The 243793-nt window shown below is 41.1% G+C and overlaps 2 protein-coding genes and 1 long non-coding RNA gene across 6 annotated transcripts; 1 reads left to right on the forward strand and 2 right to left on the reverse strand.

Moving 5' to 3' along the window:
- Positions 1-19670: 19670 nt before the first annotated feature.
- On the reverse strand, positions 19671-179310 carry MARCHF3 (membrane associated ring-CH-type finger 3). 2 transcript variants are annotated; one of them, XM_054487995.2, is made up of 5 exons: positions 177766-179310; positions 55636-55879; positions 52568-52772; positions 27979-28188; positions 19671-20597 (listed from the first exon to the last, which is right to left on the reverse strand). In XM_054487995.2, exons 2-5 carry the CDS (start codon positions 55821-55823, stop codon positions 20439-20441), a joined length of 762 nt encoding a protein of 253 aa, XP_054343970.1. In that variant the 5' UTR covers positions 55824-55879; positions 177766-179310; the 3' UTR covers positions 19671-20438. The 2 variants fall into 2 exon arrangements, with proteins under 2 accessions (XP_054343970.1, XP_054343969.1); XM_054487994.2 differs by having other exon boundaries at positions 177338-179310.
- Positions 178127-197213, forward strand: LOC129036240 (uncharacterized). Its single transcript, XR_010126437.1, has 5 exons — positions 178127-178504; positions 180749-180830; positions 182739-182863; positions 184318-196546; positions 196635-197213. It is a non-coding gene; the product is annotated as an uncharacterized LOC129036240 (long non-coding RNA).
- A 986-nt stretch (positions 197214-198199) lies between these two features.
- On the reverse strand, positions 198200-220401 carry C4H5orf63 (chromosome 4 C5orf63 homolog). Of its 3 annotated transcripts, XM_054487999.2 has the most exons (6): positions 220310-220401; positions 218468-218569; positions 205791-205911; positions 199506-199562; positions 198785-198840; positions 198221-198380 (listed from the first exon to the last, which is right to left on the reverse strand). In XM_054487999.2, the coding sequence occupies exons 3-6, from the start codon at positions 205902-205904 to the stop codon at positions 198293-198295; spliced, it is 315 nt and encodes a 104-aa protein (XP_054343974.1). In that variant the 5' UTR covers positions 205905-205911; positions 218468-218569; positions 220310-220401; the 3' UTR covers positions 198221-198292. The 3 variants fall into 3 exon arrangements, with proteins under 3 accessions (XP_054343973.1, XP_054343972.1, XP_054343974.1); XM_054487998.2 differs by having other exon boundaries at positions 198200-198828; positions 220310-220366; XM_054487997.2 differs by having other exon boundaries at positions 198200-198840; positions 220310-220366.
- Positions 220402-243793: the final 23392 nt, after the last annotated feature.

Genomic DNA, 243793 nt, shown 5'->3' on the forward strand with positions numbered 1-243793 from the left:
ACTCATTTTATTAATAAATATTAATACTAATTAAACAAACTTTTTTTTTTTTTTTTTTTTTTTGAGACGGAATCTCACTGTTGCCCAGGCTAGAGTGCAATACAGCCTCTGCCTTCCAGGTTCAAGCAATTCTCCTGCCTCAGCCTCCCAAGTAGCTGGGATTACAGGTGTGCACCACCATTCCCAGCTAATTTTTGTATTTTTAGTAGAGATAGGTTTTCACCATATTGGCCAGGCTGGTCTCTAACTCCTGACCTCAAGTGATCTGCCCACCTTGGCCTCCCAAAGTGCTGGGACTACAAGCATGAGCCACTGTGCCTGGCCCACAACAAACATTTTATTAATCACTTACTAAGTGGAATGCTGTGCACTGGCAATAAAATGGTGAGTGAAAAGAAATCTCTGCCTGACCCTGGTTGGGGTGGGGGTGGGGGCATCAATCAAATATTCACACAGATGTGTAGAACAACAACTGTGGTCAAGTGCTGTTATAAAAGGAAGGCACCACACGGCAGGCTTCAGGAGCACTGGTCTCTTATGGGAAATGGTCATTAGGAAAGAATTGTCTGGTAGGAGGCTGAGTTTCAAAGGTGAAGTTCTCGCCTCTGCAGTCATGACAACAGCTCCAAGGTTGGGGACGTTAAGGGGGAGGTTCAAATTCTTCTTCCCGTTAAGATGATTTGAGCTTATTAAAAACTGGCCATCATCTCTCAGAGCATTAGCTAAGGGATACAGCTGGTGGTCCTGATAGGGCATTTTGCTCTAACCTTGGAAGAATCCGTCTAGACTCCAGCCAGAACCTGATTGCAGACAGAACAGTGGAGGAAGAGGGGCCACAGTCCTGCAGCCTCAGTCTGTTTCCCCGGTGTCCCTGAGTGGTCCTGGGTACTCACAGGCACCCGAACTCAAGGGTCCAGGTCAGTACAGAGTGCTTTCATGGAAACGGCAGACTGATGTGTGCCGAGAACGTCGCTCAGCCAATTGCGTGGAATTCAGAGTTCCCCCGAGGTTCCCTGAGACTTAGCTCTCCCTGCTCTGATGGGATTTGGGATAGAACGTGGGAGTGCCTGGTTAATTTGGAGTTTGAGGGCCTAGTGCTTTCAAAGAGAGATCCCCACCCGAGGGAATCATAACTCACATTCTCTTCCACCCTATACCTACATGGTTTGGACAAGTAAAAGCAACACTTAAGTTAAATAAATGGCAAAATCTGCTTTTTTCCTTTTGAAAATTGAATATTATATGAGGGACAATGACTATTCCCAGCTTGATGCTTTGGAAAGTGCATTTGGATTTTTCCATTTTAGACAAATGTCAGCTTTCCCCTGAAGTGGCCTCCATCATGCTTGTTTGTTCCAAATCATTTTTCAATGCTGTGATTTCCCTTCTCTTTGCTTTAAACACTCAGTCGCGTGGCTTGTCTCCACCGTGTGGAGGTGCCGGGTGCCTGGTTGGGTCTCTCTGCATTTCTGGCAGGAAGGAGGCATTTGTGAATACTGTCAGTACTTGTGACAGGTCGGTCACATTGGAACCTTTGCCCCTGTTGTTTAAAACTGAAGATGACTGTGACCGTGGAGGTGCCCCGTGTGCTCAGCGCTCAAATGGGAAATGGAGAAGATTCCCGGAACGTGTTTGGCAGTCACTTCTGATTTTTCCATTGAGACCCGAACATGAAGAAAATCTTCTGGCTCCTGCCAGTTGGCCAACCTCTGTCTGCCTTCCCCAGCTCACAGGGCTGCACGCTGCATTGGGGCTGTCCTCCGCTGCTAGAAAATCACGCCGGTGCTCTGCACAAACACAACACTGGCCCTCTGCTTGATCCATGGAACCAAGATGACAGGATCTCCTGCCTGTTCTTGATAATAGCTGTAGTTTTATTTCAGATTTTCATTTAAACAAATAGTTTAAGGCCTCAGCTGGGAAAGAGGATTGAAGTATCCCCAATGGACAAAGCCTCTGGCACGCCAGAAAGACATGTGACTGGGCCCGAGTGACTTTCCTCCATTCCCCACCCAGGTTGCTGGGAGAAATAACTATGGGTTTTTGACAACTCTTTCCCAAAATGAACAGTGGAAGGCTGGGAAACACTGAATTATGAAATAAAGCAAGGCAGTTCCTTTTGTCATCCTTGGCACCTGAATTCTAAACTACGGTAATGAGATCAGCCCCTTAACGGAGTACTCCAGGGCACCTTGCTCTTAGGCAATTTGTTTTTCTGTGTGTGCTCTTCAACAGACTCTGCAGGAAGTGGTTGACCTGATGCAAATAACTTTTTTGTTTTGTTTTGTTTGAGACAGACTCTCACTCTTGCCCAGGCTGTAGTGCTGTGGCAGGATCTCAGCTCACTGCAATCTTCACCTCCTAGGCTCAAGAGATTCTCCTGCCTCAGCCTCCTGTAATCCCGGGATTACAGGTGCATGCCACCACATCTGGCTAGTTTTTGTATTTTCAGTAGAGACGGGGTTTCACCATGTTGGCCAGGCTGGCCTTGAACTTCTGACCTGAAGTGATCCACCTGCGTCGGCCTCCCAAAGTGCTGGGATGACAGGCATGAGCCACCGCGCCCGGCCTGATTTTGGAGGGTTATAGTTGGGAAACTAGTTAGTGCGCAGATATTGTCTCTGGGGGAAACGAGGAAACTGACAGGATTCCAAAAGGCTACTGTTTGAAGGGGCTCATTCAGTTCCAAAAAGAGATGGGAGAGGCAGGAAACTTGAACATATGTGCTGCCGGCCCTCCACTGATTTGTTTCATAACAAATTCACCCTGTCTGGGCTTGTGACCCCCTCTCATGTTCGGAAGAGCTACTGGGGGGTTGTAGAGACAAATGAGTCATTTTCTCAGCTCTAATCCTGACCCCAGAGGGGCATGTGGCCACCTCTCCCTGACTTTTCCCGGGGGTGACTTGCTTCTGACACCTGCCGCCTTACTGTTTTTCCTCCTGAAGAAAGCTTGTTGCAGGCACTTCTTCCTTATTTGGTGCTGAACTTAGCCACAAGGAGCTGTCATCACGAGAGTGGGAGAGGGAAGAGAGGGGATCACAGGGGTTTCAGAGGGCTCACTTTGAGACTTGCTGACACTGACAACAGAGTTGACCTGGCTCAGGATTCTTCTAATGCTGCGTGTGACTGTGCCATAGTTTTTCAGTGTGTATGCATGCATGATGTATGTGTGTGGGGTGCTGGGGGTGGGGGGAGAGCAAGAGGGTTATTTTCTGGGTCAGAATCACCTTTTAAAATGGTAAGTTTTCCGCTAGGAGAGGAAACCCATTTTGCTCATCTGTCTAGATGTTTTTCTTCACCTGGGCCATGGAGGGCTTTGTTTCACAAGCTTTTCTCCCTTTTCGTCGTTCAGGTGGCAGAGATCTTTGCTCCGCCCTGTGACACAGGGCCCACCCTCCATGTCCCACGTTGGGATGGATTACAGAGGATGTGCCCTCCTAGTGGCCCCCGCCAGCCACCAGAGTTAAGTTGATGCTTGGGTGCTATCGTGTCCGAAATTGTTGGGTTCTTGGTCTCACTGCCTTCAAGAATGAAGCCGCGGACCCTCGCGGTGAGTGTTACAGCTCTTAAAGATGGTGTGTCTGGAGTTTGTTCCTTCTGATGTTTGGACGTGTTTGGAGTTTCTTCTTTCCGGTGGGTTCGTGGTCTCGCTGGCTTCCGGAGTGAAGCTGCAGACTTTTGCGGCAAGTGGTTACAGCTCTTAAGGCTGGCGCGTTTGCAGTTGTTCATTCCTCCCGGTGGGTTCCCAGTCTGGCTGGCCTCAGAAGTGAACCTGCATATCTTCGCGTTGAGTGTTACAGCTTATAAAGGGAGTACAGACCCAAAGAGCGAGCAGCAGCAAGATTTATTACAAAGAGCGAAAGAAAAAAAACCTCCATGGCAGAAAAGGGGACCTCAGCTGATTGCCACTACTGGCTCCGGCAGCCTGCTTTTTTCCCTTATATGGCCCCACCCACATCCTGCTGATTGGTCCATTTTACAGAGAGCTGATTGGTCCGTTTTGACAGGGTGCTGATTGGTGCTCAATCCCTGAGCCAGACGCAAAAGTTCTCCAAGTCCCCACTAGATTAGCTAGACACAGAGCACTGATTGGTGCATTTACAAACCTTTAGCGAGACACAGAGTGCTGATTGGTGCATTTACAATCCTCTAGCTAGACATAAAAGTTCTCCAAGTCCCCACCTGACTCAGGAGCCCAGCCGGCTTCCCCTAGTGGTTTCCGTGCCAGGGCCGCTGGCGGAGCTGCCCGCCAGTACCACACTGTGCGCCTGCATTTCTCAGGCCTTGGGCATTCGATGGGACCCGGCACCTCCGACCAGGGGATGGCACCGGTCGGGGAGGCTCAGGCCAAGCAGGAGCCTACGGCAGGGGGTGGGGGGGCTAGGGCATGGCTGGCTGCAGGTCCCCAGCCCTGCCCGGCAGGGCGGCAGCAGAGGCCCATCGAGAATTGCAGCGTGGCGCGGGCAGGCCGGCTGTGCTGCGGGACCTGGCGCCCCCTCTGCAGCTGCTGGCCCAGGTACTAAGCCCCTCACTGCCCCCGGACTGGGGGCGCAGGCCAGCTGCTCCGAGTGCAGGGGCCTGTCGAGCCCGCGCCCACCGGGAACTCACGCTGGTCCGCAAGTGGGCGGGCAGCCCTGGTTCCCACAGGCGCCTCTACCTCCACACGTCCCCGCAAGCAGAGGGAGCTGGCTCCAGCCTCGGCCAGCCCAGAGAGGAGCTCCCACAGTGCAGCGGCAGGCTGAAGGGCTCCTCAAGCTCTGCGAGAGTGGGTGCCGAGGTCGAGGAGGCGCCAAGAGCGAGCGAGGGCTGCCAGCACGCTGTCACCGCTCACTATGAACAATTGATAGGACAGTCATGATCTGGACCTGAGGAAGGTTTGCTCAGGGCTGACCTACCCACGAGCAGCTGCTCCTGGCAGTCTGAGCTCCTTTCATATTTCCTGTATTAACCTTGTGGTGCACAAAGACAGCATCGAGAACAAGCTAATGAGAATCATCCCTCTCATCAGGGAATCCGCATCCCTTGCCTCAAACCAAGCCATGTGCACACACACACTTGATAACAGCAGAATCGAGGCATCAGAGGATCTTGTTGACATTTGTCTTCTTTTTGTTTCTAGAGTGTGGTGGGATGGCTCCATCACTGTAGCACTGTCAGATGGGCGACAGCCTTATCAGCAGCCTCCAATCTCAGCAGGATGTGGGTTTTCTTTTTTAACGGGATGCTCTGAAGCCCTTTTGTCCGTGACCAAAAGCATCATTCTTGGCACTGAGCCTGAGTCCTCTTCTCTGACCTCTGCTTCCCTTCCCCTATCTACAATTACTGCACAGTCAGCCCATTGCCTTACTGTACTACTCTGATCATATTTGACTTCATATATTTAACATCTCTATGTAAAATGACCAACCTTGAGCCTACAGCCTATGAGCTACAGGCTCAGTTCTCCTCAGCTCCCTGTCCCTGCAGAGCAGTGAGTTCTTTTAGAGAGAGTGTGTATCAGGCAGCAGTGCCCAACTCTCTCTTTTTTTTTAATACAAGTAACTTCATAAATGGAAAACTTAAACCTATATAAAACTGGAGAGTAGTATAATGAACACCATATACTCATCACCTGAATTCAACAATTACCTAAATATGGCCAATCTTATTTCATCCTTCCTTATTCCATCCATACTTCCATCCATTATTCCATCCATTATTCCATCCATTCATCCTTATTCCATCCATACTTCCACCTTCTACTCTGTCATCCACTGGATTATTTTAAAGTGAATCCCAGATATAGCATTATAGCATGACTTTTTTTTTTTAGTTTGTAATACAATATTACTCTTCAGAATATACTAAAGATAATATTTACATATGCGCTGTATGTCACATAATATTCTATTTTCTCCTGTTCACTTTATTGAGGTATAACTGACAAAAATTTTATGTATTTATGATGTAAAATGTGATGTTTTGACATATGTATACATTGTGAAATGATTACATCAAGCTTTCTTGTGGTGAAAACATTTAAGATCTTTTTTTTAAGCAACTTTCAAGTACACAGTACATACTTTATTTTATTTTTTATTTTTTTATTTTTTATTTTTGAGACGGAGTCTCACTCTTTCACCCAGGCCGGACTGCAGTGGCGCTATCTCGGCTCACTGCAAGCTCCGCCTCCCGGGTTCACACAATTCTCCTGCCTCAGCCTCCCGAGTAGCTGGGACTACAGGTGCCTGCCACCACGCCCGGCTAATTTTTTGTATTTTTAGTAGAGACTGGGTTTCACCGTGTTAGCCGAGATGGTCTCGATCTCCTGACCTTGTGATCCGCCCGCCTCGGCCTCCCAAAGTGCTGGGATTACAGGCGTGAGCCACCGTGCCTGGCCTATTTTATTTTATTTTATATTTTATTTTACGTTTGAGACAGAGTCTTGGTCTATTGCTGGTGTGCAGTGGTGAGATCTCCACTTTGAGACCAACCTGGGCAACATGGCAAAACCCAGTCTCTACACACATACACACACAAAATTAGTCAGGCTTGGTGTTGCACACCTGTAGTCCTAGCTACTTGGGAGGCTGAGGTAGGCAGATCACCTGAGCCCAGGAGGTTGAAGCTGCAGTGAGCTGTAATCTCACCACTGCACTGCAGCCTGGGCAACAGAGCAAGACCCTGTCTTAAAACAAAACAAAACAAAACAAAACAAAAAAAACAAAAACCACCCCAAAACAAGAAAACTGAAGTCCCTTGACTTTTGCAGACCATGGCCGAGACTGATTCTTAGTCCTTCTCATCTGGGACGAAGCAGATTTACTAATGAATGTTAGATTTTTTCCTCTTCCTCCTAAGAGATCCCATAATGCAAAGATTCTGTGGAGCTGCAAAGGTTGACCCGGCCAGAGCTGCCCCACGACCCTGGCGTACTGTCTAGAATGGTGCATGCTTTTGGGGAATCTCTCCTCACATAGCAGACCTCCTAACTCAGGACTGCTAATTTTGCTGTGAGATGTTGCCCACGAGGACTGAGTCCTGGGCCCTCACAGACTCTAGAATAGAGCCACCAATACTCAGATGATAGAGTCTTAGATGGCTTCCCTAGACTCTCCTTATCTCACCTCCATGTCTGGGCCAGCTCAGCCTGGTCTCTCTGGGCTCCTAGTGGCTGAGAGGCCCTTATAGAGGCAAGCCTTGAGTGAGCAGGGCACCTACCATGTGGTGTCTTATGGACATGGCTGAGCCGTGGGCACCCTCAGCTGCCAAACCAGAGGCATCTAACAAAGTTTCAGCCCTGCAGTTACGAGGCAGGGGGAGTGACAAGGAAGGTCAATGATGGAGAAAACCCAGTGACATTTTATACGTTAGCAAAGTTAATTGCCAAGTGCCCAAAAGCCTGTCTGAGTGTACTGTTTAAAGGCCAGGAAAACATGGTTCCAGTTCTTACATTGTAAAAGTAATGCAGCTGACCCTTTGCTGGTGATATCCCCACCGCAGGCCTTCTTGCCGCCTGCCTGGCCTCCCTGGCATTGGCTGCACTGGGACTGGTGTTCTGCAGATCTGCCCTCACGGTGGCTTCCAGACATTCTCTCTCACAAATCTCAAGACTGACTTAAAAAATTCCTAACATCAGCAGTCTTTAAGCCCTATCTGAGAGCAAAACACAGTTCATATGTCTACTGAGCATTACTTATTTGCAGCTGGGTGAAAGTTATGGCTGCCTCCTTTCCGGCACTGGGGAAGGGATGAGAGCCAGGAATGCTGTGTGGATGTCATTTTTATGTAAGACAGACCCGTGCGGTGCAGGCTTTTTCCTACCAAGCGCTTCACTGCTTTTGGTAAACACAGAGTCCCCATGAACCAGGGAACCAGATGAGGCTACCTAGAATTTTAGAATAAAAAAGGACTTAACAAATTTCAACATTATCATTTTTAAGAGCGCAATCCTTTTCTTTCCAGTGAAATCTAGCCCAGATCCCCACTCTATAAAGCAGAGAGAAACTGGCTGAATGGGGCCAAGGCACCAGAGCCGAGGTTATTGGTCTCTTTCCCATGGCCTGTCCCCATGGCAACTGCAGGATCCCAAGAAGGACTTTTGGAGAAGTGCTGATGGCAGATAGTATGGCAAACTTGCCCTGACTTTTGGCCCCCTTCCCCAGTCACCCCTGCAAGCGCCGAATAAGTGAGATAATGGTTGGTGAGTCTGAGAAAAAACCAAACAAAACAAAACAGGGAACACAGGGGCTACAGAAGGTGAGGGTGGAGAACAGGACACTACACCTAGCGGACAGGTATGGGTGGAGGGTAGCGTCCTTGTCTCCCTCCTGTGAAATGCTTCTCCATGGAAGCATCACACCCCAGAAAACAACGAATAGCAATAGGTGGCTCCCGGGCAGCAAGGTAAGATTAGGGCTGCATTCTACGCACACTGGGGCAGGTGCATACAAAATATGTGCAGGCAGGTCTGCCAACCGCACAGAATTTCCTCTTCCCCAGCCTTCTACTCTTCAAAGGCAAGCTGACTACAATTCAGGGAGATGGAACTTCTGCCACGATGGAGGTATGTGGCGGTTCCCTGAGGGCAGGGTGACATGCTAACCTGTGGCAAATGGGGAGTGGCCAAGTCCAAATGGCAACACCAGAGGATCTCCCACTCTTGGTGTGTGCCCCGCCCTCTCTGCTGACCCACCAGGGATTCAGCTCTTCTCACCCTGAATACTCACCACTAGCCAAGGTAGTCAAGATCCCCAGGAGAATATGAGATCACAGGGAAAAATATAATGAGACATGAAAAAAGGTGGTAGTGGGCTGGGCGCGGTGGCTCATGCTTGTAATCCCAGCACTTTGGTAGGCCAAGGCAGGAGGATCACTTGAAGTCAGGAGTTCGAGACCAGCCTGACTACCATGGTGAAACCCTATCTCTACTAAAAATACAAAAATTAGCAGTGTGTGGTGGCAGCTGCCTGTAATCCCAGCTACTCGGGAGGCTGAGGCAGGAGAATCGCTGGAACCTGGGAGGTGGAGGTTGCAGTAAGCTGATTGTAACATTGTACTCCAGCCTGGGAAACAGAGTGAGACTCCATCTCATAAAAAAGAAAGAAAAAAAGAAAGAACAAAGGTGGCAGAATTAACACCAGCATGATAGTAAAATAAAAGTAAGTGGATTAAACTCATCAATCCCAAGACAAATATTTGCCAATTAAATTTTTAAAATAATATTTAGCAGTATGTTGTCTATAGATGTAAGAGATTATAGAAATGTTCATTAATTTTTTTCCATGGCCAGGCATGGTGGCTTATGCCTGTAATCCCAGCACTTCGGGAGGCCGAGGCAGGTGGATCATGAGGTCAGGAGATTGAGATCATCCTGGCTAACACGGTGAAACCCCATCTCTACTAAAAATACAAAAAATTAGTGGGGCGTGGTGGTGGGCGCCTGTAGTCCCAGCTACTCGGAGGCTGAGGCAGGAGAATGGCGTGAACCTGGGAGGCGGAGCTTGCAGTGAGCCGAGATCGCACCACTGTACTCCAGCCTGGGTGACAGAACGAGACTCCGTCTCAAAAAAAAAAAAATTTTTTTTCCTAGTATTCTTTTATCTTTTTTTATTTTTTATTTTTCCATAGGATCTTAGGGTACAGGTGGTATTTAGTTACATGAGTAAGTTCTTTAGTGGTGATTTGTGCGATTTTGGTGCACCCATCACCCGAGCAGTGTCCACTGCCCCATATTTGTAGTCTTTTATTCCTCGCCCCCCACCCTTCCCCCCAAATCCCCAAAGTCCGTTGTATCATTCTTACACCTTTGAGTCTTCATAGCTTAGCTCTCACATATCAGTGAGAACATACGATGTTTGGTCTTCTATTCCTGAGTTAGAATGGTTATAGAAATATTTAGTGTTAATATCAGACAAAAGAGAATTTTAAAACATAAAAGTGGACAAGCAGAATATTGGGATATTATATTTTGGTAAGAAGAAAAATCTGTCAGGAAGATATAATAATAAACATATCAATATAGCTTCAAATACATAAAGTAGCTACTAGCAGGACTGAAGGGAGAAGTAAATAAATCAGCAGTTGTAATCAGAAAATGCTATATGCTTCTCTCAGAGTTTGATAAAGCGTGAAAAAAGTGAAGATGTAAACTACCCAATAAACTGTAGTTTATTTATAGACACATATATGTAGCATATATAGTATATATGCATATATATGTAGCATATATACATATATATTTGCAACAATCAATCCTGTATTAAGCCACAAAAATGCCATACTTTCAAAGAATCTACATCATAGAGATCATAGTTCTTTGATCATAATGTAATAATTAAAATAATTAAAGCACAAAAGAATAACATCCTCCCTTCTGTTCATTTGCTGGAAGCTAAAAAAACTCACTACTAAAGCATTCTTGGGTTAAAGAAGGAAGCAAGAGAAACTTAAAAAACATACATAGAACTAAAATTTAAACAATGAAAACTTTAAAAAATTGTGTGAGATAAAGTAGTACTTAGAAGAAAATTTATAGCTTTAAATCACTCATCCAAAGGTTAAAAAAAAAAGACTGAAACAAGAGTGAATTAAAAGAAGAAAGGAGGAAAAAATAAAGATAAAGCTAAAAATCAATGAGATAGAGGACAAAAGAGGGTGAGAGAGAAGATTAAGAAAGTTCTAAATTTACTCTTCAAAAAGATTAGTGAATACACCATTAATCCACTCCTCCTAGACAAAAAGTAAAAGAGAGGATGGAAATGAAACATCAAATGAAGAAGAGGATAACTGCAGGCTGAATGAAGGTGAGGAACACCCATTGGGTGCACCAGAGTTGTACTGGGATAAGGAGGGTGTCCTCATAGTGGGTTGGGGGTAGCCCGGTCTGGGTGTCAGAGCTCGAGAGCGGTGAGGAGGCCTTCTGTGCTGGGGAGGGGATGGCTATGAAGCCGGGAGATGGCTTCCATGCAGAGGAATTGATTAAATAGGCAAGTAAATCAAAGACAATGAAAGTCAAGTTTTCTCACTGTTAGCAAAGGGGGATAGAAATATGGAAATGGAAATAAAATTCACCTCTGTGGTATTGAATTGCAGTTGGTGGTGTCACTGTGAACTCTTGGTTTTCCATATATGAATATAGATAGATGTAGAAAATTTTATTAAGTAAGATTTATCCAGGAATGAAAGGATGGTGCAACATTAATGTATCATACTACATTGGCAAATGAAAAGTAGAGAGTCACACAATTTTCTCAATGTTTTGTGAATTATACATAATTAATTATAATTATACAGTTTTATTAGCAGCTATCGATTATACATAATTATTATTGAATGTTCTTGAAAAGAATTTTTAAAACACAGAGTATTAGAATAGAAATGAAATAGAATATAGGAAAAATGTAAAAAAAAAAATCACACTGGCAGAGAAACAGAACACACCCTTGAAGACTGGAAAACCAGCAAATACAACTGCTAACTAACTAGACAGCAGTTGGAGAGTTGTGGAGCGCCTGGCCACTACGTTAACACAGGAGAGAGCAGACCTAGCCGGGTGTAAACAAACTGTCATGATCAACAAACTATGAGACTCCTACAGAGTTCGACAAAGATACAGCATAACTAGTGTACATCTACACTGGCACTAACCAACTAGAAAATGTAATGGAAGATAGATATTATTTATTTATTTATTTAGAGACAGAGTCTCGCTCTGTTGCCAGGCTGGAGTGCAGTGGTGCGATCTCGGCTCACTGCAACTCCACCTCCCGGTTCAAGTAATTCTTCTGTCTCAGCCTCCCGAGTAGCTGGGACTACAGGTACGTGCCAAAACACCCGGCTAATTTTTGTATTTTTAGAGATGAGTTTTCATCATATTGGCCATGCTGGTCTGGAACTCCTAACCTCGTGGTCCGCCCGCCTCAGCCTCACAAAATGCTGGGATTACAGGTGTGAGCCACGGTGCCCGGACAATATCATTTATAATAGCAGTACCAACTATAAAATTTGGGAATCAAGTTAACAAAGAACACACAAGAATTTTATTGGAAAAGATTAAAACGCTATTACAGGACACAGAAAGCAGCTGAATATGTGGTGATATGCTATGATCATTATATGGGATTACCAAAAATTGTAAAGATGTCAATTTTAGTGAAATGAATTATAAATTCACTACAATGCCAGTAAAAATTCCATTAAGACCTTTTCAACTACTTAACAATTCTAAAATTTATACACAAGAATAAAAAGCTTGATCACTAATAACTAAGTCAATTCTGAAAAGAAGAAGAGTGAAGTTGTTAAGGGGTTGGGGAGGAGTTGGTCATTCTGCTAGGTACTGAGGCATGCTGTAAAGCCACTGTAAAGGCCAGGTACGGTGGCTCATGCCTGTAATCCCAGCACTTTGGGAGGCCAAGGCAGGTGGATCACCTGAGGTTGGGAGTTCGAGACCAGTCTGGCCAACATAGGGAAACCCCTCCTCTACTAAAAATACAAAAATTAGCTGGGTGTGGTGGCGAATGCTTGTAGTCCCAGCTACTTGGGAGGCTGAGGCAGGAGAATTGCTTGAATGCAGGAGGCGGAGGCTGCAGTGAGCCAAGATCACACCACTGCACTCCAGCCTGGGCAAGACAGAGCGAGACTCTGTCTTAGGAAAAAAAAAAAAGCCACAGTAAGATAAATGGTGAGATAATATGGGAACAGACAAAAAGACTGAAACCATAAATTCAGTGCTCAAAAACAGACCCATGTTTATATGGAACTAGATATATGATACAGGTGACACTATAAATGAATGAGCAAAGGGTAGATTGTTTAGTGGATGATGATGAAAAAACTGCCTGCTTTAGGAGATAACAATGGATCCCTATCTTATACCATATACAAAGGTGAACTCCAGACAAATTAGAGGCCTAAGGGTGAAAGATAAGACTAAAGCTAATTAGAGAATAACTTTGTGCTTCAGGAATGAGAAAGAACTTCTTAAATTTAAATAAGACTACCCATAGTACAAACTACATAGCAAAACTCACAATTGACTATGTCAAAATTAAGGATTTCTGTTCAATGAAGAATACCATAAACAAAATTAAGAGAGGGGTGAACAAATAAGAGACGACTTTGTCTGACATCAAACTGACTAAGGAGACTAAAAAGGAAAAGATAGGGAACCCAACAGGAAAAAAACCAGAAATGTAAATTTGAACAAATAAGCAATATAACAACAAAACACAGATTTATACTATCAGATTGGCGACAATGAACAAATAAATAATAGCTTGTGTTGGAAAGAATATGGAGAAATGGGAAAACTCAACTATTACTACAGGGAGGGGTGTCTAAAGTGAAATACTCCTGGAGAACAGGACCAAAATAGTGAAGTTAAATATGTCTGCGTCCAATAACCCAGCACTCCCACTGATGGACACTGATGCACTGAAACTCTCTGACCAGGCTCATAGGTGGATGAGTACGAGGATGTCCATCACAGCACTGTTGGCTGGGTCGGGGAGCTGGAGGTAACATTAAGGGAATGGAAAAGTAAAATAGAATCCCAAGCAGCCATTAGCAATGAGGTAGCACACGCAGCAACATGGAGGCATCTTAGAAACAGTGTTCAGTGAAAAAGGACAGTTGTAATATCGTTGATGTAAATTAAGATATACTTACAAAACAATATGTTTTGCAAAGAAGCATACATATTCAATTTATAATATCAAACATATTATAGAGAGTGGGTGCCTAATGGAGGAAGGAAGGAGATAGGAGTGGAGATTAGAAGTGAAAGGGAAAATATTTAAAACTAGTGGCTGAGTCCATGCTCTGATTGCATGGTTCTGAATCCCAGCTGTGCCTCTTACTAGCTCTGTTACCCTGGGCAATTAACAACTTGTTTAGTTAAGTGTTCCCATCCCTAAAATGGGCTGGTAACTGATAGGCGAAGACGGGCTCCAAAAAATTCTGTCCCGCCCTGTCTGCGTGTAGCTCCTCCCACAAGAGGCGGGCCTGTGACTGCTTTGACCAATAGGATACAGAGTAAGTGCTGCCCTGGGACTGCCTAGCCCCGTGTTTAAGCAGGAGCCTTGGGCCCCCGCCACTGCCATTTCAAGGGGTCCTACAAACAGCTGCCACGTGGAGAGGCGGGCCACGTGGACCAGCACTGTGCCATCGGACGGTGTAAGACACCTGGCAGAGGCACTGCCCAGCTGTGGCCAGATCAACCCGTGGATTAATGAGATACAATAAAGTAGTTGTTTTGGACCACTAAGTTCTGTTACGTGGCACTAGATAAGGTTATGAGGATTAAATAATTTTATTTTTTTCTCTTTTGACACAGGGTCTCGCTCTGTCGACCAGACAGGAAGTGCAGTGGCGCCATCTCGGCTTACTGCAGCCTCGACCTCCGGGGCTGAAGTGATCCTCCCACATCAGCCTGTTGAGTAGCTGGGTCCACAGGTGCATACCGACACACCTGGCTAATATTTTGTATTTTGTGGAGAGCCGGGGGGGTCTCACCGTATTGCCCAGGCTGGTCTCGAACTCCTGGGCTCAAGCCATCTGCCTGCCTCAGGCTTCCAAAGTGCTTTCAGGCGTGAGCCACCGCGCCTGGCCAGGAGGTAAGTTTTAAAGTGTTGGATAGGGCCGGGCTCGTTGGCTCACGCCTGTAATCCCAGCACTTTGGGAGGTCAGGGCGGGTGGATCACGAGGTCAGAAGTTCGAGACCAGCCTGACCAACATGGTGAAACCCCGCCTCTACTAAAAAAAAAAAAAAAAAATTAGCTGTATATGGTGGTTGAGCGCCTGTAATCACAGCTACTCGGGAGGCTAAGGAAGGAGACTTGGGCCCCCACAGCTGTTTCAAGGGGCCCTAGAAACAGATGCCACGGACTGAACCCCGGAGGTGGAGGTTGCAGCGAGCCGAGATACCCCCACTGCACTCCAGCTCTGGACGACAGAGTAGGATTTTGTCTTAAAAAAAAAAAAAATCAAAGTGCTGGATAGTGCATGGCTCATGGGAAGGGCCTGGCACTATATACGTATTTGTGGAATAAAAAAAAGGACCTAATGGTCACAGAAATAGAGTCATGACCAAAAATGTAAGATTAACTTAATTCTTTGCACGTGATGTTCAGAGATAAGCTAAAACCTCTGATAAAGACTCATATATTCATTTCCTTGATGGGAAAACTATGGCCCTGATTGATAGATGAAAAGTGTATTCCAAAAAAGAGAGTGTCTCATAACGAAGCAGGGCTCCCTGAGCCAACTCTCCTTCTGTTGTCTTTGTGCACAGAATTTAGAGCCTCAAGAAAGCACTGGATGTATGAGCTCAGTGACTCACAAATGTCTCATTTCTGGGAACACAGACAACTGATGGGCTATATTCGTTTTCCTCTGTAGCACTAGACCCAGAACTAGCAAATTTTTATCTGTAATGAATTCTCAATTAACCCTAGGTCTCGGTATCAGGAAATACAGGGAAAACAAAAATCTACCCATAATTCAAAGATCTCAATCAAATCAGTAATTTCAACCTCTAGAAAGTTATCTTAATAGTTCTTTTTATTCCCAAGCACAGTGCACAATAAGTATCTGTTGATTATTTAAAATTAATCCCTCTTCCTTTTGAATAAGAGTTAAAACAATTTGTTTATGGTCTTTCAAATTGATTATTAAAATTGTTCTTTGAAACCCTGGCTAGGGCAAAATCACCTAGATGGTAGCAACAGTGAGTGAAAGGATAGAAAGGGAATGGCACCGCTGTTCATCTGTGAAGTGGGAGCTAAGCCTTGTGAATCTTACAAGGACTATATGAGGTAGATACTATCTCCATTTTACGGAAGCAAAAACTGAGGCTTAGATAGATGGGGTCACTTGTCCGCAATCTGCAGCTGGGACATTATGGAGCCAGGATTCAAACTCACGTAGTCTTGGCTGTGCATGGTGGCTCATGCCTGTAATCCCAGCACTTTGGGAAGCTGAGGCAGATGGATTGCTTGAGGTCAGGAGTTTGAGACCAGCTTGGCCAACATGGTGATACCCTGTCTCTCCTAAAAATACAAAAATTAGCCAGGTGTGTTGGTGGGCACTTGTAATCCCAGCTACTTGGGAGGTGGAGGTGGGAGATTCTCTTGAACCTGGGAGGCGGAGGTTGCAGTGAGCCGAGATTGTGCCACTGCACTTCACCCTGGGTGACAGAGCGAGACCCTGTCTCAAAAAAAGCCGCACAAAAAGCTTTCACGTAGCCTTACTCCCTAGCTGGTTCTCTTTTACTCTATCATGTTGGGAAGAGGAGACAGGATCACCCCAGAATGACTTAAATAGCAAGGGGAAGGCAAAATGTCCTGGAGCCAATTCCTAGACACTGAGACTTTTGTGAAGCCAAAAAAAAGGAGCATATCATCTGAAGGCATCAATAAGAAAAGAGGCCGGGTGTGGTGGCTCACGCCTGTAATCCCAGCACTTTGGGAGGCCAAGGCAGGTGGATCACGAGGTCAAGAATTCGAGATCAGCCTGACCAACATGGTGAAACCCCCATCTCTACTAAAAAATACAAAAATTAGCTGGGCATGGTGGTGCGCATCTGTAATCCCAGGTACTTGGGAGGCTGGGGCAGGAGAATCACTTGAACCCAGGAGCCGGAGGTTGCAGTGAGCTGAGATAGTGCCATTGCACTCCAGCCTGGGCGACAGAGCGAGACTTCATCTCAAAAAAAAAAAAAAAAAAAAGAAAATTGGTGGATCATAGCCCATGTATTTCTGCAGAACTGACACATTTTGAGAGAGTTAGCAGTTGCCCAGATATCACAAGCCATAGTGCCAACTTCTCATGACTCCAGCCTCAGCAGCACCAGGCTTCATGTGGTCCGTCTGCCAGAAAGCAGGTCCTCATATGCTTGGCTGGGAAGAATGATGTCAAGCCAGGTCCATCATGGTCCCTAACTTCTTGTCCTAAAATAAGCCTGAACCTTGTCCCCATGCACTGGCTCAACTCCCATTCTACTTCAGGCATCAGAATCACAACTCTACATTTCTCATCTAGCACTAGGGACTACAAGTTGTGTGGCAGATCTTCAGGCAGCTTCTAGGAACACTCTGGATTGAAGTGGAAAGGAAGCATTTCCTGATTTCATTTCCTAGCTGTCTTTCCTACTCAGGTTCTTTGGGCCATGGGTCATTTCCTAGTGTGGACAGCTCCATAAGCTGTGTGGAGTGTCAGGCAAGGCTGAGCGGATTCCAATATGGGAGAAAGATGCACGGTGCAGGCGCAGACCCAGAGCCCAGCCAGGGTCAGTGTCCTGATGGGAACAATAAGGACCTAGGAGGAAGTGGAACCGGAAGCTGGCTGCTTGCCCAAGTGTGGGGTCATTTGGGCTGCGATTTCACCTCCATTTTCTCCTTTGGCTCCTCCATGCCCCAGATGAATTATTTTCACTGAAAATGAAATGCCTATGGCTACAGCCCCACTGAAAGTGACAATCCACGGCAGGGCCCAGGCACTATGGGCAGGGGAGACTAGGACAATGAAAGACAAATCAAAGTAACTTCCAAATCATGCCATTTATTTTTCCTTAATGGATTTTACAGCTCATCTGAGTCTCTGCTGTGTTCTCTGAGGAGCTGTAGAATTTGTGTCGATGCCCTGTGTCCTCCGTCCTTCCCCAAATGAGCACACATGCAGGGCAGGCAAGAGCATGCTGGATTTGTCTTGTTAATTCACCTTCTGGCTTCACTGTGACACACATTTATCTCTACATGATATTCTCAAGAAAAATGATTAGGACAGAATCACAGCAAGGAGTGTGGAAGAGAGGGAGTTTTTTAAAAAAAGTCCGTGAAAGAGAAGCAATGAACCACCAGGGTCCTTTAGGTAAAGGACCCCCACTCCTCATCTCTTCCTCTTCATTCTTGAGCTTTCAAAAAGCAGCACAGGAAGAGGACTAGGCTAGCAAGGGTGCTGGTAGGCTGCATGGTGCCTCTGTACCCATTAATACCCGTTAACAAAATGCACCCCTTCCTGCAGGAGGTGTAGCCCTTTCCATGGAGCAACGCTTGGAGGGGATGAAATATCCTCCAAGAGTTCAGAATCCTCTATGGGCCCTGATGCCAATGGAGATCAGAGCCTCTCACAAGGAGGTCCCAAGCTGGTGACCTGGGAAGGGAGGCACTGATGCTCTGCCTGGCTGCCAGGGGTGTCCTGCCACCACCCCACACGCCATCTACTCCTTGCATCTTGGACTTTGTTTTACTTCACAGGGCAGGGATGCAAACACGAAGGAAAGAGGTGTGGTACAGGCACAGTATTAATGTGCAAACCCTTCCTAATGCAGGATCCCCATTGAACGGCCTGGGACCTGGCTGCCTTTGATGATGTCATATCTCATCTCATGAATCAAGATGGCAGGAATTCTCTGCGGCCAACCTTGACAAGAAATCATCCTGGAAATCCGCTGCTTCCTTAATTCATGGAAGAAACAGGGAGAAGGGGTATGGTCCTCTCATGAATGTTGTGCCATTCAGTTGAGAGGTGTCAAGGGTTCACCTGACAGCTCAGGGACTAAGGCTGGGTGGACGTCATTTATTAAGTATATTACAGGGCTGCAATTCACCAGCTACCAAGTTGGACTCTTTGCTCTGGAAATTTAATGTGTGGCAGCTGCGTGCAGCCGGTGGTGTCCAGCATTTTAAAAAGGTCAATTAAGAAACGGTTGATGGTGGTGCAGCTAATGACAGCCCAGGGGGGTGAGCAGGGTGGAGTAAACGGAAGGGCTGAGACATATATTACTGGAATTGAAGTGTCCAAGTGAAGCGTGGTGGGGAGGAAATCTATTGTCACATGCCATAAAGCACATCTGAGTTTTGCAGCGGAGAGCAGTACAGCTGTTTCCCTCCCCAGGCAGCGCTGGGGGCAGCCAGTGAATGGAGGGCTCGCCTACAAAGGGGACACCTGCATCAGCTCCATCAATTTGCAGACAAAAATCGCTACCCTCCTCGCTGCCTGTTCCTTTGCACTTCTCGTTTTCCCACTTGGGAAGCACAAGGCAGATGCTGGAGTGATACTCAGAATGTGGGTCATGTTCTAGAATTCCATATTTTAAGCATTCTCGAAGCAGGGCTCCACCCCTCCTCGCTGCGTGTGGGCGGGCGGACAGCCGGGATCCTGAGAGTCAATCCCAGCCAGCGCTCTCCTCAGAAGACATCCGCTCCTGCCTCAGTGCGCGCACAATGCAGGCTGCGGATCAGACCCTTTACACTGCGACGGATAAAAGAGGGACACGAAACCCTTAGAAAAAGTCTATTTCGGACTGTGACAGAATTGGCTCATGGTTGGGGGAAGGCACTGTGTGGGGCTCCTTTTTAAAGAATCAGACAAAGGGGTCTTAGAATAAGTGCAGGGCTGCTAGGACAGGCTTTTTTTTTTTTTTTTTTTTTTTTTGCCACATCTACCTGTCAAGCTAGAAATTCAATAGAGCAATGGGAATGCTAATTGATATGCAAAACAGGTCTAGGGTTCCTAGAAATGTCTAATGATCCTCCAATTCATTACGAATGCTGAATTAAGACATGCACTAAATGAGATGGAAGTGAGAACACCAACCTTTTTGCTTTTCCTTTTTTTCCTTTTAAAACCTGCTTTGGGAAACTTCACAGGTTTTATGATTAAAAAAAGAGTATTGCAATCAGTGGGTTTTGTCTTTCACACACTGTATGTTTATTATTAGAAAATAGCTTCTATCAGCTGTCAGTACCAAACAAGTTGAAAGGAGCGAGCTTCTCACCATATTTTTTTTCTCCTTAATGATATTTAAATAAACAGCTCACTGTGTGGAGAGTTGCCACGCCCTTTTTCCCTTTAAAAACTGAATAATTAAATGAAGTTTAGTACAAAACATTCTTCAAATATGACTTTTTCTGCATCTGTTATGCTGTCTCCTTGAGTAATGGATGTGAAAGAGATGAAAAAGACCACTCAGGCTACCAAAGTACCCCAAAGAATCCATACGAGAAACTGAGAAACAAACTAACTCAAATAAGACCCAACCAAACCAAGAAACCAGTTTTTACGTTGGCTTTTTGATTTTGATTACCATCTAAGTTTAATATATATATGTGTGTTTGAAATAGTAATAAAAAAGGAAGAATTGAATTGCATCCGTAGCAGGACAACCTTCCTCATACGTTAAAGAGGTGTTCAGAAAATTCCATACAGTATCTGCTAAATAAACATGTTTGGCAGCTTAGCAAATATCATATGATTGCAGCATCCACGATTTGAAGTAAAACAGCATTTGCTTTCTTCTGGCGGAGGTTGTTGCTTGGGGTGATGTGCTAACGCGCTCTGGATGTTCTTAGACCCACAGGCTTAAGGAAGGGCTTGGGGGTGGCTCAGTGCATGACCCCAGTGCAGACACTTCCAAACCCCAAACAGTGAATCAACCAACCAACCATACAAACATCAAACAACTGTCTCCTTTGAGTTCCTCTTGACCGAATGGAGGCCCAGCAAGGACTGCTGGTTAGAAGGTACATTGACAGACTTTGGAATGAGGAGAATCACCCTCTGATTGGTCCGACGCCACTCGTTGTACAATCGACAGTGGTACCTAAATGACACCTGGGGGTGGGAGAGGAAAAGTAAGAGAAAAGAATTCAGGTCAGCAGAAGTGGATAATCAATACAAGAAACAAATATGTCATTTGAAAGAGCTTCAAAGAGCTGGAAGCACTGTGGCAGGGCAAGAACCCTGGGAAAATGGCTCTGGCACACAGTGAGTGTTGAGAGATTGGGCACCAGCCAAAGAGCACCCTATGTGTGGACACATGGGCAGGGCTTGCATGGTGGCTTCCTTTGTTCCTCCTCATACCGGGTAAATTCAGGATATAAATGGGAAAATGAAGTTCTTTCTGAGTTTGGATTTATTTTCGGACTAGTGGTGGATACAATGCCAGCCCTCGACCAGCTGTGTGACCTCGGCAATGCGCCTATCAGGTGCCTAGGTTCTTCTCTGTTAGATGAGTGGGATGCTAGAGCTTCATGAGCCTTCCTGCAAGTTAGACCCTGCACAACTCAAAGGATCCCATTCATACTATGATACGAAGGACATCCTTTGTACTGTCCTGTGGACAACCTGAACAACAGCTTGGTGGCCCCAGTGGGTGATTCCTAATTGCATCCAGCTCCAGCATTCTATAGCTTCCAGTAAGGAAATCACAGAGTGGGCACTAACTCCCCTGCTAAATCTTCTCTAGCCTCAGGCTAGGTGGGGCATGACTCCCTTGGGTGCCCACTGTGCCTCAAGCTTACCCACATGGCACTGAGTGTCCTGAACAGCACTGTGCATGTTTTTCTCTCCTCCTGCACTAGAAGCATCTTGAGAGCAGGGGTTGTGTTGTGTTCATCTTTGCATGCCCAGCACCTGTTATAACGCCTTGCACTTAGGAAGTTGCTCAAGAGAGTTTGCTGAGTAAATGAATGAGTGAATAAGCATCCTATATTTTCTGATTGCAACACTGCTTCAAACTTAAGCCTCTCTCTTTTTTTTTTTGGATGGAGGCTTGCTCTGTCACCCAGGCTCAAGTGCGGTGACATGATCTCAGCTCACTGTGACCTCTGCCACATGGGTTCAAGCGATTCTTGTGCCTCGGCCTCCTGAGAAGCTGGGATTACAGGCATGCGCCACCATGCCTGGCAAATTTTTGTGTTTTTAGTGGAGACAGGGTTTCACCATGTTGGCCAGGCTGGTCTCGAACTCCTGATCTCAAGTGTTCTGCCTGCCTCAGCCTCCCAAAGGGCTGGGATTACAGGCGTGAGCCACTGTGCCCCACCAAACCTCTCATATAATACATGATGGTAGAGGCAGTGTCATAATTGTGCCTGAGAGATGCTTGCCTTTTTTTTTTTTTTTTTTTGAGATAGAGTTTTGCTCTTGTTGCCCAGGCTGAAGTGCAATGGCGCGATCTTGGCTCACCGCAACCTCCGCCTCCCGGGTTCAAGCGATTCACCTGCCTCAGCCTCCCGAGTAGCCACCATGCCCAGCTGATTTTGTATTTTTAGTAGAGACAGGGTTTCTCCATGTTGGTCAGGCTGGTCTTGAACTCCCGACCTCAGGTGATCCACCCACCTCGGCCTCCCAAAGTGCTGGGATTACAGGCGTGAACTACGGTGCCCGGCCGAGGTGCTTGCTTTTTATGTACATATATTGGAATGAGATGCTTAAACCTATCGTCTGTTTTGGAGAAGGCTGGCATAAAACACTGATGGACTGTCCAAGAAACTCAGAGCCTGATGTGTAGGTAAGTGCTGGAAAGGAAGGAGCCCATGAGCTTGGAGTGACAAATCAGGTCTGGGCTGTTTAATTATCTGGGAGTAGGTGGGTTGTGTTGATCCCACTAAAGGTCTATGGTGGTCAGAAAGTAGGCTGGCCTGATGACTTGGGCTCGAGTTTCTGGAAGTAGATGGAAGTGCAGGCCCTTGATCAGAATGGGCTTTTTAGTCTTCCTGGCAGGATCATGAAATTCAAGGCCACTTATTCAAATTTCTGAGGCTAGAAAGCAGATGCCACGGGCTGAATGCCAGAGAGAGTTGAGTATGAAAATATACGCTTTTAAACTCACACAGATGTGCTTTTCTCCAAAAGTCCCTGAACATGCCAAAGTGGATCAGTTTGGTTTTTTTTCACGTGTGATTCTCTTGTATCTATTCTGTCCTGCTGCTGCTTGGTGCCACTCACGAATGTAGGAGAGGCAGGCTGGGAAGCCAGCTGTTCAGGGCCAACAGCAGGAAAGAGGTGGAATGCAGACAAGTATTACACTAATAAGGAACTTTGGCAATATAAGAAGTCTGGAATCTGGGAACATTATGGGAAAGCTGGATTTCAAATCAAGAGTCCCCTTTTCCATGATGCTGAGAGCTATGCACACTGGCATTAGTAATTGGAGAAGTAGTTATGAGTGCAGGCCGCAGGCTCCGGAGCCAGGCACACGGGCCTGCAACCTGCATCCTCTACTTAGTGGTTGCGTGATTTGGGGAGGTTATTTGCTGTCAACAAGCTTCAGTTTCCTTGTTTGTAAGATGTGAATAATGATATTTGATGTAATGCATATAAAACACCTAGCACAGGGCACAGAGCATACATTTTAGTGTTCTTGGGCTGGTATTTTGTGTGTCTTAAATATAAGAAAGAATTTTGTGACACCCTTTAGATACAGGGTAACAGAAAAAAAAAAAAGAGAAAGACAGAGAGAGATTGGGCTATTTCCTTTAAGGCTCTGCTCTCAGCATGGTCCTGGACCAGCAGCAGGCTGCATCACCTGGGAGCTTGTTAGAATATCAGAATTTTGGGCCCCACCCAGACCTAAGGAATTAGAGAGTGCATTTTAACAAGATCCCCAGGTGATCCGCATGTGCATTCAAGCCTGAGATGCACTGCTTCAAGGAACACAGAGAGTCAACGACTTAGCAGGTCTCCTGGTTCCTTGGCCAGGAAATTAAAAAATTCAGCCCACTTGTGTAGACAAACAGATGAGATCTTATTATACATTAATCTATTTTAATTGTGGTTAATCACCACAGTCTGCAGGCAAATTCAATCAATAAGAAGAATGCAACATAAGAAGATGCTTCTTTGTTAGGGAAAATAAAGGCAGTCGAGCACAACGCCAAGGAGACCACAGGTTTGCATTGCCCTGGGTTAATGCTACTTCTCTAGATGCTCCAAGACACTGCATCCCTGCAATGCAATATAATTGGGAAGAAAGGAGGTCTAATTTAGAAGAAGAATAAGGCAGCGAGGAAAAAGAAAACATAAAATAAAAAGATGCTATAACAATAATGTTAAGAATTTCACTTAGATATTTCTTAAATTTTTGAGTTTAGGAGAGAGGAGGAAGAGAGTATAGGGCCACTATTATAAAAATACTATTCCTTATGGGATGGGCTTCCTGAAGTTTCTAGTTTATTCATCTAACTAACCTCCTATCATGGGCAAGTCTGCTGTACAAAGAGTTGTGATCGCATGAATATTATGAGAAGGGTTAGAAAATGTTAGCACCCACTCTTCCCATTAGGGAGGTGACTGCAGCTGGGGCAAAGGTGTGCTATAAAGTCACAGCAGGCGGCCTGGTGCAGCGGCTCATGCCTGTAATCCCAGCACTTCGGAAGGCTGAGGCGGGCAGATCACCTGAGGTTGGGAGTTCGAGACTGCCTGACCAACATGGAGAAACCCCGTCTCTACTAAAAATACAAAATTAGCTGGGCGTAGTGGCCTATGCCTGTAATCCCAGCTACTCGGGAGGCTGAGGCAGGAGAATCGCTTGAACCCGGGAGGCGGAGGTTGCGGTGATCTCGGCTCATGCCACTGCACTGCAGCCTGGGCAACAAGAGGGAAACTCTCTCTCAAAAAAAAAAAAAAAAAAAAAAGTCACAGAAGGCTTTGGGATATCTGATTACATATTTTGATTTTGCCCTTTCTCTCTGGAAGTGGTGTGACTTAGAGATATCTATGGGACCAGGCCTTGGCAAACGGCCTCCCCAGCAATATGCCCAGCTCACCTATCTATCTCTGACTGCACTGGGGAAAAGGAGTATAGGAGAGAATTGGTCATGGGGAAATACCGCTGAATACCCTCAGGATGCTTGTAGGCCGTGTAGGGGATATGTCTAAAGCAGCCCCACAGTGAGCCTTGTTGGGACAGCATTCCTTTGGCGGTTCCCCCTTTATAAGAAGAATTTAAACAATCAAACCATGGGACTGGGAGTCAGCCTTTGAGGAACCGGGTCGCTCATTCATTCCCTTCTGTGCTAGACACTGGTTGCATCAGTGATGCAGTGAGTGGAAAGACTTCCTGTACACGGTGCCTCAGTTCTCCTCCAAACTCAAAACTGGGGCTGATACCAAGTCCATTACCGACAATTTCTTCATGTTTAATGTGGACTCAGTTCTCAGCCAGCTCTCTTTGTGTCTGTCTACAGGCTTCAAATCACTTGTGACATAGACAGTGATGTTTCTAGGACACCTCTCCCTGAGCTCTTAGGGTGGAGCTGACCAAGGCCCTGGCCTCCTCGGGCCCAGGTGTGCTTCTGGAACACAGCAGGTTCCAGAAGGTAGGACTCCCTGAGGGTGTGTCAAGGCTGGACCCGCATGGCCACGTGTGCCTGCGAGAAACTCCAAGGCACTCTGAGGCGTGCAGCGTGAACGCTTGTCCTTCTTCACAGTACCAGGAAGGCCCTTCCAGGAACGGCTCCTCTGAGGAGCCAGGCTTGGACTGACACCGTGTTTGTTTATCTAAGACATTTTCACAGCATATTCTCCTTAAGCTTGACAGCTTGTTTACAATGGGTTTCTGCCGCAGGGCAGTTTCCAAGTGCTGTCAGCTTCTGAATTACGGCTCTTGCCAGGGCCGCTCAGTACAGCATTTATCTGGGACGGAGTTATTCTATATTCAGTAACCTATTGCTGAGCTGACTCCACAGCACGTTTTTCACACCAGTCAAAGGGGAGAGATGCCTTCTTTCCCTCCTGCTACTTTGCATTCTATAAAGGGCAGGGGGAGGGTGGAAGCTGGGGGAGCAGGGAAGCCGCAGGAAGGAGCCTGGGGCCAACACTCTGCTAGGTGCTTGCATGTATGTTCTCAGACGTTATCTCACTTACTCTTTGCAATAACCCATTGACCCAGCGGTTATCAATTATTTCCTGTATTTTTTTGTATAAGAGGAAGGATGAACAGAGAGGTTAAGTATCCTATTTGAATTTACACTGTTATTAGGATGATAAATCTTGGGTTTAAACACAAGGCCCTTGGATTCTAAACACATGCATAGCACTGCCCGTGAGAAACATTTCTGGAATGAAGTATGTTACCATTTTCCTGAGAGAGCCTAGTCTAGGTACTTTTTCTACCCAAACCTGCCTTTCACCTGAGATGGGAGATGAAACAAGGTCACATCCATTTTTTCTTGAGATAATCTTTCTTTTCTTCGTTTCTTCCTTCTTTTCCAGCCACCTATCACCCTGTTTCTTTCTTGTTAGATAAGTGTATGCTTTACAAAGCAGGATTTCAGAAAGGCCTTACATTGGTTTTGAAAGCCCAGCATTTAAGCTCACTTCATCCATCCTTCATCATAGGCACTCTTCTGAAAAAAATTATAGACTAGAAAACCTCTAAACACGGCAAGAACTTATATTATTCTCCAAGGTACTTTCCCATATACACTTTGACTTAAATCTCATAACACCAGGGGAATTTGGCAGGATGGGCATTACCACTATTTCTACTTGACAGATGAGGACACTGAGCCTCACAGAAGCCAAATGACTTTCCCACGGTGGTGCTGTTGACCAGGAGTTAGACGGTGCTGCTTAGACTCCTTCATTTCTTATTTCTAACCCTCCTCCCATCACAATGGAAGCTACTGGAACAGCTTCGTTGCCTGATTCAAAATGAACCAGGACGCGCTTTGGAAGCGTAGACTTTTTTTTTTTTTTGAGATGGAGTCTCATTCTGTCGCCAAGGCTGGAGTACAGTGGCACGATCTCGGCTCAGTGCAACCTCTGCCTTCTAGGTTCAAGCAATTCTCCTGCCTGGGCCTCCCAAATAGCTGGGATTACAGACATGCACCATGATGCCCGTCTAATTTTTGTATTTTTAGTAGAGACGGGGTTTCGCCATGTTGGCCAGGCTGGTCTCGAACTTCCGACCTCAAGTGATCCGCCCGCCTCAGCCTCCCAAAGTGCTGGGATTACCGGCATGAGCCACTGCGCCCAGCTGGAAGTGTAGACTTCTAAAGGAAGCAATAATAGTTTTGCTTGGGGCTTCATTAGCCTGGGAACAGAATGTCTAAATTAACTATAAGACTCAGATAAGTTCTTAGCATTAGAACACTCCCTCTTTACTGAAACTGAAATATATCTCCTTACTGTTTGAACACTCTCACTGGAGGGTACGCACAGAGCTGGAAGAGCCATATGATGAAGAAGAGGGAAATGAACAGGGTCGTGGGAGTTGCAGCTGGAGGAACAGGGTCTGGGAGACAGAGAAAGGGAGGAAGTGTGTGCTAGAAGCAGCTTCCACATGCTGACACTGTGCTATGGGATATGGGAATGGTACACTTTAGACAGGAAATACATATTGAATAACAATGGAACGTGCTCAGATTAGAAACGAGCAGGCACAGGAGAGTAATGCCAGGAAGCAGGGGGCCCAGCTTCTGAAAATATTCTAGAAGACAGTGATGTCCTTCCCTGCAGCTCCCAGAGGAAAGCATAAGGAGAGAGATCAAATGTTGCATTTTGTGGGTGCTGTCAACCGGTACTCGAGCAATCAACTTACTGCATGAAGTTAAAAGTTAAAAGAATGAGAAAAGGGATATGTAAAAATTCTTCCTCACACACAGCGAGAACACTTATTGGGAAATGGCCTTTCTTTGGTGGCAGCTTCTCAGCTAGATAAATTAGTGCTTTTATGGGCAGCAGTGTCAATATCCCAATACACAGAATAATCATCAGGCAAAGTGCGGCTCCACGTCCAACAAAGACTTTAGGCTGTGTCAGGACGTAAGAAGGAAATAACCAGCAGGGAGGATTCATGATCTGTGCAGGCAGTGACAGCAACAGCAGCCAAATGCATCATTCATAATATACTACAATCCCGGCAAAAGTGAGAAACATAAACAAGGGAAAGAAAATGCCAAGCCTCATAACAGATGGAGTCCTAGACTACTAGAGGAGAGAAACGTCCAAGGTGTGTCTGTGTCTTTGACTGATGGACACCCAGAAGCTGAGCTTTTTCTTTATGTGATCTGCCTTAGCAGCACAGACACACACACAGACAAACGCACACACACACGTAGTCATAAACCAAATCTCATGCTCCCGCCAGCAATCGAAGGTCTGTTTTCTACCGGGCAGGTGAGATGTGTTACAGACAAGAGGAAAGGCTTGTGCCAGCTGAGGCGGCCAGCTCCAAATGGCCTGAACCCTAGCCACGGCCCATACTTACTAGTGTCCAAAAGAGGTAAATAGTGAAGAGTGCGACAGTGAGTGCAATCAGTCCAACGGCTTCCAGCCGACTACTAAAGTGCAGGTGGTCCACGGCGCCCCGCAGGCACAGCCAGCCCGAGATGGTGGCCAGGGGAGTTATAAACAAGAAGCACACCATGTCACCAAACAGAGTCCGCTTCTCATGCTGGGGGCCAGGGTTTCTCAGCCACTGCCAGGTAAAGGGAGACAGAGAAGAGCAAGGGAGAAGGTTAAATGCCAGTGTGGAGTGGAGACACGCTGTTCTGAAGTTATCTTTGCCTTCAGAACTTTGGGAAAAGGCATTTCTGACTTGTTATGAGATAACAAGGAAGTGTTCAGGGCTCATTCCCGTGCTCCACCCCCTGAATAATAATGATATGATACAAATAACAATAATAATTTATAGTGTCCTTGCTGTAGATGACCTACTTTTTGTGAAAATAGTCGTTACTATTCTGAATCACAATGATCCCATATGGAAGGAAGAGAGAATGTTATGCTTGGAAGGTGACAGCTGAGGTAGGAGAAGTTCAGTCATGTGTCCAAAGCCTTCCAGTGTCTTGACCCTGGGAATGTGTGCTGGAAAGGGTTGGGTTGCTCAAGCCCTGCACATTCTCAAGACAGGCCTGTTTTTAGGACTGGCTCTTGACCAGCTTCTGAGAGATGAGTTCTGAGTCCTAGTAATATTTTGCCTGATAAGAGTATTTTGCATGTGAGGCCTTAGGCCACAATACTAGTATGATCAGACACTTTATGCCAACAATGTGATTTATGGTGAACACCTATTTTCGCCCTGGGAGCCTGGAGTTTGAGTAGCTGAGGTCAGTCACTCAGATATTGCATGTCTGTGTGGCTGATTCCAGTCAAAATCCTGAATACTAAAGCTCAGGTGAGCTTCCCAGATTGGCAAATACTTCGCCCATGTTGTCACAAATCATTGCTGGAAGAATTAAGCATATTTGTTTGACTCCACTAGGAAAGGACACATGGAAGCCTGTGTCTTGTTTCTCCTGGACTTTGCCCCATGCACCTTCACCCTTTTCTGCTTTTAATCTGTATCCCTTTGCTCTAATAAACCATAACCATGAGTATAACAGTTTTTTCTGAGTCCTTTTAGTGAATAATTGAGCCTGAGGATGGTCTTGGGGATACCCAACACAGAATAATACTCACCTGACCCCATGAACTCATTAATGCCCACTCTTGGCTTTTGGATCCTGAACCTCCTCACTTAGGACCACCTCTGACATCTTGATTATGCTACCATCTTGACTGAACCAGTCCCCAAAAGGATGGGGAAAACCTCATGCTTATTGAAAGACTAAAGAGAATTTCTACAGTTAGGAAAATAGGATGGCTGTCCTCCCATTTGGGTACCTGCTTAATGCCTGCTATAATGCTTTCCAAAATCCATTCGACAATAGATTTAATTCAGTGCTTACATACTGGTGTCAACTCACATGGGTAATGAGGCCTGATAGCTTTTCTTCAGGTTAGCATTGAAACACTCTACAGATAATTTGACATTCCCATCTCACTGTTCCATGTAGTAAACCGAGGCCAAGGAGTTCAGAGAAGGAGTGGGGTCAAACACAGATGATGGGGTTGGGGTGAGGAGAGACACTGGTACTCTCTGCCTTCCATCTTGTCCCTACCAACAGGGACCTAGCATTGACTGTCTGCTGATGTGTGCCCAGCAGTGCCACACAGCTGGCTTGCCAAACAGGAGCATTGGCCACCGAGGAGACAGCCCAAGTGGCCAGGGCAGCAAATCCTACAAAACCACTGGGAGGAAGAGAAGGGCCATGATGGGTGAGACAAGAGTGGGTGGGGCTGACAGGAGAGGGAGGGGAAGGCCATGCTCAAGCATGGAATGACAAAATAGAAAAGCGGCAAAGAGGGAAAGAAGTTGAGGAAAGAGCAGTGTAAGGCCTGGCAAAACCCCAATGAGTGAGTAAAAGAAGCAGGAGGTAAAAGGCACCAAAGAAACTTTTCTGGGAGGTGCCCTTCCTCAAATGTTTGCATGAATCCACAATACTCCACCTTTCAGGGACAATCCACCTTAAACACGGGCTGAGATGCTGAATACAGTCAGTTTCACCTCAAAAGTGGACACAAATAAATATTAAAACATAGATAATGGGGAGCTGACTTGTCTGTGAATTTAAATACTGCATTATATTTAATATAAATACCAAAATAAGTGCAAATGATATTAATCCTGCCATGTGTTGTCATGCCACCTCAGACATCTCAGCAGCTTCAAAGAAATTCAAAGAGCTCTTATTAATTAACATGATCTTGCCTAAGTACTGGGAATATCACTATCAAGTGGAGAGTAGAAATAGGGCATTATTGTATCTTAATTTTATAGAGGCTCAGTAAAGTTAAATGATGGTGCCAGGTGATTCAGAAGCTGAACTAAGAAGAGGATCGAGATCTCTACTCTTATTTAGATGTTAGTGAATATTCAAAAATTAAAATCGCAAGACATTTAGACATCCAGATTATTAAACAATGGTGACCAAATTATAGCAAACCAACCCAATTCTCCTCATGGTTCGGGTTTTCCCTGGAAGCAGATAGACATCTGGTGTACTCTTCTCTGTACTTCCATTTTGGAACAGTAGGCCCTGAATACATATGCTACCGATGTCCACAGAAACGCTGACCTCATTAGCTAAGACTTCCCTTCCTTTCTTTTGCTTGGGAATTCTGGATGCATTTTATTAAAACTAACTTAGTACTTTACTTATTTATGTGGCCCTTGACATTACCCAATGAAATGACTTAGATATGGAAGGAGAGGAGGAGGTAATTATGAATCAATGTTTATCTCTGCCTGATGCAAAATAAATGTGCAAAGACAAACTAGAGATTATGATTGCTTGTTTCCAGTTTCCTGTTTTCTAATTGTTCTTTGATCTTCCATATTTATGTGCCCATGATCACCCAATAAGATGAATTCTGCACCTTGTTAACTCTAGTTTTGGGGGGTTTGGCTTACTCTTTGTGTTGTTTGCTGCTGGTTGTACTTAGGTATGGAGTACTTTACATGGTACTATTATGTTAAGTTGTGTATCTTCTGCAGAGCTCCAAATGTTACTTATCTATTATACAAATGCAGGTTTGTGAGCAAGATCAGTAGCAATCATCCATTCTCACTGAGGAAAAGAAAAAACTACCCTCGGCCATGGTAAGAGCTACTAAGTATCCAGATATATCCATATATCGACACAAAATATTAATACAAGCAAAGTTTATAACAGAGAAAATTTGATTACGCTTATATTTCTAGCAATATGGAATTGTCTAAATAAATTATGGAATTTACTTAACATAGAATGCCATATATTAATAGCAATTTCAAATGCTAATGTACATTTTATATTTACTGACACGACATATTGCTGAGCAGAAAAAAATTCTAGTGGACAGAATGTATAGTATGATCCTATATATGTAAGACATATTTACACAGAGACAGGGGGACACCTAGCAAAATAATAGCTATTCTTGGTGGTGGCATTGTGAGTGGTTTAAAACTATTTTGTACATTATTTTCTTGTTTTTATAAAATGAACATGGATTCCTTGTATAAATATATGTATATATATCACTTGTGTACAAAACAGATAGAAAGGGAGACAGACAGACACACAGAGTGAGAGAGAGGGACAGACAAGGCTGTCAGGGGAGGCAGATGTCTAGCTAGCGCACAGCAAACTAAAACAGCAAAACAGCTATTACTGAGAGATGGCTGGGGCAGGCTCAGTGCTACAGCTTGGAGTTTATTATGCAATATCTCACTGAGTCCTCACAACAGTCCTATGTAGTAGGTGATAACAGTATCCCTATTCCATAGATATAAACACCAGGGAGCAGAAAGTTTAATAACTCACCCAAGGAGAGACAGCAAGTGGGTATCAGAGGTGAGATTTAAACCAGCCTCACATGTCTCTTCCTTGTTTTCCTGCTAACATTTTCTTTTTGTACCAAATGGCATTTGTGTGTGTAAGCTTGTGTGTGCAAGGTTTTTTAACTTTTCAGCTAGGTGGGACACATTTAAGTCCTGCCGTTTTATTGGGTACATCTGGTAACTGAATGTTTAGTTGGCTGGTCAGGATGTGATCACGGTAGTTTCAGAAAATTTTCTTAGGCTCTTATTCTGGTTTGTGTCAATTCTTTTGCCAAACCACGATGAGATCTAATTTCTGGGTGTTTAATCTCAGCTACATTATCATGCATTGTGACCTAATTCATAACAGACAAGCGGTTGACCTCCTCGATTATTGTTCTATTACATTTTTGGCTCTTATGTCTTCTACCTTTCTTATCAGTTATGGGGTATATTCATTGACTATTATACCTGTTCTGTAGTAGTATCCTCGTCTCCTAAGCATTAATAAAGAACAGGAAGAGGCAGAAGGCAGGCTTGTTCGTGTGTCTGTCTTCCCATTCAAACTTACCTTTACATCACTGGTGTCTAGCACAGGGCCTGCCTCATATCAGGCACCTCATGCTAAACGAATGAGAAGAGCTTATGTCTCTTCAGCCCCTACTATATGCCAAGCACTATTTTATATGCTACATCTAATAATTCATTTACTCCTCAATAATCTTAGAATCATTATTATCACTGCCATTTCATAGATAGGGAAAATGAGACACAGAGAATTTAAATAACTTATACAAGATTGGTCGTGGCTTTGGTTCATGAAGTCTAGCTCCAAAGACTGTGCCCCTAACCATTCTACTATATCATAATTCTTAGTAAAGCATGGGGTCAGGAAGTAGCTGGATGGAAGGGGAGGAAAATGGTTACACCTTAATTGTACTTTTCAGTACAAGAAGGAATATTTACTTATTGAAGTTCCTCTGGTGTGAGATACCAATTAATTTATCCCGCCCACTTGTGGACAGCTTTTGCAGCTCAAATGCCATTCTTGAAGGGTCTTAAGTTTGACCTTAGTCCTCAGCTTATACTTGGTGGTTAGCTATATTTTAAAAGCCAAGGTCAATGATTGAGACTAGTAATTTTTGTGGCATTTTTCTCCCGGTGGATCCACTCATATGGCTGCCAGGGGTTCTGTGGGCAACCAAAAGCACACTTCTGGCATCTTGTTCTCTGGTTCCATCAAAACATACAGTAGAGAGATCATGCTGCTGAAAGCCCCAGCAGTGAGCTGCCTATTTTTCTGTAGAAATCTCATTCTAATCACTTAACTTATTTCTGAGCCATGAGGTTGATCAATTCTTGGAAATAAGTACAACAAATAAACAAACTAGAAACCCCACCGTAATTGGCACTGAAGGGCCTGAGACAGAAGAGGGGATTAAAGCAGCACTCTACTACCTTGCCACAGCATCATTCACTGGCTGTGAATGTACATCTAAGGTAAGCCAGGTACCAGTGGCTACTTTCAAGGTGGGTTAAGTGTGGATTTGGATTTAATTACAGTGTCAGTATGTTAAATCCCCTACTGGTTGGTGGGGAAGAGGGGGTGCCAGAGGTGCTGTGTTACAGAACTTTAGACTCTGCCTCCCAGGCTCTGAGTTAATCAGCTTAAATCCCCAAGGTAGACAGGACACTGTGCAGGTCAGTTTGTACTAGAACCAGATTACACTCTGGTGGCTAATAGCTCTGATCGATAACAACCGTCCCCATGAATCTCCTTAATGAGAAACCATCACAAGAATGAAAGAAACTGATAGAAAGAAAACCATAATAAATTTATGGTGCTAGAAGGAAAAAAAGAGAAGGCATAGTCTCACAGTGTTTACTCACTTGGGCTTATCTGCCCGAGTCTCCTGTTAGGCTGACACTTGGCAGAGTTATTAACCTTGCCTTTCTTGAGATGGGTCTTATTCTGCAAGCCCAACACATTCTACACTAAATTCTCGCTTATCTGGGGAGCTGGAATGTGAGGGGGGCAGTGTAATGATCAGAAGGTAAGTGATAGGTTTCTTGCATGATTTAAAATTGAAGATGAAAGTTGAAAATAATGCTTTTCAGTTAACTTGAAACAAAGCAGAGAACAAAAACAAACTCCTACTAATGTTTTAAATCCCTGAACTCCACAGTCTGTCAATGAGTTTCCAGGACAGCTGAAGATGCACAGAAGGAAATTCTGACTCCAGGAGACCTTAGGAGATGCATGCTTCAGATATCCATCAAACCAGGCTTGTAACAAAGCATCTCAAAGGAGAACTTTACAGAGTATTTGCTCATGCCTTGGCCTCTCTCCAAACCTCTAGACGTGCACATTCAATGACCCAGTCAACATCTCTGCTTAGATGACTAATAGACAACTCAATCTGTCCACAACAGAACTCCTGATTAGCACGTACCTCGTAACTCCTTTCCACTAAGTCTCCTCCATATCAGTAAATGACCATCCACTCCCGTCACTTAGTCATCCTGTTCCATTCTGTGTCTTTTCTCCTGGGCTAAGGGACTTGCCTAGGATATGGTAAGTCCTATTGGCACTGCCTACAACATACACCTGGAATCTGGCTGCTTCTCTCTGCCCTACTACTGACATCCCAGGCTAGGTCGCCATCATCTCCTACTTGGGAGGCAATAGCCTCCCTGCTTCCACTCTGGCCACCCTGCTGTCCAGTCCCAAAACAATAGTCAGGGTGAGCTTCTAGAAATATAAATCAAATTGGGTTGCTTCTTTGATCAAAACTCTCCAGTGGTCACAATAAAGTCCAAACTGTCTACCTGGTACTATAAGCCCTGACTTCATCCCTTCCTACCAGTTCCCATGTCTCCTGCTACCTCTCCCTTCATTTTCAGCCTTTGCGCATATTCTTTTTCAGCTTCTCATTATTTAGGTCTCAGGTCAAATGGCACCTTCTCATGGAAAACACTCCCAGCACCTGTGAATGTTACTCAGCTGTATTTTCAAGAGCACACAACACTCTCTGAAACGATGCTATTTCTTTAGTTGTCTGTTTAGTTGCCCATGTATTGCTACCTACTTCAACTTTGTTTATTTTTGTTTATTTCATATGCCTTGATCTAAGAACAGCACTGGAACATAGCAGATGTTTAACAAAAATGAATGAATAGGCTGGGTGTGGTGGTTTACGCCTGTAATCTCAGCACTTTGGGAGGCCAAGGCAGGTGGATCGCCTGAGGTCAGGAGTTTGAGACCAGCCTAACCAACATGGTAAAACTCCATCTCTACTAAAAATACAAAATGATCCAGGCGTGGTGATGCATGCCTGTAATCCCAGCTACTTGGGAGGGTGAGGCAGGAGAATCGCTTGAACCCAGGAGGCGGGGGTTGCAGTGAGCTGAGATTGCGCCACTGCACTCCAGCCTGGGCAACAAGACTGCTGATTTTAAAAAAATTTTGATTTAAAAAATATATCTTGATTAAAAAAAAAAAAGGAAAATGAATGAATAAACATCTGAGATGCCACTAGGTCTGACCAGAAATGATCTTACAGTATTAGTTAGACTAGTTAAACTGATTGGAAAGGAGAAACTTTGTTGGCATATAAACATCAAATTGTCAAGTTAATTGCTTTTAGCCTTCTAGACTAGAGATAGCATTTCTTACATATTGCTCTTCTTAGGTTTCCAAGATAAATATCTACACATTGTTTTGCTGTTACAAGATGAAAAACCTGTAGTTTTGATTCAAGCTTTTTTTCCTAAGATGTAAGTAACCATGGAACATCTGTTTTTCCATAGGTCATGAAGTCGTATGAGAAACCTAGTAAATTATTCAAGATCCCTTGTGCTGTTTTAGTTACAATTACTATATATATATATATCTATTTTTTTTCTAGAAGAAACGTACCTTGAAATAATTGAGAAGGGTACATACCACACGTCCTCTTAAAAGTTATACAACTCCAATTCAACCAAAAATATGTACTGAGTGCCTACGATGTACCAGATATTTGTACTGTTTGGAAGACCAGGTGTTGTTATTATTCCCATTTTGGATTAGGATATGAAGACTCAGTGAGGTTAAGTTCCTTGTTCAAGGTTACATGGTGAGGAGCCAGTATTTGAAACCTCCAGCCTAATGCTCTTTCAATTCTTTCTTTTCACTTACTTTCACACTACATAAAATCTTGATCCCAATTTTTGTTCCCTCCTGCAACGGATAAAGTTGGAGAAGCAGCACCTTGCTGGGGGTAAGATACGGGCTCGGAGGCAGGGGACAGGACACCACTTCCAGTTGCCCCGCATTCTGGTTCCCCCAAATGCTGTGTGACTTTATGAAGTTCTTTAGCTCTGTTGTGGAGTCAAAAAGGGGAGTCTACCTCAACAGAATAAGGATGCCGTGGCTTTGATGGAGTGGTGAAGCAGCCTCTCTTGTTATCAGAGCAATGCTATAGAACTCATAAGTTCTCATTTTAGTTCAAAACATCAGGCTTGACTAAAGGATTTCAGGACAACCCTTTTCTGGGCTTCAGGCTTGTGTGCCCAGCTGCTTACTTGATGTGTCTCCATTTGTGCAGCAAACATGACAAGCTTTACAAGATCCACCGCAGAACACGAGATTCACCATCCACCATTCCAACTCCCCCACAGATAGATTCCTTTCTCAGGGTGGCCCATACCAGCGTGTGGGAACACCAACACCTGGCGGCTCTCATAAACAACCTCAGTCCCATCCTTATTTCTCCCTTTCTTCATGCCCCTTCCCCTATATCCAGTCTATCAGCAAATGCTGTCAATTCTTCCAGAATACATCTTGAGTATATTTGCACTGCTCTCCCTGGTCACCACTATTCCCATCCAAACCCTCTTCATTTTTTACCTAAAAGATGGTACCATGTAATAGTCTCCTTACTTTCTCACCCTTCCACTCCTGTTATCCTAGAATCCAGTTTCTACAAAGCAGCAAATCATGACACTTGTCTAGTTTAAAATTTCCCAGTGGCTCCCCATCACCCTTAGCCTAACACCGTCCCATGGCCTACAGAGCCCTGCATGGTTTAGCCCAGGCGTTTGTACCCTGGAGTCCACAGATGGGATTCACAGGATCTATGATTTTGAATGGGAAAAAAAAGCACATCTTTATTTTCACAAACTCTAATTGAAATAGAACATTCCACTGAGAAATGCAGAAAATCTAGGTGGCATCAGCAGTACCTGCGACTTTGTCACCAGTAGAAACAGGAATACGGATATTTCGTATCCCATTACAATTGTTGCAAATATCTTGAAATATCATTACTTTAATGTTAGTTATTAGATCTGCTACAAAACGTGCTAAAGAATCATTTACATTTTATATTACAACTGTGTCTTTTAAATATTTTGATACCTGTATTTTAGTGTAAATGGCTTCCTTTGCATTCCTATGTATTTTATGCAATTAAGAACATGATTCTGAGAAGGGATCCATGCGCTTCAACACATTGCCAAAGGGTCCAGAAAAGTTTAAGCACCTGGTACCCAGCTCCTTTGAGCTCTCATGCAATGCTCTCCTTCAGTGTTTCTTCCTGCCTCAGAAATACCAGACTAGCTCCTGCCTCAGAGCCTTACAGTGGCCATTCCTCTGCCTGGAACTCCTCTACCCATGGCAGGTTCCTTCTCATCAGCTGTACCTTTGCTTGAATGACACCTCTTCATATGGGCCTTCACAAACCAGCACACACAAACCCTCACCCCAGTTCTTCTTTGCCACAAAGCCTTGATTATTCCTTCATAGCTTTTACCACCACTACCAGAGACAATCTTGTTTATTTATTTACTTGTTCATTCTGTTCCTTCCTCCCCAGCAGGGAAGCTCTGTTAGTACATGAGATTCTTCTGGCCTGTCCACAGTTACATTCCTGTTTCTTAAATACCTAATTTGTGCTTGATAAATATTAGCTGAAGAAATAAACAAATCCTTCTAAGCCAGAGAGGATCACTTTGGGTAGACATCAAATGAATGTAACTGAAATGCATATATAAGACCATTTACTTGGACTCTTCCCATTAAATACAGTAATTTTTGCCACACACATGTGCATAGCAGTTACTTTGGCACTCACAGCTGTGATCTGGCTGAAGCATAAAGTCATATTCAAGGACACCCTGGAGATTTGTGATGCTCCCTGGAGGACTTAGGCCAATAAGCCAATTAATGGGCTATAATGCTCCACAAATACTATGCTTATGCCTGGGACGTTGTAATTTGGCTCTGACATTATTTAAACAAATGCTACACACACTGACACCAATGGTTTATTTTTCCAAAGATTAGATCAATGGCGCAACAGGATTAGATGGCAAATCATTTTATATATTCACTTGTAACTTCAGACATACACAAAATAAAAATAATCTCTAATTATTTTAGATCATTACAGCATAGGAGTGATCACAGCCAAATGGAGATTGCTTATCTGAAATATGAGAAGATACTTCAGAATTATGTGGCATATCTGATCAATGTAAAGCAAGAAACATGAGATAACCAAGATAGAATGGAGAGCAAGGAAACAGAAGTTTTTAGAAGAAATTGATAAAATGCATAGCGCCAAAAGTAGATATTATTTATTTTGGGAACAATAAATTCATACTGTGTGGTTTTTCTTTTTTTGAGATGGAGTCTCGCTCTGTCACCCAGGCTGGAGTGCAGTGGCACAATCTTGGCTCACTGCAACCTCCACCTCCCAGGTTCAAGCTATTCTCATGCCTCAGCCTCCTGAGTATCTGAGATTACACACATGCACCACCACACCCGGGTAATTTTTGTACTTTTAGTAGAGATGGGGTTTTGCCATGTTGGCCAGGCTGTTCTTGAACTCCTGACTTCAAGTGATCCACCCGCCTTGGCCTCCCAAAGTGCTGGGATTACAGGTGTGAGCCACTGTGGCTGGCCCTGTATGGTCTTTTTTAAACGTAAATAGCAGCTCTCATTCCCCTGATCTTGCTTCATTTTAATTCTTACTGGCCCCCAGACTGGAAGGTTACTGGTGTCTAATGACCACTCCGTTGGACTGCTGTTGGAGTCTGGGTTTCTGAATATTTGAAGAATTACTTCCAGCAGAAGTACATGATCATGGGACACACTGTACCAGGACAGTGTACCAAATAAGAGCCCCCGCTGGAGCACTAGACAAAAGATGAGAATATGATAAATAACATGAATATGAACAATAAATGTCTATTTTGATAATAGGGATGTTTGAAGGAATAGAGAGGAAAAAATAACATTCAAAACCAGGTTTTCAAAATGGTACTACACTTACATATCTGTGTCCCTCAGGTGTAGTGAGAATGTGAGTAAGAAAACTATCCAAGCAGAGTATGGTGGAGGGATTTCAAGGAAATACAGTGCACATGGAAAACAGACGACAGTGCAGACAATGTCACCACATGTTCCCAAAGTAAGCAAGAATGGGAACACTTTGAAAAAGGGGAAATTTCTTCTAAATAGAAGGACCATGAAAACAGAGGAAGTCTTGGATTTGCAGTCCCTATAGTCCAACGTTTTGCTGCCTAAAAGGGCCCCACATATTTAGGAGGGCCTGGCTGACTTGGCTGACATTAGATACATCCTAGCAACTAATGGATTAGGAATCACTCAAGGCTCCACTTGAGGCAGAGGCTTAAGTTCATGCACCACGATGGAGGTGGTATCTCCTTATTTTTGTTCTAAACTCTGTCTTTGAATTTCAAAGGGAGCCCACCACCATTTAAGTAATTTGGAATGTGTGAGGCACTCCCTGTTCACATTGTCTAAGCTGTTCATGATTTTCAAGATTTCAGACATGTCCCTCAGTGGCATCCTCACATCTAGATTGGTAGCATCCTCTTATCTCTCACTTTCTGTGCAGCCATCTGTGTTAACCACTCCCCTGGACTTTTTGGATATCTTTCACTGGGTATGGGGCCCAGAATATCAGATTACCAGGTGAAGACACCTCGCCGTGTTATCTGAGCAGAGGGCAATGTTCTCTATTTTGCTGGCCTTACTTCCTTTGGTTATGTTTAATGTTTGTAGATCACTTTGCTATAAAACTCACAGACTTGTCTTCAGAAAAGACATTCTTAAGGGGTAAGGGGTAACAGCGCAAATGACATGATTCATGACATCAGGGACTGGCATTTACAGAAGGGCAGGCAGGAAACCAGCTGGATGAATAGAGTTAGGGTCTGTGGGAAAGCTCTGCTCCAACTGAGAAACACATATACATTTTTAGCTTGAGTGATCCTGAGACATGCAACCCCTAGGTGTCCCTGTGGCAGAACCAAGCCAATCATTAAGGAAACTAAGTTAATAACTAGCCCAGTCTCTGTATATATGTATAACTGAATCACCAGCTCTCCCTTTAAGACTAACAAATCATATCTACTGTCGTGGTACCCACAGAAGTATACTATGGCCTTCTCATGGAAGAGGGAATATGCAGTGAAGTGTTGAGACCGTCTCTCATTTTTCATACTTAAGGCATATTAAGGGTGCAAGAGACAGTTTTAGAAAAATCTCTGTTTTATAGTTTACATAATTACCTTTCTAGGTTAGGGGTATTTGACTTAGGTTATAGGGCTTCAGAAAATCTGTGACCCCTTTGAACCTGTATTTGGACAATGGATGTGTGTATATTTTGGGGGAGACAGTTCAAGTTTTTATCAGATTCTCACACATATCTGAGATACAGGAAAGGGTAAGAGGCACTGTTCTGGAGCATTTCCCTAAACTGCCTTGAGACAATCCTTGGTTCAATCCAACTTTCTGAAGTTTGAGAATTTTTTTTTTTTTTTGAGATGGAGTTTCGCTTTTGTTGCCTGGGCTGGAGTACAATGGCGCAATCTCGGCTCACTGCAACCTCTGCCTCCCGGGTTCAAGCGATTCTCCTGTCTCAGCCTCCCGAGTAGCTGGGATTACAGGCATGTGCCACCATGCCCGGCTAATTTTATATTTTTAGTAGAGACGGAGTTTCTCCTCGTTGGTCAGGCTGGTCTTGAACTCCCGACCTCAGGTGATCTGCCTGCCTCAGCCTCCCAAAGTGCTGGGATTACAGGCGTGAGCCACCGCCCCCGGCCAAGAAATTTAAGAATGCGGATTTGGTTGCCTTCTGAGAATCGTCATTTATCCTTAGACCCTGACCTTCTCCTTACTCCTCAAATAAAAATTAAAAAATCAACCTAGGTTGCAAAATATGAGATTAAAAAAATTAACTGTATAGTTTTAGATAATATAGGACAGCAGAATCAAGAAAGCATCCAAATTAAATTAATGGGCTTAAAGGAAGGAGAGGGCTCTTACTGAGCAAGGATGGCAAAAATTCAGATAATATAAAAAGTTCAATATGCAAATGATATCCATAAAAGAAGAAAGTAAAAGATGAACAGTGACAGAGAGAAAGCCAAAGTTTAAGAGGGGAAGAAACCATTGACACCTCTGGGCCAGTTTCCTCATTTATATCCACAAATAGGAGACCATTAGAGCACCCAGAACAGTGCACAGGGTAAGGCCTCAGGAAATAATTACTAGCAGTAGTAGGAGGAGGAGGAGTATATTAAGGTAACCAGGATGATGAGGAAAAAAAATCAGAAATAAAAAATATAGCAAGGAAGGTTAAGATACATTTTCTATAAAATCTGAGACTAGAGCTTGCAAACATTATGCTAAGTGAAGGAAGCCAATCACAAAGGTCCACATACTGTAGGATTCCATTCATAGGAAATGTCCAGAACAGGCAAATCCATAGAGACTGAAGATAGATTAGTGGCTGCCTAGGCTGGGGGTGGGGGACAGAGAAGGGATGGCTGGAGAGTGAAGGCTGCAGTGTATGAGTTTTCTTTTTGGGTGATGAAAATGTTCTAAAATCAACTGTGGTGATGACTATACAACCGTGAAAATACAAAATACCAAGAAATTGTACACTTTAAATGGTGAATTGTACGGTATGGTATGTGAATTTTTATATCTTGATAAAGCTGTTAAAAAAATCTGAGACTGGAAGACCCTTTAGTTAAGAAAAATCTGAAGTATCCTATAGATTTCTCTAAGGAAACCCTCCATCTTGCATAAATTCCCTTATGTAGGTATTTCCTTTGTTTTGCCACATCTTCATCTAACAGAGTGATTTTTCAGATACATATAAGGCATGTCTTAAAAACAGCTGACGTAGGTATATTTTGATAAATGAATTCAACATTAAAGTCATAGATTTTTAGCAAATAAACCAGTGTTTAGAAAAATATTGGAGCCATTTATTACCTCCATCTGTCATGCCTATTCTCCCATCACCTACCAGCTACATAATGCAAAGAGCAAGCCTTTGGAAGTGGTGAATTGTGAGGAAGGGCCGCCTTATTTTCTAGGATGGTGCATATTTTCCCCTCATCTCCCAATTTCTGCTTTACTGACTCTTCCCAGATATAAGTCCTTAAATGCCTGTAAATTCTATTTTACAACTTTCCTGCTGCTCCTACGTGCCAGCATTTCATATAAGCTATATTAGCCATTTTCCCTCGGAGCCCTAAAAGACTTTGAACCTCACTACTTATTCCAACTTTCTATTTATAATAGCATCGCTAGAGGTGAAGCAATGATGAAATAATGAGTAGAAAACATTTCATTTTCTTCTTGTAATCTGACCTCAATCTTCACAAACAGATCTTTATACATTTTCGTAAGTGGCACATCTAAGAATTAAACTTTTTTCTTCTCACATATCCATCACAGTGTAAATCTATCCCTCTAACTCTGTAATGATGGATTGCAAAGAAATCGCTTTATCCCAAACAATCTCCCAGAGTTCCTATCTCTTCAAGAAAGGAGGCGGGCAGTGGTGAGGCATGCCACAGAAACATACATTCCATGAAGAATGAGGAGGAAGGCAAAGCCTGAAGACCTGACAGGGGTGTTTTCTTATCTTCCCCCAAATCTGCCGCACCTGTCAAAAAAAGTGAGGCAAAGAACTGAGGGAAAGCCACAAATAATTGAAGAGAAAAATCAGTGTTTTCCTTTATGGGTTGCAAAATAAGGTTTACCAATCTGAATTATCTTGATGGTAGTTTTAAAGAAATTTGTCTCACAAGTGTGTACAGCCACATGAGGACTGATTAACCTTCACAACCATTCGTGAAAAGAGGGAAAGGTTTCTGACAATTTTGGGTTAAAAGATTCCTCCTAAGGAATTGGTAACATAATGACTCAGTAAAATGAAGACTCAAATGCAGAGGAAGAGTAACTAAATGAGAAGAAAAAAAGAAAGGCTATGTAAAGTCACTTGGAAATGAAGAATGATTTTTCTGGCTTCTGATAGGGTGCTGTAGCCAAAAGCTTTGCTTTCCAACTAGAATACAAAGAGACACAGGAAAGAAGTGCCACTCTACTCTTCCAGCACTTGATCTGGCACAGCTCAGGGTGTTTTTTAAAACAGACTTTACTTTTTAGAGCAGTTTTTGGTTCACAGCAAAATTGAATGGAAAGCACAGAGGGTTCTCATATATCCCTGTCTCCCCATGTCCCCTACAGTCCCCTCTACTGTCAACAGCCCACACCACAGTGGTACATGTGTCACTAGTGATGAACCTACCTTGACACATCGTCACCAAAGCTCATACCTTACATTAGAGTTAACTCTTGTGTTGAACGTTCTATGGGTTTTGATATAATCACATGAATCCACCATTATAGTGCAGACTAGTTTCACTGCCCTAAAAATCCTCTGTGCTCCACCTTTTCATCCTTCCCTCCTTGCTAACTCTCTGATTTAATAGACAAATCTGGTGTCAAGAGGAAACAAGGGCTTTACTCATAATTTTTTTTCCATCTTCCCCCTTCTGAAGCACATCTAGTTTGGAAAGGCTGGGTATTGACAAAGAAACTCTCAGCTCCATGTGTGCATAGGTTCATACCAATGAGCAAATGAAAGAAAGTACTTTAGAGCCAGGAAGGAAGCCAGGTGCAATGGTCTGAATGTTTGTGTCCCCCAAAATTCATATGTTGAAATCCTAACCCTCAAGGTGATGGTATTAGGAAGTGGGGTCTTTGGGAGGTGATTAGGTCAGGAGGATGGAGCACCCATGACTGAGATTTGTGCCCTTACAAAAGAGACTCCAGAGAACTAGCTCTTCCCGTCTACCATGTGAGGACATAGTCAGAAGTTGGCAGTCTGCAACCAGGAAGAGGACTCTCACTAGAACCCAACTATGTCTGCACCCTGACCTTAGACTTCCCAGCCTCCAGGACTGTGAGAAATACATTTCTGTTGTTTATAAGCCACTCAGTTTACAGTATTTCATTATAGTAGCCAGAATGGACTGGGACACCAGGTGTGGTGGAAAGAACGTGGGCTTTGGAGATAGACCTGGATTCTTCTTTAATTTTTTTTTTTTTTTTTTTTTGAGATGGAGTCTCACTCTGTTGCCCAGGCTGGACTGCAGTGGCGTGATCTCGGCTCACTGCAACCTCCGCCTCCCGTGTTCAAGTGATTCTCCTGCCTTAGCCTCTCAAATAGCTGGGATTACAGGAGCCTGCCACCACGCCCAGCTAATTTTTGTGTTTTCAGTAAAGACAGGGTTTCACCATGTTGGTCAGGCTGGTCTCGAACTTCTGATCTTAGGTGATCCACCCGCCTCAGCCTTCCAAAGTGCTGGGATAACAGGCGTGAGCTACCGTGCCTAGACCACCTGCATTATTCTTTTGCCTTCTCCACTTACTAGCCCTGAGGCTGAAAGTATTTAAGATCAATGAAGAGTGACTTAGGTCTGAGTTGCAGCTTCCTTATCTACAGAATACGATAATATCTGCTATGAGGATACCTGAGACATTGAAATAAGATGATTATATAAAGTGTATACAAGCACAACATAACTTTCTTCACACATATCCATCACAGCGCAAATCTAACCCCTTAACTCTGTAAAACTAGATTGCAAAGAATATTGCATGTAATATTTTTCCTTTGCCTCAGAAATGGGTAAACAAAATTTAAGAAGAAAAAAACTCTGGGGTGTGAACATCTTGATAAACATAGATGGACTCACATTAATTAATGCCACTGGACTGGAATCAAGATCTGTGCCTATTCTGGAATGTAAAATTCTTTGCACAAACAGGCATAGCAGGTCTCATTCAGTGAATAAACAACCACTGATCTCCCTGTGCCTAACTGAAGATACTTCTCTCTGCTCACTCGTTTACAACTGATTGTTAGGCAGTGTGAGGGATTAGCTATAATCACGTATTGTTCACAATATTTCACACATTAGTCATTTAAAACTATGTATTCTTTCTTTGGAGTTAAAAGTCAGTTGTTGACACTTAAAACTGAAGATGCTTGTGGAGGACTGGCAGGAGCCCCCAGCAGGGAGCATTATGCATATTTTATAACTCTGCTTCTGAAATCTGCACCAGGGCTTCTGCAATTTATGTCTCCCTTCAGCTCAACCAGGTGCCTTGTACCCAACACAGGGCAATTCCTGAGAGTTAATTGTGCCTTGTTATTTCAGCAGGACTTAGGATAAAGGTGATTACCAGCTGTAGCTATTCAGTGACATTTCACTTCTCCTCTCTCAGAATCCCCTTTACAAAGCTTTTCTGCCAGCAGCCCATGACACCCTCACTTCCACCACCCCAACACCCATGGAATAACTTCTAATTGTCTGCCTTTAAAAGAAGTGAACTCCATAGCTGTCAACATTTGCTGTACTAATTGTTTGTACATTTGGAGTTAGCTGAAAGGGTCCGGAATCTTTCAAGATGATCTGTCTCTTCTGTTAACTTCCTCTTATTCTTGGTCCAGATGTGCTTAAGGAAAACCTGGCTGGATTTCCTCCCTATTTGAGAACACCTACGGATGAATCAGTGAAGACCACAGTTTTCTCCCTTGCCCCAACAGGCTATTCCTTTGAAGGCGTTTGTTAATTCTGCGTAGTGAATACACACCTGTTTGTTATATTATTCTTTGTCCTCTTCTGTATTTTTAAAAACATAGATTAAAATGAACATGTTATATGAAGCAATTCTTGGTGTTTTGCCTCTTTGTGTTTCTGCTCATAGAAGGCCTTGGAAAGATGATGAGGGCTGCTATCAAGGTGGACAGAGGTCCTCTTGAGAATGTGGGTTCTCATTTGTATCCAACCCAAGTTCACAGCAAGGATCAGAACAATTGAAAATAACAGAATCTGGTCATGTAATTCTTTTTATACACAGAACTGGATTTTCCCTCCAAATTAATCCTTTACCAGCAGTGGATGGGCTAAAAACACAGACACTGAGCAGTTAGCTCACTTCCATCTGGCATGGCCATGTGAACACTTCGGTTGGTTTGCTTTTTTAATGAAGTGATTTTTAATGAAGCAAGCTGTGAATTTAATGGATACCTTCAAACAGCTTCTTTGTATTTAAGCTTTAAGTAACAAAGCAACTGCCAAATTAGCCACCAAAACAAGAGACAAATTCAAGACTGGACGACTGCAGGATCAAGGATTGTTGGGGTGTGGTCATCAAACAATGTCATCTCCACTGCTGGCACAAAGTATGGTTCCATGAGTCCACGTGGAGGCAGGTGGCCCAAGGGATGGTCTGCTCAGTGACCTTGTCAGAGGTCAAGAAAGTGCTTGGCTGACACTACAGCATACTCAGGCGCAAGATGTTATAATTGTATTCTCACCACTGTCCATGCTGGTACACTGTCTTTTAGAGGTTCATTTCCCTTGTGATTTTGAATCAATCATTTCAGCTCACTTATAATGTGGGCACAATAGGAAGGAGATCATTAGGTTCGGTCTATAATACCCTGAAAGGAAGATGAGGTGTTGGTAGAAAGAAATGCACAGGGTATTAGAGAACTCTTTTAAAGTTGAGAGAAGTCACTCAGTCCTGGAACCTCAACTGTAAATGCAGGAAGGAATGCAAGATGGTGGAGGGCTAGGTGTGTACAAGCAAAAGGCAAGGCCTGGGGAACTGGAGAGAGCATGTCCCACCCAAAGGCATTCAAATTCCTCAATAAAAGTATTGATCCAATACAATGCACTTATGACATGCTATGATACTGGTCCAAATATCTTACTCACTAGGCTGCGTTCATGGGTTAGAATGAACAAAGAGGCTTGTCTGCCTTCATATAAAGAATGGAGTGGTGGTCCTCATGCCTATAAATCTTCTTGAATCACTTTATATTGCTGATCAAAGTGAATGCTCTGAAACCAAAACTCGGTAGTTTTACTTCAATGAATATTAAAAATCAAAACCAAACCAAATCCATTATAATAACAGTCCAGCAATGTCTCCACCTAAGTCTCATGTGTGTATACATATGTATGTGTATATATATATAATCTCTATATAATCTATCTGTATATATTAGCAGCTAAGTGAATTCTTGAATCTATTAAATAGCAAGTGCCAAGGTACAAAGTTGTTTCTTCATAGCAGTTCAACTCTGCTCCCTATGGTATACCTGGAGATTACACTGAATCCTGGGCATACTTTAAAACAATTGTCCTCCAGCGACTTCATAAAAAAGATTAATAAATAAAAAAGTTTGAAAAAAAATCCTTAATCCTCATCTCCCTAGCTTTATATCCTATTATTCTGGGTAACTGCTATGTGTGAAAACATGCTCAGTTTCAATTTAGCTAAACCTCTGACTCACAGGGAACAGCTTTTAAATTGTTCATACAATTCTTATCAATCAGCTGGTTGTGTGTAGAGGAAATAGGAATACGGAAACTTAATCACTTCCACTGTGAAAAATCACTGTGTCTCCCTGATCAGAGGAAAATCAGATCCTAGAAGGCCTTTCCTCCAGATTCCCACTATTTCCTGGCTGTTTCATTTAAATCACAACATTGTTGAGCTGATCTATAACTTCATGAGTTTTCCGGGCAAGGGTGGAAGTTACGAATACATGTCTTAGGAGAGTCTCAAAGCCTAGTGGCAAATATTCCATCACTAGAAACTGACGTTATAAGCATGCTATTTGCTTGTCGTAAGATGGGCTTCCTTGGAAAACTGGTCAAAGAGAAATGCATTAATGGCAAAAGGCTGGAGTCAAGGCACAAATTTTAGGGGAACAAGTAATGGTATTTTTATGTGTGTTACATCTGCTCCTCCTTTTTGGTATCTTTTTGCTATCTACTATTGTGAGAAGTCAGGGACCCTGAACGGAGGGACCGGCTGAAGCCATGGCAGAAGAACGTGGATTGTGAAGATTTCATGGACATTTATTTGTTCCCCAAATTAATACTTTTATAATTTCTTACACCTGTCTTTACGGCAATCTCTGAACATAAATTGTGAAGACTTCATGGAGACTTATCACTTCCCCAATCAATACCCTTGTGATTTCCTATGCCTGTCTTTAATCTCTTAATCCCATCATCTTCATAAGCTGAGGAGGATGTATGTCGCCTCAGGACTCTGTGATGATTGCATTAACTGCACACATTGTTTGTAGAGCATGTGTGTTTGAACAATATGATATCTGGGCACCTTGAAAAAAGAACAGGATAACAGCAATGTTCAGGGAACAAGAAAGATAACCTTAAACTCTGACTGCCGGTGAGCTGGGCAGAACAGAGCCATATTTCTCTTCTTTCAAAAGCAAATGGGAGAAATATCGCTGAATTCTTTTTCTCAGCAAGGAACATCCCTGAGAAATAGAATGTGTCCCTGAGGGTAGGCCTCTAAAATGGCTGCTTCGGGGGCGGCCGTCTTTTATGGTCGAAGCTGTAGGGATGAAATAAGCCCCAGTCTTCCATAGTGCTCCCAGGCTTATTAGGACGAGGAAATTCCCGCCTAATAAATTTTGGTCAGACCAGTTGTCTAATCTCAAACTCTGTCTCCTGATAAGATGTTATCAATGACAATGCATGCCCGAAACTTCATTAGCAATTTTAATTTTGCCCCCGTCCTGTGGTCCTGTGATCTCGCCCTGCCTCCATTTGCCTTGTGATATTCTATTACCTTGTGAAGCATGAGATCTCTGTGACCCACACCCTTTTTGTAGACTCCCTCCCCTTTTGAAAATCACTAATAAAAACTTGCTGGTTTTACGGCTCAGGGGGCATCACAGAACCTGCCGACATGTGATGTCTCCCTCGGACACCCAGCTTTAAAATTTCTCTCTTTTGTACTCTGTCCCTTTATTTCTCAGACCGGCCGACACTTAGGGAAAATAGAAAAGAACCTATGTGACTATCGGGGGCAGGTTCCCCTGATAATCTACATTTTGAATGCTTTTCTTTCAGGCTTTGTGTGATTGGACACAGACCTTATGAGATTTGCATTAGTCAGACTTTATCAGAAATTCATCCACATCTGACTAACATAGATGATTGCAATGTAGTGCTCTTGGGTTGAAACTAGCTCTTGTTATACTGGCTCACCTTGCACCAAGAAAATATGAATAATGATCCAGTAGAATGTAGTAAATAGATATCTACTAACCATAAAAGGATTCATCAATATTTAGGGTAAAAGAGACTAAAAGATTTAGACTGGCCATGTAGGTAGGTAGGTAAGGTAGGTAAAGTAGGTAGAGAGGTAAGTAGACACATACAATCAACTTACTGAGGTCTAATTATACGCCATATAGTATATCCATTTTAAGTGTGGAATATACATTTTTTGAACAATAACTTTTAGCTGTATAGAGATCAAAAGATGTCCTGGAGAGCTCTTTGCTCACCCTCTTCCACAGGGAAGCTCAGAGAAGTTGAACCAACCCACACAGATGGCCAGTGGCTAACTGAGGAGGGCATGCCCAGTTTGGAGGTTCTAATGAAAATCAGCCCATTGATTTGCCATTATGAGTAGAAACTCACCCTTATGGGCAGAAAAAAAGACTTCACATAGCAGCCAGTGTATATACAACAGCCCTGGGTTCCTGCCCAGTTAAAAATGAACATCCAACTGTGGGCTGCAGAGATAAGAAAAGGAAGTGAAGAAGTGTTTTAGGAATGGTGGCATGAAGGGGGATGAACAGTTATGCAGAATGAGGGACTGAGAGGGTTTATTGACAACTGGAAGTCTGAGGTATTAAAAGTAATTCCAACCAATGTTAGCGTTTAGATGCTGACAAACAAAATTTATAAATGACTTTTTAAACTGCTTCCTCGAGCAACAAGAGCTGTTATTGTCACATCGATTTTGAAATTAAATGTTATGGAATTTCCTTGCTTTAATGAGAAGGCAGATCCAACTGGTAAACAAAGTAATGATTAAGCAATTAAAAGAGTAAAACTGAGAAATAAAGTAACACTACTCCTAATCCTTAACCCAAATAGGCAGGTTTTGCTGATTTGCTTAAAAAAAAGATGCATGTTTATCTTGAGGTGAAAGTACTAAGAGACGCTCACTAGGAATAAACTGCCCTCTGATAAGAGGGGAGAAGTCAATTAGTAACGTCATTTGTTTAAAACTCTGCCCGCACCTGGTTCTCATTTGTCCTCCAGCTGAGAAACCAAAGACAACTTCTTTTTATTGCTTGTGGTCAAACAGCAAGTTCATTTCGCCATGGGATGATCAAACGGCCAGCCTCCCCCAGCTTGGGAAGGTTTGCCTTTCACTTTCAACTTGTTCAATCATCATTAACTCTGAAAATTGTCACATTCCATTTGTGCAATGAAAATTTCATCACTGGTGACCGTTTGGGTGAAGTTTTTGTAGGCGAGGCCCTAAATCTTGTAGAGCACCTCACACATTCTCAAGGTCATTTGCCTTGTTTCCTTGTTTAATGACAGTTGCCTAAGATCCAGGAATGAGTCTGTGACCTGACATCAGCAACTCTGAAGACCCCTGTGTGTGTGGGTACCTGTTACCCTCTCTGAGACTGAGAGAGATCACTGGGTGATTTGCCACATGGATTTCATCTGAGAAAAATTAGGGTATGTACATGCATGTGTGCACACACAGATGCACACACACCCTCCTTTGTTATATATTACGTGCACATACACTGGGATTTTTACTGGGGAAACGCTAGTTAAAAAGATCGCTGGATGGAGTCTATTTCAAAGCAGGGCTTCCTCACTGTGGGAAGCCAGCTTCCCTGGAGAGGCTGCAATATCAAATTAGGGAGGTTCCACAAAGTTTCTGGAAAGGAGAAATAAGCTTCTTTTCACTTTGCCATTAGGCTTGAGAAATCTTCAACTCCTTTGTTTATTATTTAATTATATTTCCCCCTCTGCAGTTAAGTTCTAAAATGTTAAATCCCAATGAATCTGGCACAAGACCAAATTCCCCACAGGCCCTTTCTGAATATGAATTTCTGAAAGTGGATGTCAAGTGGCAAGATGGCTAAATTAAGAGGTCACTAGATCCCGACTCTTAAGCAAAGCATGGAGTGTATTGGGGCAAGTCAAATAAGTTTTGCGCCATTTGGCAAGTAAGTCATAACAGCTAAAACAGGCCCTGGTTATAGGTCTTGATTTAATTTTCAAGGTCAAACCCAAGAGAATGTATACACAGAGCTACAAAGCTCTCTAGCATCTTAAGCCTGGGTGCTAACACACTTATTAAATAGTCTACAAGAAGTGCTTCTTGATTTCCAGCACTAGTTTTCATTCCAGGGCTTCACTGAGTTAGCTGCTGAAATAAGGAGGTTAGGAGCAGGTCTGAATCATAGATACAATGTCTTGGCTCCCTTCAGCAAGCTCTCGCTCATAATATATTAAACTATTTACTGTTGCCAATATCCAACTTTTTTTTTTTTTTTTTTTTTTGAGACGGAGTCTTGCTCTGTCACCCAGGCTGGAGTGCAGTGGTGCGATCTGGGCTCACTGCAAGCTCCGCCACCCAGGTTCACGCCATTCTCCTGCCTCAGCCTCCTGAGTAGCTGGGACTACAGGCACCCGCCACCATGCCTGGCTAATTTTTTGTATTTTTAGTAGAGACGGGGTTTCACCGTGTTAGCCAGGATGGTCTTGATCTCCTGACCTTGTGATCTGTCCGCTTCGGCCTCCCAAAGTGCTGGGATTACAGACATGAGCCACCGCGCCCAGCCAAGGTTCAATAATATTAGGTTATTGGCTGAAAAAAGTTTGTGTGTAATTTCCCAAGTGAGATATTTTTATTCAAACCGTTGCATACGTGCCCTGTATTCTTTTAAGTGTTTTATAATATTAATTTCTTTAATCCTTATAGTAATTCCAAAAGGTAAAGTAACAAACCCGAGGTCACAGAACCCAGGACATCTGGATCTATATCCATTAAACTATGGAGCAATACTTTTTCATGAAGACTTCTCAGGATATGCAACCCAAATGCCCATTTATCTGCTGCTTCAAGTTGGGCAGATGGTGTGCAAGGAGAAAGATGTTTGATCTGTTGGTTCCATTTCACAGGGATTGAAAAATGGAGATCAAGTCTCTAAACTGGCCCTTTCTCCTTATACTGATTTATTCTGCTTTCCTTCTACTGCTGGATCCCAAGTGAGCTAGCAAGTTCTCCCTTCTCTGTGTCTGTCTGTCTACATCTCTCTTTCTCAGACACACATACACACACACACACACACACACACTCACATAGCTATTACCATGCTTCAGTAAAGCTGTACAGGGCTTGTGATCCAGGCATAAAAACAGACATCATTTGCTCATTAGAGCTAAGTTTTCAGGACGTGCCCCACTTACTGACCTCCACTAACGGCCTGGGTTTGCGCTCGACTGCAAACCTGAAGTGGCAGAGTTCACAGTAGCTGGTGTTTGAGGATGACAGCCAGTGCTCCAGGCAGCTCCGATGAATTGTCCCCAAGGTCCCTGTACATTCACATGGAGAGAGCAAGTCCTCTTGGCTGCTGCCCTCGTGGCAGATCCTGCACATCGGCCGGTCATTGAAGGGGCTGCAAGAGAAGGAGGGGCACCTGCTGGTCACTGGGCTGGAAACCTCCACCAAGGGGATGGCCCTCTAGCTCTTATCCTTTGGGCCCTCCCCAGAGGCAGCTGCTTTAAGACCTCTTAGATCTACACTTGACCTTGGCAATGGGGCAAATGATTCTGGGCACTCTAGAGCACTTGGGTCACCTACTAGTGACAACATAAAGAAATAGGGGATTGCCAATATCAAAGTAGCTGGGTGTGGCCCAGGATCAAAAGTGAGTGAAAACAAGCAGTGGATATTTTTGCCTTGAATATAGATGTAGTTCAGGTCAACTACTAATCCAAAAATCAGAACCATCCTTCATCATTAAGAAGAGAAATTGTTTGAAATGACAAATTGAATCTTTTGGACCAAACCAGGACATGTTTGTATATCCAGAGGTTCTTTTCATTTCTCTTTTCAATAGGGTGGGAGAATGAGAGGAGGGAAGTTAGCCAGCAACCAACCCTGCAGCCACTACACGGAACTGCAGTCTGAGCCACAGCACAAAGCTGAGTGGTGGATTGTCCTTTGAGCTTTCACAGGATGCTCTATGGGATGCCAAAGATACCAAACTGAAAGCGAGTAATGAGTATGTCCCACTGAGGTAGCCTCAGTCTAGAGTTCTGCCTTTAATTTGGAAAAACCACTCCTACACATTTCATAAGCAGCTTAGTGTAGTTAGTGGTTCATGGTGCAGGCTCCAGAATCTGGCTGGCTGGGCTCAAACCTTAACTCTGCTGTCTATTACCTGGATAACTTTGGGCAAGTAACTTCATCTCCTCATACTTTAGTCTCCTTATCTCTAAAATGGGCACAAAAATGGTGCCTTCCTCATATGGTGACAGTGAGCATGTGAAAAGATAGCCCAGATTAGAAGCTTAGAATAGGGACCAGCACACAGCAAATGCCTAGTTAATGCTAGCTACTGTCTCTCAAGGAAAATCTCAGGCCAGAGAAAATCAAATAACTTGGCCCTCATCATGTAAGTCAGTGGCCAATGGAAAGATCAAACGAGGATGGCCTCATTGCTTGGGAGGTACCCTGCCCTGGGAGAGGACCATGCCTCTCTGATGGATGTCTTATGTTGCTTGTGCTGTTCTTCATTGGGCAACAGATTTTAAAATGTGTCCTCATGATATGTGACAATCCTAGGACCGGCCTCTTTACCTGCCCTCCCTTGCCTCTCTGTATGCCTCCCAAAGATGACAGTGACCCAGGCACATGCCCATTCATCCTCCTGAACACTATCTTTGGTCCAAATGGAAATAGCCATGGAAGACTGCTGTTTCCCAAAGGCCTTTCTGAGAATGATCCTGGGAATGAGTGAAGGCCAAAAGGAGATCAAAAAAGGAAAGGATCTCCCTCCCACTAGCCTGAAAGGCCTACTCGTGCCCACGAGTGGGAAAAGAAAGTTAACAGGTTTTTTTTAAACTCATGATTCTGGGCCTGCTTCATTTACGCTGAGCCTGTAAAACTCTGAAACCTGGTTTACAGTACTGCATGGTGGGAGAGCAGGTAAAAATACCTGACAGACAGACAGACACACACACACACACACACACACATACACACACACACACACACACACGGAGGCTCACAGGTCTCAACCACATCAACCATAGCATGCTCTTCCTGGTCAAGTGAGCTGTTTGATGCCTGCAAGGGTGAGTGGGGCACATCAGTCACCCAGTCTCAGTTCGCAGAGGACCAAAGATAGTCACTGCCTCATCCTGTTCTGAGTCCTAACCAATTGTTAAAAGTTTTCCAAGAGTCAGAAATTACATATTAAAGGTTTTTCTATTTTTTCCTTTGCACTAGCAGCACAGATTTTAAATGGAGGGCATATGAGCAATGTTTACAACATGCATGGGAGTGTGATTCAGTGTCTGAGGGCCACCATGCCCAGGGTGGGATGCCACTGCACCATAGGGGTTGACTGATCACTCAGACAGAGGTAAGAGAATAAGGTGTGAATGACTGGTCCCATGTTAGAGGTCAGAAGTGTCAGCACTGACACTAGGGGGCAAATCCAATGTTGATCCACCTTTTAAATGCATAGGTTAGAAGTCCCACTTACCCATTCTGAGAAAAAGCTGGAGAAGCCAAGGAGTTCCTATTAGCCTGGCAGCCCATAGCTCCCTATCCAACAACAGCACAAGAGGAGACAAAGTGCTGGACAGGATAAGTGGTCTCCAAGCTGCTCAGAGCCTGCACTCGGGCTTTAGTTCATCACTTGGGAAGGCTCAGGAGGTTTTCACAATAGCACTTCATAGGGTAGAGTGTGCGTGAAGGGTCAGGGATGGGGGACCATTGAGGCTGAAGGAGGGGACAGCAGAAGAGACCTCCAAGTGATATGAAGAGACCCACCCAGAAAGTAGCCCCGGACAGCACTTCCATCAGGCAATGCCAGTCCACATGCACACCAAGAATGTCACTTCAAAAGTTTTGCCCACAAATCCAATCACTTTGACTCAGTCGCCTGAAATCAGATACCTTCTTAATCCTGTTCCAATAGGACTACCTTTGTTACCTACTGGAGACAACAAGAGAGCATAACAATGTCAAAATAACAACCCCGTATCTTGTGGGTTCCTTCCCCTCCTGGCTCTTTGTAAGTATGACTTTGAGGGGAAATCTTGATAAGGTGAATTTTAGCTTTATATCCTATTGCTATAGAAACGGCAATAACAGAACTCGTGTAGTCTTTTTTTTTTTTTTTTCCAGCACCTCCTCTCACCTGACACAAAGACCTGAGCACTAATTACATTCCCATTAGCATTTTCCATCTGACAAAGAGTTCTCTGGATCAATTACAGATTCATTTATTTTAATTGTGGTACTACCTCTGGGTGGCAAGAGTCCGCACTACTGTTGACAGCAGCTGCCCATCCTTGGCTGAAACTTGCATGACATACTGTGGCTGCCCATTCACTAGGCTGCCACAATCCTCCACCGTCTTCACCACGGGCGCAGCTGAGCTGGTGCAGTCTGGCAGGACTTCGGGCAGGTGACTGCAGCGGCTGGTTGTCATGGTAACAGACAGCAATTACTCTGCTAATGGCTTCCACATTCATACAGGATTTCCATCTAAGAGAGATCAGAAAACAGTTTACTTGGGCAGGGTGGTTAATAGAAAATGGAGAATTATGGGCCACCAACATCATCATCATGTCATTATTTAATACAAATAACAGGGGTAGCCTAGATGTGGCACATTATCTTGTTACTATTTAATACAAGTGCACACACATACACACACACACACAGAGCCCACAAGAAACAGCAGATATGGTATGAACAAGACAGCAAGCATGTCGGTGTATATAAACATTTAACAGCCCTGCTTTCCACGAGGGGACAGAACAATGACTCTGAGGCCCAGATCTGAAGAGAAGATAAGCAGTTCCCTGCTCTATGCCAGAGAAGCAATAAGTCTTTGTTGACACTCTCTAAAAGTTACTAAAATCATTATTAAAAACATTCAGAACTATTTTTTCTGGTAAGCAATTTATTCTCCATGCAGCTTCATTCTGAGATACTAAGATTAAAAAGAGAGAGAAAGAAGGAAGGAAAATAAAAATGAATTTGGCCAAGTATGTTCTAGGACAATATTTGCCAAACATGAATCACCCAATGACTGTACCACCTTTTGACTTTTGCCATATCTGTTGCATAATAAAATTTTCTACTCAATACATCTTGAAATTAACTTCCTTTAAAAATGGAACCTATTTTAGCTTTGTCTTCAAGTTATTCATGAAATGAGTTTAATGAGCTTTTATTTTCTAACGACGTGACAATAAATACGTTAGCATGATGTCTTGTTTGTGTACTACCTAAAATGCAGATGTATATGCATCATCATAGGGAAACACATAGGAGAACGTGAGAAAATAATGAATGAGATCTCTATCACCAATTAAACATAATCCATTACGAATAAGGGCCTTACCTCCTAGGCGCATGGTTTATCATATAAACCATGAGGAATTCTGCTCCCAATCTGTGTGGTGCAGGCTTGGGTCATGACCTCAAGTTCAAAGCACTCAGACCCACTGGAGTGAGGAACTCCACTGGATTCAATAATAGGTCAGCATGTGACACATAAGAAATAGAGGTTTTTACAGAAACTTGAAGGAAGAATTCTGTCCAAAGGTGAGATGACACAGTTTCATGGCTAGGAGTGCTAGCCTGCTTACCTCAATAACCCATTTAGGCGGTCAAGGCTCAGACTTCAATAAATGAAATATCTTGTCATTTGCACAACCCAAAACCCCAAGAGGATTCCTGGAATTCCGCAAGGGGTTGTTTTCTCCCAGATATTTGTCTCTACTTCTTACATTTTCCTTGATCCCCATGGTTCTGGAAAACAGGATCTTCCCAACTTCCAGAACAATGTGCATCAACTGGATGTTCTCAGGGCAAGAATGCAGTGTTTCCTGATGAAACTGACAGTTTCCCTCCCGACAAGCACATGTCAAGCAGGCTTGACTGTGATCGTCATCCCTTCCTTGCTGCTGAGGTGTCTGGCTGGCTTTGTACCAGCAGCCTCCCTTTTCCACCCTCATCGGCTGCCTGGAGTCCTCTCAGGGTCTGTGTCTGCCCTTGCCCAGCAGCCCTTCTGAACCCACAGTGGGGAGACGGCTGTGGACTCCAGTCCTTGTCTGAGACCTGACGTGGGGGCACAGGCAGAGGGTGCCCCGCTCATGCCATTTTCATGACCAGCAATACTGAACATTCAGCATAGTCAGTTAGTTGGTATAGGGTATAGTTTTGCTTTCTAAATAGGATTTTTTGCTTTTTTAAAAAATTACAAAGCAATTAGTGTATGGTATGTTATAAAAACTATGGAAGAGCACAAAGAAGACAATAAAACTCACTCATAATCCCACCATTCGGATAACCCCGGTAAATTTTTTGGGTAGATATCTTTTTATTTTTTTGAAAGGGTTGGCAGGGTGCAGTTGATTTGTGACTGGGGCCAGACAGTTGTTTTGTTTTGTTTTTAAAACTGAGTTATGGTAGCTTTCAGACCGAAAAACAAAGAGATGTTAAAAGACCGTCCTCTTCTAAAACTGTGCATAACCACTCTCCTCTGGCCTGCCCTTACAAAACTCCATTGACATGATTTTAAATTCTCATAATGCTTCACAGTCACAAAGTGTAACTTCCTGGCACAGCTCTTTTGCTTCACAAGGCAGCCATAGATTAAGAGCCAGGGGTGTATTGGCAGGAAAAGCAGACACAGTGACCTTCTTGCCGCATGGAATCATTATGTCTAGATGCACTCTGAGAGTCTGTTTTCGGGTTTTGCATAACTCCAGCTCAGAGGGCCAAACACTCCCTCCCTCTACTTGATGGAACTGAAAGACAGTAAGGAGGGGGTGCGCAGAGTAAATAATGGGACCCAGGACTGCCAGTAGTTAGGCTACCCTCAGTGAATTGCCTGTCACCCAGGCATATAATAGCCCCAAGTTCTCACACTTGTAACCTAGATTAAGTCCTCATCAAAGGAAGTAGTTCTAAATGTGTGACCTAAATCTGCAATAAAATGTCCTTAAAAATATTCTAGAAGCAGAGCTTCCCTTAAATTCATTTTATATATGTAATTTCACTTCTGCATGATTTCATTTCTTCTTTCACAGGTAAAAGGGATATTATTTGCCACCTGACCAGTTTATTCCATTCGTAGTGGGTGCTGGGCACTGAGTTTAGCATAAAAGAACAAAAGAAACCACACCTTGCCTTCTCCTACAAGCAAGCCGTGGCTCTTTCTCTTGTGCCATATCTGCAGAACCCTGCATCCAAGATCCTCTAAGCCCTAGCTCAATTTAGGACCTAACTAAAATGATAGTTCGGTCCAGCATTCCCTGAAAAACATAACAGCATGTCTTACGTATACCACACATCAGAATAACCTTAAGATTCTAAGACTGGCATGCCAGCAATGAGTCCCAACAGCCCTGAAAGACCGTGGACTTGAATTAATGGGCTAAGAGGGATTACACAAAGCATTAGACTCTTGAACATGGTGGGGATGGCTGAGTTGGTTCTAATCTCAGAAGAGTGGATCTAACCACCTACTCAGGTGGCGGAGGAGGAAAGGAAGCACACTCTGCCCTGATCTCAGTGAAAGGGAAGCCCAGAGGCCTAGATGCAGGCATGGGGCAGGGAGGAGCGGACCTCACAAGCTGCATGCACCAATTGGCATGCATATGTTGCACTTGGGGCAGTGACAAATGGCCCACTGCATTTTCTTGTCTAGTTCAAAGCCACCTGGGAAAACAGCAGGCTGTTGCCGAGGATGCTAGAAAGAGCTGAGCTGTTGGTTTGCAGTCGAGCATGGGTCTTCTATTGAGCTTTCTGCAAAATTTCAAGCACTATCTGACTGCTTTCTTATCAATGCCAGTGCACTGCTCTTGTGGTAAAGTACTTCCCAGTCTACCCAAGAATTCTCTCTGGGAGGGAGCGGTGTATGTGTAAACTTAAAACATCAAACGGCACTGGTGGGATGGGTCCTTTGCTGGCCAGGCTTGACACCTTGCATAATTTCTTTCTCAGGCTGAGAATAAAACATGATTCGGCACTGGTCAAACTCAGCTGCACACAGTGGGAGGAGCAGGAGTAGGTGGATGAGAGGGAGACAGTGAAAACAGAGGGGGTGGGCAAATAAATGAAAGCCTGATTAGGGAATTGTTAAAATAAAAAGGCTTGTCTGTTAAACTGTGACCCCTGAAAAGGACAGGGTACAGGTTTCACAAAAGCAGGACACCTAACCAGGCAGCAGCGATTCATTGCTGCGTTTCTGAATAGGTTGCCACTGGTAAGTGATTTCCATGGGAACATAGCTGGCATCACGAGGATGTGGCCACAGGTCGTGGGGGAAGGGAAGGGAAGCAGGCTCTGCTCACCTCTGCAGCCCCTCTGCCTCAGCAGCCCCCAAACCTCCAGGAGAATCATGAGTTAGGGAAAAAGCTCTGTTGTTGGAGGCACAACACCAAAGCCTACACTCTGGCTTTCTACTCACCAAGGTAAATCACTCAGCCTCTCAGACTTTTCCTGAGATTTCCTGAATATTTGAAATTAGGATACTAATACATCTTGAGCCACCTCACCTGGTTGTTTGTGAGGTCTAAAACAAGATAATACATATGAATTCACTTTGTAAGCAGGAATATGCCATGTACAGAGAAGTTTGAACTTTATTATTATGTTAACCTTCATTTCTGCTCTTTTTCTAGCCTGGGCTACATCTCATTTCTGTCTTTTATTTATTTATTTATTTATTTATTTATTCATTATTTATTTTTGAGTCAGAGTCTCGCTCTGTCGTCCAGGCTGGAGTGCAGTGGCGTGATCTCCGCTCACTGCAAGCTCCGCCCCCCCGGGTTCACGCCATTCTCCTGCCTCAGCCTCCCGAATAGCTGGGACTACAGGCACATGCCACCATGCCTGGCTGATTTTTTATATTTTTAGTAGAGACAGGGTTTCGCCATGTTAGCCAGGATGGTCTCGATCTCGTGACCTCGTGATCTGCCCACCTCGGCCTCCCAAAGTGCTGGGATTACAGGCGTGAGCCACTGCGCCCATCCTCATTTCTGTCTTTTAAAACTCTTTCCTCATGTCTGGTCAACCTCTACCATGATGTACCTTTTGCATCACACTTGAACTCTGACATTGACCATGCCATCTCTCTTGGCTAGGAAGAACAGAGGGAGCCTTATCCTTGCATGTCCACTTCTCATTTTCCCTGGCCCCACTGCCTTCAGATCTGGAAGATAGGTTTCATTCTTCCATGAAAATGCTTAATAAAGATATATGACAGGTGATGGGATGATCTGTGCAGCAAACCACCATGGCACACATTTACCTATGTAACAAACATGTACATCCTGCACATGTACCCCCGAACTTAAAAGAAAAGTTGAAAAAAAAAAAAACAAAGATATATGAGGAAAAGCTGCTACGATGTTGGAGATACATGGGTCTATTTGTCAGAGCAGCAGTTATTATCTTAACTAATCCAGCATGTGACAAATACACTAGAAGATAAAACACAGGCCAATCCCAAGGCCCTTTTCAGGCCTACTTGTATCAGAACTACATTTTCAGTGCCAAGTCAACATTAGTCTCTTAGATGGAGGTCAAGAAGTGGGAGAAATTTGTTATACTGGCACCTCTGTTTGGGTAGGAAGATGACTCAAAAGGTTTAAAGGTGAAAATGAGAGCAGGAGAATGTGAGTGCTGGCTGGCACTGACATGGTCATGTGAGCTGCCTGGACAGTGGTCTAAGCAGGCCCTAACTTGGAGGCAGTCTGGAGCAAGTCTGGACCTCCATATTCAACCTTCATACCCAATTCCAGAGATTTCAAGAAGTAATAACAAACTATAGAAATGATACCCCAAAGTAATGAGTTTAGTAACAGGAATAAAGTTTCAGTCCAGCAAGATGAATAATCTCTAGAGATCTGCTATACCTATAGTCAGAAATAACGTATTGGACACTTAAAACTTTGTTAAGAGGGTACATCTCATGTTAAGTGTTCTTACTGCAATAAAATACAATTTTTAAAAAGAAGAAGAAGAGGTAGGCTCCTCAGGTCTCAATATGTCCTAGAAGGATCCTGTGTTACCTCTACAACCAGAGTTGGTTGACAAAGCAAATCAAAGAAGCAAATTCATTTATTCATCCTTCCATCCTCCATTCACTATTTTTTTTTTTTTTGAGTACTTATTAGGTATTCCTAGGAAGTTTCTGGTGGTGCAGGGTCCAGCCATCTCAAATCCTACTTTACATTTCCCAAGGAAATGTGGAGGCCACCAAATAGTCTGGAGAATTCCCCAGACCCTCACTGGGGTGGCAGAGCCATGAGGACCTAGCACTTTTCCACAATCAATCATGCCCTTCCTCATTCAGGGGAAACCACCCGAGGCCCTAAGTTTGGGGACCGACACTGAAGAACTGGGAATGGCTAGATGTCTTTCTGCTCCCACAGAGTTCTGCGTCATTAACGCTGGTCCAGGATCCATAAGTCTGACCTTAGTTTTACATGAGTGAATCTGCTTCAGAAAGGATTTTTAAATGTCCTCTGTGAGAGGCTTAATACATGGGGAGCACAGCCTTCTCTAATGAGACCAATGAATGGACAATACAACGCGGTCAGTGACTGAAATGGGAAAAAAAATGGCAATAATGGTCTGTCCAGGAACTTTCCTCTCTGAGTTAGATTTTTACACTTTGAATTCTAAGAACAGTCTCTGAGAATACGGATGCTGCTCTTTGATAGAACATTCCTCTGGCTTTTCAGGCATGTTATAACCAGACAGTGCACTGCATGGCTGATGAACTGACTTAAGAGTATCCTGAATGTTCAGAGAAAATGAGGGAAGGTAGGAAATCACACAGTGACCTTCCTTTCCAATGAAAATAGAGCAAATGACTAATTTCAAAACCATTAACATGGAAAAGCGGCATATTTCTTCTGAGAACAGGACACAAAGGCTCTCCAAGGAGATTGCTGTGACATGATTACCAGCAACATTTAAGTATTCAAAAACACGCCAAGGAGGCTATTCACTAAGAATGTGTAGCGGCAAAGTAGTTGCTTCATTAAACTTAAATAGCCGTGGCAGGGCTGTGCTTACAGACTGCACTACCAAATTATACATTTCTTTTCTGGATGCTTCACCAACCTCATTATATGGAGCACAGAATTTGTCATTCCAAATAAAGTGACCATCCAAGTCTTTACAAACATGTCCATCAGGCGCTTGATGAGTCTGCAGAGTAAAACACTGGCCAGCCCAGTGAATTTTAAAAAATACTTCTCTTTTTGTTGTCTCATTATTTTCTGCTAGGTGCTCATTGTCACACTTACAGGGCACAGTTAAGCAGTAAGCAGGTGAAATGCCTGTTTCTGAGCATGACGGAGGTTTTGATTTGGGGGTAATGGCATATTCTTGAGAAATGTATATGCCCCAGTGATGAGTTAGAGGGAGAAAAAAAACCTGACCAGCATAAGGCAAGTTGGATCCGGGGAGAGTTACCATAACACGTTCCTAGTGTACTACCTTAAAGTTATATTCAGAGCTACTTATCATTTCTCATCCACATGATTAATTCTGATTCTCAGCCACAAGAAGTATCCAAAATATCAGACAGGTCTTTTTCTTTTTTTATTTAAAATTACTGTATTTTCTCTTCAGCCAGGTAAAATCCTCTAGTTCTGCTGAAGGCAAATCAAGTAACAATTATCATATTTAGACATATTTTTCCCTCAAGAAGTACTTATGAAATTAATTCAGATTTTGGAGGCTATCCATTTTTCATTTAATTTTAATTATATAGATGAAAATGGCAATTAAAAATCCCACAACAATGCTATGTGTTCAAAGACACAGCGACAGCTGAACTGCACTTGTAAATAACAACTGGCTCCCACACACGGATCCTCACTGAGCTGAGGGAGGCGGGTTGCACAGATGAGTTCTGGGTGCTCGGGAACAATGAGGGCACATCAGAAAAGTTTAAACATCAAGTTCAAAAATTGATAGGAGCAGGCAAAACATAATGAGACATGCATGGGACATTACTCAGGGATGAAAAATTAAAATGTACTCTTCAAATGATATTCAGTGTGACCAGCAGCAAATAGCTACCTGTCCAGCATGCATAAGGAAAGGCATGAAGGGTACAGCATGCTGGTCAGGATATCTGATAATACAAGAGAAAAACATCTCAGTCACAATGAAAGCTAAATATGTTCTAAGGACTGAAGGCTCCCAATTTGTTTTTGGGCTCACACACATTTTTTTAAAAATCAGCATCCAAGTGAAAGCCTATCATGAAGGAAGTTGATTTGGGATTCATTTCCAAGTTGTACCTCATTTTCCTCTGCATAAGCAACCCAGTATTAGCTAGACAGGTGTGCTAATTCTTAACCCAAGCCTCCAGAAGCCTAGAATAAAGCCAGTTGTGAGCTTATTTTAAATCAGGGTTCCTTGGAACTTTCCTCTTCCTCGTTTCACCTGGACTACAGGGAGGCTGCAGTCTTGTCCATTGGCAGAGCAGTCTAAACTCTGCATTCCATCAGGCTCAGGTAGGCTGGGCCTCCCTGTGCATTCCCTGGAGCACTTTCAGGCCCACAAGGACCCACAACACATTTGGCTGCATTACTTTGCATTTACACACAAGATAAGCAAGGTCACTCAGCTTGCCAAGGAATATGAAGGCTAAACCTCCTTGGACTTTGCATTTCATCCCCCTCCTAGGCATGATAGATGAACTCTCTATCATATGCTACATAATACCAAACATCCTCAAAACACCAGTTGTTCTTTCATGTATGCTCTACAGAAACAAACCTGTCTTGAGTGTTCTTTCATGGCCTTTTCACACATTTAGCTTTTGAGTAAGGAGCTGTCTGGGAACCTTGGGGTTGAGCAGACTGAGCTCTGGTTTTGGGTCAGGGAGTCCTGGCTTTGAATCACCACCCAGCTGCTTGTCAACAGGAGAGTTACCTGACACTGAACCTCAGTTTCCCCCCGAGACTGAGGACCTGAGGTAGGTGTGGGCCTGGCAGATAGAGGACTCTTGATAATGGGAAGTACTTAAGTCTGTAGAGCAACAGGATGAGCTCAGAACAATGGGGCCAGGGTAGGGGTACAAGAGGCACCTTCCAGATCCCACCTCTAGGCTCCTCACTCAGCCCACCCTCCTCTACAGTTCTCATTACCCCTGCCCCCATCTTCCCAAGCCAATAGCTCATGAAGACACAACTACTGACATTTGCTTTGACAGTCTTGTATACACAGGTAAAAAAAAAATCACAGAAACTCCCCCTGGAATTACTTTCCTTGGCTTTAGACATGGCTTCCCTCCTCTAAACCCCAACACACATACTCACATACACACACGAAAAAATATAGATTCTTTTTGATTGGCTCCCTAAAATGGCTCCAGTCTTTTAAACAGTCAAGATGCCAAACAAGCACAAGAACAAAGTAACACATAGCCAAGGACCGAGTTACCCGAGATCACTTTATCACCTGCTGTCTGCATAGCCTGTATCCTGGATTCTTGTGGACCATGAAATGGATGGAGAATAGGGTCTCTCTCTTGGTGATGATACTTATTTTCTATGTACCTCAATGCAAAGCACTTATGAACCGCTTTAGGGAACCTCTGAGGTGCTATTTTTTTCTAACTGGAACACATGCCCCCTCCCTGCACTTGATCTCTGGCTGGGACCTGCCTGCCTGTATGGGCACAGCATGCATCATGGCCTGGGTGGCTGCATCAGTCCCCTGCATCTTGGTACAGAGTGGCCTCTCTTCCACACCCCCACCTGTTGGAGTGCTGGCTCCATCTGGACTTTTTCAGTGGGAGGACCGGCGTGCTGTCTCCACAATCCTCCTGGGAAGCCAAGTGTGTAAGGCCTGTTAGAAATGCCCACAGTGTGTCAGCTTACACAGAACATCCCCTCAAGTCACTTAGCCACTCAGAAGGAAGGTCCTGAATCAAATATCTGTGTTGTTCTGTTTTTTTTTTTTTTTTTTTTTTTTTTTTTTTTTTTTTTTTTTTTTTTTTTGTAGGCCCAGCCCTGCCAAAAATAATGGGTGAGGTTTCTTACCCGGATTCGGCCTGTTTGATAGAAACAAAAACAACTTTATATTGAGACTGAATTAAATTATTATCTAAGGCAAAATAACTAAATAATATACAGAGGTCTACCCTTACACGTTTTCATCTGATGGTACTTTTCCTTCAGGACAGACAAAAAAAATTACACTATTGATAGCAACAGTGTGTGTATTTTTCTATTTTCATAGCAGTATTCATTTTCCATCTTCTAAGTAGTTAATAAATACAGTAGGCCTTTACTGCCTTCTAGGATGAAAATAACACTTATGCCCCCACGGAGCTCATTCATTTCTTTTATGGGCTAAAAAAAATCTCTAGCATGTCACAAATTAACAAAATGTTCCTGAGGACTGTGTTTTATTCTTGAATCTCCAATTTCACTAATAAATGTGAAAAATACATGTAGCCAGATAAGTCCCAGGAGACCAGCCACTGCAGACGCTGAAGAAAGCAAGTTATTCCAGCTAAGATCAGCATTAACTTCAACACCAGAGACTGTTTCCCAAATTCTCCTCCAATTGCCTGTTATAAGGCAAGGAACTTGGTTTCTAGTGACCAACCAAAAATCCAACAGAAATAGGTTTTTTCAAATTTAAGTAAAGGAGATCATCAAAAAAATTTTTTTAAAAATGTTGAATTATCAGATAATGACCTTTTTCTAGTCAGAGGTCCTATCTTGCTTCTAGGCCATGGACCCCCCCCACTATTATCCCTGAGAGAGATTTGTTATTTTTTTCCTTAATATTTTTATTATGAAAAGTGTCCAACAAATAGAACATGACAGTAAATCCACATATATCTTATCCCAATCTAAAATTTTTTATGCCAATATTTTTATTTTACTTTTTGCATTTCCTTCCCTTTGTTCATAAAAATTATTTACACGATTACAGGAGAATGTATATATGCCAATTTAAAAATTAATCAAGATTTTATCACATTTGTTTCACCTATCCTTTCTTCCTTCCTTTTTATTATGATTTTAAAGTAAATCCCAGAAATCAGTTATTTCACCCCTATATACTTCAGTATGAATTTCTAAAAATATGAACATTTCTCATATAACCATACAGCCATTATTTTACCTAACAAACTTAATATTTCCTTGATATCATCTACTACCCAGACTGTATTTAAATTTCCCCAGTTGTCTCAAAAAATCTTTTGGTTGGTTTGTTTAAATGGCTCAAACAAGTTGTACACATCATATTTGGATGTTATTCATCATATGTCCCTCTCAGTCACACACGGCCTCTCCCTTTCTTCCCAAGCCATTGTCTGTTGAAGAAATTCACGTAGAGGTCCTCTAGAGCCCTGTCCTAATCTCCATTTTTTAAATTTGTCTGTCTTCTTGTGTTACCATTTCACTTATTCCTCTCTTTCTTGTATTTTCTGGAACCCCAGGATTGGCTTGATTCATTTCAGGTTCAACTCTCAGGCAATACTAGCTCATAGATGGTACTGTCTACTCTTGGTGCATCACATCAGATGGCAAGTAATGTATGGCGGTCCCACTTTTAGTGGGCTCAGGGAAGTCCCCAGGTAGACATTTCTAAGGGTCTAATGATTGCATCCACTGATGACAGCTGCCTGAATCAATTATTTCATTTGGGAGCTATCCAATTATGCTTTTCCAATTCTAACTTCCCTTCTATATCTAGTAGCTGGAATTCTTTTGGAACAAAGAATCAGTGCAATCTGGTTAAATATGATTTACACAAAAAAGTCATGAGCACTGCTTAATTCTTTCCTATGATAGCCAGTCTTCAGAGTATGGAATTGGTACCTTAGTTATGTTCTATAATAACTGAGTTGCATTTGTTGTTGTTTATACTATTTGATATGGTTTGGCTGTGTCCTCATCCAAATCTCATCTTGAATTATAGTTCCCATAATTCCCACGTATTGTGGGAGGGACCTGGTGGGAGATAATTGAATCATGGGGACAGGTCTTTCCCATGCTGTTCTTGTGATAGTGAATAAGTCTCACAAGATCTGATGGTTTTATAAAGGAGAGTTCCCCTGCACATGCTCTTTTTTGTTTGCTGCCATGCAAGACGTGACTGTGCTCCTCCTTTGCCTTCTGCCATCATTGTGAGGCCTCCCCAGCCATGTGGAACTACGAGTCCATTAAAGCTCTTTCCTTTAAAAATTACCCAGCCTCAGGTATGTCTTTATTAGCAGCATGAGAACAGACTAATATACTATTCTTAAAGATCCACCTGTCTTTATTGAAATTAAAAAAAAAAGTCAGACCACTACTACATAAGAAACACTTCTTAAGTATACAGAAGATCTGGATTTGTGATTTAAAGGGACACAAAGCAAGTCAAGGGCATCATCCCTGCCATTTTGCAGTGCTCTTGGAAGGAAGGCCAGATGCTGTTTTCCTTGCCTGTGTTGGTATCTAAGACTTTTGTCCTTATGGTAGGTGTAATCTTTCCTTAGGTCCAACACTACTCAACAACTTTCTATATTTACCCATCCCTTAGGAAAAATGAGAACAATTCTAAACCATTATCTTCTTTTGCTTATTGCTGCACAGATCACTTGGTGCCACTTGCCCCTGCAGACCTCCACTGTATCTTATTTATGGAATACATCTGAAGGTGGCCCAAGGCTGTGGAAGGGGGTCAGGAGAACTAATGCCTCTGTAGACTGACTACTCAAGGTCATCATGCCTGTATAGCTCGGGCTTTGTGATCCAACAGGAAGCCATTCCCACCCAGAAAAGCCTGCAGGTGCCATGTGGCAGAACCACAACCTGCTCCAGCACCATGCTGGTGACACATTAACACTCGGGGCAAGCTTCCACTGTGGGAAGGATCTGTGTATGCACGAGAAACATTTCCCCTCCCTTCTTCTCACTAATAAGGGTGAAAACATTTAGGCAGTTCATAGGTATTCCCCACAGAGGCATTTATAAGCCTTCTTTAACAGTGGCTGACAAGTGTCTCTGAGACTGACAGCAATCCAGGGTCTTTCTTTTTTGTTCTCTAAGAGCAGGGGCATTTTCTGCCCATGACTGCCTTGTTTTAGTGACATGCATCTGTCAGTTAGATATTAAAACAGAGTAATAATGGGAAGATAATATGCTGGCTCTGTCCACATACTTTGAGAGGGAAGCATTCATGAAAAATGTGTATTTTGGGAAATCTAGATGCTCATGTGCCCATCTGCATTTCTATTTAGTTTGAAATTGAGTGTAGAATAGCAAAGCAGTGAAAGAACAAATAATGTAGGGGTGGACTCTGAGGAGATTCCGAAATGGTTCTGCAGACACCAGTGTGGGGCTTGTTGCTCTAAGAAGGAGGGGAATGGGTTAGGAAATGCATGCCAAGGAGGCTGGCCAGGATGAAAGTGGTTTTTGTTGTAGTTATTGTTGTTTTTTGTTTTTTGTTTTCCCTAGAATGCATTGAGAGCTGCTGAACCAATGAACTGGCAGGAAACAGCTTCCATGACTCTGTAAGTGGAGGACTTTCACACATTTTGAAAAAGAGCAAATACTTTCTTATAAAGCCAAGGTGAAAGGGAAGTGCACACTATAAATAAACGAATACAAGCAATTTGGTTCCCAAAGATCTTTCTAGTAAATCGTTCTGTGCTAGAAAGTAATATTATTACTCAGATATTTGGCTCTCTAGTCATATGTTTAGGTCCTGACTTCTTGGCTAGTGTAAATAAAAGCATATCCTCCAATACATACATGAATACACACACACACACACACACACACACACACACACTATAGAAGGCCATCTTCATGCTAGCAATTCACTGTAAAATCTTATCATCCTAGACTTGACCACAGAGCCCAGGGACTACTAAAGTATAATCTCTACCGCAAAGTTGTAACATGAGGATAACAGAAGGAAAATTGCTGCCATTATATTGGGTGGGAATAGTCAACTGGACTAGAGAGGAAGCCAGAAATCACCAGCCTCACCAGTAAAAACTGTTAACAATTTTCTTTTTAAAAAGCAAAGCGGGGGGAAGGCTATTTGGTGATAATAATAATAATAATAATAATTCAGCATGTGAGCATTGGAATTAGATACCTTGGGTTTGAATCCCTTAGATTTTCCATCTACCAGTTACGCCTCCTTAAGCCAGGGATAAAATAGTGCCAATCTCAGAACATTTGAGGATTAAATGAAATAACGTATGTAAAGTGCCTAGCACAAAGCTTAGCACACAGCAAACACCACTGGCTGCAAGGATTGTGTTAGGGCCACAGCAGCCTCAAATGTTTCCAGGGTGCCCTGTTGCTTTTGCTATTTCTGTTCAAGCCAACAAACATTTATCACTATACTGACATTAACATGAGAGGCAGAGTGGAGAAGCAGAAACAAAGCTCAGGAATCAGACACATGGCTGTGAGTACTGGCTTTTGCCACCAGTTACTAAAGGTACAACCTTGGATAAATTATTTAACTTTTCCATATGTCAATTTGCCCACCTGTGAAAAAGGAGAAGGTGGCTTCCTTGCAATCATTATAAGACTTTAAATTGTGGCTTTAAAGCCCACAGAGTCTTTAAAGTGTCTTACCCAGTGGGTGCTCGCTGAGTGGTAGCTCTCATCATTATTAGAGTATTATAGAAGGCTCAGGAAAGGGACAGAGGTGGGCCTCATGAATCTTGCCACTGGATGGCATGATCCTGGGCTGGGGAGGATGGGCCAGAGCTTGTCAGAGGAACACTGGGGTAAGTAAGACTGAGGACACATACCAAGGCACAGTGGGAACCTAAGGAAAGTAGGTGTTACTGGAAGGTGAAGTATACAGAGAGTATTATCTTAAAATACAGCATCAGTCAAATATGGAGGACAAAATTGTCTCCCTTTGTTTTTGGCTTCAAGGGGTAAAATACGGGGCTCTGGGGAGCTAGGTGGGCCACTATAGCTCTACGAGCTTTCCATTTATCCTCACCGAGTTTTCCCAAGATCCAGGTACCATTTTGGCTCCAGAATGAGGTAGCTACTCTGAAGCATTTTGTACAGATACAGAGGAATGAATGGTCCTATTTTTTTCTGGGGAGGAGATATCTTTTCTCCCCTTTCCTAACAACAAAGGGAAGAATCAAACTAAATTTGTACTTCCATTTTCATCTGCTGATCCCAACACTTCTAGAAACCAGGGAGTCTCTTCATCTTGTTTACGCAGCGCTCAGCACAGGACCCACTTAGATGTTTACTGGGCACATAGTGGGAGATGCATGGTTTCTAAAAAAATAAAATAAAACAAAACAGGGACATGCTAAAGTGGAAATTTACTACTTTTGGATATCTGGGTCATAAGCATCTGGACATTTGAAAGAGGCCAGAATACACTGTGTCATGATTTTTATTAAGTTCTACTTTCAAGGTGACATAAAATATGCATCCCGTTCAGTAGGGGAGAAAATGCAACCAAAGGTAATCCATGATGATAGTGCATATATACACAAACAAAGCATGCTGATGTCTCTAGCCTGGTCTGTTCATAAACTGGACTCATTTCTTAGATTTACAATGATAATCACTATGGCAAATTCAATAACAGAATTTTCTGCTGTATGCCTGGCATTCTCTTCAGTATCTTTTTTTTTTTTTTTTTTTGAGACAGAGTCTCGCTGTGTTGCCCAGGCTGGAATGCAGTGGCGCGATCTCAGCTCACTGCAAGCTCCGCCTCCCGGGTTCATGCCATTCTCCTGCGTAAGCCTCCCGAGTAGCTGGGACTACAGGCGCCCACCACCACGCTCGGTTAATTTTTTGTATTTTTAGTAGAGATGGGGTTTCACCGTGTTAGCCAGGATGGTCTTGATCTCCTGACCTCGTGATCTGCCTGCCTTGGCCTCTCAAAGTGCTGGGATTACAGGCATGAGTCACCGTGCCCAGCCTCTCTTTGGTATCTTTTTAAAGCCCTTAAATGCTTTTGATTTACATAAAACTAAAAGCTGGGAGAATTAAAAATTACACAGATAATGAAGATGAGTTCCTAGGTGAATTACCCATTACTGTGGAGGTTTTTGGATATTTCATTAAAAAGAGTAAAAAGGCCATCTAAAGATACTTGTGTATCTGCAAATGATTGTAAAGTCAGTCTCTTTATTTCTTTCCAACTCCCATAAGCCTCTTTTATTAGCTTCAAGGAATGAAGCTCCAATCTGCTTCAGTAAACTGCATTATTTTTTAAACTACAAAAACATACGCGATTTCTTTACATGAACAATCTTCTTTAATGGCAATGCAGTCATTGGGAAGACTGCATTCACAGGAATAGTTTATAGAACTTCCCTCCAGCTGATAGAACCTCTCTACTTTCTTCTTATTTATTTATTTTTTTACAATATTATTAGGACCCATTGCTTTTTCACAAGTGCTTGGCATATAATGGGCACTTAAGCATATTTGCTGACTCACTAAATGAATAAATATACTACCTGGATATCAAAATTTATATCCAGGTTAAGTGACACAATCACAGGGCTAACACAGACCTCCTATTTAGAAATACAGTATCTTCTATCTGACTTAACTTCTAAGCAGTCCAGTATTAACTCTGCTATTTGACGGTAGCCTCTATTTTTTTTTTTTTGCATGAATTTTGGATAATCCTTATGTTCATTACCAAACTTGAAATCAGGCACTCCGATCTAGGGGTTATTTAGAAAAATTAAGAGGCAGGCCATGAATCTGAACTCTTAACTTAGTAATGGCTTGCAAGCATCTCTAAAACAAAGCATCCCTAATTCCCTTCCCTACTTGCACATAAGTCTCTTTAAGTTGGTATGGAGAATGTTGTTGAAAAAGAAGATTGAAAGGAAGAAAGAATGAAGGAAGAAAGGAAGGAAGAGGGGAAGAAAGAAAAAGAAAAAATAAATGACGAAACGAGTGGATACAGAGCCAAAATAGTCCCATTTTTCCATCAATTCAGGGCACATTGAAAGTGTAGAAAAGGAGGATCTCAGGCTCAAAAATCTTCTCATCCTGTCTACCAGGCCCAGGTCCTGATTTTCTGTGTGAGGCAGAGTGTGAGCATGGTGGGAGCTGTGTTTCTGCCCCCACCGATTTGAAACTCATGTATACATTTTCCCACTGGGAATAAAATGGTTGGTTATAGTTGGAATGGTATCATTACTTCCATATTCAGAAATATTATTAGGTGATTGAGCTTTTATGAGCTGGTTCAAATAGTCACATGTAGCTGTTTGTTGGGATAGATAGGCAGGCAAAAGTGGCACAGTGGTATAGGTGTGATGGCTAATTTTATGTGTCATCTTGACTGGGCCATAAGATGTCCAGATATTTGGTCAAATATTATTCTGGGAGTTTCTGTGAGGGTGTTTCTGGATGAGTTTAACATTTAACATTCAAATTGATAGGTTGAGCAAACAGTTTGCCCTCCCTTATGTGGGCAGGCCTCCTTCAATCATGTGAAGGTCTGAATAGAACAAAAATGCTGACCCTCCCCCAAATAAGAAGGAATTCCTCCTGCCTGACTGCCTTTCAGCTGGGACATCAGTTTTTCCTACCTTTGAACTCAAACTGAAACATGGGCTCTTCCTGGGTCTTGAGCCTGCCAGCATTTGGACTAGAACCACATCAGTGGCTCTCTTGGGTCTCTAGCTTGCTAGAGAAATAGATATATATGTTCCTATTGGTTCTGTTTCTGTGGAGAACACTAACAGAGCAGAAAACACCAAAGAGCCAATCTAGAAAGTACGAATGTATATATGGCTTTTTTTTTTTTTTTTGAGACGGAGTTTTGCTTTTGTTGCCCAGGCTGGAGTGCAATGGCACGATCTCGGCTCACTGCAATCTCCTTCTCCTGGGTTCAAGCAATTCTCCTGCCTCAGCCTCGCAAGTTGCTGGGATTACAGGCAACTGCCACCATGCCTGGCTAATTTTTGTATTTTTAGTAGAGACAGGGTTTCACCGTGTTGGGCAGGCTGGTCTCGAATTCCTGACCTCAGGTGATCCACCCACCTTGGCCTCCCAGAGTGCTGGGATTACAGGCATGAGCCACCACACCTGGCCTATATGGCTTTAATATATGTATATACAGGTGTGTATATATACTTACACATGCACATATGTCTTTAAGAGTCATAAAGTAAAATTTAAGCAGATTCTCAGTTACCTTCTTGGTGATGCTCAGGCTACACAGAAAATAATCTATAATCCCTGCTACACACCAAAAGAGTGTTTGCTGGGGTGTGCCGGGCAGAGATGACATGGGCTCTTCTGAGCGTGGGTGATGAGCCTTCACACCTCCGGAAGAACAGTTTGGCAGTATGTATCAATAACCTTAAGATGGTTGCACTTTTCCTTTTAGAAACTGATTTTTAGGACACAATGTTTGAGCCTTTTTAAAAAAGGAATTTATCTTAGGGACATAATCAGAAATGCAAACAAGGACTTATGCACGATCTGCAGTACTTTTTAATACTCTTCTACACTCCTTTCTAGTAGCACAACATAAGATAATCATCCAACAGCCTGGGAAAGGTTAAATAAATACATAGTGTATCCACATCCTAGACTACCAGTGAGGGCACTAACATGAGTTTATAACAAATGTTTAATAGCACTGGAAAACACAATATAAGGCTAGGTGAAAAAAATTGGATAAATATTTATGTTTGTAATTTCAAGTATAATTCAAAGAGAGAAAGATGGTATATCAATATGTTAATAGTGGTTCTGGGTAACAAGTGATTCTTAATTTACTTTCATTGTTTCTGCTTTTTGTATTTTTGAAATTTTCTAAATAAATTTTTATTATATTTAGAAAAAACAGTTGAACAAATAGCATTTTATAACCCTCGGGACGGAATGCATATTAAACTGCCTCCTGAAAAAACAAACAATAAACACAAGCCAAACTAGAGCAAGCAACCAAAACTCAAAAAAGCACACGCCCTCGCCATAAATAATCCAAAGGCAACCACAGAATTTCCTTTATTCCGTAGGTGCAGAAAGGACATTACAGATCTCCAGGGAAAGAAATTCAACAATGTTTCTCCCCAGCAGCCTGCTCCCAGAAACAGCTGGTTTAGTGGGAAGACTCCTGGGTCAGGCCCCAGAGGCCCCAGGCTCTTTGCCATGCTGCAGACTGGCATTGAGGCCACTAGTGTGTCATTTGCTTTCCCTCAGCTTTGGGTCTCTCAACGGTAATATATAAGAACTAAATCAGCTTCTGTGAGCTACACCAGGCTTTGTCAGAATAAAATGAAGTGACAAATTCACAAATGTCTGCAGCTACAGAGCACTGCAGCAATGTAACAAACGGTCATCAGTGGTCACCACCACCAAGTTCATGCCTGAACCCTCCAGTGGTTCTTTGCCCCACTTGGGGGCAGTCACAGATGTCAATAGTAGACAGACAATGACCCAGACAGGATATACTCTTTTTTCCTCATACATCTACAATGTGTCTAAATTAACATCTGGTTACTTTTTTTTCCTTTTTAACCAGAAAGATGCCAATTTAAATTAAAAATCCATATACTTTACAGAAGTCATATTCTTGCTAGAGAAGACAAATTATAAACAGGAGCCAGCAGCAATAATCTGCCAAATTTTATAAAGCATCATTTATCATTCCTCTTTGGAATTTATATATCCAAATTGTCCAGACAGCAATTGTATATTTAGACCATGGGGCCTTATGAGAATTGGTGGGTGTAGTCACCTGTTTTATAAATGAGGAAACTAAAGCAAAGGGATTTTATGATCTCCTTAGCACCATAAAGTTAGTGGAAGAACCTGATTAACTCGATTTCTGACCCAAATTTCTATGAATTGCTACCACTATTATTATTTAATACTGACTAAATGGATATACTATGCAAGGTGACTTTGGTTGTTGTTTTCAGGGTGAGAGTGGGGTGAGAAGAAAGAGTAGGGCAATTATTTTTAATTCTTTTACAGAATCAAAAAGCTTTCTTCCCCCAAGATTAGAGTTAACAAAGAAGGTGATTTCTGCAGTTATGACAAGCATATTCCACAAAAAAACTCCTGAGTTTCCTAATAACACTGAGTAGGAGTGAAGGCATAAGGGAAAGTATCTGCTCTTTTGATAAGACTCAAATTTTGAAACAAGGAGAATCCTGGTATTTAATGCTTGGGCAAGACCATGTGTAGTAGCTGCAGAATTTCATGACTAAATTTTACAATACATAGTTGCAGCAGCTATTACTGACATTGATGAGCACCTTGGATTTTTTCAATCCACATTTTATTAACTTAGGGGAGAATAGAACATAATTCTCAGCTCTGTTGATCTGATTCTTTTTTTTTTTTTGAGACAGAGTCTTGCTCTGCCGCCCAGGCTGGGGTACAGAGGCTCGATCTTGGCTCATTGCAATCTCTGCCTCCCAGGTTCAAGCGATTCTGATGCCTCAGCCTCCCGAGTAGCTGGGATTACAGGTGTGTGCCACCACACCTGGCTAATTTTTGTAATTTCAGTAGAGATGGAGTTTCACCATGTTGGCCAAGCTGGTCTCAAATTCCTGGCCTCATGTGATCTGCCCACCTCGGCCACCCAAAGTGCTGGGATTACAAGTGTGAGCCACTGTGCCTGGTCTGTTGATCTGATTCTAGAGAACTTTGTTGTTGTTGTTTTTAAAAGCTAGGAGTTAACATGTAGGGCAAAAAAGCCAAAAAAAAAAAAAATTACAAAAAAACCCTTAGAGCCAAATCCTTAGTATTTCCCAAGTCTCACACTGTGGATACAATTTCTCTTCATATTTGTGAGTCATCATGCATTTTTCTAGGCATCACAACTCATTCACTTCCTAACTTATGCAATGATTTAATTTTTCCCCTATAGCATTTGTAGGCAAGACACTTCTGGGAGCTGTGCTGCTGAATTACAGAAAATTAGAATCTGGTTTGAGGAAAATCACTCACATGTGCATTACAATGAAGAAAATGTAATGTTTCCTCAGTTTCGCAGAAGCCAAAATAAATAATTTTCCTTATTTCTTATATACATAACAAGAAAAACCATATAGTGATTTCCTTTTGCTATTAAAATCAGGTATTTGGGGAGTGGAGGAAGAGGTCTAAGCTTGTCCTGTCACTAAATGAAAATGAATTCTGTGGATACATTGGTCACTAAAGTTGCAAATGGCTCTTTTCCTTAGAAAACCTTAGAAAGATTGCCAGAGGTTTCTCCCTTCTTGGATATTGTGTAATAACAGCACTTGTACAGATTCCTGTTAGCATTGATTCTGCAACAAACATAACCTTATGCTAGGGTTGATTATAACAGGTGAACTCAATTTAAATGCTAGTGTTATTTATTCATTGACAAGCCCACCCCCTTGAGTATACCTTCCCTAGATATGAAAAGGTTAGGCTCAACATCTCACCTACATAATCCCCCTCTTCATGCCCTTTCATTTGAAAGGAAAGGTTCCCTAAAGTGTTATAAGTTGTTTGGTGAGGGTTGACAAAAGGTCCAGGAGCGGCTGGGCTGGGAGAACACTTACTAACACCGTGGCTACTACCCATTCTTCATTTCTTTCTTATCCCTTACACCTTCTTATGTGGGCTGTTCTGGGTGATCAGCCTTCACTATGATTCCTTTTGGAACACAGTATTAGTACATAAAACACAGAACCATAGTATCTGAGAAGGACTGGAAGAAATTATTACCAGAACTTTGTAAATGTTTAGTTATACTTTTAACACCAGAGATTCATCAGGATTAAAGGTACTTAAACCCTGAATCTAAGACTTGAATAGAAAGGAAATGTAAACAGAGTCAGTTCTTGTTATTTACAGTAGTTATGTTCTATACATTGCTGATTACTGAATTAGTGAATACTGAACCATTGCTCTTAGAGAAAATGCAGGATTAGGTTACTGTGGACCACTGGCCACATTTTCATCTACCAATCAATACATAAACTTGTTTATGCGGGTCTCTGTTTGAAGACACCTTATTTAATATATATTGTTGATTCATTAACATTGAACTCATGACCAACAGCACTGTAACTCGTGCATGAACGAAGCTTACCTAACACACGTATTTTCTCTACAAGGTATCACAAGTTTCTTGTGCTTAGGAACTCTAGCCAGCACTTCAGCACTGCCCTTAGGGTCTAAACAGTGAGATCACCAACAAAATGCAAAAAAAAAGTGGAAAATGTGGCACTAAGTGGACTACAGAAAGGGCACTTTTTAATGTGTGAGAGTTAAAACAAGAAAGCAGATCATTGCCTTGTTTGACCTCAGCTGCATGTAGGGTGACTCGAATTTTTCACCACAGGGCTGTGTGTCCGTGAATGACTGTGAAACTGCTTCAAGTATTGATTTTGGGGTTACAAATAAACTTTAGTGAGTAGGTGAACCCACAAATATGGAATCCATGAATAATGAGGATTGACTATAAATTCTACCTCTTATCCAAGAGCAGATCATGCTTATTTATCTCCTTTTCTCCTAATAGCCTCAATTAATCTTTCATGCTAAACAATGAGAAATATTTTTATGCTAGATGGCCATTACAGTTGCAGTGCAACTGTATATATGTTTTTAATTTTTTTTTTCTGTTTGTTTTTTGAGACAGAGTTTTGCTCTGTTGCCCGGGCTGGGGTGTAGTGGTGTGATCCCAGCTCACTGCAACCTCCGTCTCACAGATTCAAGCAATTCTCCTGCCTCAGCGTCCCAAGTTGCTGGGATTACAGGCACCCGTCACCACACCCAGCTAATTTTTGTATTTTAGTAGAGATGGGGTTTCGCCATGTTGGCCAGGTTGGTCTCAAACTCCTGACCTCAAGCGATCCACCCACCTCGGACTCCCGAAGTGCTGGGATTACAGGTGTGAGCCACTGTGCCCGGCCTAACTTTTTTTTTTTAATTTTAAATTTTTGTTAAAATTACTGTACTCCACAAATATATACAGCTATATACAGCTGTATATGTATATACATGTATATACAGCTATGTATATATTTGTGGAGTATATGAGATGTTTTGATACAAGCATGCAATGTGAAATAACCACATCATGGACAATGGGGTATGCATCCCCTCAAGCATTTATCTTTTGTGTTATAAACAACCCACTTATACTTTTGTAACTGTATATTATTTAATGCTTTTTGTTTTTTAAGTAAATGGAAGTCAGAAACTTTAATTTTCAAAAATTAATGAATGTGACATGGATGGTAGAAAATATAAAACCACAAGTTTACAAAATTTTCTCCATTTACCTGTTTTAGAAAGAAATAGGGAAAGTGTTGAGCCTGAGTTATCATTTGAACAGACACAAGTTATTTTTTATAATGCATTACAATTTATTCTGGTTCAAAGAAGGTATGTTTAGAATTTGGTAGAAGAATGACAAACAATTATACATATTCTAGAAAAGGAGAGCTGCTGAACTGAACACATAAAAAACAAGGCCTCTGTCCTCTTAAACACTTTTGTGCTGAGCTGCATTTTAGGGACTTTCTAACCCTGCAGGTAGGATTAGAAGTTCAAGCCTATTTTTTAAAAGTTATTGTATTCTCTAAAACTGTGGAGGAAAATCTTGACACCATCCGTCCAACAATGAGGTGTGATAAATAGAAAAAAAAAAACAGGTGGAAAAATTTACACTTGTTAAAAACAGTTTTCAGAATTATGCTTGGGTTTTCAAAACTGAAGTCAAAGTATGTGTTATACGTTATTAGTAGTGCCTTGTGGAGTAGAATCTGAATAAAGCAGAACTGACTTGCATCTAGGTCTAGGACTGCATTAAAGTAAGATTCTAGCAGAGGAAACAGTTACATTTGGGTCTGACCCCAGGAAAGCATATTCATTCATTTCTTGGTTCGCTGGTGAGAGCACCATGAAAGCATCTGGAGGCCTGCTGGTGGAGCTGTCAGCAGGTACCCTGACCCCATTGCCACTGTTGTTTCCATCCAAACACTTGGCATGTGGAAGAGGCCTTGGAAGGAAACGAGAGTCAGGTCCTGTAAGGTGTAAGCATACAATGAGGGTATCTCATATCTAAGAGGAATGAACGGTTCATCTCAGTTAACCTAAGCAGCGCTGGGCAGTATGCTCATTCCTCGTTTACAGAATCATGGTGCTGAGACTCAAGGTTGCAATCTTCCTGCTCAGTGCATCTTACCTAAAATTAACTTCACAACCCCATCACAGCTATCTTAAGAGACTGAAAAGAAGTCTTCTTGAGCACTTTGAGCTATTTAATCACATTGTAACTTTTTTTAAAAATGGCATTACAACACTGTTTCTCATGTGGCTTAAGAAGCAATAAAAACGTTGAAAGCTCCACTATGGCCATCATAGCATTTACTGGTTAAATCTTAACTTTTTAGAGAATCTATTAGTTATTCTAGGTCAGGAGTCAGCAAACCTTTTCTGTAAAGGGCCAGATAGTAAATATTTTAGGCTTGGCAGACCAGTCTGTCACAACTACTCAACTCTGCATGGTAGCATGAAAATAGCTGCAAACATTAAACAAGTATGGCTATTTTTTAATAAAACTTAAATTTTGGATATTAAAATTCAAATTTCATGTAATTCTTTTAGTTTTGTAAAAAAAAAATTAAGAATGCAAAAACCACTCTTTTAGTTTGAAAAAGCAGATATAATCCCTGCCCTATAGGAGTTGACCATCTAAAACAATAAATATTGATACAGACATATAAATAAAATACAGAGAAGTAACTATACACCAGACACAATAAGATAACAGTTTAGGATAAGCCATTTATATTAGATGTTTGACATCTCTGTAAGTTTTACTGATGACTATCTTAGGTCATTTAAATCCACTAGTTAATCTACATGAAGAAGGGAAATTATCAGAGCTTTCCAGGAGAAAAATCCGAGTGGTTATTGGATTTTATTCTAAATCTCTGACTATCTTGGGACAGTTCTCTGACATGTGTTTTGAAACTTTCTCAGAAATGCCACTTACTAAAACATTCCCCAACTCAAATGCTAGATAGCCCTGTATCACTACTGTATTCAAACAGCACTACACTGTTGGCAAGGTTTTCTTTTTCTATGATTTTCACAAATAAAGGATGCTAAAATTCCTCAGTGTCAAACACTGAAAAAAAGAGAAAGTAATAAAGGATATAAAAATAATATTAAGGCCAGGTACAGTGGCTCATGCCTGTAATCCTGGCACTCTGGGAGGCCAAGGCGGGTGGATCAGTTGAGGTCAGGAGTTCGAGACCATTCTGGCCAACACAGTGAAACCCCGTCTCTACTAAAAATACAAAAATTAGCCTGGCCTGGTGGCAGGCGCCTGTAATCCCAGCTATTCGGAAGGCTGAGTCAGGAGAATCACTTGAACCCAGGAGGTAGAGGTTGCAGTGAGCCGAGATTGTGCCACTGCACTCCAGCCTGGGCAACAGAGCTCAATAATAATATTGAGCTGTGCATGATGGCTCACACTTGTAATCCCAGCACCTTGGAAGGCCAAGGTGGGAGGACTGTTTGAGCCCAGGAGATTGAGACCAGCTTGGGAAACATATGGAGATCCTGTCTATACAAAATAATTAAAACAAATATTAGCCGAGTGTGGTGGCACAGGACTGTGGTCCCAGCTACTTGGGAGGCTGAGGTGGGAGGATCACTTGAGTCCAGGAGGTCGAGGCTGCAGTGTGCTGTGATTGTGCCACTGCACTCCATCCTGGGTGACAGAAAAAGATCTCATCTCAAAAAAAAAAAACCCCTCAAAATATTAAATATTCACTATATGACAAGCACTTCTCTAAGCATTTAGCCAGTATTATCTTATTGAATCCTTATAATGATCCTCTCAAGTAAGGACTATTTTAAAAAATTGTTATTAGTAGAAAACTATGTCACTTGGGCAAGTAGAGCTACTTGTAAAGGAGCAAAGCAAAATGGCAGAACCAGAATTATTTGAACCCTGGCATCAGATTCATCAACCTCTACTCTTTTTTTTTTTGGATACGGAGTCTCGCTCTGTCGCTCAGGCTGGAATGCCAGTGGTGCTATCTTGGCTCAGTGCAACCTCTGCCTCCCGGGTTCAAGCAATTCTCTGCCTCGGCCTCCCAAGTAGCTGGGATTACAGGCGGCCGCCACCACGCCCAGCTAATTTTTTTGTATTTTTAGTAGAGACAGGGTTTCACCATCTTGGCCAGGCTGTCTTGAACTCCTGACCTCGTGATCCACCCACCTTGGCCTCCCAAAGTGCTGGGATTACAAGTGTGAGCCACCGCACCTGGCCATGAACCCCTAATCTTAGCCACTCATAATCCCACCTCTCAACACTAAGGGATCTCACTAATACAACAGCTCTGTCACTCACTAGGCATTCCTTTCCCAAGATACTGTCAGGGGTGCATATAACATCATATCTGTACAGTTTTCACACTTCTCTGAACCACTGCACTCCTTCCTCTAATCTCTGCATGTGTCTCAATGACGGCTTTCATCTGGGCACAGTGGCTCACGCCTGTAATTCCAGTACTTTGGGAGGGTGAAGTGGGTGGATGGCTTGAGCTCAGGAGTTCAAGACCAGCCTGAGCAACATGGCAAAAACCCATCTCTACAAAAAAATACAAAAATTGTCCAGGCATGGTGGTACATGCCCAGGGGGCTGAGGCAGGGGAACTGCTTGAGCTCAGGAAGTTGAGGCTGCAGTAAGCTCTGATATGCCATTGCACTCCAGCCTGGGCAAAAGAGCGAGATCCTGTCTCAAATAATAGTACTACTAATAATAATCATGATCATCATCATCACCCGCTTTCACACCCTGAAGAGGTATGTTGACATGGGAAGCCACCTTGAAGAGTAAAGGAATGTGGGACTGGAACTCAGAAGACCTTGGTTCTAGGTCAGGTATAAATTGTACGACTCTGTAAATCACTTCACCTCTAGGACATCCAGTTTCTTAATCTACAAAATAACACCTCTCCTTGTAATCTTTCTGCTGACATGATCAAATGACACAATGTATGAGGAGGTATTTTATATCTTGTGAGGAATAAGTAATTGTTGGTAATTATTTTTATTACATACGGCCCTTATCCTTGCCTCTCCCATTCCTTCCTTAGTCATCCTTAAGAAGCAATACATTTACAATCTTAGTATTTTGCAGAATACCAGTCACTTTTTTTGCCTGCCCCTTCCTCCCTCATCCATCCCTTCTTTTTATCTGCTGAGGAGATACACAATGGTCAATAAGACAAAGATGATCCCCTCCAACCCCTGTCACCAGAGATGACGAGAGAGGCATACAGCGGTGTGCCACAGCCAGCTCGTAACGTCTCACTGATCTCTTCTCAGCTTCACATTCAATGAAGCCATATTGATGGCTTGAAATTGGCAATAGTGGGAGTATTTACACCATGGGATTGGCAAATGCTACAAATCACCCTCCTCCTTTCCCCTAGAGAGCTGGCTGTTGAACATTTACCAGAACTCCTCTGGATAGAGAAGCAAAATACAATTTGTCACAGGTGCTAGGAATGATAGCACAGAGGAATCTGGGCGCATATAGGGAGGCACTTGACACAGTTATGGAGGGTGGACAGAGGCATTCAGAGGTGTCCTGGAGGAAATGAGGTTAAGCTGAGACTAAATAATGGCAGGAGCCAGCCAGGCAAAGGGGAGAGAGAAGAGAGTTCCAAGTAGAGGGAAAAACATTTGCAAACGCCCCAGTGTTACAGCAACTGAAGGCAACTCCTTAAATCTGTGGGCCAGGTGGGAGGGAGAAGAGGAGAATGAAGAGGTAAGAGATTCAACTTGACCCTGAGCACAATGGGTGCTACCAGGGGGCTTTGTGCAGGCATGGTAAAGGTTGTAAGTATGGGGTCTGAGTTCAGAGTCAGAGAGATGGTGTTTGAATTCTGGCTCTTTCAGCTGGGTGACAGCAGGTGCACTTTTTACCTCAGCTGAACCTCATCTGTAAAATGGGAACAATTATGGTACTCACATCTCCTGGGGTGGTTGTGAAGCTATAACTGAAGTGCTCAGCACAATGTTTGGCTCATCAGAGTTGCTTCAGAGATGTCCAAGCACAGACCAGCTAACCACAGAGCAGATGTACACATTCCGTAGTGGAGGGGTAGTGTTTGCAGCCCTTTCCTGCCTTAAACATTAGTCTTCTGGTAGTCTAGGTCACTCTGGGTAGTGACCCATTCGTGAGTGGTGAAATCAATTTAGTGAGTCTTGAGCGGCACTTAAAAAAATAGAATAGGGGCTGAGCGCGGTGGCTCACACCTGCAATCCCAGCACTTTGAGAGGCTGAAGTGGGTGGATCACCTGAGGCCAGGAGTTTGAGACCAGCCTGGTCAACATGGTGAAACCCCCATCTCTACTGAAAATACAAAAATTAGCCAGATGTGGTGGCAAATGCTTGTCATCCCAGCTACTCGGGAGGCTGAGGCAGGAGAATTGCTTGAACCCGGGAGGCAAAGACTGCAGTGAGCCATGATCATGTCACTGCACTCCAGCCTGGGCCATAGAGCGAGATTCTGTCAAAAAAAAAAAAAAAAAAGGAATAGAATTAAATTAAAAAAAAAATGCCAGAGTCCATCACATGTTGCAAAGTTAAGTTTTGTGTTTGTATGAACACAATGGGGTTTTATGAAGTCACCATGTAAAACTTATTCCCGCATTTAAGAAGGATGAAAGCCCTTGCTTTAACAGGACATTGTGGGGAGTCCTGGGGACTGGGAGAAGGCCTTGGTCCTACCCCACCAGGAATTGGGACTGTCTCAGGCAGTTAGTCCTTTGGGTTTCCAGTAAAAATGGATGCTCCTTGGGCCAGGTAGGACTATAGGCTTATCTGCCCTCCCAAAACCAGGAAGAGAACAACCCACGGAAGTGGCCCCAGAGGTCAGAGAGGGAGAGGGACTCGTGTAAGTAGGGGTGTGTGTGTGTGTGTGTGTGTGTGTGTGTGTCTGTGTGTGTGTGGTGGAGGGGAGGGGGCACTGAGGACCTCCAACACCGCTGTTTTTATTAACTCAGTAATTGGAACCATCTAAGGCAAGTTGCTGCCCAACCACTTGGCACATGAAGGAGCTGAGTATGTGAAACTGACTTTTAGTTTGGTGTATTCCAGAAAAATAATTCTGTATGTGAATAGATTTTAGAATAATTTCTTTTCAACATATGTCAAAACATATCCAATTTGCCCTTTGGAGTTGCAAACACCACTTGGCATTTCTTTTTCCTTTTCAATTTAAAAAATGGAAAGTAATGACAGAGTCCTGGTCAGTGTTTGGCAGAAAAAACAAGCACCCCATGATGATTTGGTTTCCTAGAGTTTCCAAAGGGCTCATTCCCCTGCATATGCAACTGGCACTAGATTAGCTGCCAACATTTATTGACAAAGGAATTAATCTTCACCAATGATGTTTTTTAAAGCCCATTCTTTACAGCAAGCTGTGACAGACATCAGGGCTTCTTCACTTTCCCCCTTTCCTCCTGATAAAAGTGGCTAAAAATAACCTCTTAGACCCTTGATTCCACTGAGGAAGGTGCAAGAGCAAAAGAACAAAAGAACATCTTGAGGGGAGGAGGATGAACAAGAGGAGCACAGAGGGTTTTTAGGGCAGTGAAAATGCTCTGGATCATACTATGTAGTGGATATGTGTCATTATACATTTGTCCAAAACCTTAGATTATAGAACACCAAGAGTGAACCCTTATGTGAGTTTAGAGGTTCATGAATTGCAACAGATGTACCCTCTGGTGGGGGATGGTGATAATGGCGAAGGCTGTACGTGTACACAGGGGCATGGGGAAGAGGGGAAGTCTCTGTATCTTCCTCTCAGTTTTGCTGTGAACCTAAAACTGCTCTAAAAAACAAGTCTTTAACAAAATTAACTCAAACAAATTGAATATATATTCATAGAAAAATATCCCCTCCCCTTCCTACCTCACCCTGGCCAATCTTTTTCTTGGTGCAGAATGTCATATGATCAGTCTAGGCAGTCACTGAAACTGCAACTATTATGAGACTGCCTCCCACATGGGTTTGGGAGGGGTGGGGGGGAGGGCAGCAGTGTGAGAACTGTTGTCCTAACCATGACAACTGTACTTGGTCAAAGAGGACATTCTCGTTAATGATCTGCAGGTACTCAACTCCTGTGCCTTTTTCTACCATGCCTCTAAACTCATCAAAATCATCTTTTGTTGGAAGGAAAAGGTAATATACACTTCCTACATTAATCAAGCAGGAGCCAGGAAATGCCTACTTCCATTTCCCAGACATTACTGGGAGGCTCTCCCATGACAACCCTGGGTGGGCCACTGCCAGCCTCTGTTGGGTATCTTCAATGTGCCTGCCCAGTTTTCTTAATCAGTCTGCTAAGACAGTCATCCATCAGTACCCACGGAGATTGGTTCCAGAAACCCCGAGTGTACCAAAATCTGCATACTCAAGTCCTGCAGTTGGTCCTCCTTGTATAGGTTTTGCATCCCACCAATACTGTATCTTCAATTCGCAGTTGGTTGAAAAAATCTGCAAATACGTAGCCCTCCCAGTTCAAACTCATGTTGTTCAAGGGTCAACTGTAATTTCTACTGAACATCTACTGTGTGCATCACACTAGGATTTGTCCAGAAACACATAAAGGTACAGGGAAAACTTTAGTGCTGATAACTTCCATACTCCATGGAGAAGCAATATGCTGAATAAAAGAATGAAAGGGAGAACCAAAAGCTGAAAGCAGCGTGAAGTCAGAGCACCGGCGTCTGTGACATGGAGTTCTGTATAGTGATCCTTGGGCTATGTCTTAGGGGCCTATTTCTTAAGTGCTTGGGGATTTCATCACATCTGTGTCACCTGTGACACAGATCAGAGGCAGGGAACTTGGTGACAGTTACAGAAAGATTCTGGTGTACAAAGAGGATACAAGAACAACAGGGAACTAATAACTGTGGATGAAACCCCTGTATGATGGTGCTACCGTGATGCTGGAAAGGATGACTTCAATATCCACATCTGGAAGTCGCGAGCTGAGGAAGGTGAAAGCAGCCTCCTTGGATAGGTAGCATTTGTCCCCTGTGTCTTTGTGAGTGTGCCTTTGTCGGCCTGCAGTGGTGGAGGTGGGAGGGTGAACAATTTGGGCATGTGGAGAGGAGGGAGGATATTTACCATCAGAAAAAAAATCTTCCTTAGTAATCAACAAAGCTTATGATATATGCATAGAAATTCTTTTGAGTAGAATTTTAACTTCATTAAAAGGAAATCCCAATGGAGGAAATACCTTAAAAGACATTGTTTAGGAGGCAAACACAGTTATAAATGCATTCAAGTCTAAATGCCAACTCCTACGTGAACATATGCTAAAGAAAACAAGGTACTAGCAGGCTAATAAATGATATGAAATCTCAAATTAATCCTCCTTAATGGATTTAATTATCCTGTTAAACTGATATCCCATTAAAGATCATAACACACAGATTATTTAAACCAAGAAAAATATGAGGACACCAAATGGCTGGTATATCTACAAATAACATTTCTAGCGGTTCTGATGAAACAGAAAATGTGGAATATCTTCTAGGGCAAAGTGACAGATCACATTCCACACAGCAAGAGGCCTCAAAATGTCAAGCTATTAATACATCCTGAAAAACCTAAACCTTTTATCTTTGCATTCCTGGACCAGGGAGCTAGAACCCTCACTGTAAAAGGAAAATACTCCATCTCTTTCCCTTCCAGCAACCCTTCATCTGAGACCCAGCCCTTTACAAAGTGGAATACATCCTAGGAGGCCCTGGAGAGACAGACATGTGGCCAGTGAACTGGTTTCCCCTTACTTCCTTCCTGGTTGTCAAAGGAATTGCAGAATTCCCAGCAAAATTCAAAAGCAGATGTTGCTAGGGAGTTGGGATCAGAGAGGCAAAGGTTCTCACAAAGGTAGGCTGGGATTAGGTGATGTGAGAAGGAAGGAATTGAACCCTGCAGGAATTCCTGGGAACTCAGGGAGAAACATCAATGACCAAAAAATAAGGAGTGGCAGAAGTAAAAGAGATAGCTTCTGTGATCGTATCAGCTTATCTTCCAAAGGGGTCCTAGCTGTTAGACAAAATCTGTATAACCATATAATGGTATACTACATCATGCGTCCCACTCTCTGTCTACTACTTACCTTTCCAGCTCACTCCCTCCAGTACCCCAACTCCAATAATCTTTTGAGTCCCCCAGGACCTCCAATATTGATCCTACCCATTTTTTGCTTTTCCTCAGCCCCTTGATGTCCTCCTGACCCAGTTTAAACAAGTGGCCCATCATTATAATCAACCTCTTGTGTGCACCCACAGCTTCTTGTCTAGTTTCCTGGCAAGACCAGGATCCAACTCCGTCAACTCGATGCCTGCACTCCTGCTGCTGATCATGGCTGAAGAAACACATACGACTGTACTGAATGGTCTTACTTTAAATTCATGACCACAGACTCAGTGAGCCCTCAATGCTGCCCAGCAATCATTCTTCACTTCATTCATTTACATATTTTCACTCTTCTTGACAACAATTTCATGTTGACATTTCTCCCCTCAAATCTCCAACACTTTCTTCCCTATCCTCACACTCTCAGATGATGAGCTTGCTTTCCACTTCATGGAGAAAAGTGGAAGAATCCACAGAGAACTTCCACAGACTCTTGCCATCCCACCTCCTCATCTACTGGTGTCTGCCTCTATTGACTCTGCTTCTCCAGCTGCTATCACAAAGGAACCACTGGGTTCTTCTTTTCCCATTTGTGCACTAGATTCCATCCCTCTACACACTTATTTACTCTAAGGATTAACTCTGGTAACTCTGCCTCTCTTCAACATCATCAATTTCTCCTTATTAGACCATTCTCAACAGCATACAAATATCTGGTTATTTCTTCCATCTCAAAAAAGCCCCTCTTTTACTCCAGATTTTCTATAACTATCACTTCATTTTTCTTCTCCCCTTACAGCAAATCTCCCTGAAATAGAAGGCTTTTCCATTTTTGTCTCCTATTACCTTTTTCAGCTTTATTGAGGTACAACTAAGATATCCTAAATTGCACAAATATAAAGTGTAAAATTTGATCTTTTGACATATGTACACACCATCAGACCATTACCACAATCAAGACAATGAACTTATCCATCCCCCTCCAGTTTCCTTCTATACCTTTCCTTTCTTTCTTACTCCCATTCCAGTGAGGCTTCTGCCACCACCACTTCAACAAAACTGTTTTTGTTAAGTTCGCTAGTTATTCCATGTTGCTAAATCCAACGGTCCTCATCTTACTTGACCTCGCCACGGCATATGACCTCATTGTTTTCTTTTTCAATTGCGATACACTTTCTTCACTTGGCTTCCAGAACATCACACTTGATTAATTTTCCTCCTACCTCACTGATGCTCTTTACTAGTTCCTCCCATTCTCACTATCATCTTATGCTACAGGGCCCCAGGGTTCAGTCCATAGTCTTCTTTTCCTCTCAATCTAGACTCACTCCCCTCATGATCCATAATTAGTGACATGGCTAGTCCCAAATTTATATCTCCATCCCAGACTTCTCTGCTCCATACTTGTATGTCCAACTGTCTAATTAACATCTCCATGTAGCCGAGTGGAGACTTCTCAAATTTAACATGTTAAAAGCTGAACTCCTGAATCCACCACCTCCAACAAAACTGTTCCATCTGCAGTCATCTTCATCTCAGTTGGCGGCATCTCCATCCTTCCAAAAGCTCAGGCTGCCAATGATCTGAAATTATTCTTGATTCTTTTCTTTCTCTTACCACTGCCACCAAATTCAACAGAAATCCAGTTAGCTCTTCTTTCAAAACATACCCAGAATCTAACCACTTTCACTACCTCTATTGCTTCCACCCTGGAGTGTAAGGATAGGGAAGAAGGTGTTGGAAATTTGAGGGGAGAAATGTCAATGTGAAATTGTTTTAGAGAAGAGTGAAAATGTATAAATGAATGAAGTGAGGAATAGTTGCTGGGCAGCACTAAGGGCTCATTGTCCTCTCTTGCTTGGATCACAATGGTCTTCTTTCCCACCTTTCTTCTATAGTCTGTTCTCCACATGGCAGCAATATTGATTCTTTTGCACATGAAGTCAGGTCACGTCATCCCTCTGCTCAAAACCATCCAATGGTTCCCCGTTGGCATAAAAGCCGAGGTCCTTACAATGGCCTAAAGGGCCCTAAATATTCTAGCCCTTCCCCGATTATCTCTCTGAACCCATCTCTGACTCACTTGCTCAACTCCACCCACACTGGCCACCCTGCTTCGTCTTTGATACGCCATTGCTCCGGCTGTTCCTCCTGAGTCAAATGCTTTCTCCCTGGTGTAGCCACTTTGGAAAACAATCTGACATTTCCTTAACAAGCTGATTATGGAGTTACCACATGACTTAGTAATTCTACTCCTAGGTATATACCCAAGATAAGTGGAAAATATATATAAAACTTGCATATGAATGTTCATAGCAACATTGTTCATAATAGCCACAAAGTGGAAACGACCCAAAGACCCGTCAACTGATGAGTGGATAAATAAAATGTAGTGTATCCACACAATGGACTATTATTTGGCCATAAACAAGTGAAGTACTGACACATGCTACAGCATAGATGAGCTTTGAAGGCATTAAGTGAAAGAAGGTAGACAAAAAAGGCCACATGTTGTATGATTCCACTTCCATGAAATGTCTAGAACAGGCAAAGCTATAGAAACAGAAAGTTGATTGATGGTCTCCAGGTACTGGAGGGAAGGTGGGGAATAGGGTGTGATTGGTAATGGGTACAGGGGTTTGTTTTTTGGAGAGGGGGATAATGTTTTGGAATTAGATAGTGATGTAAATATACTAAAAACCACTAAATTGTACACTATAAGAGAATGAATTTTGTGATATGTGAATTATATCTCAACTTTATAAGAGTTTCCTCCTAGATATCGGCTTGGATTACTCCTTTACCTCTCTCAAGGCTTTGCTCAAATGTCATTTTCTCAATAAAAACTGCAATCACCTTACCATCCCCTCTAACTCTCCTGATTCCTCTTATCTTGCTGCATCTTTTAATCCATGTCATATATATCAATTTCCAACATAATATATACTTTGCTTATTATTTTTATTGTTATTTCTCCCTACTGAAATAGAAGCTCTATCAATTCAAGGATTTTTTGTCTACTTGGTCACTTATACAGGTATCTAGAATAGTGCCTTATGCATTAATAAATATTAGTTGAATGAATTAATAACAGATATTAAAATTGATATTGCAGAAGAATATTGAATCACATGAAATAATATTCATTTATTCTTAAATTTTAAAAGTGGATTACCAAACAACATACAGTAACATAGTATAATCCCCAAATTGGTAATAAATAGAAAATGTATCACACATAGGAAATACATTGGGAGTATGAGATATATCAAAATACATCAAAATCTCTGGATGTTCAGATTGCAGTTAGTTATTAATTTATTTTTTAAATATGTGTTCATGTTTTCTAAACTCATGGGCTGGAATTAGGCAAATTTGAGATATAATCTATGCTCCATTTCTTATGGCTATGCAAGTATGAGCAAGTTATTCAACTCCTGGTGACTCAGTTTCTTCATCTTTAAATTGGAATAACATTAATAATGATATTAACTTCATTGGACTCTTTTAGAGATTAAATGAAACAATACACACAAAACACTCAACACAGTATCTGGCATATAGTAGGCACTCGATAAAGTGCTAATTATTATTATTATTATTCCTTTACAATAATTATGGAGTTCAAAATGGTGGAATATATATTGTACTACTTGCAGAATTTTTTTCATGAAATATTTTGAGTCATATGTTGACTATGGTAAGTTCCTGGAGTGAGCAATGAACTTGAGTGTACAGTCTCATCTTTGTTATTATACCTCTGTACCCACCCTCAAATCATTTTGAGCCCATTTATTTCTCTGCTGGCTAAGTTCATGGGAGTCATCTTTTCCCTGTTGCTTTTGGGTGATGTTTCATACATCCAGCCAAGAGTAGATTAGATGTACACAACAGCTCTGTCTGTAAGGCATTGACCTTTAATGTTTCCATTTGAGTTCTTTGGACATTTTTCTCCATTATTCAGTGTTTCCTCTGTAGGTGTTTATTTTTTTTTGAGACGGAGTTTCACTTTTGTTGCCCAGGCTGGAGTGCAATGGCACTATCTCGGCTCACTGCAACCTCTGCCTCCCGGGTTCAAGCGATTATCCTGCCTCAGCCTCCCAAGTAGCTGGGATTACAGGCGCCTGCCACCACACCCAGCTAATTTTTGTATTTTTAGTAGAGACAGGGTTTCACCATGTTGATCAGGCTGGTCTCGAACTCCTGACCTCAGGTGATCTGACCACCTTGGCCTCCCAAAGTGCTGGGACTACAGACGTGAGCCATTGCGCCCAGCCCTCAGTAGGTTTTTGAGTTTTGGTACAACTGTAATCTAGGCCCATTACCCTGTTAGAAGGATACGCAAGTTACAAAACAACCAGCTTCGACAGCAAACTCTTGCATTTTTTCTAGCTAGACTCTTTTTATTAGGGGGAGGGGAGGGAGAATGAGCAAGACAGAGGAAACCTTACATTTTAAAAATCTCTCTTTCAAAATTTATAAAGGTAGTATATTCTTATAATAATGCAAATTCACTCATTAAAGGATGGTATAAATGGAGGCTTAACATTTCCATTTTATACACTATACCTAGTCTCAGTAACCTCTTGTAACAATTCTTGATTTTATTTCTTCTGGTTGTGCTTTTATCTCTCTTGATTTATCAATTTTAAGTAGTATCTATTAACTTCCTGTCCTTTACGAAATTTAAAATTAATAGAAACTTAGCTTTTTACCATTGTTCCCTCCTTTCCCCACGTTTTGTTATTTTTATTTATTTATTTTTTACTTTTAAGGCCTTTGCTATCTTTATAACTTTAAATAATATGCCTAAACATTTATTTCTTAATCCATCAACTTGGGACAGTATCTTAACCACCCCCAATTACTTCAGTTGGGGAAACTGGCCCTATTTCACTTCCCTCCATTGTTCCTCCTTCTTCCATTACCCAAATCCTCTTAGCCATATAATTAATTTTGCATTCTTAAGGTTTATAACGTGAATTGCCTATAATCTTAATTGTCTTTCACAGATTCTCTAGAAATAAATTCCAGAAAATGAAAGCAAAGAACATTTCAATATTATGATTCTATAGATATTATTTGCTTCAGAATCAAGTAGTGTAATTGCACCCTGAGAGGAGATGCTAAGTCTCTTAATGGTGTTGCTTGAGGGAAAATGTTCCAAACCTCAAGGTCAAGTTTGTTTTTATTTTAGTATATTCCACCAGCTGCTCAAAATCAAAACATTTTCATTTGTTTTATAGTTGGACTACAGATTTCTTATGAAGGTTTTTGTTTTTTCCAGGCAGTTCTAATTGCCTTTTTTTCTTGTTGACAAAAACAGCATATTATTTCACTTTAATTTCATTGAACTGTTTAATCAAATCATGACAGAAAATCCATGTTCTTGAAGACATGCTTCCTATTGCTTTCAAACTTCATGTTGTAATTCACACATACTGTTTTCTAAACCTGCCACTATCCTAGGATTTTTAAAAATTGTATTCTGTGAGATTAGGATGAATATTTGCTTGAATAACATTCTTTCTCTCTTTTCAGTTCCCTGTTTTCTTTGTTAGAGAACATTCTCCAAAAAAAAAATCACAATCTTTGATTCCAAAGATTTCCAAAAATCTTTATTCTGCTTTTATATTGATGAATGGCTCAATGGTATGTAAGTTCTAGGTTCAAAAAATTTCCCTCAGAAATTTGCAGTAATTCTTTTAATGTCATATTGCTATACAATATGGAAGTAAAATGCCACTCTGATTCTTACTTCCTTGTAACTTTTTCTCCCTCTGAATACTATTAGCATCACATCTTTATCTTTTGTGTTCAAAATTTCATAAGGAGTTGCCTTTTAATCTGAAGGCTCTTGCCTTTCCTCCACTCTGGGAAATGTTCTATTATCTCTTTAATTGCTTGTTCCTCCCCCTTTGTCTGCTCTTTCTGACGCTCTCATTAATCAGATGTTGGACTTCTAGGATTGGGTGTCTATGCCCATTAAATCTTCTCTTGTATATTCTATCTTTTTATCTTTTTGTTCAATGGTCTAGGAGATTTACTTGACTTTATTTTAAACCTAGTAAATGAATTTTTAATATAATCCATCATATTTTTAATTTGCACTCTTTTATTACTTACTCCCATTTATGTAGTAACCTCTTCTAATTTTTATTTTTATTTTTTTATTTTTTTTTTGAGACGGAGTCTCACTCTGTCGCCCAGGCTGGAGTGCAGTAGCGCAATCTCGGCTCACTGCAAGCTCCGCCTCCCGGGTTCACGCCATTCTCCTGCCTCAGCCTCCCGAGTAGCTGGGACTACAGGCGCCTGCCAACACGCCCGGCTAATTTTTTTTTTTTGTATTTTTAGTAGAGACGAGGTTTCACCCTTTAGCCAGGATGGTCTTGATCTCCTGACCTCGTGATCCGCCCACCTCGGCCTCCCAAAGTGCTGAGATTACAGGCGTGAGCCACCGCGCCCGGCCTAACCTCTTCTAATTTTATGGATACAATTTTTTTTTTTTTGAGACAGGGTCTCGTTCTGTCTTTGAGACTGGAGTGCAGCAGCATGGCCATGGGTCACTGCAGCCTCCAACTACTGCATTCAAGCAATCCCTCTGCCTCAGCTTCCTGGATAGGTAGGACTGCAGGTATGTGCCACCATGCCCAGCTAATTTTTAAATTTTTTTGTAGAGAGGGGTCTCCCTATGTTGCCCAGGCTGGTCTCAAACTTCTGCACTCAAGTGATTCTCCCACTTCAGCCTTCTGAATTGCTGGGATTACAGGCGTGACCCACCATGGCTGGCCTCAGTTTCTTTTTTTTTTTTTTTTAAGTTTAATAAATAGAGCGCACTCATGCATTTACAACTCAGAATTTTAAAAAAAGTTTACATTTTGTCATTTGTACTTCAGATGAATTTTCTTATTAAAAGAAATAAGGCCACAGAGGTAAACTTAAGTCTCCTGTTTCCCAATGCCTACCCTCATTCTTCTCCTTCCCTCTTCCTCTTTCTTAGAGAAATCCTTCCTTCCTTTCCCTTCCCAGAGGCAACTGGCATTATAATTTTTGTATTTTTCAGTACATTTTAATATTTTTACTACACATAGGCATCTATAAACAGCATATAGTATCATTTTATGCATATTAAAATTGTACATAACATCCATACTCTAAAGTCACTTTGTTCGCCCAACGCTGTTTCTGAAATCTATCCATGTTGATACATATGGATCTAATTTATTCATTTTCAACTGCTATGTGGGTTCCACCATATTCATTCATTCAACAAATATTTATGTGCATCAGCAATGTTCCAAGAAATGTTCTAGTGGCTGGGAGCACAGCAATGAAGGAAACAAAATATGAACATACTCTAATTTATTTTCATCTCTCCATTAAGAGACATTAGGTCTCATCATGACAAAATGCTTCAGTGAACATCCTTGTACAGGGCTTTTGTTGCAAGTGCTTCTTTGGGAAATATTTGTTGCGGTAAAACTGCTTGGTTATGGACCACATTTCAAATTTTACCAGGTATTGCCAACTTGCTTTCCAAAGTGGTGTACCACACTACATGCCCAGTTTCGTTCATCCGGCCCAATATTTGGACAGTCATGTTTCTTTATTTTTGCCATTATGAAGGGCGAGAAAGGGTAGTTTTTGTTTCAGCCAGCATTTCTCCTAATTGTTAGTAAGGTCAGCATCTCTTATGTTTATTGGTTCTTTAAATCCGCTCCTCTGTGTATTGCCTGAGGGTATCCTTTGCAACCCATTCCTGTAGTAAGTTGTCCGTCTTTTTCATACTGATTTGTAAGGATTCTCCATCTATATAGTCTGAAACGTTTTTTTCTGCTTTATGTGTTGAAAAAATATTTTTCCAGTTCAGAGTTTTTCTTTTAGCTTTACTCATAGAGGCTTTTGCATAAAAGAGTTTTACTTCTTAGCGTAATCTTTCCTTTATGAATTTTCCTTTTTTGTGTACTGACTGAGAAATAATCTCTTCCTCACAGTCATAAAGATATTTGCCTGCATTTCTTTCTAATAATTTTAAAGTTTTATTTTTCACTCAGGCCCTTAATACATTTAAAATTATCCATTTGTATGGGATGAGACATTAATCTACCTTTCTTTTTCATGAAGAGAACTAAATCACTTATTAAACAATCCTTTCTTTTCCCACTTATTTTTAATGCCTTGTCTACTCTATGCCAAATTCCCACATATATTTTGGAGATTGTTTTCGGAGTTTCTACACTGTTACAATGAATAGGTCTCAGATTTTTGTCAGAACCTGTTTTTAAACAGTTTTCTTCTAGTCCTCAAATTGTCCATCTGTACCCCAACCTAACGATTTCTTTTGTCTTCAATTACCCTGAAGATATTTTTAAATCAAGCCTCTTTGTTTATAAATGAAGAAACAAAGATGCAGAGATCTTATATTTCCCCTTCAGGTTTACACAGCAAGACAATTAGAAAGCTTGAACTAGGTCCAGGCATGGTGGCTGACGCCTGTAATCTCAGTATTTTGGGAGGCCAAGGAATGCAGACAGCTTGAGCCCAGGAGTTCGAGACCAGCCTGAAAATACAGTGAAACTCTGTCTCTACTAAAAATACAAAAAAAAAAAAAAAAATTAGCCAGGTGTGGTGGCGGGCACCTGTAATCCCAGCTACTTGGGAGGCTGAGGCAGGGGAATCGCTTGAACCTGGGAGGTGGAGGTTGCAGTGAGCCAAGATTGCGCCACTGTACTCCAGCCTGGGCAACAGAGTGAGGCTCTGTCTCCAAAAAAAAAAAAACCCCAAATAAAAACAACAACAAAAACAAAAAACAAACAATAACAAAAAAAAAAACACCAGAAAGCTTGAACTCAGATCTTAACCTGCATCCCAATCCACTTTCCACTAATGCCTTCCTCATTAAAAGTTTCCATTTTCTGCAAAAATTTTACTTTCATCAGTAGTTGAACGAAATTGCCCATTTCACCAAATCTTTGTCACGACTAGGTTTTATCATTTAAAACATCTCTTTGAATTGGCAGGTTAAGAACGGTGTTTCTTTCTTTTTAAAATAGGGGGTTTCACTATGTTGCCCAGGTTGGCCTGGAACTGCTGGGTTCAGGTGATCCTCCCACCTCAGCCCCCTGAGTAGCTGGGACTATGGGCACATGCCATAGTGTCACTGTGCCCGGCTAAGAATAGTATTCTTTTATTAGAGTTTTTTTTACATAAACATTTTAGTAAATATACATTAAGTAATAAATATTCCTTTAAAACTTTATCACGTTTCTTCGCCATAGTATTTAGTCTTTTTTATTTGTCTATTCATGTCTTTTCCCTACTTTCCTATTGAGTTATATTTTTTGCCTTTTTATTAGTGGTGCTTAAGAATTCCATGTATATATTAAAGATAGTAACCTTTTGTCACATATGTTTAACTTTAAAAACATTCAGTTATTTGTCTTCTAATTTTGTTTACAGGCTATTTGACACACAAGTTTTAGAAGTTAAACCTATCAATCATTTTTTCTGCAGTCTCTTCCATCATTCCTGTACTTCCAAGTGCAGATAAATACTCATCCTAGATTTTTCTATAGCTTTATAATTTCATAAACCCTTCAATCCATTTGTAATTTATTTTGGTGTATTGCATGATGTTAAAAGGTAACTTTCATTTTCTCCCAATGGTTTCTCAATTGGATCAATCTTATTTTTGATAACTTCTTTATTCATATGTCATCTTTATCTGTAGTAAATTCTTATACATACTTGAATCTGTTCCTAGATTCTGCTTCATTAATCTATTTTTGTAAAACATCACATTTAAAAATTATTAGACTTATAATTCATTTTTAATAACTGGTAGAGGAAGATTACCAACATTACTGTGCTCAGATTTTACTGATCATTTCTGCTGTTTATCCTTCCTGATATTTTTTAAATCATCATCTAAAATTGTTACCTTGTTAAAAATGTATTTAAGCTGAACAATAATATAGAAAGAATTGTATCTTGCAGATATTTAGTTTTCTCATCTAGGAACATAGTATTTATTCAAATTTTCTTTTATTTTGCTCAGTATTTTAGTTTTCCAAATATAGATTTATTACTGAATATTTTATACTCTTGTAAATGGGACATTTCCCATTACATGGTATAACTACTTATTGCCCATACACGGGAAAGCTATTGATTTTAGTTTTATTTTGTATACAGATTTTTATTATCAAATTTTTATTTATTACTTTGTGTTGATTCTTTTAAGTTTCTAGGTAAACAGAAATATAACACACAAATCATGGCTATCTTTCTCCTCCTTTTCTCTGCTTCCTGTTTCTTAGATGGGCAGTAGCTTCCAGAATAATACTGAATGATCATGATGACAGGGAATATCTTTGTCTTGTTTTACATTTTAATAAGGTTACTTGATTTTAATAAGGTGCTTCCAGTTTACCATTAACCGTCCTCTACGTTGTTTCTCAGGCCAAGACAAGTGATTATATTAAGATGTATATTAGTTTAATAAATGGTCTAGCTTGCTTACTTTTTCTTGAATTAAAGCTTTTTCTTTACAGAGTTCAATTTTCTTAAACTTCTAAAAGCCCACTGCTTTTGCATTCTGTATTTTTTCTTTTTCATGATCTAATTCTTCATATTCCATTCTAGGTCCCTAGTTACTTCTGATCTAATCTGCTCATCATTGCCTTTAAATTAATTAATCTTTGAATCCAAAAAGGGTGTCAGGACTGGGAAGTATATAGAAGAAGACAGATCAAGGGTACTGAATATTCTTCTAGTTAATAATCAAATGTGACTTTTTTTTTTTAAAAAAAATGCCACTTGTTTACTTGAATAGAAATTGATTGATTCCTGGCACACAGAGGAGACACGTTGACAACTGCCATTTGACTGATTTTTAAGTGTAATGTACAATTAAAACAAACCTAACTCCACAATGATGGGGCTATTTTAAAGCAACATAGGATCCAAGTGAATGAGCTACCGCTAATGACCAACAGTGGAACAATCTAAGTAACGAAATAAGTGAAGTATTATATTATTGCCAAAGTATAAAATGAATATCCATTAGTCCACACTGCTTTAAATAAATGATTGAATAAATAAAGGGGAAGGGGGAGAAAAGACAAATCTCTTGTGCAGATGAAATCCAAACAATTTATGTGGACACTGACCAACACTGACTTGAGTATAGGCTGGCCATCTCTTCCAAAGGCTATAGTATGGAAAGGGGAAAGGAATAATTTTACTATGAAGAAACCTGACAAACACTACCTCAGCCAGGTGATCAAGGTCAACATCAACAGTGATAGGGCATGTTGGTAGTATGTTTCCTTGATATGATGTGATGAAAAATAGCCCTTTACTTCTATGGGCTTCCTCCCCTAAATCCATAATCCCAGTCTATTTATGTGAAAAACAGCAAACAAATCCCAATTCAGGGACTTTTTACAAAATAGCTGACCAGCATTTCTCAAAACTATCTAGGTGATCAAAAACAAAGAAAGTCTGAGAAACTATCCCAGCCAAGAGGAGTCCAAGGAGGCAATGAAAACTAAATGTATCATAGGCTCTTGGATGGGATCCTGAAACACAAAAAGAATGTTAAGTAAAATCTAAGTAAATATGAATGATGTATGGACTTTAGCTAATATCATAATAATGCATCAATCTTGGTCCTTTGTTCTAACAAATATACCACACTAATGTAAGACATTAATAATAGGGGAAAGAAGGTGCAAGGTATAGGGAAAATTCCTGTACTATCTTAGCAATTTTTTCTTGTCACTACAAAACTGTGCTAAAAAAGAGTTTATTTAGAAAATAATCACACCTTAAATGATCATGGCCAATAATTTTTGAGTGTCCTTAAAGCCATAATTACTATACCTCCATGGAAAACAACTCAGTAACTAATAGACAGTAAGCATTGCTTGGTATTCCAACCAGCAGCACTTCCTCTACTAATTACCAATGTACCTTTGTCTCCTAGGTTATTAGTTAGTTATAGTTCCACCGAAGGCACTCAGTTATGCTCTAAGAGCTCCTCTGAGAAAACTGCAAGAAGAAATGGACATAAATTGCAGCAGGAGGGGTTTGAGTTAGAGTTTTGGAATGCTATGAAGTCAAGCTGTGTGATATTCCCTGCTAATTATCTTTCCAAGGGTCCATACAACGGTTTGATCCAGCCTGGTTTCAACTCATCTTGGAGTAAATCCAGCAAGAATGTGAATTTCTACTGTTTCCAGGAGGTCCTAAGAGTTTTTATATCTTATATAGAAAATTTCCATAAACTAAAAGTTGGCGTAAGTGGTGCCATTCACCTAGAAATTGTTCATCAAATTGTTTACGGTTTCTGCTATTCTCTCAGTTGACACATGGTTTATTAATTTCGTTCCAGAGATTTGAGTTCAGGCTGTATAAATCATGAATAAAGGTTAGTTTAATAGTCATAATGCCCCTTGGGACAATGTTTCAAGTGAAGAAAACTCAAAATTGTCGCAATGTGAAAATAATGACAGTAGTATCAATATTTGCAAATTGAAATGATATTCAATAATACCCTTACAGAAGCAGAGTATAAATCTTATTCCTGTTTAATGCAAACCCTAAAACTTTTCTTTTTAATTTTTTATTAATACTTATTAATATTTTCCCATGTGAACATTTTTTGTGAAATGAATCTAAGATCTTCCTGATCTGCCTGCCTCCAGCTGTAAAGTAACATTAGACAATGACCTCCTGCTACTGTTTTGATGACTTAAATACTTTAGAAAAACAGTATATAGCCAGATACCAGACTCTCAAGACATTCACAGCAATGATATTTTGCCATTTTTATGCATTAAAAAAGAGAGAACTGTCTGGCAGTGTGGCAAATATCATACTTTTAATATTCAAAATTATATATCATCTTGTTTCCACTGGCTTATTTCACCTGACTCCTTAACCCTTATGAAACTCTGATTGTTCATATACACAAATATGTAATTGTGATTTAGAAAAATGATCAGACAATAAATATTTTGATTGAATTAATAGTCAATCAATCAATAAATATTCAGAATGAATTAAAAGTAGCTAGAATCAAGGAGAAATTGCTCATTATTCAGGTAACTCCATGTTTCTATTATTTATATTATACAAATGCAGCTGATGGTGTACTTAGTACAGATAATAAGATGAGGTGTTAGAGGCAATTCCAGCTATGACTTCATGTATTCAATGGCATCTTTTATTGTAAACATTTATTTCATATGTCTGAATCCCAGAAGTACTGAAGAAAAGAGAGAAATATAGCAAGCACAAACACAAGTCCTTCCTACAATTCCCTCCCCTCTTCACAAAAGATATTTTGTTGAAAAGGTTTCAACACATTCTCTTTGTCAAAAATGAGGAACATTGATCTACATGAAGGATTTGCATAGAGGTTATCAAAATAAAATTTTAGAGAATCGTGAGAGGGCAGAATTTGGGGTGTTCAATCCCTAATCAGAGATGTCCAAACTCAGACACCTGTCTTTCAGAAGCAACCACCATAAGGCTGATGAAAAGAGCAGGAATAAATGCCAACAGTTACGCTTATGCTTATAAAAAATATTAATGATAAGCAATACAATTTGTTCCTTTTTTGTCCTATGCTGTCCCCTATTCATTTGTGTAACTACAGTACTGAATTTATTTCATTAGTCAGAATTTGGAAAAGAACAAAATGATTAAAATTCAAATTATAATTCCATCGCAATGTAGTCTGCCTTGGTATTCTTTGGATCTAATAAGAAATTATGCCTCATCAAACATATATTATTTGGCTTGAAGTAGTAATAGTATGAAGTCAAATTTATAGTCATAATAAACTTGTCTACGCTGGATATTTTCATTTCTGAATGCAATATGCATGGGGCAACCGGCCCCCAGGCTGTCACTGAGTCATTTGAGCTCACTCTAGGTGGAGCTTGTTTACATCCTATAATCACACCATTAACAGTCACTACTAAATATAAACACAAAGAAGAATATTACTGGTTGTTTCACAACCCCAGTGATACCACTATACAATTATATGGACAAGCTTGAGAGTGACAATGCTGAAGCAACCATGGTTACCCATTCACAGTGTAAACAAACAGGCACCTGCAAAACTTAACATAAATATGCAGTGTACTTCTTTGTCCTACAGAGTTAGGGAGGAAGCATCATGTGAAGAAACAAGTATATGGGTCTATGACATTAACATGATAGTTTTACAATGTGAGAACTTAGGAAAGAAATTTTTTGGTAAACATTCATGGAACTCAGGAGGCACACACACACCCTATATATCTATATCTATATCTATATCTATATCTATATCTGTATCTCTTTCTCTCTCTTTCTATATATATATATCTGCAGATTGATTTTGAAATTCAATTAACTGGCTGTGTCCCTGTGGGTTAGTCATTTCGCTTCTGTGGCCCTTAATTTCTTCATTTGGAAAATGAGGGGATTAATGTGCTATAGTCATTCCCTTCCAGTCTAATGTTCTATTAACAATAATCATGTATGTGTGTGTGTGTATGTGTGTGTGTTTACATATGTTTATTTATATACGGGTTGAGCATCCCTAATCTGAAAATATAAAATACAAAATGTTCCAAAATAGGAAACTTTTTCAGTGCTGACATGATGCCACAAGTGGAAAATTTCATACCTGACACTCCGCATTCTGATAGTTCAATATACACAACTTTGTTTCATGTGCAAAATTATTTAAAATATTATATGAAGTTAATGTCGGCTATGTGTATAAAGTGTATATGAAACATGAATGAATTTCATGTTTAGACTTAGGTCTCATCCCCAAGATATCTCATTATGTATATGCAAATATCCCAGAAACTGAAAAATATCGGAAATCCAAAACACTTCTGGTCCCAGCATTTTGAATATGGAATACTCAATCTGTGTGTGTGTGTGTATAACTATATGTTTTCAATAGTAGCAACAATAATAAAACAAATATGCACTTGTGATGCTGTAACCTGTTATTGACTCCATTTTATAATGATTTTTTCATGAGAAAGTGTTTTCTTTCTGCCTATGTAACTGTGGGCAACTTGATGTTCTCTAAGCTTTATTTTCCTTATATACAAAATTAAGATGATAACAACACCTATCACTGCTTATAGCATGTTGTAAGCCTTACCAGATAATGTATGTAATGTTTAGCCTAGTATGCAGCACTGAGTAGGCACTCAATAGAGTTTTTCTATTATTTTCTAACCCTCTTTATTTAGCTTATGAAACAAGTGAGCAAAGAATGACCAGTTTTATAGTTTGTCTCCTTGGAAGATAAGCCATTTTTATGAATTGTTACAAAAATATTTTTGATGAATTATAAGAACGGACCCTAAAATAATGCAATTCTTCTTTAAAAGATAAACTAATTATACATCATGTTTGTTATTTTTGTAGGAAAAATTCAGACAATATTAATGGTAATACCCATATAAACCATAATAGAAGATTTGACCAATCTTAAACAGTCAACATTTTCAAGGAGAAAAAAATCATTAAAACGTTAGTGCTATTAAAAAAATGCTATATTTAAGAAGAAAATTTAAAAAACAAAAAACCAAGCACTCACATCTTCTGCATGACATAAGAGATATTTGCTATGGAGATTTATTTATACTTTGAGCTAAGACAAGATTAATTGGATATAAGATACTAAGCATTTTTTAGAAATAGAAGCTGACAAAAATTTAAATTTAGCTTTATAATTGGTAAATTAAAAAATCTGGTGAGTTTTTAAGCAGCTGAAAAAGAGCAAGTAGAGGATTTTGACTCTTCTTTAATTGGTATACACTCTTCTGTCAGGAAAACAAACAAAAAGATTAGGATGTCACAATATCAAGAGTACTGATGTTAAACTCTTAAAGTCTATTCACATAATTCACTGAAATCTCTTGTCATTCTTTCTTAGTCTCCATGTAACAGAGAACCCACCTAAGGGGAAGCATCAGGGGCTGAGAGAGTCATAAGCGCTCCTACCATGGGCCGTATTTGTCTCATATGTTCACTAGTTCTGGCTAAGAGGACTGAGTGAGCTAGCCGCTTGCTTGGATCATGTGGTCAGAGGTGACAGCCCATCTTCAGTTGATACTTTGTAGGGAATTTGACAAAGTCAGAAAGATCTTGAGCTAAGGTTAGCTTTACTTCACCCCAACACTGCCAGACCATAACCTCTGCATTCTTTTTCTCTTCCCCCTCCTGGCTATGCCTCATCTATCCTTGGCCTGAAGGTGGAACTAAATTCACAGATCAAAAAACACAGCACACACAAAGGTGAGGATAACAAAATTTGCCTCAATAGGATGTTCAAATGAGTGGTCTGATGTCACAAGCCTGGTTCATCCTGAGTTTCCCTGGTTGCTCTATTTGCTGGATATACATAAACACATTACATTTCTTAATTAGCTTATTTATTGGTATGATTCTTTCACCTCCTGACAGACTTCAATTTCTCCAGATTCAGTACTTGGGAAGATATAATACTAGCAACTCCATAAAGGCCCTAAGAGCAAGTGCAAATTTACAAAACGGTCTTTAAATGGAAGGCCTAAGCCTTGGCAATTTCCCTTTCTTATGGTACATGCCTTTGGAAAATTAAAAATGATATTCTGAAATTTTAAGATATGAGTCCAGTGAGTTTTTTTCTTGTTGTCCTACTATGGTTGTTTTTCAAGAGAAAAGAGGTCAGGGAAATTTCACAGCCTAGGCTGGGGTCCACATTGCAGATACATCTTAATCCCTCAACCCAGAGGTCTGGTAAGTCTCCTGAGCATATGGGAGGTCAACGCCAAGTTCTGGAAAGAAGTAGGATGTTTCAGTGTGAGACCAGCTGAACCAGCTGAGGCAGACAACAACATGGTGAGCCAGTTTTGGGAATAGGCATCTGGGCAAGTGAGAAAGACTAGACCCTGGTGAGAGAAGAATCACATTCCTGTCTCCTAATAGCCAGCCCTGCAGGTAGGGAGGAGGGAATAACTTTGAGAAAGATAGGGCTTATTAGAAGCTAATGAAATGGGAGCCTTCTTGACTTCTGAAAGGAGAGAAGAAACATGTTCTTAGTAAAAACAAAAAAAAAAAAAAAAAGAGGGAATTTACATCCTAGAACACTTGTGTTCTAGAATGTGTTTCTAATGATGACTCCTCTCTTAAGGTTTCCATTTCTTGAGCAATAAATATGGACCAGGAACATTGCCAATGGCTTTACATAATTGAGATCATCGTCTTCATAACAATCATATGAGACATGGATAATAATGACCCCTACTCCCCAGGTTACAGATGAAGAAACCAATGCTCTATTAAAGAATGGGCCCATGGAAAGAAGCCAAGGTTCTCACACTGGTCTGACCACTTCTTTAAGCTAGAGCTCTTCATCACTGAACTGTATTGTTCCTCTTTCATGAACAGTGGCACTGACTTCCACAGAAAGCTGACATTCAAAGAGTAAACCACAAAAACTGCCAAGATGTTAAATGGTCAAGGACTCAATCACATTCATTGCCTACTCATTAGAAACATAAATAAATGCTGCTTTAGAGACAGTTTTTAGCTATTAGTATTTGGGGAAAAATTTTTTAGGCTTAAAACTTTAGTTGCTCTATTAATAGCATATTAATATTAATGCAGATTGAACCTTAAAATGAGTTTGGAAACATATGGGAAAAGGTTTACATAAGTACAAGGTGAAGTGCCTAAAGCAGCACACAAAATATTGAGTCAGTGAGAGATAGAAACCACTGAGAGAGAGAAAGAGAGGATTTTCTCTCTACCAATTTGTAAGTCAAGGTCATGGATTTTAAATGGTACTGCTGTGCATTGCTAGTGGAAGTATAAAATGGTGCAACTATCTGGGAAAGGAGTTTGGCAGTCTCTTAAAAAGTTAAACATATATTTAACATATGACCCAATACTGGTATTTGCTGAAGGGAAATAAAAACTTACGTGCATAAGAAAGACTTTTGCATTTTTATTCATGCAAACAAAAACAACAGGTGAATGGATAAATAATTTGTGGTATATTGATGTAATGAATTACTACTCAGTAATAAAATGGAATGAACTACTAACAACATGCACCAACATGGATGCATCTCATAGATATCATGCTGACACAAAGAAGCTGGACATAAGAATGTTTACAGCATGAGTCTGCTTATATGAAAGTCTAGAGGCAAAATTAATCAATAGTGACAGAAATCACATCAGTGGTTTCCTGGAGGCAAAGTGGGTGTTGGGTGGGGGACTGACTGCAAGGGGCACAGAATTCCGGGGAGGTGGAAATGTTTTATATATTTACTGGGATGATGGTTGCGCAGGTGTATACATTTGTCAAAAGCATTCAACTTACAGCCTTAAAACTTTTTATTATATGTAAATTATATCTCAATAAAGTTGATTTTTAAAAAAATATAAGATTAGAAGGCAGTATACATTAAGAAACAAAAGCAATCTCATCCATCTCAGTTCCCACCATCCCCCAAGAGTTTTCTGTATCCAATATTGTTTCAGAAAGGATGTTTATATCCTGTTATTTTTCCTTAGTTGCAAGGTAGAATTTTGCTTATAAATGTCAAGTGGAAAAATTAGAAGACTTTAAAATAAAGCTATTAAGGATTTTTAAACCATCTTTTGGGTGAATCAGATTTCCTAGATATTTGAGGTTTTAAGAAAGGAGCATTCTTAAAAATGCTATTTTCTAAAATAAATATTTACTTCCATACACCTTGAATACCATTTACTGAACATATTTAATCCTCTCTGAATGCCTCCAAGTCATCATTAGGAATATCAAAAGTTGTGCTATTCTGTAATACAGTGATGCTTTCAAAGTTTATTACAGCACAGAGGCTGTTTGCTTTTATGCTAACAGTGGCCTTGGAATACTGAGCTCTTTAAATTCTTGTATTTGCTTCTTTTCTGTTTCTCTCTTGTTGGGCTGTGATGTGACAGCCTTTTTTTTTTTTTTTTTTTTTTTGCTACTACCTATTTTTCTTTTTTTAAAGAATTTTTTATTTTCATATGTTTTTGGGGAACAGGTGATTTGGTTACAAGAATAAGTTCTTCAGTGGTGATTTGTGAGATTTTGGCGCACCCATTACCCTAGGAGTATACACTCCTATTTGTTTTTCTATTGGAGTTGTTTTTCTCTCTTTTAATCTGCTAAGATAATCAAGTTAACAGAACTATATATAGAACAGTGATCCCCAACTATTGATTTTCAATCCAGCAATTGATTGGTTTCAAAAGAATCAACTGGAAAACTGTTAAAACTTACAGAGGCCCAGACCCCATCCTTGGTGATTCTATTATCTAATTTGGCATACATGATATGCGATTCTAAATATGTGCATGTCTGAACAAGCGTAAAAGTAGAGAAAATAATGTAATGAACCACTACATATTCATCATCCTGCTTCAAAAATACTCAACATTAGGCCTGGTGCGGTGGCTCACGCCTGTAATCCCAGCAGTTTGGGAGGCCAAGGCAGGCGGATCACCTGAGGTCAAGAGTTCGAGACAAGCCTGGCCAACACGGTGAAACCCCATCTCTACTAAAAATACAAAAACTAGCCAGGTGTGGTGGCCGGCACCTGTAATCCCAGCTACTTGGAAGGCTGAGGCAGGAGAATTGCTTGCACCCAGGAGGTGGAGGTTGCAGCGAGCCGAGATCCTGCCATTGCACTCCAGCCTGGGTGACAAGAGCAAGACTCTGTCTCAAACATTTTGTCAGCCTTTTTCATCTATCTGCCCCCTCCTCTTTTTTTGCACTAGAGCTGGGATTGGCAAACTGTAACCCCATAGGCCACATTCAACCTGCTGCCTGTGTTTTAAAAATTGAGATATAATTAATATAACACATCATAAAACTCACTCTCTTAAACTATACAATTCAGTGGTTTTTAGCATTTTACAACATTGTGCAACCATCACCATTATCTAATTCCAGGGCATTATCATCATCCCAGAAGAAACCCCACACCCATTAGCAGTCACTCATTCTCCCCTTCCACCAGCCCCTGGCAACCACTAATGAACTTTGTCTCTCTGGCTTTACCTACTCTGGATATTTCATGTAAATGGAATCATACAATAATGTGGCTTTTGGTGTCTGGCTTCCTTCACTTAGCTTAGTGTTTTCAAGGTTCATCTATGTTGTAGAATGCACCAGTACTTTGTTCCTTTTCATGGTTGACCATTTCACATTTTGTTTGTCCATTCATCAGTTGGACAGTTGGGTTGTTCCCACATACATTTTCAATTCTATTGGGTATGCACCTAGGAGTGGAATTGCTAGGTCATATGGTGACTATTGTTTAGCTTTTTGAGGAACTGCCAAACTATTTCCTAAAGTGGCCACACCACTTTACATTTCCACCAGCAATGTATAAGGGTTCCGGTTTCTCCAAATTCTTGTCAATATTTGTTATTGTTTATCTTTTTGATTCTATCCATCTTAGTGGATGTGAAATGGCATCTCATTGTGTTTATTTGCATTTCCCTAATGACTAAAGATGTTGAACATCTTTTCATGTGCTTATTGGCCATATGTATATCTTCTTGGAGAAATGCCTATTCAAATCTTTTGTCCAGTTTTTAATTGAGTTATTATTATTTTTGAGGAAGAGTCTCGCTCTGTTGCCCATGCTGGAGTGCAGTGGTGGGTTCTTGGCTCACTGCAACCTCCACCTCCTGGGTTCAAGTGATTCTCGTGTGTAGCCTCCAGAGTAGCTGGGATTACAGGTATACCCCAGCACGCCCAGCTAATTTTTGTATTTTTAGTAGATACAGGGTTTCGCCATGTTGGCCAGGCTGGTCTTGAACTCCACCCAGGGCCTCCCAAAGTGCTGGGATTACCAGTGTGAGCTACCGTGCCTTGCCTATTTTTTTAACTATTAACTTGTAAGAATTCTTTATATGTTCTGGATACTAGACTCTTTTCAGATAAGTGATATGCAAATATTTCCTTCCATCCTGTGGGCTGTGTTTTCACTTTCTATCTTGAAATAGTCCTTTAAAGCACAAAGTTTCAAATTTTAATTATTTTTTCTTTCATTGCTTGTGCTTTAGGTGGCATATCTAAGAAACCATTGCCTAATCCAAGATCATGAAGATTTACATGTATGTTTTCTTATGAGTTTTATAGTTTTAGCTCTTAACAATTAGTTCTTATGCATCTGAATTTTTAAAAAACATATGTACTTCTAAGGTACAACTAATTTTAGAGAGTAAGAGTGAGTAGATTTTGATAGCCTCCAAGAGTTTAGAAAAAGGTATGAGCTTTGATGCACAATTTTACCCAACATATATATGTTGGATTATTGGAACTTTTTTTGGTCTACTTTAGGGTTTTTTGCTCTTTTGCAGCAGACAGCTGGGTTGTCTAGAGAGCTGATTCTGGAAAGGTGTATATTACTATTTAGGTAAATGGTCAGCTTTTAGTATCAGCAAAATAAAATACTCCAAACATGTTTAGGAGGAGCCCCTTACAGTCCCAAGTTTAAAAACACAGACTGTTAACTTAAGACATTTTCTATGTATAGAGCCCCACAGTTCTGACACAGGTATTTGGAAATGTAGAGAAAAGGAAGCAAAAATCAGCAGCTGGGACTTAGTTTCCAACCAAGGGAGGATGGCATGGATGGCTGCACTTCTTTCATTTGCAGACATAACCACAAACCATCAGTTGCTGGTTGACAGTTTGTTCTGGGGATGTGAGGCCAGTGGTTCTTAAACTTGAGCGAGCATTAGAATCACCTGGAGAGTTTATAAAAACCCAGATTCCTGACCCCCATCTGCAGAGATTCTGCTACAGGAGGCTGGGGTGGGGCTATTAATTTGCATTTCTAACAGGCTTCCAGATGCTGCTGGCCCTAAGACCACACTCTGAGTAGTACTACTTTAGATACATGGGCCAACCATCTTGTCCTGGTGCTTACCAAACATTGACCAAGCAAACATTAAGCTAGGTGACTCCCCTTGGGGATGAATATGATAACAATCTACTGAGAAATTCAAGAGGCTGTAAGTATCCCAATTTCATTAAAATTTCTAACCATTGGTGATGTCATTTCAGGTTCCAGGCTTATGCTCTTTTTCTTCTTCTTTTTTTTTTTTTTATTTTTGAGACAGTTTCGCTCTGTCACCTAGGCTGGAGTGCAGTGGGGCAATATCAGCTCACTGCTTCCTCTGCCTTCTGGGTTCCAATGATTATCCTGCCTCAGCCTCCCAGATAGCTGGGATTACAGGCACACGCCACCACACCTGGCTAACTTTTGTATTTTTAGTAGAGACAGAGTTTCACCATGTTAGCCAGGCTGGTCTCGAACTCCTGACCTCAGGTGATACACCCACCTCGGCCTCCCAACGTGCTGGGATTACAGGTGTGAGTCACTGCATCCAGCTGGCTTATGCTCTTTTTCTAAAAATTTGTCCACTTAGGAAAGTGTCTTGATTTCAATAAAATTAGCATGGATTAAATTACTTTTTCTCTGTTTTTTTTTTTTTTTGGTATTTAATCTTGCTCGATGAATGTGGACATCAGCTATGGGTTAGGAATGCTATTCAGGAACATCTAATGTGTTTGTGATAATGTATTTGACTTGTGGCCAAATGGTACTCTTGAGAGATGTGGTTGTGACTTTGACAGATTGAGCCAAAGTTAAATTCTGATGAAGTGCAAAGGAATTTTATCAGTCCCAGGATGGTTGCCAACTGCGTTGGGCAAAAGAGTGATTTTCCAAAAAGGTCCAGAGCACTCCGCATGTATTCTGTCACCTCTACTTCCAGTTCCTTCAAAGGCCAGCCAAAAGCTTCATTTTCCTACTTCCTGTCATTTCCAAAACCACAGCTTAAACCTGAAAAACAAATGGGAAGCTGTGTTTCTGCCTCTTACGATTGCTGCCTCTTACAAACCAGCAAGAACAGAGCACAGCAAGCAGAGGAGAGTTCAGTCTTGCTGCTGTCACATGAGGCAGAATCAGGCCTCTGCCTGTTTGGCTCCTGAGTTTAGAAGATAAGTAGACAATTTATTGTTCGTAGGTTGAGAAAATTCAAGAACAGAGAGAAATCTGACAGTCTGGCCATAAGAAGAAAATTTTGCGTTTATGTTCTTATAGCCATACCTGAAGTCAACTAATTACGTTTGGAGAGAAGTAGAATGCTTGCTTTAAGAAGAAAAAAACAGGCTAGGCGCGGCGGCACATGCCTATAATCCCAGCACTTTGGGAGGCCGAGGCAGGCAGATCACGAGGTCAGGAGATCAAGACCATCCTGGCTAGCACGGTGAAACCCTGTCTCTACTAAAAATACAAAAAATTAGCCAGGCGTGGTGGTGGGCACCTGTGGTCCCAGCTGCTCGGGAGGCTGAGGCAGGAGAATGGCGTGAACCCGGGAGGTGGAGGTCGCAGTGAGCCGAGATCGCGCCACTGCACTCCAGCCTGGGCGACAGAGCGAGACTCCGTCTCAAAAAAAAAAGAAAAAACAAATGTTCTATGCTGACCCTATCCCCAACATCCTTACAGCAGGTCTATTGTACCTTAAGCTGTGCTCTAACTTCATTGGCAGGCTCTAGGCCTCTGTCCCCCAGATCACCCATGGGAGGGATCCAGCTTCCTTCACTCAGCAGCTCTTACACTGCTCCCAGGAGGAATGAAGCATTTTGTTTTAAAGAGACTGCAACACAACCCAAAGGAAAGCCAGTTATCTTAGTGTCCATATGTCCACAAGAGGAAAATGTGGGTGTAGCATTTTAGTCCCAGTAAGTGATAATTAGTCACTAGGCTTCTAAGAAGTTTGACACTGTTATTCCTCTCCCCCTTTTCTAAATTGCAAGGGTAATACTGCATTTGCACAGAAACCATGCTAACTGGCTAGCTACTTCATTAAATTACCATATGATTCTTATTTTATGGGTACAAAATAGTTGATCTCAGTGAACTGGCAACTTAGAAACTTAGGAGGCAAATTAGAGCAATTACTAATAAATTATACATGTGGTAACTAACAATTTGTCTATCACCTAGAAATATGAGAAAAAACTGCCAGACTCCCTGGCTCTGCAATTCTGAACAAGTCTTTTCATTTTTTTCTTTTCCAAGACCAAAAGCTGTCATTATCCACACCAGTTACACCATTACTCTTGGTGCTTTCACAGAGTCCAACATTTATAATACAAAGTTAGGAGTACAACGAGTGGGATTTGCATTCTGTTTGGAACAGAGTGTTTGACTGCTTAAAATTAAAGAACTAAAAAAAAAAAAAAAAAAATTCCCAGAACCTCAAATCACCCCCTAAAAACCAGGAAGTGAGATTCATGTTAGCTTTCCCTATGTAAGTTTATGGAAGAGATAATGGCAAGAGGTAGGGGCAAAGTATCTGTTCATTCATAATCACTACCGTGCTTCGTTTCTGGGCAAGGCAGTCTGATGAAATTAAAGGAAGTTCTGTGTTACAAGTCATGTGCTCTTATGGGGGAGGAGGTGAGATGAGGTCAATTAACAAGATATGATCTTCCTCTTCTCTTCCTGCTTGTCTCACCCAGGCCTTGGGTGTGCCATTTAACATGAAAGGTGTTGATGCCATTCATTAATTGAGGGTCAGATTCCTCTATCAGCATATTCCTCCCATCTGAGACTGCCTTACCTCCATCCACTTCCATCCCCAGCAGGTTTCATTTTCTACAGCTGCTATCAAGAGCTACGTGGAGGAAGAGAGTGGTTTTAACAACTGCATGCTCAAATTTATTCTCACTGGCCTCTTGTTTGAAGGAAGTCCAATGTCTAGACGCTGGATGTTGAAACAGGATGTTAAAAAAACACCAAAAAAACCCTGTATATTTGAGAGAGTTTTGAAATCCATCCCAAATACACTCCAGCAATGGAGAAAAATTTGATTTTGGCATAATTTATATACCACATTTCTCCCTGCACCCAACAAAAATGTATGCTAATGTCTCTGTATCACATGATATATCAGTTTAAAATATTCTTTCTCTTTGCCTTTGTTCATACTCTCATTTTCACTTTTACTTAAAATTTTAATAACTTCTCCCCAGGTTCTTTAGTTATTTTTGCTATATGCCTGAATATAGGACCTAATTCCATGTCACCAGTATTTCCCTTGAGAAGCACTGATGTTAAGTACAATAAAATGTAATCAACACTCATTGTTTTCTACCAGGGCAACAGTAGGGTTTAAAACAAAACCAACCTCGTTATGAATTCCAAACGCCCTTCTAAATAACTCTGGGTGCCATTTCACAACCTGACCTGCATAGTTCCTTTAGGCTGCTGTGGGAGTTGTGACTATCTTGTGTCCACGTTTGTATGCTGGGTTGCACTAACCCAGTAAACACATTCTGTAGCAGCCTGCAGTTTGTGGAGGTCCGAGCACAATGTATGGAATTCCACCTCTCTGGGGTTCCTGCCAGGTGGAGCAATCCAGAAGTATAGCTTCCACCTGTAGGGGAGGCGCCTGCAAACCTGGCAGCTCTGAGGTCACACTGCTCTTGATTCAGGCCTCATCTGAGCTCACCTAGCTAGATGCTAAAGCAGACAATTGCAGAAGTGCAGAGGGTGGCAGAGAGAATTTGGGGGCAATGATCCTCAACTCTCACATTCCTTTTGACTAAAATGCACTGTAATGACTCCACCTAGTTCAGTAGTGCTAGGAAAGACATGGATTACTGCTTCTGTGCAATGATAAAGCAGTAAGTTATCTGTATTAGTAAGAACATATATACGTTTTTGTAGTTCATCACCATCCAAATTGCCTAAGGTGATGGCCATAAAGAACATTATTTTCAGGCATAAATATAAGTTGGAGACTGAAGGATCTGTAAGAGGAATACTTTCTATCCAGATTATTAAGCAAAATCTATTTTTTAAAGTGAGGTGCCCAGAATGAAGAAAAGATAGATGGGGACCCTTCCCTCCCTCAAGCGGGTCAGATTGCTGGGAATGATGGTCCAGGCTCCTGGCCCCCATCCTTTCCTGTCAAGGCTACACCTAAGTGAGGGTGAAAAATCCTGGAGAAAACCACTGCAGGAGGCAGAAGCCTCCCCAGTGTGTCCTACTTCTGAATTCTGTTATTGGACCAAAAGAGCCCTCTGCTCTCCTCCTCCATATTTTTCACTGTTGCTCTCTGGGTAATCAGAGGCAGAGGGAAAAATAAGTAACCTTTCCTGATACTTTTGTCCTTGTATTTTGTTCAAAACTCTCTGTTTTGAACAGAGGAATGATTAGGAACCTCAGTTGGAGGTTCTGAAATCAAAATCATTGCGTTGATCAAAGGTAGGGCCTTTCTAGCACTGTTTGTCAGAAGAACTCATTTAAAAGCGGATTTCAGGGAATCTTGACCAAGATTTCAGATCACGACACACAAGTTATGGAGACTGGTTACTCAGACAATAAGAAAGTACGTCTCTTTCTGTAACCTAAACTCTGCTTCTTACTAAGTTTTTACATGTTCAATCATGCTTTGAGCATTACTTTATTCCAATAAATTAATTTTATCTGTGACTTAAAAGTCTTAATGAAAAGCTATGTAAGTTACATGTGACAGCTGAAGTAATCTGGCTATCGTTCATTCTGAAATCTGTATTTAAAGTGGGATATAACATTCTTTTTTTAAAAATTTATTTATTTATTGAGATGGAGTCTTGCTCTGTTGCCAGGCTGGAGTGCAGTGGCGCAATCTCAGCTCACTGCAACCTCCGCCTCCCAGGTTCAAGTGATTCTCCTGCCTCAGCCTCCTGAGTAGCTGGGACTATAGGCACGTGCCACCACGCCCAGCTAATTTCTGTATTTTTAGTAGAGACAGGGTTTCACCATGTTGGCCAGGATGGTCTCAATCTCTTGACCTTGTGATCCACCTGCCTTGGCCTCCCAAAATGCTGGGATTACAGGTGTGAGCCACTGCGCCTGGTTGAAGTGGGATATAATATTGTAACAATGAAATTTTACTATTACATTTTCATGTGTTCACATATATAGTTCAAAAAAAATTTTTATTAAGTTTTCTTCTCGTTTTAATTGACACAAAATTATACATATTTCTGGTGTACAATGAGATGTTTTGATACATGTATACATTGTACAATGATCAAATCAGGGTAATTAACAAATCCATCACCTCAAACATTAATCATTTCTTTGTAGTAAAAACATTCAAAATCCTCTCTTCTAGCTATTATTTTGTAATTTGCGTAATATTCTGGTAAAACGGCCTAAACTGGGGTCATATTTCCTCATCAGCCACATTCTGCTAATGCCAGATGCCCTGGGAAGCTCTTCACTGCCATCCTGGAAGGATATAGAATGTGGTGATGAGGAAGCCATTCTCCCAGGTACAGCAAAGGCACAGTCTGTTGGCAGCCCACATGAAGGGCAGTAGACTTCTAAATAGCGAGTTGGGGTCCATGTGGGTGAAGCTAAAACCCAGAACACTTTCACTGGCTAAAAATCATGATGATTCAAAACTCAAACCTTCACATAGATGCACCCAAAGTGAATCAACAAAATTTAAAGTCCTTTGAATAGATCAATCTTCTCTAACTAGAAAACATACCTCATTTTCTCCCTTTGCCATATCATATTCCCAGTAGGCCTGTGCCAATGCCTCTTTGGGTTTCTTTCACTCCCTTTGCAGCTGTTCTTTTGTTCCTGTCTCTGTTTTGTGGCTCCCCAGGGTGATGTGCAAAAAAGCTCCTTCAACCAGGTTTCCACTGTCTTTTTTTCCTACTTAGGATAATGTTCTCCTGCTATCACCCAGGGAATGACATAGAGGGATCTTTCTCCTTCTATATTCATGCAGCTGAGGCACATGTTCATTCTTTTTGTTAACCTTTTTTTCCCAGTTAAGATACATTTTTGTTATGTCCTCTACGGGACACACCTGGGTATCCATACTACAGTGTGGAGGACCTTGAGGGTAAAATTATCCACAGCCCAGTGGAGTTTGGACACAAAATCTTACATGACTCGATCAATTTCACTTTGCATTTTGCCAGCCCTGAACCTGGGAATCATTCTGTCTTCTTGTTAGCTTACTCTGGTTTCAAATCTAGGTATAAGTTAAACTCTCTTTCACCTCCTCTGCTACTTGGTCTCCAGGTTCATTGCCTCTGCTTTGGGCCACCCTGGCTTCCTTGCAGAACTATCTGACCCTCTACTGGGGCACTCAGTCCCTTTGTGATTTCCACAAAGCTGAGCCTCTGTATTTCCTTTCTATCTATCTAGATCTCTTCACATCCTTGACCTGCCTTGGGGCCACCTCAGACCTGGGGTGGCTGATTAGTTGTCTCCCCACCCAGCTGAGGTCACCATGGCTTTCTCCTATTTCCTGTCCCTGAGGTCAGGAGCTGAAATGACCCAATCTCCTTCAGGAGCCCACTCTGGCATCTGCAGTTGCACACATGGCACCTGGCTCTCTCTCCCTCTGGGAATCCTCGCCCCGATCCTGGCAGCAGGGAGAGCCCCACTGGGCCCTCCACCTGCTCACCTGGCAGGCAGCCCACACATCCTGCCTGGAAATGCCCCCACAGTGGTGCTTTCCTGATCTGGTTTATATCCACTGATCCTGGGTTTGCTTCTTGGTCCCATCCTCCAAGACAATTCCTAGGAGCTTTGAAGAGAAAGGAAGGTCTATGTATATGAGAGGTGATGCCTGCTCTTAATGCCCTGCTATCTGGCCACATTTGGAGGCACAGGTTTTATCAGTTTTGGCCAGACTGCTGTCCACCCAACATAATCAGCACGTACATGACTGAAGGCAGAGCTCTGCTCTAGGGCAACATGTTTTGGGTCCGAGGCAAATAGCAGATACAGAGGTGCTGAGGGGATCACATGAAGTCATGCTGCTAAAGTTACTGTTGCCCTGTACAAAGTCCTTTTTTCCTTTTTATAAGGACCCCAAGGCACAGCTTTGTTTTAGTAGTGGCTTATATAATTGATTCCCCTCTTTGCCTTGGCTGCTGGAAAGCTTAGCACCAAACCTGAAGGCCACCTAGGGCATAGAATAAACCTCAATGAATTTTTATAACAATCTTAATCACTGGTCCATTTTATATTCTTACCTTTCATTTTTCACTTCTCCCCCCAACCCATCTACCTCTAATGTATATTTCCTTGCCAGCCACCTTAAGCCCTTCCTAAATCAAGGAATCGGCAAACATAAAATAAGGTAAACAAACATAAAAATGGAGTTTTATGGAAAACTGAAACAGGATCTCTTTCACACCGTTGCTTGGAAGATAAATTTCCAGAGAGCAATAACGACTAAATGTTACAATGCATATATTCATGACACAGAAATATCAATTCCAGAAATTTATCCTACAGTCATACTCATATAAATGTGCAATATATGTTTGATTGTAGCTTGTTTATAATAGAAAAAAGAAAAAGAAATAAGGTAAATGTACAGGAATGGCTAAACACAGCATGTTGCATATATACAAGGCAACACTATTCGGCCATTCAGAAATGAGAGATTAATATACATGTCCTAACATCAAGGATGCCTTCAATGTATTAAGTAAAAAACAAAGACATTTGTGATTAGGGCTACAAACAAAAATTGTCATCCTTAGCGTAGAGGCTTTCTCATAATTCAAGGCAGTATTAAGTAACTAACAGATATGAGAAACCAAAATTGGAGAAGCTGAGGGAGCTATATTCTCTGAATTAGCACAAGTACAGAGCAAGAGTGTGGGGAAGGCAGGTAAAGCCGAGGAAAGATGAGGGGCTGGCCCCCAAGAGAAAGGCTTTGGCAGTTGATTATTGTATAATGGAAATCTTGTGATGTTTTGTCTTCACGTGGCGAGTTTTCTTTTCACTCCACCCCCAAAACCCTCAGTAAAACCTACCTTATTTTCCAATACTTTTGCAGCTGGATTTGTTTTGGAGGGAACTGATAAAGTGCCACATGTGACCTAAAGGCCAGAAAGGGCCAAGGACAGAGAGACTGCCCACAGTGACCAGCCCCATTCGGGTCACCAACTGATAATTAGGTCCCATGCAGAATTAGTTCTGGACATATCGGGAATGGAATGTTGAAGAGTAGGAAAAGAGTGGGGGAAAAAGAACAAAAAGCCAAATCAACCCCATGTGAAAGGATGTTCTGGCTTAGTAGATATTAAGGTTTCTTTTCATACCTAGATAACAGAGATTTATCAAAAAGGTGAAAGGATCATAGGAGAGAAGATAAGATGTCAGAGTGGCCACAATTAAACATGTGGCAGATATATGAAGTACTCGTTCTGACTACATTAGTTGTTACAGGGATATCAGCATTATCTAAGAAAAGAAAAAAGATGTTTTCTTCATTCAACATTCCCCTCACTGCCCACTGGACCTCTATGCAACTCAGCTTTTTGTTCTCACACAGAACTGCCCTGACTGTTTCTATGAGCAGCTCTCTCTCTTCTGTAACTGAGCTCCTCTTTCGGAGCCACTGCTTTTATGTATTGTGTGACCAGCCCAGTGAGGAACTACATGGAGTAGGTCTCATGGATGGGCTTCTGGGGATCTCAGATCCCTGGAATGTTATGCAAACTATTGTGTACATACATTTTCTGGAGCAAGGGCTCTGGCTGAACTATCAATGGGAAGACTCCACTCCAGATGTCAAGAACCTCGGATTTAGAAGTCTGATGTGGAACTCCCCTAAGAAAAATCCTATTATTGAAAACTTTTGTTACCTCTGTCATATTTTGATATGTATATACATGTTTATTTTTCAAGGTAGGTGTTGCACACGAACTTTCCTTAATTTAATATGATGTTGTAACAACCTGGGGCTTTATCAGCCCTATTTATGTTTCAACAGTACAGTCATTCTGAGGGGCTTTTCTTTAGGTTACTGACTCTACTTGTTAGCCCAGAATTTACTTCCTCAACCAGACTGCGGCTCTTTAGGACATGGACCACATGTTTCTGTGTTTTTGTATTTCTAAGGCCTAGCACAAAGCTTGGCAAACAGCTGGTACTTAACAAATAATAAGAGCTCACAATAACTGGGTATTCAGAGTATGTCACACACTGAGGTGTTTGTGATTTCATTCCTTATTTGATAGGTGAGGAAAACGAAGTCTTAAATGCAGATCCATTTTGGGAAGACTCTAAACCCTCGATGTCAACCACTCTATAAATCTTGTTAAGGGAATGAATGCTGAATGACAGTTAACACTTTCCATTATGTAGGTAAAGACACTAGGTATCAGCATGGGGGCAGGGCAGCTGCATCAGGAACTCAGGTTACCTGTTCTCCATTTAAGTGTGTTTTTCCTTAGAGTTTTCTAATTTTGAAATAGTCTTTATTCCTTATTAGAAATGAAAGTGAGGCCAGGTGCGGTGGCTCACGCCTGTAATCCCAGCACTCTGAGAGGCCGAGGCGGGCAGATCACCCGAGATCAGGAGTTTGAGACCAGCCTGACCAACATGGAGAAACCCTGTCTCTACTAAAAATACAAAATTAGTCAGGCTAGGTGGTGCATGCCTGTAATCCCAGCTACTCGGGAGGCTGAGGCAGGAGAACCGCTTGAACCCAGGAGGCGGAGGTTGAGGTGAGCCGAGATTGCACCATTGTACTCCAGCCTGGGCAACAAGAGCCAAACTCCATCTCAAAAAAAAAAAAAAGAAATGAAAGTGAAATCCTGTATACTAATTGAGCCTATTTCACCTGTCTCTGATTCCAGAACTCTTGTGTATAATAATCTTGTTCATTAGTGGATCAAATTTCTTACTGACACAGAGATGTCACCACAAACATCTATAAGGAAAGCAAAATCTTTCCTCTTCTGCACACCTTCTCTTGTTAGGGATGCCAAACTCAAATGCCTGCAGAGACTAGTAGATACTGGAAGTGACAAGTGGGCAGGGTGTGAACTGGGGCAGCCATGTGGGAGCCCTAATCCATTATGAAGGGAATAGCCACTCCTTGGCCCAGGGTGACTAGTTCTTTAGAATTTTAAGAGAAGCCAGAAACACAGATTTTATGTAGAATCTCTTGAGTTTTAGATGTTGATGATTCATTCCTTTTTCTTTTTGAGACGGAGTCTCACTCTGTTGCCAGGCTGGAGTGCAGTGGTGCAATCTTGGCTCACTGCAATCTCTGCCTCCCAGGTTCAAGTGATTCCCCTGCCTCAGCCTCCTGAATAGCTGGGACTACAGGTGCGCACCACCACGCTCGGCTAATTTTTTGTATTTTAGTAGGGACAGGGTTTCACCATGTTGGCCAGGATCGTCTCAATCTCCTGACCTCATGATCTGCCCGCCTTGGCCTCCCAAAGTGCTGGGATTACAGGCGTGAGCCACCACGCCTGGCCTCAAATATTTTTTAAAACCCCAGTGCAGGCCAAATAAAACACATCTATGGCTGGGTGGGCCTGTGGGCCACCCGTTTGCAAACTGGTGTTCATCTGGGGAACATCCAGAACCATCTTCTGCCCAGTGTGGCATATTATGGGCATGAAGGAGAGGTAAGATTAGTATTTTAAGTTTTTGTTTGTTAGCATCTCTACAACAAGGTTTAGTGAGGGAAGTGGTGGACAGAGATGTTAAAATTGTTTTTAGACTATCTGTGGATTTCAAATATTCCATCCATGGCCCCAGACTGAAAGTCAAGAGCAGTTGTATGTGGCTACCTCCCTTAAGCCACCATTCAATATTTGTGACGCACAAAGAATCAGCCTGGTGAGCACTGACACACGACTTCAGCTTTCTTCAAACTGATTGTTAGTGTGCAGCACTCTGTTGAATTTGCAGAAAAATGTACAGCCTGCCTTTTCCCTCTTACATTACATATACTTCTGATGGGCAGCAAATTGGCCTCCAGCAATAAACAATGAATGACTGCTTCTCAGGCATCTCTGGATAGTCACTGTCCAGTGAGGAAGAAAAGCTTCTCAGAATAATGGAACCTCTCCTAGTAGGGGGACTCCACCTCCCCTTTTACTCAAGCAAGGCTGTGCAAAACATTGAGTAAACTTGCATCCATTCAGGGATCAACTAATTCAATCCATGAGCATCTTGGGCTCTTGGTCTGCTTCTTGGACCACACAACCTCAGAGGCTTCGATGGAGGAAGCCATGAAAAGCCTAACTTAGCAGGACAAGACTTCTGAGACCTTTAAGAATTTGTTCCTACTCCAGATGTAAGTGTGTTTGGAGATAACTTCCTTGAGCCTTACTTTCTTTAAATACATTAGAGAAATGGTTGTAGGATATTAATGTACTTTGCAAGGCTTTGGGAAATACTAAACACAGTGTTCTCTTCAAAGTGAAGGTGTTACATACATGTTTAGTTTGAAGAGAGATTTATGCTTGTGCAGGCACAAAATTTCCCACTCACTATACCAGCAAATTGAGAATTGTCCAATCTTTTTTCTTAAACAACAAAGGAAAATATTACATCAAATACCTAAGCCAACAGTAACAGAGTACTGAAGTAGGATAATATCAAATATTATGTTCAGGGTGAAATTTAGTTCTTCATATGCTGCTAGGCATGCTCTTTTTAATTTTACCAGAAGAACACATTACTTGACTACTATGGTATTTAGAATCCCTATACTGGAATATTCCCAAGGCTTTTTTGGAAAATATCTAGGGCTGTTTCTAAAACAGCACTTTCTAATTTTGTTAACACCTTCCTTTCCTTTAAGTTAACTTGATAGATTGTGCCTTTTTAAGCTTCAGATTACCTCAGACTTTTCAATACCTAGTTCCAACATGGTATGAGGACAACTCAAAGATCATGAAACCTGGTTCCGCTGTCCAAACATTTGCATTTGTGCTTCATTCAAATTGAATTCATTCACTGCTGTGCTAGAATAACTCTCTATCTCCTGCCTCCCCAACTTCTTTCACCTGCCTGCCTGCTTCCTGTTGCATCCTCAGTGACAACCCCTGGCCTTGTCACACAGCACAGCAGTTCATGTCTTTCCCTGCTCCCATCTTCCCTATACCATGGCTGAGTCCTCGAGCCATAACATGGATGGACAGCAGCAAATGGCTCTAGTCTTGATGGCAGGGATGCGGAAGGAACAGCAAGGGAGCTGGTGATTCTGCTTAGACCCACAGTGGGCCCCGGGATGACTGACAGTGAGGGAGGCTGTCCCAACACTACTGGAGAGGAAGCTGACCTGCTTTGCAGCTCTTCCCAAGGCAGTCTGGGCCCCATCTGCAGAGAGTCTGACTTAATTATTTTCAGAGTCCCCCCAGATGACCTAATGCACAGTCCTAGGATCTACTAGATGGCCACAGTAGCAAGGGGAAGTAGGACAAGCAAGGGCTTTCACATCAGAAGACCTGGGTTTGAACCTTGGTCTACTAATGGCTAGCTGTAACATCTGAGGCACATCAACTCTCTACTCTAGATTTTCACATTTGTAACATGGGATAAATGCACCTTCACAGAAGTACTCTGAGCACTAATTAGATCAAATGTGAAGTACAAAGTAGAGTACAAAGCTCAGAGATGGGAGTTGAATTGGGGTATATATGCCTTGTTCTGAATTGTTTTTGTTATACCACTAATATGGTTGTCTCCCACAAGGTCCACGTTAGGGTGACTCCTTTGATGAAAGGCAAAATGGCTGAGCTGGCTGAGCATACTGGGGACCTTACAGCTAATCCTGACATAGGTGCACAGCTGGGCCCCAGCATTTTATGTTGTTTTCATTTCTTAAAAGATAGGAGGAGCAGTGGCACATGGAGGGAGTGAGGGGCCAGCTGTCCACTCCTCCGTTGTGCTTCTATCTTCCCTCTGCAAGAGAAGAGCTGGCTTAACCATGCAGAGGAATCACATCGCTGGATGCCACCGGACACTGCTCTAGCAGCCCCCACGGGTCCCAGAAGGGAGTTGGCTTTGGCTTCACAAGAATGCTGCCTGTTTTTCAGTTAATGAAGGGACAGATGATCCTTCTTAAAAATTGGCTCCAGGAGGGCAGGGAAGGGGTGGGCAGGCGATCTGGTGGGCCTTGGTGCCTCCGTCCCTATCAGGGGACAGGAACTAGCCCTCTGCCCATGACCAGGCTTTCCTGAGTCTGTGAGGCCACAGGCTGGTCACTTCCTCAGCACAAGATCATGTATCAGAAACAGGGACAGAGCAGCTCAGAACTTTGACTTAGGGCAGGGATCTAAATATGGCAGGGCTCGAATTCTCTCTTTTGGATATCAGCAAAGGCTCTCGGAACTGTCGGCAGGCTCAGAATGCAGACCTCATGAAGAGCTAACTTTGGACTAGAACAGCAATTTACTTGGGGCCTCAAGTCCAACCTTGCTACCAATTTATGATTTATGACGCTGAAGTCAGTCCACTGGGGCTCAGACGGCTGAGAAGCCAGGTCCCTCACTTTCCAACTTGTCCCTTCCCGTATCCCTGACACTTAACGGGAGGCAAATCAGAAGGAGCGCAGGATGCAAAGGGTTCTCTCAGAAGAGGCCTATACCAAAGCAAAGGTGCAACCAAAGGAGAGCATGGGAAGTCTGTGTTCCTATATCTTTTTAATGTCTCCAGCTTCCTTCATCTTTTTCATGTTTAGTGTTGGCTATTTTTTTCCAACTCCAACATTGAGAAAATAACTGGAAAATACAGAAGCCACTATTATACAACTAAGAGAGAGAAGTTATTAAGCCAGGTTGTAGCAAAAGATTAAAACCTGCTTGTGATCTACAGCTAACTGGATAGGACTGGGGTGGGGGGATATTATGCAATGCTAATGTGGGATCTTGCAATTTTAGGGGGTTGTGGGAAAAGACAATACCTGGATTTCCAAGGGAATGGGGGTGCTACTGTATTTTGAGCCATGCCATTCCCTGAGAAGGCAATGTGCCATCCTTTAAGAGGACAGTGGTTCTAGGACAGGCCACGTGGATTGATGAGGAGGAAGGGGGTTGAGGAAAACTTCTGGAGATACTCTATATTCAGAGAAACTCTAGAATAAACCAAACCAGCATAAAGGTACTTAGGAAATAAGCAGGACAGGAACCCCTTCTACAGCAGGACAGGAGGATGTGGAAGGGAGTAAGGAAAGCCAAGCAGGTTAGATCCTGCCAAGGGGGTAGTATACTGGATAAAAAGTACAGGAGGTAACGTCCCACAGGTTGAGGTCCACGGGGGAACCAGTAGGAAACAGGATCAGCACAGAATCCAACCTAGGCCTCAAGTTAAGAAGGAGCTGGCGAGAGCTGGGCTTCCAGGGCGGGGCCCTGAGAGCCAGCCACTCTCTTTAAACATTCTTGGGTCATGGGTCTCTTCTAGGATACAAGAAAAACTATAGAGTCACCCCGCCAAGAAAATGCACTGATGTTCACATAATTCTGCTTTTCACTTCTGGGGATTCACAGGTCCCTGAAAGTCAAGATACAGACTGGAGGTTATGAACCCCAGGTCCAGAGGATACTCCTATGCATGAAGAAAGAGGAGTGATAACAGGAAATACTTGGAGGATTATTTAATCCTTTAAACCTCTGGAAAACTAAGTGGAATAATATGAGGCCTGGCCTGAAACTGGTCTGAATAATACATAATTTGCAGCAAAGATTAGTTAGGCACTTAAGCTGTCAGTGAGTGCATGACTCTAGTGGAAAGGTGGGAGCTGGGAGGCTGGGTGGGAGGCCTCAGAGGCAGCCCTGGAAAAAAGAGGAATAACGAAAAATTGAGAAGTCAAAGGTGGGTGTGAGTGGTGAGGAAACTCTCCCTACTCTCCCCCAGGTGGTGGTGGGAGAAAGTTAATTCAGAACAATGGTGAATGGACCTGGAGGATGGGGATTTCCTTTGGGGGACTACTCTTGGCTTTTGTAACATGTGTTTCATACTAAATTAAGGCATATGGTATGTCTACAAAAAAAGGAAAAGAAAAAATATTTATTTGTGACAGTGAGCCAGGACTTATATTGAAATGCTGCTCTTTTTCTTTTTCTTAAACAGAGGCATTGTTACTTTTCATCTGGTCATTTAATTAAACCACAATCTGGCTTTTGAAAAGATGCATCTTGGGAAGAATGGGAGGGACAGGGTTACAGTTCTGTGTGCTCTTAGTGAATCATATGATAGGTTTAATTTGATGTTTTTGTGTAAATACTAGAGCACATCTTTTTTTTATCTGGATGAACTTTTTTTTTTTTGAGACGGAGTCTCACTCTGTCGCCCAGGCTGGAGTGCAGTGGCACGATCTTGGCTCACTGCAACCTCCCCCTCCTGGGTTCAAGCAATTCCCCTGCCTCAGCCTCCCGAATAGCTGGGACTACAGGCGCCCGCCACCACGCCTGGCTAATTTTTTTTTTTTTTTTTGTATTTTTTAGTAGAGACGGGGTTTCACCATGTTGGCCAGGATGGTCTCGATCTCTTGACCTCGTGATCCACCTGCCTCGGCCTCCCAAAGTGCTGGGATTAAAGGCGTGAGCCACTGTGCCCGGCCTACCTGGATGAATTTTTAGAGGTGGTGGGGATACTTGGTTCTGAAAACACACAGTTGTTTTTGATTCTTAAATACACGTTTGCAGGGAGAGAACCTGACCTTGAGAGTATTTTTCATGCATGACTCAATTTGGTCCCTGGGTATAGAATACACAAGGAACACAGTGGGGTGGTTGATCATCCAAGGAAACTCACCTTCTTACAAAAGAGTTTAAATCATTAGCAGAACACGCTCTGCATGTGAATCCATTGCAAGCATATCTAACGGTACTAGGATTTACAGAAATATGTTCATTGTCAAATATTCCCCAAGGATATGTACAGCATAGTGTAACATATGCAAAATAAAGAGCATAGAAGTAGGAGTCAAAAGACCTGGAGTTTGTAGCAGGCTTGAAACTGTAAGGAAAATGACCTCAGGCAAATTATTAAACATTTCAGACAGGGCCCAAGTGTGCTACCCAAGAAACTAAAAATGCCTGCCACCTCGCTACCTTATAAGTAGCATCAAATGTGGGCCGTGAGTTAAATATCCACAATTAAAGCATTCAAAATCTCTAAGTATCATATTAACTTATGCCTTTATTATACAAAGCTAAATAATTTTTTGAAAATGTAAGCAATTTTTTGAGCATCTAATTTGGACAAAGTATTGCTCAAGGTAATGTGAATAAACCCTTTAAAAATTGTAGTTTATTATTTTAAAATTAAACTCACAGTATGAAGATTTTAAAAAATATTTCAAATTGGATGAACTTACTTCCAAATAAATAGGAAAACAAACAGTTTCATTTAAACAGGTCAGAGTAAATAACATGAATATATAAAAAATTCTAAATAAGTACAATGAGATAGATACCCAAAAATGAACACTGATGAAACTGTCTAGAGTAATACGTAAGGCAAATAAATTTGAGCTAAATCATATGATGCCTTTTTTCTTTTTTAACCTCAAGAAGACTGCTGACCTTGGTTGACATGCCAATGTTGGGGAGAGGCACCTGTATGAAAAACTGGGTTCTCTTTAACAAATGAACTTTGGTTCTCTGGACTCTAAGAGAATAATACTAAAAGGAAAAAGACATGAGAGTGATTCAATTGGGAGATGAACATCATGAAAAGATTTCAACAAATTTCTGGAGGCCAGGAAGAAGATGGCAAATAGAATAGAATGTATGACAGTTAGTTTTATGTGTCAACTTGGCTAGGCTATGGTGGCCAGTTGTTTGGTCAAACACTAGTCTATATGTTGCCGTGAGGGTATTTGTGGATATGACGAACAGTTACAATCATCTGAATTTCAGTCAATCAGGTTACCCTCCATCATATGGGTAGGCCTCATCTAATCAGTTGAAGGCCATAAGGGCAAAAACTGAGCTTTCTTGGAGAAGAAGGAATTCTGCCTCAAGATTGTAACATAGAAAATGAGGAGTTATTCATTAGTGGGTATAAAGTTTCAGTCAAACAAGACGAATATGCTCTAGAAATCCACTGTCATTCTTGTCTTGACATTATCAAGAGTAATATAGGGTGTACTTAAACATTTGATAAGAGGGTAAATCTCATGTTTTGTTCTTACCACAAAAAAAAGAAAGAAAAAGAAAAAAGACTGTAACATAGAATTCCTGCCTGAGTTTCCAGTCTGCTGGCCTGTGCTATGAATTTGGGACTCAAGACTGCAACATCAACTCTTACCTGAATTTCTGGCATGTCTGCCTGCCCCATGGGTTTTGGACATCCCAGCCCCCACGACTGGGTGAGCCAATTCCTTAAAACAAACATTTCTCTGTCTTTCTTTCACCCCTCTGCCACTTCCCCATCCCCCAATCCCCACCATGAAGAACCTTACCTGATACAAAGCAAGAATGGAAGAGTCTAGAATATACAGAAGAAAACTTCAGGAAAGTCAGAGGGTGGGAGTGAGCTGCCCGGCAACATGCCCACAAAATCCCAGGCCCACCGGGAAGCTGCAACAGAGACTGAGATTTCAAGTCCGGGTGGAGAAGACAGAAGTGAACTGAAGTCTGCCTAAAGGACACTGTGGGTACCCCTCACTCTCCTCCCCTACTCCCTGCCTTAGGTCCATGCACTGCACTAGAAACCCATGATTTTACTTGGGGGCCAAATATCAGAGGACTCTTGATCTATAAAGAAATTGAAAAACTGCCTGGAACGTATATAGTAGATAACATTAACATTATGGGAAGCCGCGTGAGGGACATACAGAAACTCTGTATTATTTTAGTAACTTGTCTCTAAGTCTAAAATTAGTTCAAAATAAAAAGTTAAAAAAAACTGTCTAGAAAGAACTAGGAGGGCCAGATTATATGCAAACACTCTACAGTAAAGCACACCCCACCCCCGTCAAATCCCCAGGTATTTAAATCCTTTGAATCCCCTTACCACACACACTTAAACTCCTGACTAAAATCCAGCCCATTCTCAGTCTTGATCTGAAAGTGAAACTTCCAGGAGACAAGCCCCCCCACCCAACATCAAGGTTCCATGCAGACTTCCTATTCATATGCAGCAATAACAGGAAACCGGATCTACATATATAAGAGCAGGGGAAACCCACACCATCTGTGAAGAAAAATAAAACTCAGCCCCTTGCTCTTAAATACAGATGGATAACCAAAGTTCACCACTCATATCTAAAAACAAAACAGAAACACCAAAGAGAAAAGCCAAGTAATTAAACATGGCCCCTGACTCCTGAAGACACAGACAATTCAGACCACATAAGAGAAGTTTAAAAGAGAACTCATGCTCTGTTTTCACAGGGATTATTAACATCTTGATCTGACAGACAGGAGAGTCAAGATTTAACTACATAAATTGGGACAAGAAATTGAGGTTTAAAACTATTTTAAGGTACAAAAGTTATCACTGGAAAAGTTAAAATAATAACTATCAATTGAGGAAGGGAGAAGGATAATGAACAAATAGCAAAAAGGCAAGAGTACAAGCTTATTATTACTATTACTACTGTTACATCAGGCAAGTAAACTACTATTATATCAGTGAGCATCCATTACCACAGAGAAATGTTGTCCTTGGAAGGGAACCATGGCTTTTCATTACAAGCATTTCTGTGCTATTTTATTTCTTAATCTATATATATACTATTTTCATGAAAACTTTAAAAGGGAATAAAGAAAAGATGTTTCTTCAAGAATATCCTCTCAGGGATGAAAGAGGAGATTCTTAAATGTAGTTAACTCCCACTGGCATCAACAACACACTTCATTGAAGAAAAAAAGTCTACAATAGGACTAGGCTGAGGTGGGAGGATCACTTGAAGCCAGGAGTTTGAGACCAGTCTGAGCAACACAGTGAGACCCCATCTCTACAAAAATTAAAAAATTAGCAGGGTGTGGTGGTGTACACCTGTACTCCCAGCTACTCAGGAAGCTGAGGTGGGAGGATTGCTTGAGCCTAGGTGTTTGAGCCTGCAGTCGGCTATGATCGCACCACTGCACTTCAGCCTGGGTGACAGAGAGAGACCCCGTCTCTAGAATACTACTACTACTACTACTACTACTACTACTACTACTACTACTACTACTACTAATAGGACTAAAGAGAACCATTTCAAATGCAGGTTTAGAGGCTAAAGCAGTAAGACAATTTGGAAATTTCTACACTAACCACTTTGTTAGAAAGCAAAGGAAGTTTTTTTAAAGAAGAAAATTAAGCAACAATTTAGTTTCCCCTTCCCCTCCTCAGATGCCATGAATCTTGTTCGTGTCTAAGCGCTGGTGCAATGTAAATCTAGGTGGAAAAATGGATAATAGCTCCACAGGCAAGGGTACAGATTCATCTTAACACCTTCCCTCAGCTGGGGAGTGAGATTTATAGAGTGTTCAGCACTACTGTGATCTGGTGAACCATAAATTGAAACACATGTAGAAGAAAGGAGTAGTATCAACATGTGTACATTAACCACAATATTTACAGCACATCAACTATAATTATGAACAGTTTCCTATTATATTACACTCTGATCCTCAGTGTCTCTTGCAGCAATATCAAGTTGCTTTTATTGAAAATGAAATCTGGCCAGGTGCGATGGCTCACGCCTGTAATCCCAGCACTTTGGGAGGCCAAGGTGGGCGGATCACCTGAAGTCAGGAGTTTGAGACCAGCCTGGCCAATATGGCAAAACCTCATCTCTACTAAAAATACAAAAATTAATTTATAGATTCAATGCCATCCCCATCAAGCTACCAATGACTTTCTTCACAGAATTAGAAAAAACTACTTTAAAGTTCATATGGAACCAAAAAAGAGCCTGCATTTCCAAGACAATCCTAAGCAAAAAGAACAATGCTGGAGGCATCACGCTACCTGACTTCAAACTATACTACAAGGCTACAGTAACCAAAACAGCATGGTACTGGTACCAAAACAGAGATATAGACCAATGGAACAGAACAGAGCCCTCAGAAATAATACCACACATCTAGAACCATCTGATCTTTGACAAACCTGACAAAAACAAGAAATGGGGAAAGGATTCCCTACGTAATAAATGGTGCTGGGAAAACTGGCTAGCCATATGTAGAAAGCTGAAACTGGATCCCTTCCTTATGCCTTGTACAAAAAATAATTCAAGATGGATTAAAGACTAAAATGTTAGACCTAAAACCATAAAAGCCCTAGAAGAAAACCTAGGCAATACCATTCAGGACATAGGCATGGGCAAGGACTTCATGACTAAAACACCAAAAGCAATGGCAACAAAAGCCAAAATAGGCAAACAGGATCTAATTAAACTAAAGACCTTCTGCATAGCAAAAGAAACTACCATCAGAGCGAACAGGCAACCTACAGAATCGGAGAAAATTTTTGCAATCTATCCATCTGACAAAAGGCTAATATTCAGAATCTACAAAGAACTTAGGCAAATTTACAAGAAAAAAACAAACAACCCCATCAAAAAGTGGGCAAAGGATATGAACAGACACTTCTCAAAAGAAGACATCTATGCAGCCAACAGACACATGAAAAAATGCTGATCATCACTGGTCATCACAGAACTGCAAATCAAAACCACAATGAGATACCATCTCACACCAGTTAGAATGGCGATCATTAAAAAGGCAGGAAACAACAGATGCTGGAGAGGATGTGGAGAAATAGGAACACTTTTACACTGTTAGTGGGAGTGTTAATTAGTTCAACCACTGTGGAAGACAGTGTGGCGATTTCTCAAGGATCTAGAACTAGAAATACCATTTGACCCAGCCATCCCATTACTGGGTATATACCCAAAGGATTATAACTCATGCTACTATAAAGACACATGTACACGTATGTTTTTTTTTTCTTTTTATTATTATTATTATTATTATTATACTTTAGGCTCTATGGTACATGTGCGCAACGTGCAGGTAAGTTACATATGTATACATGTGCCATGCTGGTGCGCTGCACCCACCAACTCGTCATCTAGCATTAGGTATATCTCCCAATGCTATCCCTCCCCCCTCCCCCCACCCCACAACAGTCCCCGAAGTGTGATGTTCCCCTTCCTGTGTCCATGTGTTCTCATTGTTCAATTCCCACCTATGAGTGAGAATATGCGGTGTTTGGTTTTTTGTTCTTGTGATAGTTTACTGAGAATGATGATTTCCAATTTCATCCATGTCCCTACAAAGGACGTGAACTCATCATTTTTTATGGCTGCATAGTATTCCATGGTGTATATGTGCCACATTTTCTTAATCCAGTCTATCATTGTTGGACATTTGGGTTGGTTCCAAGTCTTTGCTATTGTGAATAATGCCGCAATAAACATACGTGTGCATGACATGTACACGTATGTTTATTGCAGCACTAATCACAATAGCAAAGACTTGGAACCAACCCAAATGCCCATCAATGATAGACTGGATTAAGAAAATGTGGCACATATACACCATGGAATACTATGCAGCCATAACAAAAGATGAGTTCACGTCCTTTGCAGGGACGTGGATGAGGCTGGAAACCATCATTCTCAGCAAACTATCACAAGGACAGAAAACCAAATACTGCATGTTCTCTCACTCTTAGGTGGGAATTGAACAATGAGATCACTTGGACACAGGGAGGGGAATGTCACACATCGGGGCCTGTTAGGGGGTGGGGGTCTAGAGGAGGCATAGCATTAGGAGAAATACCTAATGTAAATGATGAGTTGATGGGTACAGCAAACCAACATGGCACATGTATACCTATGTAACAAACTTGCACGTTGTGCACATGTACCCTAGAACTTAAAGTATAATAATAAAATAAAATAATACAAAAATTAGCTGGGCATGGTGGTACACGCCTGTAGTCCCAGCTACTCAAGGAGGCTGAGGCAGGAGAATCGCTTGAACCCAGGAGGCAGAGGTTGCAGTGAGCTGAGAACGCACCACTGCACTCCAGCCTGGGCGACAGAGCGAGATTCCGTCTCAAAAAAAAAAAAAAAAAAAGAAACCTAGTGGCATGACAGCTTCTTCCATTACTGCATTTTCTTCCCCCCACTTCCATTCTCACTGTATTCCTTTCCTTGACAAATGTACGCCTCCACCTGATAAAACATCTCGTTTTGTCAACTCTCCATATGCCTTAGCAAGTTAGAGTCTCAAAGATATTTCCATTGACTTTCTGCCTTTCCTAACTGATCAACAGGGTTTGTCTTCTTCAGGCCATGTGAAATATACAAAGCTGAACAATTCACTTGGACCACAAACACTAGCAGCTCTGGGAAAACAATTTACCTGATGATAAAAGAGAAAGGCATCCTGTGGGCTTAGTTAATGCTGAGTGAACAGTCGCCCCAGGATATTCAGTACAATCAAAACCTGTGATTGTTTTTCCCCCAGCTTCTCTTTGTGCTCATATTCTGTTAGCTTAGCTCTAAAAAGTTACCTGCAGACAAATCTGTAGCTCGAAACAAAACAAACTTCTCCATACCACAGGATACCATATTTATTAGTCTTTATCACTCTGTCCAGACTGACATTCGTAAGAAGAATGTCAAATCAGCCTGAAACACAAGCACCTCCTTAATGATGTTGCAAGCTCTTTCCATGGCACCTCAGAGGAGACAGGCTCAGGGCAGGAGAATTTGTAGCCCTGTGACTTACAGGCAGGCATCTGAATGGACATTACCCTAAAGCAAAATCAGACAGAAAATAATCATTTTCCGTTTGCTTTCTCATCTCCTTTCTATTTTGTTAAAGTGAGTAAAATACAAAAACTCCGTTGAGTTTTGTGCCCGCGGCTGAATGTCTCCCTTAGTCAGGATCCTCTAGTTAATTTCTACTATGTAGAAATTATGTAGTACATAGAGGTTAGGTACTACACATTACGGGTTCCTGGCTTGAGTTTTAGGTCAGGGTGCTGATACGGTTACCATAGAACTCTGACGATAACAAAGGGACATCAGAAGTCTACAAGTCACTGATTTTTTTCTTCCTCTTTTTGACATCCACGTGATTTTTTTTTTTTTTTTTTTTTTTTTGAGACGGAGTCTGGCTCTGTTGCCCAGGCTGGAGTGCAGTGGCGCAATCGCAGTTCACTGCAACCACCGCCTCCCGGGTTCACGCCATTCTCCTGCCTCAGCCTCCCGAGTAGCTGGGACTACAGGCGCCAGCCACTACGCCTGGCTAATTTTTTTGTATTTTTAGTAGAGATGGGGTTTCACCGTGTTAGCCAGGATGGTCTCTATCTCCTGACCTCGTGATCCGTCCGCCTCGGCCTCCCAAATTGCTGGGATTACAGGCGTGAGCCACTGCGCCTGGCCGACATCCACGTGATTTTAAAGAAGACCATCATGCCACAACAGGCTACAGAAAGACGAGGCCTCCAACTCAACTAGTCCTTGCACTGATTTTTCCGTTGAGTATAAAAGGTGCTGACTACAGCAACAGGCAGACAGCACACAGATACATCCCTCCTGAGTTAGGGCTAAAGTTCCAAGGCGAGGTGTAGAGGCCAACTCCATCCTCTCCTGTTTCAACCATATGAAATGTAGGTGATAACAAGCCTTACAAGCAAAGTATCTCCAGAGGTCAGAATCTGAAAACATTCAGATGAGGAGCTAAAAGTAATCAGTAATTAGGCAATTGAGAATATACATGTTGATACTACTCCTTTCTTCTACATGTGTTACAATTTATGGAAATATCACCCTCTAAAAGATGTACCCATCTTCAGGTTCCAGATAGGCAACATTATCAGATGCCATCAATACCCCAACACTGGTGACTTCCTGGAGGACCTGGGAAATCACTATGTGGCTCAGTAGATTTTCTGAGCTTATCTACAAAGCTGCTCTAATCTCCCCTGAATATCAGGGCAGACTCTTGCCAAGCAGCCAAATACTCACTTTAATCATTTTCAGGCAGGGAAAAAAAAATGTTCTGTATATAAATAAAAAATTTAACCCTTTGAGATGGCGTCTATATCTCCATTCCACTTCTCTCCTTTCTTCTCAATACACCTGCAGCTGAGCCAGAACAACCCAATCAACACCTTTAAGTGACTTTCAATCTACTTGAAACAAGTAATCCTATTGAAATAATATACAATGGTATAGATTTAACCTTAGTCTTAGACCTTTAAGTTCTTGTGAATACTATAGGAATGCAAAACAGTTCAACTACTTTGGAAAATGGTTCAGCAGCATCTTAGAGAGTTGAACATACACCTGTCATTCTACCTAGTAACCTCACACCTAGATATTTAGGTAAGAGAAATGAAAACATATATACATACAAAAAATGATATATGCATGCTTATAGTGACTTTATTTATAATGACCAGTACCTGGAAACAACCCAAATGTCCTTCAGCTGGTGAATGGGTAAACTGCACATCCATACAGTAGAAGACTACTCAGCAGTAAAAAGGAACTAACTACTGATACAACAGTGTGGACAGACCTCAAATTCATTATGCTATGTCATAGGAGCTAGACTCAAAAGGCTACATATGATTCCATTTATATGACATCCTGGAAAAGGCAAAACTATAGAGTGGGAAAACAGGTCAGTAGTGGCCAGAGGCTGGAGGTGGTGAAAGGGTTGACCTTAAAAGGGGATGAGAGCACCTAGGGGGTAGGGGGATGATGGCACTGTTCTATATCTTGATTGTGGTAGCAGTTAACTGTATGCATTTGTCAAAATGTATAGTAATGTATGCTAAAAAAGAATGAATTGTACGGCACATAAGTTCTACCTCAATAAATGCAATGAAAAACATAATCTCAGTGTAAAATGTTCAATGTAAGAAAGGCAGACTTCAAAACAACTGATTAACCTCCCACTTGCAGCAACAAGATCTGCAGGCTTTCTCCCAAGCTTGGTGTATTTAATCAGGGTTCTCTAGAGGCACAGAACTAATAGGATATATGTATATATGAAAGGGAGTTTATTAAGGAGAATTGACTCACACGACCACAAGGTGAAGTCCCATGATAGGCTGTCTGCAAGCTGAGGAGCAAGGAAGCCAGTGGTGGCCCAGTCTGAGTCCCAAAACCTCAAAAGTAGGGAAGCCAACAGTGCAGCCTTCAGCCTGTGGCTGAAGGCCCAAGAGCTGCTGGTTTGACTCCAAGAGTCCAAAAGCTGAAGAACTTGGAGTCTGATGTTCGAGGGCAGAAAGCATCCAGCACGGGAGAAAGATGAAGACCGGAAGACTCAGCAAGTCAAGTCCTTCCACCTTCATCTGCCTGCTTTATTCTGGCTGCACTGGCAGCTGATTAGATGGTGCCCACCCAGATTGAAGGTGGGTGGGCCTCTCCCAGTCCACTGACTCAAATGTGAATCTCCTTTGGCAACACCCTCACAGACACACCCAGGAACAATACTTTGCATCCTTCAATCCAATCAAGTTGACACTCAATATTAACCATTACTCTTGGTCTGGTAGCACTTTGGAGACAGCACCCTGTTACTCTTGGACACACAGTTTGAAAAAGCACTAATACATAAATCAATTGAGCCAATGTACCAGCATGCAACTGGATGTTTTCATGTCTGTTCTTCATGAGAGCTTCTGGCATTCTGACATTAAGGTGCTGTTTACTTTGCAGGTTGTTGCACATATTCCTATCTTGCTTTTCCAAGAGTTGTAACTGCCTGTGTGCCACTGCTTTCATAATCCTTGGAGTCAAGAAATTATTTCAGACTGATTATTAAAGCCTGCCATGTGTGTTTTCTATGATGAAGCAAAGTAATCTATTATTCTGACTGAACATAATACAGAAAAAAGAGACTTCCCTACTTCTGTGATATTCTCATAGATTCCTTTTACAGACTTATTTTTGGCTGAACAATATTCACATCCTGGGTATTCAAAGATTTTTGTTTAACTTTCCATTTGATGTCATGACCATTATATACTGTCTCCACTTTGAATGTCTGTGACTTGCAACTAAGTTTTATTTTTCCCTGTTTTTCTCCCAATAAACAAATCAGCCAAACATTTATTAAGAATTCACTAAATGGAAATGAATGCTAAGGGCAGAAAGAATGAGAAACTCAAACCCAACCTTTTGGCATTCTACTAGACCTACTCAGATAACTCGAATGGAAGGCAATGTGTGATGTGTTATAAACACAGGCATAAATACACTGCTAAGGCAGCAAGAGGGAGAGGAAATTGGAACAATCTGGGAAGGTGGAATTTAAGCTGCGTCCTTGAAAGATGAATAAGAAGTGAGACTCCAGACATTCCAGGCTTAGGGACTATTTTGCACACTTTTGAGTGCACATTTGTTAAAATCAGTGAACATCAGCTGGCATCCTGGAGCCTGAAAGCCACAAGTATTTGAAAATATTTTTGAATTTCAATGTCTTCAGGCCTCAGGTCTCTCCATTTCTCCATGAGTCCCACTGCACCTCTAAAGTTATAGAGGAAAGAGCAGGAGAGGAAACAGCAGGAAAGTTACAGAGAAAAGAGCAGGAGAGAAAGTGCTCCAAATGTTGCAGCACAGTCAGGATGCATGGAGAACAGAACCAGTTATCTGATTTGGCAATTAAAGAATTATTAAGCAGCTTTGATAGGAAAAATGTTAGTAGATAGTGGGCAAGAGATCCAGATGCAAATAGGTTGGTGAGTCACTTGCACTTGCTATAGCTTCACATATTTAGTCTCCCACTTTGTGTTGTCCATTAAATCATTTCAGCTGGGTCCCTGGTTTAAATGTATTGCTTGTGGGCAATCATAGGGTTAGCAAGAGTTGACTGCAGGGAAGGAAAAAAAAAAAGAAAGGAAGAAGAGGGCACACTGGTGGCGGGCTTTAAGAGGGGTTGCAGCTCTTCTCCAGTGGGGATATGGATCTAAGATCTTTAATCCCCTTGAGGAGTGGTATTAGCAAAAAGCACTAATAAGGAATGCAGGAGAACCGTCAGTGTAATATTATCATTACCGAGAAAACTGGAAATCACCTAAATGTTCATCAACAGGGAACTGATTAAATCAATAATTGATTATTTATACAATGGGGTACAACAATGCAAGTAAGAAAAAAAATAAGCGTGAAGAGATAGAAAGATCTCTAGGATAAATTATTTAAAAATCAGAGTGCAGAAGAGTATATGTAATAGGCTCCCATTTATGTTCGCATATATATACAAACTTCTAGGAGGGTGCATACAAACTGTTAACATTTGTTATACCTGGGGAGTGAAAAATGAGGATAAGAGAAAGCAAAAATTTTACTTTTGAATTTATACCCTTAACAAATAGTTAAAAGCAACTCATATGATGATGACAATGAGTAAGTATTAAAGAATACTTACAGTACTTCCCAGGACTGACCTGAAATTTAGTATGAGGACAAGCAACTACTGTTGTAAAAGGACCAATAGATACCAGATGTTAAATTTAACAACTATTAAATCGTTTAATTTAATAAGCGGTTACTGAGTAGGTTACTGTCCAATCCTTAAGCAGCTGTCAATAGAGTACATGGACAAGTTAATACAAAGAGAAAGGTAACAGATATGATGTGAATGCATGGGAAAGCCAGGCAGTCAGAGAAGACTTCCTGGTGGAGGCGGGGATTAGGGTTTGGATGGGTGAAGCAGAAGAAACACAGAAAGAGCAACAGAATAAGACAAGAAAAAACATGGTGGACTTTTCAACGGACATGGAAGGGAAGTCAATTTGGTGAGGACTTGTCTCAAAAGGGATGGCGGAATGCTGCCTGAGGGAGGCTGGACCCCCTTACCAGAGAGAACTTCCTCTCTAATCAATAGGCTTTTGATCTCTCCCTATCACTGATACCCCAAGGTAGAAAGGACTGGGTCCTCAGGCCAGTCTGTCCTGTAGATTCAGATCTTGTTTCTAATAGAAACAGTAGAATCATCTATTCAGTTATTTTTCTAAATTCCAGTTTATTCAAAATGACTGCATACTTAATTTTTTTGATAAGGCTATGCTTTTCTGCAAATCTCTTCCCCCCTTAAAATTACATTAGATAAACAATAATTCTCATTGTCCATTTGGTACACCTGGTCAACCTAGGCTTGCCTGCTACCACTATTGGGGAATTAACCATTTGTGCTATAGTATTAATATAGCAAAGAAACATAGCCAGTTGTTTTGGAGAATGACCATATTAAGCCTATCGATTGTTTATCACTAGAAAGAAAATATTGAAGCACTTTTATTACAGAAGATCATTGGAGGCTATAGGCAGTCTAAGAACAACTGAGGAAATATTAAGAGAAAAAAGAGAATATTACCCTATCACTAAAAACTCTCCTGGCTGGAATCATAAAACAATCTGTTCAATGGCAGGAAATAATATATCTCACAACATGGGAAATCTTGGGTCTTGGAGAACTTTTATCTTTCATTTTGTCACAAGTAAATTAGAAAACTCCATGTACAAGGGGAAGAGAGGATTATGAAAATACAAAGGCAGTGTCCAAGTGGCCCATGTGGCAGTCGGTGAGCTGTACAACCAGGAATCAGCCAGGCCCATCTGCTGATCAGTAAACAGAAAGTGCTGACTTATGGCGGACCAGAATTCTGCTGTAGTAGCTAAGAATAAAACACCAAGTCCCTGGTCCCTTTTCAAAGCACTCATTGGCTTTCTTCAAGTTGGAGAACATGCTCCAGCTTGGATCAAGAGTGAAACTGGAGAAGCTACACAAGATGGGCATTTGGCCTCTCACCAACATGCTTGTTCCTTGACTTGGCTCTCAGCAAACCCCATGCAAACGTTCAGCATTTCACGGCTGAGGCCACACACAGAAGCCATCAGGCGGAGATGGCTGCAAATGTACTTTCTCACACTCATGCTGGGGAGAACAGGCAGGGAGGTGGGGTAAGGGAAGGTCAGGAACAGGGTAAGAAGGAGGCCACCTCATGAATGTTTTAAAATCCATCTCAGGAGAAGGACAGCCCACAGATGTTTCTGTGGCTACCAACCTGAGAAAAGCCATCTTTTAAACAACAGAAATCTCACTCGTTCCCCTGTCCCACTCTCTCCCTGTCAATCCCCCGGGCATGCCACAATAAGTTGAGAAGCTATAAAGATCTGTGGTAAAAAGAAAAAGCTCCAAAATGTCTGTGGATGTTACCTAAAGAAACCCCGAAGTCATGGACCAAAGTAAAAAACTGTGACTAAGAATTGGAAAAAATATTACTACATGCCACAAGACATTAGGAGGAAAGTATGTGTGCCAAAAATCCAGAGAGGTTCCCAGAAAGTTCCCTCTCAGCAACCCCTCTCAAGGAGAACCAGCTTATTGTACTTTACACATAATTGCTTTTCAGGTCTGCCTCCCAAATAATTCCTTGGTGAATACCTAAGTCAGCAAAACAACAGGAATTTTTATATTGATCCTATAATACTGGCAGGTTGGTGAGCTGTAGGGCACAGTCGGGGCAAACACATAAAAAATTGCCAACCTGCATAAGAAGTTTTTATCTAATGTAGATGATGTGGAAAATGTGTCCATTTTCTTCCTTTTTCCAGATGGCAGACTTTTTTTTCTTATACAATACCCATTTGTATGGCAATTATGCCCAGACCAGCTTTCAATGAGTCCATTAGAGCTGGCCAGTCCAGCACAACTTCCTGCACAGCCTGTCCCTTGGGGACGTGGATTCTGTTTACAGGGCAAAGACCTGGATAGCTTGACCCAGCTCCCATTCCTCCAAGCTCTAGACTTCATCATTATTCTCTCAGGCTACTCTCTCCCTGACCTTCAGATTTGACCCTCATTGTTCTATTTCTAGGCATAAATTTACCTTCCCTCCATTACAGCTTCACCAGCCAATCCAGTTGCATTGCAGTAATGTCTCTCAGCTGACTTGGTCGCTGGTATTCTGGCACCTGGCCACTTTAGGGGGGCAGAGAGATATATTTTCAAAACATGCTATTTGTTACCAGATGGTCAACTCCTCTACCAATCAAATACACATCATTTATTTGTTCAACAAACAATGAACACTGATTATTATAAGACTGTTAGTATTGAAGGTACATCAAATAAGATACTGTCATCCTCAGAGCACTCAGCCATTACTAATGTACCACACTGGATAGAAATCAGCTATCCCATTGAATCCATATTATGGAACCAAAGCAAAATCATACTAATACTTCAGAGTCATTCTAAACTTTATAGCTTTCCAGTAGCTTTTCCACTAGTGAGACTCTGACTTAAGATTATTAATATTAGAATATATATTATATAGAATATATATTATTCTATAAAGTACATTAGAATATATAAGATCCTTAATATTAGAATATATAGTATATAGAATATATATTATTCTATAAAGTATATTATATTAATGATCTTAAGTCAGAGTCTCAAGAGCAGATTGAAAGAGATCCTTCATATCATTTAACCAACCTTTGTTTGCTATCTCTAGCCCCCTCCCTTTTAGCATACCTCCCTCCTAATCAACCTCCCTCTCCCTGTAGCCTCAATAAAAATCTTTTGGAAACATCTTTCTCAGATCTTTTTGAAAAAAAAATGCCTGTTCTCACACTCTGCCTGTTGATGCTAGAAGAAATAGAATTTTAGGGCACAAAGTGATGTGACAGATCAGATCTATGTTGGACAGTTCAGTGGGCCTAGTGTGGCTAAGTTATTCGGTCACTGAGTTAGATGGCAGCAGAGCCAAGGGGGTTCAAGGTCCCTCTATGATCCCTTACACCCCCAGATAAACCCAACAGTACCAAGTCACCCCAGTGGAAGGAGTAATAAGTGGGACCAGGGAGAACCAGGTGCTGCTGAAACAATCTTCACTCCACAGACTCACTAAAGCTAGCAAAGAACACCTGATAACCCATCCAGCTTTACATTACCAACAGGGCAGAATGAAAGGAATTGCAACCGCCTTTGAGCAAAGGTGGTGATCATTCATGACTCTTGAGTTTGCCCTTTTATTTTTATTTTTATTTATTTATTTATTTATTTTTATTTTTTTTTTTTAGACGGAGTCTTGCACTGTTGCCCAGGCTGGAGTGCAGTGGCACAATCTCGGCTCACTGCAAGCTCTGCCTCCTGGATTCACGCCATTCTCCTGCCTCAGCCTCCCGAGTAGCTGGGACTACAGGCGCCCGCCACGGCTAATTTTTTGTAGTTTTAGTAGAGACGGGGTTTCACCGTGTTAGCCAGGATGGTCTCAATCTCCTGACCTCATGATCCGTCCGCCTCGGCCTCCCAAAGTGGAGTTTGACCTTTTAAAAAATTCTAGGGCCAGGTGTGGTGGCTCACGCCTGTAACCCCAGCACTTTGGGAGGCCAAGGTGGGCAGATCATGAGGTCAGAAGTTTGAGACCAGCCTGATCAACATGGTGAAACTCCATCTATATTAAAAATACAAAAATTAGCCAGGCATGCTGACGCACGCCTGTAGTCCCGGCTACTCAGGAGGCTGAGGCAGGAGGATTGCTTGAACCTGGGAGATGGAGGTTGCAGTGAGCTGAGATTGTGCCACTGCACTCCAGCCTGGGTGACAGAGCGAGACTTCGTCTAAAAAAAAAAAAAAAAAAAAAAAAAGGTTCTACTGGTAGAACTACACAGGATTTCCAATGGCATTTGACAAAGAAGGTAGGAATTTTGTAATTCAGTCTTACTCTTGCCATCTTACAATAATGCATCAGAAAGGTTCTTATTTTGTTCAAATATCTTAGTTTAAAGCTTCTGATCTAAATTCTGTATGGAACTGAACTTTACTGTCATCTGTAAAACAACAGAACATAACATGATCAATACATAATTCTTGATTCAAACTACAAAACCTGCCTCCCCCTCATGGTACCAGTGTGCACTTAGTTGCTCAGGCCAAAAACTCAGGAGTCATATTTGCTTCCCTCCCATTCCTCACCCCACACATGCAATTTATTATCAAGTCCTGTTTTACTGCCACCTTGAAATCATCTACTTCTTTCCCTCTCCACTGTCACCCTACCCAAGCCATCATCAGATCTTCCCTGAATTACCGTGGTAACCTCCTAACGGGTTGCCTTGCTTCCACTTTTGTCCCTGTACAATCTATTCTCCACATAGCAGACAGTCATCAGGGTGCCCACATGATGCAAGTAAGTCATAGTGAATTTGGTCCCGCCAATAAGTCCTTGAGAGCTGGGCACTGATATAACATGCAGGAGGATGAGGAATAATTTGGATTTGTCGTGCCAGTGATCTCATGGCATCACTACACTCTGAAAAGTCAAGCACGAATTACTCTACAGGAGACTCAAGGAAGACAGCTGTAATCATTTGGATGCATGCCACTAGAACACTACAGAATGGACACTACACATAGTGACACATTCCGGAGGATATGGAATGAGAAACAGAGTAAGACCAAGGATGAACTGAGTAGACCTAGTGAAGAATGACATGGCGCAAAAGGATTTGAAGAATGAAGCTGGGAAACCAACAATATCCAGCCACCAGGAAGACGTTAACTCTATCACGAGTGATGAAACCAGTTAAGAATTCCAGCCAAACGGCAAGGCCTTGAAGGGAAAAGATCTCATATTATCTCAGCCCTGATACCATTTGTCTGGTGATTATCAGAACGCTAAGCAGTAGAGATGAGGGTTTTTAAAAAAATGTTTGTTAGTTTTCAAGTTCCTTTCCTACCACTTAAGTCTGGCTTATATATAACCAGCATAGTTTTGTGACTGTTAAAGATGTACCAGCCTGTCACTATTCTTGGTGATTCTTTCATTGAAAAAAACTGATGTCTGTTGTATTTGGATGGGCAGAGAAACTTACACATATAAAAGATCTACAGGGAAGGGATGGGCACAGAGATGGAAAGCAATTTCACCAGCCCCAAACTGGAGTAAACAGTTACTATGGTTACTTAGGGTTGGTTTGTTTTCTGCATTGATTTAAAAATGCTTAGTTACGTTAGCATTCCAGTGCTGCATTGGCAGTAAGATCACCACATCAGAGGAAAAACTGTCAACAAGCCATTTTCCAGAGCCTGGACAACTTTGTCCTCTGGTGAAACAATATCACTGCAGAACGTTCAGAAAGTGGATGGCCATTAGCATTCCTTTGACACGTTTAACGTACCCAGATTCCAACCCCTTCTTGGAACATTTTTCAGGGTGGGTGAATCCCCTTTCTACAAACACAGCTCCTTTCATAAATCAGACAATATTGAGGAGTTAAGACGAAATGAATTTCTACCGGGCCAAAGATTAGCTGTTACTACAATAGTGTACGCTGGCAGGAAACTGTCTGGAGGGAGCAATCGATAACCAGAGTGGGGAGGACAGCAAAGCAACAATCACAAGTCCCAGTGGACTGAGCAACTGGGGGACAGAGATTCTGTCTTATTTATCTCATTAGCCCCAGATCTTAGCAGGTGCCCGGCATTCACAAAACACTTGTTGAACTGACAGTTGTAAGAAAGAAAAAAGAAAAAAAAAAAAGCCCAGAGGTGGAAGCTTGTTAAGTGCGGTGTGAAACTAGAAAAATAAGGCTTTTGGCCGGGCGCGGTGGCTCACGCTTGTAATCCCAGCACTTTGGGAGGCCAAGGCAGGCGGATCATGAGGTCAGGAGATCAAGACCACAGTGAAAACCCGTCTCTACTACAAATACAAAAAATTAGCCAGGCGTGGTGGCAGGCACCTGTAGTCCCAGCTACTCAGAGAGGCTGAGGCAGGAGAACGGCGTGAACCCGGGAGGCGGAGCTTGCAGTGAGCATAGATGGCGCCACTGCACTCCAGCCTGGGCGACAGAGCGAGACTCCGTCTCAAAGGCCGGCGCTGTGGCTCACGCCTGTAATCCTAGCACTTTGGGAGGCCGAAGCGGGCGGATCACGAGGTCAGGAGATCGAGACCATCCTGGCTAACATGGTGAAACCCCGTCTCTACTAAAAATACAAAAATTAGCCGGGCACGGTGGCAGACGCCTGTAATCCCAGCTACTCGGGAGGCTGAGGCAGGAGAAAAGAAAAATAAGACTTTTAGGGTATTAGAGGAGTAAACAACCTTGGTAACTGAGGAATGAAGAGAAAAACTTACAAAAAATGGATAGAGAATTATGTGTCATGAGAGGATCCCACAAAAACATTACATTTGTTGTACACAGTTGTGCACAAATGTAATGTGGACACATTTGCACATACATGTGCACACAAACATGGTATGTACTAATGGGGAACTAGAACTCGACAGAAGAATGAAGGGTGCAGGGTTCTGGGAGGGGCCCTGTTGGTTTTGGCCCCTGCTTGCAGCATGGGGAGTGGCTGAGGGAGGCTAGGGGCAGAGAGTGAGGGCAGACACCAACTGCAGGTGGCACATAGGGTGTGGACATGTCCTGGGCAAGGCAGCTCCAGACACCCATCTGTATGGCTCTTTCTTTTTTCCACAGGAACAAATGAGCCCTTTCACAATTCCAAAGGAGAGCCCGTCTAGTCCTATTTCCTAATAGAAACCAAAATTTACCTGACAATCCACCTTGTTTTTATTATCTATATATAGCAATGAATGATCTGCTCCCTATAAATAGGCTGCAAAACGGGGCTGTGCCTTTTGCAAACATTAAAATGGAAATGGCCCTGACACAGATCAATAATGCTTGCCCATTTCCGTGTGCTGCTCTGTTTATTTTTAGCCCTTACACAGAGCCTGATATTTGCAGAAAAAAAACTCTGTATCACCTTCAGGAATATTACCAATTAATGACGAAGGCAGAAATATAATTTAAATTTGCTTTATTCCTATCATTTCTTTTTTTATAGGAATAAATTCAGACTTGGCATGAATTTGTTCTACTACCTCATTACATAGGTTCAGGCCTTTGGAGAAGGAGATCATGAAGCTTATGAAATTCCATACCTCCTTTATTATTCCCTGTTTTCTTCTATTTGCCAATTTAGCTAAGAGTTCAGGTCTTTATCCCATGGGCAAAGAAGTACATGTAAATGCAAATAAACTCAAAGAGAGAACTTTGCTCAGACATAGGAAGGAGTATGACCCCTCTCTCCACTTCCTTTACATGCACATCATCACTTAGTACATGAAGGAAACAGAGCTGCAAAACCCCAGTGAAGACTGCCTTCACTGGTGCTCTTTGGCAATATAAAAGGCATATTAGAAAAAGCAGTGGGCATGAAAGCAAGTAACTGAGACCCAATTCACTACACGAGTTGCCTTACCATGTCCATTTTTCCCATGGAGTCCAGCACAATGCCCTCACACAGCTGGTGTCAGCTGATGCTGGAGTTAAAAAAAAAAAAAAAAGTTTTTCCTAAACACAAATCATATTGTGATTATTTGTTGAATACTAAAGTTCCCAGTGGACTTGTAAACTCCTTGAAAGTCCAGAAAAGAGTTCCACCCTCATGTTTGCATCCTCGGTAACTAGACCAAAGCCTGGAATGACATACATGCTCAGAAAGTCTTTTTTTTTTTTTTTTTTTTTTGAGATGGAGTCTCGCTCTGTCACTCAGGCTGGAATACAGCGGCGTGATCTCAGCTCACTGCAACCTCCACCACCCGGGTTCAAGCAATTCTCCTGCCTCAGCCTCCAAGTAGCTGGGATTACAGGCACCCACCACCACGCCTGGCTAATTTTTATATTTTTAGTAGAGATGGGGTTTCACCATGTTGGCCAGGCTGGTCTTGAACTCCTGGCCTCAAGTGATCCACCCACCTTGACCTTCCAAAGTGCTGGGGTTACAGGTGTGAGTCAACGCACCCAGCCAGGAAGTCTTGATTGAAAGATCAGATTATGTTACCACATGATCCTGGGTAAGTCACACAACTCCTTAGGGCATTCACATCCTCATCCAGGGGGTTTTATCGGAGTCCATAACAACAGCCATCAATAGGCATGTGACTGCCCTCAAATTCTGGGCAAAATTTTATTTAGCAGAATGTGTGCATCATTTTTTCTGAGAAGTGAGTATATATCTTTTATTATCTCAAAGGGGTCTGTGACTGTTCCCTGCCCCAAAAAGTTTAAAAATCTTTAGCCTAGAGTAGAAATCTTCAAAATTATTAGATCATGAATCCCAACACTAAAAAGCTTTTAAGTATGCATGTCATGTTCATGCATACTTAACATACATATATGTACATACATGTAGATATGTACATATGTCCTACATTAGGTACCTTATAAAACAAACAGCAACATTACAAAAGCATGAAATAAATATAAAATAAACCATACTTGAAAAGATTTTTGGTCAGGCGTGGTGGCTCATGCCTATAATCCCACCACTTTGGGAGGCTGAGGTGGGCAGATCACTTGAGGTCAGGAGTTCGAGACCAGCCTGGTCAACATGGTGAAACCCCATCTCTACTAAGAAATACAAAAATTAGCAGGGCATGGTGGCATGCACTTGTAATCCCAGCTACTCGGGATGTTGAGGCATGAGAATCACTTGAACCTACAAGGCGGAGGTTGCAGTGAGCTGAGATCGCACCACTGGACTCCAGCCTGGGAGACACAGTGAGGCTCTGTCAGAAAAAAAAAAAAAAAAAATTCTTTAAATATATCTGATAGTACAAATCCTTTTTGTCTTACCAAATAATCACTATTTTTATCCAGAACAATGTGACCGAATGTGCTTCATTATGTTTAAAAATCTAGCTTTAATTATTTGTGATATGTTAATTTTGAAGTCTAGTTCTAAGTTCAATTTATTTTACATAGCTGAGTTTTAAGGGCTGTCATTGTTTTAGGCCATAAATTCACACAGACTGTAAACGTTTACAAACATTTTTTCACAATGTTCTCTTTAAAATAGTTCTTATTTTCTTTCTTATTCTTAAGATGACACCTTTATCTTGAAAGAACAAATTCACTACGTTTAGTTTTTTAAAAAATGACTGCTAGGTAGCATACTACTGAAGTTGCTTATTATCACAGAAATAGTTAACGAAATATGAAACACTTTCCTTTTCATAAAGAGAAAAATGAATATAACTATCTGTAAGCTTGACAATTCGTCATTAAGTATTTTTAAACAAGATGACCAACAAACTTCTGAGGTACAAAAGATTTTCATGGTCCTTTCACAATTTACTACATAGTATTATATGGCTTCTACTGTACTAGATATTAAAGGTTTGTTTTTATAAAACTAACATTAGTAACATCCCGCAGCCTTTTGTGTACCTCTGATTTTAACATCCTGGTTGCACTAGCTTGCTTATGAATGATGCAGTGAATGAATTTATGTCTTGTAACATTACCCTGGAATCCGTCTCAAGGAAACAGCTGCTTCTTAAGAGAAAACTACTTCTTTTTTTTTCAATTTTTCATAAAACACTTTCTTTTTTTTTTTTTTTTTTTCCATGAAAAACTATGTTTTATTCTCTTGACACGTATCCCAGAAGAGAAAAGACCATTACTCAGTATACCTGGTGGTAAGAAGAAGAAAGAACTTCCTAGTTGCATTTTATCAGTCTGAAAATCTTACACCACAATTTTAGAATTATCTAATTCAGTGGTCCCCAACCTTTTTGGCACCAGGTACCTGTTTTGTGGAGGGTAATTATTCCATGGGAGGTGGGGGCGGTGCAATGGTTTCGGATGAAACTGTTCCACCTCAGATCATCAGGCATTAGTTAGATTCTTACAAGGAGCGTGCAACCTAGATCCTTCACATGCACAGTTCACAACAGGGTCATGCTCCTTGAGAATCTAATGCCACTGCTGATTTGACAGGAGGCAGAGCTTAGGCCATAATGCTTGTTTGCCCACTGCTCATCTCCTGGGGTCTGGCCCAGTTCCTAACAGGCCTGTACTGTGGCCTGTACTGGTCCATGGCCTGGGGACTGAGGACCCCTGATGTCACTCATTTACTTAGACCAGCAAATATCATGGCCAAAATTGATTGTCTATCTTTTTATCTATACGTACACATAGTCTCATCTACTGAAGGTCATGATTTTTTTTTTTTTTTCATTATTATTATTATTATACTTTAGGTTTTATGGTACATGTGCACAATGTGCAGGTAAGTTACATATGTATACATGTGCCATGCTGGTGCGCTGCACCCACCAACTCGTCATCTAGCATTAGGTATATCTCCCAGTGCTATCCCTCCCCCCTCCCCCCACCCCACAACAGTCCCCAGAGTGTGATGTTCCCCTTCCTGTGTCCATGTGTTCTCATTGTTCAATTCCCACCTATGAGTGAGAATATGCGGTGTTTGGTTTTTTGTTCTTGCGATAGTTTACTGAGAATGATGATTTCCAATTTCATCCATGTCCCTACAAAGGACGTGAACTCATCATTTTTTATGGCTGCATAGTATTCCATGGTGTATATGTGCCACATTTTCTTAATCCAGTCTATCATTGTTGGACATTTGGGTTGGTTCCAAGTCTTTGCTATTGTGAATAATGCGGCAATAAACATACGTGTGCATGTGTCTTTATAGCAGCATGATTTATAGTCCTTTGGGTATATACCCAGTAATGGGATGGCTGGGTCGAATGGAATTTCTAGTTCTAGATCCCTGAGGAATCGCCACACTGACTTCCACAAGGGTTGAACTAGTTTACAGTCCCACCAACAGTGTAAAAGTGTTCCTATTTCTCCACATCCTCTCCAGCACCTGTTGTTTCCTGACTTTTTAATGATTGCCATTCTAACTGGTGTGAGATGGTATCTCATTGTGGTTTTGATTTGCATTTCTCTGATAGCCAGTGATGGTGAGCATTTTTTCATGTGTTTTTTGGCTGCATCAATGTCTTCTTTTGAGAAGTGTCTGTTCATGTCCTTTGCCCACTTTTTGATGGGGTTGTTTGTTTTTTTCTTGTAAATTTGTTGGAGTTCATTGTAGATTCTGGATATTAGCCCTTTGTCAGATGAGTAGGTTGCGAAAATTTTCTCCCATTTTGTAGGTTGCCTGTTCACTCTGATGGTAGTTTCTTTTGCTGTGCAGAAGCTCTTTAGTTTAATTAGATCCCATTTGTCAATTTTGGCTTTTGTTGCCATTGCTTTTGGTGTTTTAGACATGAAGTCCTTGCCCATGCCTATGTCCTGAATGGTAATGCCTAGGTTTTCTTCTAGGGTTTTTATGGTTTTAGGTCTAACATGTAAGTCTTTAATCCATCTTGAATTGATTTTTGTATAAGGTGTAAGGAAGGGATCCAGTTTCAGCTTTCTACATATGGCTAGCCAGTTTTCCCAGCACCATTTATTAAATAGGGAATCCTTTCCCCATTTCTTGTTTTTGTCAGGTTTGTCAAAGATCAGATACTTGTAGATATGTGGCATTATTTCTGACGGCTCTGTTCTGTTCCATTGATCTATATCTCTGTTTTGGTACCAGTACCATGCTGTTTTGGTTACTGTAGCCTTGTAGTATAGTTTGAAGTCAGGTAGTGTGATGCCTCCAGCTTTGTTCTTTTGGCTTAGGATTGACTTGGCGATGCGGGCTCTTTTTTGGTTCCATATGAACTTTAAAGTAGTTTTTTCCAATTCTGTGAAGAAAGTCATTGGTAGTTTGATGGGGATGGCATTGAATCTGTAAATTACCTTGGGAAGGATGGCCATTTTCATGATATTGATTCTTCCTACCCATGAGCATGGAATGTTCTTCCATTTGTTTGTATCCTCTTTTATTTCCTTGAGCAGTGGTTTGTAGTTCTCCTTGAAGAGGTCTTTCACATCCCTTGTAAGTTGGATTCCTAGGTATTTTATTCTCTTTGAAGCAATTGTGAATGGGAGTTCACTCATGATTTGGCTCTCTGTTTGTCTGTTATTGATGTATAAGAACGCTTGTGATTTTTGCACATTGATTTTGTATCCTGAGACTTTGCTGAAGTTGCTTATCAGCTTAAGGAGATTTTGGGCTGAGACAATGGGGTTTTCTAGATATACTATCATGTCATCTGCAAACAGGGACAATTTGACTTCCTCTTTTCCTAATTGAATACCCTTTATTTCCTTCTCCTGCCTAATTGCCCTGGCCAGAACTTCCAACACTATGTTGAATAGAAGTGGTGAGAGAGGGCATCCCTGTCTTGTGCCAGTTTTCAAAGGGAATGCTTCCAGTTTTTGCCCATTCAGTATGATATTGGCTGTGGGTTTGTCATAAATAGCTCTTATTATTTTGAGATACGTCCCATCAATACCTAATTTATTGAGAGTTTTTAGCATGAAGGGTTGTTGAATTTTGTCAAAGGCCTTTTCTGCATCTATTGAGATAATCATGTGGTTTTTGTCTTTGGTTCTGTTTATATGCTGGATTACATTTATTGATTTGCGTATATTGAACCAGCCTTGCATCCCAGGGATGAAGCCCACTTGATCATGGTGGATAAGCTTTTTGATGTGCTGCTGGATTCGATTTGCCAGTATTTTATTGAGGATTTTTGCATCAATGTTCATCAAGGATATTGGTCTAAAAATTCTCTTTTTTTGTTGTGTCTCTGCCAGGCTTTGGTATCAGGATGATGCTGGCCTCATAAAATGAGTTAGGGAGGATTCCCTCTTTTTCTATTGATTGGAATAGTTTCAGAAGGAATGGTACCAGCTCCTCCTTGTACCTCTGGTAGAATTCGGCTGTGAATCCATCTGGACCTGGACTTTTTTTGGTTGGTAAGCTATTGATTATTGCCCCAATTTCAGCTCCTGTTATTGGTCTATTCAGAGATTCAACTTCTTCCTGGTTTAGTCTTGGGAGGGTGTATGTGTTGAGGAATTTATCCATTTCTTCTAGATTTTCTAGTTTATTTGCATAGAGGTGTTTGTAATATTCTCTGATGGTAGTTTGTATTTCTGTGGGATCGGTGGTGATATCCCCTTTATCATTTTTTATTGCATCTATTTGATTCTTCTCTCTTTTTTTCTTTATTAATCTTGCTAGCGGTCTATCAATTTTGTTGATCCTTTCAAAAAACCAGCTCCTGGATTCATTTATTTTTTGAAGGGTTTTTTGTGTCTCTATTTCCTTCAGTTCTGCTCTGATTTTAGTTATTTCTTGCCTTCTGCTAGCTTTTGAATGTGTTTGCTCTTGCTTTTCTAGTTCTTTTAATTGTGATGTTAGGGTGTCAATTTTGGATCTTTCCTGCTTTCTCTTGTGCGCATTTAGTGCTATAAATTTCCCTCTACACACTGCTTTGAATGCATCCCAGAGATTCTGGTATGTTGTGTCTTGGTTCTCGTTGGTTTCAAAGAACATCTTTATTTCTGCCTTCATTTCGTTATGTACCCAGTAGTCATTCAGGAGCAGGTTGTTCAGTTTCCACGTAGTTGAGCGGTTTTGAGTGAGATTCTTAATCCTGAGTTCTAGCTTGATTGCACTGTGATCTGAGAGACAGTTTGTTACAATTTCTGTTCTTTTACATTTATTGAGGAGAGCTTTACTTCCAAGTATATGGTCAATTTTGGAATAGGTGTGGTGTGGTGCTGAAAAAAATGTATATTCTGTTGATTTGGGGTGGAGAGTTCTGTAGATGTCTATTAGGTCTGCTTGGTGCAGAGCTGAGTTCAATTCCTGGGTATCCTTGTTGACTTTCTGTCTCGTTGATCTGTCTAATGTTGATAGTGGGGTGTTAAAGTCTCCCATTATTAATGTGTGGGAGTCTAAGTCTCTTTGTAGGTCACTCAGGACTTGCTTTATGAATCTGGGTGCTCCTGTATTGGGTGCATATATATTTAGGATAGTTAGCTCTTCTTGTTGAATTAATCCCTTTACCATTATGTAATGGCCTTCTTTGTCTCTTTTGATCTTTGTTGGTTTAAAGTCTGTTTTATCAGAGACTAGGATTGCAACCCCTGCCTTTTTTTGTTTTCCATTTGCTTGGTAGATCTTCCTCCATCCTTTTATTTTGAGCCTATGTGTGTCTCTGCACGTGAGATGGGTTTCCTGAATACAGCACACTGATGGGTCTTGAGTCTTTATCCAGTTTGCCAGTCTGTGTCTTTTAATTGGAGCATTTAGTCCATTTACATTTAAAGTTAATATTGTTATGTGTGAATTTGATCCTGTCATTATGATGTTAGCTGGATATTTTGCTCGTTAGTTGATGCAGTCTCTTCCTAGTCTCGATGTTCTTTACATTTCGGTATGATTTTGCAGTGGCTGGTACCGGTTGTGCCTTTCCATGTTTAGCGCTTCCTTCAGGAGCTCTTTTAGGGCAGGCCTGGTGGTGACAAAATCTCTCAGCATTTGCTTGTCTGTAAAGTATTTTATTTCTCCTTCACTTATGAAGCTTAGTTTGGCAGGATATGAAATTCTGGGTTGAAAATTCTTTTCTTTAAGAATGTTGAATATTGGCCCCCACTCTCTTCTGGCTTGTAGGGTTTCTGCCGAGAGATCCGCTGTTAGTCTGATGGGCTTCCCTTCGATGGTAACCCGACCTTTCTCTCTGGCTGCCCTTAACATTTTTTCCTTCATTTCAACTTTGGTGAATCTGACAATTATGTGTCTTGGAGTTGCTCTTCTCGAGGAGTATCTTTGTGGCGTTCTCTGTATTTCCTGAATCTGAATGTTGGCCTGCCTTGCTAGATTGGGGAAGTTCTCCTGGATAATATCCTGCAGAGTGTTTTCCAACTTGGTTCCATTCTCCCCGTCACTTTCAGGTACACCAATCAGACGTAGATTTGGTCTTTTCACATAGTCCCACATTTCTTGGAGGCTTTGCTGGTTTCTTTTTATTCTTTTTTCTCTAAACTTCCCTTCTCGCTTCATTTCATTCATTTCATCTTCCAGGGCTGATACCCTTTCTTCCATTTGATTGCATCGGCTCCTGAGGCTTCTACATTCTTCACGTAGTTCTCGAGCCTTGGTTTTCAGCTCCATCAGCTCCTTTAAGCACTTCTCTGTATTGGTTATTCTAGTTATACATTCTTCTAAATTTTTTTCAAAGTTTTCAACTTCTTTGCCTTTGGTTTGAATATCCTCCCGTAGCTCGGAGTAATTTGATCGTCTGAAGCCTTCTTCTCTCAGCTCGTCAAAGTCATTCTCCGTCCAGCTTTGTTCCGTTGCTGGTGAGGAACTGCGTTCCTTTGGAGGAGGAGAGGTACTCTGGTTTTTAGAGTTTCCAGTTTTTCTGCTCTGTTTTTTCCCCATCTTTGTGGTTTTATCTACTTTTGGTCTTTGATGATGGTGATGTACAGATGGGTTTTTGGTGTGGATGTCCTTTCTGTTAGTTTTCCTTCTAACAGACAGAACCCTCAGCTGCAGGTCTGTTGGAGTACCTGGCCGGCCGTGTGAGGTGTCAGTCTGCCCCTGCTGGGGGGTGCCTCCCAGTTAGGCTGCTCGGGGGTCAGGGGTCAGGGACCCACTTGAGGAGGCAGTCAGCCCGTTCTCAGATCTCCAGCTGCGTGCTGGGAGAACCACTGCTCTCCTCACAGCTGTCAGACAGGGACATTTAAGTCTGCAGAGGTTACTGCTGTCTTTTTGTTTGTCTGTGTCCTGCCCCCAGAGGTGGAGCCTACAGAGGCAGGCAGGCCTCCTTGAGCTGTGGTGGGCTCCACCCAGTTCAAGCTTCCAGGCTGCTTTGTTTACCTAAGCGAGCCTGGGCAATGGCGGGCGCCCCTCCCCCAGCCTCGCTGCCGACTTGCTGTTTGATCTCAGACTGCTGTGCTAGCAATCAGCGAGACTCCGTGGGCGTAGGACCCTCTGAGCCAGGTGCGGGCTATACTCTCCTGGGGCACCGTTTCCTAAGCCCGTCGGAAAAGCACAGTATTCGGGTGGGAGTGGCCCGATTTTCCAGGTGCCGTCTGTCACCCCTGGAAGGGGAACTCCCTGACCCCTTGCGCTTCCCGAGTGAGGCAATGCCTCGCCCCTGCTTCGGCTGGCGCACGGTGCGCTCACCCACTGACCTGCGCCCACTGTCTGGCACTCCCTAGTGAGATGAACACGGTACCTCAGATGGAAATGCAGAAATCACCCGTCTTCTGCGTCGCTCGCGCTGGGAGCTGTAGACCGGAGCTGTTCCTATTCGGCCATCTTGGCTCCTCCCCCCAAAACACTTTCATAAAGTCTGTGAACAGATCTCTCTGGTGGTGGCTCACCAAAAAGCTCTTAGTATATTTCATCAGTGAAACAAAGTAACAAGCAAGATAGATCTAACATCTTCCAAATATAAAACAAGCCTTTTGTCTCCATGATTTGATCTAATATAATACTTGTTTCTTCAACAAGATTTTGGCAACAGTTTCTATAATTCCTTCAACAGAATTTTTCTGACAAAGAAATTCATTTTACATAGATGTTATTTTCAACATATTGTCTTGTCTTGCTTTAGGAGGAAGAACAAATGTTTCCTAAAGATACATGGATTTTTTTTAACTTGCATACAAGTAAAAAAAAAAAAAACCTTAGAAGAGGTTTCAAAACACATATTTAATTTAGTAAAGTTTTATAAAGATTCTTATGTAAATTTAAACATTGATGAAAAATTATAGAAGTTATTCTTCATGTTTTTCTAATCATGGTATCTTCATATTATCATTAGGAAATTTCTCAAGGCCAAGTATACACTTCATTCCAATATATTCATTCTTAATGATAATAGGTATAAATCTATATTTCAATTAGTTATCTCTACAATTTTGAGATTTGGGGGCTAACTTATAAGATCTGATTGGATTGTTATTGTTTTTAATTCCTAATTTGGCTAACAAAGAGCTTATTTTATGATAAAGTAGCAACTCCATTTTCATATTGTTCATTTGTGCTAGCTTGCACAAATAGTGATGACATCTTCAATCCCGTTTTGTTTTTGTTTTTATTCTACTTTTGTCAGAATTCTTTTTAAGCTACTTGACCTTTTTGTTGCTGAGGGCTAGTATACTTAAAACTAATTAATATTCTGCAAATCAACGTTAATACATATAAATATATGGGCAATATATTATACAACTACATATATGGACACACATAAATACATGCAACATGCTACAGACATGAGGGAACCACAGTTGAGCTCGGCATGCTGAGGGAAACCTAGTCCTCCTTCAGAACACATCATGTATCTTACTTAACACATGGCCTTCTAGTCTAAAGAACAGAGGAGGTGCAAATGTCAATCCATGTATTTAATATTAGTAAAAATTTTTCTTATTCTTTGGGTATAAAAAAATGCATTGAAGAAATAGTATTTTCTTCCCACACCCCAGTGGTTTATCTTGCAAACTCCGCTCTGGAAACCTTGGTCTAGATAATCTCTAGTGACATTTCCAACTGAAAATGAAAAATTAATGAATGTTATGCTAGAAGGACACTGGCCCTCATTGTTTGATTGCTCGAAGAACTCCTGGATAATCCCCAAATTCATGTTTCTTTCCTAGTGGCTCCAGAGAAACCCTCCAACCAAAAGTTCACTGAGAGACGAATCAAGTGAGGTTACTGGGGTGAGTTTTCTTCTGCAGTCACTTAGAAGAGAGTCTGGGTGAATCCACTCAGAGCTGGGAGAAGAACTGGGTAACGTCAATAAGTCTGTCTCACAGCAAAATTATTCAGCACACACAAATTGCATTTGGAAGCCTTAACAGCTGCAAGTGAGAGGGATACGATGGGATCATGTGTTTTCATAGTTGTTGTTCTGGACAGCTCTGTTTTGTGTGGGAAGAAGAAATAAACTATGTTCTATTATGTGGAACGTAGAAGTTTTCTAAATTTAGAGTCTTCATCACCTGGATTATTTGCTTTGAACATGGTTTTCCATATTTCCACCCTAAGGGGCAGGAGCTCAGGAAGTCCAGTATATACCACTGCAGTCAGTGGTAACCAAGTCATATGGCAGGCAACGGGCCAGACAACCTGGTCCAGTGACCAAACCTTATTTTAAAAGCCTGAAAGGACTGTCACAAACATTTAGGAGATGTTATCTCTTTAAAGAAAATTATTTATATATTTATTTATTTATTTATTTATTTTTATCCTTGCAGCTTCAGCTCAAAGGATGAGAGAGGAGGCGTTATTTTTATAGCAGCAGGATCTGGTTACCTATAAGCAAAATCTTTTTAAGGTACTAAGTTACAGTAACATAGGTAGGTTTTCAAATAAAGGAAGACAGGACCAAAAGATGATCTCCAGAATCTGCCCAAATTTCCTCCACAAAAACTGCTTCTCTCCTGTTCTTATAAGGAATTCCCTGAGATTCCAAAGCCCAATTCCTTTCAGGGGTTAAGCATTCTCATAACCAGAATCCTTCCCAAAACCAAGGATAATCAGTTGTTGGGAAATTAAATTGATTGCTTATGTCTATGTTTGAGAAAATGTAGGTGTACAGAAATATAGATGTCATTCAGTATTTATTTCTTCAGAAAAAAAGTTTTGTTAACAAAAACAAGAAAAAATATCCAATCTAGGTTGTTTTTCTGTATGTTAGAGATTCCTCCCATATTCTCTATTATCAGAGAGAACTAAAGATAATAAAAGATTATTTGTGTCTCATTTAAAGTTATAGTACCCTTTCCACTTGGCCTTTTCAAAAATGAGAAACGGCTCTTATAAATGACATTTTTATTTGTGCTACTTCTTTACACACAGGTTTATAAGCACCTGTATTGTATTTCTTATATAAAGGGACAGAGTTAACTGTGTGAATCCCAACTGGATTCCTGTTACATGTTTGCATATGGGATTTCTCCTCTTTATTTTACCATGAAACTAGATTCTCCGCACCCTACCAACCCCAACCAGCCAACACTCTGCCCCCCAAAATCTTGTTTCTTCTTGTATTAAAGTATGAAACCTATTGGTGACTTTTGCTTAGAGTTTGTGATCAGACACATTTAGTTGGGTGCTTCCATGCAACACAGGTAAAAGAAACAGCCAAAATTGCAACTTAGGCAGCCAACTAGTAATCTGGTGAGTATTATCCCTACAATGAAAAGTTACCAACTGGATGCCAACTTTACATTTCCCTACCTACAAGAAGGAATAATAAACAGACTGGAAAGATGAATAGAATCATATTGTGTTAACATTGGAAGAAGTCTGTACAAATGATCCAGTTTTCTGTTCCTTTCTCAGAAGAGAAAACTGGTGACTCCTGGTGACTTTCTACATCCATCTCCAGTCAGAGACAGTGCCTGGACCACTCAGGGTTCTGAGTGGGGTTGAAGCAGAATGAAAGACTTGGCCATTCGGTCATTTATACTGATTTCATAGAGAAATCTTTGAAGGTCAAGGAACTTTTCAGTAACTAAAATTAGGTAACCAATTTCATAAGGTGGGAAGGGGTTACACAAGGCACATAAAGGTTTAGATATTTATTAGTTATTCAAACATTTAGGAAATTAGAAAGGACAACCAAAATCAACATGTTTCATTTCAAAGCAAAAAAGTATTTTGTACACTCCTGGATATTTTCCAGCAAGTTTCCACCAACCTCTGTCAACTCACATTCCCTGACAGAAGCCTAGAAAATGAGCTAACCCTATATGGCCCACAACCAGCTCACTTTTGTAAGGGTCGAGAACCAGGCCACAGTGGCACATCCAGGCCCAACTGTCACATCTCTTGCATTTTCTCCAATTGGAAGTCAACAGGCCTCTTACTGCCAGAATGTTCATTCTGGAGGAATGTCTGTGAGAGCCGAGCTTCCAATCCCTTTCCCAACATACTATCCCTGGATCAAGCATGAAAATCTATGCTCTGTATTTAAGCTGGAGATGGAATAAAGACTAAAAATACTGTCAAAATACTTTTTCCACTGAGGAATATTATTCAGCCTTAAAAAGGAAGGAAATTCTGACATATACTAAAACATGAGTAAACCTTCAGGACATTATACCAACTGTAATGTCGGCTACAAAAGACAAATACTGTATGATTCCACCAAAATGAGTTAGAGTAGTCAAAATCACAGAGACAACAAGGAGAATGGCGGTTGCTAGGAGCTTGGGGAAGGGAGTTTTGTAAGATGAAAAGAGTTCTGTAGATGGATGGTGGTGATGGTTGCACAATATTATGAATGTATTTACTACCACTGAACTGTACATTTAAAAATGATTTAAGATGTTAAATTTTATGTTATGCACATTTTACTACACAAAAATAATATAAATAATAAAAACTACTTTTTCCATGGAGCCTTCATACTACTAACTTCCTCTCTTAAAAGTGATACCCTGCATGAAATAATCCTTGTTCAAAATAGAATGTTTTAATCTGCATTAAAGACTTTTGAAAATGTGAGCCTAGGAAGATCTCTGAGATTTAAGCAATAAAACTATCCACTCAGTACACTGAATCCATCAGCCAGGGTACTTCTGTGAAGGACTCTATGCTGGAAGTGAATGAATAAGGCTCCAATGACTGATCCAAATGCAGTCATCGCGGCATGCCTCTACCTACTCATCCAAATAACCTCAAGCTCTTTGGGAATGTGTTCAACTGCTCAATCTAGCATGAGGGGATGGCTATGCTTACAATCCAAGGCTCTATCTTGGTCTGAGCCCAAAAAATGAGGTATTGTCTCTCATTTGGGTATGCAGCAGAGCACTGCTTTTTTTCCTAGTCTTTTGCTTAAAGATTAGACTATGCAAGTGTGTTTGAAAAATTAGGTATCTTCTGTGGTAAAAATTCCTACATATAAATAACAAATCTTCCTCATGTTGCCTGGAAAGAAAAGGAAAATGAAACTGATTCCCTAAAAGTGTAGTTTTCCCCCACATCCCTATATTATCACACCTTCAAATATGAAGATAAATAAGAGTTTAAGAGAATTCATTTTTAACTGGTTGGTTATTCCTTGTTAACAATTTCAAACACCAGATGAATCTACAGCTATGATTGTATATAGTTGATTATTGCTTCCCATGGATACTTTTAGAATGTAAAAGCTGCCATTTTAATTGGCATTCAGAGGTCTGCCAATGTGCAAACCCAAGCAGCTCAATTATTTTGCCTAACTGGGAGAGTGAGTTATCTAGAAACAAATGGAATGGCCGATTAAAAGGTTGTCTTGGCTAATATTTTCCAGTTGGTCTACAGTTAGTTCAGCCCTGTTGAGTCCTTCCACTTCTTTGGACGACCAATGCAGCAAGCGTGGTGAGACATAGTGCTTGGGCCTCTAATCTTAGCTGTGACATTTCCTGTCTCATGTTCTACCATCAATAGTGACCTACTTGCTATACCATGTGATTTTCCAACTGGGGCTTTTGATGCTCACACATGGGAAACACAATTATTTTTATATTTAGCACAAAATGTAGCCATGAAATGTTTCAAATGATTTCCAGTTCAGGATAGCCACACTAATCTTATTTTGTGGTAATTCTTTTTTTGCTCTGTCATTTAGAAACATTATAATAGTTATGAACCATTAAAACAAAGCTTTCACCTTTTTAAAAAAGCAACCTGTGAAAATGCCACATTATGTCAGTACCTAGTAAATTGAAAACTAACTAGCAAAAAGTGAAAGACTCATGTCCTAGTTACTTATTTTGTTTGAAGAACTGGCTACAAATGACCTTTGTTGAAAGTGATAGGAAACAATACTTCTAGTATCACTGAGGTTTGAAATCATTAGAGGAGTGAAAATAACTTATTAAGAATGATAAAAAGAGTAGACAAAAACTAATACTCAGAGATGGAACAGAAGTGTACAAAAAGACAGAGACATAGGATATATTAGGTAAAACTATGGGCAAAAACTAAAAGGTCACTGAAAAACAGTGTACAATAAGATTGCAAATACCTAGCAAGAAAGCCTTACAATACAACAAAATATGCCTGAGGGTACCTCAGTAAAGTTGGTTTACTAGGCAAAGTAAAATTGTCATTCATAGTTTTCGAAATTAAGAAGAAGGCAATCAGTGCAAATTTATGTGTGTGTGTAACACAGCAAATGACTGTTCAAAATTTTAAGTCTTTTCTTGTTAGACTTAATCCACAACCTTAAAGAAATGAATAGAGTTCAACACTCTCATAAAGAATAACTCATTCCATGTCACTTGTGAATAAGCAAATTCCCAACACTCAACTGAATCTCCAAAACAGATGTCAGGAGTCTGCAGTACACCTATTTAAGTGAATTTTCAAAACTCTGTGGCTACACCAGCTAGAAAGCAGTTGCTTTCTAGTGGAAGTGAATCATAATGGACCTTTCAAATCACAGTGTTCACACATGGAAAAGCACATGTTCCACCTTGCCTCTGCCAAAGAAGCCTCACAGCCACCCCCCAAAATACTTGAGAAATATTCCAGCAATGTGTGTGTATCCATCATGGACTCTTTCTCATTGCTACTGCTTTTGCTATACATTTTGTTGTAACCTCATGCTGTTTTTCACCCACATAGCTTAGAAGAAAGCAACAACAACAACAACAACAAAATTAAAAGGAAAGGAAAAGAAAAGCTTCTGTTAAGCCAGGGCTAAATCTACTGTATATGAAAACTGCTGTCAAAGGCAGGCTCTCAAGAGCTTACATAGACCATGTACCCATTTAGCTTAAATAATAATGATACATTGACCCAGCCCTTTAATTACTGGTCTCGTTTTCACCTGGATCCTGATGAGTTCTCACAATTATACACCCAAATCTACCCAAGTTATTAAGTGAGGAGGAAAGGGATCCCTGCCAGGATCCGTAAGAAGGAAGTACGATGCAGACAACATCATAACATCCTCTTCCTTTCTTTTTCTGACTTGTCTCTGATGCATAACATAAACACAATCTGGATGAATTAGATTAAAAATTACTCTCACATAGAGACCAATGTAACAAAACAGAAAACCCAGAAATTAATGAATCCATCTATATAAGGCCAACTGATATTTGACAAAGGTGCCAAGAACATCCATTGGGGAAAAAACAGTTTCTTCAATAAATAGTGCCAAAAGCAATGGATATCCATCTGCAGAAGAATGAAACTAGATCCTACCTCTCCCCCTATATAAAAATCTACTCAAAATGGATTAAAGGCCTAATTGTAAGACCTGAAGCTATAAAACAACTGGAAGAAAACATAGAGGAAATGCTTCAGGACATTGGTCTGAGAAAAGATTTTATGATTAAGAACTCAGAAATACAGGCAACTAATACAAAAATAAGTAAATGCGATTACATAAAACTAAAATTCTTCCGCACAGCAAAGAAAAAAATTAACCAAGTGAACCAATAACCTGAAGAATAGAATATTTGCAAACTATTCATCTGATAAGGGATTAACATCCAGAATATACAGAGAACTCAAACAACTCAATAGCAAAAAATCAAATAATCCAATTTAAAAATGAGCCAACAGGTATATGGAAAAATGCTCAGCATCGCTAACAGAGAAATGCAAATAAAAACCACAATGAGATAACTCACCCCAGATACGATGGCTACTATCAAAAAGACAATCTTCTACACTGCTGGTGGTAATGTAAACTAGTACAGCCATTATCAAGAGCAGTATAGAGGTTCCTCAAAAAACTAAAAGCAGAACTACCATATGATCCAGCAATCCCACAATTGGGAATTTATCCAAAGGAAAGGAAGTTAATATACTGAAGAGATATCTGCAGCCCCATATTTATTACAGCACTATTCACAATAGCCAAAATATGGAATCAACCTAAGTGTCCATCAATGGATGAATGGATTAAAAAATGTGGTATATATACACAATGGAATACTATCCAGCCATAAAAAAGAATGAAATTCTGTAATTTCACAGCAACATGGATGGAAATGGAGGACATTATGTTAAGTAAAATAAGCCAGGAACAGAAAGCTAAACACCATATGTTCTCACTTATAACGGAAGCTAAAACACTTGATCTCACAGAAGTAAAAAGCAGAACAGCAATTGCTAGAGGTTAGAAAGGCTAGGAGGAAGTTGGGGATAGGGAGAAATTGGTTAAAGGATATAAAATTCCAGCTATGTAGGAGGAACAAGTTCTAGTTTTATAGCACTGTAGTGTTTTATAGCACTGTAGAATGACTATAGTTAACAATGATATATTATATAGTTTCAGATAGCTACAAAAGATATATTAAATGTTCCCAACACAAAGAAATGATAAATGTTTGAGATGATAGATATGATAATTACCCTGATCTGATCACTACACATTGTATGTACTGAAACATCACTACATACCCCATAAATATGTACAATTATTATATGTCAGTTAAAAAGAAATAAATTTGAGAAATTACTTTCAAATACAGATGTATTTTACTCACCATAAAATTCAGATATGCTTTTGAAAATATGACATGGGAAGTTCAGCTCAGAAGTATATTTCATAGTAAGTTACTCTAACAAGTTTTTCTGTAGAGGGAACACCAGAGGACTAGAAAACAATGTCAAGTAGGTTTATGCTGACACCATGTGAAGAGAAAACAGAGCTTTTGAGATCACCTGGGGAAAGGTCGAGGGAAGATGAGCAGGGAGGAGGGGAAAGTGACGTCCTTGTCAACGTTAAATGATGATTTATTCAGTTGAATGGGAAAGTCACACTGCAAGCCCCAGAAAATAATGCCTCACAATTTAGTTGGCAAATGACACCACCCACAGAATGACAGGGAAAGAAAAAAACACAAAAGCACACACTTTAGTGGAGAAGGTCCCAAGCTGAAAGCCACAGAAAAGGACTTTGACTAAAGAGCTTCTGCACAGCAAAAGAAACTACCATCAGAGTGAACAGGCAACCTACAAAATGGGAGAAAATTTTCACAACCTACTCATCTGATAAAGGGCTAATATCCAGAATCTACAATGAACTCAAACAAATTTACAGGAAAAAAACAAACAACTCCATCAAAAAGTGGGTGAAGGACATGAACAGACACTTGTCAAAAGAAGACATTTATGCAGCCAAAAAACACATGAAAAAATGCTCACCATCACTGGTCATCAGAGAAATGCAAATCAAAACCACAATGAGATACCATTTCACACCAGTTAGAATGGCAATCATTAAAAAGTCAGGAAACAACAGGTGCTGGAGAGGATGTGGAGAAATAGGAACACTTTTATACTGTTGGTGGGACTGTAAACTAGTTCAACCATTGTGGAAGTCAGTGTGGCGATTCCTCAGGGATCTAGAACTAGAAATACCATTTGACCCAGCCATCCCATGCTGCTATAAAGATACATGCACATGTATGTTTATTGCAGCACTATTCACAATAGCAAAGACTTGGAACCAACCCAAATGTCCAACAATGATAGATTGGATTAAGAAAATGTGGCACATATACACCATGGAATATGATGCAGCCATAAAAAATGATGAGTTCATGTCCTTTGTAGGGACATGGATGAAGCTGGAAACCATCATTTGGAGCAAACTGTGGCATGGACAGAAAACCAAACATGGCATGTTCTCACTCATAGGTGGGAACTGAACAATGAGAACACATGGACACAGGAAGGGGAACATCACACTCTGGGGACTGTTGTGGGGTGGGGGAAGGGGGGAGGGATAGCTTTAGGAGATATACCTAATGCTAAATGACGAGTTAATGGGTGCAGCACACCAGCATGGCACATGTATACATATGTAACTGACCTGCACATTGTGCACATGGACCCTAAAACTTAAAGAATAATAAAATAAAATAACATAAAAAAAGAAAAAGAAAAGTACTTTGGAGGAAAGCATTCTGCTTCATTTCTGTCAACCCCTTCCAAACTAATATCTGAGGTAAAGCTATTTTTCAACTTGTACTTTCATGATTACCTAGAATCACTAAGAACATAGTTCTAAGAATAAATCATTTTAGTGGATACAGCACTACATCCCCCCACTTATCTGTGGGTTCACTTTCTGCAGTTACAGTTACCCTTGGTCAACCATGGCCCGAAAATATAAAATGGAAAATTCCAGAAACAAAGAATTTCTAAGTTTTAAACTGTGCACCATTCTGATGATGAAATCTCATGCTGTCCCACTCCATCCTACTTGGACATGCATCCTCTGCTTGTGCAGCACGTCTATGCTGTCTACACTCCCTGCCTGTCAGTCACTTAGTAGCCCTCTGCATTATCAGATCAACTGTTGCCAGATTCGAAGGAACCCTTACTTTACTTAATAATGGCCCTAAGAGTAGTGATGCTGGCATATTGTTATAATTGTTCTACTTTTATTATTAGTTATTGTTGTTAATTTCTACTGTGCCTAATTTATAAATTAAACTTTATCGTAAGTATATACATATAGGAAAAAAACATAGTACATATAGCTTTTAGTACTAACCATAGTTTCAGGTATCCACTGTGGGACTTAGAACACATTCCCTGCAGACAAGGGTGAACTACTGTTATGAGTTCAAATGAAAAATTATTTGTATTGTACACAAAAAAAATTTATTTTTTAAATGAATTTGTGCTGCACAATCTACAGAATGGGAGAAAATTTTTGCAATCTACCCATCTGACAAAGGACTAATATCCAGAATCTACAAAGAACTTAAACAAATTTACAAGAAAAAAACAACCTCATCAAAAAGTGGGCAAAGGATATGAACAGATACTTCTCAAAAGAAGACATTTATGTAGCCAACAGACACATGAAAAAATGTTCATCATCACTGGTCATCAGAGAAATGCAAATCAAAACCACAATGAGATACCATCTCATGCCAGTTAGAATGGCGATCATTAAAAAGGCAGAAAACAACAGATGCTGGAGAGGATGTGGAGAAATAGGAATGCTTTTACACCGTTGGTGGGAGTGTAAATTAGTTCAACCACTGTGGAAGACAGTGTGGCGATTTCTCAAGGATCTAGAACTAGAAATACCATTTGACCCAGTGATCCTATTATTGGGTATATACCCAAAGGATTATAAATCATGCTACTAAGACACATGAACACCTATGTGTATTGCGGCACTATTCACAATAGCAAAGACTTGGAACCAACCCAAATGTCCATCAATGATAGACTGGATTAAGAAAATGTGGCACATATACACCATGGAATTACTACGCAGCCATAAAAAAGGATGAGTTCATGTCCTTTGCAGGGACATGGGTGAAGCTGGAAACCACCACTCTCAGCAAACTATCACAAGGACAGAAAACCAAACACCGCATGTTCTCACTCTTAGGTGTGAACTGAACAATGAGAACACTTGGATGCAGGGAGGGTAACATCACGCACCGGGGCCTGCCAGGTGGTGGGGGGCTGGGAAGGGATAGCATTAGGAGAAATACCTAATGTAAATGATGAGTTGATGGGTGCAGCAAACCAACATGGCACTTGTATACCTATGTAACAAACCTGCATGTTGTGCACATGTACCCTAGAACTTAAACTATGATTAAAAAAAAAGAATTATCCCAGTTTGCAATTTAGTCTTATAAGTATCTTAATTTTTAAAAGATATGTCAAATTAAAAATGGTGTCCTTAAAACTGCAATCAATTAAAAAAACTAAAGTTGAGTATTACTCAAATTTCCCTCTTGTACAGATGCTTCTCAACTTACAAGGGGTTTATATGTCTTTATGAACTGAACATAAGTTGAAAATATCGTATACCAAAATGCTTTAATACACCTAGGACATCATAGTTTAGCTTAGCCTATCTCAAACATGCTCAGAACACTTATATTAGCTTACCATGGGGCAAACTCATCTAATACAAAGCCTATTTTATAATAAAGTGTTGAATATCTCATGTAACTTATTGCATACTATGCTGAAAGTGAAAATCAGACTGGTTGTATGGGTACCATCATAAAGTTGAAAAAAGTCAAACCATCATTAAGTCGAGGACTATCTACACTAAGCTCTCTTGAAACTTGACATAATATGCCTATATCAAAGAACTTTGATATCTGTATCTTTTTTCATCCTCAAGCAAAATGAATTTTTTTTTTTAGTTTTTAAATTTTATAGGAAAAAAATCTGAGAGGGATACATTCAGCTCAAATGACAACCAGCATCCTACTTTATTCCTAGTGTAGAAGATAAAGACTGGATTATTAGAGGCCAAAACTTCTAAATATTCATTCCTTCATTAACTTATTTACTCGTTTGTTCATTTGCTTTACAAAACAGGGTCTCTACCTTCATGGAGTTTATATTCTAGTAGGGGAGGCAGATAAAAACAAGTAGACAAATGAGCAAATTACATAAGATTGTGAAGCCACGTGTGGCAGCTCACGCCTGCAATCCCAGCATTTTGGGGGGCCAAGGCGGGCAGATCACCTGAGGTCAGGCGTATAAGACCAGCCTGGCCAACATGGTGAAACCCCATCTCTACTAAAAATACAAAAATTATCCAGGTATGGTGGTGGGCACCTGTAATCCTAGCTGCTAGAGAGGCTGAAGCAGGAGAATCGCTGGAACCCAGGAGGTGGAGGTTGCAGTGAGCCAAGATCGTGACAGTGCACTCCAGCCTGGGTGACAGAGCAAGACTTCATCTCAAAAAATAAATAAATAAATAAAAATTAAGAAAAGATTATGGCAAGTACCATGAAGGAAACAAAAATGGGGCAGAAACAGAAAATTGGTGGTAGTGCAGGGGATCCTAACAGATGAGATGGGGTAGTCCTGGGAGGCACCTATGAAGAGGAGACATTCAAAGGCCTGAATGGAAAGGATGTCGCCATACAAACTGAAGTTGTGTGATCCAAGTGGAGGGAACAGCACATGCAAAGGACCAGAGGTGGGAATGGGACTGGCTCATTAGACTAACAACATGGAAGCCAATATGGCTGGAAAACTGAGTGAGGGCCAAAGGGTAAGTAATGAGGTCACAAAGATAAGCAGGCCCGATCACCCAATGCCCTGTAAGCCATGGTAGTCTTGGGATTGTCTTCCAAGCAAAGGGAAACCATGGAGAGCAAGCTGAACCTGAGTCTAATCCTAGCTTAGCCACTTTGTAGCTATGTGACCTAAGCAAATTACTAGCTCCTCTTGGATGCTAAAATCCTAATTTACAAAAGGGTACTCAATAAATAATGGCCATTTACATTCATCAGTAATTATCAGTACTGTTAATGCTATGAAATATAAAGTTAATAAAAAATTTTATATTCAAATAGCCTATACTGCAAAATAATATGCCAGAAATATAGAATTATTAAGAAATAAGCAAATTATTTTAATCTTTTTCATTCAGTAAAGATCATACACTTATTTAGTACAAATAGATATAAATTAGTACATTCAAGTTCATTAGGGTTTATTGTGGTTCTAATCAGAATAATTATTGATTTTGGCACATTTCCCTGTCCTTAATTAGTCTGCATTGTGCCTTTTCTCTTGCCTAGGCCTTGCCATTTTGTATCCAGATAGTCATGAGGAGAATTTCACAGTTATTTTCCAAGTCACGACAAGTAGTAGACACACTGCCTGCCAACATCTACCCCCTATCCCATCCCCCAACATACCTATACATACTTCTTTGTTGCTAACAGAATCTTAACTTTGTTCAAGTACACCTCCTCCCTCCCTCAGGCAATGATGGTGGTCCTTTGTTAGTGACACTGACAGACGGACATGCAAAGCCGTTCTGATCAGTGAGTTGAGAAGTCCTCTGAGATTCTTCTTAGCAACAATTTCATATTCTTCAAAAGGAGATCTTGGAACGGGGGCAGCTATGTGCTGTAGATATTATCTTGTCTCCAAGTAACATCTAAACTGCTGAAGCCATCTTGCAAATAAAAGAACCAGTCTTAGACTGGAATGGTCCCTGAGGACAACAGAGGCAGAGAGATGAAAGGACCCTGTTTCCTTGATGACATCACTGTGCCACTGAATCAACCAATCCTGCCACCTGCCTTACTTTTCACATGAGATAATACACTTCCTTACTGTTTATGTCAATTTGAGTTGGAGTCTTTTGTTTTGTATGCAGGAGATATACTATCAAGTGTACCACATTACTTCCATGTGGACATTTCCATTTGGAAACATCACTAATTTCTTTGTCTCTTAGAAGGTCTAGGACAGGAACTAGGACTCTGATTCTAGCCCAGTGATCTCAAGTATCCTGGGATAGGAGATGAGACAGCTTTTTAATTTACAACACTGGCATAGTCACCCAGAAAAGCCCAAGGGGAAACACCCTAGAAATCACAAGAGAAAGATGGTTCTTTAGCATGAGTAGCCAGTACCAAATAATCTCTGTCTGTGGCTTTCCCTACCTGTTTAATAACTTTGACTTTCACCTCCCACCTGTCTGAGACATCTGTTCTTCTCCCATGACCTAAACAAAGCATACTTTTCATTGGTCTTCTGTTGCTATAAAGCAGCCAACTCAGCTCTTATCCAATTACAGGAGTTTCAATAGAGATCACATAGGAGTATCACAGATCCCAGGCACAGGCCAGATGTTAAGGAAGCAAAAACAGCTTCACACTGTATAGGGACAAGAGGATTAAAGTGGAGAAGCACTCCAGAGAAGAGGTGCAATGTTGTAAGGAGGTAGACTTACCTGAACAGAAAAGAGGAAAAAATCTTGACCATCTGTTATGGTCTAAATATTTATATCTCTCCAAAAAGACATTGAATCCTAATCCCCAATGTGATAGTATTAGAAGGTGGGACCTTTGAGAATTGATTATGAGCCCTCCTGAATGGGATTAGTGCCCTTATAAAAAGAGACCCTAGGCCGGTTGTGGTGGCTCACGCCTGTAATCCCAGCACTTTGGGAGGCCAAGTTGGGCAGATCCCTTGAGCTCAGGAGTTCATGATCAGACTGAGCAACATGGTGAAACCATGTCTCTACAAAAAATGCAGAAATTAGCTGGGCATGGTGGCGCGCATCTGTGATCACAGCTACTAAGGAAGCTATGGTGGGAGAACTGCTTGAGCTCGGGAGGTTAAGGCTGCAGAGCCCAGACTGCGCCACTCTACTCCGGCCTGGGCAACACAGCAAGACCTTGTCTCAAAAAAAATAAATAAATAAATAAAAATAATAACAACAAAATAAAATAAAATAAAAATAAAAAGACACCCTAGAGAGCTAGCTAGCCCTTTCTGCCACGTGAAGTTATGGTGAAAAGGCACCATCTGTGGGGAAGAAGGCCCTCCCCAGACACCAATCTGCTGGCACCTTGATCTTGAACTTCCCAGCATCCAAAACTGTGAGTAACAAATTTCTGCTATTTATAAGTTACTCGGTTTATGTGTTACAGCAACCCAAACAGACTAAGATATCATCAAATGACAGTGGCTTTTTTTTCAGCCATGTAGAGTTTTAAAAAGTGAAAATATTAGGGACCAGAAAAAATATCCATTTAATACCCGCCCCCGACCAACACACACACACAAAGCATAGATGATAACTGACTATGGAGGAAAGGGATGGAGTAGGATTATTGCTTGGGGAACTGATGGTGGGGGTTAGAAATGAAGTCAAATAAAAGATTACATCAATGTCTAGTGGTTCACAACACGCAAAAAGCAGGATGGCGTGAAACCAAATTAACCATTCCAGTCTAATAAGAATTTTTCCTACAAGAAAATTATAGAATTATAAATTTTGCATGTAACAGAGAGAAGAAAATATAATACACACAGATTTCATAATTTCATACAGTATTTGAGAAACATTACTTAGAAAATGGGGTGAACATTATAACTGGTGAAAATTTGCTAAGAGACCATAATTAAAACAGAATAGTAAATGGTGCCTAAGCTCTTGAAAGGGTCACTATCAAGATTCCATTTAATGTCTTCATTGCTAATTTGCAGTGAAAGTAGAAATTCATTCAATGTAAGGATGGTATCTAACTGTGAGATGTTGCCAGGGGCAGGAAAGTGGTAGAAAAATAAATGAAGAGGTTAGAAACAACACAACTTAATTAGGTAGATCACCCAAAACACAAAAAATAGAGTAAAATAAATGAAGAAAAACCCGAAACTCACTGGCAATAATTCTGAAGGGAATGAAAAAAGTGACAACTGTTGACATTAGCTATAAAAGTAATAACTTAGCCTCAAAAGAGAAACAGACCATAGCTAGTGAAAACAACAAATTAAGACTCTATCAACAAAAGACACATCAGTCCACATGTCCTGTTTTTAAAGAAAACAGGGTAGGCCTGCCCTTCTCCATATTCTGTGTATACTTGTTTTGGTGTTATAGAAAACCTCATCTTGTTGTAATAAATATGTGTGTTGCTATTTGAGCCATATGATCTTGTTTCTCAATGATAGATAAGTGAGCGGCAGGTGGTAAGAGTAATTAGACAAATAAGGGAGAGGTATCACTGGCAAGGATGGGTAAGGTTGGTGAGAACTAAGGTTTTGTGAGGCTAATCGCTTTTTTACTGTGTAGGCTGTCAGAGCATGTAATATCCCTTCGGAAAATCACATTGGAATGTTCTAAGCAAGTCCTTTGAGAATGGTCAAAAATGCATTACTCTCAAAGGGAAAAGATTAATGGTGACACTGATGGTAACAGAGCTTTTATAAAGCGGAGTTCTTACCTGAAAAGATGGGAAAAGAGAATATCAAAGGAAGGAAAACAGTATTGGAAGTTGGAGGCTGAATTAAGGAGTAAGTTGAAATTAGGGAAACAAAAGGTAAGAACTTTCTGACTGAGAACCTCAGTATGTGCAAAGTGTAAGAGGAATAAGATTTAATAGTTAGGTTACTGAAAAGCAGATATGGGAAAACGCCAAAGCAAATTTCCACAGGGAGAACATCTACTAGTTGCAAGAAAGGGTCCGCACATAATTGGTTCTACACCCTCATCTGGAACGTCCCTTGAGTCCTCCCAACCCCTAGATCCAAAGGCAAAAGCAGAAGCCCCAGGATATGCAGAAACAGTTACTCCTGATTTGCAAGACCCAAGAGAAACCAGCATTTGAGTTCATGACCTAATCTGGGGTTACTCATCTTCTATGTGGCCTTAAACATTTAAGTACCTCCTAGGCTTAACCATTCAATTCTCTATTTTCTTCTTGGCAGGCAGATATGGGAAGAAAGCACCTATGTTAAGTGAGGCTCAATCTCCCAGATGAGACAGAAAATAGGGGACCTTGATCTCTTGCAATCATTTAAAGCCCAATAAGATCCAATAGAAAAAGGCTATCTTAGAGGCCTCTTCAGGTAGTTAGGCTTAATTCAGCTGATCCTTGGTCTCTACACATGGACGCATGGTCTGTACATGACCTCAGTAACCCTTGGCCCAGGACTAGTGTTTACCTAAGCCATCAGACCATGTGTTAAACATGACTATGTAGAGGGTGCTTTCTAAAGAAAAGGAGATTTATAAATGAAAACTACAGTCTTCCCTCAGTATACATGAGGGACTGGTTCCAGGACATCCACATATAATGAAATCCACCAATATAAGTCCCCTATTTGGTCCCGAGGAATCCATGTACATACAAAAACTCTGTTCTCCCTATATGTGGCTTTCACACCCTGCCAATACTCTATTTTTGATCTGCTTATATAAGTGGACCTGTACAGTTCAAACCTGTACAGTTGTTCAAGGGTCAACTGTATTATAAAAATTAGTTTATAAAATAAAAAATTGCTGGAATTATTTTTTTAAAAAAGTTTCCCTCAGGCTGGGCATGGTGGCTCACACCTGTAACCCCAGCACTTTGGGAAGCTGAAGTGGGCAGATCACTTGAGGTCAGGAGTTCAAGACTAGCCTGGCCAACATGGCAAAACCTGATTTCTACTAAAAAATACAAAAATTAGCCAGGTGTGGTGGTGCGTGCCTGTAATCCCAGCTACTTGGAAGGCCGAGGCAGGAGAATCACTTGAACCAGGAGGCGGAGATTGCAGTGAGTTGAGATTGTGCCGCTGCACTGTAGCCTGGGTGACATAGCGAGATTCTGTCTCAAAAATAAATAAATAAAAAAATAAATAAAAATAAAAAATAAAAAAAGGTTCCCTCAATAAATGTCAAGCTTCCCCTTCGTGCTGAACTTCAGACATTAGCAGCCTCCAGGTCAAGCACCATTTTGCTCTTCAAAGGCCCCTAAACCTCCCACAGCCAAAGCTTAGTCACCTGCATTGGATGACAAAAGGAACCAAGCCATTTTCAACTTCAAACGACATTACAGTGAAGCTGTCCCAAGTTTCAAAGTAGGACTCATGAGTCAGCTGCCTTTTCAAGATATGACAAGGGGTATGGGAACAAAAGAGAAATCAGGGGAGATGACCTAGCCTAGGGTGGGAGTTGAAGACATCCTTAAAGAAGACACATAGGAAGGTAGTGAGAGGAGGAGGCAAGGTAGAAATGAAACGGACGGACTTTGGAGATGGATGGAGCAGGAATGGATGATATAACAATTCTATGAAGTGCTGAGATCACTGCTAAAGTTGACAGTTGAACACTAGGATTCAGTTATTGCTACCATTCAAACTTTTGGTGAACTATCTTTATGCATATCCTTTTAAGGCCTTGTAAATGTTCACTTGTAATTCTTTGTAGCCTCTAGTACACCCAGCAACTCTTTCTTGAGTAACCTTGCTTGAGAAGCTACAAGATGAAAAGTGTGGTCCCTTCCCTCAAGGGGCTCCAAGAGGGAGAATACAGGAGATAAGGGTTCTGCCTGAAGAAGACATCAGGTCAAACGGGGACAGGGAAAAGCTTCCCAAAGGCATTAGTATTTGAACTGAATCCTGAATTGGCTAAGTAGAGAAGTACTACCCATGATAGGTACTCAATTAGTATTTGTTAATTAATTTCAGCTCACTTTCATTTGTAAAGATTACCTGAAATATCATTTAAGGACTGGGAGCTAGTTCTCATCACCACTGTTTTCATTATTGTCAATTAAAAAGATAAGTCTATCTATTTTAGTGTTCAAGGGTATAATCTGAAAAAGTACCACATCTTACCTTTGGCAGGGGTGGGGGAGTGTACTCATAATTTTCCCAATTATGAGGTCTCTTGCTGTTCTATGATTTCATAGCAAAAAGTTTTAAAAGCCTTCAAAAACAGCACATTTTGCTCACTTGAAATATGTTTATATTTTAGCATAAAATATATTCGGCAGCTCCTAACATAACTGGATGGCTACACATTGCAAAAACTTGATTTCTTTTTAATCAAATTTTTAGAACCACACTGGGTTTCTTGCCAGTACTGCAATAGTGAGCAATAAATACATCATTAGATCAATGGTGGTCCAATGACGGATTACTCAAAACATAGTTCCAGCCAAAAGGAGTAAGCCAAGAAGTAACATTATGCAGAGATTAATAAAATATTGTTTAAAACACAGATACTGAGTTAATATAACAGGGAAGAAAACACTGCAAAATAGAACAAAACAGCCATAGGTTTATAATATAGTGATATTGATCACAGATTTTCCTAAGTACTCCAGAGCAGCCACATTATTATATATGCCTCTGATTAGACCCAGAGATGAGAAGGAAAAACTTATTAAAAAAAAAAAAAAAGAAACTAACCAGGGGAAGGCCTGCTGCTATAATAAATGATTTAAAGCAAGCAGGGTGAGCAGGTTGTGAGGACAATATAAAACAGAATCAATGCCCCCAAGAAACTCCAAACCGTCTGCACCTCTATAAATTTCTTACCACCCTGTCTGGCATTTTACTGGAGGTATTTCTTTTCCACCATCCTACCCATCCCACCACTGACCCTTCACTTTTTGCCCAGTTCTTTTCTCAGAGCTTAACATTTGTTTTCCTTCTGTAACCCAGGATGCTGTCTTCAGTTATATTTTTCAGCTTGTATCAGGAGAGTGTCTGTGAGGCCACAGATGAGTGCATCTGTCACTTCATTCATCTGGATCTTAAATTTCCCACTGACACTGTAAGCTGGGAATATCTAATATGATACACATATCAACATGACTTCAGTATTATCCTTCATCTTTTTCTTTTTTCTTACTACTGCTATCATTAAATCCACAAGCTTAAGCTGTTGTGAAACTTCTGTAGCTCAATGACTGTCCTATGTTAGAGGATATTACTAGACCCAGAAAGCTAAAGTGAAGGTTGGGAACTTAAGGGGGCATTTCGGAGGAGAAATGGTAAAATGGCTAAAATGGAAGAACTGGGAAATGTTAAGAGTGCAGACTGACTTAAAAAGTGAATTTTTTACAAGCAGATTTTGCTATGGGGATAAGGGTAAGAAAAGAAGCATAAAAAACTTGAAAAGAATTTATCAAAGGAAAGTTAGATGCCAGAAGAATGCCATAGCTAAAAAAAAAAAAAAGTTATAATAGAATTGTTGCTTAGAAGCTTGCAATGACCTATGGCCCAGTTTCAAGAAAAGCAGCATTCTACTATAGTTTTTGTAACTGGGCAGAAATCAGTCCCATTGTATGATCAGGGGCCATGGATAGTATATTTTAAGCTTTTCCATTTTTCTAAGTCTATCCAATCACACAGAAGCTAGGCAAATAAAACAAAAGCAACCCTATTTTGCCAGAGTAAAAACATTAGCAGCTTAACATGACAATAGACAAAACAGCACAGGGCTAAAATACAGGTCTAAAGGATTCTACATGTAGGCTTTGCTGCTTTTGTAATCTGGGACTTTTAGCAAATTATTTGCCTCTCTGGGTCAAGACTGTCTGGTTAAGGTCAGGGTCATTGAACTAATTATTATATATGGTAGTTAACTTTATAAAGAAAACTACTACAAGGTCACATTCAATATAAGAAACAATTTGAAGAAAAAGGTTAAAAAACTGTAGATGATATGAACGACTAAGCATAACCCTATCATATCACCACGATCCTAAATCAAAACGATTTAAGTTGCAAGGCCAACTTCTCAGTTATTGCTGTCATCTTTGAATGTGAAAGACAAGATCTAAATATTATCCGTTTGTAGCTGCTGTTTGCTCATCTGTAACAAAGTGGAAAAAAATCATTGTCCTCAAAGGATTGTTAAGATAAGTGACCTATCAACATGCCTGCCAAGTGCTTCTTTAAACAGAAATTACTCTGTAAAAGTCCCAGTGATGATCCAGTGGTCTGGAACAATCCAAGTTTAATACCCCGGCCTATCCACATCCTTTTGTTATCAGGATACTTCTCATCTCTGAAAGAAGTCGTTTGTTTTTTTAGCTACTTGGATGGTAGAAAGAGGGAAGGGTAACTTCTGATCCTTTCTCTTTCAAACCTTATTCAGTAGTCTTAAATGGGGAATTATGCCAGTCTGAAATGGGAGAACAGAATCCAAATGTCAGTATCAAATGATAAATAAAAAACTAATTGGCAATAACTAATAAAAATTCACAGTGCTCTCAGTGAAAGGGGAGGTAGCAAACAATTCTCAACCCACATCTCTGTGACAATGAGAAAATCTATTTACCCAATTAATTGGGCAGCTCAAAATACTCCTAAGTTGACTTCCAGGAAGTAAGAATCTCTGGGCCTCTGGGTGGGTGGCCTGGGACACTCTTCCTGGCCACAAGCAAAATAGTCACAGCTTCCCAAGGAGGTCATTGACCTGTAGTAGCCCAGCTGAGGTGCTGGGCTTTGTTCTAGAACAGCTTTTAAAGAGAAAAAGGGTGCCTCATGAAGATAAGGATTCTACCTTGCAGGAGGAAATGCTCAACCATGTGAATTAGGACTGGCAAAGTCACCCCAGAGCATCCCAGGACCTCACCAAACTCAGAGTGGGGAGTGAAGGAACTGAGACTGGGGTTTGGGGGTGGGTCTTAAATTCATCAGGTCTTGTTTCATCAGGCAGGCTTCCTTAGAATCAGGGCCAACCTGGAATAGGGATAGCTGAGGATTCCAAAACACTTTCAGATGTAAGACAAAAGGGGTCCATTGTTGAAGACAGAGAGTTAATGCATTACCTATAAATTTCACATGGCCAGTAAATGCCACCTGGACATTTCTCAACAATTATTTGTTAAATCAACTCACAGACTATAATTGTTCTTTTATGTCATTAACACCATTCCAGTGTTTCTCAAAGTACAGTGAAGGGATCCCTGGCATAAGAATCACTTGCGGGTGCTTGTGAAAATGCAGATTCCTAAGCTCCATCCCAGACTCCTAAATTGAAACCCTGGGACTAAAGTCCTGCCAAAGAACTGAATTTCTAAGAAACAGCCTAGTTAATTTGGATGATTCGTATCAAGGTGGGAAAATTATCATGTCTATATTGTCTATTAGAAATTTAAAGACACTCACAGATTAGTGTTTTGCATGTTTTCCCCAAAATGTTTATATACCATAAAATTGAAAACAATACTTCCTGTGATGAGCCCTTAAAAACCATTCCGTTTATTCTGCCCATATATAATGAACACCATTATTGAAATGTAATTATGAGCATAAAATTATTGGGGAAAATATGAACTATGCTTCTCAAAAATACCGCCTTTATTTTGCCACTAAAGTAATTATGCTATTAAAGGAATTTATTGTTTTTTAAAGTATCAGTCACTTGGCTGCAAGAACTTATTAAGCTATTATACTCCTCCCATACGCTTTTAGTCATCAGAATTTTTGTGATAAAGCCTTTTTATTCTTTTAAAACCATAAATTGTGAATCATTGCAACTAGTGATTAGACTGACTATGAATATATGTCCAGGTTATAAATTCCTAAAAGCATGTTTCATTAGAAATACCAAGGCAGTCTTAACTATAGCCTCTGCAATAAAGCTCTGTTTACTTCTATTAAGGTAGGTTTTTTTTTTTTGGTGCAAAATGATTCAGTTTTAATACATTATTTTAACAAGCAACAGCAAACGGTTTCTGATATACATGCCATACTGCAAAGCTGTAAACCCGTGTTGCATGGTGATGTGACAAGCACCACATTTCTGGAGGGATTTTTTTTTTCTCCTACAAGCTCCCCCTCCCCAAGCCGTGGCTATAATTATTTCACAAAATGCAGTTTGCCATTTCTAGAGACAAACACTTCCTTCTCCCTCACCAAAACTGCAAGTTCAGGCTAAATATTGAATGAAAATAGAACTTGAGAGGCAGGCTTTGTTTGTAGCATGTTGTTTCTGCTAAGAGTTGCCCCCTACCCAGGCTCTACCCCAGTGGTCGGACTGTTATGTTTTAACAGATGGGCCGGCTGGCGGCTGCTGGGCTGTAAAACAGGAACGCGGAATCTGCACTGAGTGGTATTGAACTGAACGCTCGTAAAGTTCATGGACATACTCTGACCCAGACAGACCAGGCAGATGCAGACATGCTTACGCATGCACACTCACTAACACCCCACAGCTCAGAGGATCCATCTCTGTGACCCAAGAGAAGTTCAAGGCTGAATTTCCCCTTCATATATTTACCTCATTCACCTTTTAATTTTATATATACACACACACTCACACATATACACGTATATATGTGTGTATATGCACATCTACATCTTCATATACACATACAGAACTACATATCTCAACATTTTCATGTATTTTCAAAGGTCTAAACATCCCCAAATTCTGGACCTGTTTCTGTCTAGTATTTTCAAAAGCTCTTATTCATGTCAAATAAGAATTATAAGAAAATATCGTATTGAATTCTATTTAGTCCACACATAATATAAACTACATGCATGTAGTTGGTCTCAGAAAAACAAGCTGCTTTTACCCCCTTACCGTTAGGGGGGAAAAAACAATCTAACCCAGACCGAGTCACAAACGGAGTGTCAGGTTTAACCTTGAGTTCTCTGCTGTCAATTCCTGACTCAGCTTCATCACTTAAACACGCAGGTGCTCAAACAAACACCAACCGACCAGGCTGGCAATCCCTTTCGCAGCCTCTAGGATTCTTCAAGGCTCTGGGCACCAGAACCGACAGCAGCTCCCGCCTGGTCCTAACGAAGTCCTTCGGACACCCCTTGCGGGTAGATGTGGAGGTCCGAGCACCTCAGGAGGGTCATGGATTCAAGTGCTAATAGAAAGTAATTACTTTAGAAAGTTCAAAGCCCAGCAGTGCTCTCAATTCCTCTCAGTAGCTGCAGAGCACTGAAGCCCCCGCTACAGAACCAGGCTGGTACTCCAGTTCTCTGGCGCTGAGACCCACCTTGAGCCCGATGAGCGCTCGCTCAGCCTGGGGATCCAGACACGAACGCCGGGTCTTATCGTGCGGCACACAGCGTGGGTAATTTCTCAGGAACCGCGGTCCGCCCGCCGCGGGCGCGGAGGCCGCCCCAGCGCTCCATGTCGTTGCCGCAGAGGGGCAGGGGACGCGTCCCGGCCCCACCTACCCATGTCAATTACGCCAAGTTGGTGCGGACTGGAACCGCGTCCCGGGCGGAGTTGGGATGCTTTGACAACAAGAAGTTCGGGAGTGGGGATATTGGCACGGAGTAAATCCCGCCCAGCCCTGACCTCCCCACAGCGGTCACGCTCGGACGAACGGACCGCCGGGCGCCAGGACGCGTCCCGTCCCCTCTCGCGGCCGCCGAACCGCGCCGAGAGGAGCCGCTAGCCCGGCGCGCGGCCACTCACCGTCCTCGCCGAGTCCCGATCGCAAACCGACGTCCCTGCTGCGGTTCTAAGTGCCAAGTTGCCCCCACTCGGTGGCTGCTCACGGCCCAGTGGACCAGGGCACATTGGTTCCGGCGGGCACCTCAGGGGGAGTGCGGCAAGCCTGGCGGCCGCCGCGGCTACACACTCGCCCGGAGCGCGCTGACAATTCACGGACCTGCTCAACGAATGAGGCGGAAAGCAGGGCTAAGACGACCAGGCTCTGGAGGGGAGGCGGGGCCGCCATGAGGGGCGGGGCCAGCCCCGGGGCGTCATCAGCCCATGACTGGCGGAGCCGACAGCCAATCGTGGTGGCGCTGGGACCGCCCCGTAACCGCCGTCCAGTCGCCTGCGGCCGAGGGCAGGGTGGCGAGACGCGCCGGCGGCGGGGAAGTTGGTTATTGCGAAGTGCCGTGGCTGCCGGCGGGCGCTGCGGGACTCTCTGCAATGGGACCCGAGCGGCTCTGGAGGGAAGCGGCGGCCCCAGAAAGAAGGCCGTTGGCTGAGACCAGGAGCCCTCGGAGTCGCCGCGCGCATAGCGCTGTGGAGCAAGAAGCCAACCGCAGCGCGGGTCGAACACGCCAGTACCTGGCACCCGCAGGAGGCGCGGAACTTAGCTGCCACATCGGAGCCCCGCCTGGAGAAAGCTGAGGGCCCAGAAAGGATGAGTTCCGGACGGGGTCGCCCAGCCACAAGTGGAAACCTGGGCTCTCTGGAAAAGGTTCTGATCTCGATCTGGCTATCTCTGAAACAAAACTCCAGCCCCGCAAACCTCCCAAAGTTCAGTACACGTCCCCGTCCTCACCCCTGCCCTCCGGGCCACCGGCAGCGGGGGACTTGCCGGCGCCTCGGGTCTCCTCCTCCCGACCCAGGGCGTCGCGGGCACAGCTGGCGGCCAACAGGAGGCTTGGGCGCTCGACGGCGCCGGAACCTGTGAGACCGTCGCTCTGGGCGGGCTGCCCTGCGAGGTGGCATCCTCTGCGATGACCTGCTGTCTTTTGGGTCCGCCAGGATTCCAAAATCCCAGGCGGGTCGCTAGAATTATCCATCTTCGTGGACAGGAAGCCCCAGAACGAACCACATCTGTCCCACTCTGCTTCCGCCCTCCTTCCCCTTCGCAGGCTCCTGGCTGGCTGGGATGGAGACATCGGGCGAGCTCGGAGATCCCGACCTCTCAGGGGTCACTCGCGGCCGAACAGCCTGGGATATGGCCTTGTGGGCCCTTCCCGCCGAACCCCCTAGGACCCCACTGCTCATCTTGTCAACCAGTTTCTGAGCCCCTACCCTGGCTGCAGCGTGTGCTCGCACAGGCGCGCTGACCTACTAAGATAGAATCAAAAGCAGGGGGTTGGGTGTTCTTGCTTTCCCGCTGAAACCTACAATGTAAACAAGCCCTAGACCGTCAGCTCTGGGTGGGTAGGGGCCTCTCCCTGCCTAGAACTGCTCTTGCCATGGGTAGGCACCTAACCCATATTAATAAGAATGAAGGAATGCATGCCCATAACAAGAAAGGGGTCAAACAACCTGCTGCCTTGATACTCACCTTCACCACTTAACGTCTTGCTTCCAGCGCAAGCCCACTTCAGACCACTGCCTCATTCAGGTCCCAGAAGTCCTAAGGGTTTTAGTCTCTCAGTATGGGCAATTATTCACATGTAAGGGAGCTGCAGGTGTTATTTCAATGCCATCTGGCCTCTATAAGGTCTTACATCATAGCTGACCTCTCATGAGAAGGTTCTGATGAGGTCACCAGGGAGAAGGAATGTAAAGGGCTGGTGGCTGAAAAGGAGTGAAATGGCCCCTCTTAGGTGAGCTCTGGCCTGGTTTGAGTTTCAACTCTGTCTCCTCAGCTCCATTTCTCAATGGGAAAAGGTCCATAGGAAGGTTGTCAGAAGGGCAAGAGACTAGGGCAGGGATAGCCCTTTGCAGACCCTGAAAAATTGCTCAGTAATGCAAACATTGTCCATGTTTAAGTTCTTTATTTTCTATCTTGTGAACCAAAGGACTGCTACAGGCAAGGAAGACCATCTGACTCAATTCCAGGGGTTCCTTAGCATGCTGCTGACTGGCCTAGGAGAATGGCCTTTGCCCATAAAGTATTAGATGTAGACCACATGAATGGAATATTCACCAGGTTTCTGCCCAGGTCTGGACTGGGTAGGGACATGGCCAGAGGTGCCTTACGGGAGAGAAGGCCAAAGAGAGAGAAGACTTGACTCCCAACCTGATTCTAGCAGAACTCCACTTTGATGTGTTTTTAAAATTGTGCTTTTCTGTTTGCTTTCATGGAGGCTGCCATGAAACATCATCTTTGACTAGAATTATCAGGAAATGCTTATGGAAGAAATATACTTCCTTGGATTTTTTTCTGTACCACACTTCAGGATATAACTAGAGAAAACATTTGCCAACAGGCTTATCATATTAGTACCCTGTGAAGGTTTTCATAGATGTTGATTATTATTTTTAAAATCATTTTGGGAATAGGAGCCAAACACTAGGTCGTGACTGTACTTACTTTAGTATTTACATTACATGATGAAAAATGGAAATAAAGGAAATGTCCTGTCATAAAACAAGTTAGAATTAGGTGACTTTCATGTCCCCATTTCCAAGGTTTTCTGTTTGTTTCAGACAGACAAGATCATCCATGGGTTCTTGGACAAGTAATAGGTCTCATTTTCCCTTGTAGACCAGAAGACATGGAAAAGACAGCATATTCGGACTATATTCGTATTTCCATACCATCTTTTGTTGTAATTGATTTTCAACAAGAGCCCCTAACAATCTCTTGAGTTTGGGCCATCCCCATATTCTACAAGGGAAAATGAGATCTGTTACTACTCCAATAACCCATGCTCACACTATCTGTATGGAACAAACAGAGAACCATGAAAATCTGAACGCAGAAGTCACTTATTTAGTTCCAATCTATTTTGTGAAAGGAAATTTCTTTTACTCAAAGAGATGAAGAAATTTACGGAATGGCTTGGGAATGAGAAGATTCAGGTGGGACCATGGAAGCAAAGCTTGTTCTTCTGTGGATGGTAAGATTGTCTTCAGGCACTGTCACTCCTTTATGACACTAAGACAGTATTTTAGAATCTCCTAAATTTCAATAGGATGTGATTCGTAGGAGCCATGGGTTCTAATCTTAACAGCTGCTGTGGTGGGTGCTCCTGGCAGTCACTCATCCTTTATCTCTTGCTTCTTTGGCCATAAAACAGTAGTGGTAGAATTGGCCCACCATGTGTAGCTGCATAAAGGGGACATCATGACAATGGTTATGAAGCACTGCAAATGCATTGCATTTATAGTAGTACTGCCTGCTAAAAAGGAGATGAAAATGTTGAGATGGGAAAATAGTGTGGTATGAACAATTTCTATTTACATGTGCAATTTACATTTTTCTTTCCATTTACATGTGCAATTTCCTCCTTCCTTCCCTTCCTTCCCTTTCTTTCCTCCCTTCCTGTCTCTCTCTCTCTTTCCCTCTTTCTCTTTCGTTCTCAGACTCACACTCTGTCACCCAGGCTGGAGTGCAGTGGTGCAATCTTGGCTCACTACAACCTCCACCTCCCAAGTTCAAGTGATTCCCTTGCCTCAGCCACCCGAGTACCTGGGATTACAGGCGTGGGCCACCACGCCTGGCTCATTTTTGTATTTATAGTAGAGACGGGGTTTTGCCATGTTGGTCAGGCTGGTTTCCAACTCCTGGCCTCAAGTCATCTGCCCACCTCAACCTCCCAAAGTGCTGGGATTATAGGTGTGAGCCATCACGCCCAGCCCATTTATTTTAATCTCATTAGATTATTGTCCTTTCAGTATTTAAGTGGAAATGAGAGGAAACCATCTTTATTCTTTAAGGAGGAATACGGCTTCTAAAAGTTTTGGTTACCTAAAGTTTTTGAAGGTGTAATAGGAATGAGTTACCAAAACAGGAAGAATTGTAGAAGCAGACCTAGAGTTGAGGAAAATTTTACTTACATGGATAGTATTTTTTTCCTCTCCCTGGCTCCTACCACCTCTCTCAACATACATTTACTGAGAAAGTTGTTCACAATTTAAAGAGGTTGAGCTAAAGATCTTAGCAAAGAAATGCAATCAGAAGCTGGAGATTCTTTTTTTTTTTTTTTTTTGAGACAGAGTCTTGCTCTGTCACTCAGGCTGGAGTGCAGTGGTGCGATCTTAGCTCACTACAACCTCTGTCTCCTGGGTTCAAGCGATTCTCCTGTCTCAGCCTCCTGAGTAGCTGGGACTACAGGCACGTGCTGCCAGTCCCAGCTAATTTTTGTATTTTCAGTAGAGACAGGGTTTTGCCATGTTGGCCAGGCTGGTCTTGAGCTCCTGACCTCGTGATCCACCTACCTTGGCCTCCCAAAATGCTGGGATTACAGGTGTGAGCCACTGTGCCTGGCCCAGAAGCTGCAGATTCTAATACTAGCTTTGCAATGTATTCATTCTGATACCTTGGGCATGTCATCAACCTTCCATATCTTAGTTTCCTATCTGGGAAACTGCAGTGGTACTTATGACCAATTTCACAGAGATGACAGCAATAACTAATGATAGGCACTTAGATTTTAGACTTAATGGGAGTTAGTTCCCTTGACACAACAGTATGGGAACAATAACTGGCCAGCCAATGAGTGAAAAAGCTGGATTATCCCTTAGAAATGAATTGTATCATTACTGATTATGAATACCCCAAATTATGACAGATTCACATGTAAGAATGCCAGGGAAAAGTAGCCGTGAGCTATAATATACAAAATTGTTTATTACCCAAGAGAATATAGGTGCTAATACGGATGGTACTACATCTGTGAAATTCTGAAACCCTTGAAGGATTTGAAGATATAAAGCCAAATAAAACATAATACAGAGGGAAATGATTTTGATTATGTAACACTTATATACAACATTTGATTTTACATTTTCAAATTGCTTTTCAGTCATTGGTTTATTCTTCACAGCACACCTGGGGAGTACATCTGTGCATTTATCCTCTGTTCACAGCTGAGGCAACTGAGACTGAAACAGGAAAAGTGGTTTGTCCAAGAGCAAAGCCAGGGGCAGGGTGAGAAATTGTTCATTCATTCAATCATGCATCTATTCTTGGCAAGGCACCAAAGTCTGTGTGGTGGTGGCGCACAGAGACGGATATTGTCTATGTGGCCTCTACCTTGCAAGAGCCTGCAGTCTCTGAGACAATAAGCGGTTCATGAATTATGCCTCCTAGAGTGCTCAGACAGCAAGGACCAGGGTTCAGAGGAGGAGAGGGTGAGAGTTCCCTAGGATTCCTGGAGAGAGTTGGATTCAGGGCCCGTGAGGGATGGGTAGAATTTTGGCAAATGGAAGTGTGGCTAGTGGGAATGACAGACATGAAGGTGGGCAAATTTAAGATGTTTTGGAGAATATCTGACTACAGCGGGGCCATTGTGGGGAAAGGGCAGGAGAGTGGAAAGGAACGGGTTTCCCAGGATGCTGAATGCCCAGCCAAAATACATGATGAATCCATGAATACATGGATTTCAGCCCAGTGGGCAACAGGGGTTGGACTTATCTCTGACTTCTCGTATTCACTCATTATTCTAACATGTGCTGTACCTAGTGCTAATATGTGCTTAGTCTACAGGTATTTTTCCACACATCAGCTTTTCTAATCTTCACGTCACTCTAAGGAGATACATATTATTCCTCCTTTAATGGATTAAAAAATTGATGCACTTAGAGGTTGAGACGTGCCTATGATCATGTAGCTAATAACTGACATATGTGAGATTTGAAAGTAGGATCCTTGACTTCTACATGGCGACAAATGGAAAGAACAAGTGTAGATTCTGGAGAGTGTACTCAGGATGCCCATCAATAACATGCCCCTCACCTTAGCTCAGTGTTGTTCCAGAAAAAATAAGTACATAGGAGTGAAATCTTTTTTTCTTTTGAGACAGGGTCTCGCTCTGTTGCCCAGGCTGGAGTGCAGTGGCATGATCTTGGCTCACTGGTTCAAGCAATTCTCCTGCCTCAGCTGCCCAAGTAGCTGGGATTACAGGTGCATGCCACCACACCTAATTTTTGTATTTTTATTTATATTTATTTATTTATTTATTTGAGATGGAGTTTTGCTCTTGTTGCCCAGGCTGGAGTGCAGTGGTGCGATCTTGGCTCACTGCATCCTCTGCGTCCCTGGTTCAAGAAATTCTCCTGCCTCAGCCTCCCAAGTAGTTGGGATTACAGGCGCCCACCACCACGCATGGCTAGTTTTTTTGTATTTTTGGTAGAGACAGGGTTTCACCATGTTGGCCAGGCTGGTCTCAAACTCCTGACCTCAAGTGATCCACCTGCCTCAGCCTCCCAAAGTGCTGGGATTGCAGGCGTGAGCCACCGTGCCTGGCCAAAATGGGACATTTTAAAATCCCAAATCTACTACACAACAGACTGTCCGTTACAACTGAAGTCATGGAGATTTGTGAATAAAAGGTTGAATGTTTCTCCACGTTTGTTTATTTGCTTTTTTCTTTTGTTTTTTAGGAAGTTTGAAAGAAAGAAAAATATGCCAAGATGATTAAGTTTCACCTAAGATTTTAAAGCTCCCACCTAAAAGATGTGGAAAACAAGCACTATACCAGAATATTGTACCTTATTTCTGCCCTGTCTTAAAAACACCATGAGATTTTCCTTGATTTCAAGAATACAGAAAATGAACATGGTCCTTTAAATTATGTGACTCTTTCGAAGCAAAATGCCAACAAGGAAAAACCACATTTGTTTTCTGCCTCCCTTTTTCAAGAAGCTGAAAATATAGTGCAATGCAAATGAACTCTTAGTCGTGGGTCAACATCCTTACAAGACCTGCCCCTCGTTCTCAGGTTAGAGATTTCTCCTCTGCCTCCACATTCTCACCCACACCCAACTTGAAATAGGTCTCCAGGTCCCATTTTGATCACATATTCTTTCAGTCACATGTGGGAGATGAGAAGGGGTTAAATGTAGCTATGCAAGACTAGCAAAACTCATCACTAAACTGGAAAACAACTTCAGGCTTACTATCAACAGTGGGTAGTTAGCATCAGTTTAAAGACTGTGAATGTGCACAAATGTTTTCTAAGAATATTTTTCAGAAGAGTGTAATTATAGGTATAATCTCTAATTGCATTATAAATGATAAATAAGAGAAGGTTAGCAAACTATATTTCAGGGCTGTTTGCTGTACTTATCTGCTGCCATCACTGGCCCTGTCTTCCTTTGTGACTGCAGACTGTGTTGTTTATTAATCTTGGTGGTAAGGGGGAATTGCTGTACAGTACTTTTGTGTTAGGACAGGATCTTACAGATGATGATGAAGGTTGCAGGAAGGACTGTTGAAGTGTTTTATTTTGGTATTTGTTTCATTTTTAAAGGCTGTGACTAGGACTTCATACCTGTCTAATAAGCATGCATGTAACATTTTTATATTTGCTGAGTGCTTCATAGTCCTCCATGAGTCCCCACAATACCCCTTGAGGGTAGGTCAGTATTACTGCCTACAGTTTACATATGAGGAAATTTAAGATACAAAGGGATTATGTGATTTGTACAAGGTCACCCAGCATGCAAGCCTAGCTAATAAAATATGACTGCAAATCTCTTTCCAAATAAAAAGTACCTTATAAATTTTAGGTAGTATTAATGGGTACGATCCCAGAATGAGTAAAATACTCTTCAGGAGTAAAGTGCTTATACATGGTATATAATATTAATTCTCTCTCTCTTTTTTTTTTTTAACCTCTGGATGACTTTTGAAATAGTTATTCTTGAACTTGGCTATGCATCAGAAACATCTCTAGAGTTTTTAGAACATGGGAGCACATAGGCCCCTACTCAGCCGACAGAATCATAATCTGGGCAGTGGGATTTAGATAATTATGCCTTGAAAAATCTCCATGGGGGATTTGGATGCTCAGTCAGAGCTGAGAACCACTACTCTAGGCTAGAAGAGTAACATCGGTCAGGCCAAGAGCAACAACAAAACACTGTGGAGTTAATTCAGAAGAGAAAGTCTGGTGTCTTCCAGGCCTCTGTCCAGCCAGTTCACAACTATTATTAGCAGAGGAACTGCCTCCCTGAAATAATCAACTGTAATAACCATGTGTGAAATTCCAGGAAATAGTGCAGAGATTAAAGTTTATTTAAGAACCGTCAGTTTTTGAAAGTTATAATTTACTGGGTAAATTTACTGGCACACCCTTGGTTTATTACTGTGCTTAATGTTTTTATTCTGAATACTTTGTACTTCTTCATAATCAACATGGTAAGAACCTGTAATATCTGCCCATTCATCCATCTGCCAAACACTTATTGAATACTTGCTGTATGGAGATTTCAGAGTGAAAATAATGATCTTTTTCCAGAAGTTTATAATCAAGTGATAAAAACAGACACAGGCAAAACCAACCAACCAAACAAAAACCCGAAGCCACACATATGATAATAAAAAGTATAATCAAAGTGTTAGATGAGGCATTATTCATAATTGCTAAAAAGTAGAAACAGCTCAAATATCCATCAACTGATAAATGGATAAATGTGGTATACCCATACAATGAAGCATTATTATTATTCAAACAATGAAGTGGAATGTATACTGATAATGCTACAACATGGATGGATCTTAAAAACAGTATGCTAAGTGAGAGAAGCCAGTCACAAACGTGGTATTCCCATACAATGAACTATTATTATTATTATTATTAAACAATGAAGTGGAATGTAGTACTGATACATGCTACAACATGGATGGATCTTAAAAACGCTATGTTAAGTGAGAGACACCAGTCACAAAGGACCACATATTGTATGATTCCATTTATATGAAATGTCTTGAATAGGTAAATCTGTAGAGACAGAAAACAGATGGTTGCCTAGGGCTGGGGATGGGGAAGGATGGAGGAAATAGGTGACTGCTAGTGGGTACAGGGTTTCTTTTTGGAGTGATGAAATGTCCTAAAATTGATTGTGGTGACAGTTGCACAACTTTGTTGACTATACTAAAAACCATTCAATTGTATGCTTTAAATGGGTGAACTGTATGATATGCAAATTGTATCTCTAATAAAGACAATGGATCATAGATAGATAGATAGATAGATAGAGCTGTATGAACTTGGAGGAAAGAGTGATTAATTAATTTGGATTGGAAGAAAGTCATGGGAAATTTCCTGGAGGAAATGACATTCGAGCTGACTCAAAAAGGATGATTTTTGTAAGATGCTGTGGATGAAAGGAGGGAAGGTATGCTCAAAGAGACACTCAAAGTGAGGGTGCTTTCATGCAAGGGCAAGTTATCTGGAATAGACAAGAGTTTAAGATGCATGAAGGATACAGTAGATGGAGGCTAGATGCAGGGCTTTTACTGTCATGCTAAGTTCTGTGGTTTGGTTTTCATTTTTGTAGGCAATGGAAAGCCACGATAGGTCTGTGAGTGGATGATCAGACCTGTGATTTGGAAGGATAATTAGAAGTGGTGATGAGGTAGATAGAAGATGGCATGGGAGAGCAGTGAGTAAGGGAGGCCATTTAGGAGGCAAAGGCATTGCAATGTGTAGGTGAGAGATGAAGAAGCCTGCGACTACTGCAACAGCAGTGAGGGCTGAAACAAGGAGACAGATTTTTTTTTTTTTTTTTTTTAAAGAGTCAGGGCACTATGTTGCCCAGGGTGGTCTTGAACTCCTGGGCTCCAGCAATCCTCCCGCCTCAAAGCAATCCTCCCGCCTCCCAAAGTGTTAGGATTACAGGTGTGAGCCACTGCGCCTGACCAAGGAGACAGATTTAAGAAATGGTTAAGAAGTAGAATCATTAAACTCACCTACTCCCTGATGGCCCTGGGGGAGTAGGTGGAAAAGCATAGAAATTGGACAGCACACTATCTGAAACCACTTAAGGGCATGAGTCCTTTTTTGACAAATTATTTTGAATGAAAAAACTTTTGTTGAAATAATGTCCAGCAAGCAAATTGTAGCTTTTTACATCTGTTAACAAGGGTTTGATTACAGACACTCTTAAATTTTTTAACAAAGGAATGTATATTGTGAATCAAAGGTGGATTGAAGACAGAAATGCAATCCAACCATTCTGTGAGCACTTTCCAATCAGACCTCCCCTTATTGAAGATGAAGCAGTCGTCATTTATAGACTATTCCGAATGACTAAGTATTTACCTCTTGCTCAGATAGCTTACCTAGAAACACTTCCTTTGGTGTGAGCAACTTGGATTTACTGCCAGGGCAACACCTCCCATCCAACGCCCACACTGCCTCTTGGCTCGGTCCTCACCAGCAGGTGTTCATAAGCAGTATTTTGTTTTGCTTCTAATAAGAGTGTAGGCTTTGAAAAGCATAGGCGGAACATATCACACATTATTCTTTCACTTACAAGTGTTCTTATGGGGAGATCTGAAACCTTGGAGTCTCAAGGATCAGGAAGACAAAGACTGCCTTTTCTCATGCAAGGCCATACCTATGTTTTCCATTAGAAGGAGGGGCAGGCAAATCCTGGGCAAGGTCAAAATAGAAACAGTCTCTCCCAGTGCATGGCGGTGCACTCCCTGGGGATCTGTTAAAGGCTCTTTTGTGTGTTCTAGAAGGTGTTACAGTGAAACTGCCTGCTGCTAGCTGAGTTTGAGAACAGCGACCCTGACAAGTGCCTTACAGGAGTTTATCAAGTGGAGAACACCATTTAGAACACCACTCACCGAGATGCAGCTCTTATCTGTGCCTGTCAGTGAACAATGACTATGACAAGCCATGTTCAATCACAGATCACAGTTGTTAGCAGAGCTAATTACAGCAGTCTCAGGTGAGAAGAATCCCAGCAGCTGCCTCTAAGGGACTTCCATCACAGGGGCTTCGCAGGTAAGCAACGAAAATAGCCCCTTGGGGGATCTATAAACAACAGTTCTCTGCAACTCTGAACATGGACTCATCCACAGTTGGTGAAAGATCATGTTCAAAGGAGAACCACCAAAGGGAGAAGGAGGAAAGGGATGCTTAAAGCCAGGAAGGGAAATGTTCTGGATTAAATAAGAGCAGAACTGGGTATTTATTATTCCTTGGGCTGTCTGACTCACTGCATAACCTTATAAAGTCATTTCCTCTTTCTGGGCCTCACTGTTCTCATCTCAAAAATAAGGATAGTAATACCTGCCCTATTTATATCATGGGATTGCTGAAAGAATAAAATAAAACATGTATTTTTAAAAATAAAAGCTGGGGAAAACTAGAAAATACAACTTTAGGTAGTGTAACTGATTCCCTTTGTCTTATTTCACATTTTACTTATAAATGATGGAAGGGAACAACAACAAATATTGGTGCTATTACAGAATCCTAGATTTCATTTTCTCATGCCTTCAGTTTTTTGTGGTTTGCACATCTTCAGATTTGCCTCTCCATCCCCAATTTGTTCTCAGCATCAATTCTGGGGTAAACTCAGGCTCCAGTTTGAGGAGGAGAGGAAGATCCCAAGAATCTGAAGAGGCGAAGCCCCTGTATTTTTTTAGTCTCTTGTCTTTGTGTCTCCTGCTGCAGCCCACGTCTTGAGGGCCTCCTCCCAAGTCCTGAAGGTGTATCCTGCCTGTGGGATACCTGGTTTGCTGGGGACGTTGGCCCTGAATGAGAATTTCTAATGTCAAATTGGAACTTAAGAAGACATCTCTAGAACAGAACCAAAAAGAATCTGTAACAACGTGCCCTAAACATGTCTTAGGCTGGGTCTGTAACTACATTCTTGTTCCTGCTGAAAATCGCAGCATCCTTCTAACCAAGCAAGGCACGTCCACTTATCTGATGGTGCTGTCAGTGACAGAAAGGGATCATATTATGGATTTGGCAGGGAGGAAAAAGATTTATTTCCAAATTTTGAAGATTTATCTTTTCCAGATATGCAAAACCAGTCAGAATATTAAAAAAAAAATCAATGAAAAGTGATCATGTTTTGTGGGCAGAAGGAAACATTCTTGACTTCAAAATAATAATGAAGACTTATAAGGATCCCAAATCCATGATAAAACAAATGATTTGACAATAGCAAGTGAGCAGGACTACCAAACCCTTAAACTGCCCCCTTATGGTGAAGCAATGTCTCCATTTAATGAATGTGTTCCATTAAATGTTTAAATTTCCCCCTTTTTCTTTTCTCCTCTCTGCTGTTTAGTTTTTTTCAATGTTCAGCATAACTAAAAAGCCTTAAGTAGGGAATTGCACATAATTATAGGCTCCACACCAATGACAAAGTGATGCCTCTTTTTAAGTATTCATAATCATTTTTGTACTCTTCTTTCCTCCTCTGGACAATTTAGTTAGAATGACAGCAGTGTCCTTTATTTCTCTTGAAGGCATCTGCTGGTCTCACTTTGTGTACAGGTCATAAAACATCAAGAAACACAGTAATGTATTTTTCATGTAGTCACATATACATAAATTTTTAAAAAACACTGCTTTAAATGAATAGAACAAAAGTGGGAGGGAGTAACTAAATTTTATCTGTTATAGTTATTTGGTGAGGTAAGGAGGTTTAAAAGACTATCTTTCCAACTCAAAGGCTGTGACCACCCTGAACGTGCTGGCTTGTCCTGCCAGCTGACAGGTTGTTTTGTGCTGTTAGGTGTCAACTCAGTGACATCCTTTGCTCTCTCAACCTTTCCTTTATTACTGGCTTAGTGAAATCTGACATTGATAAGAACCCTAACTTGAGAATGCTTCACAGAGCAGGATCATTGCCAAATTCAGGAATCTTGCTAGTTTGCAAGATGAGAGAATCCATGCAGAACAAAAGGCTGATACTAGAAGTCAGCAATCACAATGGGAATCAATCCCACAATCTGATTTCTAAATATCTTAATCTCCTCTGACCTTAAAAGAGTGAAATTGGCCTAATTTTGAGAATATCTTTACAAGAAAACACAGGGTAAGGTGGAGTGAAATCCTAAAACATAGCTCTTCTGGCAGTTCTTTCCCAACTTCTGACATCTCTTTTTTACCCAGATTATGCATCAATGCCCATTTTCTCTTTGTAGCATTAAATTCATAACAAAGAACATACAGCAAATGCCTCATTTACCTGGTCCAGGATTAAGTCTTTCTGAATACAGGACTTTCTCAGGTGACAGTTAACCTAGTCTCATGATGCAAATGTACATTTTAACTCATTTTTAAGGGAAGCGTTTTCTAAAATTTATTTCCCTCTCTGTTGCCTTAGTGGCCAGGCCACGGGTTGACCTTGTTGTGAGGACTCAGGATCACCACTGAGGTCTTCTGTGCAATGCAATGCTGCAACAAAGCCATCAGGGTTTCTGAGGAGAGCTGGGTCACAGTGTATTCTAAGTAGCACAATGAGGCCATAGGCTCAATTTGCCTTTAACTCGTATCATCTAAACTTTTTGGTGTTCTCAAATCATTAACAAAAGTTCCAATTAATATTTGGCCTACAGTATTTCTAAGGATAGAAAGTTTTCCATCAGGAATTCAGTTCAAATATACCATTTCAGCATAAAGAAGGGATGCCCATGACACTCAATATAGGCCTATGGTTGGATTCTTCTTATTACTGCTAGTCTATTAGCTGGCAATCCTATGTGCTGCTTCTCCTCTTTTGTATGACATTAATATTAATATTAATATTTCCCCTTTCCCTGAAGCTTTATGTCCTTGTAGACTTTAGAATTCAGAGGTTTAGCTTTGGTAGTCATCTTTGAACCTGAGAGAGGAAGTAAAATGCAAAATGTCAGTGCCTAAGCTGAAGACCGATTGAATGAGGCCATTCTCTCTTGATTATGTCTCCATGCTCAACATGAATTTCTGCGTCAATAGAGAGATACCAAATCTGTTCCAGGTGCAGGATTTTGGGTCACAGCATCAAAGCATCCTGTCTCTATGGTGAACAAGAGTCATGGATCTGGTGTGCATATCTGTGGACCATAATGGGTTACTATGGTTTACTCTCCAGTGTCAGGGTCACTTTTGAGGCTTCTGAACTCTCCTCCCCACAATTCAGCCAAAAGACAGGTAGAATGTTATGGCTACCTCATTCTAGTACTGCCCCAACACTGCCTGCCATTTTTGGGTGCTGAGCTAATCAACTACCTCTGGTCTTTAGCTCCTTTCTGGATGTCTTTTCTTAGCGGGTCAAATAAGATACATAAAAACTTCCTAAAAAATGGATACTCTGCTGTCTTTTCTGTATCTTTCAGTCATCATCCCACCGCAATTTTCTTTTAGTTTACCTCTTCCTTCTCCACCAAAATTGTTCTCAATAAGGTCAAGGAAACATTTGTATTCATTTTCTATTGCTGCTGTACCAAATTATCACAAACTTGGCTTAAAACAACACAAATTCATTCTCTCATAGTTCTATAGGCCAGAAGTCAGAAATCAGTTTCATAGAACTAAAGTCAACGTGTCAGCAGGGCTTGCTCCTTCAGGAGGCTGTAGGGGATAATCTGTTTTCTTTTTCTTTTCTTAGCTTCTGGAGGCCATTCACATTCCTTGGCTCATGGCCGCTTTCTTGTATCACTCCAGCCTTTTGCTTCCATTGTCGAATCTCCTACTCTCTTTTCCCTAGTCAAATCTCCTTCTGAATCCCTTATAGAGACACCTGTGATTACATTAGGACCTGCCTAGATAATGCAATATAATTTTCCCATCTCAAGATCCTTAACTTAAATCTGCAAAGTCCTTTATGCATATAAGTAACAGGTTCCAGGAATTAGGACCTGGATATCTTTGGGGACTATTCTTCCTATAGCAACATTGATTTTCTAATTTTCAAATCTGATGTCTTCTGTTTAGTCCTCATCCTAACTCTCTTGCTATTTGATACTGTCAGTTACTCTGGGAAAAGCTCCTCCCTGACTTTCATGATTATTTTCCTCTGATACGATATCTTTATTGTCTGTCTCTCCCCTAGAATGCAAGACTCTGAGAGTAGGAATCCTGGCTATCTTGTTTGTTGTTTTATCCCCAGTGCTTGGAATAATACCTGCCACTATCAAATCACAAAAGGCATCATGTAATGTAAATTGGATGAGCTTCTCCCATTCCTAGTTCCACCACCACTCTCTCATTTTCCTTCACTAGCAACTTCCTCTATTCTCATGGGTCAAGATTAGTATTCTCCACGGTTTTGGAATAGCTTGCTTTTCTCCTTATATGCCAGGTGGCCACATTTCCAACCATACTCAGTGGGCTCTCAAATGTATACCTTAACCCCAGACCTTTGTTTTGCACTTCTAACTTTCATCTTTACCTTGATATTCCACAAGCATGGAGAATTCACCATGTCTTATCTTTCCCATCCACCAAGCACAGCCCAAAACTAACTTTTCCTTCCTCTTATATTCTCTGCCTCAGGGAATAAAAAGTATCAGAATTCACCCAGTAGTGTAAGCAAGAAAACTGGGAGTTATCCCAGAATCCATGCTTTCTCTCTACTCCCCTCTCCACATCACTACCCACCCATCTAGTCAGTCATGAAGTTTTGTCAACCTCACTCCTAAATATCTCCTGATATCTCTTTCTGTCTGACTCCCATTGCTTTGGTTCATGTCCTTATTACTCCTATGGAGTAGGATATAAATGAACTTACCATGTGTTCCTCCTGACTTCCCTTGAGTATGGTAGAATGTCACACTCTTAAGCTTTTTGGAGGTGTGCCAGAGTTGCTGGTCATTGCCTGTCCTGCTTCTGGCCTCTGCCAGTGGGCAGTGACTGTGATTTGCATACTGCTTCCATAGCCAGTTGGCCCAGGGATGGGCTTCTGTCCTAAAGGTGGCTCCTTCTATAGATTGGTCGGCCAACTTAGGTCATGGGTGCCTGGTTGTAAAATATAAGCTGAGTAAAATTCCTCTTTTAGGATTTTGGAATAGAGAAGCCTGAGAGGCTCAGGGTGCTGTACTGCTGAACAGAAAGGTTAGCAGTAGTGACGGGCATGAGCAGGCTGCAGCGATGAGGAGGCAGATATTGTGTGTAAGCAGGGGAGCTGTGAGCCAGGAGAGAAGAGGGAAGAAGATAAGCCAAGGCACTGTGAGAAGGGTGATGTTTCAGTTTTGGGTGGTTCTTTAATTGTACTTCTGAAGCCTGGCTGTATTGTGATTCCTACCGTCAGATGTCCATGAGATTGCTGCATTATTTAAAAAACCCCAGTCTGAGTATACCCTTGTTTCCTGCAATAAACTGGCCAAAGAGCTATATGTTCCAGTAAGCTCATAATGTTATGAAGAGACATGTGGAAGAAAGAGGCACTATTCTAGAGCAGCAATATGAAGTCCCAAACTATTCCACTCCTTCATAAGGCATTAGCTTGAAGGGGGAAAAAAAGGAAGGTTGTATCACCTTTTCCTTTGGAGGTGAATGATGAGCTTCTTATATCAAAGTTAATCTTTATATAAAAACAAATTGATCCTTGCAAACATAATTTCAGAAAGGAAAAGTAATTGCTGCTACAAACATCACATGAAAATCACAGTAACAGGTGACATAACACTGATACTTGTCAGTGGGATAATCAAATCACCTTTTAGATGCCATGTTTCTAGGCATCTACCTTTCATTTTGCCAGCTGTTGGGACCCGTGGGTTTGCTGAAGATCTGCAGGATTCCTAGTCACATGACCATATTCCTCTCTGAAATAAGAATTGATGAGTAAGTTTATTGAAGATCTATAGGTTAAAACCAACATTAAGTATATGTAACCAATACTCTAAATATGGGATACCTTCAGAAAGCATCTTTCTGTCTCCCTCTATCCCTATATATTTGGTGGATGAATTTTTCACCATTTAGGATAAAAACAACAGGTCATATCAGGACTCTTGAGCATTCTCAGAGAGTAGAATACCCCATAGTCACTTGAAATTGTTTTTGGTGCATCTAATCCCATGTCATAATCAAAACTTAAGACTTGGTTTAAAGTGAAGTTGTATCTTTTCCCTGACTGAGAAGCCATGTGGGGGTAGGAAGCTGAGGAAGGGGAGCGTCTTCTCCTTGTTCCTGGCAGTTTCTGATCCTTCTAGGGTTGCTATGGGAGAAAGAAAAAGTGGAGACGGGTGAGAATGTTCTTATTTCAGTGGTAGAGTTGTATACTGGCCTACTTTCTGGACCTGATAAACAGTTAAAGCAGACCACACTTGGTACAGGCTGTGCAGGTTATTGGGAGACTGTACCGATTACTGGCAATGTTTTGCCTGCAGTTCCCTGATTCGGGCAAATGGGCTCTCCATTCAAGCAGACCCCTCAGCCCCTCGGAACCCAGTGTATCCCTCTGGGTCTCCCCTTCTGAGGCCTGCCTGCAACGAAGATGCCCTCATACCAATCCCTTCTCACATTTGGTTCATATTTAGTCCATGAGGACACACACACACACACACACACACACACACACTTCCCTGGGACAAACTCAGAGAAACAGCATCAGCTGCCTTCACTGTACAGCCAAAGCTGCTTGCTAAACTATCTCTTGCCTGATTTCCCAGGAGAGTTAGACCACTGTGTTCTTCTTACCCAAGGACATACATTCGCTTTCCAGTGAGTCCAACTTATGCCCCTCCCTCTTGATATGAAGTTGACTCCCAACCTTTCTACTTTGGTAGAAAATAAGTGAGAGGACAACTTTTAAAAAACTCCTCCAAAGATCCTCTCTCCCAGGTCTATAATAATCCTCCACGTGATCTAGTATTTCCTTGAAATGTAGCATCTATTGTTTCTTAGTGCCTTAGCCAATACTTTAGTTTGAGTATCCTATATCATGGGATTCTTGTTTGAAATTCTAGTGTCAGAAATTTGTTGCTGAAATACTGTTTTACCTTTAGTCTCTGCACTTCCTGCACACTATAACCACATGGTTATACTCAGGTAAGAAGTGCTCCAAGAGAAAAAAGGTCTCTAGGCTTTCTGGCCAGCCATGCTTTTTGAAGGGAACCAATGGATTTTCTCCATCTTAGTTGAGCAGACACTGAAAGAAACTCTTGGAACCTTTCCAACTGGTGGTTTAGGAGAAGGATCAGCAACCTAGGACCTACGGGCTACACAATTCTCACCCTGCCTGGAGAAGGCAGGAATGAACACAGGACACCCAGACACACAAGTGGAGGACCTTGTCTGTGGCATCCCTGGTTGTATTGAGAGTGGGATTGTCCTGCAGGACTACTAGAAGGGACTGTTGAGCTCAGCAGCCTTAAGGACAGGAAGAAGGACTGCAACAGGCTGGGGTAGGGAGGCCAGACACCCCTGAGTAGTCAGGAGTCAGAAGGACTGACTATGGATAAACGCAGGAAGCATGGGAGGCTACTGATGCTGGGCCAAAAGCACATTAGCTAAGGCCTTCACAATATGGATCCCAATCTACCTTGCCAGTCTCATCTCCTTCACTCTCCTCCCCTTTACTCCAGCCACACAAAGTCACCTAGCATTTCCTGAATATGCTGTGTCCTTCCACACCCTCATATTTTACATATACTGTTCCCTTATAGAATACCCTCCTCACTCCCAATCCCCATCCATTGCTTCTATTCAGCCATCAAGACCTAGCTTAAGTCTAATTTTCTGTGAATCATTCCTGCTACTTTTCCCACCTGGTACCATCTGACACATGTCAGTTCCAGCCCTCATTGCAATATGCTGTGCTTTATTCACTTGTCTCTCCTTTCTCCTTAACAGATAGTATCTCAAAGACAAGGACTATGATTTATTCATTTCTGTACTCCCATCACCTACTACTGTGCTTCAATGCTGTAAGGATTTGTATTCATTCTCTACTGCTATGTAACAAATTATCATACATTTAGCAGTTTAAAACAATACATATTTATTGTCTTTCAGTTTCTGTAAACCAGAAGTCTAGGCTTGGTGTGGCTGGATTCTTGGATTAGAGTCTCACTGAGCTGAAATCAAGATGTTGGTCAAGGCTGCAGTTCTCATCTGTCGTTGTGGATCCTCTTCTAAGCTTACTGATTATTGGCAGAATTCATTTCCTTGAAGCTATAGGACTGATGTCCCCATCTTCCTGCTAGTTTTTGGCCAAGAATTACTCAGTTCCCAGAGGCTACCCAGTTTCTTGCCATGTGGTTCCACTAGGCAATTCACATGATGCTTGCTTTCTTCCAGGCTTGCTAGAGCACATCTCTCTACTTTCCTCTTTATAACTAACCAGAGAGAATTCTCTGCTTTTAAACGGCTCACCCAGTTACGTCAGGCCCAGCCAGGATAATTTCCCTTTTGCCATATAATGTAACATAATCACAGCAGTGATATTTCCACCCACACTCAAAGGGACAGGGAATTATCCAAGAGTGGGGATCACTGGGGTCATCCTAGAATTCTGCCCACCCCAGGGTTCAATATTTATGTCAAATAAATGTTCCAGAAATTTGTAAATGATAAACACTGCTATTCAATTGCTAAGATTTTGTTCTTTTCCTTTTCTTTTTCTTTTCTTTTTTTTTGTTTTTAAGAGACACAGTCTCACTATGTTGCTCAGGCTGGACTCAAACTTCTGGGCTCTTCTGCCTCAGCCTCTCAAGTAGCTGGGACTATAGGCATGTACCACTGTACTCAGCTTAAAAGGCTTTTTAAGTTGCTTCCAGATTTGTGTTGGATCCAAAATGGTTGGGGATGCTGTATGTGAGATAACAGGAGCCCCCTGCAATGAGCCCAGAGAGTACTGGAAATCTGGGGCTGTGGGACCTGGCCTGCCAACTGACTGGCTGTGTGACCTTGGGTTACGTCCCTGATATTCTCTGAATTTCAGATTTCCCCTCATATACAAAATGGGAGAGTGGGACTAGACAATGTCTAAGGTCAGCTAGCTCTAATATTCTATACTAAGACTGAATCATCCTGATTAAATTAAAATCTAGTGACTCACAATATCCAAATTCATTCAAATAGTTTAAAAAATAATTTCATTATACATGGAATTGCAGTGGTAAGATTTTAAGAGGAAAGGCAGTTTTGTTTTCAAATGAATCCATTTCTACACTGGCTTAATCTGACTAAATATAAATAAGGGTATGCAAATACATTTCTAACACTTTACATAGAATGGCAAAGAGTATTTTATCTTTAGATGACATATTTAGGAGTGATTTTTTTCCAAGATATTAAAATCTGATTTTAAAAAACCTACTGTCTTAAAATAAGTTGAATTAACTCAATTGATGGTAACTGAATAACTATGAAAGGCAGTCCTCAAATACTACAAATCAATTCAATGACCGTGGAGAGAATGTTGAGATTTTTATATACATTTTAGGGGTTTAAGTTTTTCTTTTGTTTTTCTCAAATGATGCCTCTTTGGCTAGGATAATTCTCTTCTACTCAACAAAAATGAACTCTAATTTTAAACAGGTATTATTAAATCCCACTGAATAGGCTTCATGCAGATGTATTCCTTAAAACATCCCTTTATTGACCATGCACAGTTATTAACAATTCACATTTCACTTTATCTACTGAGTGGAAGAGCATTTATTCTTTCATTAAAAAGTTAAGCCCTCTGGGGCAGCAGCAAGAATGCAGAACCTTCTTCCTATAAACGGCACTGCCCAGTGAATGTGAAGTGCCTCTCTATTAATACAAAAAGGATAAATAAGACAAATGGACTTCTCCCTCCCTCCATCATCTCCCTCCTTGCTAATATGCTCTTATTTTATAAAATGCCATTAAGGAAACAGTTCCCACACTGATACTTCCATCAACCAAAAGGGGAATGTCAACATTTATTTGGCACCACTGAATTCAGAACATCCTTAGGGCTCTGTACAAGTGACAAAATGAGTATCAGGCCATGGTCATTTCTTTAGGAAGATGCTTTATGGGAAGAGAGGGTGGAAAATCATGAGGGCATTAGTCAGCCTCCAGTACTTTGCTGCTCAAGTTTCCGGAGCTGTTTTTCAAGTTTTGAGGTGTTTACTCGATGCATCATCAGAAACTGGCCATTCAAGTGGAAGACAGGAATGTCAAATTTATACCTTTCATACCAGACAGAGTTTTCTGGAAGTGTGATGTTCACCTCCTGAAAAATGAACTGAAACAGAGACAGACTAAAGCTCTGTATTTTAGACCATGGGGTGATGTAACAACTGCAGTGATAAACTGATCCCCAGACCATTTCTAATGCCGTTTTCCTTATAGTTGTTTGTTTGTTTTAGGTCCACAGTGATCTAATGTCCCTGACTTCCAAAACTTGACTGGTTTCATTATATTCTCTACTTCCTGATCTTGCTGCTTTTCTGTTACCCTTGTTACATTCAGCATCAGGACAGTACTCAGTTCCAATGAAATAAAACATGTCCCAGTTGGGAAGCTGACTGAGAATCAGGACAGAAATGTTTTGGTTATAGGAACTGGAAAGGTGTGATGGTGTGTTACATGAAAACACATCAGTGCAAAATGCAAAACAAGATAAAAGGAATGGGGCAAAAGTTTAAAGAAAACACGAATACTGCACCTGCTAGTTAACTTTGACTCATTAAGAGCCAGAGTAAGAAAACCAGTACTGCTCAGAGGAAAACACTTAGGTGTAATGAGTTTTATGGTAATAAGCACTAAACTCTCTCTCTGAAGAATAGAAGGAAAATTTAAATGAAAAATCATTTAATCTCTTTTCCTAAAGGAAGGATCCAGGCAGATACTTTATACCACATCTAATATGCATTCCATATATATAAAAGCCACACTGTATTATATTACCCTGTTTTTATAAGGCTTGAGTACTTCCTTGGCTTCATCACAAAGGGGGCATGAGTCCTACAGGAAGAAAAAAAAAACCAAGCGATTAAACCCAAAGAATGGCATTTGCCCTTACAAAAACAAAACAAAACAAAAAACCCATAAGAGGCAGATTATACTTATTTTAAAGAATAGTTTTCTACCACATTAGTTACACTGTTTTTCCAAAGTAAAACACTACCATAGAATCTTATAAATAACTAATATTTCACAGGCTCTCTGCATTTTTTTGGTTTTGTTCTGATTTTTCTCCATAAATCAAGCCATCTATCTATGTGTATGTATAATACGTACACATAGATGTTTCTCTTTTTCACTGATCTAAGGACTTTGTCCTTCCTAGGTCAGGTGCACCCTTGTGGCCTCATACAGTTGGCCTGGCTGACACCACGAGGATGGCTTAAAGTCTGTTCTGACTGAAAAGCACTGAGCCTTGCCAGCCTGTTTTTCCTAATCAGTCCACAGGAAGAAACCCATTAGGATGGAGTTAGATAGTAATTGCCTCATCTTTAAAAAGTAAAACAAATCTCTATTCACTTCAGATGATTATTGCACCGCCTGTTTTCTCATTACAAGTGTCAACAATAGGTTTCCTGGACAAATTCTCCACCTGAAGAGCAAACAACTTTTAGTGTTCATTGTTTGCACTCATAAACCATCTAGCGGAGAAGTCTGTTGAGAATACTATGGATCATCGGCAGATTTTATTATTTTATTTTATTTTTTTCCCACTTTCTCCTATTTTTTTCATTATACTTTTATTATATATATTATATATATTATACTTTTTTATTATACTTTAAGTTCTAGGGTACATGTGTACAACGTGCAGTTTTGTTACATATGTATACATGTGCCATGTTGGTTTGCTGCACCCATCAACTCATCATTTACATTAGGTATTTCTCCTAATGCTATCCGTCCCTGCTCCCCGCACCCCATGACTGGCCCCGGTGTGTGATGTTCCACGCCCTGTGTCCAAGTGTTCTCATTGTTCAATTCCCACCTATGAGTGAGAACATGCCATGTTTGGTTTTCTGTCCATGCCACAGTTTGCTCCAAATGATGGTTTCCAGCTTCATCCATGTCCCTACAAAGGACATGAATTCATCCTTTTTTATGGCTGAATAGTATTCCATGGTGTATATGTGCCATATTTTCTTAATCCAGTCTATCATTGATGGACATTTGGGTTGGTTCCAAGTCTTTGCTATTGTGAACAGTGTCGCAATAAACATACCTGTGCATGTGTCTTTATAGTAGCATGATTTATAATCCTTTGATTTATAATTGGCTTATCATGTTATTATTAGCATTAGCAATACTTAGATTATGGGTAGTTTGTAATGTTTTAAGATAATCATCCTAAAATTTTCAGAGAAGGTTTCAAAAAGTCAACACAGGATCTTAAAAGCAAAAAAACCCAAGAACATGCTAAATTACAGAAGTACCACATGTGCTAAAATTTTGCCTTTATATTAAGAACTTTAGAAGAATCTAGATTGGGTTTTTTGTTTTGTTTTGTTTTTTAGACCTGGGGTCCACAGAAGTCTATGCAAATTATACCTGAAAATATGTGTATATATTTTTATATATACACAGTAATAGGATCACTGGGTCAAATGGTATTTCTAGTTCTAGATCCTTGAGGAATCGCCACACTGTTTTCCACAATGGTTGAACTAGTTTACACTCCCACCAACAGCGTAAAAGCGTTCCTGTTTCTCCATATCCTCTCCAGCACCTGTCATTTCCTGCCTTTTTAATGATCGCCATTCTAACTGGTGTGAGATGGTATCTCATTGTGGTTTTGATTTGCATTTCTCTGATGGCCAGTGATGACGAGCATGTTTTCATGTGTCTGTTGGCTGCATAAATGTCTTCTTTTGAAAAGTGTCTGTTCATATCCTTTGCCCACTTTTTGATGGGGTTGTTTGATTTTTTCTTGTAAATTTGTTTAAGTTCTTTGTAGATTCTGGATATTAGCCCTTTGTCAGATGGGTAGATTGCAAAAATTTTCTCCCATTCAGTAGGTTGCCTGTTCACTCTGATGGTAGTTTCTTTTGCTGTGCAGAAGCTCTTTAGTTTAATTAGATCCAGTTTGCCTATTTTGGCTTTTGTTGCCATTGCTTTTGGTGTTTTAGTCATGAAGTCCTTGCCCATGCCTATGTCCTGAATGGTATTGCTTAGGTTTTCTTCTAGGGTTTTTATGGTTTTAAGTCTAACATTTAAGTCTTTAATCCATCTTGAATTAATTTTTGTGTAAGGTGTAAGGAAGGGATCCAGTTTCAGCTTTCTACATATGGCTAGCCAGTTTTCCCAGCACCATTTATTAAATAGGAAATCCTTTCCCCATTGCTTGTTTTTGTCAGGTTTGTCAAAGATCAGATGGTTGTAGATGTGTGGTGTTATTTCTGAGGGCTCTGTTCTGTTCCATTTGTCTATATCTCTGTTTTAGTACCAGTACCATGCTGTTTTGGTTACTGTAGGCTTGGAAGAAGAATCAATATCATGAAAATGGCCATACTGCCCAAGGTAATTTATAGATTCAGTGCCATCCCCATCAAGCTACCAATGACTTGCTTCACAGAATTGGAAAAACTATGTTAAAGTTCATATGGAACCAAAAAAGAGCCCACATTGCCAAGACAATCCTAAGCAAAAAAGAACAAAACTGGAGACATCACGCTACCTGACTTCAAACTATATTACAAGGCTACGTCGGCAGATTTTAAAGGCTTCTCAGCCCTTGACTGAACAGGGACCTGCTATAGGTTCTCTTGGATGAGCTCAAAACAGATCCCAAATTACTTATGCTTATACAAAACCTTCTTTTTAACACGACAGGAAGAGATAAGCTATTATGTAAAAGAGAGGCTTTTCCTCCAGCTTAACTCACAGCCTGTTTTGAAATAAGAATCAGACCATTAAAGGATCTTTCTGGCCCTAATTTCCTAGAACAGAGAATTGGCTTATCATGTTATTATTAGCATTAGCAATACATAGATTATGGATAGTTTGTAATGTTTTAAGATAATCATCCTAAAATTTTCAGAGAAAGTTTCAAAAAGTCAACACAGGATCTTAAAAGCAAAAAAACCCAAGAACATGCTAAATTACAGAAGTACCACATGTGCTAAAATTTTGCTTTTATATTAAGAACTTTAGAAGAATCTAGATTGGGTTTTTTGTTTTGCTTTGTTTTTTAGACCTGGGGTCCACAGAAGTCTATGCAAATTATACCTGAAAATATGTGTATATATTTTTATGAGGAAAGGCTCATCAAATTTTAAAAGGATAAAGAACCAAAAAAAGATACCAGTGGAATGGACCATTCAAATATCCTTCTCTAGGATTTTCCATGGCACTTGTTATTTACTCTGTCCCTAAACCATAGTGGACATTTGTTGGGTTGGCTGTCCACCACCCACTTCCCTTTCTTGTAGCAAGCGTGCTATAATATTGCTTCACAGGAACTACTCTCAGCATGTGGCTGACTCCATCCCAGAACAATAAAGGTGAGAAACCTGACTTAGGCTCAGGCAATCAGTACATCCTATCCCTCAAGAATGGGCCAATCAGAGCCAGTGGGTAGCCATAAGGCTTTTGCTGGAGTTTCTGTAGATGTCTGAGATGTGAGATCTGAGGCTTGGGATGGCTGCAGTCATCCATGATGTATTAGTCTGTTTTCATGCGGCTGATAAATAAATACCCAAGACTGGGCAATTTACGAAAGAAAGAGGTTTATTGGACTTACAGTTCCACATGGCTGGGGAGGCCTCATAATGATGGCGGAAGGCAAGGAGGAGCAAGTCACATCTTACATGGATGGCAGCAGGCAAAGAGAGAGCTTGTGCTGAGAAACTCCCATTTTCAAAACCATCAGATCTTGTGAGACCCATTCACTATCACAAGAACAGCAAAGGAAAGACTCGCCCCCATAATTCAGTCATCTCCAACCAGGTGTCTCCCACAACATGTGGGAATTATGGGAGCTATAAGATGAGATTTGGGTGGGGACACAGAGCCAAACCATATCACATGAGAAGAACTAGAGGGGGATTTAACTATGAGGATGCAAAGCTGAAGAGATTGTTAACATGTTTAGTTCCTAAATCAAGCTGTTCCTGAAACCAGACCAACTCCAAAATCTTTTTGTTTAACTCACTCTGGGAAGTACTTTCTATTTTTCATAACTGATGGCAATCTGATGTTGTACTTTTAAGCATTTAATTCACTGGATTATAAGCTGCCAGAGGTGGGAGTGCCATCTTCTTGTGTGCCTAATGGTACAGAATAAGCATTAAGTATAAATATTAAGCTGAATGGAAAATTGGTGTGGTTTTTTCATTTTGTTTTTAACAAATGTTTTTGGGTATATAAGCTGCTGCCCAAACTGAAGAACAGTGCAGAACTGTTAGGCTGAGTGAGCAACACCAGCCTTAAGGGATTATTTAACTTCTGTGGTTTGCACATGGGTTTCCCATCGCAGACTCTCAGATGATGAAATATTTTTGGTTCCATAATTTCCAACAGTGCAATATATACTTACAGATATAAAAAGTAGTTTAGATTAAATATTTTCATCAATAAATTCATTTTTAAAACTCATTAAACTTTGTTATTAAATAACTGTCATATATATCCAAATTGCTGAAATGCCTGAAATCTCAAAAACCTATTAAAAAGAGATCTTTTTTGTTTGAATTGCAGTATTATTCATCAAAGTTACTTCTATTAACCTGCACTTTATTTCTTTTTTGTTAAATCACACAAAGTGATGTTTATTAGCAAAAAAAAGAAATCAGTAATGTCTGTATTATAATTTCAGGGAGATAAAGCTGTTAAATATTTTAAAACTAGCTTTATGGCTTACAACTAGTGTTAGGGATAAGAAAACAAGTACAATCAGTCCTCATTATTTATGGATTCCATATTTATGAATTTGCCTAATTGCTAAAACTTCTTTGCAACCCCCAAATCAATACTTGAAGCGCTTTTCCAGGTATTCACAGACATGCACGTGCATAGAGTGGTGAGAGATTTCAGTTACCCAAAGCACTCATTCTAAGCTGAGGTCAAACAAGCTGATGCTCTGCCTTCTTGTTTTAGCTCTCATACTGTAAATGTAAGCTAGTTTCCTTTTCATGGTCTGCATAGTGCCAGGATTTTTGCATTTTTGTGCTTTTTATTGGTGATTTCACTGTTTAAATAAGCCCCCAGGCATAGTGCTGAAGTGCTGACTAGTGTTCTTAAGCACGAGAAGACTGTGATGTGTCTTATGGAGAAAATACATGTGTTTGATAAGCTTCATTTAGGCATGAGTTATACACAGGTGCTATTGGCTGTGAGTTTAGTGTTAATGAATCAACAATATATACATACTAAATAAGGTATCTTTATTAAAAAAAATTTTTTTTCAACTTTTATTTTAGGTTCGGGGGTATATGTGCAGGTTTGTCACATGGGTAAATTGCATGCCACTGGGGTTTGGTGTACAAATGATTTCATCACCCAGGTAGTAAGCATACACCTGATAGGCAGTTTTTCGATCCTCACCCTCCACCCTCAAGTAGGCCCTGGTGTCTATCATTCCCCTCTTTGTGTGCATGTGTACTCAATGTTTAGCTCCCACTTATAAGTGAGAACATGCAGTATTTGATTTTCTGTTCCTGTGTTAATTTGCTCAGGATAATGGCCTCTAACTGCATCCATGTTGCTGCAAAGACATGATTTCATCTATTTTATGGCCGCATAGTATTCCATGGTGCAAATGTAAAAATAAAGTATCTTTAAACAGAATCACACATAAAATAAGGTTCTGTATTTGGTAGGCTGATGAAAATACTATGACCAGAGACTCATAGGAACCTAACTGTGTATTTCCCCTAGGAGCAATATTCACTAATTGAGTGTTCAAGGTGACTTTATAGAACATAATTACCACAAATAAAAATAATTGATTGTATTTCTAAATGATACATTTTTAAATACCATATTATAACCTATACTTCATTTTTTTCAATGTAGGGGCCAGATGACCATTAAATACATCAATTTACCCTTTGCTAATGGGAGATAATAAGGTATCTGGGTAGAAAACTGAGTTGCTGCTGTTGTGCTAATAGAAAAATTGAAGAGCAGGCCTGAAGAAAGTTTATTCCATTGCCTTTCCTTTCAACTTTGTCCCCTTTTCTTAAGTGTACAACTTTCTTCACCCAACAATTTTACTTCTTCACTTTGTACCTTTGTAAATAAGGTCAGCACAGGCAGAGTTGTCTTAGAGGCAGAGCAATTTCTCAAGAAGAGTCCAAAGGAGGATCTGGCAAGTTGCATGCTATTTCCTTGAAACCAGAGCATCTCAATTCTGCCAAAAGAAAAATAAAGCAGTAAACTTATATGCCCTAGACTTTGTTCCTTACAATATGAACAGTAATTTGCAAGCTTATGATGGAATTTGCGGGCTTCAGAATTGTTTCTTCAAGTCCAGGAGTGTTGGAAAGACCTAGAAATTTGGCAAGTCTCTCTGATGCCTCAACATTCATTGTATTCCAAACAAAAGAGAATTTAGAATAGAAAAAAATCCCTTGTTATGAATTACCTGTGTGCCTAATCACTTGGTTTCTGTAAGTAAACTGCATAGGTTTGTTAATTTGAATATAAAATTTCATCTGCAGATTTTGCCAGCATCTTGATGATCCCCTAAAATGTGGAGGTTTCCTGAGATGGCTTTTATTCTCATGGATAGCTTATTATACTGGCAAGCATTCAACAACACCTAGCCACTACCATGGTAAAGAAAACAATGAGGGCCAGGTGCCATGGTTCATACCTGTAATCCCGGCACTTTGGGAGGCCAAAATGGGCAGATGACTTGAGCCCAGGAGTTCAAGACCAGCCTGGGCAACATGGCAAAACCCCATCTCTACTGAAAATACAAAAAATTAGCTGGGTGTGGTGGTATACACCTGTAGTCCCAGCTACTCAGGAGGCTGAGGTGGGACAATCACCTGAGCCTGGGAAGTTGGGGCTGCAGTGAGCCATGATCGCACCACTGCACTCCAGTCTGGGCGATGGACATGAGATCTTATCTCAAAAAAAAAAAAGAAAAAGAAAAAGAAACAATGGGTAAGCAGCATAAGTCCCCAGGTAAAGGTTCAGACTATCCCTTATGAGACCTACGCTTCTCCACTGTGAGACATAAGAAAACACAAAGCTGGCCGGGTGTGGTGGCTCACACCTGTAATCCCAGCACTTTGGGAGGCCGAGGCATCACCTGAGGTCGGGAGTTTGAGACCAGCCTGACCAACATGGAGAAACCCTGTCTCTACTAAAAATACAAATTAGCTGGGCATGGTGGCAGGAGCCTGTAATCCCAGCTACTCAGGAGGCTGACACAGGAGGATTGCTTGAACCTGGGAGGTGGAGGTTGCAGTGAGCCGAGATCGCACCACTGTACTCCAGCCTGGGCAACAAGAGCAAAACTTATCTCAAAAAAAACAAAAACAAGAACAAAAACCACAAAGCTTACTTACAGGAACTATAGAAGAGAATCAGGCTGAATTACCTTGTCAGAAAAAAAAATCTACTCAACTCCTTAAGAAGTGTTTCAAAAGGAGATTATCAAAACTTTTGGAAACCTCATACACAAATGTACTTGTGTTTCTACTGGACGTATTCCAGTAAGAACAGCTTGGTGAGCGCAGCATCTCAAACACTAGGCTTTGAAGCTTCCTCATCCTGCTACTTTGCTCAACATAAGACATAAGTCCTCTGTGATGCTACAATCATTCTGTTTATTCCTAGTTTTTCTACTGAGTCTCCAGCTTTCTCCTTAAAACTGTAAATATTATAATTTCACTTTAAAAACACATGTGCACTATTGGCTTTGTCATTTATCAGTATTTCCAGGATGAACTAATTCCTGAGATCATCATTTTTAAACTTTGCTTTACTGTATCTCTGCAACTTCATCTATCACTTTCCCCTCCCTTGCCTTGGCAAGTTGCAACTGCAAAGTTTCTCTTTCTGTTCCTTGTATACCCAATATCATTTCTTCCTCGTTTTGCACTTGCTTTACTTCTGCATGAAAAGCTCTGAAGTAGCTTCTCCTCACTTGGCCTGGGCCTCATGTAATCTCCTTGGAGGTCTTAGTGACTAACTTACCAATGTTAGTCAGCCCAACACTCCCCACCCTCACATCTTGCTGTAGTTTTCTTTTGCCCTTTACTATCTAAAATTATTTATGTCCCCTCCACTACAATGCAAGTTCTATAAGAATAGGTACTTGTTCAACCCTGTATCTCCAAGTACCCACAATTAACCTGGCACATAATAGGCACTCAAATATTTATTTGGATGTTAAAAGTATTGAAGTGAGCTTTTCTCACCTCCTTTAATCTCACCTCTACCCCTGATTAGATACTCAGTATGTACAGCAGTCACTATTTGGGCCTCTTCTATATAATAACTAAAGATCAGTGCTCCTCAGGGTACCCACAAAATTTGGGTTGGGGTACTGCAGCTGGTTCTAACTCCTTCACCACCACCTCAAATCGTGCCCTCCTCTGCTTCACAGAGCATTACTATATTAATTAAATGCTAATCTTCACTGGAGACCAGGCTCCTCAGTGTGAGATTAGCCTTGAACTCATTTCAAACAGAATGATACAACTTTAGAGAAAACCACCAACCCATATCATGCTAGAATAAAGACCACAGAACAAAAAGACTGGATACTGATCCATGAAAACAATGATTATTCCCTTATTCTTCAGCCCTTACTCTTCCACTTCTACTTGGATCTCTCTGCCAACTAAATGATCCTGATAAATGCATAAAAAAGGAATATGATGAGAATTTTGCAGGGATCTGCTATCCAGTTGTTCCAAGGTAAAAAGTAGATCTAAACAATTTCATAACATTCTGTGCTACTCTCAACGAAGTGTTAATCACTGGTATATACATATTTTCATAGATTCAGCAGAATGAACAATTTTCCAATAGGTAAATGTAGTTAGAGACATACCTTCTAAACACAGCTTTGTCTACACAGGCTATAAAAATGGGGAGGAGGTACAGAATTGTTAGCCATGTTTACTCTAGGTAGAAACTTATACATCATGGGATTTGGAAAGTCTCTATGCTAATGGTGACATACCCTTCTAAGAGAAAGAAAATTAAAAATTAGCTTTATTAAAGGCAGAAGAATTAACTTGATTAAAGAAAAATTAGTTTTATTAAAGGTCCCTGGAAATGAGAAGGATTAGGCTTAGGCCATCTGTGGTGGTGATCTGACTACGACCAGGGCGGTGAACTGCAGCTACATGCTTTTGGTGAAGGGATTTAAGATTTATTGATGCCTGGTTGATAAGAAAAGGAAAACATTGCTTTTACCTGGCTGAGTTGAGACTGAAGTATTAAGGCTTTTTTAAAAACTTCAAATTCACAACGGAAATCTGCTTCAGTTTTTCCAACATGACAAAACACAGCATGTGGTCTTGGTTGCACCCAAGACAAATAAAACCTGTCATAGTAAGCAGAGTTGCTATTCATTCCAGATTTGCTGGAGGATTTGTTCAACCAATCTACAGAGCTAAGTAAAGTCTTCAGTGATGCTACAACCATTCTGTTTGTAACTAGTTTTCTTTTCCACTGTTATTCTCCATTTCTACGTTTTTACACATTTTAAATTGCTTAAACATGGCACATCTATTTACTGAGAAACGCATCCATATTATGCAATTTCACTACCTGCATATTCTTCAAATACTCTAAGGTATATGCATTTTATCGTATTGTTAAATTAACTTATTTCTTTGGAAGCACTGTATTATTAAATTATATTAGAGTCTGATAGAAAGAAAAAGCTCCCTATACCTCTTCTAGGCAGATAGTACGCTAAAATTCCTTAGTTTCTAACATTTACTTAATCCTAGAAAGGAAAAAATAAAATGAAAAATGATACACTTCAATGGGAACTCTATAATATTCTTCTTAGAACATTTTACTAACTCTGTAAACCCTAACACCATTGCTGTCAATGTCACATTCACCAAATCATGCCTTCTTGAAGTAAAATCTTAATATGGCCTACTCTGTCAATGTGACATTTTCATTAGTTCTATTATTTTTGAACAGTATCTCAGCACTATAAAAAATATCCTGAAACGTGGTCTCTGCCTGTTAGCTCATGACTGTGAGAGGACAACACTTTTTTGATTATGTCATTGAATTTAGTCATGAAATATGCATCCTTACTACACACACAGACACGATTTTATCCTTCATATTTTGTTATATGCCTCTATGATATGAGCAAAAAGAGCTGTGTTCACAATATCAAAGAAGAACAATTGGGTCACCTTTGTCACAGACTAAAAAAAAAAGCAAAAGACATAAGACTGGATTTAGAATGTGCTTAAAACAAATTCCACAGCCTAACAATAAAGATGGTGACTCCTGCTGTTTCAAGTCCAGTGCCCCTCAGAGGCACAGATCACCCTGAAAGAGAAAGGGAATGCTGGCCTTTCAATAAAACTGAGGCTGATTTCAGTGGTCTTTATGGCAGAGTCAAATACAACATGGGAGGAGGACTGACTGGACCAATTCAGCCCTCCTTGAAGCAACATAAGAAAAATAACTTTATAGTATTTTCCCTGCAAGGCACTAAAGGGCACACCATTAAGGCAACTGATTATAGTACAGAAAGAAGTCAGGGTCGTTTGAGTCTTTATTAAAGATTATTCATTTCTTACATGAGGAACTGCCCAGGCTATGGCTGCACATCATTTGTATGGAGCTCCTGGATTCTTCAAACACTGTGTGTGTCTGATTAGAAGGGAAACAACATTATTCTCGCTTGAGTAGAGAAACTGACCTTCACCGACCAGAATTTTTATTCATACAAAGAATCCTTTAGCACACCAAATTTTCAAGCTCATGTGATCTCTCATCAGCAAGCTGCAGTGTTAGTTCATGTGCAAAATCAAAAAGTCTACATCAGCCCAGGTACTGCCTTGGTTATTTAACAGATAATGTTGGAGCTTGTTCACAAGAATATAATGTAAATTTAATGCTGAGCTGACATTAACTAAATACTATTACTGTAGCTCTCACTGAACCTATGTTCTCTAAAGAAGACTCAGGGCTTCTGTTCAGTCATTTGTGCCATGTGAGAAGTTAAGTGCTCTATTTCACATTTATTACTATCTAAGTGTAACATTCCTATTTTTACCCAAATGACTAGAAACATGTACACACAAACACACACACACCTCTTTTGGGAACAAAACCATTATTTTAGATTACTGGAAGTTTATGTAATGAGGTGAGGTTGCTCTTAGGGGACACATCTGGGTCACTGGGCTCTACCAATCCAGCGAAACAGGGACAATTGATGCCTCCCCAGCGTGCCTCTGTGCTTTTGGTCAGTCATCGGTGTCCAAACCTCCCACTCTCCCAAACAAGTGGGAACCTAGCCTGGGATCTTGGGTTCAAGGGCAAGAGAGAAAATGACTCTTGTGGAGCCAAGAGTGACAAGAAGAGGTGCCATATAGGGACAAAACCAAAACTGAAAATTGAGTAAATACTTTGATGTGTCTATTCCAAGGGGCTACACAGAGGGAAAATGAGGCTTTGGAACAGAAACAGGGAGTGGGGGAGTAGAAGGCCCAACCTGGAGTGCAGCTCTAACTCACTGGCATAGGTGAGATCAGAGGTGCTTTTCTAGTGTCTCAGCCTTAGCATCCAGGGGGAAGTGTTAAGGAGGTAGAGCCAACTCAAACAAAATGTTCCAACAAAGATCCTGAGCTAACCACCCACCTGTGGGCCCGGCTATACATGGTGTCATGCTCAGCTTCATTCTGACTACACACTTTGGACTGCAGATTTGCTTCCACACAATACATTAAACTATGAATAGGCCTATATTATGGCCCAGCCCTGGGGACTGAGACGCAGCTCCTCATACCACTCCCTCTATGCAGCTTCTACTTCCAGATTTCAGTGTCAACAGGTTTACCACATAGGGCATGAGAGAAGCCAGCAAAGAATCAGTCTCCAGAAAGGACTGGTCACATGAGTGCCTGGGACAAAAACTCTTTATTTCCCTTCAAATTATTACCATGACAATTTCTAAGTAGCTGGATGTCTCTATTCCACTGTTTGGACTCAATGGGTGCTACATTAATTTGTATTCAACACACTGCTCAGTGAAAACATTCTTTAGCTATTTGAAGTGTGGGCCTTGCCTAAGATGACAATTTCACTGAAGGTATACAGCATTTACATATCCTTCACTTAGTAGATGCACATCCCCTTACCCTTCTAGTTCTCAGTAACATTAAGCCATTAATTTTTTTTTGTATCCTGCCTGCTGTTTAGCTCATTTTTTCACCTCTAAATAAAGCTCTCAGATGGAGTAATCAACTCCACATGTCTGATACAAGTAACAAGAATAACAAGATGTATTTCAGTTATATAGATTCAGGAGAAAGGTGTTGACTTCTTACTAAAACAATAAAGTTTTATGTCAGGCTTCATAGTGATTAGTGAACCAATGATATCATTCACTCAGTTCCACAGTGGTGATGGAAAGATGGGTTAAAAATGAATGAGTTGATCCCAACCCATGAAAAATCTGGTCAGAAGTTAAGACATGTATATGAGCAGGTAAATTAGAAATACTGGAAATACTGTAACAGGGCCATATAATTCAAATGTTATAAGACAATGGGAAAGAAGAGTAGTATAGGCTAAAATTGGAGGTGGCTTCACAAGAGAAATATCTTAAATCATTTCATTGAGGATTTGGATATGTAGAAAAAAGGGAAAGCTTTCCAAATTCAGGGTTAGATATGAAGGTAATGGAGGTAGGAATGCCATGGCTATCTGATGGGGGAAACCTTGAACGGGGTAAAGAGACTTCTGCTGAATAATAGTGGAAAATAAGCTTTGGAAGGTGGACTAGGATAAGCCTGTGGAGGATTTTAATGGTGGATAAGCAATGTGTGATGTGTTGTGTATGCCTTGGGAACCACTGAAGGGTTCTGAATGAGTGATGTGATAAAATCAGTGTTTTGAAAGATTAATCTGGCAGCAGCAGGCAGAAAAGACTGTCGAGAAAAGGAGAATGGAGGTGGGAAAGAGAAGTCAGTTATGAAAATCTAGGTGCTGGATGCACTTATTTATTCAACAATTATCTAATATTTTTCATGTATCAGATACTATTATAGGTGCTGGGGTATGGTGATGAACAAGAAAGTAAGGTACGTTGCTTTCATGGGGTCCATGTGCTAGTGAAGAGACTCTTTAATGTCAGGCCACTTGAGATGGTGATACGTACAGGGGAGAGATAATAGCCGAGTGATGTGATGCTGACTGAGGCAGGTTCTTTAATTAAGGTATTCTCTGAGCAGGTGTTGTTTGCACTGGAGAGGAAACAGTAAATGCAAAAGCCTGTAAGTGAGAACAAATGATTTATTGAAAGAAACAGAAAAGATTGTACAGCTTAAGCAGAGTACACCAAGGAAAAGGGGATACAATCAGGAGACGAGGTTAACCCACAGTAAGCAGGGATCAGATCACGTAGGCCTTGTGGGTTATGTTAAAGAATTGAGATTTTATTCTAAGTACAATTAGATTTACAGGAGGGAAATGACATGATCTCATATACATTTTTAAAAGGAAACTTTAGCTGCTGTGCGAAGAACAGATTGCTGGGGGGCAAGAGTGGAGCAGGGACGCAGGTAGAAGGCTACTGCAGTAGTTTGGATGAGACGGGATGGTATGGACTAGAACAGCAACAGAGCCAACAGGACTTGCCAATGAATTGGACAAGAGGAATTAAAGAAAAGAGGGCAGTAAGGTCAATCTCAGTTTTGGTCCTGAGCCTCTAGGTGGGTGGCAGTACCTGTTACTAAAATAAGGAAAACTGAGGCAAAAACAGATTGAAGAATATGTCGGACCAAGAGCTCGGTTAGGGACATGTTAGAACTCACATAGAGAATGACATACACAGGTTTGATGCTCAGGAAAAAAATCCGGGTCTAAAGATAAAGTCTCCATCAGTTTAAGGATTATATTTACAGCTATGAAACTAGGTGAAATCATCTAAAATTGTACAGAAAAAAAAAGAGGGCCCAGGATAGATCTCTGAAGCAATCCAACATTTAGAGGTTGGATCAAGAGGAACCAGCAAAGGAGGCAGACAGAACAGCTGGTGAAGTAGGAGGAAAACTTGAAAAGTGTGTCATCACAGAAGTCAATGAGAAAGTGTTTCCAGAATGAGAGAATTGTCCATTGTCAAGGAGACTGATGAGGGCTTGACTAGAACAGGGACAGTGAAACAATCTACCACAAATCAGAAGAGATGCATCTAATGTTGCTTCAAAGGAATGAAATCTTTCAACTAATGCCTACTCCCAAAATGAACTACCTTAAGTGGTTCTTACCCAATTTAACATCTTAACTAAAAGGAGATCTTTCTGGTGAGGATCGAGTGGGGAGCGTGGGAAGAGTGAAGGCAAAAGTTAACTGGATATCTTAAAAAGAGATGATGAAGGTAAAAATCTCTGTGTAAGTTATAAAGCAGAATAGAAAAGTAAAGCTTAAGTACTGATTACTAAATAATACTAAAAGTAAGAGATCACTATTAATAATAATGATTCTATTGACTGAAATGTGCTTTTACTGGCCTCAAATGAAACATTTAAATCTCTATTAACAGCAGTCTCAGAAATAGGGAATTGCAAAACTGAAAAAAATTTCAAATAGAAATAACTGAAAGTTTTCTCATAAATATTATTTAAACAGGAATTTCTAAGATATGACTGTTTAAATATTCAACATATTTATCTGCACCTAAGGATGTCACTAAGCCTAGGTAAGACTGACTAGCAAATACCTTGGCACCAGGTATTGGCTTAAACTTACTCAGCCTTCACAAAATTATGAAGGTACTGAAATTTAGATTTTGAGAAATCAAGGTTTCCCCTTGATGGGTTTTAAGCAAAGGCCAGTTCCCTTCCAATTGGTTTTTCCCAATATTTGTTTTTATTTCTCAAACAGGGAAAAATTCAGTACTATTATTATTTTACCAAGGATATCCTCAATTCATGTATGTCAAAAAAGAAGACGCCTAGGTAATTGTAATTTTATTGATAATCTTTAAAGACAAAACTTGTTCCAAGTGGTTCTGAGAAAATTGTCTAGAGAGGTCAAAATAAATTTAAACCAACACAGCTCCTACTAACTAATCAGTCAGGGGAATTAAGCATAAATGGTATAGTTCTTCATTTTGAGTTTTGAAGTTATACTTCATATAGAGTTTCTGTTGAAATTAAGCATGTTTGAATTCCCTGAGTGCATTTTTAGGTGAGGATTTCATAAACATAAAACCCAAAGAGAGAAGCAAATCCTCATCTCCTAAAGCCTCAGTTTCATCCACAATTAAATGGAAATGCTACCACTTGTCCCATTCTCTCATTTTAGAAACCTAAAGGAACTGTGCCTGGGGCTTTGGGCCTCAAGCATTCTCCTGATCAGAGAAGGGGAAATCACACGCTAAACAAATGGCATGGGAATAGTCTATGACTAAATAAGGCCTTGAATAAAAAATCCAAAGTAGTTTTTACCTGTAGGAGCCTAAAATAGCCCCTTAAAGAGGACTCAAATTCACTTATAGATCCAGGCAGAAGTGTAAAGGTACTTGTTCACTGCACACTCTCTTTTCTCACTCTCAATCATAACTGGGAAGTGTTGGTGTCAAAAGGAACCAAGCTGGAAAATGGGGAAGGTGACACTAGGGCACTCATCTTGCAACTGTCTAAGCATCCAAGATGGAACTCTTCCTACAAAGAAAAAATAATGAATTTCTCTTTCTTACTATTAAACACATTTTAAAGATGATTTTAAATGAAAGATCCTCTTCATTCTGGCATTCTCTTTCCCATCCAGAAGCACTGCTGTCTTTGCCTCAGCTGTGGCAAGCTGACAAATGTAAAGTGGAAGGGGAGAGGAGTCTTCAGTATAAGCAAGATTTTGTTTTAGAATATTTAGATCTTAGCAGTCACACTTTCCGGATCATTGCTTTGAAGGAGTCTACTCAGTAATGGGGTTGGTGCACATAACAATGTCAGGGAAGAGTTTCCAAACACTCAGCTAAGAAAATAAAATAATGATGCTAATCAAGAACAGTAATGTACGCTCACCATATACCCCCTCTAGTTCCCAAGAGTCCAAAGGGAATTCTGGACTAATTCCTGTTAACACAATGGGGTTTGCACACACTACACCCCTCCCCTCCATCCTCAACTCCAAAGATACTGACTCAGCAACTGGCCTGGAGCCAGAGCAGCATATTCCAAATTCAGAGTGTGCAACAATGCTCGGTTCAATTATGACATAATGGCTGCAAAGCTGTTCCTGAAAGCCAAGAAAACCTGAATAATGTGGTTGGGTTATATCATACATGAGGCCTTAATAGAGTTTAAAAACCAATTTGAAAATTCCTTCATTCCATAAAGATAGCATTAAGATGAGGGCAAAATCATTCTAGTTCAAGGGATGGGAACAAAGTATATAAGGAATTACGCAGGCTCCTTTCCACATTATCCTTCTTAACCAACATGACCCATTCCCTTTGAAGATATCTCTTATACTTAATACTGACCTAGAAAGAAGGCAATTTCATTAAACATCTTAGTCTTATTGTACCCAGCTAGTAATGCAAGTTTCCCTGCTATTTAAAAGGCACATAATCCCATTTCCAAAAACAACTGTTTGCAATTCAAAAACCATCCACCCAGGCAATGTCTTCTCTTTGCCCCTAAAATTCCACCCACTTTCAATTTATCCTGTCAAAGAGATAAAGTTATCTTTGTGCCCCCACAAAACCTAAAAGATGTTTCATTCATTGCTAGCCATTTTGTAGCAAGTGACTTTGGACATTAAGTTGCTAAATCCAGCATTTCCCTGGACTTGTGATAACAGTAAGACCCAGGCCTGTAGAAATACAGTGTTCAATTTGAATGTTGGGAGCCATCCACTCTTGCTTGACATTAGGCTGTGGCATCCCTCAGTTACATGGGATTCTACAATCTTTTGAGTCCTATTCTGCTTTTTAATAGCTATCATTGATAGAATTTTTTTAATGTTTTGGAACTGGAAGTGACTTTGGAGATTCCCCTTGCTTTATGTGTAAGGAAACTAATGCTTCAGTCTTTCATACTACATTTTTTAGTTCATTTCTCTATATTTTCTCCTGGAACAATGGCATATTTTTATACATAATGAGATCAACACAGAATTTAAGAACTAGAAGGGATCTCCAAGTTCAACCCTCTTTCTTCCCAAAAAATCGCAAAACACTTTTCATATTAATCCTCAGAGTATACCAATTAACAGATGCTTCATTTTGTATAAGGCTTAATTTAAGGATGGAGAGAATGAGGAAAGTCTCAGTTTCAGACAGTAGAATTCTTTTACCATAAGAATTAGGCTCTGTTCTCTAAATCTAAAAAGATTCACATTCATTTCATTTTTGAACCTGAAGAAATGGCTGAATTTACTGAGTTTTCTATTAAATAATAGAATCATTTTTCTTCACTGGATGGAAGGACTATGTGTTTTAAGAAACAAAGAGTTTTAAAAAAATCAAATAATTCAACGTCATGTCCTTCCCTCCTGACTAAAAATCATTTCCCCATTATTTCATGATTAACATGAAAAAGCACTGGAACAATGAGAGGAAATTAATTTGTTTCCAGTTGTAACAATGTGATTTCTGCTGCAATCCCACTGGCAACAGAAGGCAGCCTCATATACCACCACTGTCCTATTACAACACAAAAAGCTGTCAACTTTGAACTCCTTTGAAATGTTGTTAGTAAAATAGAAAAGACAAGTGTGGATTTCCTTCAATATTATTTGGGCAACCTACACTTAAAATAGTGACCAGACTTAAGACAGTGACTCTACAGAGGTCCTCCATCCTTAAGGCAAGACCAAACCAAGATACTGGTGCCCTACGTAAGCTAATAATTTGGCACACTTTCAAACAGATACTCTTCAAATATTTGCTAAACAGGTGTTTGGGTGAGGCGTTGCATGGCAGGCCTGGAGAGAGTGTGGAGACAGGACTGGTGGAAGCTTTTAGCTTGCATATTCTAAACAACAAAGGACCCACAACTGACCAGGCCAGATCTCCTTGGAAGGCATTTGAGGAGCATCTAATGGATTCCCAAATACACTCTTCCCTGCTCCAAGCTGTTTATTAAAGCATTACATCTGTCTCTAGTAACAACCTGAAAGGAGGTGACTGCTTTATATTCTTTTCACTATCTTGTTACATTCTCAATGTTTTATACTTTTTATAGATCCAACCTCCCTTCAGGGACACTATCTTTTCATTTCTATAGCTTGTACTGAGCATTTGCAATGTGCCAGGTGCTGTGCCATGTATTAGAAATATAAAAGTGATTAAGATACTGTCACTGCCCTAAAGGAACTCACACCTTGAGCAGGAGAAAGACTCACAAACAAATACACAATACCACAGTGATGAAGGCTATAACAGTAAAAAGGCTGTTACTAGATATTACTGGTGAAATGGTTTGAAATCCTTGGAGATGGATACTTTCTAAAAATAGTAGGTAGGTACTTTCAGTTTGCCTCCACCTCTAGAAACTTTAACTTTGGTAAGGATTGGAATAAAAAGAGAGTAACATTTTCATGTTTCCTGTTCTCTGTGGCTGTACTGGGATGGGAAGTTAGGGATGTGGAATCATATCTATGATAAACTTAGCCAAAACTTTTCATTTGCATATTCTTCCCCAAATGATTTTGTCCCTAAAATTTGTTACGCAATACTAGGGGAAGGATAGAGGAAGCTCACCTAGTCCCTGCTGTGTAGCTACACATACCTGATCCAGATGACTTCTCCCCTTCGAAATAATTGCAAACAAGATTAAAACTGTATTCAGGAACTATTCCAGCTGGCTTTTGGCTTCCTGTGATGCATAGTCCTTGAATAAAGCAGTAGCAAAAATTAGATTTAAATAAGGAACATAAAAACACCTCGCTACTTGTACCAGATCACCTCAAGGTCCTGCTATGTTTGAAACCCCAAGCCCAAGTATTAGAGTAACTGAATACATCAGCCAGCTAGAGTATATACAAGCTATGAAATAAAAAAACTTTAATAATAAAAAATAACCTATTTTAAAGGGATTTCTCACAGTGCCTCTGAGTACTTTAGAGCCAGGCATCTGGAACAAAATAGAAACACAATCCAATCAATTCCCAAGTTGGAAAAATCCTCATTTCTATTACTTACCTGCCAACACTCCATCTAAATAAAACCACACAGCCACATATTCCTCTGATGAAGGAGACAAAAAAATATTGATCTTTCCTTGGCATGTGGCTACTGCTGCCACAGCAGCAGGGAAGAAAGACAATCTGAAGATCCTGCCTGTTTAAAGCACCAGCCCCACCAATCTTAATTTTCACAATAGGGTCTTTCTGGTTCCAGGCAATTCCTCAGCAGAGCAGACCCAGGTTATTGGGCTACAATATTTCACACAGAACCATGATTAGTTCTGCTTTGCCCCAGTATTATCATAATTATCCAATATATCCAGGGTGTATCTTTTTTCCCAGTGTTTTAAATCTTTCTACTTACCTATAATGCACCTCAATGTATACAGCTCCAAATATTGGTAGAGAGCTTCACATGCATTTTTATAAGCTAGTCCTCAGAATATGACCAAATGAGAAGACTGTGGCCTCTAATAGGCACCTCAACTTGTTCAGCATTGTGCACCAAGGCATAGCTCTAGTGGCTGCTTAAACAAGGCAATGTATACTAATTCTGGGAAATACGCTAGAAAGTACTGGGATATAACAGATCTTAGACACCATCTCTGTCCTTGAGGAATTGAGAATCTTGGGGTCAAGCTAAGGCCATACTATGGATTTTTTTTTAAGGGCACTAAAATATAAAGTACCACATATACACTATTTATTAATAAACAAGAATAAAGATCACCCAAGCAAAACACTCCTTGTGAAAGACAGCCTTAGAAACAGTCACAAGCCTAACTCACAATGACATTTTAGTGGGGACTTTTCTACCCTTGGACTTATTAAAAAACTGTATGAGCTGCTATTTGTCAGAAGTGAATATTTGTTGAGAATGTACAGTCTCTGATTTATTCTCTCATTGTTCAGTACCCAGAGGGCTGCTTTTGCCCAATAAGGCTGAGAGGAGATCCAGACAGCTGATCCAGAGAGCCTCGGCACTCACAATGTTCCCTGCTGCACCTTTCAACCTTTTCACCCCAATTAAAGGTCAACATGGCTGCTCAAAAATATTTACTTAAAAATGCAGTCAGCTCAGCGGGCTCCCAAGTGTGATTACACTACCACTTCATAGAATTCAATTAAACCCGGGACGGGGCATCTGTGAAACACCGGAGGAGTATGAAGTTGAGATGTTTTCTGCTTTCTCTTAAAAAAAAAACTTCCTTTTCCCGCCCGTCATTTATTTACTTCCCACAGCGCTATCACAGACACACACACACGCGTTTATAATCTCCCCCGCGGTGGTTCATGGATTTATGGCTCCCGGTTTAATTAAATTCCGTATAACGACGATCCAAATTGGCAGCACGCGGCACAGCGAACCCCCGCCAGCCTGCGCGTCAGCTCAGAGCCCGAGAGCCGCGAGCGCTCACCCTCGGCGCTGGGCTAAGGGCACCCACCTGAGCCTCACACCGCCAACGTCTCTGCTTCCGCCCTGCGCCGGGCACTTCCGCCCGTACCCGCCAGGCGCAGGCCCCGCGCCCCGCACTTCCGCCCCACGCCCCGCACTTCCGCCCCACGCCGGCAGCACTGCCGGCTGGGCTCTCTTTATGTCAGGTGGTGTTCCGTCTACGCTCTCAAGGGTGGCCGCGCCTGAACTCGTGAAGACACACAAACCAAAGCCAAACTAAAAAACAAAACACGGAAAAGTGACCCCGCATGTTTGGGAACCATTTAATAACAAGCCTCAGGTGCGGGAGCCAACTTTTTCAGGCTGCGGAGTCCGAGCCATTTTAATCCCTCTGCATGCATCCATTCTTTCGTTAATTTAATATTTACTGCCTCCTCCACTAGGTCTTAGCTGAACTAGGTTATGGGGAATGCGATGAGCAAAACTGGCAGCCGTACCCTCCCGCAAACTGAAAATCGTGTGGGAAAGCAGATATTAGGAAATTATCCCTTATTAAATAGGTCATGCGTTTATTCAGCTAAGTGCTTTGCAGGGAAGGAATATGAGAAAAGATCTGAGTGGGATCTCGTTGAAGAGGTAGCTTTGGGGCTGGGATCTGAAGGGCGTGGGTTGGGGACAGAGCTCTGCAGGCTGGGGGAAGGGTCTGGTGGAGGGTGTGCAGTATGGGTTGTACGCGGAAGACTGACGAGTATGGCTGAGACTTAGAGGGAATGGGGGAGAGAGGTGGAAACAGGCTAGAGAAGGTAAGCGAGAGAGAGTCTGGCCATGCAGGGCCTTTCAGGTTTGTGCTAAGGGTAGCTGGAGGGCATTTCTGTTTTATGTGGGAAGGGGATTGAACTGATTGCTTTTCTCTTCTGAAAGGATCCCTTAGCTTTGGGAAGTAGATGAGAAGGGTTTAGGATAGGCAAGAGTAGAACAAGCAGGGAGGTGAGGAAGCTACTGAGCATTCCAGGTTCTAGGTGTGGTGGCTTGAATGGTGGTACAGTAAATAATGAGAAAATGATGGGTAATAATTATAGTAATACTCAAAGCTAACATTTATTGATTGCTCACAAAGAGCTTTATACTCATTACTCTGTTTAATCCTGAGAACAGTGCAATTAAGTATTACTAGTACCATTTTACAGATGAGGAAATGGAGGTTTAATAACTTGCTCAAGTTCACACAGCTACAAAATGGTAGATTTGGAATTCCATCTCATGCTGTCTGATGCCTTAAGCTTACCACTATAAATTCAATGTGTACTCAGTGGTTTTAAAAAAGATACAAAGCAAACCAAGGTCAGGAATGAATTCCTTAAACCACACTGATTATGTGATGTTGCTAGAGGCCACATTAAGATAGTAGAATTTACAAGTTCTTTGTCACTTCAGCATTTTCTGATAGGCTAAAGAGGGAATTTTGTGACTGTCAACAGACTACCTATGGTTATTTTTGAATTGATGCACTCTGATAAGACTTAGTTTTTCTGGAAAAAAAAAAAAGTCAATTGATAAAGCACACTCCACCTAACAGTTGCTGATAGGATATCTTTAAAGAAGGAATCTGGGATCTAGTTATAAACACCTTGGTGGAGCACGAGTATCTTAGATATTGTGGAGTGACAGAAAAGCTTACTAGAAATGTAACTCCAGATCAGCCTCAAAATCTCATTTATTGTTGGAAAACAAAGGTTTATAAAATCACTTGGACTTATGAAACCTGATTTCACCCAGTGAAGGAGAAGAATGGATTCACCAAGGCCAACAATGAAGGCTTTTAGCACTGGTTATGAGTAAATTTCTCTGAGGAGCCAAAAGTTCACAAATTTTCAGAATTTGAGTTTAATCAGTAAGAATTTCTTGGGTTTGTAAGTGATAGCAGAAGACCTAGAGCCTCCACATTATTATTTTGGTTACAGGGAGTCCTGTGGAATGTCTGGGAATCCCTGAGAACTCACTGTGGTTGATACCCTCTTTGGGAGTGCCTGGCTGACTGCCATGAGCTCACAGGACCAGTTTAGCCTCTAGGTCCAGGGCCTACAGTGCTGGGGAAAGGAGCTCTGCTTGGGAAAATACCTGGAGTCTGGCCAGGAAAAATGATTGTCTACAAAACCAAAAAAAAAGGACAGTCATAGCAAAATTAATAAACATTTATTAAATGATCACAAAATTGAACACTGTCAGCTTAATGGCTGGGTTTAGCATTCATAACAACTTCATTACATTGGAAAACAGTTTTTAGATGAGATGCTCTCACCAAGTGAGAGTTCCTGAGTATATGTGATGAGTGTAGAGAGATTATATTTTAACTTTTAGCCACATAATTTCACAAGCAAAATTTTAAAAATCATTTTATAGAAAAATTATTAAGTGTGAAATGTATATATCTTTTAATATGTTTCAAATGATGTGAAAGAATGTTTTAAGAATATGAAGGTCTTAAGACAGTTCTAGATCTTGTACAATTTTGTTCATTCAAAACATGCTTATTGCCAGGTGCAATGGCTCACACCTGTAATCCCACCATTTTGGGAGGCCAAGGTGGGTGGATCACCTGAGGTCAGGAGTTCAAGACCATCCTGGCCAACGTGGTGAAACCCTTTCTCTACTAAAAATACAAAAATTAGCTGGGCGTGGTGGTGGACACCTGTAGTCCCAGCTGCTCAGGAGGTTGAGGCAGGAGAATTGCTTGAACTCAGGAAGTGGAGGTTGCAGTGAGCTGAGACTCCATCCTGGGCAACAAGAGTGAAACTACGTCTCCAAAACAAAACAAAACGAAAACAAAAAATGAGCAAACAAAAAAACATGCTTATCATTAGGCATTTGACTTGCATGTCCTCCTCTAGGTCTGGACTGCAATTCTAGGCTATGCACTACCAATCTGGATAGGACTGGTGCAGGGATATCTGTGTGCTAGAATGTTCAGAACTCACCTGGGTTGAGTTTTTCAATGGTCATCTCTGAGGCAGAAGCCTGGTGTAGAGAAAGCCTGCTGCCACAGTCTGATCTGTAACTCCTGACATAACTCCAAAGGTACTTTGGAGGACACATGACCTATTCTTCCAGAGATGACTTGGAGCCAGGCTTCCCTCTTAAGGCCTCTGAAAGCTAGCCTGTGTGGGTGTGGAGGAAGGCATCTTCACTCCTCCCTCTTAGCTTTGCCTCTGGGAGAGCAGGAATAAAGAAGTGGCCTTTGATGTCAATATGTTCCCTTCAGAATGCCTTAGAAAAATAATGTATGTCTTGGCAAGTAGTGACTGTCATGCCAGCTCTGTTTTACAGTAACTTGGCTCTGTATTGCCACTCAAAGAACGTGCAATTTGAACTTTGACTAGGAGGGACAGTCTCAGTAATTGCCACAATTAGGTGATGCAATTGTTTTGGTGGAGGTATTCAGAAACTTGGTAGGTTTTCTTTCCTGGTGTATTTCTGGACTTTATAGTGAGCATGTTTATCTCATGAGTCTCCCATCCTCAGGTCTGCAAACTCTGCAGGAAATGAACTGTAAGGGCCAGATATTGTGTTATGTTTAAGGTCATGGAGAAAAACAGTGGCAACCTCCCAAAGAAAAGACAGGCTTCTGAGTCTGGGATGTGCTGGGTCAGTGGGGTCGCTGTTGACTCCCCCCCAGGCCAACCATTACAGGAAACAGAATTATAAGCCCGACTCACCAGGGGAGAATGAATCTCAAAAGCCTGATTCCTATGTCCCCTTTGACATTTTAAAAACTCTGCTCTTCTGCCAGACATTCAGAGGAGAGTGAAGTAAATTTTAAAAGGAGAAAAATGTTTATTTGTTTTAAAGCTTGCTCAGTAATCCACTTAGGTCATTTACATAAACAACTTTTCCATGTAAACACCATTAATTATGTAGTATAACAGCCAAATAAAAATGCTAAAAAATAAAAGTAATTGTAGAATAAATTAGAATGGCTTGAGTGCACAAATATAGAGAAACTGTAGACTTCTACATTTTATTGAAGGAAGTAGATGTGTGTTTTTTCTTTTGTTTGAGCTACTAGGATGGAACCAACAAATGACATTTTACAGATGGATACCAAAGCTGTTAAAGTTTAAACCCATACTGGTGAAATTACAGTTTTTGCAGGGACCTTGACTCACGCCTCTTTCTTTATCTGTCTTGAAAAGATTGTGGGGCAAGATAGGAGTTGAGTGTCCTGTGGATTTTCCCAGAAGGTTTGTTGGAGCAAGACCATTGTTGTCTACTCCAAAATCAGTAGCTTCCAACCTCCTTTCACCTGTAATAACAGAAAATTACTTGTGTCTGTGCTAAAGGAAATGAATTAAGTGCAGCCTGCTAGGCACAAAGAAGAAGGGCAGAAACTGACACTGTTGAGGAAAGATGGCATAGGGGACCTTGTAGTAACAATACCAGGGCACATTTATGTCACCCTTTGTAGTACTGCAAGCGTCTTTATAGATATCATTTAATTTGATTCTTCACAATAATTCTGTAAGATAGACAGGGCATGCATTTTTATCAGTCCCATTTTACAGACAAGGCACTTGAAGCTTCGTGAAGGAAATCACAATGAAGCTGGAATTGGAAAGCATTTCCTAACTCCCATCTATATTTTTTTCATTACCCCATTCATAATTCTTTTTAAATGTAAATGAAAAGAAACATGGTTCAGTTCCTAGCAATATTTTGTGCTATGTAGGATCTTTTAAGGATGTTGAGTGCATTTACATCATTTCCTCAGGGAAAGTTTTCTTTTACCTGGACAGGCAGGAAATGGAGTTGAAATGGGAAAAGTTTTTCATTTTTATGGATTAAACCCATCTGTTATGTTCACTAAGGCTAGATCATGGAGGAGGATAGATTTCTCATGGCATAAAGAGAGAAGAGTAAAATGCACCTCCTTTATTCCCTGGTTCAGATTCACCCTCATCCAGAGAGTCCTGTTCAGACAAAACAGGGCAGCCAGCCTATCAGTCAGAAAGAAAAGATACTGTGGCCCTTAAACATGCCCCAGCATACTGAGCAGTCTTCCACAAAGTTGAAGTTAACACTTATTGCTCAGAAGAATTCTGAGGGATAATTTTTTTGCACATATTTGAACCTCCTTCAGACACATATGTTTAAATATTTTACTATATTATCTGCTGTGTCTGCACAGGACAAAATAAAGGAAAATTTCCAATTTATTCAGAATAATGCTGACTGAGTACTTACTATGTGCCATAGTCAAGCACTAGAATGCTAGTGTTTTTTTTTTTTTTTTTTCTTGAAACGGAGTTTCACTCTCATTGCCCAGGCTAGAGTGCAATGGCACAGTCTCAGCTCACTGCAATCTCCACCTTCCAGGTTCAAGCAATTCTCCTGCCTCAGCCTCCTGAGTAGCTGGGATTACAGGCATGCACAACCACACCTAGTTAATTTTGTATTTTTAGTAGAGGCAGGGTTTCACCATGTTGGTCAGGCTGGTCTCGAACTCCTGACCTCACGTGATTCGCCCGCCTTGGCCTCCCAAAATTCTGGGATTACAGGTGTGAGCCACTGCGCCCTTCCTGGAATGTTAGTGTTTTTTGTTTTTGTTTTCTTTTTTTTTTTTTGAGACAGAGTCTTGCTCTTTCACCCAGGCTGGAGGGCAGTGGTGGGATCTTGGCTCACTGCAACCTCCACCTCCCAGGTTCAAGTGATTCTCCTGCCTCAGCCGCCTGAGTAGCTGGGATTATAGGCACATGCCACCACGTCTGGCTAATTTTTGTATTTTTAGTAGAGATGGGTTTTCACCATGTTGGACATGCTGGTCTTGAACTCCTGACCTCAAGTGATCCACCTGCCTGGGCCTCCCAAAGTGTTGGGATTACTGGCGTGAGCCACTGCACCCAGCTTGGAATGTTAGTGTTGAACCACACACACGTACCCCTTGTAATAGAGCTCACAGTCAAATATTAATGAAATGATCATGTCAATATTTATTGTAGAAAACCTGTTTTCCAATGGGAGTAAGACCAGTAACTAGTTAATTGGAAAATGCAGTTAAAATGGGAAGTATGTATATGATTTGATATATATATATTTAATCATATAGATATGGTTATATATATATAAATATTTTATTTTTTTACTTAAAATACATAAATGAACATTCATTTGCTAAATTTGTTAGAGTCAGGATGGTTTCTTTTAGGATCTGTCCAGTCATTGAAAGTTTACATTATCTTTCTTGCATAAAGCCCACTCAAAATGATGGGATATACATTATCATCTACAATTTCCAGTTTCAGATACTCTAAAGTGGAGGGAAAACTTAAAGACACTTGTGAAGTGTCTTCACTAAGTGAATTCACTTAGATTTTTATTTTTTCCCCCAATCTTTTACACTTGTCTTGCCTACAACTAATTTAAGAGCAGTTATTTTCCCCCAGCTTTTCAGGTCTTTCCAAAGCATTTAACTGAGCTTTCATTGAAACAGTAACTCTCTTTTTATGCTCATATTTGATCAGTTTATGTGATATTTAATTAAACTACATAATTATAGTAATCAAGTACAACTGCCATAAACAGGTTTGGGAACAAAAGCAACCCACTCTTAGTAAGTATAAGCTCAGCTGGTGGGAGTAAAGGCGTTGAGGTTACCGGGTGGCAGAAGCCGCAAGTGTTGATCGTGATCTGGGCAATCCATAATACATTTTACAAAGGGATTTGAAAGCATCACTTAATTCCCTGCGGTGCTGAATTAAGAGAGCTTCTGTTGTGATTAACAATGAATAAATATTACTAAAGAAAAGCGATGGGTGCCATAAAAGTCTGTGATTGGGGGATGTGATATATACATCACAGTCCTGGGGCGTTAGGAAAGACTTGACTGTTGACCTAAGATCAGACGAAGATTAGAGTTACCTCAGAGACAGGCTGGGGCAGGAATCTGGAGAAAGCGTTCCAGGCAGCAGGAGTAGCAGGGTCAATGGTGTGAGGGTGGAGGGAGGATATGTTGAAAATGAGGAACTCAAAGAAGGCAGTGTGGGTGGAGCAGAGAGTGGCAGCTGGGGAGCAGTCCTGGATGAGGCAGAGGGAGGTAGAGGCCACTTCATGCAAGCTTTCCGGGCTCTCAGGAGCAGGGGATCTTCATCTCTACTGACAGCGGGAAGCTGCCAATGCATGTGAAGTGAGAGTGTGCTTATTTGATCAAGAGCAACAGCCAATTTGTAGAGTTTAGACCCCCAAATCTAATTTGGGTACTTGGATTGTATATTTTCCTAATCTAAATACACTATAGGTAATGGAGAAAAAAATTTTTTTTTCTTGACCTCTGGCATCAGAATTTCTCTTAGGGAGGGAACTGTCCTTATTCAGGAAAATGCATTCATTGGCAGCTTGTGCGTCAGAGATGAAGATCTGAGGATAGGTGTTGAGATAATAAAGAGATGCTAAATATCTCTGCTGAGAAAATAAAAGTGAGTGAGAGAGAAGGAAGGGGAGTTTTGTATTGGTTTTCTAGGCCTGCCTTAACAAAGTACCACAAACTGAGTGGCTTAAAATAACAGACATTTATTCTCTCCACTTTGGATATTAGAAGTCTGAAATCAAGGTGTCAGCAGGGCCATGTTCCCTCTATAAAGCTCTGCACAGAATTTTTCCTTGCCTCTTCCTGGTTACTCCCGGTGCCTGTGCAATCCCTGGTGTTCCTTGGTTTGCGACTTCATCTCTCCAGCTCTGACTCTGTTGTCACATGGCATCCTCCTTGTGTGTCTCTGTCTGTGCGTCTTCTCCTTTTCTTATAAAGATGCCAGTCATATTGGATTAGGGTCCACCGAAATTACTTCATCTTAAATTGCTTGCATCTGCAAAGACCCTGTTTCTAAATAATGACCCATTCACACGCACTGGAGGTTAGGACTTGAATATATCTTTTTGGGGGACACAATTAAACCCATAACTGGTGTAAACAGGGAGAGGTGAGAAGGATCAGAAAAATCATGAGATGTTAAGGGGTTAGGGTGGCTACAGCCATTAAGAAATTGCTGGTGGTGGAATGGCTGAGCAGACTAATAATGCATTTTAAAGCGCTTTTTGAAGACATAGAAGTTGCCAACAAACATGAGAAAATGCTCAACATCAGTAATCATCAAAGATATGAAAATCAAAACCACAATGAGGTATCACTTCACACCAGTCAAAATGGCTATTAAAAGTCAAAAAATAATAAGGGCAGCAAGGCTGTGGAGAAAAGGGAATGCTTATGCACTGCTGGTGGGAATGTAAATTAGTTCAGCCACTGTGGAAAGCAGTTTGGAGATTTCTTAATGGACTCAGAACTACTATTAGATCCAGTAATCCCATTAATGAGTATATACTCAATGGAAAATAAATAATTATATCAAAAAGACACATCCACTCATATGTTCATCAAAGCACTATTCACAATAGCAAATACTTGGAATCAACCTAGGTGTTCATCAATGGTGGATTGGATAAAGAAAATGTGGTACATATACATCATGGAATAGTACGCAGCCATAAAGGAGAATGAAATTATTTCCTTTGCAGCAACATGGATGCAGCCAGAAGCCATTATCCCAAGTGAACTGACGCAGGAACAGAAAACCAAATACTGCATGTTCTCATTTATAAATGGGAGCTAAATATTGGGTACATATGAACATAAAGATGGGGATCACAGACTCTGGGGACTATTAGAGTGGGGCGAGAGGGAGTGGATAAAGGTTGAAAAACTACCTGTTGGGTACCATGCTTACTACCTGTGTGATGGGCTCATTTGTACTCCAAACCTCAGTGTCACACAATATACTCATGTAAAAAAACCTGCACATGTACCCCCGGAATCTAAAATGAAAGTCAAAATTATAAAAATAAAGATCTGATCCAAAAATAAATAAGTAAAGTATCTTTCTTCCCGTGTAAGACATGACAGCCTACAAAATGTCTCCCCACTGTGCCCAGGGTGATGACTCCCACCTTTTCAGGACACTTCTATTACACATGTGTTTGTTGATGTTTTGGTGGAGGAGATGAGGGGGCAAAAGACAAGTGGGGTCACCGAGAAGGACTTGGGTCCCATGTTAGGGTTGCTGACATAAAGGATGCAATCGTAGGAAACCTCCAGAGAACAATTCAATAGATGTTGGAGATTTCTCAAAGGACTTAGAACTACCATTAGATCCAGTAATCCCATTAATTACTGGCGGTGGGGGCGGGGGTCGGGGAGGGTGGCAGGAAAAAGTAATTCTGTGATTGTAAACCACTGTTCGTGTGTCCTGGTCTCCCAGATATTCAGAGAAATATTGAATTTCCACAATCTCTAGCATGCGGGTTTGGAAACCTTATCTCCATCTTGTTGGGCAAGGACCAGGGTTTCAAATATAGTTATTAAAAATCTTCCTCTTCATTTGGTGCTGTCAACCCTTTGAGGGTACAGTGCAGGGTTTTAGCTATATTTAGAGTGCTTATGAGTTACTTAAGAAAAACACACCCCAAATCCTGTATTCTACATCTCTTGCCCTACCATTTTCCAAATATCAAAATTCTGAGTAGACGATCACTTTGATGGTGGGAGAATGTTCCCTGAAGTTCAGTTTTTAGGTCTTGTCAGTTTCCCTTCTTACTTCAGTAAGGCTTAACGTTTTATTTCTAGATCGCTGGCTGAGGCACTGAAGCTCTTCCACGCCATTCACTCAGGTTGGTGGTTCAACTCTCAAAACAAAGGAAATGATTTCCTGCAGTGAGTCCAGATGTTTGTGTTTGGCATTACTGCTATTAGCCATCAAGTCTGAGAACTGTACAAAATTAAATCCATCCTTGAGGCCTAAGGGAAGACAATCTTAATAATAGTTTAATGTCCTCAGAGTGAAATATCCTGAAGTGGGGGAAGAATTACCATCTCCATGAACTACAGTCCTACACTGCAGCCTTTTTGTTCATTTCCGTGCTTCATTTACATTGGTATTTAATACAAATGTGGATTTAAAGCATATCAAAGCCTCCTTAAAACCTAAGCAACTGGCAAATGATTAGAATAATTAATAAAGCAGGTTTTTGTTTGTTTATTCTGTAAGCAGTTCAAGGAAATTGAGAAAATTTGCAGTTGGCAAAGGTATTACTGGTGGCTAACACATCGCACCTCAGTAGAAACTTTCATCACCTCAGTTGTGTCATGAGTACTGAGGCTGCCCAGGCAAAATAAAGTGAAAAGGGGCAATTACCCAGAGACTGTGAATACAACATGAGGCTGTATTTGGATATTTAGGCAAGAAACCTTTAGGGTCTTCTCTCACTTTGTGAATCCTGCATGGATTGTTGGTTAAAATGGCTGGATGGTGCTCTACTTTACCCCTGAAGGAATTGGCTAACCCATCCATTCTCCTGAATAATGTCAGGGAATTTGTGTTCTCCGACTGCTGAGAAAAGATGGGTCCTCTTGGTGACTCTCACAGTCATCCTCTTAAGCCTCTGAAAACCAGCTGGTTTTTTGTTTGAACCAAGTCATGTCCGCATGACTCCTGCATACTGAGGGAAGGTGTCCTCAATAGAGGCCCTCATGTTTCAGCAGTCCTGAGATGACCCAGAGAATGCTAGAGGAATGGGCTCTGAAGTTCCCTCTGACCCAAGGCCTATGCCATGTGCCAGTTCTGTATATGGTTGGTTCTTTTCCATAATTCCTGCTCTGCCCTTATTAGTCCTCACAATAACCCTTTAAAGACAGTTATTCTGCCAATATAAAAGGTGCCAGTCTTCTATGGCACCCTGGCTTTTACCATACCCCAAGCCCAAGACCGTCTTTTCAAAGCTCTGTGTAAACTCTAAATAGTTACCACACGTAAGAAAGATTAAAACAGAGGGTGAAAAAAATCTCAGCTTGAACTAGCCACATTGGTGCTGATTACCTTGCAGATATAAAGCATTCTTACATTTTAAACATTTCCATTTTTTAATAAGGGCAAGTCAAAGTTGGCCAGGATTCAAAAGAAGTCTCTTGAAATGGTAATATATTTAAGAAGGTTCTTTATAAAATCAAGAGTGGTATCTACTTTCTTAGTAGCTTCCAAGAGTGGAAAAAGCAGGAAGACTAAAGGATATCAATACTTTGACAGGTCTGGATGTTAGAAAGTGGGGATTAGTTATTCTCATTTGTCAAAGAGAGAAGACAGGAGTAAGGCATAAGTTTAGTGGAATAAATGAAAGTTAATCTAAGAAATACGTAAGTACAATGAAACTGGCTTTGTCCTCTTGTACTGCTGGTGGCAATTCAATTATCATACAGTCATATTTCTTATTTTGTAACTGTTAATTGGTTAAGGCATAGAGCATTTCTGTGAAATTCTTCTCTCTTTCCTCCCAAGTATATGTGCGTGTGTCTGTGTGTGTGTGTCTGTGTGTGTGTGTGTATGTTTGTATACAAAAATGAGGAAATGGAGAAACAGCAGAGACATGTGTTACTAGCTGCCTCTACCTGGATCTGGGGAAGGCCCAAACCCCAGACTTACTGTTCCCTTCTGCTATCGTGAGGTAGATGGTCACTTTGAAGACACTCACAGTTTCTTTGCCACCAGGTCTTACTCTAGGGTTATTTGTGGCTTTTTGGTTTTGCACTATTTTTTCTGGTCATCATTGATTCTCACATAAGTGCAGATGATGAGGGGGAAAATCTAACTAAATGGAATCCTTACTACATGTGTCATATTTTCTCTGCCCAGTGCCTGTCTTAAAAGCTTATCTGATTGTATATTATCTCTCATAGCTTGCTTGGACTCCTCTTTCCTCTTGGTCTCGGGAAAAGAGACAGAGGGAGAGGTATTTAAAAGTAGTTTGCCATGCATGCCGCCTGTACTCTTGCAGGTAATTTACACGCCATGTGGTCTCCACCATTGCTGTGTGCTGTAACTCAGTAACCCTGTGGTAGCTTGACCTTCAACAGCTGCTGAGCCTCTCTGTTTCTAAAAAGGGGCAGAAGAGGCCATTAGAGCAAGGAAATAACATGTGGCTTTCCAAACTGCATGAAATACATCTATTGTGACTAGATGAATTACATATTCATGAAAACTGTGAAATGGAAGACAACTCTGCTTGTCAAGCCCTCACGTTGGCTGAGCACAAGGCCCAGCAAACAATGCAAAGCTCTGGCTCTCTCACTTATTTACCTTGCCAGTCAACACGTACTGTGCAATTACAGGTTTCTACAAGTCAGGAGAGGAAAGCTGGGAAGAGTTCTGCGTTTCCAAAGAAAACTGAATTCCAGAATTATTACATTTTAATCTCATGCCAATGAGCATTTATTGAGTGGCCACTGTTCTAATATTATCCTAACAAAACTGCAATACTGTATTATTAGGAAAGGAATTTACTAGTCAAAAGTGAGTCTGCACACACTGTAACTATCCCCCTTTCCTCCATTAAACAGGATGTCTAACTAGTATGTATATAACCACTCACACCAAGATAAGAGTTTTGATGTTTCTATTATTACTTCCTGTTAGAAGATAATCATGGAAACTCTTTCTACCTTACAGATAGGAAAAATGAAGCCAGACATGTTAAGTGACCTCCCAAGGGACGTTGTCACTGGCAGAGCCGGGAAGAATATTGCATTGCTGTCTCTTGACTCTGAGTTCATATTTACTGTACCAGAGCAGTCATATGGATCTGATGTTAGTATTACAATATCAGTAACAAGGATGACCAAAAAGATTTTGACATTTCAAGTGCTCTCCGTGGTTCTGTTCGTAGCTCATCAAGGGCATAGGTCCAATACTGGTTAGTATCATGCACATGCTGTTCCTCTTAGCTTCAGTCCTTTCCCCTTCTCCACCCTAATATTGTTTCATCTTTACATTTTCTGCTGATCTGGGTGAGCTAAACAGGCTCACTGGTAGCTATTCAAACCCTCTTCTTGGGGTTTCTGTACTGCAGAGGTTCCAAATATGATTTAGGGCTCTGTTAGTCAGATGCATTCACAGAAGACTTAAAATCAGAATTGAGTTAAATGGCAAGAGCTGTGTGGTCTGTTAGCCTTTATTATTCCCCCCAGCAAGGATCTAACAGGAACCAACAATTGTACCCTTGAAAATTGCAAATGAGGTGTATTCCTGGAGCCAATGGTTGCACTGTCAGTCTTTTGATTTCCAAGCTTCCTGAATATGGCAGAGAAGGCAGCTCCACTTGGGAGTCCGGGTCTGCAGTATTGTTCTAGGATATATTTCTCTAGGTTTCGCAGAGACTGTTTTTCCTGACCTTTCAAAGATTTTGTTAGCACCTGATTTCCTGTATTAAATCCTGTTCTGCTTAAACTTGCTAGAATGGTTTCTCTGATCTGCAACTGAGTCCTGACTGATCTGCTGCTCAAAGATCACCTGTAAGGCCCTCTGCACCCTGAGTCATCTGTCTGTGTTCAGTCACATCATAGTGCATTTAAATCTCTCTCTCTCTCTGTATGTGTGTGTGTCTCCTATGCCCAGACTACAAGGTTATTCATCTTTTAGTCCTGCTATACCTGGGACAAAGCTGAGCACATAATATTCACTTAAGAGATGTTTGTTTGAATAAATGGATGGATGACTAAATGCATAGGAACAAATATCCTGTGACGCTTAGTTCATGGGAGAATGAAAAACTTGTTGAAAATGCAATTTTATTTCATATATACGCCATTAGTGTATTTTATATAATAAAATGTAGAAAGGCACATACTTTTAGCTTGATATTAATCATTACCTCTTACTTAAACAGTCAAATGGGATTTGCTGCCTGGCAGTTAAATATTTTGCTATCCTCAGAAGACTAGCAATGTGCATTGATGAATGTGAGCCTTACCTCTTAGCTTCTGCCTCTTCCCCATTACATTTCTTCCTGGGTAAATTCTGAACAGGTGCTACTAGATGCCTCATTAACTGCATGGAGCTTTAGAAATCATGGGTGAGATGATCCCTTGCCAGAAAGTAAGCCCTGAATTCTTTAAACACTGTCCTGGACTTAAAGTACTGTGATTCTTTCTGTGTTGCCATCGGCGACAGACAATGGCTTAAGGTGCCAAGAGCTTGAATTGATGTTATGTCTTATCTTACTCTGATCTTCCTTCTTGTCATTATTCAGCCCTTTCTCTATCATTTATCTGTTTCATTTCTCCATAATATTTATTAAGTGCCTACAGCTTACATAGTAATAATAACGGTAGTAATATATACATTCTATTTTTAAAAGCTACTGTAAAAAATTTTCACAATTTGTAAGTAATTTAATTCTTGCTAAAATTTTCTGAGGTCAGGAGGGTAGGCACTGATATTCTCATTTTATCTGTTGAGGGTTGAGAGACACAAAAAGAGTAAGTGTCCTGCTGAAAGTCACACAGTAGAGGTGGGCCTACATGGTACCAACTGACATGATCCTAGGTTCAGTGTTTGTCCTGATGCCATTTTTTTTTTTGAGATGGAGTCTTGCTCTGTTGCCCAGGCTGGAGTGCAGTGGCACGGTCTCAGCTCACTGCAACCTCTGCCTCCCTAGTTCAAGTGATTCTCCTGCCTCAGCCTCCCTAGTAGCTGGGATTACAGATGCCAGCCACCACACCTGCCTAATTTTTGTATTTTTAGTAGAGATGGGAGTTCACCATGTTGGCCAGGCTGGTCTTGAACTCCTGATCAGCCTCCCAAAGTGCTGGGATTACAGGCGTGAGCCACTGCACCCAGCCTGATGCCATATTTTTAATGGTAAAAAACAAGATGAAGATAGAAACACAAACTTTAGAATATCATATCTTTAGGACTTTGCACCATGAACCAGTATATTATGTACGTGTAGACACAGAGGAAATATCTTGAAGAGAGTTTGAAAATCCCTCAATTCAATTATGCCAGATATTTCTACCATTCATGAATGTAGTGCTGCATATATACATAGCACCCAATTGGAGAGAGCAGGCAAATCTTAGCTGGTGATGATGAATCTCTTTGGCATTAACAGTCCCATTGCAGCAGCAATCAGAGGAGGCCACACACCCACAGTGCTTTGCCCTGGCCTGATGACACACAGGATATTGAGCAATATTTCCAAGTAGTAGACCAGCCAGGGGAGGGGAATCTGGGTGGGAGAAACATTCTAGAAACCAAGTCAGTTGGGAATTGATTTAAGGGTCTAGGGAGGAGAGAGGGAGAACAGGGGAGGAGATGGTGAATCATTTTCTGTGTGACACCTGAGAGCAATATACTTATACCAGTGGGAAGAGCTACAGGGAGGGCAGAAGAACGTGTTTTCTGACAATTACAGGAGTCCAAAAATGAGCTGGACCACACTGGAAGGTAATAAGCTCTTCATCATCAGAAATATTCAAGAAGATGAACACCTGTCAAGGCTGCTGTAAAGGAGCCGCCCACGTGGGGAGGTTAGTGTCATCAAGTTGTCAGACGCCAGCAGGCTGGGAGCTGGTGGAGAAGCAGACCTCACCCAAGGAGTCTGATTTAGTAGCTCTGGTAGTATGTAGAGAATCTTTGTTAGAAACCACTAGACCAGAGCAGTGGACTCCACAGTGGAGGGCACAAGATACATGAAATCCCCTTGATATTTACATTCTATATAAGAGTAAAAAAAAGAAAGTAGGCCTACTAACATTTGATGTCTAGTGAATCAGACAGTCTCATGCCACATCTGAGAGGTCACACAGGACACTGCAGCAAGAGCAGGAGTCCTCCAACACGGAAGGCTGCAGCAGGATCTTCCTTTGTTTGTTTACATTCACATGTTTCCATACACCTGTAGTTTAACTGTGCCCTGTGAAAGAAATGTATCTTAAATTGCAGAATTGCAAATAGTATTATCTTTAGCTTAAATGAAATGGGAAATAAACATGACAATTGTTGTGTCACAAAGAGGTTTGTGGGTTATCTTGGGGTGAAATAAAGCATAGTCTAACTTAAAGTTGTGCATTTTTTTTTTACAAGAAGAAGCGTGCAATCATGCAAGTATGCTGACCTCCTGTGACAAGTGGCAGATGGTAGTAGACTTCTTAGACAGTTTTGAAGAAATAAACACACTTACTGGTCCCATTTAAATACATGGACCAGGCATGTTCTGCTTTAAGTGGGTTAAGTCATTGACTCATGACACAGCCTTAAAAAGTAGGGACCATTAACTCCATTTTACAGATGAGGGAACCAAGGCTCAGAAAGGCAAAAAGTGACTTCCCCAAGATCACTCAGTAATCAGTGAAAGAGTGGGGTTTAAAGGAAGAGTCTTTCTCAGTCAAACAAACTAATTTACTTCTCTAAGGTGAGAAATCTAGTTGCTTTTTGAACAAAGAAAACCAAAAACCTGTGCTATGATAAAAGCATTTTGGAAATAATGGCTGAAAATATTTCCATCGTTAATGTTATTTTTGCTGCCAAAGCTGTGTAAGTGTATAACCTTTAACAATCAGAACACTGGAAACTAAGAAAACCTAGTAATAAAATTTTAAAATCGATTTTAAAGTGAAGAGTTTCAGGATATTTTGAAGAACGCATTTATTAAACATATAAAAATACATTAAGTTCTAATTTGCTGGCAAGAACAAATGATAGAGCAGGAAAAAATGAAATTCACTAGCAAACTTAAAAAAAGAACTTTCTCATAACTGGTGGATGCAAGTTAAAATAAGCTTCATGATTTAGTAAGCCCAGCCAACAATGCATCTTTCCCACATTTGAATCAACATATTTTGGAGAAGCATCTTTCTCAGCAATGACAGCCATTAAGGCTGCACCAAACTTTCAGAATCCTCTATCACAAGGAACTAAACCAAGATTTTTCTTTTTTGTAATGAAGCATATTTAAGTGGATTATTCTCAGTAAAGAAATGTTATCAGTGGTGGCAGCTTTTTAGTGAGAGTAAAAATTCTTTGTATAAAATACAATAAAACAAAAATTGTTTTAAAACATTTTATCTTCATGTGATCTTTTAAATTATTGCACATGTGTTATAATGTTCATAATGTGTCAGTACCATAGTGTGTGTACATAACTTATAAGTGGATATATAAAAATAACAGGGTGCCTACTCAGATATTTTACTAAGATGGGACATGGTCAGCTGAGTTTGGAGACTACTGGATGTGACATCCTTCAGTGTCCATTCCTTAGCTTGGAGTCTTCTAGTTTCTGGTAAATGATCTGCTCTTACCTGAGCTGTGGGTGATAAAGCCTAAGTACCAGGAAGATGCTTCCCTCCAAGGTAGGCAGCACCTCATTATCCAGCTCAGTGCCCAAGAACCCATCCAAGAAAGCAAAAACTGAAAGAGAAAAACACCTGAAGACCCACATTTCCAAGTGAACCAACTTGATTTAAGATTTGAAGCTATTTGTGTTTTGTACAACATCTAATGCACTGTTGATGTTCGATAAATAACAAATCGTGTTATTAATAATTAAGAATTGATGTTTGTGCTCCTGTGAAATGTTTCTCAGAAGAATTATTCCCCATTCACTCATAAAGAAAAATGAGAGGAAGAGACAGAGAAATAGCTTTTAAGGAAATTTAGTTCCAGCTACTTTGTGTGCATGTGTTTTTTCCCCTCCTTCTTTGGTAAATCTGATGAATAACTGAGCAAGACAAGACCAAGAACCAGCTTAAGCTGGTTCCCCAGCCCCTTTGTCTTCCTATCTTTAGGTGGGAATGTCTAGAATGTTGAATTATATGATTTTAAAGTGCTTGACAAACATTAATTAACTGGGGGTCGTTCTTTGTTTGAAGAGAGTAATATCTAATTGTGAATATGTCTGCAATTATCTGTTCCTCTTTTTGACTGTATTATTATCTAAAATGTGCAGTATCTGATCTGCTTGTACATTTAATTTGGTAGGCTTTTGAAATAGGTGGCAACCATGAAAAAAAAGGACATACAGTCACCTTAATGAGAAAAATCATAATTGTGTGAGATTATACTTATGCTCATGTATATGTGTATTACATGAATCTACATACACATGCACATGCAACCCTCCCCGCTACCACATACATCCTTCCTTCTGTTTGTAACCACGCTCTCTTTTAAGCCATGAATTTCGACAATTTTGATCACCCACACTGAACTGGACTTCATTCCTTCTGAGCTAGAGGGATTGTTGAGATTGGCTTTTTAATAGCAGAAATCAGAAAAGCTCTCTAGAAAAGTGAATTAATCCTCTTGCAAAAGCAAGTGTAATTAATCACGAGAGAAAACTGGCCATGCATGTCAACTGAGTCCAGGGAATTGGCTGAGTGTTATTGATTCATTACCCACCACGACCCCTCCTCCCACCTCATGCAGAAGGAGAGGTGATGGTGTGGACGGCAGCCACACTCGAATCTGGCGCGTGGACCTGGAGAACCAGATGGATTACAAACTGTGAGAGATGCTGGGCTCATGTTTTGGATAGGCTGTGCACACTGTTAATTAGGATCATAGATTTGAACAATGTCTAAAATAATTAGCCAGGGTGGGTATGTGCCTGTGTAGGGGTGGCTTACAGATTTTTCTGTTGCTTAGAGAAATTTTCTATAGTAACAAAGGAATAAAATGTAAATTAATTCACAACTGCAGGACTTACACTTAGTATGCATTTCAAAGCTGACTTCCAAGTAAACCACATACCAAAACCTAGACATGACAGTAGCTTATAAATACTGATATGTATGTCACTCTTAGCCTCATTTCTTTGTACTGCTCATCAGCTTTTAGAGGCAGTGTCACTTGGTGGAGATAATAGACCTGAAATCAAATCCTGCCTTCATCATTTACTCACATTTACACACCAGAGACCTTAAAATCCTTATCAGTAAAAAGAGAATCATAGTACCTGCTAGGGGTGAATTGCGTCCCTCCAAAATTCATATGTTGAAGCCTTAATCCCAGTACCTCAGAATGACTGTAGTTGGAGACAGGGCCTTTTACAGAGGTGTATTAAGTTGCAGTGAGGCCTTTAGGTTGAGCCCTAATCCAATCTGACTGCTATCCTTTTAAGAAGAGGAAATTTGGACGCAAGCGACATCAGGGATGCATGTTCACAGGGGGATCACCAAGTGAAGAGGCAGAAAGAGGGCAGCCATCTACAAGCCAAGGAGAGAGGCCAAGGAGAGAGGAGAGAGAAAACCAATCCTGCCGGCACCCTGGTCTTGGACTTCCTGTCTCCAGAACTGTGAGAAAACACACATCTGTTGTTTAAGACACCCAGTCTGTGGTATTTTGTTATGGCAGCCTTAGCAAACTTAAGTAGTACCTTTTACATGCTTATTATGCAGATAAAGGGGATAATTTTTGTATAGAGCCTGGCATATGTTCTCAATTAATAACAGTTGTTATTGTCATGTAGATAATCAGTAAATATGATCTCTTTCCTTTCTCCCTGAAGAGGCTGTCATTTCCAGGACTTCTTAGCCCTATTCCATGATATCTATTTGAAACCTGACTCCAGGCAGTATGACTCTTTCCTCTGTGTCCTATAGGATGCTGCCAACCCAGTCTCCTTATGAGCAGTCAGCCAGCCCTCCCTTAACTCCTCTTATTCCTGTCTGGATTCTTCCCTCTGGTTATTTTCAGGCCTGACTTAAGGAGACAGTGGTTTCTCTGTGATTGGCTGCCCTACCTTCTTCTTTCCCTTCAAAATCTACAAGGAAAGGGATGTCCACCAGCTGTGGAGGTGGCTGTAAAAAGAGTTGGAGAATATCTCACTGTGGTACTGCTGATGTCCTGTATTTCTGTGCTTTTTTCATTGACATGGAGAGGTGTCTGGATATCTAATGGCTCCAAGTTTTGCGTAAAGTCAATGTAGGTGTCATCCCAGACACAAACACCAATATCTGTGATGTGCCCACTTGTTTTTTTGAGATGAAATCTTGCTGTGTTACCTAGGCAGGAGTGCAGTGGCACAATCTTGGCTCACTGCAACCTCAGCCTCCCGGGTTCAAGTGATTCTCCTGCCTCAGCCCCCCAAGCAGCTGGGACTACAGGTGTGCACCACCAAGCCTGCCTAATTTTTATATTTTTAGTAGAGACGGCGTTTCGCCATGTTGGCCAGGTTGGTCTCAAACTCCTGACCTCAGGTGATCTGCCTGCCTCAGCCTCTCAAAGTGCTGCGATTACAGGCGTGAGACACTGTGCCCGGCTTCACACTTCCGATGTTTAGCTTTGGAGCCAGGTAAATTAGCACAAACCCACATCAGAACACTTTCTGTCCTGATCCCAAATGAAGCAGTTGGTGATGTACAGCCCTGCTGCTGCTGATGGCCTCGAGTCCAGCCCCTGCCTGCGAGGGCTGTGTGTGCTGGTAATTGTTCAGGGGCCTTGCTCATCTCCGGCTGAGGAGAGAAGACCTGCCATGATGACAGTGTGGCACATGGAACCAGAGCAGAGGCCCAGGGGCTATTTTTAAGATGTTTAGGATGAAAGAGATACTTCAGAAAGAAAATTCAGAGGTGTTCTCTTTCCTTTATGGGTTAGCAAGCTTGCTGGCTGCAACCATTACTGTGTTCATTAATTTAACAAGTATTTACTGCATGCCCACCAAGTACAAACAACTGAAATCCTCCGTGAGGAGCATAATAATGATAAAAATGTCTGATGATGTCATAGGCATTGGATTAATTCCTTTACATATTATTACTGACTTTATTGATAACATTTGTCAAATATCTGCTATGCAGTTGGATGTCTGTTAAACAGTTTACATGCACTTTATTTTTATAGTAACCTCATGAGGAGGTACTCATCTCCACTTCACAGATGAGAACACTGAAGTTCAGATAATGCTCAAGGTCACAAAGCTAGTAAATGCTGAAGCCAGGAGTAAAACTCAGGTTGTTCTGATCCCAAAGTCTATTCTTTCTTTATTCACTTGCCCAAGAGATAGTTGAGAAACAAATATTCTGTGTTAATTGAGGCCCTTTGTGTTCTACACTTGGAAATTGCTCTGAAGAGGAACATTCTTTTCACAAACAATGCTAGCTTTATTTCACCCAAAAGATGTCTCTTGTGTGATTTCTAGAGTATTGCCCTGGGTGCTCAAATCTGCCCACCACACTCAGCAGCCAGCTTTCCACTGATATTTGAGAGCTATTCCTTTGGGTAAAAGCTGTGCCCTGTAGCGGGGAATGTTTATTCCATTATGTCATTTGGCCTTCATGAGAATGTGCTTATCATGTTATATTCTCTTGGGGTGCTGCAGAGTTCAGTGTAGATTGTGTAGGGAAAGCTGGAGAGCCAGGACTATAGAATGTGTGAGAGGTGTGAGGTGTGGGCCCCTCCAGGGTGGAGCAGACAGTGAGGCCCAAGCCTTCAGAGGTAGTAGCGGGGTTGTGTCATTGTGAGCTGGATTTCCTGAAGCTCAAGGCTGCTCTCTTTTCAAATCCATCTAATCCTCAGCTGGATGATGGCTTGGATAGAGATGTTAGAGAATGGGCATGTGAATAATAAAACACTCCATTTTTCTCAAATTGATATCTAACCATGTTCATTTAAATCTAACTACATGCAGTCCATTTGAATGGAAATACAGTTCTCTCTGTTTAATCCAACTACAACCTAATCCTACTACTAACTTATATTTATATCATGCTGACCATTTACAAAGAACTTTCATAGACATCACCTCATCTGGTTATTCTAGCAAACTCTAAGGAAGATAATTTTCTTCCTTTTCCTGCTAAGGGACTTGAGGCTCACATGAATTAAATGATTTGCTCAGGATCACACAGCCAGGCAGTGGGGGATGTGTGGGGAAGCACACCTCATGTTTGGATTAAAAAGCCACAGCTCCTTTGGTGGCATCAAGCTGCTTCTTTGACTACATACTCATTCGCCTTCTAGAAACCTGAAAATGCTGGGCTCCCCAATCACAGACTGGTTTCAATAAACAAAAAGGCTGACCTAAGTGTTTCTATTCTTCCTGGGTATACACAGTCAGTCTGAAGCCCAAATTATGGAAGCACTCCCTCTAATTCTGCTCTCTTGGGATGGCTTTCAAGGATTGCAGCTGGTTGCGAGCCAGCTCTGCTGTTGAATGGGTGCAGTGGATAATGTTGTTGTTTTGGTCAGGCTCCTCAGATCCCTTTTGATTGTGTGTGCCAGTGGGTTTGGTGAAATATGCTTTCAGTGGCCAGTGCCTAGGGCTTTGTTTCCTAGAGAGCCTCTGGTTGGGCAACTCTGAGGTGTTGCTTATGCCCTATCCCAGAACTCCCCTGTGGGATCAGGTGAAGTCACTGAGTGGGTCTTTACCTAAGGTCACAACTTCGCTTGATTCCCTGCCCTCCCCAGTTCTGCCTCCCTCACTTCCTCGTCAGTGATGTCTGGGAGGACTTTCTTACTAAATCACTTGCCCATGAATCCTTATCTCAAATTCTGCTTCTAGGGAATTTGCCCACAGGAGTGGGTGCATGAGAGCTCTGAAGCAAAGCTCTGTGACCCATCCTCCCTTGCCAGGGTGAGTAGTAGGGACCGGGAGCCAGGGGTGAGGAGCTCACCTTAAGATAAAGGGCATCAGAAGTGTGTCCCAGAGTCTTTGGGTTGTCCTAGTTTTGTATTTATTTTCAGATCTTCAATTAAGTAGTAATAATGTTAATTAGTTGCCTGACCTTAAATTATTTAAGTCTCTGAGCCTCTTTTCATATCCCTAAGATGGGGATAAATAACATTTGCCTCTTAGGGCAATGATAGGGATTTAATGAGATAAGACAGGTAAAGCACTTAACATATTCTTTATAAGTGGTGTTCAGATATTATTACCTAGTCCTCTTTCAATAGTTTGTGTGGAAATTTATCTAGTAGCATTCTGGAAACATTGCCAATAGAATGGGTTAAAGTCACAGAATAATTCTACAGCAGTGCAGCCTTGTATTTCTGTGAATTTCATAGACTTAGAGACAAAAGCTGTTTATACTCATGTAATCCAAGTGTCTCCGGATTTAGCAGCTGCTGATTGCAAATGCAGTCATATGTGAAACCCCAAAAGTCAATAGCAGTGAGCAAACCCCCATTTGACTGGCTTCTTGTTGATTCAAGGAAGCCCAATCTTTTATAGAGCTCCCTCCAAGGGGTGCTCGCATAGGTCCACAATTATTCCTCATCAGTTTGCTGAGCCCAGATGTGTAGCTCTACATCGTTTTGCATGCAGCTTGCCATGCTGCTCCTATCAGCGCAGCTGTTGCTGCTGCTGCTGCTGCTAGGGAAGATGGAGATTCCCACGCATGATGTCATTTTAAAAATGGAGTCAAACCGCTGCACCTCAAGCCTTACGATCCCCATTGTTGCTTTTGCGAAGATGGAGGATTTTTCTTTTCTATTTTTTTTTGTTTTTGCACTCAGTTGGGAAAGTGACAGCAAAGTTGTCTGAACCCACAGTGGTTGCTGACAGAGCTCTTTCAGCTACAGATGGCAGGCCCAGAGCTCTACAGTAGCCAGGTCCAGTAATTCCAAGAGACAATGAAGTGCTAGAACGCTCTCTCCTTGTCTTTGTTATGTATGCACAGGTGCTGGTAAAACACTCCTGAGGAATCAGGAATATCTCTGTTGTG

The sequence above is a fragment of the Pongo pygmaeus genome, chromosome 4, assembly GCF_028885625.2.
Source record: "Pongo pygmaeus isolate AG05252 chromosome 4, NHGRI_mPonPyg2-v2.0_pri, whole genome shotgun sequence".
Classification (NCBI taxonomy): Eukaryota; Metazoa; Chordata; class Mammalia; order Primates; family Hominidae; genus Pongo; species Pongo pygmaeus.

What these genes read in the sequence shown, in the direction of transcription:
- MARCHF3 (XM_054487995.2), bottom strand. Translation starts at nt 55,823, where the DNA reads ATGACAACCAGCCGCTGCAGTCACCTGCCCGAAGTCCTGCCAGACTGC. An exon ending in CGGACTCTTGCCACCCAGAG is followed by an intron (nt 52,773 to 55,635) that starts GTAGTACCACAA and finishes CTTCTCTTGCAG; the next exon opens with CCCCTTCAATGACCGGCCGA. An exon ending in AACCCAGGCCGTTAGTGGAG is followed by an intron (nt 28,189 to 52,567) that starts GTCAGTAAGTGG and finishes TTTACCTGGCAG; the next exon opens with TGGCTGAGAAACCCTGGCCC.
- C4H5orf63 (XM_054487997.2), bottom strand. Translation starts at nt 205,904, where the DNA reads ATGCTCTGGTTTCAAGGAAATAGCATGCAACTTGCCAGATCCTCCTTT. An exon ending in TGCTGACCTTATTTACAAAG is followed by an intron (nt 199,563 to 205,790) that starts GTACAAAGTGAA and finishes TTCTTCCTGTAG; the next exon opens with GACTCATGCCCCCTTTGTGA. An exon ending in TCAAGCCTTATAAAAACAGG is followed by an intron (nt 198,841 to 199,505) that starts GTAATATAATAC and finishes TCTCTGTTTCAG; the next exon opens with TTCATTTTTCAGGAGGTGAA.